Consider the following 288358-nt stretch of genomic DNA (forward strand, 5'->3'; position numbering starts at 1 on the left):
TCAAGGATGTAGCTGGGTATCAGTTTCAACGTCCCCAAATATTCCATGCCAGTTTAATTCCAGGCACTGCCTTCTCACAGCACACAGTAAATTTAATGGGCTGGCAATTTCCTCTCTATAAAATTACAGTTTTCAAAAACAACACTTTTATACTAGATTTTAATAAAGGCAAGTGGTAGCAGGCATTAAAAGGTTAAGAAAAATTCAAGGAGGCTAAACTTTTGGTTGAGAAATTCAGCTCATTAACTTATTTTTTTCGAAGTGAATTTGGAGATGAATCTTTATTTGCTCTTTGTTATATATATACCATATTTTTCACCACCTGCACAGATACCATCTGGTCCAATCAACCATTATTCCTTGACTGAAATATTATTGTATTAGCAGGCTATCTGGTCTTCCTTCTTCCACTTTGACCTCCTACAAGTGATTTCTCCAGAAAGTGGCCGCAGTGACTCTTTTTACGACTTTGAGTCTTGGTTCAAACTCATCTAAGACTTCCCATCTCACTCAGCTCATGTTAAAACTGGGGTATGAGTACTCTTTGGGTACTCCCGTGGAAAAAATTTTTCCAAGGGTATACAAGGATAGTTTTAAGGGAATTAATCACATATACATAAATTAATTATATATACACGTATATATACATATTTTAACTCAGTGCTTACATCTATAAAATGAAAATTGGAATTGATATAGGACCCTATCTGTTCCTAGTAATGTTATATACATCCATATCTACATGAACTAATTGAAAAAAAAATTACCAGCCATTTCACTAAGACATTCCCAATAACACTTTTTCATGTTTAATATTTAATAAAATACCACCTTTTTTTGATTATGTACTTTTACAATGGATGACAGTGTTTGTTAAACCACCTGTTTACTTTTCCATTGGATAGATTTAAAAGAACGTAACAATTAAAAAATGTCAGTATTGCAAAACGTCAGAAATTGCACTTTTTGCAACTTCACTCATAACGAAAAATTTGAGTCAACTTACGTTTCAGGGTAGAAAATAGTTTTTCAAAGTTCTTTTCAAGGGCACAAAACTTAAAAAAATTGAAGACCATTTCTGTATATGATCTGCCCCCCTTAATACTCATCTCATGTTCTACTACTCTTTCCCTTGTTCCAGCCACTGCAGCCACATTGACTCCTTGCTGTTCCTCTAACAAACCAAGAATCCCTCTCTGCCTCCGACCCTTTATACTTACTGTTCCTTTCCTGAAACACTATTCTTTCTGCAGGAGAGCCACAAAGTTTGTTAACCTATCAACAGAGGCCTTCCTCAATCATCTCCAATCTCTTTTACTCTGCTTATTTTTCCTTCATAGCATTTATCACTCCCTGGCATATATTTATTTGTCAATCTTCCCCCCATTAGATTGTAACTTCCTTGAAGGCAAGGATGTCCTTTGTTCTCTGCTGTAATCCTAGCGTCTCTAAAACGCTACCTGTTACATAGTAAGAGGTCAGTATTTTTGAACGAGTAAGTGACAAACGTTTCGAGGTGGCTTATTGTAAGGACTTATGCCAGCTCAAAGAATAAGTCTCTTGGGAATACGGAAGAAGAAAGCACTTCATGATCCTAACACTAAAACAGCTGTGCACTACATAAAAATCCCCACAGGACTTGTTTTTCAAATAAAGACAATCCTTTCTGAAAGCTTCTATTACCCATATTGTTACGGCATTTATAACCCAACTCATGACAGGATACAAAGTGGCACTCTCAGGACACAATATTGGTTAGATCCGTGGCTCCCCAAACTGACGCACGTCAGAAACAGCTGAAGCGACTTTTCAACACCCAGCAGCCTCTCCCCCACTTCCCGATACAGGTCTGAGGTGTGGCCCTGGCACCACTGCTTTGAAAGAGCTCCTCAGTTGAGTGGCTTTCTGATACGCAGCAACGTCTGAGAATCAATCACCTTAAGAAACTAAAAATGGCTGTTAAAAAGTTTCTTCCTCACCCAGCCTTCTCAGCCTATTTCTAGTACTCTCCCAGCTTAAGGAAAAAACCCGCTTTATTGCTCCCCTTTGGCACAATCGCCCAAAGGAACGCGGGTCCCAAAGACCCTCCTGGGAGGTCGGCACCTCGGAGCCAGGAGGCTCCGGCGTCCGACCGCGCGGCACGCGAGGTTTCTGCGGAGACGCGCCCGCCCCTGGGGACGGCGCCGCCCGGGAGACGCTCGCTCGGCAAGAACCGCCCCGGCCTCCTAGCCTTCCACCCTTTCCCGCTCTTCTCCCCGCACCACCGCTGCCTCCGAGCTCGTAACCACCACGGACCAAAGGCAGCTGAGCGTCAAAGGCCCCTGACTCGAACAGCTCACTGCGCGTAGAGACGCCGTGGCGCGGACGCAACGCGTCGGCCCCGGCAGTTGGGGGGGGGCGGCGAGGACAGCTCCGCGCCCGCGCCCCGAGTTCCCGCCTCCCTCCAGAGGACGTCCGTGCGTGCGTGCGAGCGCCGCGCCCGCCCTCCTGCAACCGCGCGACGCGAGGGCGGGGGCGCCGCCTGCGCGCGCGCTCTCGTTCGTTTGCTTGCCTGCTCGCTCTCGGCAGCAGCTCTCGCTGCGGCTGCGGCTGGGGCTGGGGGCGGTGGCGGCGGCGCGGGCGGCGGGAGGCGGGCGGCGCGGGGCGGTCCGGCGGGTTCAAAGAGGAAAACATGGCGGAAAACAAAGGCGGCGGCGAGGCTGAGAGCGGCGGCGGGGGCAGCGGCAGCGCGCCGGTGACTGCCGGGGCAGCCGGGCCCGCGGCGCAGGAGGCGGAGCCGCCTCTCGCTGCGGTGCTGGTGGAGGAGGAGGAGGAGGAAGGCGGCAGGGCCGGCGCGGAGAGCGGCGCGGCCGGGCCTGACGACGGGGGGGTGGCCGCGGCCTCCTCGGGCTCGGCCCCGGCTGCCTCAGCCGCTGCGGCCTCAGTGGGCCCTGGAGTTGCCGGGGGGGCGGTATCGACGCCGGCCCCAGCTCCAGCCTCGGCTCCCGCCCCAGGTCCTTCGGCGGGGCCGCCTCCTGGACCGCCAGCCTCTCTCCTGGACACCTGCGCCGTGTGTCAGCAGAGCCTGCAGAGCCGGCGTGAGGCGGAGCCCAAGCTGCTGCCCTGTCTTCACTCTTTCTGCCTGCGCTGCTTGCCCGAGCCGGAGCGCCAGCTCAGCGTGCCCATCCCGGGGGGCAGCAACGGCGACATCCAGCAAGGTGAGCGGAAGGCCCTGCCCCAGGTCGGGGTCGAGGAGGATTTGGGGACGGAGGTGCTTGGGCCCGGGGCTGCTCGGACCAGCGCGATCCTCAGGGGTCTAAGAGGTGAAAGATACGGCTCCTGGGACAGTTTCCAGAGAAGCCGGACCGCCGGAGATATGGGGAGGGTGAAAGGAGGGGTGCCGGCTGCGAGAGACTGGGGGAGGGGACACCGGCTGCAAGGAAGGTTTGTGATGTGCGGATCCGGACCGAGAAGGCGTGGACTCCGGCCGAGCGCAGGTTCGGCAGCTGGTGGACCCGGACTGTGAGAGAAGAGGGGGTCTGGGAAATCGCTTGTGACAAGCGTTTTGGGAGGGAAGGCCCGGAGCCAGGAGAGGTGTTGAGGAGGGAGTAGGTAACGGATGAGGGCTGTGAGATGAATTGTCCTAGAGGGAGAGGACTTGACCTGTTAAAGGCTAGGGGAAAGAAGAACTAGGAATTAAATAGAGGAGGATAAAGGGCACTGGAGAGTTTGGGGTTAAGAGAAGGCGTCTGGTAGAAAGTAGTTTTAAGATGACATTGGGAAGGAGGAACTCTGGAAACGAAAATAGCTATGAGGAGCTTGGATGGTTAGGAAAAAATCCTAAGGTTTAGGGGTGAAGGAGAAATGAACTTTGAAGGGAATTGGGAGTTAGGGAGACCTGGGCGTGAATTTCAGTTAATTGTACATTGACGAGCTCCTAATGTTCCTGACACTTTGCTAGGATTCAATAAAATACTCAGTGAGGGGCTCATTCACAGTCTAATGTCGGGCAACAAATATATAATGTACAGCATTGGAGGTGGGTACTTGGTACAATGGTTGTGGCACAGTCACGAGGAGATCAGGGAAACTTCACTGAAGAGGAAACCCTTGGACAGGTTTCTTAACGGATGAGTGGCTCACTGGGTTGGAGAGTATTCATGGCACAGGACACCTTACACATCCTTGGAGCTAAGGGATGTGTAAGGTGATTGGTGGAAATTAGATTGGCTTGATGGGCTGAATAGGTAAGGGGTCTGCAGTCTTTTTTCTGAAACCCTTGGGACCAGGTGTATTTTAGACTTCAGAATAGTTTGGAAAAGTTTCTTTTTCCTGGTAAGGTCTCTCTCATGCTCCAGCGGGATCTGGGTTGACAACTCATTATCAAACACATTAATATTTCTGCAGTGAAACGTACAAACATCACACAAATGGAATGGACAATAAATAGCCTTCTTTCAGGGTGGATTTTGTTGCAAACTTATGAAAAATCTTTAAAATTTCAAAACTTTTGAATTTTGGAACTGCAGGTAAGGGATTGTGGACCTGTACTAAAGAGTTTGGGATTCATCCTGTACAAGAGTGTACCTTGTACAGTGTAGACTAAAGGGAGTCCCTGAAGGACTTTTATATCAAGAGGGTAAAAGGATCACGTTTGTGAGCCAGAAAGATTACGTGGGGCACGTTGAAGGGCAAGGGAAGGCAAGGCTGGAGGCAGGACCAGTTAGGAGAATCTTGGCAGTAATTTAGGTGAGAAATGAGCCCATTTGGAATGAGTAGTAAAGGACTGATATCAGGTATTAAAGAAGGAAGCATTTTGGTATGGGGGAAAGCTATGGACTTTGTGAGACATGTTTGAGTTTGGATGTCTACTTTGTCGCTTCCTACTTGTGACATAGATTAATTTTTCTTTTTTTTTTTTTAAGATTTTATTTATTTATTTATTTTTCCCCCAAAGCCCCAGTAGCTAGTTGTATGTCATAGCTGCACATCCTTCTAGTTGCTGTATGTGGGACGCAGCCTCAGCATGGCCGGAGAAGCGGTGCGTGCCCGGGATCTGAACCCGGCCGTCAGCAGTGGAGCGCACGCGCTTAACTGCTAAGTCATGGGGCCGGCCCAGATTAATTTTTCTTAGCCTCAGTTTTCTCATTTGTGAAACAAGGACAAAATTCTCTACCTCACAGTGTTATTGATAGAATGAAGTGTGTAAAGTGACTAATACATGGTAGTTTTTAATGAAATGGAAGCTAGTTTATTATTAATAGTAACTAATTGTAAGTAGCCATGGGAATGGAGATGAGGAGTGATTTGAGATTGGTGTGAGGGAAACAAACATGTCTAGGCTGAGTTCCAGGTTTCTTGTTTGGTGGATGGCAGTGCTATTAATGCAAATAAAAGAATTCAGGCACAGAAGCAGGTGTGTGTGGTGGAGGGAGGATAAAATGATTGCAGTTTTGGATGTTTTGGGTTTGAAGTACTATTGAGACATGCAGGTAAGAATGTTAAGAATAAGGGTTGATTGATGGAGAAGATACTAAATGATAATGGATGTATATAGAGGATGGATGATGGATGTGTAACTACTCATGGCCTCATGAGTATAGTCAGACGTGGGATTCAGTGTTCTTTTGGGAACCTGGATTAGGTGAGATATTTAGAGGGAACACAAGATGAAAATTGTGTTTGATGTGGCTGAGAGACTTAGGTTATGAAATTGGCTCTGATATTTATGCAGGGGAGAGAATAATAGTCTGTAAATTCTCTCTTCATTTCTTCATCCTTTGTTTTTGAACTAGGAGAAATAAGTACATGGGACTAAATATTGTCAATCTTAAGATAATGTTGCTTTCTAACCAGTATCTGAAACAAATTAAGTCTGGAAGCCACCATGTTTTTAGGCAGGGAGTCTAGAAAATAATTTGTTAGTATTAACAACTGTATGTATCCTTTACTTTGCTCTTTAAAAAAGCAAGCATGCTGTTCTGGAAGGAACACTGGATTTGGAGTCAGGGGACATAGTTCTGCCACTTAATTGTTTTCTGGTTCCTTCAGGTTCATAATGTTTCTGTCCTTCAGTTTCTTTATCTCTAAAATGTAGCTAGTAGTCCTTCACTTTTATCTCATTAAGTCAAATTAAATAATGAATGTGAAAATGCTTTTATAAACTGTGAAATGCTTTGTAATTGGAAGGTATTATTGAACAAGCTGTGATTCCATATCTGGTCTGGGAGCCACAGCTGGTAATTTAATTCACCATCTTAAGTGGTTCTGAAACAATGAGAGGGACATTACCCTCCCTTCTAACTGGCCTTTTTTCTTTTCCTTTAACACACCAAAGTTATTCACACCTTTTAGCTGTTCCCTCTAGATTGATGGCTCTCCAGGTGTGGTTTCTGGACCAGCAGCATCAGCATCATCTGTGATCTTGTGAGGAATGCAAATTTTTGGGCCCCACTCCACATCTTCTGACCAGCAAGCTATCTTAACAAGTCCTCCAGGTGATTTTGATGTACACTAAATTTGAGAACCACTGTTGTTGAGTGAAGGGCTCTTCACTTGAATTGTTATCTCCTCAGAAAAGCCTTCTTTGACTGCTCTTTTTCTTTTTTTTTGCTGAGGAAGGTTTGCCCTGAGCTAACATCTGTTGCCAGTCTTCCTCTTTTTGCTTGAGGAAGATTCACCCTGAGCCAATATCTCTGCCAGTCTTCCTCTATTTTGTAGGTGGGTCGCCACCACAGCATGGCCACTGATGAGTAGTATAGGTCCGTGCCCGGGAACTGAACCTGGGCTGCCGAAGCAGAGTGCGCCAAACTTAACCAGTAGGCCACGGGGCTGTCCCCTTCCCCCTTTTTTTTAAAGGCTGTATTTTTTAGAGCAGTTTTAGGTTTTTAGCAAAATTAAGAGGAAGATATGGAGGTTTTCTATATATTCCCTGCCCCCACACATGCATTGCCTCCCCATTTCTTAGTATTCCCTACCAGAGTGGTACATTTGTTATAATTGATGGACCTACGTTGACACATCATAATTACCCAAAGTCCGTAGTTTACATTAGAGTTCACTCTTAGTGTTATATATTCTAATGGTTTCGACAAATGTATAATATATATATCCATCATTATAATACCATACAGAGTATTTTCACTGCCCTAAAAATCCTGTGTCTACTGCTCTTTTTAAAGTAGTCCTCCAGGGCTGGCCCTGTGGCTTAGCACTTAAGTGTGCGGGCTCCGCTGCTGGTGGCCCAGGTTCGGATCCCGGGTGCGCACCAATGCACTGCTTCTCTGGCCGTGCTGAGGCCGCGTCCCACACACAGCAACTAGAAGGATGTGCAACTATGACATACAACTATCTACTGGGGCTTTGGGGGAAAAATAAATAAATAAATAAAATTATAAAAAAAAAATATAAAGTAGTCCTCCAGGTCACTCTCTGACATAATATCTTTTTTTCTTCATAGCACAGCTGAAATCCAAAATGTTTACTTGGTTTTGTTTACTCATTTGTCTCTTGTTTCCCCCTAGAATATTGTAGAGTGAATGTCCAATAAATAGCTTTTGAATGAATAAGAATCACCTGGAGAGCTTTTTAAGTGGCATTTTAGAAGTTTCAGAGACTGTTTCAGTTGATTTGGGGATGACACTAGGAATCTGCGTTTTTAACGAGTATCTCGTGTGATTCTGATTCTGGTACCACACAGAAATATGGATTTAAATATTTTGAGGAGAAAGGCTGATCTATTTACTGTTGGAGTATTTGAAAAATCAAAATAGATAAACTAGTTAATATTTGTTGACTATCAATAGTGAGTGTTTTAAAGTGCTTTTGTGATTTTTTTTTTTAAGTTCTATTTCAGGTTGAATCAGAATAGTTATCAGTAGTGGGTATGTATAAATCTGTAATGTATCAATAAAAATACAGATTTGTGTTGATGCCTCCGAAGAAACTCTCAAATGAACTCTCGAAGGAGTTGAGACTTTGTAGTAGGGCATATCTGAGATAGCATGGTGATGTAGATGAAGAACTGGATTGGGAGTAACTTGCATTGGGTTCTGCTATTAATCAGCTGTGTAACCTTGGGCAAGGCACGTAGACAGCCTTTCCAGGTCTGCAGTAGGAAGAGGTTGAGTTCCTAGCCTGTAAAATTCTGTGATTCTGTTGTCTTTTATGCTAACTTTTTACGTCTACGTAAGTTTCATATTCTTATGGTTTGTGGGGAATGATGGAAACATGGAAAAATGATTCTGTGCCTGAATCTTCTACTTACTGTGAAAAGTGTGAGGTGGCAACAGTCATGTGGTAAGTGGGAGGGAATGCCTCTGAGTGCAGCATGAAGAGTACCTCACAGTGGTTCTGTTTCATCACTGAGCATGGTGAGCCACTCTGGGGAGCTGTCTGTTTGAGCCCTTGGAAGTTCTTGCCCCAGGAGTACATATACTGTATGGCAATTTGCTACCTCTGTGTATGGCTTATCTGGGGATTTTTTAGGCCCTGCTTTCTCTAATGCTTTGTTTAACATAAGCTTGAGTTTTTCAGTGATAGTATAGTCATCAGCAACCATTTTTGGATGATAATATAGTCATCAGCAACAGTCATTAAAGATGTATCAAAGAAAACAAACACTTTTAACAACTTCCAGCATTATGGTTGGTTAAGTGCCCACAATTCAGGAGTCAGTCTACCTGAATTCCCTTTTTTTTTTTTTTTTTGTGAGGAGATCAGCCCCGTGCTAACATCTGCCAGTCCTCTTTTTTTGCTTAGGAAGACTGACCCTGGGCTAACATCCATGCCCATCTTTCTCTACTTTATACGGGATGCCGCCACAGCATGGCTTGCCGAGCGGTGCGTCGGTGCGCGCCTGGGATCCGAACCGGCAAACCCCGGGCCGCCATAGCGGAGCGCGCGCACTTAACCACTTGCACCACTGGGCCGGCCCCCTGAATTCATTTTTGAGCTCCACCATTTACTACTTGAATGACCATGGATGAATTACTTAAGATCCGTAAATTGAGAGTAATAACTATACCTACTTCATAGTGTTATTGTGAATATTAAATGAGTTAATACATTGTAAAGTGCTTCATATGGTAGTATTTATTTACTACAATTTATTGTAGTGCAGGCATCCCTTGGTATCCTCAGGGGATTGTTTATGAACTGCTGTAGATACCAAAATCCATAGATGCTCAAGTCCCTTAATATAAAATGGCGTAGTACAATGAATATAGTCTCCTCTCTGTATCCCTGTGTGTTGTATCCACAGATACCAAGGGCTGACTGTACTATTGTTTCTTTTGTCTTCCGGTTGTTTCCCATTGTCTTTGTGACTGCCTCTATCTCACACTAAGCAGAAAGAAGAGGCAGGAAGGTAAATTGTTGTAAGAATTTGCAAACTAATGTTCTGAATCTTAAGTCTTGACAGGGTTTAGTATTGTATGTCAAATATTTTAGTGAGGAGAATCTAATTGCTTTTTATTTCCTCATATATATTCTTAGCAGACCCTAAATAAGAATACCTTAAAGTAGTGATTCTCAAAGTTGGTCCATGGAACATGGAGGGATTGTCCCTGATACCCTTTCAGCTGTTGGCAAAGTTAAAATTGTTTTCATAGTAATACTGATTCATTATTTGCCTATTCACTATTCTGACATTTATATTAATGATGCAAAAGCAATGATGGGTAAAACTGCTGGCATCTTAGCAGGAATAGTGCCTTCAAACCATGCTAAAAGTCATTGTATCTTTACTACCACACTTAGACTAAAAACAAAAACACCACCAAAAAAAACCTATGCTAGTTTCACTTTGTCGTTGATGAAGCTGTAAAAAATTATATTATTAAATCTTGATCTTTAATGTTTTGTGTGATGAAATGAGAAGTGTGCATAAAGTGCTTCTGCTGCAGACTGAAGTACAAGAAGAAACGTACTTGTGCAATTGTTTGAATTCCAAGCCGAATTAGCTGCATTTTTTCATGGAAAATAATTTTTACTTGAAAGAATGATTAACGAACTATGGTTTTCAAGCATAAGTGTTTGGCAGCCATTTTCTCAAAAATGGATAAATTGAGTCTGTCACTTCAAGGAAAACAACTGACATATGTTGCCAGTGGTAAAAAATTGAGCTTTTAAAGGAAAATTAGAATTTTAGAAAATTTGTATCTGCCACCATGAGCTTGACAGCTTCTCAGTATTTAAAGGCTTTTCTCATGAGATTGGTAGTGATATTAACACTTGTTTATGATACTGTGCAACGAAATGTCAACATTTGGAAGATCTATGTAGTGAACCAATATTTTCCAAATGACCAATGCATGATGTTACAAAATCATTCATAGGAAGAAGATTCAAAGTCAAAATAGACCAGTAGATTTTAACGTAAAGGAGTAGTAAAAGTTCATCGACATGGTTTGAATTCTACATTACAATTGATGTTTAAAAAATAAATACACTTTTTATATTTTTGTATTATATCAAAGAAGAATATCCACACAATTGTCTGAAATGGCTATTAATATACTCTTCCCTTTTCTTAAATACATAGTTTTTTGAGGCCGGGTTTTCCTCATCTTCTTCGAACACAACAACCTGTCATAATAGATTAAATGCAAAAGCATATATTAAGCCATCTTCTATTAAACTGGACATTAAAGAGATTTTAAAAATGTAAAAACGGTGTCACTCTTTACTAAAAACTTTTTGTTTTGGAAAATATAGTTATTTCTGATAAAAATGTTATTTAAATATGTAATGAAATGTAATTATTTTTAAATGAATTAATAAAATATGTAGTTCTAATAAAAATTATTAACAATTATTGTAATATTAATAAAATATTTTGACATTCTCAGTTCTTATTTCTAATACAGTACATATTGATGGATAAAACGCATCTAAACAAAAGCTCTTTGAGGTTCTCAATAAGAGTATAAGAGGGATACTGAGACCCAAAAGTTTGAGACCTGCTCCCTTAAAGGAACAATAAGAAAATGATAATGTAGTCATTGAGAAGAATGTCAGACCAAGGAATAGTAGAAGGTAGCGGGGGCCAGCCTGGTGGCATAGTGGTTAAGTTCACATGCTCCACTTTGGCGGCCCAGGGTTCCTGGGTTCGGATCCTGGGTGTGGACCTACACACCGCTCGTCAAGCCATGCTGTGGTGGCATCTCATATACAAAGCAGAGGAAGATTGGCATAGATGTTAGCTCAGGAACCATCTTCCTCAAGCAAAAAGAGGAAGATTGGCAGCGGATGTCAGCTCAGGGCCTATATTCCTCATCAAAAAAAAAAAAAAAAGTGCAAAGAAAAGGAAAGTGGAAGGTAGCCAATTCATACATTTATAGTCCTTCATTTTGGAGTACCCATCACAGTTCATAAAGAGCTTGCCCCTAATAGAATGTAAAGATGAAAAAAGTACTTAATAACTGAAGTTGACCTTTTGTAAAAAGCTCACTGTAGGTCTACTGATTTTTTTTTTTTCCTTATTTATGACTGGTTGAGTTCTATCACTTGACTTTCCTGAGGCCAAGTTTGGAGGTTGGGCTCATGGTGTTAGATATATTAACCTATGTCTCTTTTGTGGCCACAAACTGTACCTCTGTCCCTAGTCAGCTTCTAGAATGGACATTGGTCCCAGGGGGAAGTGGGAAAAAAACCAAGGATGAATGAACATAAATGCATCATTTTTAGAAAAATATTTAAAGCCTATGCCTCGATGGGTAAATTGCATGAAGGTACTAATGAATGATACTTTTTTTTTTTGTGAGGAAGATCAGCCCTGAGCTAACATCCGTGCTAATCCTCCTCTTTTTGCTGAGGAAGACCAGCTCTGAGCTAACATCTATTGCCAGTCCTCCTCCTTTTTTTTTTTTGTCCCCAAAGCCCCAGTAGATAGTTGTATGTCATAGTTGCACATCCTTCTAGTTGCTGTATGTGGGATACGGCCTCAGCATGGCCGGAGAAGCGGTGCGTCAGTGTGCGCCCGGGATCTGAACCCGGGCCGCCAGTAGCGGACCGCACACGCTTAACCGCTAAGCCATGGGGCTGGCCCGAATGATACTTTTTGAATGCTTGTTATATGTGATTTATGTTGCTGCTTCTGTGAATTACTTGTCCATATGTCTTCTGTGTTTCTTTAGCTTGCTGACATTTTTTGTTTTGATTCATAAGAATTCTTGATAAGTTCTATATACTGATTCTTTGTTGCTTATGTAAATTGAAGATTTATTCTGAGCCTACTGTGACTTGGTATGGTTGCCAGCCTCCAAGATGGCCCCAGTGTTCCTCTCTCCTGGTTTTCATACCCTTCTGTAGTCTCCACCCACAGTGACTCAGGGCGGGTCTGGGTGAGCAAGAGAATACGGCAGAATTAACAGTGACTTCTGAGGCTAGGTCATTAAAGGTATATAGCTTTTTCCTTACTGTTTGGATCCCTAGTTCTGGGTGAAAACAACTGCCACTCTAGCAGTCCTGTAAAGTCGCCCATGTGGAGAAGAATTGAGGCCTTCTGGCAGCATTCAGCACCAACTTGCCAGCCATGTAAATGAGCCACTTTGGAGGTGGATTTTCCAGCGTGGTCAGGCTTTCAGAGGACTGAAGTCCTGGCTGACAGCTGACTGCAGTCTCATCAGAGGCACAGAGCCAGAACTGCTTGCTGGGTTACTCCCAAATTCCTGACTCAAACTGTGAGAGATGATGAATTGTTATTGTTTTAAGCCAGTCAGTTTTGGGGTAATTTGTTACCAAGCAATAGATAACTAATACACTTGACTTTTTCTTTTACTCTTTAGAAAGCTATCTTTTGATATATGAGAGGTGTTTTTTTTTTTTAAATCAGTTTTTACCTGGTTTTATTTAATAAAATAGGACTTTATGCTTATTATAAAGCTATAGTAAACTTTGTTATTAGGGTAATTTCATTCCCCTCCACATATACCTTGTTCATCTTCAAGATTATCTTGACTTATTTTGAATTTTTGCTCTTACACATTTTAGAATCATCTTGTGAAAGTTCATTTAAAAAACTTGTAAGCATTTCTCTTTGAATTGCTTTGAATATATGGATTAATTTGGGAGAAAATGCTATCTTTACAATGTGATGTCTGCCTATTCATAAACACTGTATGCCTTTCCATTTGCTTAACTCTTCTGTTATTGAATATTATATAGTTTTTTTTTTTCTGGAAAGGGCTTGTACATCTTTTATGAGTTATTCCTATATATTTTAGATTTTTGTTTTTACTATAAATCATTTCTCTTATGTTTAGCTGTTTGCTTTGTTTTCTTGTTTTTCATTTTACTTTTTATTTTTTCCCTCCCCAAAGCCCCAGTGCTTGGATGTATATCCTAGTTGTAAGTCCTTCTAAGTCTTGTATGTGAGCTTCCGCCACAGCGTGGCAACTGACAGACGGGTGATGTGGTTCTGCGACTGGGTAATGAACCCAGGCAGCTGAAGTGGTGAGAGCGCTGAACTTTAACCACTAGGCCATCAGGGCTGGCTCTCATTTTACTGATTTTTGTCCTGAGCTAACATCTGTTGCCATTCTTCCTCATTTTTCGTTTGAGGAAGATTAGCCCTGAGCTAACATCTGTGCCAGTCTTCCTTTACTTTATATGTGGGTCGCCACCACATTGTGGCTGGCAAGTGGTGTAGGTCTGCGCCCGGGATCTGAACCCGCGAACCCGGGCCGCCGAAATGGAACATGCTGAACTTAATGACTACGCCACTGGGCAGCCCCTCCCCGCTTCCTTTTTCCTTTTATCTTGATCTCTTTTTGTCTCATAGGCTTCCTAAGCAGTTTCCTTGGTTCTCTTCCTGCTTGAGTGAGGCAATAAAATTCTGATGGGGGTTCTATCCTTGATAATTGTTGGGCTTCACTTTAGGTCAGGGATTGGCAAACTAAGGCCCATAGGATAAATCTAGCCTGCTGCCTGGTTTTATATGACTCGTGAGCTATGAATGATTTTTACGTTGTTAAATCGTTGAAAAAATCAAAAGAAGAGTATTTTGTGACATGAAAATTAAATAAATTCAGATTTGTGTTCATAAATAAAATTTTTGGAACACAGCTATGGCCATTTATTTATGTATTGTCTATGACTGCTTTCATGCTACAGTGGCAAAATGAGTAGTTGTAACAAAGACTGTATATGGTACTCATTGCTTTGCACTGCTTTTTGGGTGCACTACAGATTACACTGATGCAGTTATAACTTGATAGGCATATGTATGGCTTTAGCATGACATTTACAAAAATATTTTAATTACCAGTGCATACCTGTCATTTCAAACAAGAAAAGGAAAGTGGATTTCAAATATCACACTTTTAAATCACAGTGGAGTGTGAGTTACTTCATTTTGAATTAGATGGCAATGTGTTTATTGTGCATTTCTAGTATAGTTCTGCTAAAAGAGTACAACACATGTGGACAATACCAGACTAAGCACTGGTCATGATATTCCCAACTCCCAAGAGCAACGGACAGAGAAATTAGAAAATTTAAAATGGAATATCTTATCTCAGTAGAATTTCTTAAAAATAAAAAAATGAAACTAAGGTAAGTTTCTAACTGGTTCATTCATTGGCGAGGCAAGGAAAACCCTTTACTGATGGCAAGTTAGTTAAATACTCCCAGTTAAGCAAAATGTTATCTCCCCCCAGAAATTCCAAATTCTTATTAGTAGACCTGTATTACAAAAAACTTTACTAAATTATTATGTTTTGAATTTTGTGAATAAAAATTGTGGAAATCTGTTTTCTTTTGTTACATAAGTACTTACATAATATTCTTGATGTTGTGTCTTTGCCCGCAAGGCCCAGGATACTTACTATGCCTTCTAATGCCACCTCCCACGTTTGCATTTGGTGGGAAGTATTATGCATCAGTTATAGTCAGGTTTCAGAGAGTTTGATATGTACAGCCAGACCTGTTGTTCATAATGGATTTGGAAGAATGAGAATTTCCAGATTTCTTCTTCTAACATCAAAAATGATTGCCAGAATAAGAATTTTGGACCTGTCATCCCATTTGTGGTTTATTAATAGTATGCTAATATCCTAATTATACAGCAAATTTCTTTTCCAGTCACTGAAGAATGGCTTAAAACTAATCCTCATGTAATAAATACTTATGCAAAAAACTAATGTTACTCGGAAGATCTCTACCAGTTTTTCATTGGGAATAGAGCAGATATGAGGGTAGGGTTTTTAGAATTTTTTTAACTGTATTACTATGTTTATGAGCCTGAAGAATTGGAAGAATTGAAAGTAATGATTAAGAGAGAACACTGCATTTCAACCGTACTCTTCAGATATGAAATTCTGCCCCTGCAGGACATTTGGTTCTGTCCAAAATGTCCATGGAAACATTTGGTCCATGCCAAGAGGTCCTTGAAATTTGGTCCCGTCCAAAATGTCCATGGAGACATTTGGTCTATGATTCGTTAAGTAATACAAACATATAACTTCGTTCAAATTTTATATATGTTATTTTTATTGTAATTCATGATGAATTTTGGATTTCACATTTATTCTTGTTCTTCCTCATCATGAAGTTCAGCAGGGTTACTCTTAAATCCATGAGCAATTGCGCTCAAATATATATCAACATGTTTGTTAGATCTGTTAACAATTTCGGTTATTTGAATTTGATTTTGTCTGTATTGTTGTGAAGTTGGTGGCCCTATTTGAGTGTGACCACTAAGAACCTGGCTGATAACTTGTTCATTGCTTTGCTGTTTGTCTTTTAACACTTCAGTAAATCTCCAAATTAAAGGATGATGCACCGTCATCAGCTTTTGAAATTTGCCATGCCAGCCTTCCACTGTGTTGTTCATCCTGTGATCACCATTCAGTACTGATGTATAAACATTCCAAGATTTTGGTGGAAATCTTGGAACTTCTGGTCTTCTACGTCTGTCGTGCCTTCCACAGATGTACACTCTCTCAACGTAATTCATGAGATCATCTAAATTTTCTTCTGCATTCTCCAGAAGGCACTCACAAGTTTCATTTACATCTTACAGAAGCACAAATGGAAGTCCAAACAATGTGGATGCACAGTTATAGGTGTTACTTTCCATTGTCATATACTTGCATGTTAGATCCAAAGATGTTTTTTGCCACGATGATTGTGAAAGGTGAAACGAGCATCCTTTTAACTGTGCATTTGGTAGTTGTCGAATCGCATTCATATTTGCAGTCTTGAAATCTGTCATGCACAATGAAGGGTTAATGTCGAGATTTCTTTCCTGTGCAGATGCAAGTACTTTCTCATAAGTGTCCTCCCACCTTTTATTGTTAGTACATAAAGCAATGGCATAGTATAACCCAATACTACACCGTGTACGGTGAATAACCCAGTGAACTGTGTTGGTCCTGTCATGAAGGTGCCATCACTGAATAATGGGATACTGGCAATTAAATATTGAATATTATCATAAGTTGTGTAAATAAGAATTCTTTCATCATCTTGAGCACTGGAATTGTGCATAAGAAATGGTTATCTGTGTCTGGTCACTTTATACTCCTCTGGAATTTCAGTTCCATGTAGTGAAGTTGGGTTTGAGGGTCGATGTCTGTTTTGAATTCTGTTTACTTGCCTCTTCAATGAGTTTCTCTCTGGTAGCTTTAACAGGACCTCTTCATGAATATCACAGAGAGTTCTTCGAAGTACCTGCGATTGTGTTGCATCTGGTTCTTATTTTGTGTGTCATTTTAACCTATTCAGGGTTTTCCTTTTCCCTTTCACAACATCAAAGTTGTGCTGATGTTTTTCTGTCCCATCTTGAATGATAGTAATGTTATCCAAATCCTGACCAGTTGTACATCGGGCATTGCAGAGTCTCCTCTCTTCACAGTGCTGGTACCTTTTACTCCTATCTCTGTTAAAGGAATGGAAATGGTAACAAAAACCATTATAATGTAGCGTTGACTTTTCTTTTTGTGAATATACTATTTTTGCCTTATTTCGCTGAGAATTTTCAAGTGAAGATGCCATACTGCCAAGCGACAGAAGGATTATTTATTTTTTTTGTTTTGTAGCCGTCTGACCAATGGTCCCTGGTTTCCTGGTAGGGGAAACCTTACTAATGTCTTATGGATTTGACATCTGGTTTGGCTGGGCTGGCCCAGCCAGTGGGTAGGCACCAGCCAAAGGCGTGGTGGTCTACACCAATTGACAGGTAAGTGTGGGAGTCACACCCACTAATACTTCTCCAAATAGTGGCAGACATTTCTTATGGTCTACTGTGATCATACTTCTATAGGACATTGATGCAAGGTAAACATCTCCCATTAAGTCTGGGCAATGGGATAGTTGTGAGGGGGTTATTGAGATGCCCGCTGTCACCCTCATGGTGGCTATTATCCCTGACTGCTGTGTGGTAGGAGAGCCACATCTGGTTTGTGAGCTGCTCTGTAAAGTTTATGTTAACACATTTGCTGCCCTTTTTACATAGCGGTTCCACTGAGCTCCTCCTTTCAAGCTCCACCCTTATTGAATGAGCCTGCCACGTCAGCCAAATGCCCAGTGACATATTAAGGCACCATGTATCGTGAGATACCATCCTCGACGTATCCTTTGTGCATTTCTCTAACTGTAGGACTCTTCCTCGGTATGCATAGTTGATATAAATCCCACTCTTCTGCAAGATCTGAACCCCGACCTGTCTCCCTAACCCCATGTGCCATTAGTGGCTAGGCTACTGAGGCAAGAAGAGTTATTATTGGCAATACAGCCACAACACAATTATTGGAGAAGTAAAACATCATAGTATTTTTTTATGTATTAATCCTCTAAACCAAAAGTATAAATAAATGTTATGGGCTGTTTGAACCCAGGGATGTTTTATATGCATGGATGTTTTTGACAGGACCAAATATCAAAGACCATTTGGCATGGACTACATATGCTCATGGAGTGTTTTATTTTTTTTGGTGAGGAAGATTGACCCTGAACTAACATCTGTGCAAATCTTTCTCTATTGTTTGTATGTGGGATGCTGCCACAGCACAGCTTGACGAGCGGTATGTAGGTCCGCACCCGTGCCTGGTAGCCAAACCTGCAAACCCTGGGCCGTGGAAACAGAGCCCGTGAACTTAAATCACTATGCCACTGGGCCGGCCCCTCATGGATGCTTTTGATAGGACCAAATATCAAGGCGTTTTTGGTGTGGACCAAATGTCTCCATGGACGTTTTGGACAGGAACAAATATCTGCTAATCAAATTCTGCTTTGTGTTCAACATCACCTTCATGTGTTGTGAGGTATATAAGATGGATATGTGAAATGAACCTTAAGCCATTGCATTTTACTGAAGAGATGAGACTCACATTATTAGAGAATAAGACACTTTATAATTAATAATCAAATGTTCATTGAAATATGGTTCAGAAATAGAGATTAGTCATGACTGAAATTCACTATTTTTGCTCTTGATGTTTGTTTGGAGGTGATGATCCCTCTTTCTCTTGTTCATATTATGTGATTGATTTTGGCTCTTAGGCTTTTAGCTGTAAATCAGCCTGTTTTAACATTGATACACTTTTCTCTTTCTCTGTTTTCCATCCCCAGTTTATGTTGTATGGTTTCAAGGTAGGGTATCTGAATTAGTAACGGCAGGAGAGAATTAGATGTGGACAAATTTATTTGACTCTGACTAGACTTTATGTTCTTTATCTGTAAAATAACATCAGCTCCAAGTTAAAACTTTTTCATGTTATCTTACCTGCTTAGAAAAATCCTCTCGGGTAATATTATCCTCAAATTTTTTTTTTAAACAAGCGAGGCCACTAAGCAGAGAGGTAAAATTATACTAAAATGTGACTCTCTCATATGGAAATAATAGCACAGCCTCAGATAGATGCCTTCAGGGGCTAGACAGGTGACTAGTATAAGACATATGGAGTATCAAAGCTTGCCCGGCCTAAAATCAGTAACAGCTGAATTTAAAAAATACTCTTTCCTGGTCAAATAATGCTAGATAGGCTGCCAGTTTTCTACCCTTGTCCTAACTCAGAATCCGATTAGTTACTTTTGAGTTGGTGATAATTAATTTATAATTAGTTTGACTGATTTCATAATTTTAAAAGCTTAAGTGCATTTAAAAACTTAGGTAAACTTTCCCCTTTAGAGTGTTTCAGGAAGCTATATTGTAATGTTTTAATGAAGCGTCATTAGAATGATCAGCATTGTTTTTACTATCTAGTTAGACAAGAAACAAATGCAAGAGAATTTTCTGATTACAAACTGTGTAGTCAAATTTGGTAAATAGATTGAAATACTTGAATAAATGGTGGTTAGCAAGTTCACAATAGACTATTTAACCTATGACATGGGTGCTTTCAGAATTTTACTAGTTCTGTTCCAAACCAGGTTATAATATGCTTCTGGAATTTACCTACCTGTTCTTCCCACCTCTAAAAAGTCAAGTTTTTACATGTTGAAAATGGAGTTAGATGAGTGGTTCTCAATTGATGTGTCACAGTAGCATGCCACACTTGAGCTCTTCACAGATCTACTGCCAAATTTTGAACAATGTGTGAAATTTATTTTTGTTACAATTGCATGTTTGTTGCCTGTGAGATCCACTGTTGAGTCCACTGGGTCGTTTAATGTGGCATAAAACATAATGCAACTTGATTAGGTTGCTTATCCTTGCACAAGCTGGGGATAAAGTCAGTCTGATGCCCAGGAAAGTTGTATGAAGACTTTGCCTTTTCAGTAGAGAGCGCGGTCAAGGTAGTAAACAGATTTACTCATACACAGTAGTTTTGTGATGGGAGACTAACATATAGGTATATTTTTAATGATATGTGTAATTTTTAAAGTAAATGTTCTATTGAAATACACATAAACAAAAGTGTAAAAATCTATATAGTTCAGTGAATATGCATATGAATATAGTTCAGTAAACACACTTGTAAATCCAGATTCTGGAGAAATCTCATTCTCCAGGATGAGAAACACTACATTACTAGCACCCTATAAGCTGTCTTTGTGTCCCCTTCCAGTCACTACCTATGATCCTGACTTCTACCATAGGTTAATTTTGCCTGTTTTTAAACTTTATTTAAATGGAACTAAACAGTTATGTACTAGTTTGTGAGTGAATGCTTTTGCTCGACATGGTGAAATTATTTGTGTTGCTTATGATTGTAGTTTGTTCATTGTCTTCACAGCATTCATTGTATGAATATACTAAAATTTGTTTATCCATTCAAATGTTGATGAACATTTGGGTTTTTAATACTTTTTTACTATTATGAATGTGTTCATGGAAGCTCTGCTTTAATATGTCTCCTGGTGAACATATGCCCACACTTCTGTTGGTTATGTATACTAGTGTAGGCTTGCTGAGTCATAGGTTGCATGTAAGGTCAGGTTTACTAGATATTGCCCAACAGCTTTCTGAAGTGGTTTTATCAATTTATGCTTCTCCTAGTAGTGTTTGAGATTTTTAATTGCTTCATATTCTCACTAATACTTGATATTATCTTTGACATTTTAGCCATGCTGATGGGTGTCTAGTAGTATAGCATTGTAGTTTAATTTGCATTTCCCTGATAACCTGTAAAATTGAGCGTCTTTTTGTATGTTTATTGGCCTTTGGATATCTTTTATTGTGATGTGCCTGTTCAAGTTTTGCCCATATTTTTTTCCTGTAGGTTGTCTGCCCTTTCCCCAGTGCTTTTATAGAATTCTTTGTATATTCCAAGCATGAGTCCTTTGTCAGATATACATCCTGTTTTGTGGTTTGCCTAGTATTGTATTTTTAAAACTTGAATTTATTTTAGCTTTTGAATAAGTAGTACTTTTACATGACTCAAAAAAGTATGCAAATCCAAATAGTGAAAAGCCTCCCTCCCACTCCTTGTCCTCATCCAGTTCCTATCTCCCCCAACATATGACATGTATTAACAGTATATTTGTCCTTCCAGTACCTCCAAATGATTTTTGACAAGGGTACCACATCCATTCTGTGGGGGAAGGAATAGTTTCTTCAACAAATCATGTTGGGACAACTGGATTTCCATGTGCAAAAGAATGAAGTTGGACCACCATATAAAAAAATTAACTCAAAATGGATCAACAATCTAAATATAAAAGCTAAACCCATAAAACTCTTAAAAGAAAACGTAGGGGTAAATTTTCATGACTTGGGATTTGACAGTGGATCCTTAGATATGACACCAAAAGCACGAGCAAGAAAAGAAAAAATTGATAAACTGGACTTCATCAAAATTAAAATTTTTATAATCAAAGAACATTATCAAGAAGGTGAAAAACAACCTACAGAATGGGAGAAAATACTTGTTTAATCATATGTCAGGTAAGAGTGTAGTACCTAGAATATATAAAGAACGCTTACAACCTAATCATAAAGACAAAGAATCCAATAAAATAATGAGAAAAAGATCTAAATAGACAGTTCTCCAAAGAAGATATACATGTGGCCAATAAGCACATGAAAAGGTGCTCAAGATCATTAGTCAGTAGAGATTTAAATCAAAACCATAAGATACCACTTCACATCTCCTAGAATGGCTCTAATAAATCAAGAAGTATTGGCAAGGGTGTGGAGAAATTAGAGCCCTTGTACATTGCTGGTGGGAATGTAAAATGGAGCTGTCATTATGGAAAACAGTTTGGTGGTGATGGTTGGGTGGTTGCACAACATTGTGAATGTAATTAATGCTACAGAATTGGATACGTGAAAATGGTTAAAATGGCAAATTTTATGTTTATTTTGCCACAGTAAAAAAAAACTTAAAAAAAGTTTGTTTTTCATTCCAGAGATTTAAAAACTATATAGAATCAATTCTCGTTTGTCGATTCTGTGTTTTAGAATTCACCTACTCACTAAAATTGAGTTGTAACCCCAAAATCAGTAATTGTGGCACTTTCTCATTTGTGGACGTGCACAAAGTGGCAAAAAATTTGAGTCACCCAATGTATGTGTTCCTAGCTGAGGTAGAACAGGGAGATGCTCTGCCTTCTTTCAGCTCTCATATTGAGACTAGTATCCTTCTTGTGGTCAATTTTGTGCCATGTTTTTCTAATTTTTGTGCTAGTGTTTTGTGTGTTGGTGATTTTACTGTTTAAAATGGCCCCCAGGCGTAGAGCTAAAGTTTCTCTAGTGTTCTAAGTGTTAGAAGGCTGTGTGTGCTTTGTGCAGAAAATACATGTTAGATAAGTCTTATACAGGCATTTATAGTGTTGTTGGAGTTATAATGCTGTTGGCTTGAATTCACAGTTAATGAACCAAGAATATGTATTAAATAAAGTGTGTTTGAACAGAAATACATGTTAAACAAGGTTATGTATTGATTGGTTGATGAAAATGTCATGACCAGAGGCTCAAAGGAAGCTAACCCTGTATTTCCCTTAGTGTATCCACTAATTCATTTTTGGTAGCAACTTTATAGAACATAACTACTGTGAAGAATGAGACCTGACTCTATGTAAATGCAAATAAACATAATTTTTATCTTTTATGTAAATAGCGACATTTAATTTTTTCATTTAAAAATGTATCTTGGAGATACTATTTTGTTTTTGTTCTGAAACCTATTTTATCTGATAATAATATAGCCACTCTTTAAACAGTATGTAAGAACGTAATTGAGATATAATTCACAAACTATATAATTAACACATTTGAAGTGTATAGTTCAATGGTTTTTAGTATATTCACAGAGTTGTGCAACCAGTCACCACAGTCAATTTTAGAACATTTTCATCCCTCTGTGACGAAATTCTGTACCCATTAGTGGTCACTCCCGTTTATCCCCAGTACCTTTTGCCAGACCTAGAACAACTACTGATCTACTTTCTGTCTCTATAGATTTGCCTATTCTGGACATTTCATATAAATGAGATTGTAAACTATGTGGTCTTTTTGTGACTGGCTTCTTTGATTTAGCACAAAGTGTTCAAAGTTCATACATGCTGTAGCATGCATCAGTACATTGTTTTTTAGGCTTGAATAATATTCCATTTTATGGCTATACCACATTTTGTTTATTCATCAGTTGATGAACATTTGAGTTGTTTCCCCTTTTTTTGACTATTATAAATAATGCTATGAACATTTTTGGACAGTTTTTGCATGAACATATGTTTTCATTTTTCTTGTATACATATTTAAGAGTGGAATTTTTGGGTTGTCTAGTAACTCTATATTTAATCTTTTGAGGAACTGCCCAACTATCTTCCGAAATGGCTATACCGTTTTACATTCCCGTCAGCAGTTTGTATGAGGGTTCCAGTTTTTCCATAATCGTGCTAACAGTTGTTATTGTGTCTTTTTTATTAGAACCACCCTAGTGTGTGTGAAGTAGTATCTCATTCTGGTTTTAATTTACATTTTCCTGATGGATAGTGATGTTGAGCATCTTCTCATGTGCTTATTGTATTTATATATCTTTGAAGAAGTATCTGTTCATACGTTTGCCCATTGTTTAATTGGATTATTTGACACTATTAAGTTGTCAGAGTTCTTGTGTGTTCTGATAGTAGATTCTTATATCTGATTTGCATGTATCTTCTATTTGTGGGTTGTCTTTCACTTTTTTGATGGTGTCATTTGCTGCATAAAAGTTTTTTTTTTTTTAAACCTTGCCATTTTTTTTGAACTTTTTTTATTGTGGAAAAAAATATAACAAAATTTGCTATTTTATCCATTATTATGTGTACAACTCATTGGCATTAATTACATTCATAGTGTTGGCAGCACAAAAGTTTTTGTGCTGAAGTCCAATTTCCATGAAGTTCAATTTATTTTTCCTTTTGTGTTCTTATGTTTGATACCATTATCTGAAAAACCATTGCCTAATCCAAGGTCGTGAAGATGTGCTCTTATGTTTTCTTCTAAGAGCTTTACAGTTTTAGCTCTTACATTTGGATCCATGATGCAGTTGAGTTAATTTTTGTGTGTAAAATTTGTGTGTGAGGTGAGGATCCAGTTTTATTTTTTTGCATGGGAATATTGTTGTCCCAGCACCATTTATTGAAAAGACTATTCTGTCCCAATTAAATAAAATCAGTTGACCATAAAAGTGGGTTTTTATTTCTGGATTCTCAATTCCATTCCGTTGATCTATCTATATATATATCTTTCTGCTTGTAGCAAATTGTCCTGCTTATTGTAGCTTTGTAGTAAGTTTTGACATTGGTAGTAAGTCCCCCACCTTTTTTCTTTTTCAAGATTGTTTTAGCTATTCTAGGTCCCTTGACTTTCCATATAAATTTTAGCATCGACTTGTCAATTTCTACAGAAAAGCCAGCCAGGATTTTGATAGTGACTGTGTTGAACTTGTCGGTCAGTTTTGAGTAGAACTGCCATCTTAACAATGTTAAGTCTTCTGATCCGTGAACATAGGATGTCTTTACATTTATTTAGGTCTTCTCTAATTTCGTTCAACAGTTTTATAGTTTTCAGAATATAGGTTTTGCACTAAAATTATTTCTAAGTATTCTTTCTGATGCTATTGTAAATGAAATTGTTTTCTTAATTTTATTTATTTGGATTATTCATTATTCATTCAATGCATGAAAATACAATTGAGTTTTGTACATTGATCTTTCATTCTTCAACAGATTCTGGGGATTATGTGGTAGGCCCCCCTTTGGAGGGCCATTATTCTGCCTATTGTAATTAGTAAAGCCACTACAGCTTTGTTATGGTTGCTGTTTGATTGATATATCTTTTCCCACCCTTCTACTTTGAACCTATTTGTATGTTTGGGTCTAAATTGTGTCTTTTGTAGACAGTGTATAGCTGGGTCTTTTTTTTTTTTTTCCAATCCAGCCTGCTAGTCTCTGTCTTTTGGTTGGATTGTTTAATCCATTCGCATTTGATATTACTGTTAATACAGTTGGATTTATGCCTGCCATTTTGCTTTTCTTTTTCTATATGTCTCATATTTTTTGTTCTTCCATTTTTTCATTTCTGCCTTCTTTTGTGATACTGATCTTCTCTACTCCCAGGGCTGCCAGTTGTTGTTTGATTGTTTATTTGTTTAGTGACTTGAGTGGATCATTTTAGTGAAGCCAAGTTTATTTTCCACTGCAGTGTGAAACCTTTGATGTCTCTTGTCAGAGGCCATAACCTTGGGCATTTGCTGTTACCCTGGGGTATTAGGAGGGCTCCTTTTGACTATTTCCTTAATCTCTGTTAAGCTCTCTGCCTCTGTTGGTATCACACTGAGCTGTTAGGTTCCACTAACTACTCTATTGTTTTGACAGTGCCCTGGGACATAACTTTTTCCACAGTCTGTTGTAATTAAATTCAGACCCCTTTCCCAGGTAGTTTTTGAGGTCTTTGAGGTTTTTTATGACCCCAGGACGGCTCCTTTTTAGGTTCCTTGAGTCTCTCATAAAACTAGCTGGACTGTGGTTTAGCTTATGTTCTTATGGAGCTACTAGATTCCTCTTAATTGTTTGTCACCAAAATTTCCTCTGTTTATTTAAGAGTGCCGTTAGGTTTGATCTTTTGCATACTCTATTCCAAATAAAGTCAGTTCTCTTGGGAAGAGCTTCAGAACTCTGTTCTTTTTTTGGTTTTTTGAGGAAAATTGGCCCTGAGCTAACATCTGTTGCCAATCTTGCTCTTTTTTTTTTTTTTTTTCTTTTTTCTACCCAAAGCCCCAGTAGATAGTTGTATGTCATGGTTGTACATCCTTGTAGTTGCTCTGTGTGGGATGCCACCTCAGCATGGCTTGGTGAGCAGTGCATAGGTCTGCGCCCAGGATCTGAACTGGTGAACCCTGGGCCTCCAAAGCGGAGCCTGTGAACCTAACCACTATGCTGTCAGGCCGGCCCCTAGAACTCTTTGTTCTTAATAGCCTAACTCTCCCCCTGGGCAAATTCTCTGAGCCACTGCTCTGGAGCTGTAGGTGGGGTCAGTGGCTCACTTCTTGGGGTGACATCCTTGCTGTATGAGCAGGGTGCTGGGTGGGCTGCAGTAGCCTCTAGTCTTATTGGCTTGTCTCTCCTTAGGCATGGAAACTCTGCCCTATGAGCGAGTCAGCCAGTTGCCCCAGTATTTTTGTTGTGCTGTACCTGGGACAGAGCTGTGCTCAATGAGTTGGGGCTGCGTGGAGGCAAGGGAGCTCTTGACCTCTTGGTCACACTACCTTGAATTTAGCATTTTCAGTCCAGAGCTGTGTGGGATGAGAAATGCTGATGGTCTGTCCCTCTTGGGGAAGGTATTACAGCCTTTGACTTGGAGCTTGTGGGAGAGGTCTTTCTGGCTATACCTGTTTAGAGTGTTGCTTTCATCGTGATGAGCTGGTGGGGTAAGAAGGGGAGTGGGTTGTGGCTTAAGTGCCACAGACTTGATTGTTTTTTTTTTACCAAGATGTAGCATATTTTCTTTTTCTTTTTTTTTTTTTTTAAAGATTTTATTTATTTATTTTCTTTCCCCCCAAAGCCCCAGTAGATAGTTGTATGTCATAGCTGCACATCCCTCCAGTTGCTGCATGTGGGACGCGGCCTCAGCAAGGCCGGAGAATCGGTGCGTCGGTGCGCGCCCGGGATCCGATCCTGGGCAGCCAGCAGCGGAGCGCGCACACTCAACCGCTAAGCCACGGGGCCGGCCCCTAGCATATTTTCTTGAATAAATTTTCTTTTTTTATTGTATGCCCTTAGGACAGTTTCTAGAGACTTTAAATCGTTGTTTTTTAAAGAATAATTTTCACCGGTTATAGTCGTTTTCTTGTGGAGGGACCTGTAGAGCTCCTCTCACTACCTTTTCAAAAGTTGGTTCTGTCCTGCTTTTTTAATTCATGGCCTATCTTTTTTCATCCTTTTGCTTTCAATGTATTTATGTTTGTGTTTGAAGTGAGCCTCTCTTAGACACTATATTATTGGATCATGTTTTTATTTTATCCATTCTGCCAGTGTTTGTTTTTTAATTTGTGTCTTTAGGCTGTTTACATTTAAGGTAATATTTGATACGTTAGGGCTTAAATCTGCTCATATTTTTTTTGTTTGATTCCTCTGTTGTTTTCTTCTTTTTTTTTTTTTTGGTAAGGAAGATTAGCCCTAAGCTAACATCTGTTGCCAATCCTCCTCTTTTTGCTGAGGAAGATTGGCCCTGGGCTAACGTCTATGCCCATCTTCCTCCCTTTATATGGGATGCCGCCACAGCATGGCTTGACAAGCGGTGTGTTGGTGCACACCTGGGATCCGAACCCCGGATCCAGGGAAGGAGGAAGCATAGGGCTGACTCACGCCACTTTTTAGCTGCAGGGTAGGGGTGGAATCTCAGCTTCCTCCTGGGAATTTAGCATACAAGAGAAGGGGACGGGAAGTGGAGTGTTGACTTGCTCCGCAGCTTACCACCTTATTCCTCTTTGTTATTGCCAAATGGGGTAGAAGTTCAGCTCCCTCTTAACTACCCACTGACGTGGAGGGGTAGGAATGTTTTTAGTGGTTTAGGTAAGAAATAATGTCAGCCTCAGTTAAAGTCTCTTTTATTTAAGTCACAGTGGTGAAGATGTTGAGGGTTTTTTTTTCTTTTCTTTGAACTTTATTGAGGGATAATTGACAAAATTGTAAGATATTTAAAGTGTACATCATGATGATTTGATATACGTATACATTGTGGAAAGATTACTCCCATCTATTCAATTGATACATCCATCACATAATTTTATTTTATTTATTTATTTATTTTTTTTTTTAAAGATTTTATTTATTTATTTTTTTCCCCCCAAAGCCCCAGTAGATAGTTGTATGTCACAGCTGCACATCCTTCTAGTTGCTGTATGTGGGACGCGGCCTCAGCATAGCCGGAGAAGTGGTGTGTCGGTGCGCGCCCAGGATCCGAACCCGGGCCGCCAGCAGCGGAGTGCGAGCACTTAACCGCTAAGCCACGGGGCCGGCCCCATCACATAATTTTATATGTATATATATATAGGTGAGAACATTTAAATTCTGCTCTTAGCAAATTTCAATTGTACAATACATTGTTATCAACTATAGTCACCGTGTTATACATTAGATCTTCAGGCCTTATATAGCAGAAAGTTTGTACCCTTTTACCAACCTCTTCCTATTTCCCCCACCCCCCAGCCCCTGACAACCACTGTACTACTCTCTTTTTTCTATGAGTTTGACCTTTTTTTCAAGCTTCCACATATAAGTGAAACCACACAGTGTTTGTCTTTGTCTGACTTATTTCACTTAGCATAATGCCCTCAGGGTCCATCCATGTTGTCATAAATGGCAGGATTTCCTTCTTTCTCATGACTGAATACTATTCCATGTGTGTGTGTGTATATATATATATATATATATATGGTGTGTATATATACCACAACACTTATATTTTGACTGTTGTGAATAATGCTGCCATGAACTTGGGAGTGCAGGTATCTCTTCAGTGTCCTGTTTTCCTTCCCTTTGGCTATATACACAAAAGTGGAATTGCTGGATCATATAGTAATTCTATTTTTAATTTCTTGAGAAACTTCCATGCTGTTTTCCATAATGGCTGCACCAATTTACATTCCCACAAACAGTGCACAAGGGTTCCCTTTTCTCCATATTCTCACTGATAATCTCGTTTTTTTTTTTTTTAAAGATTTTATTTATTTATTCTTTTCCCCCCAAAGCCCCAGTAGATAGTTGTATGTCATAGTTGCACATCCTTCTAGTTGCTGTATGTGGGACGCGGCCTCAGCATGGCCAGAGAAGCGGTGCCTCGGTGCGCACCAGGGATCCGAACCTGGGCCGCCAGCAGCAGAGCGCGCGCACTTAACCGCTAAGCCACGGGGCTGGCCCTATCTCGTTTTTTTTATGATAGCCATTCTAACAGATTCGAGGTGATATCTCATTGTGGTTTTGATTTGCATTTGATGATTAGTGATGTTGAGCATCTTTTCATATACCTGTTGGCCATTTGTATGTCTTTGGAAAAATGTTCACTTCTGCCCATTTTTAAGTTGGATTGTTTGTATTTTTCCTATTGAGTTGTGTGAGTTCTTTATATATTTTTGATATTAACCCCTTAATCAAGTACATGATTTGCAAATACTTTCTGCCATTCAGTAGATTGCTTTTTCATTTTGTTGATGCTTTCCTTTGCTGTGCAGAAGCTTTTTAGTTTGATGTAGTCCCCACTTGTTTATTTTTGCTTTTGCCGCCTTTGCTTTTGGAGTCAAATCCAAAAAATCATTGCCAATGCTGATGTCAAGGAGCTTACTCCCTATGTTTTCTTCTGGGAGTTTTATGGTTTCAGGTCTTAGATTTTAGTCTTTAACCCACTTTGAACTGATTTTTGTGTATGGTGTAAGATAGGGGTTCACTTTGATTCTTTTGCATGTTGCTGTCCAGTTTTCCCAGCATCATTTATTAAAGTGGAGATATTGAGGATTTCTTTAGGTCCTAACATTTTACAGTTTATAGGTGTGAAATTATAGAACCATGACTCATTGAACTCATACTTTCCGCTCCTGTCTGTCTGTGCAAGGCAGTGTTAGATGATTTCTGCTCTTAAGAATATGTTGGAGTTTGGGAGACTTAAATAAACACTTACTTTTAAAGTTTGAAGGGTTAATCTATATAATTTATTTTTGCAAATGAGAAAATTTACAGGTCAGAGAGTCTTGTTCATCAAGGTTACATAGCTAAGATGTTTTTCCACCAGTTTGACTTTTGTAATTATTTTGAAAACATAAAACATGGTCATGGTTAGAATTATAAACAATATAAATGGCTATATAGTGACAACTAATTTAAACCCACAGATCTCTAAAATATGAAAAGCCATCTATATCATTTTTGTCAGAAAATTTAAAACAACATGTTGACTAGGAAACTATTAAGAGTACATGAAATCTTTTCGGGTAGGTCATTACTTCAGACTAAGACATTATATTATCCTTATGCAATCTCACTTAATTACAGTTTTGTTGAATACAACTGCCTCTTTAACATCTTTTCTTGAATGACACAGATACATCTCAAATTCTCTACGTCTTAAATTGAACTCATCTCTACAGTTTCCAAACCTACTCTTGTAAGCCCTATCTTATTGAGTAATCACTCCAGTTTCCTAAGCCAGAAACTTGGGAGTGATCCTTGACTCCTCTTTTAATACATTTCTGCTCCCCAGTTTGTAATTTTCTGGTGATATTTTGTCAGTGATGTCTTTGTCTTCTTATGTCTTTGGTAATGGTAATATTGGCCTCTTAAAATGAGTTGTGAACTGTTCCCTCAGGATCCTCTATTTTCTAAAGAGTTTGTGTATGGTTTGTATTATTTCTTCCTTGAGAGAATTCACCATTGAAACTGACTGGGCCTGGACTTTCTTTTGTAGAAGATTTTCAGTTACTAATTCAATTTCCTTACTTGATATTAGTATATTCAGTTTCTCTGTTTCTTCTTGAGGCAGTTTTGGTAATTAGTATTTGGGAATTTTACTCATTTAAGTTGTCTAACTTATTGGCATAAACATGTTCATAACGCTCCCTTACTTCTTTTGATTTCTGTAGGATATGTTAAGTCCTCTGTTTCACTCTTGCACTCTTGATTTTGGTAATCTTTGTTCTCTTTTTCTCTCTAAATTAGTCAATCTCAGTGTCTTTCTCCATTTTCCTCCCTCCCCCATTCCCTTTCTTACCTGCACCTTCTCCCCTGTCCAGCTGATTGTTTGTCAATTTTGTTGGTCTTTTCAAAAAACCATCTTTGGGTTTCATCCCCCATACCTTCATTGATACATACTGTGATCTTTATTTCACTCTTTTTGAGTTTGATTTGCTCTTCTTTTTCTAGCTTATTGAGGGGCATATTCACATTTTTGGTTTTATATCTTTTTTTTTACCTTTCTAGTATAAATCTTTAAAGCTATAAATTTCCCTCTAAGCCTGTGCCATCAGTGTGGTGGGTGAGACCCATATGTGGCTATTAATATTAAAATTAAACTTAAATAAAATTGAAAATTGAGTTCCTCAGTCCCTCTAGTCACATTTCAAGTGTTCAGTAATCTCTTGTATCTAGTGGTTACCACATTGGACAGTGCAGATATAGAGCCCTTTATCATGGCAGAAAGTTTTTTTGGACTCTAAACACTGCGTTAGCAGCATCTTATGAGTTTATATGTATTAGTTTTAATTTTTATTCAGTTCAAGATATTTTCTAATTGTCCTTGTGATTTCTCCTTTTACCCATGGGTTATTTAGAAGTTTGTTTTTAAATTTCCAAATACTTGAGGCTTTCCAGATTTCTTTCTCTTGTTACTTTCTAATTAAATTTAATGTGGTAGGAGAACATATGTATGATTTTAAGCCTTTTCAAATTATTGAGATTTGTCTTACTAACTAGCCCAGGGGTTGGCAAGCTATTTCTGTAAGAGACAAGATAATATACATTTTAGTGTTTGCACGCCACATAAAGTCTCTGTTGTGGCCTACTCTCCCTTCCCCCCATCAATTTGAAATACGTATTTGGTCTTTTACCCTGATTTCTGACACACAACTTGTAAGACTGAGTGATAGGGGTGATAGGAGCATCTTTTGTTACTCACAATAGTTCCTTTTCAGCCACACCTGAGGTTATGCTAAGAAGATGACTCTTATTGGGCCTCTAGATAGCTTCAGGATGGGGGCTGGTAGGAGAAACCAACCATGTGATTAGAGAGTGGGGCTGAAAGTTCCTCCACCTCTGGGCAGGGGTGAGGGCCTGGAGATTGAGTTTAATAACCAGTGGCCAGTGATATAGTCAATCATGCCTGTGTAATGGATCCTCCATAAAAACCCCTAAACGATGGGGTTTGGAGAGCTTTGGATTGGTGAAGACATTAAGATGTTGGGAAAGTGGTGTGCCTCGAGAGGGCATGGAAGCTCCGTGCTCTCAGCTCCTCCCCATACCTTGCCCTATGCATCTCTTCCATTCAACTGTTTCTGAGTTGTATTCTTTATAATAAATTGGTAATAGTAAGTCAAGCGCTTTCCTGAGTTCTGTGAGTCATTCTCGTGAATAATTGAACCTGAAGAGGGGGTTGTGGAAATCAGTCAGAAGTACAAGTGACAACCTGGGACTTTTGACTGACATCTGAGGTGGGAGCAGTTTTGTGAGACTGAGCTCTTAACTTGTGGAGTCTAATGCTAAACTCTAGGTAGTTAGTGTTAGAATTGAATTGAATCGTAGGGCACCCAGTTTGTGTCAGAGAGTTGGAGAAGCAGTGTTGGAAAAGATACCAGGTATTCGGTGTCAGGAGGTAAAAAACCTTTCACAACTTTTTAAAAATACAAACCAGTTAGCTTGCAGGCCATACAGAAACAGACTGGGTTTGATTTGGCCCATGGACCTTAGTGTGCCCATCTCTCGACTAATAAATGGTCTGTCCTTGAGAATGTTCCGTTTGTGCTTGAACAGAATATGTATTGTACTGTCTTTGTATGGAGTGTTCTATATATGTCAGTTACGTGAAGTTGGTTAGTATGTTGTTGAAGGCTTCTATATCTTTGTAGTGTAGTTGTTTTATCAGTTTCTGAGAGATGAATATTGAAATCTCCAACATAAATTGTTGAATTGTCCATTTCTCCTTTTGTTCTATTAGTTTTTGCTTTGTGTGTTTGTTAGATGCATAGACATTTATAATTATTACGTATTCCTGATGTATTGGCCTGCAGATATGGAGGGCTGACTGTATTTATTGTACTATGTCATTTTATATAAGGGACCTGAGCATCTGTGGATTTTGGTATTCACAGGGGTTCCTGGAATCAATCTTTCCGAGTATACCCAGGAATGACTATATCTTTTCCTCTCCTTTTACTTTTAATGTGTTGTGTCTTTGAATCTAAAAATGTTTATTTTAGACCACATATACTTGGATTTTGTATTTTATGCAGTCTGACAATCTCTGCCTTTTTATTGGAATGCTTGGTCCATTCATATTTGTGTGTGTGTGTGTGAGGAAGATCAGCCTTGAGCTAACATCCATGCCAATCCTCCTCTTTTTGCTGAGGAAGACCAGCCCTGAGCTAACATCTATTGCCAGTCCTCCTCCTTTTTTCCCCTTTTTCTCACCAAAGCCCCAGTAGATAGTTGTATGTCGTAGTTGCACATCTTGCTAGTTGCTGTATGTGGGACACCGCCTCAGCATGGCCAGACAAGTGGTGCGTTGGTGCACACCTGGGATCCGAACCCCGGGCCGCCAGTAGTGGAGTGCGCGCACTTAACCGCTGAGCCACGGGGCCAGCCCCAGTCCATTCATATTTAATGTAAGTAATGGTATGGGTGAATTTAGGTTGGCTATTTTGCTGTTTGTTTTCTATTTATGTCATGCCAGTTTTTTGTTCCTTTCTTTTGTGTTCACCAATATTTTTTTTTTTTTTTTTTTTTAAAGATTTTATTTATTCAGTTTTTTCCCCCCAAAGCCCCAGTAGATAGTTGTATGTCATAGGTTCACATCCTTCTAGTTGCTGTACGTGGGACTCGGCCTCACGTTGGACGGAGAAGTGGTGCCTCGGGGCGCTCCCGGGATCCGAACCCGGGCCGCCAGCATCAGAGCGCGCACACTTAACCGCTAAGCCACGGAGCCGGCCCATCACCAATATTTTTAATGTACTTCAAAATTTTCTCTAATTTTGTATTTACCTTGTTTTTTTAGTTGTTGCTCTAGCAATTATAATATACATCTTTAATTTATCACAAGCCATTTCAGGGTAATACTGCGTTTGTTGAAATTTAGCAACTTTGCTCCACTATAGAGCCATTTCTCTCCATTGTACTATCATACTATTCCATTTATATGTTTAAAAAACCATCAGTACATTGTTATGATTATTACTTTAAACAATTATGTTTCTTTTAAAGAAATTAAGAGGAAAAAATAGTCTTTTATATCTTCCCCCATGTCGATCATTTCTAGTGCTTCTCATTTCCTTCCTGTGGATCTGAGTTACAGTTTGGTTTCAATTCTTTTCAGCCTCATGGACTTCTTTTAGTATTTTTTGTGGTACAAATATATTAGTGACATTCTCTTAGTTTTTCTTTATCTGGGGATGTCTTTATTTTGCGTTCATTTTGAAGAATATGTATATATTTTTTGGTGAGGAAGATTGGCCATGAGCTAACATCTGTAGCCAATCTTCCTTTTTTTGTTTGAGGAAGATTGTCGCTGAGCTAACTTCTGTGTCAGTCTTCCTTTATTTTGTTTGTGGGACGCCACCACATCGTGGCTTGAAGAGCATATATAGGTCCACACCCAGGATCTGAACCCATGAACCTGGGGCCACTGAAGCGGAGCACGTGAACTTAACCACTATGCCACCGGGCTGGCCCCTTGAAGAATATTTTTGCTTGATTTAGAATTATTTGTTTACAATCTTTCTTTCAGTACTTTAAATATGTCATTTCATTGCTTTCTGGCCTCCATTGTTTCTGATGAAAAGTCGGATGTTAATGGTATTGTTCCCTTATATGTGATGAATTGTTTTTCTCTTGCTGCTGTAAAGATTTTCTTTGAAAATGTTTGTCTTTCAGAAGTTTGATTATGATATACCTAGGTTTGATTCATTTTGTGTTTATCATATTTGGAGTTCTTCCAGCTTTTTGAATCTACAGATGAGTGTATTTCATCAAGTTAGGGACATTTTCAGCCATTATTTTTTCAAACATTTTTCCTACTCCTCACTCTCATCTCCTGGGACTCCGTTACATTTACGTGGGGATTCTTGATGTTGTCCCACCGGTCTCTGAGGATCCGTTCCTTTTTCTTTGGTCTTTTTTCCTCTTTTTTGGCTTGGATACTTTTAATTTATTTATCTACAAGTTCACTCAAGTCTACTATTGAGCCCAGATATGTAATGAAATTTTTATTTTGGATATTGTACTTTTCGTCTCAATGGGTTATCATAGTTTCTCGTTCTCTTTTGAGACTTCCTATATGTTGAGGCGCTGCCCTCATGTTTTACTTTATGCTTTGAAAAAGTCATTTTATTTTTGGAAATATTTATAATAGCTGCTTTGAAATCTTTGTCTACTAACTCCAGTGTCTGGGCTCACTTAATTAGTTGACTGATTTTTATTTTTTCTCTGAGGTTAGGTCACACTTTTCTGTTTCTTTGAATGTTTCCTCAATTTGACATCTTAGATAAATATGTTGTAGCAACTCTGAATTCTGCTTTAATTTTCTGTAGGTTGTTGGCATTTTTTGGAAACTTGCTTATACTTACAGTGTAGAATCTGTCATCTGTACAGTGTATAGCCACTGATAGCTCTTTTTAGTATTTTTATTTTTATTGTTTAGCCTGGCTTCCTTGGGGTTGCTCCTGTTATCTGCATAGCTTGGTGGTCAGCCAATGCTTTGGTCAGCAATTGTGATCAAATACCTTGAGCCTATGAGGCTTACCTCCTGCTAATGATTGATCTCTCCCAATGGTTTGGGAAACACATTCAAAGTTGCAGTCAGTTTTTAGTCTCACTTGGCGTTTAGTTTTTGCTGAGCTGTCTTGGGTCTTCTTTTTAGTTAGCCAGGTATGTGTGGAGAGTTGATCTTAGTCCGTCTGTCACTCTCATTTTAAGTGTCTTATATTAATTTTCTTTTTTTTTTTTTTTAGATTTTATTTATTTATTTATTTTTCCCCCTAAAGCCCCAGTAGATAGTTGTATGTCATAGCTGCACATCCTTCTAGTTGCTGTATGTGGGACGCGGCCTCAGCATGGCCGGAGAAGTGGTGCGTCGGTGCGCGCCCGGGATCCAAACCCGGGCCGCCAGCAGTGGAGCACGCGCACTTAACCGCTAAGCCATGGGGCCGGCCCTATGTTAATTTTCTATTGGGGCTACTGCTTGCCCCAACCTCAGTGACCCTAAGCTATGTATAGCAAAGCTGTCCTTTCCTGACTACCTACTTTTAGCTGGCAAAGCTTCTTTCACATTTGCCCTCCTCCCACAATTGTTTCTGCCTCATATGGCAGGAAAGCTGCTGTTTTTATGGTCAGCTCCACTTCAGTAAACCTACTGATCTTGCAGACCAGACTTGAGGTGGGAGTGGGGATCATAAGATCATCCTTGGGCAAGAAGGCCAGTGTCTCTCACTGTTTTTACCTGAAACTCGAGCAGTTTTTGTAGAATAAGCGCTCTCATTATTTCTGATACTGGTTGTTTCCTTGTGTTCTGAAATAGATGGATTTGTGTGTGTGTGTGTGTGTGTGTGTGTGTGTGTGTGTGTGTGACAGTTTTGTCCAGTTTTATACTTGGGCTTTGAGGAGAGCATTTGCTTTTCATTCTTCCATTAGTGGAAGTTGAGTAGCTGTTAGTTTTTTTCTTTTGTATATTCATTTTGTGATATTATCTTTTTTGTGTGTGTGAGAGGAAGATTAGCCCTGAACTAACATCTGCTGCCAATCCTCGTCTTTTTGCTGAGGAAGATCGACCCTGGGCCAACATCTGTGCCCATCTTCCTCTACTTTATATGTTGGATGCCTGCCACAGCATGGCTTGATAAGTGGTGCGCAGGTCCGTGCCTGGGATCTACCTGTGAACTCCGGGGTGCCGAAGCGGAGTGCGCAAACTTAACCACTACGCCACTGGGCTGGCCCCTAAATTATCTTTTTAAGTTTAGTATTTTAAAAAAATAAGTAACATCTCAGGTAGTCTACATTTTCTAGTCTGCACTGGCCTGTGCTGTTGCAACTAGTCACTTGTGGTTATTTAAGTTTGAGTTAACTAAAATTAAATTAAAGAATGTACTTTGTTAGTTGCAGTAAGCTCCTTTCCACATGCTCAGTGGCCACCTGTTGCGTTGACTACTGCGTTGGGCAGTGCAGGTACAGCACGTTTTCATTATTGCAGAAAGTTCCATTACAGTGATGCTGTATAATCTTTGAGACAAGTAGTAACTAATAACAATAACTAACATTTTCTGAGTACTTATGGTGTGTCACATTTTACATTTATTAACATGTGCAATCTTCCAACACCCCTTTAGATAGATGCTGTTATTATCCCTGTTTTACAAATGGGAAACCAAGACTGCAAGGTTAAGGAACTAACCCAAAGTCACACAACTCAGAAGGGAATGGGCTTGGAATTTAAACCTAATTAGTCTGGTCCCAGAGTCTGTGCCATTATTTTGTTGTATTGCTCCTTGGATAAATGATGCTTGGTTTCTGATTTGAAAAGTTGTTAACATTTTGCTCTTTTTGAATGCTATTTAATTTTTTGGTAGGTGATTCTTTTCATATTTAAGTTGTTTGCTTCTATTTCTTAGAGTTTTTATTAATATATGTATTTTATCATATGCTACTTGAGTATCTATTCATTTAACCATATGGTTTTCTCCTTTAGTTGTTTTGATATGATTATTTTGTTAATATTCCTGATGTTGAGTAATCCTTGAATTCCTGATGTAAACCTTAGTTGCTCATGATCTTTTGACAGATTGCCAGATTGATTACTAAATATTTTATTTAGAAATGTAGAATCAATATGTTAGAATGGTCTGCAGTTTTCTTCTTTTGCATTGTCTTTGTCAAATTTTAATATTAATGTTGGGCTTTATAAAATGAGATTTTCCTTTTTTGCTCTTGTTCTAGATTAGCTTAATAATGGGATGCTGGTCTGTTGTTTAAACATTAGTTCTCTGTAAAACCATCTTGTTTTGTTTTTTTTTTTTGTGAGGAAGATCAGCCCTGAGCTAACATCCATGCCAATCCTCCTCTTTTTGCTGAGGAAGACCGGCCCTGAGCTAACATCTATTGCCAATCCTCCTCCTTTTTTTTCCCTGAAGCCCCAGTAGATAGTTGTAAGTCATAGTTGCATATCCTTTTAGTTGCTGTATGTGGCACGCGGCCTCAGCATGGCTGGAGAAGCGGTGCGTCGGTGTGCGTCTGGGATCCGAACCCGGGCCGCCAGTAGTGGAGCGCGCACACTTAACTGCTAAGCCACCGGGCCGACCCTCTGTAAAACGATGTTGATTTGGAATTTTTAAAACTGGCTGCTCTTACCAGTCTCTGTAAGCTAATACATCTGTTTAAGTTTTTAATTCTTGGTTTGGTATTGATAAGTCCCATTTTACTAGGAAATTGTCCATTTACTCTAGGTTTTAAAATTTCTTGTTTTAGAGTTACATGTAGTAGTTGCTGACATAGACTTAGTAATATTCTTTTATATTTCTTATGTATTTGTTGCTTTTCTTTTTTTCTTCTATATTTCATTAGATTTGTGAAGGTTTATTTTACTTTTTATTGAAAGAAAAATTGTTTAAATTCAGTTTTTCAATTTTGTTTTCAGTAGTATTTCGTCTTATATATTTAATTCGCTCTTCACACTTTTTTTTTTTTTTTTTAATTTCTTAGGGAAGGAGCTAAGTTCTGTCGTTCCTAATCTTTAACAACAACTATTACTAGTAATTACTACCAATTACTAGTAATTGGTAACTAAATACAAGATTAAATTTTCTCAGTATTCTACAGACATACCAAAAAAATATGTTTTCTATTCCAAGAATATATAAATAACTCTTAAGTTGTATTTTCCATTTTCTTTTTGTTTTTCTTTTTTATCCCATTTGAAAAGTGTACTGAAAAATTTCATTATACTTTTATTTTTGTCATGGTCTTCTTTCATTTTAATACTTTTATTTAGCTGTTTTTGTTTCTAGATTTCTGTTCTTTTTAAAAAAAATCTGTTTTTATATTGTTTTTCTTTGGTCAGGGTTACATTTTACATTTTTATTACATTAAACATTGATTTTATATTTATGCACTAATTCTATATCTGCAACCTCTGCTGTTTTTTTCCCCCTATAATTTGTCGTTTAGGTTGGTTTGCTTATTCATGTCTTTGCTTTTGCTACTTTGCTTTTTTTTTTTTTTTTTTTTGGTGAGGAAGACCATCCCTGAGCCAACATCTGATGCCAGTCCTCCTCTTTTTGCTGAGGAAGGTTGGCCCTGGGCTAACATCTGTGCCCATCTTCCTCTACTTTATATTGGACGCCGCCGCAGCATGGCTTGACAAGTGGTGTATTGGTGCGCGACTGAGATCCGAACCTGCGGACCCTGGGCTGCCAAAGCAGAGCTCGAGCACTTAACTGCTGCACCACCAGGCGGCCCCTGCTTTTGCTACTTTAAACATGTCGCTTCGTTAATTTCCTCTGGCTTTTATAGTTTCTGATGAGAGGTCTGCTGTCATGGTTAGCTTTGTTCCTTTGTATGTAATGTATCTTTTTTTTCCCCCTCTGCCTGTAATATTTACTCTTTATTACTGGTTTTCAGCAATTTGATTTTATGATGTACCTTGGCATGGTTTTATTTAGAGGTATAATCCTCAAGAATTATTAAGATTCTTTTGTCTCTGGATTATTGTTTTTGTTCAAGTTGGAAAAACTTTGGCCATTCTTTCTTTTTTTTTTTTTTTTTTTGCTGAGTAAGATTCACCCTGAGCTAAAATCTGCTGACAGTCTTCCTCTTTTTGTATGTGAGCTGCCACCACAGCATGGCCACTGGCAGACGAGTGGTGTAGGTCCGTGCCTGGGAACTGAACCCTGGCTGCCGAAGCAGAGCATGCTGAACTTAATCACTAGGCCACCGGGGCTGGCCCAAAAGCTGGTGACTGTTTTTTATTTTTTTTTGCTGAGGAAGATTTGCCCTGAGCTAACATCTGTTGCTAATCTGGCCATAATTTCTTAAAATATTTTTCTAAACCTTTTTTATCTCCTCTCCTTGGGACTCCAATTACAAATATATTAAACCACTTGATATTGTCTCACAGGTAGTGAGCCTCTGTGTTTTTACCCCCAGTCTTTTGTTCATCTTCGTGCTTTGTTTTATCTGTCTCCTTTCAATTTTACCAGGTTTTTCTTCCTGTATTTTGAAGCTGTCATGTTAGGTGCATGTATGGTTTTTATTATATCTTCCTGAAAATTGACATTTTTATCATTATAAAGCATTCAGTTTTGTCTCTAGTAACTTTTTTTTGGTCTAATTCTGTTTTATCTGATATTAGTATAGCTACTCCAGCTCTTTTATAGTTAGTTTCCATGATATATTTTTCATCTTTTTTCTTTCATCCTATTTGTGTCTTTGATCTAAAGTGTGTCTCTTGTAAGCAGCATATATTTAATGTTTTTTGTATCTAGTCTGCCTTTTGATTGGAGTGTTTAATTCACTCATTTACTATCATTATTGATATGATCAGATCTGTGTTGGTTGTTTTGCTGGTTGTTTTGCTGTTTGTTTTCTAACATATTTCTTTTGTTCCTTGGTTCTTCCTTATTTGCCTTCTTTTGTATTAAATGGTTATTTTCTAGCATTCCATCTTAATGCCTTTGTTGTTTTTTTGTATAATTTTTGAGTTAATTTCTTAGTGATTGCTCTGTGCATTCTAACATGTATCGTAGTTTATCACAGTCTATTTCAGGTTAGTACTAACGTGATTTCAGTGAAATATAGCAACCTTCTCCAATATGACTCCTTTCCCTCCCCCTTCCTTTGTCCTCTTGTTATATATGTTACATCTATATGTTATAAACCCAGTAATACTGTTATAGTTATTGTTTATACACTCTTAGATTTTTAAAGAAGTGAAGAGAAGAAAGGAAAAAGAATATAGAGTATCTTATATTAACCTGCATATATTTATCATTTCTGGTACTCTCTAATTTCTGTGGCTTTGGGTTATGGTTTGGTGTCATGTCCTTACTCCAGTATTACTCCATTTCCTTTTTTCTCCTTTGTCTTAATATTGTTTTATGTAATTTTCTTTTAAATGGGTTAAAGAGAGAGAAATAATATGTTTATATGGTGTTATACATTTACCTATATAATTAACCTCACCTGTGCTCTTTATTTCTTTGTATGCATTTGAGTTACTCTCTGATGTCACTTCCTTTCAGCCTGAGGAACTTTCTTTAGCATTTCTTGTAAGGCAGGTTGACTTGTAATGAATTCTCTCAATCCATGTTTATATCAGGATGTCTTTATTTCATTTTTGTTTTTGTGGGTTAGTTTTGATGAATATAGAATTCTTGGTTTGTAATTTTTTCTTTCACTACTTTGAATTATGTCATCCTAGTGCTTTCTGGCCTCTGTTGTTTCTGCTGACTCTACTGTTAATCTTATTGTTCCGTTGTACATCACGAGTCACTTTTTGCTTCTTTCAAAATTTTCTTGTCATTGACTTGCAGTAGTTTGACTGTAACTATGTGTATCTTTAAAAGATAAACTCATGTTCATTAATTTTTATAATAAAAGCCACAAAGGCCAAATATTTTCCTTTGTGTGTGTTTTGCTTTGTGATACTTTATTATGAAATAAAATGTTAAGTTATAAAATGTTTTCTATTTTGGTAATTTTTAAAGATTTCACTTAAAAATTTTGTGTTTGGGGGCTGGGCCTGTGGCGTAGTGGTTAAGTTTGGCGCACTCTGCTTCGGCAGCCTGGGTTCCTGGGTTTCGCGGGTTCGCATCCCTGGCACGGACCTACACCACTGGTTAGCCACGCTGTGGTGGCGACCCACATACAAGATAGAGGAAGATTGGCACAGATGTTAGCTTTGGGCTAATCTTCCTCAAGCAAAAAGAAAAAAAGTTCTATTTGAGCCAGAATATCGTTTCTTATTTAGCAATTATTTCACTTTTTTGTTAGGTGGGGAGGTCATCCATTTATTCATTTTTTAAAGGGTTATTGGATTATGTCCAAATATGTGGTCAGTAAAAACCTTTAAAATTATTTTTCTATTATGGCCAAGTTACATGATTAAAGTTTTATGGACATAGGAAAACAAAATATTTTATTATTTTCAAGTTAAAAAATTCCATTTGTGGATTCAGCTTGGGGTCACATGCATTTTGGGATGTATAAATATTCACGTTTCAGAAAGGCAAGATGGTACTGAACCTTTCAGCAGGGTCTGTGGTAGTACCCTTGTAACCAAATACCTTAGTATTTCTGCAGCAGTATTTACACTAAGTAGAGTAACTAAAGATATAAATAGTTTCATGCCAGTTCAGGTCAGGTTTTTTTCCAAAACTAAATGTTGTTTGAAGCCAACTTTCATCAAAATTTTCTGGATTTCAGAATTTGGATAAGGAAATGTGAGTTTGAAGGCCCCTAAACTTTTTGTTTTAGCAATATGTTTGTTCATTTTTATGTATTTTTGCTTTTTGTTTGGGGCTGCAATCCTTTTTGTTGCATAAAAGTTTATGATTGTTTGTGGGTTGTATTCTTAATTGTTAAGTAAAATTCCTCCTTGTTCTATTTGATGCTTTTTGAGTTGAATTTAGATTTGTCTAATACTAATATGCTTCCTGTTTTGCTTTTTGTTTGTTTTGCCTCCCCCTGCCCACCATTTGCTGGTATGTATTTGTTTATCCTTTTCTCTTCCAACCTCTCTTTTGTTTTAGGTATGTTTCTTAATTTGATCTTCCAAACTGTGAATTTGCTTCTTAGGAGTTACTGTTCTTTTTTTCAGGTCTTTTATTTTTTTAAATGTGGAAATCATGTTTATTTAATTTTACCAGAGCTCTTTTCCTTAAATTTGTGATGCATATTCTAATTGCATTTCTCTGAGTGTTCTCAGTGCTTTGTTTCTTTGTTTCTTTTTTTTTTATTTATTCAAATTCTCTATTATTTCTTCTATTAGTTCTGCCTCAGTAGGAGCCAGCCCACTGGTTCTGATTGTTCACCTTGGTCCCCCTCAAGTTACTGAACCTCCTCAAATGGGATATACTTGTTCTTCGTCTATTCATGAGTATAGCTTCCTTTTCAGGGTCAAGTTTGGGGGTAGTGGTGTAGTTATTGGTCAGTGGTGAATCAGTAGACCATGGAAGACATGATAAACTATGTTTTAGCTGCCCTGTGCTGAATGCATTTTCAAATTAAATACCTCATTTGAAGAGTGGCAGAGCCTCACTGTTTCCCTGCTCAGCTAGTACAGCTGGCGTTGGAGTAGTCCTCTCATGATCCAGGGACTGATTGAGCCTCTCAGTGCAGAATTCAGATGGCCTCCTGAAGGAGGCAGAGAATAAGCAGATGCAGTGGACCCAGGCAGCCGTGGACTCCAGGGTCTTCATCGTCATGGCTCCAGGCTCCACTGGGCCTTTTCAGTTCCTTCCTCCATTAAAAGAGAGAAAAGAAAACCTAGTTGTGTGCAAGTTTACTCATACAGGCACACACGTGCACAGACTGAAGCCCTCCTGTGAACTATAGCTACTCAGAAGACTCAGAACTCTCGTACTTTTGGATTTGAGTACTTGAATTCAAGAACTATCTTGAAGTTTCTGGTTATATGGCATTGTTTCTGCCTGGGTTAGTGAAAAATCATTCATTTAAACTAGATGTTCAGTACTTTTTCTGTAAAGGACCAGATAGTGAACACTTTAGGCTTTGTGGTCCAAATACTATCTCTATAGCTTTTTCCTTCTTCCTTTTTTCTTTTCCTTTAAAAGTATAAAAATCATTCTTAATAAATTGCTGGCTGAACTGTTTATTATTGTTTAAAATTGCATTTTTTAAAATATCTAGCAGGCTGTAACTTGCCTGTGTCACAAATTAAAAATTATGTTATTTTTACACAAATTTCTGTTAATATTGAAAAAACTTGGGTACCTTATTTCAGGTAGTGCTGAGTATTAGAATTAGATTGATATATTTGGTAATGAACTCATAATTTTCTGATTATGCAAGGTTTTTGAATTTTAGTTTAAAGACTAATATATCTTTAAGAATTAAGAAGCTTAAAGAATACCAAGAAGCTTTATGATAACATCCATGTTTAATGCATTTCCTAAATATATTTTATTATGGTTAATAATTGGTGTTAGGTCTTATATTATCATATGTGCACGTAAGTGGCCATATATAAGTATGACTTCAACTTAAGCCAGTCTTAATTTAGTGGTAAAATTGACTTGTGGAAGTTTGCTGGATACTTACCAGCATAATTTAAATACATGATACTGGATGGTATTAAGGAGTTAAGTTAATTTGATTATAAATTATTTCAGTTATTTTCTATATTATATCTCCAATTTTTCCCTGTATAAAGCAGTATTCTTCTTTATCCTGCCTCTCTTAGCAAATCATTGTCTCTTTCCTTTTCTTCATTGCCAACTGTTTTTGGTAAGAATGGGCAACATATTCAACATTCCACATCTCCAACTCCCCCATACTCATACTGAAATCTTTCTCTTGCTACCTCCATTGCTATAAAATTTCTGTAGAAAAGATCAGTGACATATTGCTTTAGAATCTAGTTGTTAATTTTTGCCTTTCTCCCTCTTAGCAAATATGTTCTGCTCTGTAAGTACCTATTATTGTTTGCATGATAGGAAGGAATAGAGATGAACAGGAGATAGGTGCAAGGTGGAGGGAGGAATTAACCTTAGGAATGGTTATTCCATTCAAGCTCAGGGCTTTTGGTACTACTTGATAATCTTATTATTCTCTCCAACCTCTTTTTCCCATTCCCTAGATTGTTCAGTTTAGACTTTCAATACTCATTTCATAAGACTCTCGCTCTCATCATTTGATCTGGCCTCCCACTTAAGTAATTAGAGGCCATAGGTATAAATTCCCCTCCACTCGAACCTTCTTCACCTGAAAACGTATCTGTGTTTTTTCATTCATAGTTACTTTCTAAGAGAAAGAAGAGGGGAGCTGATGGTTGAAGGTTTAGGTTAACTGTTCCAGGGTATGGGAAAAAGAAGCTAGGGCTCGGCAGAGCAGTTAAGTTCACGTGCTCCGCTTCAGCAGCCTGAGGTTCACTGGTTTGGATCCTGGCCGCGGACCTATGCCCTGTTCATCAAGCCATGCTGAGGCGGCGTCCCACATAGAGCAACTAGAAGGTTGTACAACTATGACATACAACTATCTACTGGAGCTTTGGGGGGAAAAAAGGAGGAAGATTAGCAACAGAAGTCTTAGGGCCAATCTTCTTCAAAAAAAAGAAACTAGGGCTGAATAAAAAGATTGTTAGGACATGCCAAAAGTCAACTGACGTTTAAGGATAGTATGTAATTCTAAAAGTAAATTGGTACAGTGATGACAAGTTAATCATAGTGGTTAATGGAAAAAGTAGTTGATCCCTGTTTGATTCTCATTTATTTCAGTTATACATATGTGTTTGTGTACTGGCTTTTGATATAAAATGTACTTATTGTGATTTGCAGTTGAAAATGTTTGAAAGCTGTCTCCTAAATCTGAGAACTCCCTTTCTTCTGCTTGACCCGTAAATATGGTAGACTCCCCTTGTCTGCGGGTTTCACATCTGTGAATTCAACCAACCTGGCGGTATTCGTTGTACTGTGCCATTTTATAGAAGGGACTTGAGCATCCGCAGATTTTGGTATCCACAGGCGTTCCAGAAACCAATCCCCTGTGGATAACCAGTGACAACGGTATTGGTGTTCCGGAGGGTACTGTCCTTTGTCCTGTTCTCTCTCACTAATCATAACTGTGCTTCAGATTTGAACTACTCGTATTGCTGGTGGTACTCTCCACACTCCTCAGCTCCAGAACCTATGTTAGTTAAACAGAGTCTATACCAAACTATTATTAGATTCTGGCTAAAGTTACTATTCCCTCATTTTTTTTTTTTGGTGAGGAAGATCAGCAATGAGCTAACATCCAGTGCCAGTCTTCCTCTTTTTTAGCCGAGGAAGATTGGCCCTGTGCTAACATCTATGCCCATCTTCCTCTGCTTTATATGGGATGCCGCCATAGCATGGCTTGACAAGCAGTGCGTCAGTGCGCAACTGGGATCCGAACCCGTGAACCCTTGGGCCACCAAAGCAGAGCATGTGCACTTAACAGCTACGCCACCGGGCTGGCCCCTGTTCCCTCATTTTGTTTTTTTTTTTTTTTTAAAGATTTTATTTATTCAGTTTTTCCCCCCAAAGCCCCAGTAGATAGTTGTATGTCATAGGTTCACATCCTTCTAGTTGCTGTACGTGGGACTCGGCCTCACGTTGGACGGAGAAGTGGTGCCTCGGGGCGCTCCCGGGATCCGAACCCGGGCCGCCAGCATCAGAGCGCACACACTTAACCGCTAAGCCACGGAGCCGGCCCTGTTCCCTCATTTTGAATAATTGTGTAGTTATCTGTGAATTACCCACGCCAGAAACTTGCAAATCATCTAAAATTTCTAATTCTTTCTTTGCTGTAACGGCTACTTCTCTGTCATTACACAGTAATTCATTAAGTCGATCAGTTATGCCTCTAATTTATCCTCTATATTACTATTATGACTGCCTTAGTTTAGTTTCTTATTTTGTTACTAATGGACCAGCTTTTTAATTAGAGAGCTAGTTAAGCATAGGTTTCAAGAGCATGGGCTGTAGATTCAGACATAGTGGTTTCAGATCTTGCCCTCCACCCCATTTGTATTGTCATATGACCTTGGGAATGTTACTTGAGCTCTCAATCTCAATTTCTTCACTTTTGAAGTGGGGATAGTAGTTGAACCTACTTTACAGAACTGTTATGAGCCTACTTTACAGAACTGTTATGAGGACTAAATGAACGAATACATATAAATTTCTCAATAAATACTAGCTGATCTTACAGTAAAACCTTGTATTAATGCAAACTTAGATGTAATTTGGTCATGATTGTCTCCTGTCCTCCCCATAGACCTCATTCTCAAACAGGCAGGTTAAAATTCTTATGGAGGGGGCCAGCCCCGTGGCCTAGTGGTTAAAGTTCCGCATGCTCTGCTTTGGCGGCCCGAGGTTCGTGAGTTTGGATCTCAGGCACAGACCTACTCCACTTGTCAGCCATGCTGTGATGGTGACCCACATATAAAATAGAGGAAGATTGGCGTGGATGTTAGCTCAGGGCTAATCTTCCTCAAGCAAAAAAAGAGGAAGATTGGCAGCAGATGTGAGCTTAGGGTGAATCTTCTCAGCAAAAAAAAAAAAAAAAAAAAATTCTTACTGGGGTGAGGACAGAAGTACAGGGTAGCACAAGGTTGGGGTGGGAAACATCAGACAAGGGATGTGGGGTGGCAGAGAGTCCCTCTGTCCCCAGCAGTCTCATGAGGCAATTTTTGTGAATTAAATTGAAAAAGTGCCGCCCACCACTAGAGATTCCTGGAATTCCTGTCGATATTTTAGAACAGTTGTTTCCAAAGAGTGGTCCCTAGAACAACACCTTCAGCATGGTACCAGACTATCAAGACTGGAAGTCTTAACTTCCAGAAACTTGTTATTGGCCAGCTAAGAAAGCTTGCACAGTTATTTCACTTTCTAACAACTTGACTCTTTATTTTATGGGACTGAATTTTGAGGCCCTCACGTTTTGTCAAGGCAAGGCTTTACCTTATGTTTAATTGACATTTGTCTCTCGGTTTTCCTTTCAGGTTGTAATTAGAAGGATTTTTTTAAAGCTGAAGATTAATTATAATAGAACAGATCATTATAGTTTGATATGTTAATTTCATGTTTTTTAACCTCCCAAATCAATATTTATATTCCTTATATATTTTCTTTTAGCTCATGCGTATTTAGATACCAACGTGTTGTATAGATGCCTTTGCTAATTATTTTTTGCATCTCATTTCTAAATATTTTTCCATATTCTTCAAGTAAATATTAGGTTGAACGGTATAAAATTGCCGTATTTGCAGGTCATAAGTGGTCAAATTGTTGCAGTTTTATGTGGTTTAATGCTTTATTCGTTTCTATAGTAATGAGTAGTAGTGTTCTATGTGTGAAAATTTAATTTGTTCTTATTCTTGAATAATAATTTTATCAGGATACAGATTGCTAGGTTGACTTACTTTTTCATAAAGCTTTGAAGATATTATTCCTATTATTTTTGGCATTGTTTTTTACTGATGGGGTCTGCTGTCAGTCTGTCTTTTATTACTAGTAGTTATTAAGAGTTTTTTCTCTGTCTTTGCTATGTTTAGGTGTGGATTTATGTATTTTATTTATCCTACTCAGGACTTGGATTGCAATCCAAGGGCCCTTTTCCTCGGTTCAGAAATTCTCAGCCATTATCTCTTTAAATAGCGTCTCTACCTCATTTTCTTCATGAACTGCTATTTGACACATGCTGGCGTTTCTCATTCAGTTCTTTAGCTTTCTTAACTTCTCTTTTGTAGTTTCCATCTCTATCTCTGTGCTGAATTCTATGTGATTTCTTCGTATCTATCTTCTACCTTGATAATTTTCTTTTCAGTTATCTCTTGCTTAGTATTTAACTTGTGTTATAAGTTTATGCAAGATTAAATTTTATTTCTCTTTGATCTACCCATTTTCATATATTCCTTTGTACTTTTATCTCTGAACATTTTACACATATTTGAATTCTTTTTCAGACTGCTTTGTTTTGTGTGGTTTAGGTTGTTACTTTTTTGTTTATTGTGTTTGTTGACTCACTCTAATAGTATTGAGTTTCTTCATGTGCATTGTAGTTTTATTTATGAGCTTATCTTCAGTGGGAGTCTCACTTGTGCCCTGGGTTGGGAAGTGTTCTCATAAGATGTTTTGTGTTTGTGAGGTTCCAGACCAGCTTCCTTTTGTTGTTGTTGTTGTTGAATGAAGATGTGAATTCACCTAAATAGGAATCCCAGGAAGAGAAGTAGATATGAGGCAAAGATAATGAATTCTGCTTTGTGGATGTTTTGTTTGGAGTTCTGAGTTGATTAAAGAGGCGATTTTAAATAAGAACTTAGGATAAATAACAGAAGAGAAACGTTGACTTCAGCCTTGGGGAAGATGACCATTATGATGGACTGGATTCCTTGGGCTCCTTCTGGTTCATAATGTATTTACTCCCAATTTTCCATTCAGTATTTCTGAAGTCTCAGGAAACTTGGCGCCAGGACATGAAGGTAGCAAGGCTGGAGGTTGCATCACTATATGAGCTTCCCCTAAGTCATCTAGCACTGCATAGATTACTGGCTTATTGTAAAACGGTATAACTCAGGAACAGCCAGATGGAAGAGATGCTTAGGCCAAGGTATGTGGGAAGGAGTGCAGAGCTTCCATGCTCTCTGAGCATGCCACTCTCCCCAAATCTCCATGAGTTCACCAACCCAGAAGCTCCCAGGCAAGCTTCTTCTTAGTTTCTTGACTTGTCCTTTCTGTGTACTATGCAGATAGTGTGAACTTTGGTTACATATCTATCCATGAAGCTTGTTTGGTGTTCTGACTTCCTGTGGATGACTTCAGGGCTGGCAAGGATTTTAGGTTGTAGGGCACGTAAGTCCTGCCCTGTAGCTCTATTGAGGGAGTTGAGTTTCACCTTTTAACCTTTGTCTTACTTTCTCTTCCCGACAGTGTGGTGCTGATAACCCCTGTGGCCCACTTGCAGCAATGCCTTACCACTTGGGCTTTAAGTTACTTTTTTGTTTCTGGCACTTCAAAATTTTGCCATGTTGGTTGCAGACTCAGTTATGTATTTTTTGAACTATACTTTAATTTGTTATATTTTGGCCATTTCTGTTTTTGAGTTGGGGGTCAGGTGGTCTTTCCACATTTGCTTAGTCATCCATCTTGAATGGAAGTCCACTAGTAAACTTAGTAAAACTAAATTCCATGTAATGTAACACTGTGGAGATAAACTAGTTTGTAGACTTGTGTATTTGGGCGTTTTATAAAGAGTCCCCTCGTCAAAATTGTACATTTTAGTAAACTGTCATTTAAAAGAAATTAATCTAATAGGCATGAATGGGTCTCTCAGAACTTGAGCTTTGAAGCAATGAAATCAGTTCTAGGGACATTATGCATAAAACTAGTCAGTAGCTTGGGCTTAGAATTTTGGGTTTCAATTTTGTATAATGATCAAAACTCACCATAACTAGCACTGAGTGATTGAGTCAGGAGCCCACTCATCTGATCTATATTAATTACAAGGGCATTTTACTCATAAACTCAAATGGGAAGTGACTCTCATTTTCAAAGCAAACATTTATGTAATTTTCAAATTTATAGATAAATATAGAAGCAAATAGCAAAAAGATGTCTAAAGAAACTTCAGACTCTTTTTTTCTTGACAGTAAGACACCTTGGCTGCGGGGTAATCTGTCAGACATAAGCAGTCAGCATAGGAATGGGGTTTGTTGATGTTTACAGACTTGAATTTATTTCCCTGTGACTTCTTTTGTGTCTGAAATTTCTGAATTCTGAGCTTCTCTGAAAATGTTTATGGCAAGTAAGTCTTTCTCAGATGTATTCCCCCACTCCTTGTGTACTGTGGGTTGGGTTTCTTCTGCAATGTTCAGGTATCCTTTTACACCTATATTTCTTGAAATTGCTTGTATACTGATTTGTGTGCCTTGCGCTTTCTTCCACCTTAGTTTTTTTGGATATTGTGCTTATCTTCTAAATTCCTTAATATTATTTTAATGGGGGTTTGGAGTGAGAAAAAGATAAATTTATGTTGTCATAAACTGTGATGTCAGCTTGCCAGATGAAGTGGAAATTTTAAGAATCTGAGAATCAGCTTATTGAGTTCAAAAAACAAAACACTCGATATGACTTGAATCAAATCATTCGTTTACACAGGTATAATGGATACTTTTATAATATTGAGTGTTTCTTGCTCAGAACAGAATGTGTCTTCTTTTTTGTATCCTTCAACAAAAATATTCCTTCATTTAGATGTTGCAAATTTCTTAACTTTCTCAATATTTTACATATATATAATTATACGTATATATAGACATTTTTCTTTCTTTTATAACCTCTTATTCTTTTTTTCTTTCATTTTTGCACCTTGTACCTGCTCTTCTTGGTTTGCATGCTGTTCCTTTTCTAGTTGAGTTGTGGGTCCCCAAGACACTCTGAGGCTCAGTGATTCTCTAGAAGGACTCACAGGATTCAGAAAAACTGTTATACTCAAGGTTGTGTTTTGTTATAGTGAAAGGATACAGATTAAAATTAGCCAAGAGAAAAAGATGCGTGGTGTAAAGCCTAGGAGAAAACTGGTGTAAGCTTTCAGGTGTCTCCTTTCAGGGGAGTTGCACAGGGACATGCTTAATTCTCCCAGTAACAGTGTATAAGAATATGCAGGAGTATTGCCAACCAGGGAAGCTCACCTGAGCTTCCACGTCTAGGGTTTTATTCGGACATCAGTCATGTAGGGGTTCAGCCTCCAAGAAGTGACACCACCTACTTGGACTCCAGCTGCCCCCAGAGGTCAAGCTGAATACAGCGTGGCCCAAGGCCTCAGGCATACAAAAACACTCTTATCAGGCATAATATTCCAAGAGTTCAGAGGTCATGTCCCAGGAACCAGTCAAGGGCCAGTATTAAAAAGATAGACCTTCCTTAGGAATGTGCAGAGTTTGAGGAACCCAGGCCAGCCAAGTAAACTCTTTCTTGCACACTGGTAAATGCATGCTAATTCTTTAAGACCGTGTGTAAGTGTCACCTCTTCAGTGAAAACTCAACCAGATTCACTGTAAGAAGTTAGTTGCTTTCATATTTTTGCTCCTACAATTACTTATAATTATCTTTGTAGTTGTGTTATACTGTTTCTTGAAAGGTTTTTAACTCATGTCATCTCAAATGTGAAAATATTTATATTCTTTGTCTCCTTTCTCACCATATTCTTTCTTCCTTTGATTAGAAAAGTTGTTTATATGTATTTCCTTTGAACAAAATCTTTGTATGCGTTTTATATTATAAAAATATTTTGTTTTCAAATATATAATTAAAATTTGATTTTGTTTTAACCATATATATGTCTGCTGGGAGACTGACATTCCTACTTTTAGAACGACATTTTAATTGTTTTCATTTTCCATTAGAACTACTGTATAAGGTTCTGTAGTTTGTGTACTCACAACTCTTGGGGACTCTGTTTACATCCTGGTCAGTGCTTCCTATAGTTGTGCATGGTATAAAGTAAAAATTATATACTAGTCTTGAACCCTTTCTTGACAGCAAGCATTGTGTCATTCATAGTATATCTTCAGTTTTATGGCTGACACGTAGTAATCAGTTTGTTGTGTTGACTGTGGTGCTATTTTTTAGTTCTTAACTTTAACTTCCATATGTTACCTCAGCAGGTTTATCTGTTCTGATAGATGCTAGAACGCTAGCAGGTGAAGGCACAGATGATCTTTCTTCCCACATTAGCATGAATTCAAGTAGTTCTGAACCAAGTCAGAATTTATAAGATGCTATGTATTTCTTTTGCTGCTGTAAGAACGTTGCCATAAACTTGGTGGCTTAAAACAACACACATTCTCTTATTGTTTTGGAGGCTTAAGTTTGAAATCAGTTTTACTGGTCTAGAGTCAGTGTCAGCAGGTCTGGTTTCTTCTGGAGGCTCTGAGGAGAGAATACATTTCCCTGTCTTTGTTCAGCTTATAGTGGGCACCTGTATTTCTTGGCTTGTGGCTCCATCTCCAAAGCGTATTACTCCAATCTCTGCTTCCATTATTAATTCCCTTCTTCTCTTCTGTAGTCTAATCTTCTTCTGCCTCCCTCTTAAAAAATCCCTTGTGATGACATTTAGGGCCTACCAAATAATCCAGGACAGCAGTCCCATCTCAAAAGCCTTAATTTAATCACATCTGTGAAGTCCCCTTTGCTGTATAAAGTGACACTGATGGGTTCCAAAGATTAGAACCTGGATATCTTTTGGGGCCATTATTGAGCCAACCACATACTGTAATAAAGAAGCGCCTTTAGGTTTCATTTATAATATTTTGCATATTAATGCTTGTTTTTGCTTCCTAAATAGGGTATCGTTTTTCCACAATAGAATAACTCAGTGGATTATTTCACTCATCTCTTAGTGCTCCTTTCTTTGGTCTTGTATATGACATATGAATGAGTAGTTTCCATATGGGCATCACGTGCAATTTCCTTATTTTTTCCTGAGGAATATTTCTTAATGTTATCATTTTGTGTTTTAGTTGGCGTAATACGGTGCCCAGTATGCCGCCAAGAATGCAGACAGATAGACCTTGTGGATAATTATTTTGTGAAAGATACGTCTGAAGCTCCTAGCAGTTCTGATGAGAAATCAGAACAGGTATGCTTCTCAGTTTTTCTTTATATTCCTATCTTGATATCAAAATGTAAATTATAAGAAAAACATGTTTGGATAGTTACATAATTTAGGGTAGTTCTGCTATAATTCCATCTTTCAAATTGAAAATAAAGGATATCTTTATTCTACACCCTCAGACCTGGTTAAATGAGACAAAAAGTCATTACTTAAAAATTCAAATCTTATACAGATTTTGTGTTCTGACTCTTAGATTTTTACCCATCTGAATGTTTGATCTAGGAGGAAAAGGATTTCGTTGAAGATAAATGGATAACAAAATTTTATTCTGGGTACAATGAATTTGAGAGCAAGTTAGAAAGTTTTCACCTTTTTATTTTATGGATCTATATTTTGTAAATTTAACGTAGATTAGTATTTATTTCCTCTTTTAGGTATGTACTAGTTGTGAAGACAATGCAAGTGCAGTTGGCTTTTGTGTAGAATGTGGAGAGTGGCTATGTAAGACATGTATTGAGGCACATCAGAGAGTCAAGTTCACTAAAGATCACTTGATCAGGAAGAAAGAAGATGTCTCAGGTAAGAGAGAAGCAGTTTTATTGATTACTATTAACCTCCCTCTTTTGCCCCTGTAGCATTTCTACTTATTCTTTATAAGCTTTGGATACCAATGTTAACGAGAATTTAGAAAGGCAAAAATTTTATTTAGTTTAAAAATATATGTTTTATTTTGCTACAGAGTCTGTTGGAGCATCTGGTCAACGCCCTGTTTTCTGTCCTGTACACAAACAAGAGCAGTTGAAACTTTTCTGTGAAACATGTGATAGACTGACATGTAGAGACTGTCAGCTATTGGAACACAAAGAACATAGGTACAGAAGTCATAATTGCTTAACAAGAAATATTATAAAAAGTTCATGTAAATTTAATTATTCTTCCTAAAGCAAATATTTATTCGATACTTTTGTTTGTTAGCATTTTAATTCTCAACTTTGTATATTTTATTTCTTAAAGCAAGATATGTTTTTGATAAATTGTTTAATGGTTTCCACGTTCATACCTAATTGTCTTATGAATGTTTGTTAAAAATGTATCATTACATGGGTTTGGGTTGATAAGAATGGAGTTGTATTATTTCTTTGTTTGCTATGTCTCTGGTTCAGATAATCTTTTTTCAAGTGTACTGTGGTATTTAGGCTATGGGCTGTCATCTAAAAGTAATATTCCCATGGGTATGGTTAGCTGATATGCATTTTAATATCAAAGCGTAAATATACTGATTTCATGTTAGATATACAATTTGCAGAAAAACTAGGGATTTATGATCATCTAAGTAAGCATAATTACTAATTCTTTAATACATAACTTAATATTTCAACCCTGTTTTACCCTCAGAATTTAGTAGTATTCCTTATCACCAGTCTTTTACTTTTGAACTGTTATCACCAGTCTTTTACTTTTGAACTGTTGTGGAAACATACTGAAATTTTTAGTCAGGTGTATAACAGAATTCTCCAGTAAATTTCCCGGTTTCTGTGGCATCTGTTTATTACAATTAAAAAGATGGTCTTGCCTGCCTGTAGTCCAACATTTTCTAAGGGTTGTTCTTATGACAGTTTTGCAAAATTGATGGAATAGGTTTTATGAATCTCCTGCCAAAAAAGGGGTAGGTTAAGTTAGATTAACCACACTTAGATGCGTTTCTTAACTGTAGGGTATCTTAGAGCTTTTAATTCATTAGATTCATTGGAATTCATTAGAATCCTCTTAAAGAGGAGATACATTAATCCTAATCACTATTTTTTAAATATTATTTTTTAGTCTTTTTTTTAAATAATTTTTTTATTATTATTTATTTATTTTTTCCCCCAAAGCCCCAGTAGATAGTTGCACGTCATAGCTGCACATCCTTCTAGTTGCTGTATGTGGCTGTTTTAAAGGTGAGGGAGCCTGCTTACAGAAGGTGTTAGTAATCTGTACAAGGTCTCACCATAAGTGATAGAGCCAGGATTTGAACACAGGCAGCTGGACTCCAGATGTATTTTAGCCCATATTCTCGTTTTCTCCCATCTGGTATATAGAATATAGTATATATGGAATCTCTCAAACTTGACCACATAAAAGTAATGCTCTTTGTTCTTTTTCAAGGCACCTCTCACTGTTCATTTGTTTAGAAATGCTACTGTAAACTTTTGTATCCTTAATCTGTTTCAAAATGTGTCATCTTAGCTGCAAGTTGGCTGCTAATGTTTTATATGAAGTGACTAGTCTTGTGGATGCCTTCACTTCTGGGCCAAATCTTACCATTGATTGTCTTGTAATAATCTCAGTCAGATATTACATTACCTTTCTCATGGCTGCAGTGAGATCTTTGAGCGCTTAGATTTCTTAGGGCTTTTTAAATTGATGGTGAAAAGCAAAGGGAAAGGAAGGTGGCATCCTTTTTCCCATGAAAGAATAGCTTCAACCACCCTTCCTCCAGAGTTTAACCACTATCCTTCCCTTTCCGTCACCATTTTCCTTTACCACTTATGACCAAGTCCTAATTATCTCTTGAATGTTTCCTCCCTTTTCTTTATTTTTTATTTTTTTTAAAGATTTTATTTATTCATTTTTTTCCCCCCAAAGCCCCAGTAGATAGTTGTATGTCATAGGTTCACATCCTTCCAGTTGCTGTACGTGGGACTTGGCCTCGCGTTGGACGGAGAAGTGGTGCCTCGGGGCGCGCCCGGGATCCGAACCCGGGCCGCCAGCATCAGAGCGCGCGCACTTAACCGCTAAGCCACGGAGCCGGCCCATCCTCCCTTTTCTTTAGTTCACGCTTTATATTTTTTCTGGATAGACTATTACAGAACCCATGTCATTGGACTTAAAAGCCTAGAATCCTGTTACTACAACACATTTACAACTGGTCTCCCTACTTTGAGATTTACCTTGTCAGATTCATTCTGTCCACATTGCTGCCAGGATTATTTTGCTCAAGTTTAGTTTCCCTCCATCTCCCTTTTTTTTTTTTTTTTTACACACCCTTCAAGTGGTCCCCCATAGTTGAAATTTAAAGTGTTCGATATACTATGCATTATTGAGTCTTACCAGAGTATTTCTCTTCATCATCTGTATGAAGTTAGGAAACAGTCCACAAGAGTGATACCAACTTCAGAGTTCAGTAAAAACCCAAACATAGGGGAAAACAGCATGCACTTCAGCTCATTGATATGATTTGTTGTTACTTTCTTCAGTTAAAGTAGTGGTCTTCCAAACACGACGCTGTTCATTCTCTTTGGAACTGGCATCCATAAGCCAAGCGGCTCTTCGTTGGTTAACAGAGAATTTTTCATAGGGTACCACCCATGTGTTCATAGGATTCATCAGCTCTTTGGGTGGTTCCAAGTCATACTTAGGGGAAAAGAGGCTTCCTGCTTATAAATATGATAAATACCTCTTTGTATCCTCCTGGTCACATGTTATTGCACAAACCATTTCTATTTTTATGGAACTCTTGTGGGCATTACCTTCCTTATTAGAGTGTTCATCACCCAAGACATTATGGATATTTCAGGTTTCAGGGTTATTTATGTCATTAAGTCATAGAGTCAGTCTCAATGCCCAACAGCAAGCTGGTAATTTTCTCTCAAATGGTGTATATTTTACCGTGGCATCCAGAAATTTTCTGGTCCAAAATCCCAGAGGTTGCTGCTGAGTGGCACTCAGGCTTTTCCCACAAGCTCCAGTGTGCATAAGTACCTGTTGCCAACACTTCCAAAATTATGTCTGTGTGTGGATCATAGGGACCCAAAAGCATCGAGAGAGAGATACTGCTTATTGCAATTGAGACAAGGCCTGCCTTTCTTCAGGTCCCCGTTCGAAAATGGCCTTCCTTTGGGTAGTTGTATTGATTAGTGCTAGTAATATTCCCAGATGTGGAATAAGTATCCTTCAGAATTCAAATATACCAACGAAATGTTGGGCTTCTTGTTCTAGGGGTAGGTGGTAAAGCAGTTTATTTTTCTTCAATTGTGGAATGTCAAAGGTGGCTCCTGCCTAGGTTATTCCTAAGAATTTTACCGGTTTGGGCAGGTGCTTGGATTTATTAACAGCCTCTGTTGGTCATATGTGTCTCCATTGCATTTAAGTCAGTCCTACCTTCGTCTTTACTTTCTGATATTATCACGATAACATCCATATAATGTATTGTTACACTCAGGACCTGCATCAAGTCTAAGTCCCTTCTAACCAAATTATACCAGTAAGCTGGTGAATTGAAATAACCCTGTGGCAATGTAGTAAACATAAATTGGGATCCTTCCACGTGAAGGAAAATTGTTGTTGGCTGTTTTTCAAGATCGAGGCAGAGAAAAAAACACTTGCAGGACCAGTCACTGAGTACCACTCTCCTTTAGCTTGCTATATATTTTTTTCTACTGTTGAAACCATATCAGGGCCTGCTGATGCTATGGTGGCACTACTTTATTCAAGCTTTAATAGTCTGCTGTTAGTCTTGATGAGCTATCCACTTTTTTCACTGGCTACACAGAGTTATTGTACAGAGAATTCATTGGTACCAGCACTCCAGCTTCTAATTTGTCATTAATGTGGTTATCTCTTTTTGTCTACCAGGTATCCTATGCTGTCTCAAATTAACAACTTTTGTGGGCTTGGACAGTTCTAGTGGTTCCCATTTAGCATGTCTAATCAAGACTGGACTTAAGGTGAATTTACGTGCCTTCTGTTTTACACTACCAGTAAGACATAATATCCATCCCAATAATACGTTCACGTAAAGGAGATGTAATCACTTCACGTAAAGTCTGTTCAGACATTCCAATTTTCATCCAAACTTTTACCTTAATCCTATCAACCATTGCATTTCTTCCCAATCTAATCTTAGCCCCTGTTAGGACTTCAACAGGTTTTAGAATCATAGTGCATTAGGCTTCCATGTCAAGGAATCCCAGAAGTGTCTTTTATTCACCCCCTGGCTAGTGAATAGTGCCTTGGTTCTCCACCTGTGGGTTGAGACAGAAGACTGTGGCTCTCTTTGCAGTCTTTAGTTCAATTAATCCATGGAACAGTCATCCCAGGCAACCTGAGGTCAGGTTTCTCATTGTCATCTTTGCCCTCTATCTTTTAAAATTTCTCCAAACTGGGATAAAGACAGCATACTTATTTAGGACCCTTTAATGTTGGGGACCAGCAGTGGCTCCCATTAGTCAACCCAGCCTCCAGTAGTGCTGCATTAAGACTTGTTTCAACTCCATCAATGTCTGCTTTATTCATGCCATTTTTTAATAGCCATCAAAAGATTTCCCTCCTGGAATAAATCCCTTGACTCTGCCCTTTGTCTTTTCCTGTTTTCTCATGAATCACTCTAATTTTCTTAGCATCTGTAAAGCCCATAAATGGAAGCTGAGACAATAAATCAGATAAGCCCTCTCACATCGTTGCTAGATTTTGCAGCAGGAAGATTACACGGGGTGCCCATGTAAAGCGTCCCCATTAATCACAGTGTTTACTATGACTTGAGTAAGAGGCATACTCAGTAGATGAATATCCCCATCTTCATAATGCCAGTCCAGCATGGCTTGCATAAGAAGCATATCACCCCACTTCTGGGGAGTTCCACTTGACATTTCTAGAAGTACAATTACCCATTTCAGGATGAACAAACTTTATAGGGCCTTTCATCCAGTCTACCAGACTAGCTGTCTCCTTGGGAATGACCTGCTGTGTGTCTGGATTGTGTATAACCATCTGTGGTTGTTCAGTAGTGAGCTGTGGGTCTTGCATCAACACAAACATTGCTCTTTTATTCTGTAGCATTCGGAACCAATGATACTGCCTCTAAGTATTAGCTTTCACAATATTTCAGTAAAGGTTTTTCTTTAGGAAGCAGACAACATCGATCCACAAAATGAGAATTCCTTCACACTATACTCGCTGATTTCATTAGTTTTTGGTTTTGTCTTTCCTCAGCCTGGCCTACCTTCTTGTGACCAGAGGTCGTAGAGGTGCTGTCTGTTTTCTTAGCATAATTTTTCCCTTTGAAGTGGCTCTGAGGCTAGTGGCCATAGCTCAGACTGGCTGAAATCTGAGCTTTGCCCAGTATCAGGATCGTCTCAACATACTTTTCTATTTTCATTTTAGCTACTACAGATAACAGTAACCAATGGATTGTATAATTAGCTTGTTTCTTATTAGTTTACATTTCTTTCTTTATCCATTGAGTCAACTCCTAGAGAGCTGGGTCTGCCATTTCTAAATTCCTTTGGTAACTTTTACCTCTCGTAACTGCAGCTGCAGTTCCATACCATGAGTGACTAGGTAGTCATCTAAGAATCAAAGGTTCCCCTGTCCTCTTATCCTTCCTCTTCCCAAACCACATGTTTCAGTGAGTCAGGGTCATGCTAGTGAATCCCACTGCTGATGCCAACTATGAAGTTAGGGAACAATCCACAAATTCCCCCTTGCTTCTGACACCAACTGCAGAATTCAGGGTCGCCAAAACAACCTTCATTCTGACACCAGTTGCAAGTTCAGGATTTCCCAAGACTATTCTCAGATTCAGTAATTTGCTAGAATTGTTAGATAATTTGTAGAATTCACTGAAAGCTGTTATATACTGACGGTTGCATTTAGTGAAAGGAAACAGATTAAAATCACCCAGGGAAAGATGCATGGGACAGAGTCTAGGAGAGTTCTAAATGTGGAGCTTCCAGTTGTCTTCTCTCAGTGGAATCTTGGACATAGTTAACTATTCCTAGCAATGATGTGTGACAGTGTGCATGGAATATTGCCAACCAAGGAGACTCACTTGAGCCTTGGTGCCCCGAATTTTTATTGGAGCTCTGTCATGTAGATGTGGTTCACAGACCACATGGCTGACCTGTCTCCAGCCCTTCCTGAGTTTGAGCTGATACCATGTGAGCCAGAACCCCACTATAAATCATATTATTAGCATGTGGCCCAAGGCCCCAGGTAAGCAAAGATACTTTTATCTGGAGTACATTTCACGGGCTTAGAGATGCCCTCCTAGTAGCTGAGGGCAAAGGCTAGACCTCTCTTTGGGCAAGGTTAAATTCTTTACTGCGCAATCTGTTATCTCCTACTTGCACTCTTACAGTAGGAAACCCTCTGTTTTAAACTTCTCTGCCTTTACAAATGCTGTTTCTTAACTTATGTAACACCTTCCTTATCTGTTAGGAGAACTATTTAACCTTAAAATCAGTTCACTTCTGTGTGTGACCTTCACCAACACTTTCTGTACCATCCTTCCCACCTCTTTTCCTTCTCTGGACTTAAGGCCTTTTAGAGCTAGTTCTTTAAGAGGCTCAATTTTTTGCATGCTTATTGATCAAGTTGGCTTTCCCACCTCTTCTTGAGTCAGTTATGCAATTGTGATGTTATATTTTCTTAGAAAATCATCTATTTAAGAGAGATTTTAAAAACATATTCACTTAGAATTAAACAGCATTAAGATTTTACAAAAATTTATGGCTATATCTCTTTCTCATTTATAATGTTATGTAGCTGAGTTTACTTCCTTATACTTTATTAGCCTGGCCATAATTTGAGCTTTTTATTGGTCATTTTAGTGATCCAGTTTTTGAAGTCATTTATTCTGTTCTTTAAAAGTGTTCTAATTCTCACAGTTCTCTTTTATCTTTATTCTTTCCTTAGCTCGATTTTGTTGTACTTTTCTTAGATTCTTATGTTGAATCTTTAGTTTGTCAAAAGGATGTGAATACTCCTCTTATTAAAATTTAGCCTCATTCTGGAATCATTATTGACTTATACAGTCTATAATTGTAGTTTTGGGTCTCCCTCATTTTAACAGATAATTGCTACATAGTATAGTGATAAAGATGATGACTCTGGTATATGGAGGTGTGTGTGTATCTTGTTTTTTTGATGAGGAAGATTGACCCTGAGCTAATACCTGCTGCCAGTCTTCCTCTTTTCTCTTGAGGAACAGAGGCCCTGAGCTAACATCTGTGCCCATCTTCCTCTACTTTGTATGTGGGACGCCTCCACAGCATGGTGCAGGTCCACACCTGGGATCTGAACCCGCGAACCCCAGACCACCGAAGCGGAGTGCATGAACTTAACCACTATGCCACCGGGCTGGCTCCTGTGTGTGTGTATCTTTTTTTTTTTTTTTTTTGGTGAGGAGATCAGCCCTGTGCTAACATCTGCCAATCCTCCTCCTTTTCGCTGAGGAAGACAAGCCCTGGGCTAACATCCGTGCCCATCTTCCTCCACTTTATATGGGATGCTGCCACAGCATGGCTTACCAAGCAGTGCGTCAGTGCGCGCCTGGGATACGAACCAGTGAACTCCGGGCCGCCGCAGTGGAGCGCGTGCACTTAACCACTTGCGCCACTGGGCCGACCCCTGTGTGTATCTTTTAAATGGAGAAAATGTAGTACCAACTTTATAAGGTGTCTGTGAGGACTGAATGTGAATTGTACCTGTAAAGTGCTTAGTACAGTAAGTGCTCAATAACAGTATAGCTATTATTACTAACATTGTGACTTACACACTTTCTTTTTTCTATTTTTTAAAAACACTTTATTGAAGTTTTTGGTTTTCTTTATGGCCTTTGAAGTTGTTCTCAAAAAAGAAAGCAGTTATAAAACCTTATGAAATTTTGTACCTCAAAACATTACATAGTTTCTAGCTAAATGGGTTATCCTTCCTCCCTCTAATAATTCTCTTCACAGTAAATGAATAAAAAAAGTACAGACTTATAAAGACCAAGAATGAGAGAAGGGACACCGATGGAGATTTCAGTTAATTTCCAAGAGAAGGGAAATGGATTGGATATTTGCTGGATCTGATAATTGACCTAGTAGAGTTGAATGAACTACACTTAAGGACAAAGGAGATAGATATAAAGGAAGCCACTTGATTTCTTTCCCAGAAACTTATTATATGGCTCAGGATCTAGAGGTGATAGGGATCACAAAAGGTAGGCTTATTCTCTGCATAAATAAAATCAAAGGCTCTGAACTGGGGATATTAGGTGTAGATGGAGGGCGGGGCTGAGGTACTTGTCTGAAATCGGGGAAATTAAGCGTAAATCTGCACTTTCAACTGTGGGACCTTCCCGTCCCTCGACTTGCTTCCAAATTGCCAGTAGTGACACTTTTCCCTCACTATTCCTCCCTAACGTCCTCTCTGGAATGAGAGGCCCTTTCACTCTGGAGAAAGTGAATGATCAGAAGATGTCTCTAAATGTTGACATTTGTGGTTCATTTCTAATTAAAAGGATTGCCTTACAGTGAAGCCCACCAGTCCATAATTCTGCTCTCTTACGTGTGATTCTAAGCAGTTTTTAAGTATATTTAATTATGAATGGATGGAAGGATCATCTAACATGAGGAGAGTGACTGCCATATGCCATACATTGTGGGGTATGTTGAGAATTCTGAACTCCTGTATCTCTTGTCGGACGTTAAATATAGAAACTGGAAATGCTAAATATTTCCTTTCTCAGCATTCCTGGCATTAGGGTAGCTCTGATCCACAGTTTATGTCTTTAAAATACAAGTGGAATTCTGCCTAGTGGGTGATTTTTCAGAAAGCTTTTGCTGATTTGTCCCGGACAAATGTTGCTGGTGTCAGCCTTTTTCCGGCTTTTTCCTTCTTGAATTTGGATGTGATGCCTGGAACTGTGACACCGTTGTATGCTCATGAGGGTAAAGCCAAGATCATCTCAGAGATTCTAGCTTTGATGTTGTCGAACTAACACTATCAGCTGCCTACGTTTGGTCTTATTATATGAGCCACTATTAGTCACTATAGCTGTACACGTTTCTAATTGACACAGCTCCCCACATGAAAGAGACCAAGGAACACTGAAAGAAAGGGTACAAAAGGACATAAGAGAATATAGGAACAAAAGGAAATGCAAAATCAAACAAAATTATGACATCCTGAAAGATACGACAAACTATTGGTCACAAAATAAGGACAGAATCTCTGCAAAAGAAGTAATTAAAATAAGAAAGACTCTTGGAAGTATGATAGCTGAAATAAAAAATAGGTTTGGTAGATAAATTCTAGTTAGTTATTCTCCTAGAAGAAGGAGCAAAAAGAAAATTAAAAAAAAGATAAAATTACAAGAGATCCGACAGCCAAGTGGTACAAATTATAGAAAAAGAAAAGAAAGACATTATCAAATAAGTAATACAAGAAATTCTCCTAGGAACCTGGAGTTGCCAGTCTGAAATGACCCATTTAGTGCCTAGTGCACTGATTGTAAAAGAACGACCCATATCAAGGTATATATCATCATTAAATGACAGTATGCTATGGATTAAAATCAAGACCAACAGAGTTTCCAAAGAGTAGAACGAGGTGACCTGCAATGAAATGGGAATCTAAACAGGATTTTTTTTTTTTTGGTGAGGAAGATCAGTCCTGAGCTAACATCCATGCCAATCCTCCTCTTTTTGCTGAGGAAGACTGGCCCTGAGCTAACATCCATGCCCATCTTCCTCTGCTTTATCTGGGATGCCGCCACAACACGGCTTGACAAACGGTGCATCGGTGCACGCCTGGGATCTGAACCTGCGAACCCTCGGGCTGCCAAAGCAGAGCGTGCACTTAACTCCTGTGCCACCGGGCTGGCCCCTAAATAGGATTTTTAAAAATAGCAATATCAGGAGACAGAAGATGCTGGAATAGTGACTTCAAAAGTTGAGGGGTGAGGGGCTGGCCTGGTGGCGCAAGTGGTTAAGTGCGCGCGCTCCGCTGTGGTGGCCCGGGGTTCGCCGGTTCAGATCCCAGGCACGCGCTGACGCACCGCTTGGCAAGCCATGCTGTGGAGGCGTCCCATATAAAGTAGAGGAAGATGGGCATGGATGTTAGCCCAGGGGCCAGGCTTCCTCAGCAAAAAGAGGAGGATTGGCAGATGTTAGCTCAGGGCCGATATTCCTCACACACACACACACACAAAAGTTGAGGGGTGAGAAGGAAAGATTTTCAACCTAGAATTCTATAGCTAAACCGTTAATCAATGTGAGAGTAAAATGTAGACATTTTTCAGCCTGCGAGGATTCAGAAACTGCCTCCCATGTGCCTCTTTCTAGAGAGCTTTTAGAGAATGTGATCCACAAACATGTTAGTAAACCAAGAAAGTGAATGGGAATACCCATAACGACAGCTGTGCAGTAGTTAGTTTAGACTGAAGTGTGAGGACTGAAGACCCTATGAAGGATGTCTCCAGGAAAAAAATGGAACCACTTCTGTTAAATTTGTTTTACTAGGTCATTTGAAAAACAATATTGACAAGTTTTTGACATATCTGATGGAACATGAGAAACAACAGGGATCAGTACATTGAAAATTAAGCAAATGAGAACAAAGGGCATTTAATTCCAGAAGAAAAAAAGAGTTCCACGAGAAAACAAATTATTTTTATTACACTTCTTGGCTCATCACTAGATAGTATTTACATAGTCTTTTATTAATTCAACAAATACTTACATTTATTGATTGGCATGGATGTTAGCTCAGGACTGATCTTCCTCACACACACAAAAAATCCTATTTAGATTCCCATTTCATTGCAGGTCACCTCGTTCTACTCTTTGGAAACTCTGTTGATCTTGATTTTAATCCATAGCATACTGTCATTCAACAAATACTAGATAGTATTTACATAGTCATTTATTAATTCAACAAATACTTGCGTGCCTACTGAGTGCCAGGCATGGTATATGTCAGTGAACAAAGTAAAGTCACTAACTGTCCCTAAGGACTTAATTTTTCATGGAGAAAGTCAAGGAAATTGTAAATATATCAGATGGTGATTGTCATACAGAAAAGTTAAGCTGGGGAATTGGGACAGGGCATGTGGACATGGGAGTGTGCAGCTTTTTATACTATATAGGGTGGTTTCAGAAGGCTTCAGGGATGAGGCAGGATTTGAGTAGAGACTGAAGGAAGAATGGGAGCAAGCCCTGCTTAAATTTGGCAAGGGGAAGCATGTTTCAGGGAGAGAGAAAGCAAGTGCAAAGGGCCAGAGATAGTAGCATCCTTGACGTTTTTGAGGAACTGTATGGTCTGAGTAGAAGGAACCAAGGGAAAGGTTGGGATCAGATGAGGTGAGAGGGGCAGAAAGGGCCAAATTATTTGGTGCTTTGTAGGCCATTCTAGAAATGTTGCCTTTTACTCTTGAGTAAGATGCTCAAGCTTTTGAGCAGTGGAGTGATTTGACTGACTATTGTTTTAAAAGGATCTTACTGGCTGTGGTGAGGAGGGCTTAAAGGTAAAGACAGAATCAGGAGATTAGTTAGGCTGTTTTCAATAATCTAGGCAGGAAATTATGTTGGCGTAGACTAGAGTGCTAACATTGGAGATAATAAGATGTGATCAAATTCCATATATATTTTGAATTTGGATTTGGTTCCTGAAACTGTGATGTGTGGATTTGCTGAAGTATGGGTTGTTTGAGATAGGGAGGTATCAATAACACCGAGATTTTTGGCTTTCAAGTTACCAAGAGTAACTGGCAGGGTAGAATTGAATTTACTGAGGTAGGGAAGACTGTGGGAAGTCATGGTTTGTTAGATGTATTTAGAGAATTGGTAGTTAAGTTCTGGCCATATTAAATTTGAGATCTTATAGTAGTGTAAACACTGACTATTTTACAGTAAAATTAGATTGGACGTAATAGAAGTTAGGGAGGATGGTACTGTATAAGTGTGAAGTCTTTTTTTTTTTTTTTTTTTTGCTGAGGAAGATTCACTCTGAGCTAACATCTGTTGCCAATCTTCCTCTTTTTGCTTGAGGAAGATTTGCTCTGAGCTAACATCTGTGCCAAACTTCCTCTATTTTGTATCTGGGTCGCTGCCACGGCATGGCTGCTGACAAGTGGTATAGGTCTGTGCCTGGGAACTGAACCTAGGTCGCTGAAGCAGAGCGTGCTGAACTTAACCACTAGGCCATGGGGCTGGCCCCTAAGTTTGAATTTTCTTTTTTGGTGAGAAAGATTGGCCTTGAGCTAACATCTGTTGCCAATTCTCCTCTTTTTACTTGAGGAGGATTGTTGCTGAGCTAACATCTGTGCCAGTCTTCCTCTATTTTATATATGGGACGCCACCACAGCATGGCTTGATGAGCGATGCGTAGGTCTGCGCACAGGATCTGAACTTGTGAACTTAACCACTACGCCATCAGGCTGGCCCCTGCTAAGTGTGAATTCTTAACTGTCTAAAATTGATAAAGCTATTTAGGCCTATCATTTTAGAAGGCATCCCATAGGCCTTCTGCCCCCATCCTCACAGGTTGAGAGCGTCCTCACATTCAGTATGCCTTCTCAGAACTCCTCAGTTCCATTAACTCTGTCAGCGTGAGGCAAGATGGAACCTACACATTTGGAGTGAATTTGCGTCTCCTGAAATGAGAGTCATGAATAAACCTGCATACTCTAAGACCACACAATTCTGACTCTTCTGTCCTCATCTGGGGTGAAGATGTGATCGATTTGTTGAAAGTAGAATTTCTTCTCCATTAATAGATTACAAGAGGAAGCTCCAGGCCCCACTCATCTTTACCACCACTGTTTGTACCCTCTCCATCATTATGTGCTTTAAATCTACTAGGACTAATGTTGTTATATTCTTTATCCCTATTTATTTGTCACCCAAGAAAAGTCTCACACTCCCAGGTCTTCCTTCATGTGCCATACTTTAATTCCCATAAGGCTTTGCACGTGACAGCTCTGTTTCCCTCTGCCACTTTGTTCTCTGGGATGCATGGTTTGTCATGAGTTGGATCTCTATATCCTCAACCTCTTCTTTGATCCTTTTCTGTACCTTCTTTGCTGTAATGGAGACAGAGCTCTAGGGCACTGCTTCCCCTGCAAGCCTCTTAGCTGGTAGCTGTTTTTTCTTTGATATCTCCTATATCACTGGGCCTTGAGTTATGAGATAGGTTTTCTCTTTGCTACTTTTTAAACCATTCTGCTTCCTTCCTCCCAAAAATATCTCCAAATTTTAATCTCATGTCATCACTTGCATCTTTTGTTGGTGCTGTCGTATAAAAACCCTTGGGTCATTCAACTTCATCTCTTAAAGATTTTAGTTTCTGACTCAGTGGTAATCTGTGGAATACTACTGTTGTCTTAATTCCTGACAACACAGATTTGATCCTTCAGATACCCTAGTCTTTATTTATTTATTTTTTTGTGAGGAAGATTAGCCCTGAGCTAACATCCATTGCCAATCCTCCTCTTTTTGCTGAGGAAGATTGGCCCTGGGCTAACATCTGTGGCCATCTTCCCCTACTTTATATGGGACGCTGCCACAACATGGCTTGACAAGTGGTGCGTCAGTCCACGCCCAGGATCCGAACCTGTGAACCCTGGACTGCTGAAGTAGAGCGTGCAAACTTAACCGCTACGCCACCAGGCCAGCCCTGGGTTTTTTTTTTTATTGTGGTAAAATTTGTATACAACATTATATATATTTCAGGTGTACAACATTATAATTTGATATTCGTGTACAGTGTGTAGTGATCACCACTGTAATAGTGATCATCCCTCACCATACAGTTGATCTCCTTCACCCATTTCCCCATCCTTCCAGCTGTCTTCCTCTCTGGTAACCACCAGTCTGTTCTCTGTGTCTGTTAGTTTGTTTTTGTTTTATTTTGTTTGTTCATTTGTTTTGTTTTTTTAGGTTCCACATAGAAGTGAAGTCATACGATATTTGTCTTTTTCCGTCTGACTTATTTCATTTAGCGTAATGCCCTTAAGGTCCATCCGTGTTGTTGCAAATGGCAAGATTTCCTTCTTTTTTGTGACTGAGTAGCATTCCATCATGCATATGTATCTCACATCTTTTTAATCCATTCATCTGTCAGTGGACACTCAGGTTGTTTCCATATCTCGGCTGTTGTAAATAATGCTGCAGTGAACATAGGGGCACATATATCTTTTCGAATTAGTGTTTTTGTATTCTTCAGATAAATACCTAGAAGTAGAATAGCTGGATCATATGGTAGTTCTATTCTTAATTTTTTGAGGAATCTCCATGCTGTTTTCTGTAGTGGCTGTATCAGTTTACATTCCCAGACACTCTAGTCTTTTTGATTTGAACTCCTTCCTAATGTTCATCTCCTTTACATTGCGACTTGCACCCATGATCATGCACTAGACCTTGGCATTTCCAGTAATTATATTCGCTTTCAAGCATTCCTCTCTGTGACCACATTTGCCATCATTTTAGCTCATTCTGCTTAGTACCTGATTTCCACAATTATTCACCACACAGTGACTTATTTTAATCCATTGATTGTACTACCCTTTCACTACACCTTGTTCCTTTATGTTCTCACTTAACCCTTTTCCATTTTAATTTTGTGGCTGATCATTTTCACTCCCTTGCATTTAGCCTTGACTCCATATCCCACTTGGTTGAACTTGCTTGGCAAAACCACAATCCTAATTAAACCCAACTTCCCTTCTTTCATGCTTTGCTTATGAAGCTGAACATCACAGGAGAAAAAATACATAATGACAGCAAGTAGTCTCATTCTCAGTTCATGATCACTTACCTCATGTAGCCCCTTAGTGTTGCCTGGCAGTCCTATGCATTCACACCTTTACCTGTCTTAACGTGTCCACAGTTCATCCTCCATCCTCATTTCCAGATATTGGCATTGCTTCCTACTTCATTGAGAAAATTGAAGCGATCAAAAGAACTTCTATAGACTCACTCTACCACATCTACTTATCTACCAGGCACCTGCACCCACATTTCTACATTTCTGTCTGTTATCTTAGCTGAATTCACTTCCTCTATAAAGCCAATTTCTCCACTTATATACTTAGATTCCATCTCATCTTATGCAGACAAGGACATTGCTTCAGCAGTTTGGCCTTCTCTGCCAACGTCAGTTTTTCAATCTCTAGCAATTATTCCCATCAATATTCTGCTATTTTTCCTTCCATCTTTAAAAATGAAAGAAAACACAAAACTTCTCTTTAACTAGACTTTCCCTGCTAGCAGCTGTCTCTGTTCCTCTTTGCAGCAAAACTTTTTGAAAGGATTGCTTATAACCATTCTTCTCAGTCTCATTTATCATTTTCCTGGATCTCTTAATGTTGGATATGTCAGGTCTTACTCCACTATCTATAGCTACTGTCTTCTTATGCCTTTAAATACTGTCCGTATGCTGATGATGTCCACATTTATATTTCTAGCTTAGTACTCTCTCCTGAACTTTTGGATTTGTCTTTTCTACAGACTATAACATCTCTACTTGAGTGACTGCTTTCTCAAATATAATATATCCAAAGTTGAACTGATCACCTTCCATAAACCTTTTTCACTGGCAGCCTTGCCCCATCTCAGTTTGGCAGTTGCGTTTTTTCCCTTGCATAGCCCAGAAATCTTGGTGCCATCCTTGATTCCTCTCTTTTCTCATACCCAAACCTATCAGAACATCTTTTTGGCTCCATCTTCAAACTATATTCCTAAATCCCACAACTTCTTACTGCCTCATTTCTATTAGCTCCTTCGCTACTAGCCTGGTCTCAGCCACCATCATTTCTTGCCTGGATTATTGCAGTAGTCCCCTAAATCATCTCCATGCTTCTAGTGTTGCCCTCCTTCAGTTTTTTCTTAACACAACTGCTAGGGCAAATCTCAAGTTAGACTGTCACTCCCCTGCTCAAAACCTGCTCTCCAGATTAGTCAGAGTAGAAGTCAGATTCCTTATAGTGGCCCATGCATACACATTTCATCTACTACTACTCTCCCCCTCACTCTCCTACAGCTACACCTGCTTTCTTTCTGTTTCTAAAACATGCCAGGGATGCTGCTACCTGCCTGTTGTCTCTGCCTGGAACTTTCTTGCTTCACTTGTTTGCGTAGCTAACTTCCATATATCCATCAAGTTTCTGTTTGAATGTAACTTTGTCAGTGAGACCTATTCTGATCACTGTGTTTGAAGTTGCGATTAGCCCCCTTGCTCCTAATCCTCCTTTACCTAATTTGTTTTTCCTTTTTCTGTATCACTAATCACTTTCTAAACATATTCTCTAATTTACAACTTGTTCATTTTTTATGTTCTTCCCATTAGAATGTAAGCTTCATGAGGGTAGGTGTCTTTCTTTTATTCACTGAGTCTCGAGAGCCTAAAACAGTATTTGACACAAATTTACACATTTCATCCATTCAACAAATATTTATTAATTTCGATATAGGAAAAAACAGGTAATAGAGTTGTCTGAATATAGGAGTTATCAAGTATATTTGTGTATTTTCATAGAAATCAGTTTTAAGTTGCACAAATAGTTGAGGGCCCCTAGCTCTATCTCTTAATTGGAGGCCTTTGTTCTTTTAATTGGAATGTTTAATCCTGTTAAATTTAATGTAATTATTGATATGGTTGGGTTTAAGTTTACCGTTTACTTTTTAAAAATTTTTCTCTTTTGTGTTTTGTTCCGTTGTTTCTTTCCTGCCACCTTGTAAGTTAATAAAACTTTTACTGGTATTTCATTTTACATCCATTTTTTACTCTTCAAGCTATACGTCTTTATTATTTTTAGTGATTACTCTGGGGCTAATGATATGCAGCTTTAACTTAAAGTCTACTTAAAATATTGTACTATTTTTCACTTCATAAATGTAGTAGTCTTACAAAAGAATAATTCGGTTTATCAAACCCTCATCCTTTGTACTAAATGCCATATCATTATTCATTTTCATATCATTATCGTTTATTCAGCACAGAGAGCTGGAGACCAAGCAGAGCACATACATTATAAATCTAACTTACAATGCTTTTTTTTTTTTTTAGTCACTGTCTTTTAAGGAAAATATGACAAGGAAAATAAAAGCGCAGTCTTTGGTATTTACCCATTTATTACCGTTTCTGTTTGTCTTTATTTCTCTTACTGTATGGATGAGTTAGCATCTCTTATCACGTTCCTTTGTCCTGAAGAATATCCTTCAGCATTTCTTGTTTTGCAGGTCCGCTGTCAATGAATACTTTCAGCTTCTGCTCATTGGAAAATCCTCAGTTTAGAAGGATGTTTGCGCTAGTTACAGAATTCTGGATTGACAGTTTTTTCTTTCAACATTTAAAAGCTGTCACTACTTTGTATCCTGGCCTCCTTTTTTTCCATTTCTTTTTTTTTTTTTGATGAGGAAGATTTGCCCTGAGTTAAGATCTGTTGCCAATCTTCTTCTTTTTTTGCTTGAGGAAGATTAGCCCCGAATTGACATCCCTGCCAGTCTTCCTTCATCTTGTATGTGGGTCACTGCCACAGCATGGCTGATGAGTGGTGCAAGTCCGTGCCCAGGATCCAAATCCCCAAACTCAGGTTGCCAAAGCAGAGCGTGCTGAACCCAACCATGATGCCAAGAGGCTGGCCCCTGGCCTCCTTTGTTTTTAATGATGTCATTCATATTTTTCTTCCTTTTTATTGTCTGGTGGTTCTCTGGCTGTGTTCAAGATTTTCTCTTTTTCTTTGGTCTACATCATTTGACCATGATGTTTTTAGGTATATATTTCATTCTGTTTATCTTGTATGTGATTCACTGAGCTTCTTGTTTCTATAAGTTTATGGCTTTCGTCAAATTTGGGGACTTGGCCAGTATTTGTTTAAAAAAAATTCCCCCATATTCTTATTGTCTTCTGGGACTCCAATTACACATATGTTAGACTATTTGATTTTGTCACATGGGTCTCTGAAGCTTTGTTCATTTTCCTTCAATCTGTTCTCTCTCTCTTCTTCAGACTTGATCAGTTTCATTTGTGTTCGTTTTCGGTAACCCTTCACCCATCTCCCATTTGCTGTCAAGCCCATCCAGTAAATTATTTCAATTAATGTACTTTTCTAGAATTTCCTTTTTTTTTTATAGTTTTTATTTCTCTGCTGAGATTTCCCATCAGTTCACTCATTAAGAATCTGTTTTCATTTAAATTTTGAATAAATATACCATAGTCCATTTAAAGTTTTTGCTAAATACAGTGTCTGAACCATCTTGGTGTCAGTTTCCACTGAGTATGTTTTTCTTTACTTTGAGTCATACTTTCCTGTTTCTTTGAATGCCTAGTGATTTTTTATTGAGATTTGGGCATTGTGGATGATACATTATAGAAACTCTGGATTCTTTTATCTTCCTCTGTGGACTGTTGGTTGTTGTTCTAGCAGGCAGTTAAATTACTGGCTGATTGCCTTGATTTTGTGTAAGCTTGGTTTTATCCTTTGTTAAGGAGGATCTGTGGAAAGTCCAGGGTATTTCCCAAGCCTCTCTAACTTGGTTGAACTCAACTTCTAAACTCTAAATTTCTTTGAAGATCTTGTGAAGGCTTGGTTTTTTAGGCTTTGTTAGGATAGAATAAGCCTGGAGTAGAACTTACTCCGCATATAGTCCCTTTCCTTTAAGGTCTGGCCTTTCTGGTTTCTTAGGTAGATGCCTGGGGAGGTGAACAAAGTTTCTTTCCCCCACCGGCTCAGCTGGAATTCTGTCTCCCAGAACTGCTTGACCTCTAGTTGCTCTCTTCCAGTGTCAACTTCATATCAGCGGCTCTCTGGTAAGCCTTGCATAATCTCATCCTGTGCATGTACAGCTTCAACATTGACCAAGGACTTGTGAGGAATTCATTTATTCTGTATCTTAGCTTCCCCTTCCCCTGCCACTCCCAGCCTCACCCTGCACAAGCTCCCCTATTCCATTTCCCTGCTCCATGGATTCCAGCTGCTGAGTAGTCCCAAACCCCAGTTTCTGCCGCCTCAGCTCGCAGAGACTTTTGTGCTCTGCTTGGTCTCCATCTCTCTGTGCCAGTTATCATGAAATTGTCTACAGAGAGGCATGGTGGTTGCAGTGCTCTTTAAAGGATTGCAGAATTTCTCTGTAGTTCAGTGACCAAATACAGTTGCCTCATATATTTATGTCTTGTTTTATAGTTTTTGGTGGCAGGGCTAATCTAGTACCAGTTACTCTGTCTTGGCTGAGAATGGAAGTCACCTTTGCTCCACCGTAATATTTTTTGTTCCTGGTTGCGGTTTTGTATATAGTTAGAGAAGAGTATTTGTAGATTGTTTTTGAGGATCAGTATGGTTTAAGAGAGAGTGGTTGCTTAAAACCTAATATCAGACATTTTTGTTAAAGAGTAAGATAGTTTATAATGGTGCTCACTTGAATGGAACTATATACATGGAATTTTTCTAAAATATTTTCCTAAAGAAATAGCTTTTCTCGGAATTAGGCTTTTAAATTAAAAAGGTGGATGAATGTACAGATAAGCTTTAGAGCAGATATTTTCTTTCTTTTTTTTTTTTTTAATTTTATTTATTTATTTTTTTCCCCCAAAGCCCCAGTAGATAGTTGTATGTCATAGATGCACATCCTTCTAGTTGCTGTATGTGGGACGTGGCCTCAGCATGGCCGGAGAAGCGGTGCGTCGGTGTGCGCCCGGGATCTGAACCCGGGCCGCGAGCAGCGAGAGCGCGCACTTAACCGCTAAGTCATGGGACCGGCCCAAGAGCAGATATTTTCAATCCTAGATGTATATTAGACCTACCTAGAGAGCTTTAAAAATGTTGATGCTTTAGTCCTACCCTAGACTGGTTAAATAACAATCTTAAATTACATCCTGGGTGTCAAAAATTTTTTACAGTATTTTAAGAATACTGGTAAATCACCCCAGGTGGTTTTTGTTTTTCAGTGAAGGTTGTGAACTGCTACTTTAGAAGAACTTTTGCCAAACTCATTTTTTAGTTTTTCTGTAAATTCTTCTAAAGTTCAAAAAGGCTTTCAGATGAGATCCAAATAGCTGGTAGAAATGACATATAAATTCCTACCTACCATCAGTCCTCTTGAGGAGCTAGATTCAGAGCTATGGTGACAAATCAAGATGTCCTATCCAAGCATATTGTTTTCATGAGAGACATTTATTCTCAGAGAAAAACAAGCTTCTTATTGAATTTCATTCAGTATTCATTCAGCTCATTTGTTCAGTAGACATTTGAGACCTCACCATATACTAGGTATCATGCTAGGTGATGACTATACAATAATAAAGAAAACTGAGACTGTCCTTACTGTCTTTGAGTCTGGTAGTGTATATGTGACTTCCCATTGAGTATATGGTTCAATAGTAGTTCATCTCCACAATTATCTCCAAAATACAGTTAATTCATTTTGATTTTGCTGAAAAAAAGCCTTGTTAATTTTAATATCACAATTTGTGGGTCTGTCAAACTATCAGAGGAACTGATAGGTTCAATGAGTCAGTCATCCAGCAGAATGATTGCTTATAACTAGAAAGAGAAAAGTTGAGTGTGGCTAAGAGTTAGCTCGAAAGAGAGGAATATCAGGAGAGAAGATTTGAGAAAGGAACATATTCAGAGTGATCAGTTTTCTGTTTGGCAAAGGGACAGGCAGGTTGAGAAATATATTGGTAAAAATGTTAATTGGTAAAATTCTTATAAAAGTAAAAACCCTATCAGTTGATCATTTTCCTTTGCAGCAATGCAAACCTATCTCTGATCTTTTATGGTTCATCTCTGAACTCTGCATAACTGGTTCCTATTTTTTGATCTTACTATAAATGTCATCACTCTTCAAGAAACCCTTTTTGGTGTACCCAATCTAGAATTTTTAGCCACTCCTGTCCTCTTTATCACATCACTTTTTTTTTTTCTCCTCTTTAATTAGAATGTAAGGAAAGGAAGAAGACGACTCTTATTTTGTCATGTTTACTGTGGAATTCCTACCCTTTAAATACTTCCTGGCAAACAGAAGAGTACAGTGCATATCAATAATGACTGCATACTTTTAAAAAGTTTTAAAATCACAAGATACATCATATATACAGAAGTATCTAAAAATACAGTGTAAAGAATAACTAAAATATCTTTAAAAAATCTGTTTTTTTCTTTTTTTAACCTAACTACTTTATAAATGGAACTGTTAGGTATTTCTTTTAGTTTTGTGAAAAAAATGGCTGAGGCACTGAATGGCATCATGATCCAAGAAAGTTTGGGAACTTCTTGGCTATAGTTTATCCATTCTTTTATTGATAGTAATTTCTATTGTTTCTAGTTTTGGCTAGTATAAACAAATAACATTCCTTCACGTTTCCTGGGATACACGTGCATGTGTTTCTTTAGGATATGTATTATGGATAGGAATTTCTTGGTTATATTTATTTTTTAACTATAGGTTTAGGTTCTTTGTGTTTCAGGTTTTCTGTTTCTTTTTATATCAGTTTTATAGTTATATTTTTCTGTAAATTTGTTCATTTTATCTAAATTTTCAAATTTCTTGATACCAGGTTTCATGAATATCTTTTTGATGTCCTCAGATCTGTAGTGATGGTGACCTTTTTGATCCCTGATAATAGTTATTTGTGTCTTCTTTGTTTTTCTTGATCAGTCTTTTCACAAGTTTAGTCATATTAGTCTTTTCAAGGAACCAACTTTTGGCTTGTTAATCTTCAAGAAGTTATATTTTTTCCTCCATTATTTTCTGCATTCGTCTTAATTCCTTCCTTCTACTTTCGTTGGGTTTATTTTGGTTTTCTTTTTTCTTTCTTCTTGAGGTGGATGTTTGGCTTATTAAATTTCATCCTTTTTTTCTAATAGATGGAAATTCTCTATTAAGTGCTGCCTTAGCCCTAGCTCAAATTTTGATATACGGTGTTTTAATAGTTCAATTCAAAATATTTTCAGGTTTACGTTATAATTTCTTTGAACAATGGACAGGTTATAGAGTAGTTTTTTGTTTTTTTTTTTTAACTTCCAAACACATGGAAAATTCATCTTTTTTTAAATGTGGTTTTAACTTAATTTCATTGTGGTTAGAGAATGTGGCTTGTATGATTTCAGTCCTTTGAAAATTTACTTGCTTTATAGCCTAGTACACCCATTGGCATACTATGACTTAAGGACCAAATCCAACCATGCTACTGTGGCTTCTCTCTCATCTACAAAGGCAGAGGAACAGTTGAGCAGGTGTGACAGTGACCTTAGGGTCTGCAAACTTAAAAATATGTGATGTCTGGTCTTTTACACAGCAAGTTTGCTGATCTCTCGCCTACTATAAAATTAGTTTAAAGATTCTGTGTGCACTTGAAAAGAACATGTATTGTACTTTAGGGTATAGTGTTCTACACTCTAGTCTAATAGTCTTCAGGTATGTTAATTACATTCCTATACATAGCCTCAGTTTTTCTGTCTGCTTGTTCTACTAAGAGAGATGTGTCACAATCTCCAGTTATGATTCTGAATTTCTTAAATTCTTGTTTTATCACTGTTTGCTCTCTATGTATTTAAACTATGTTATTAGGAACATACATACCTATAATTATCTTACTGGTGAATTAAGCCATTTGAGTTGATCTCTGTCTCTTGTCATGTTAGCCTTGAAGTCTGTTTTGTTTGCCCGTTTTCTTTTGATTAGTAATTGCATGATATATCTTTTTCCTTCCATTTTTACTTTCTACTTTAACTGAGCCTTTAGTTGACTTAAATTTAATGTAAGTACTCAAATATTTTCATTTAAATCTACCATTTCATTTCATGATTTATTTTCTTTCCCCTTTTAGTTTATTTTCCTTTCCTTTTTTTTTCCTTCTTTTGCTTTGACTAAGTCTTTTTCATAATTCCATTTCTCCTATTTTACTATTGTCCATACTGTTTTCTTTTCTCTTAGTTGTTACTCTAGAAACTACAATATATACATTTATCAAAGTCTAAACTTAATATCATAACCTACTGCCTAGTAATATTAGGCCACTTAAAAACTTGATTCCTCTCTCTACTTTGCTCTCCTTGTAATTATCATGTATTTTAATTGTTTTCTTACTGCTGCCAAATATTACTGTTATTAATTTTATATAGTGTTTTAGATTTATCCCACTTTTTTACCCCATTTTCTCTGTTCTTTTTTCCTTCTTGCTTTTCAGACCTTCCATTTTGATTCAGTTTCCTTGACTGAAGTTTATTATTTTTAGAATCTTCTTTAGTAAATGTCTGCTGCTAGTGAATTTGGTTTTAGTTTGTCTAAAAATACCTTCATTTTTCTCTCATTTTTGAAAGATATTTTTGCTATGTATAGCATTTTATGTATAGGTTGTCAATTATTTTTTGTTGTTAGCACATTGGTTGTGTTAGCACATTGCCTTTTTGCTCTTAAGAGGTCAGCAAACTTTCTATCTATTATTCTTTTGAAGGTAACCTGTCTTTGTTTTCTGACTGCTTTATAAGATTACCTCTTTTGGTTTGTTTTTCTCAGTCTTTGGGTTGTGTCTTTGAATCAGTGATCTGTCCAAATATTGCATGTGTTGCGTTCTTGTCTCCTCTCCTGGAACTCCAATTAGATGTATGTTAAGGGCCGGCCCCGTGGCTTGGTGGTTAAGTGAGCGCGCTCCACTGCTGGCGACCCGGGTTCGGATCCCGGGCTCGCACCGACACGCTGCTTCTCTGGCCATGCTGAGGCCGTGTCCCACATACAGCAACTAGAAGGATGTGCAGCTATGACACACAGCTATCTACTGGGGCTTTGGGGGGGGAAAATAAATAAATAAAATCTTTAAAAAAAAAAAAAAAAAAAAAGATGTATGTTAGACCCCCTCATACCATTCTCCATGTCTTTTGACTTATGTATTTACCATTTTTTTAGTTCAAAATGCAAAATAGAGAGGTGTTTTCTTCTGAACAATCTCAGTTCATGAATATTCTCTTTAGCCATGTTAAGCTTTCATTAATAACCATCCATTGCATTTAAAATTTTAAAATCTGCCAGCCACCCTCATCCCAATTTAAAAATCTTTTTAGATGGAGATATGAAATTATAGACTCACATTGTTGCCAAAAAAAGTTTAGAGGTCCTTTGTATTCTTCACCCACCTTTCTAAATAGTTGCCTGAATATTTGCTGGCTTGTATTTCATTCTTTAAATATAGTAAACATAGATATTTTGTTTCTGTTAGTCTTTTCTTCCTCTTTGTTTTTCTGTTGATTTTTGCTCAGGGTGCCATGTTTCCTTGTATATGTTGCTATTTTGAACTATAAGCTACTCATTTTCCTTGAAAAATTATTTATGCAAATTCTTTGTCGAGAATTATGATGCTTTTGTCAATAAAAGATCGAATTTCCTTTTGCAAGTGCATGGAAGCACTACCAGGTTGGGAGCATTAACTTTCCAGAGTGAAGTTGTTTTGGACCACTAAGTGATGTACCCTTCGTCTAAAAATCCACATGTGGGCTACTTTGTGACTGCACCTTCTAAGGATTCTTCCCTCCTTTGATTCACAGCATTATTGTAACTTTCCTTTAGTTCTTTAGAGGTAGTAGAGGAGCAGGTTACTCTTATTACATCCTTACGTTGAGGTCACTGCTCTTTTAGATCTCCGCCTTTTGGTGGCATAGGTATACACACATCATGTGCTTCATAACGATGTTTTGCTCAACAACAGACCACATATACAACAGTGGTGCCATAAGATTAGTACCATATAGCTTAGGTGTGTAGTAGGCTATACCATCTAGGTTTGTGTGAGTACACTCTGATGTTTTTGCACAATGATGAAATCGCCTTATGACACATTTCTCAGAATGTTTCCCTGTTGTTAAGCGACACGTGACTGTATTTGTGAAACCATCATCACAATCAAAATAGTGAATATATTTATCATCCTCCAAAATTTCACCTGAATATTTGAAAGATATTTGTTGCTAGATAACTAATTCTAGACTGACAGTTTTCTTTCAGTACTTTAAAGATGTTGCTCCACTCTCCTGTGGCTTTGTTGTTGCCATTGAGAAGTCTACGGTTCTATCTTTATTCTTCTATACATCTATACATATCTTTTTTCTCTTCTAACTGCTTTTAAGATTCTTTTTTTGTTATTAGCTTTAAGCAGTGTGGAAATAATATACCTTAGTGTAATTTTTTTAATGTTTCTTGGGCTTGAAGAATGTTGAGCTTCTTAGATCTGTAGGTTCATAGTTTCCATCAAATTTGGAAAATTTTAATCCGTTAGTATAATTTCTTCCAATTTTTTTTCTTCTTCCTTCTCCCTTCCCATTTGGGGATGCCAGTTATACAGATATAAGTGTTATTACAGTTGTCCCCAAACTCATTGTTCCTCTGTTGTGTGTATGTCTCCCCCCCGCCCAGTTTTTTTCTGTTTGATTTTGGATGGAATTAAGAGCAGATTAGACATTAAAGAAGAAAATATTAGTGAATTTGAAAATAGCAGTAGAAAGTAACAGCCTGTTCTACTGATGAAGTCTTATGTAACTGAAATATCAGCTTATGTCACTGTGTGCCCTTTGAGATTTAATTAAAGTTAGTGTTTGTTCTCTGTCCTGTTTATGTGCATCCTAATGTCTTCCCCAAGCTTTCTCTAAATTTCCTCCTTTTAGGTTCTCATTATGGTTGCTCAGAGTTCCTACTCTCTGCAGCTCTTCCTAAACTTTTATGGCTGTTATCATCTCCTCTTCATATAGAGTGTTAAATAAGGAACATAGCCTCATTTTAAATTTTTCTCAGAAACACTCTTATGAGGTCTTTATGTGCATAGTAGACTTTTTGTTGTTGAAAGATTGACGTTTTGTATTGTAACAATGCAAATCATTTAAAATTAGTGCTAAAAATAGCACTGGTAACTAGTTTTAAGCACCTATTGTGCTTTAGTAAGTAAAGTACTGTGCTTATTAAGTGCTTTGTGTGTTTTGACCAATTTAATTCTTGGAACAGTCCTATAAGATAAATATGATTATTATTACACGTTTTTCTGAAGAAGAACTGAGACACAGAGAGTTGTCCAAATCATCCAGCTGTTACTATGAAGATAGTAATAGTACCTATGTCATTAAATTTTTCTAAAAATTTAATGAGAGAATCTATGTTAGATGCTTAGCACAGTGCCTGAAAACATAGTAAGTTCTCAAAGGAGGCTAGCTGTTGCTATCTATAGATTGATAAATGCTTAGATAAAACATGTTTGGCAGCGGCTGGCCTGGTGGCACAAGCAGTTAAGTGCGCACGCTCTGCTTTGGTGGCCCAGGGTTGGCAGGTTTGGATCCTGGGCGCGCAGAGATGCACTGCTTGTGAAAGCCATGCTGTGGCAGTGTCCCATATAAAGTGGAGGAAGATGGGCATGGATGTTAGCTCAGGGCCAACCTTCCTCAGCGTAAAAAAAAGAAAAAAGAGGAAGATTGGCCTCAGACGTTAGCTCAGGGCTGATCTTCCTCACACGAAAAAAAGGGGAGCTGGCCTGGTGGCGCAGCAGTTAAGTGCATGCGCTCCACTTCAGATGTCGGGGGTTCACATGTTCGGATCCCGGGCACACACTGACGCACTGCTTGTTAAGTCATGCTGTGGCAGCATCCCATATAAAGTAGAGGAAGATGGGCGTGCGGATATCAGCCCAGGGCCGATCTTCCTCAAGAAAAAAAGGGGAGGATTGGCATCCGATGTTAGCTCAGGGCTAGTCCTCCTCACAAAAAAAAAAAAAAAGTTTGGTATTTTTTTCAGAGTAAGCTTAAGGATAGAGTGGATGGTGTGGTGACAAAATTGACTATAAATGGATACTTCTTTGAAAGTGGATGATAGGCTCAGTGGAATTGAACCTCTATTTTAATATATGTTTGAAATTTTATGTAATTTTTAAAAATGGAATAGCTGAATTAAAAAAAGAGAGTCATAATTAGTACATATCAGCTTGCAAAAAATGTTTCACTAGATATTTAGTTTGAATACAAACTAAGATGATATATTTCCCTGGAAGTGCCAGAGTGAAATCTTATTGATTTTTATACACATTGACAATTACTAAGAATAATACTATATTTACTTGGCAAGTAGAGTAGTATCCCTGTATAGCTCAGGACCTAATATGATTCTAAATGTGCATTTATAAGTTACAGTTTGAAGTTATTAGCTAAGTGATTCTCAACCTTATAAAAACAATCCTTTTATTATTCATCTTCTACTCTTTGCTTGTAAGAACCATATTTTCAAAAACTTCTTAGCAAACTGCATTAAATAATTTATTTCTCAATAATAAAGTATATAAGCATGATGATTAATTCTGTTCAAAACCTGATAACCAATGGTATATTTAGTATACTGAGTTTCTACAATTCTAGCCCAAAGCACAGACAGTCTTGCTTAGCATGTCCTAACTAAATCATGGGCAAATATGATTTTTACCTAGACATTTTGGAGTACTGAAAATAGCTTATAGTTACTAAGGAAGCCCACGTTAAGAATCACTACTTCATATGCAAGATTAAGATCTAAGAAATTGCTTTCATGTATTTACATATTAATCACAATTATGCTTAATCCATTTATTGGTTATTCTTTCTCCCCATTTCTGAAGTATTTCAGCTATAATTTAGATTAATTAAAAAAGAAAATAGAATGTTAGTTTATTCTTTTAGCTAAGAGAATCAGAAGTAGCTTATAGCCAGAACTGCTTCCATATTGCTCCTTGGTTTTTCAAGCTCCAGTTAGTATTTTTCTTCTAATGACAGAATTGAAATTTGTTCAAGTGAACAGAGACAGATGATTGTCACTTTTCAATCAGTCCCTTGATGGCTCACTATTATTTATTGTCTGAATTCAACTTCAGCAAAATGTACAGGGCTTTTAGTGTCTGGTACCTCCCTACTCTTCTAGTTTTGCCTTCTTTTCCTTAACCCTGAAAATGTCAGATGGCTTCAGAACTATATACTTTTGTACAGTCAGATTTTTTTCCCCCAGTGAATGAGCTTACCTTCCTCCCAAGTTTGTCTGCCTAGAAAGCTTTCATTCATCCTTTGACATCCAGCTCAGATGTCAACTCCTATAAAAGGGGGGGAAAGGACACATACTTTGACCTAGGTGTAGCGTAGTGTGTTTGCTTGCTACTCATTCACGTGAATGCAATAAGATATTTATAGAAACAGGATTCTTTTTTTTTTTTAAAGATTTTATTTATTTATTTTTTCCCCCCAAAGCCCCAGTAGATAGCTGTGTGTCATAGCTGCACATCCTTCTAGTTGCTGTATGTGGGACGCGGCCTCAGCATGGCCGGAGAAGTGGTGCGTTGGTGCGAGCCCGGGATCCGAACCCGGGTCGCCAGCAGTGGAGCGCGCTCACTTAACCACTAAGCCACGGGGCCGGCCCAGAAACAGGATTCTAAAACATATATTTTGAAGCGAGAAGAGAAATAAGTTTGTACAAGGTTAAATTTTATGAATTAAAATTTTATAAATTATGTTACTAGTTGACCTTTTTATCAAATGCCTTCCTATTTGCTAACATAATCAACTCTGTGTCAGAAGATCTTCCTCACAATGTAAAGCTCATTAAGTCAAAAGGATTAGCATGGTAATCTCATATTCCTACTTGTACAGATTTAACAAAGTAAAATTTTATTTTGGATATAAAGAAATTATGGTATATGTAATAAATGTGGTTCTTCAGTGAAAGAACAGTCTTTGGGTCACCCCTCTAGCAGTAGAACCTTCTAAAAGCCTTTTAAATTAAAATACCCACATGCTTTTGTACTGTTTAATATCTTATATAAGTTATAATGTGCTAGACTTTACATTATAGACAGGTTTATTTTATTTTATTTTTTTTTTGGTGAGGAAGATGAGCTCTGAGCTAACATCCGATGCCAATCCTCCTCTTTTTGTTTTGCTGAGGAAGATTGGCCCTGAGCTAACATCTGTGCCCATCTTCCTCTACGCTGCCACAGCATGGCTTGACAAGTGGTGCGTCACTGTGCACCCGGGATCCAAACCTGCGAACCCCGGGCCCGTGAAGCGGAGCGCACGCACCTGACTGCTTGTCCCCCCGGGCCGGCCCAACAGGTTTATTTTTTTTACTTTGAAAAGTGTTCTCCTTGAAAGTCATTAAAATGGTAAATTTTGTTATGTATGTTTTACTACAATAAAAAAATTTTTAATTGATGCACAAAGTAAAAAAAAACTCACTTGCCAGCCGTTCTCTCTAATCTATACACTGATTCCCATATTGCTCTACACTTTGCCTTCTACTGCCCTCCATTTTTCCTTTATCTCTTGAACCCCATCACTAAGCAGACTTTCCTCTATCTTAACAAAACTTTCTTTGTGTTAACAACTTCATAGCCTTTCCTCCTGTATTTACCTTAACTGAGACCTTCCCTGAAGACTCAAACATCTAGATGCTCATAGTTTTCTTCTTCATCTCAATTCCTGCCTTTACTTGAGTGATTTCAGTGTCCACATAGACAATTATAACTTTGTCAGTACCTCATCTCCAGTGACCTTTTTTTTGACTATGCCTTAGCTAGGCCTTCAGTTTTTAGGTCATACCATTGACCTTGCTTTAACTGGAGCCCCATAAACTCCCAAATCACCAATGGTGTTAATTTCTCTGGCAAAGTCCATTGTTCCGCCTTGTTTGTTCAGTTATACCAATGAGTACTATACCCTGATATTTCATCTGAGCTACTGTCTTAAGAGTTCTAGCTGGCCTTCCCCTTCTCTCTTCTTCAGATCTTTTTTATATTTCTGTCTGATGATTTTCCTAGAACGTAAATCTCATTATCACATCTTGGTTAGACTTGTTCAAAGATATCCCATTACTGAGAAAATAAATCCAAAAATTAGCATGATGTACCTGACTCTTCACAGTCTGGTTCTGGATTTTATTAGTTATTGTCTCATATTTCGACCTTTGCATGTTTTTCTTTGGCTGTATTGAAGTATTTGTAGTTCCCCAGTATGCCTCTGCACTTAGCCTAGAATAATACTATTTTGACTTCTCTGTGAAGCTTTCCTTGGTATTGAGGCCCACTTAGGCACTATGTTCTTGTTGCAGACTATGTATTTTTCCATTATAGCTCTTATCATAGTGTAGTATCATTTCATATTTGTGTCTGTTTGTTACTAGAATTTGAACAACAATGAATTTTTTACCCATGTATCCCTAGCATAAAGCAGCTAAAAAATATTTATTGACTTGAATGATTTACAGAAAGGAAATAAAACTAGCAAAGAAAACTTGTACTTTCCTAGTAACCAAAGAACTGTAGGCTTTACTATCAAGTCTAAATTTTCACTCTTGTAATATTAGAAAATCATAACATAGACCACTCATTTTGACAAAGTTACAGTAAAACTGGTGTTGGTGATATTTTTACAGTCATGTGTCACGTAACGACAGGGATATAGTCTGAGAAATGCATCCTTGGCGATTTCGTCATTTTGCAAATGTCATAGAGTGTACTTACACAAACCTAGATAGTATAGCTTACTACACACCTGGGCTATATGGTACTAATCTCAGGACCACTGTCGTATATGTGGTCTGTTGTTGACCTAAGTGTCCTTTTGTAGTGTGTGATTGTAATTGATGTAACCCTTTTGAAAAGTTTGACAATATACGGACAGCATCTAGAACTGAAAAATTATTTCAAATGGTTGTTATAAAGACAGGATAAAGAATAAAAGTCAGATGGAAAATTGCACATACGTTATGATTACACTTGTATTTTAAAATGTGTAATAAAAAGACTAAGGAAGTGTATAATATAGTGGTAGCTGTGATTTTATTATGTTGGAACTATGAGTGGTTTTCCTACTTTTGAAAGTATTTTCTATAATATGGTTGTATTTTATGATATAAAATGTATCTAACTTACTCCAATATTTAGATTTTTAAAAAATGTAATCCTGAATCAAAACTTGAATGTACAAGCACTGGAACATTTTTTGAGTGATTGTTGTTTTTTTTTTTTTGTCTTACAATGGCTTCTCAGGGTCTGGTCAGAAGGGAAGGGATTGGTAGTTAAAAATTGCTGTTGAGGTGAGGTATGTGTGGCCAGCATAGAATGTTGATCATTTAAGTAAGGTTTCAAGATTGACTCATGCAGCAGTTCTTCATTTCCAAAATCTGAATAGTAAATTTTCTGTTTTAAATGTAGTTTTTGTTTTGGTTTTAAGGTATCAGTTTTTGGAAGAAGCGTTTCAAAACCAGAAAGGTGCAATTGAGAATCTACTGGCTAAGCTTCTTGAGAAGAAGAATTATGTTCATTTTGCAGCTACTCAGGTGCAGAATAGGTAAGTGTGTTGCCTTAAAACCATAATTTCACTTTAAGAATTATTAAACACAGTGTGTCCAGTTTAAATTTGTTTTTCTTTTATATTAAGCATATTTTTTTAGAGAGATAAATTGTATAATTTGACTTTGGATTATAATATTTGTTAGTTAAGCAAAATTTAATTGACCAGAATTTTGAATACTCTTTTAGGATTCATCTTTGACTATTTTATAATTAATAAGACTCTAGTCTTTGTAAGCCGTAGTTAAATGTGGAAGAAGCAATTACTATGTGGGGAGTTGAATTATAAAATTTAAACCTAAGACCATCTAGAGGACAGTGTAGAGGAGAGAGTATGAAGAGTGGTGGACAAATTTATTTTCCTGTCTGTGAAACAAGGATTGAAAACAGTACTTATCTTAGTAGTAGTATTATAAGATGAATATATAGCACAGTTTCTGACACATAGTAAACCCTCAAGTTTTAGCTGTTAGTATTTTATCAATAACACCATCAGTATTTAAAAATTCTATTTTGGTTCATTTCTAAGTAAACTAAATTTATTGGTAAGGCAGGTGGGAGTAAGTTCCATAAATGAGTAGATTGACAAGATTAGTACTCTTAATGTAGAAATACAAACACTTGGAGCTGGCATAATTAAAACCTGTATATTCTTGGAGGTATGAATAGGGTTAATATGCATTTATTCTTCAGATTCACAAATATTGGGACTTCTGGTTCTTCTAAAAAATTAAAATTCATTAATTTATGATGATTAAATGGCACATAGTAGATACTCAAAACATATTAAATAGATGAATGAATGAAAACAGTGCATTATACATTAGACAGTAAGGTGGTAGAACTATCAATTTAAGAAGTGATACCAAAGGAAAATAAAGGCTCTTCAGAGGTTGTAGATAATATGTAAATATATATACACACACAAATTCATGGATAGTTAGTTCTTATGGAAATGTCAGGATGTTTCAGATTATACTGCTGATATGTTGTGGGTGATGTTGGAGAGGATAACTGTCTTTTCATAAATTACAGATGGATGTCCCTTTCAGAGAAAGGGTAGTGAGTTGGTTCATATGTCAGTCCCATATTTTTGTACATATGTTTTGTATTTTTGTACATACTTTGTATATATGTTCCTGAATCTGTGTAAAGAAGTGGAACAAGAGGTTTCTGTGTTATAAGATTGGAAAGGGTTGGGGTAATAAATGATTTCATCTCAAGAAGGCTTTAAAAAAAGTATTAAAATCTCAAATGATACTTCCCCTTTTAGACACATTCTTTGATGATCTATGTCTCTCTCTCTCTTTTTTTTTTTGGTGAGGAAGATTGGCCCTGAGCTAACATCTGTTGCCAGTCTTCCTATTTTTGCTGAGGAAGATTAACTCTGAGTTAACATCTGTGCCCATGCTCCTCTGTTTTGTATGTGGGACACTACCACAGCATGGCTTGATGAGCCATGTGTCGGTCCGTGCCCGGGATTTGAACCTGCAAACCGTGGGCCACCCAAGTGGAGTGTGTGAACTTAACCACTATGGCACCGGGCCGGCCCCTGATCTATCTCTTATTTTTTAATGTACATTCATTTTTTTCCCCTTCACATTTGAACATATAGTAGACATGCTTAAATCCAGTGAGAGTCTGATTGTGGCTAATTTTTCTCTGCTTTCAGCATGCTAAGTGATTTCAGTCTTTGAATCATTTTAACTTCGAGTCTTATCTTTCTTATCACTAGTAGTAATCAGCACTCTCCTTTTTTTTTTTTTTTTTTTTGTGAGGAAGATCAGCCCTGAGCTAACATCCATGCTAATACTCCTCTTTTTTTGCTGAGGAAGACCAGCTCTGAGCTAACATCTATTGCCAATCCTCCTCCTTTTTTTTTTTTCCCCAAAGCCCCAGTAGATAGTTGTATGTCATAGTTGCACATCCTTCTAGTTGCTGTATGTGGGACACGGCCTCAGCATGGCCGGAGAAGTGGTGCGTCGGTGCGCGCCCGGGATCCGAACCTGGGCCGCCAGTAGCGGAGTGTGTGCACTTAACCGCTAAGCCACGGGGCCGGCCCAGCACTCGCACTTTTAAAAAATGTCTTCCACTCACTTTAATAAGATAAGGATAGAATTGAATAAAATTTTCAAATAAGTGCCCAAACAAGCACTGATGTACAGACAAAGGAGGGAAAACTACATTATTATGACTCAGAGTAGTATTAAAGTCACTCAAATTTGAATTTGGCAAATGAAAGGCAATCTAGGGGTTGAAATATGTGAGTTATAGTTTGCACAGAAGTAGAATGTATAAAAGTTGAGGGCTACCTTCTTATGGTTGTTTGTTAGCATTTTATATATTTATATTGTTTGGATTCTCCCTTTCCTATTTTGTAAATAGCAAGGTATCACCTATATCATATTTGCAATCAAAACTTTCATAGCCACAATGGGAGTTTATACCTATTTCTGAAACACCTAACAGCTATTTTTAAAAATGGATTGAAAATGTTTTATGCCCTTAACTGTATAAAATAGGAAATTATTATGAGAAGAACCTGTGGAAGTGGTATATCAGAACCCACATTTGAAGTGGTTAAATTATAAGTGAAAATAAACATTTCTAAGTTTAATTCCTACTGTTTGAAAAGATAATAATTATTGGTTGCAACATTGTTGTTTTGCACATTGTTCTTGCAAAGCGTTAAGATTAAGTAGAACCAATGTGTCTGATTTGACAATAACCAGCAATCATTGATGTCAGATATTTGTATATCACATTCATGTTATAGAAACTAAAGGAGATTGCCATGTAGAGTAATAACTTGACCTTTATGAACTTAATTTAAAATTACCAAATATTTAATCCATTCTTTGTCTATATACATAACTTGTTTGGACCAAATTGAGTGGTCAGGTCTGCTGAAACATAAATTGTGCATTTTGTCACAAGTTTAATTTTAATTACTTGGTTAAGTGCCCAGTTGGATGAATTTCTGTAACAGTTGATGATTCAGAGACGTAGGATGAGTTGATAACCTAATGATGCATTTCTCTTATTCAGGATAAAAGAAGTAAATGAGACTAACAAACGAGTAGAACAGGAAATTAAAGTGGCCATTTTCACCCTTATCAATGAAATTAATAAGAAAGGAAAATCTCTCTTACAGCAGCTAGAGGTATGGTTCAAAGCCAAAATAAAACCAAAACTGCTTCTCTTGCTCTTTAGCTGTTTTAATGTTTATTGATAAGCTCTTTTAGTTTGGTGGTGGGGGGTATGTAAGTAAATTAAAAAAATTTTTTTTCATTTTCTTTTAGAAAATAGACCTTTTTTTGAGTTAGTTACTTTTTAATTTTTACAATTTACATTAAAAAAAATTTAATTTACAATTAAATTTTTACAATTTAATAACACTGATTTTAGCTGTATAAATTAGGAGATAATGTTGTCCTTTTAGGAAAGAAAGAATTATTACTAAAATGTGGTGTAACTGAAGACAAAGCTGCCCTGCCACATTTTCCCGTCACCCCTAAGATAGGGCCTCAATTTACCTTTTACATACGAATGTATTTTGGGATTCTGCTTGAGTCAGTTCTGTGTTTCACTTTATTTTTAAAATATTCTATAGTTTTGCTAAAAACACTACTCATTTTGAAATTTATAAACTTTTAAACTTACTGATAATTTTATTGTATTAGGTCTTTGTGTTGCATATTTTGAGATTAACATGTAGATGTAAATTTGTAGATGTGAATCCAGTCAGTTTGTGAAATCCAAATTAAGTTTTAATCAGATTCATCTCTAGTGACCACGGTTGATTGGTTCTCAAAATTTTGTGCTCTTAAGTAGGCTAAGATGATATGGGATTATGTTTTCTGCACCATTGAATAGTAACAGTTTAAACTATGTATTTGATTATTTAACTTGCATTATTATTAACCTCAAATTTACCGTAGTAGACTTTTTCTGTTCTGTTCCTTCTTAGAACATTGTAGAAATATTAGATGCATAGTTACATACAAATGAAAGAAATTATGTCACTAGAGTGATATTTCTGAATTTCTGTCTTTTAAAATATATCTTTCTGTTGAGACACAATTGTGAGATTAAAAGTACTCTCACACATGTTGTTCAAATTGGAGGTCTTTTTCCTGTTGTATAGCCAGCCAGCTGCATTTAACTCGAATAGATATTTGTTTTCATAAGGGCAGTGTGAATGGAGAGCACTTAGCAGCAACTATTTTTGATAGCTTTTAACTTATTGTAAATACATTTTAACTATAGGTCTTAAATAATGCTCTTAAACCATTTCAAGAACTTTTGAATTAAAAGATGCCCCTTAATGCTAAAGTATACATAAATAACTAGTGATAAATCTGCCATGTGCTCCTAACATGCTGATAATTTAAATAGGTGTTTTCTAGTGTAATATGTTCCTAAACTTTGTAAAATAGAGGTTTTCCTAAGCTTTATAAAAGGGATGATTTCCAGGAAAGTTGTAAATCAAACTTCTGTCAGTTGAATACTTTTATCTATTGATCATTATAAAATGAGCAACTTGTTTCCTTAGGATAAAAATTGTCCAGTAAACCAAGTTGAGTCATTTTTGTAAGAAAGTGATTAAGAATGAAGTAGGTTGGCATGCTGAATGTCAAAGTACACACGACTATCCTTTCTGGGAGTTTTAGTTCCTAGAAAGCAGTTTATTTCTCCTCTGCAACATTTCCCCCAAGTTGGTCTTTCCTTCAACCCTCACTCACTTTCTCGTTCTTTATGAAATTCTGTCATCTGAAGTTTCCCTAACTCTACTCTTAGAACTCTGGAATTCATCTTTCTGCTTTTGTCTTAAGTATTTAAAAGAAGAGAGGTTAACTTCAGCCTCCTGCCACACCAGTAGGTGGCACTGGTAACACAAAATTTTCTTAGGCCTGAGAAGTGTAGTGAGTTAAGAGTTTAAGATTATATAAAATTATTTCTAAAGGTCAGCTCGTTATGCTATAGACTCTGTATATTGCATTAGTCTAATAGAAAGACAATATTTTTAACAAAGACATTTCATCTTCTGAAGGAAAAGAGAGACATCAACTAACATTAATTTCTATATGTGGAATGTCTTTTTTAGCCTAGAGAACTATTTTTTAGTTCCACTTTTGTTAGTGGCTTTTCCTTTGATCTTAGGCTCATTAAATAATGAGGAGCATGTCAACTTATCCTGTTTTTAAAAAGAAATATAGGTATTGTGTTCATTCGTGATAGAAATTATAAGTTGATTTTTTTCATATAGAATTCTTCATGAACCTCTTGTTCTGTTTCAGAATGTCACAAAAGAAAGACAGATGAAGTTACTGCAGCAGCAGAACGACATCACAGGCCTTTCGCGGCAGGTGAAGCACGTTATGAACTTTACAAATTGGGCGATTGCGAGTGGCAGCAGCACAGCACTGCTGTACAGCAAACGACTGGTGAGACACACAGTATCTTTATTTTTCTTGAAATTGACTTTACTAAGATGTTATTTATAGTCAGTGAACTGCACCTGTTTAAAGTGTAGATTTTGAATTTTGTGAAATGTAACCACCACCACATCAAGATATAGAAAATTTTCATCACTCACAGAAGCTTCATTGTTCCTCTTGACCCTTGGCCCTAGGCAACCATTAGTCTGATTTCTGTCATTTTCTAGACTTTGATATAAGTGGAATCCTACAGTATTTACTATTTTGAAGATATTTACTATCATAATGCAGTTAATCACCAGAAATGGCAGCAATTCATGCATGTGCGTTTGATTGCTAATATAGATAGTCTTTTAAACACTGATACTGTCTCATTTGAGACTGACACTGTGGGGCTACATGAGCTTTTATGTCTTTATCTTGTATGTTTTCTCAAGTAATATTTAATTTTAAGACTAATGTGAATTTTTTCCCTTTAAGATTACTTTTCAATTGCGCCATATTTTGAAAGCACGGTGTGATCCTGCCCCTGCTGCTAATGGAGCAATTCGTTTCCATTGTGATCCCACCTTCTGGGCAAAGAATGTAGTCAATATAGGTGAGAAATAATTAGTTTTATGAATATAACTTGGAACACTGAATTAGGAAGAGAGAAAGCATCTAAGCAAATTTTAGATAAAGTTTTTTAACTTTGCTCTAACATAAACTTCTTGGAAAATATGTTCTTCATTGGAAACTTACTGGAGCTATGTTCATTACGTCTTTAAGAATGTTGAGAGTCTCCTCTATAAAGTTTTTAAATATGTGTATCATTTCTAACTTTTTCCCTACATTTTTTAAAATTGATATTGTTTTATATCAGAATCTTAGCAAATGGGTCTTCATTCTCTAGAATAATTTCTTAGATGCTTAGTAGTTTGTATATTAATTGTACCAAATTGTTCACTAGAGGAGGACCTCCAGGATGCTGATATATCTGAAAGTCATGTCCTGAGGAATGTTTGAAAGATAAGAGTAGCTCTTTTCATGTGGAAGAGAAATGGACTTTGCTTTTGTTACTCCACAGTGTGGACCTAAGGACTGTAGGTTGAAGTTACAGAGAGACAGACAAACAGCTCAATTTTAAACAACACGAAACCCTGAAAACTTCCCAACAATTAGGGCTGTCTACAGATTGAGTAAACTCACTTTGAAAATAGTCGCATCTTCACCGTTGGAAGTTGTAAAACCAGAGGTGGATGGCCTTCTGTAAAAGTAATCTTTGTGTATATTCAAATTTGGCTGCGGTCTTAGACATTGGCAAACTTTTTCTGTGGCATGGTAGCTAAGTTTGGTTTTTACATGTTAAAGGGTTGTAAAAACAAACAAAAACCAAAGAATATATGACAGATTTTATGTGGCCTGCAAAGCCTAAAATATTTGGCCTATTACAGGAAAAGTTTGCCAACTCTACCTTAGATCACACCTTCCTAAAATTTGCCTTCTATTCCTAGAAAGCAGAGGGGCTCTGTGAGAAGCAAAGAAAATTGTCATTTCTAAGGACATAGTGGTTTAAAACATTCAGCATTTCCACAGAAGACAGTTTTGGAGCAATGTAATAGTCTGCCCTGCACATTTTGGCAATTCAAAGGAAGATAGAGTTAGTGTTGGCAATTTGAGTATCTTTGAATCTTGTCAGGGGAGAATTGATTTAGACTGACTAGATTGGCCTTTTTAAATATTTCTTTCTGCTGTTTAATTTTCTGTATACCTGTGTTAATAAAGAATAAGGGCAGAAAATATATTGTTCTGAATAATCAAAGGTCAATCGTTTGGCTTTGGTCTATGTTAGGTTTCTGATCTTCATCATCTTTAAACCTAGCTCACATCCCTACTGGAAGCTCTGATTGATGATAGTTGTCAGAGAAAAGAGGAAAGATAGTGATTAATCCACAAAGTAGATGATTTAGTCGGTTATATGCAAATTATTCTCATTTTTTAAATCCTTCAGGTAATCTAGTAATAGAGAGTAAACCAGCTCCTGGTTATACTCCTAATGTTGTAGTTGGGCAAGTTCCTCCAGGGACAAACCACATTAGTAAAACCCCTGGACAGATTAACTTAGCACAGCTTCGACTCCAGCACATGCAACAACAAGTATATGCACAGAAACATCAGCAGTTGCAACAAATGAGGATGCAGCAACCACCTGCACCTGTACCAACAACAACGACAACAACACAGCAGCACACTAGACAAGCGGCCCCTCAGATGTTACAACAACAGGTGAGTGTTATACCACTTTTTGAAGTGATTATGAAGACCTCAAGACTACACTCTGTCCTATATGGATGAGTTACACATTTCATTTACTAGCAGGGACAGAGCTCAAAGGTCAGAGTTTAAATGTTTGCTCTGGGTATGGCAGGGATTTGGGGGAGGTGTGAGGACGGACAGTAAGTAAATACTTACCATGGGAAATAAAACTAACTCACTAGTACTATGGAGGTATGCAAGTTTTTATCCCTCCATACCAGATCTTTTTTGCTTTCCACCTGTGGTTTTGCACCAGAGAACCAGATTGTTTCTGTCCACGATCTGATATGTTATTTAGGCATTTCTTCAAATCATTCCCATCTCTGTATCTCTCCTGCTTTCCCCTCCCCCATCCAAATCAAAACTGTTAATCCATGGTTAGATAAATTAATGTTGATATGCTTTAAACACACACATATACTGAGAGAAAGGGCTTGGGCTAGAGATGAGGGGAATAATGTACACATTTTACTTTATGCCCCTCTATCCTGACTGAATTATTTTTACCAGAACATTTTATAATTGAAAGATTAATTTATTTAAAAAATTATATAAATACAATTTCTGCCTTTTGTAGCCTCCAAGATTGATCAGTGTGCAAACAATGCAAAGAAGCAACATGAACTGTGGAGCTTTCCAAGCCCATCAGATGAGATTGGCTCAGAATGCTGCCCGAATACCAGGGATACCCAGGCACAGCGGCCCTCAATATTCCATGATGCAGCCACACCTCCAAAGACAAGTATGCCTAGAGTTACATTTGTAAGAATCCTACAATTTTAAAACTAAAAGACACCATTTTTCTTAATCAGTTGTTGGGGGGTAGGTTATTAATGCCTTTGAGAATTTGATTAATGCTATGTATCTTCTTGTTCCAGAAAAATACACATACATATGAAATTTTGTATTCAATTTTAAGAGCTTTTTTGATCCAGTAAACCCATTATATACTGTGGGTTGAGAACCCCCAATCTAGTCCAACCAATTCATTTTATGGAAGTGAAAAACAAAGGAGCTTGTTATTTACCCACAGTCACAAGAGATAATGGTAAAATCAAGATTAGAACCTTAGTTTCCTGAAATTGTTCCTCTGATCTTTTAATGCAACATTTGGAGCCTAATATATAAAAAGGACTTTGAAAACAATAGAGCTATGGTATATGTAATTTTATTATTTATTTATTTATTTAGTCTTCTCTCTACTCATTATTGTTCTTTTTAGGGTATAGACTTGCCTACTCTTAAAGATAAGTGTATTTAGAGACATTTTTTCTAATCTTAGCTTGAATAGTAGATTATATTTGTATAGGAGGTATGATTATAAAATGAGGCTACTTTTACATAGATTTCTAGTTATAAAATAATAAAGTTCATTTTATAACTGTTGGTGTGATGTTTCTCAAAGCATGCTTTCAAGACCATTAGAATGACTGAGGGGCCTTGTCAGAAATAGATGCTGAGCCATACCCACTGAATCAGTATTTTCAGGAGGGGAGTACTTGGGAATACGTAAAACTTCTGCTAACTCACTGAGATCAGTCTGCATACCAACGTTGGACAAACACTGTCCTGGAGCAGTAGTCCTTCAACTTTTTGGCTGAAGTACCCCTGGAAAGACTTTTGAAATATATGCACTTTCTCACATTTGAAGGTTAACATTTAAAAGTTCCATTATAAGTTTAAGTTTAAGTAGTTCTGAAGGACATACTTTCTGGTATATTGTAAATATTGACATTATAAAGTAAAATACTTATATCGTTGTTGTAAATGAATCCACTGGAATCCCAAATACCATAGCAAGTTGTTTTTTTTGAAAGTCAAAATTTTATACTCCCTCTTCTCCTTGGACTTGATTTTCTCTTCTACTTCCTCTATAGAATTTTATCTAAATATATTTATATTAGACATAGGCATCCCTATTTTAATTTAAAAATTCTTAAATTTCCAGTGACAGTAAAGCTATTATTAAGCTTTAGAACTTTTTCTTTGGACCAAATTATCATTACAGTTATTCCTATACAACTGTTTAAACACAGAAATATATTTACATCGTTTAAGAATATTAGGAAACATAAAAAGTAAAATTCCTTTAGATATACATTTCTTTGTGAGACAGATGGAGCCTTTTTTCCCTTCCTATTCATTTATGTATGTTTGTTACTTGTTAGAGTAAGTCAGAATTCATGGATCTTTATTATTACTAGTTTGTTTTTTGGGTTTTGTTTTCATGTGATGATTGGGAAACTTGTTCACAAAAATATGTATCTGGAAATTAAAAGAATTTTCCTTATTCTTTGAACTTTTTCTAGGTTATAAGCTGAAACTCACAGTGAGCTATCAAAACTATTTTAAAGTTCTTTTTATCAGGTGACAGCTTCTTTAGGTCTTTATTTTTGGTGATCATCAAGTATCAGAACCCACTTAAAGATTTGTTACCCAGTTTTTGGAGCCAGTTACTTTCTCAAGAACTTTATTTCCAATTGTACCTTTGCCTGTCTCTCCAGGAGGTTTTTTTACCCTGGGGCAATGTGCTAAAATAAGATTAGGAATGAGTCAGAGATGTGCTTGTTTTTTTGGGAGAAGGGCAGTTGTGAAAGAAGTAGTAGAAAAGGAGTACCTGCAGACCACGGCACATTCTTAGGTAAATGTGGTTTCCTTTAGGAAAAAGTACATATGAAGGTTGAGGATCCAGACATTAATTTCCTTAAAAGTGTTCACATACCCGTGTACCCCCTAGTTCGTGGAAAACCTTCAAGTATTACCAGGGAGTAAGTACACCCTTTGGAAGAGTGCAGAAGCTACAGAATCAGACTAACCAACTGTCTCAGAACATTGTGCTTAGACTTAAGGACCCCTACAGAAATCTGAATGTTAGAATTTTTAATTTTTAAATATTTCAAATGATTTATTTGTATGTGTATAGTAATTTATTTCCCAAAGATTTTCATCTATATTATCTTAAATGATCCTCATAAGAACCCTCACAATGACACAGATGAGGTATCATTATCCACATTTCTGATTTCCTAGATTATGTGATTTGCCTACAGTCACACAGTATTAGAGTCAGGAATTAATGTCATGTTTCCATTTGTAAATTCATTGTTATTTTCTACGATATCAATTACACAATTATTTTTATTTTAAAAAAAGACAAAAGAGTGAAAGAGGAATATAGACAGAACATTGGCTTTCCTGATGTTTGAAGACTTGGGAGCTTCCAGATCATCTATTTATATACATATTTGTTCTGAAATAAGATTATGTCACCAGGCTGACAGCTTGAAAATTATTGGCAAGCCTCTTTTTCCCCAAATACTACACATAAATGAATAGAAAAATGAAAAGGCTAAGTTTGAATTATTATTCTTTTCCTGTATAACTTTGAGAGGACCTGCTTCTTTGTTTCTCAGCCGCAGATATCAAACACTTGTGTATCCTTCATAAACTAAAAATTGTTGTCAAGGTATAGTTCATATTAGGATATCCTAGCAGGTCAAGTAATGATAACATCTTCTTTCCTAACAGCACTCAAACCCAGGGCATGCTGGACCCTTTCCTGTTGTGTCGATGCACAACAACACCACAATCAATCCAACCAGCCCTACTACAGCTACTATGGCAAATGCAAATCGAGGTCCCACCAGCCCATCTGTTACAGCAATAGAGCTAATCCCCTCAGTTACCAATCCAGAAAACCTTCCATCGCTGCCAGATATTCCACCCATACAGGTTTGTATTTAAGTTGAATGCGAGATTCAAAAACCTTGTGTTAATTAGGGTGTTTTTTAAAAATTCAGGAGCAGCATTTTTTTGAAATTTCCAAAGAGTAGAGTATAAATTAATTTGAATTTTAAAAAGTTACCTGTGCTAAAACTAACACTCCTCAGTATTTTAAAGTTATAGGGCATCAGTTTTGCTAATCTTTCTACCACCTGCCAACAGGCAAACCTTGTGTTAGATGAAGCACTCCTGGTGTGAGTTTGGATCCAGAGAGGAGACCAGGACCAAAGTGTGGTCAAATCTTTGTCAGTCCTCCGTTAGGTCCAAAAGGGATAGTTAACCTCTGTGTAAACAGGTTGGACTGAGAAAGGAAGAGGTTGGAAGGTCTAGATATCAGGCATGTTGGGGTGTATACTGAGAGAGGAAGTAATAGTGAGGAATAGAAAATGGAACATGATGGGTCTCTGAGGCGTCTTTTCCCTTTCACCTGTAACATTTTCCTGAAGAAAAATATCTTTCAGGGCCTTCTGGAATTTCATTAATTCATTTGAATTAAAAGCATTTTATTTTTAAATGTAAATATAAGCTTTGAAGGCTATACTCCTTCATCTCCTCATGTGTTGTATGAGTTATTCAGAGTCTAGGGTCACCATGGGAGCAAAGAGCAGTGAAACTAAGACGTTAGGACCTTGACTCTCTCTGTGGCTGCAGTTTAATATTTTTATGTATTTAGTGGATTTATGAGAGTTAGCTTTAAGGGATGTTTCCGTAACTTAAAATAGTTTCAAAATCACTAACTCATTGTGAATTCTCTCAATCTGATTGCTTCCCTGATATTAGGAGAGGTATTTTTTGGCTAAGCGAATGATACTTGTATTGGTGCTGAGAGTACTGGACTACAGTCATGCGCTGCATAATGACATTCCTGTGAACGATGGACTGTATATATGACAGTGGTCCCATGAGATTAGTACCATATAGCCTAGGTGTGTAGTAAGCTATACAATCTAGGTTTGTGTAAGTACACTCTGATCACACAACGATGAAATCATCTAACGATGCATTTCTCAGAATTATCCCCATTGTTAAGCAACACATGACTGTATATAGAATGGAAAATTTTGGAATATATCTATAAAAAATAAAATTTCTAAGTTGTAAGCTTATTTACAAAGTACTTTCACAGGTAGTATATCAGTTTAATGCTTGACATCATCTCATATGATATGTAGTATCCCTATTTGATGAATGAGAGTGAAGAGAGGTTAGTGACTTTCTCGGAGTCACCCAGTAAATGGAAAAGTTGGAATTCAAAGCCCAGATTCCTGATTACAAGTCCAGTTCTCTCCCCATTATACGTAGAGATAGCATAGAGGTAGTTTGCGATTGTACACCTGGGAAGGTATAGTATTGAGAAGCTTTGGGGAACCAGAGAGAGGTATGTACAGTGTTAAAGGAGTCATTCAGGTTTTGTTAAGCATTTCCTGTCAACTAAAGTCCTTGGGGATTGAGGATAAAAAGATAAACAAGACTTGGTTTCAGTTCTTAAAGAAACTTTCAAAGGGAGAAGGAAGGTTGCTAATATCAAACTTAATGTAAGTTGCTAGGGCTACTCTGACCTTGGTTCAGTTTTTTCTCACATAGACTAGATGGTGGAAGTGTAGATGCTTCCCATCTTTGAAAAGTGTGGCATCAAAAGGGGAATGGGCCCATAATAGACTTTCCCTGTCATCTTGCCTAGAAGAACTTTGAGATCAAGACAAGAAACTCTGAAATATGTCCCCTCCCATCTTTTACTTTTTAAGGTGGAGTAGGAGAAGCAGAATCCATGCCTTCTTCTATGAACTTCTCTTCCTCGCAGACATGTTGTCTAACCTTATTTTTATTTACTGATTTATTAAAAGTATCATCGACTTTTAGAAATTGAGATATAATTCACATACCATAAAAATCCAACTTTTAAAAATGTACAATTCATTGGTTTTTAATATATATTCACAATATTGTGCAACCATCACCACCATTTAATTCCAGACCATTTTCCTCACCCCAAGAGAAATTCTGTACCCATTAGCAGTCACTTTCCATTTTCCTCTCTCCCAACCCCTGGAAACCACTAATTTACTTTCTGTTTCTATGGATTTGCCTATTCTGGACATTTTGTATCAATGGAATTATACAATATATGGCCTTATACAATATGTGGCCTTTTGTGTCTGGCTTCTTTTACTTAGCATAATGTTTTCTAGGTCCACCCATGTTGTAGCGTATATCAGTACTCAATTTCTTTTTATGGCTGAATATTCTATTGTATGGATGTACCACGTTTATTCATCCATTCATCAGTTGATAGACATTTGAGTTTCCACTTTTTGGCTGTAAGGAATAATGCTGCTGTGAACATTTGTTTGTGTACAAGTTTTTGTGTGAAGATAGGTTATCAGGTTTCTGTGGTAAATTTCTAGGAGTGGAATTTCAGGGTCATATTGTGAGTATGGTTAAGTGTTTGAGGAACTGCCAAACTATTTTCCACAGTGGCTGTGCCATTTTACATTTCTACTAGCAGTGCATGAGGATTTCAGTTTCTCCACATCACAACAGCTGTTATCGTCACATACTTTTAAAAGCAATTAGAGGTGATTTCTGCAAAAGTACAACCACAGTAAGAAGTAGTTAACCATATGAACCAGAAATGGAAAGGGAAGCAAACCTATCATCTCTTGAAGAATCACCTAAATTTTTCTCCTATCCTGTAGTTTCCATGGTATGATAAAAAGAAACCTGGGGGAGGCTACACAGGAAACAGACAAGGTAGCATTAACTATGCAATGCCAACAAGACATAAATACAAAGGCAATTTTGGGTATTTGTTGATATGTCTCAATACTGCTTATTACAGCCATCTAGTGTAGAGTAGAAGTTGATTTAAATAGAATTCTCTCAACCTGAATTAATTTTTATTTTGCTCTACCATCCGTCTCCAGCATAGTGATAATGCATATTAGTAATTTTGACCTTGAGGGGGGGATATATGATAAACCTGAATATTTTTTGAATAGATACATGAATATAAGATTCTGGCCAGATTAGATTATAATTAATAGATCTAGTGTTCTAATGATTTATTTTATTAAATTCTTTGTGAACAGTTTTCCATATATGGCATACTTAGTAACTGTTAATTTATCTGGATATTATACTTGATATTAGGAAGTATTGGGAAAACTGTGTTTCTGATATTCACATGTAAATTTAAATGTTATAGAATACCCAGTTCTGTACTGTGTTCCCAACACTGGCTAAATTAATCAGTCTTTTCCATCTTTACTACCCTGACAGATAAAAATGATGTTGATTTCATTTACATTTCTGTTATTTGTATGGTTGGTTATCTTTTCTTAGGTTCATTGGTTGTTTGTATTTCTTCAGTGGATTTTTTTTTTCCTTTTAATTCATAGAAATTATTTGTATAACACATGTTCCATGCAATTACTCAAGGATGCTCAAGAAACAATGGTTTAATGAATAAATAAATTAATATTTTTTCCAATTAGACCTCTAACTTTATTTTGACTCTTCATGTCTAGTGAAACTTGGAGGTGAATGCTTCAGCTAGCATTTCCCTGTTAGAGATGTAATGGTGTCAGGGAAGCCCTTCTATGTACTTTCGGTTTGCCTCTTCCTAATCTGTCCACTCTTCTAGCCTTAGGGTTGTCCCTCTGGCCAGAGATAAAAATTGCAGGTGGGAGAGTATAAAAGGAGTGGGAGTAGAGGTAGGTAACATGGGACTTTCATGTCTGTTTTGAATCATCCCCTCCTCCTCTATGTTTACGTAAGATGTAGCCCAGCTTCTATCTGTGGCCCACATTAGGAGCTGCCCCTCTTCACAAATCTCCCAGTTGACTTTAGTTGCAGTTAGGGATTCTCCTGTAGTTACAGCCTACAAGTGAATCCTTGGCCAATAGCTGTGACCACCGAACAGGCACAATTACTAGTATCCCTTAATTGTCCCTCCAGCTAGCCCATAGCCTACTCTCACCTTCAGCCCTGTATGTCTCTAACATGAAGTTTTTTAAAGGCTTTAGTGAGAAAGACTTTTATTGAGAAAGGCCTGTTTACCTTTTTTTTTTGAGGTATAATTGACATATATTAGTTTCAGGTGTACAACATAGTGATTCGATATTTGTATACATTTCAGAAACCACAATACGTTTAGTTAACACCCATCACCAAACATAGTTACAAAAAAATTTTTTTTTCTTGTGATGAGGACTTTTAGGATTTATTCTCTTAGCAAGTTTCAAATATGCAATAGAGTATTATTACCTGTACGGTCGTATGCTGCATAATGACGTTTCTAGTCAATGACAGACTGCATATATGATGGTGGTCCCATAAGATTAATACCATATAGCCTAGGTGTGTTGTAGCCTATACCATCTAGATTTGTGTGCGAACATTCTATGATGTTCAGCCAGTGATGAAATGGCCAAGTGATGCATTTCTCGGGATGTATCCCTGTCATGAAGTGACACATGACTGTAGTCATCATGCTGTACATTGCCTCCTGATGATTTTATAACTGAAAGTTTGTACTTTTTGACCCTCTCCACCCGTTTTGCCCACCCCACACCCGCTGCCTCTGGCAACCACAAACCTGCTCTCTGTATCTTTGAGCTTAGTTTTTTGTTTTTTGTTTTGCTTTTAGATTCCACATATAAGTGAAATCATACAGTATTTGTCTTTCTTTGTCTGATTTATTTCACTTAGCATAATGCCCTCAAGGTTTGTCTGTGTTGTTGCAAATGGCAACATTTATTTCTTTTTTATGGCTGAATAATATTCCATTGTGTGCATATGTGTGTGTGTATATATATTTATATACACCACATTTTCTTTATTCATCCATCGATGGGCACTTAGGTTGTTTTTATATTTTGGCTATTGTAAATAATGCTGCAGTGAACATAGGAGTGTGTGTATCTTTTTGAATTAGTGTTTTTGTTTTCTTTGGATACATACCCAGAAGTGGAATTGCTGGTCATATGGTAGTTCTATTTTTAATTTTTTGAGGAACTTCCATACTGTTTTCCATAGTGGCTGCACCAATTTACATTCCCACCAATAGTGCATAAGTGTTCCCTTTTCTCCATATCCTTGCCAACACTTATTATTTTTTTTTTTAAAGATTTTATTTATTTTATTTTTTCCCCCCAAAGCCCCAGTGGATAGTTGTGTGTCATAGCTGCACATCCTTCTAGTTGCTGTATGTGGGACTCGGCCTCAGGATGAACGGAGAAGTGGTGCCTCGATGCGCACCCTGGATCCGAACCCGGGCCGCCAGCATCGCAGCGCGCGCACTTAACCACCAAGCCACAGGGCCGGCCCGCCAACACTTATTATTTCTCGTCTTTTTAATGATAGCCATTCTAACAGGTGTGAGGTGATTTCTCATTGTGGTTTTGATTTGCATTTCCTTGATGATTAGTGATGTTGAGCACCTTTTCATGTACCTGTTGGCCATCTGTGTGTCTTCTTTGGAAAAATGTCTACTCAGATCTTCTGCCCATTTTTTAATCAGATTATTCTTTTGCTATTGAGTTGTATGAGTTCTTCATATATTTTTGGATATTAAGCCCTTATTAGATATATGATTTGCAAATATTTTCTCCTATTCAGTGGGTTGCCTTTTATTTTTTTGATGGTTTCCTTTGCTGTGCAGAAGATTTTTAGTTTGATGTAGTCCCACTTATTTATTTTTTCTTTTGGAGTCAGATCAAAAAAGTCATCACCAAGACCATTGTCAAGGAGCTTTACTGCCTTTGTTTTCTTCTGGGAGTTTTATGGTTTCAGGTCTTACATTCAAGTCTTTAAAACTGTTTTGAGTTAATTTTTGTGTATGGTGTAAGAGAGTGGTCCAGTTTCATTCTTTTGCATGTGGCCGTCCAGTTTTCCTAGAACCATTTATTGAAGAGACTGTCCTTTCCACATTGCATATTCTTGGCTCCTTTGTCTTAAATTAATTGACCATATATGTGTGTGATTATTTCTGGACTCTATTCTGTTTCTTTGATCTATGTGTCTGTTTTTATGCCAATACCATACTGTTTTGATTACTATAGCTTTGTAATATAGTTTGAAATAAGGGAGTGTGATGCTTCCAGCTTTGTTGTTTTTTCTCAAGTTGCTTTGGCTATTTGGGGTCTTTTGTGGTTCTGTATAAATTTTAGGATTGTTTGTTCTATTAATGTAAAAAATGCCATTGGAATTTTGATAGTTTTTTTTGCTTGAGGAAGATTAGCCTTGAGCTAATATCTGTGCCAGTCTTCCTCTATTTTTTTGTATGTGGGACACAGCCACAGCGTGTGTGGTGAGTGGAGTAGGTCCATGCCTGGGACCCGAACCTGCGCACGTGGCCCACCAAAGTGGAGCGTGTGGGACTTGAACCACTCTGCCACAGGGCCTGGCCCGGGATGATTTTCTTAATTTCTCTTTCTGATAGTTTGTTAGTATATAGAAATGCAACAGATTTTTGTATATTGATTTTACTGAAGTTTACTGAATTCCTTTAACAGTTTTTTGGTGGTGTCTTTAGGATTTTCTATATGTAATATCATGTCATTTGCAAATAGTGACAGTCTTACTTCTTCCTTTCCAATTGAGATGCCTTTTATTTCTTTTTCTTGCCTAATTGCTCTGGGAACAACTTCCAGTACTATGTTAAATAAAAGTGATGAGAATGGGCATCCTTGTCTTGTTCCTGATCTTAGAGGAAAAGCTTTCAGCTTTTTACCACTAAGAATGGTGTTAGCTGTGGACTTGTAATATATGGCCTTTATTGTGTTGAGGTACATTCCCTCTATACCTACCTTGTTGAGAGTTTTTATCATAAATTGATGTTGAACCTATTTACTTTTGGAGGGAGTCCTCCCTTGCCTCTGATATGTTGTGAGCTGCTTTATTCTGGTCATTTTCTTATCATTCCAGTTCTGCTTGGTTTATGTCTATAGTTTTCTCTAAAATTTCTACCTTGTTGACATCATTCCCTGTTTATAGCCATGAAAATCAGTGTGATTTTGAGAGGAAAGGAGAGCAAGAAGTGAATGTATATGTTCAGTTTTCTTGAACGAGAAGTAGATCTGCATAAAAAGTAATCTGGCCTCTAGCAGGAGAGATTAAAAGGGTGAAGTGTGGGTACAAGTAGACAAACATGAAGATTAGGAATCATTTAAGTAAGAATAGTTTGATGATCTCTTATATGAAATAGTGTGAAATTTTAGTTAAGGTAATTTTCATAATTAAATAGTATCTGTTTACTATTTCTTACGTAAATATTTTCTCATTTCCTCATCACAGTCTTCAATGTAGGTGGGATGTTTTAAAGATAGGAAACTGATGTTCAAGTTGGGAACCAGCCCAAGTCATAGTGCCAGATCCTCTGGCTTTAGCTTAATGCCTGTAAGTGAGAAAAGGGCTTGGTTCTCCTATTGACTGCCTTGTTTTTGTGCATAGTAAGGGACCTTATATCTCAGGAGAAGGACTTTCTGTTGAGTATAAAAACTTTTCAAAGCTTTAAGTTACTTACTAACATGATTAAATTTCTATTGAGGTGAATGATTCTGGCAGGACTATGGATATTGAAATAAAGGGAGGGACTGGGGCCAAGGATACTGAAAAATAGGATCCTGCATCAACTTTGAGAAAAGGCAAAAGTGTCAGTGTGTCAGCTATTTTCATAGTAGAACATGAAGGATTTAGTGGATTACTGGGGTTTTTCTTGAGCTGCTGGGTATTTGTTGAGTAATATTAATTATAGCTTTATCACATAAACTTTATACTGTGTGGGTCCTCAGGGGAGCCTAAGGAAGCGATAATTAAGCCAAGTTTGATACAGGACAATCTGTTTATTAATAAACTGTGAGCATAAAAGCAATTATACTAATGAAATTAATAACTTCTCTGCTTTAATCAAAGCAAATTTATCTTTTCTTTCTCTTTAGTTGGAAGATGCTGGTTCAAGTAGTTTAGATAATCTACTAAGTAGATACATCTCAGGCAGTCACCTACCCCCACAGCCTACAAGTACCATGAATCCCTCCCCAGGACCCTCTGCCCTATCTCCAGGATCATCAGGTAAAGTCAACTGAGGTACTGCCTCATTTCTTTATCACGTAAAGTATCTCTCAGTATATGTGTTAGTTAGGGTTCTCCAGAAAAACAGAACTAATAGGAGTGTATGTGTGTCTGTGTAGAGGGAGATTTTAAGGAATTGGCTCATGTGATTGCTAGGGCTGGCAAGTCCGAAATCTGTAGGGCAGGTATGCAGGCTGGGGACCCAGGGAAGAATTGATGTTATAATCTTGAGTCTGGAGGCAAAATTTCTTTTTCCTCTGGGGACCTCAGTCTTTTCTCTTAAGGCCTTCAGCTGATTGGATGAGACCCTCCCACATTATGGAGGTTGATCTGCTTTACTCAAAATCTACTGATTTAAATGTTAATCACATCTAAAAAAAGATACCTTCAGAGCAACATCTAGACTAGTGTTTGGCCAAACAGCTAGGTACTATATTCTAGCCAAATTAACACATAAAATTAACCATCATAGTAACATCATATTTTTTTTCCTGGTTGTTCTAATTATTTTTCTTCAAATAGGGTTGAGTCTTCAGCTAACGGAAGTAATATTGATGTATATCTGTGATGTACACTGTTCAGAACTCTAATGTATACCTCCCCCAATCTTCAGTTGTATTCATGTTCTTTGTTGGATTTGTAGATATATTTACTTCCCATGTCTTGTATTTTACGATACAGAGAATCAGTTGAAGAGTTCTTTGGTTTCAGCCCAAGTTTAAGACACTTTGTAAAATAATGAAAAATTAAAAAATTGTTTAAAAAACAAGAGTTGAAGAAAAGCAAGTGAATTTTCAAATTGTAATTTCAAAATAAAAACTTAAATTTACTGGAAAGTATTAAAATGTGACTAATCATAAGTCAGTGAGATACAGATCTCTTCCAAAATCCCAATTGATTTATTGACCCTATTACCATGAATGAATAATTAAAGCAACTCCAAACAGATTGACAGGGCGGAAGTGGTTAGGGAATATATTTTTCTGGTATAAGTTAAATGTTATTTCTTTCTTACTGAAGCGGATCATCTCATTATTTCTAGAGTGAGAATACTTCAAATTTAAATGCAGGTTTTGCATGAGATGCATCATTAATACAGTTTTTGAGTCATATAATTATTGAGGTTTAATATAATTATTCCAGAACTTCTAAAAAAAGAATAATTAATAGGAATCCAAGTAGGATATTTACCAGATGACTTGGAGTGGGATGGCAAATAGCTTTCTCTTGATCTGGTGGTTTTCATTGATTGAATAGCATTTCTCTGGGGAGGATTCTGAGAATGGCGTCTGGGCTTAGCTGAAAGAATCTGGTTGATGTCTGCCAAAGGTTACATGTGCTATCCCTGATTTCAAGACTAAGACTAGGTATGATTTCCAAGAATTTCTGAATTGCATTATAATAATCTTGAATTCTGTAACTAGTGGGTAAAATTCTGAATGTTCTTATCTGCATTGATGTTCACTTTGACTTATTTTTCAGGTTTATCCAATTCTCACACACCTGTGAGACCCCCTAGTACCTCTAGTACTGGTAGTCGAGGCAGGTGAGTATTATATTAATAGCTTTTTTTTGCCTTTGTATTAAGAAAAATTTCAAATATGTATTTTAAAAAGTAGAATATTACAGTGAACTCCCATATACTTAACAAACCAGCTTCAACAATTATCAAGTTATGGCGTCTGTTTCATCTGTACTCCCACCCATTCTCCCTTGGTCTGGATTATTTTGAAACAAATTTTAGCCATCTTATCATTTCACTTGCAACTATTTCAGTATATATCACTTAAAGGTAAGCATTTAAAAATTTTATAACCACAGAACCAGTATTACACCTAAAAAAATTTAACAACTAATTCTTTGACAATAGTAGAGATCTAGCTAATTTTCAGATTTCCAAATTTTTCCCATAAATGCCTTTCCTTAAAAAAAACTTCTTATATCAGATTCAAATAAGGTCTATACATTGCCATAAACAGATATGTTGAGGTCAAAATCAATGTCTTTTTTAAAGCAATGTATTGTTTCTCCTACAGAATTTTTCCATTTCCCCACCTTGTCATTTTACGTATACTGCCTGTTGTTTTTTCTCTACATTGGTATTTAGATCAGGAGATTTGATCAGATTCAGGTTTGACTGGGGGAAAGGTATGGGAGAATACTTCATTGGTGGTGGGTGTGTTCTTCCATCAAGGGCACATAATGTCTTGTTGTTTTTGTTTGTTTGTTTTTGTGATAGCAACCATTGATGATCATTGATTGCCTAGCTCTATTATTTTTTTAAACTGGTTGAAAACTGATAATTATTGTATCATTCCTTTTTTTATTAGTTTAGAATAATTCCGTAAAGAGAAATGTTCTGTCATCAACTGTTTGGTTATAGGAAAGGCAAAATAAACTGATTCTTTGTCTTTATTTACTTAATAATAATGAGTTGATTCCCAGCACCCTCCATCAGTGACCAATGAGTTTTATTATTAACTTTATGAACTTATATATTTAGACATATTTTATATGTTCTAAACCATTATAGATGTTATTTTTATTGATGTTTAAATTGTTCCATGTTTGGCCTGTCAGAGCTTTTTGAAGTTGGCTCCTCAGTCCTTTTGTTATAACCCCAGTATTGTTTCCTGTTATGAAACGATATTCCAGGTTTGTCTTGTACATTTCCTGCTTCGGGCATGGAATCAGCCATTTCTCTAAGAAATCCTAGTCATCTTAGTGGGGAAATGGTGCTTGGAGACAGTCTTCTGAGTACTAGGGGCACTTGTTGCCACTGAATTGTTCATTGTTTCTTACACCTTTTTGGTGGACAGAGCTAAGAAATAGGGGGAGAGAGAATGCATGTTGTGTTAAGATAAAATACAATAAATGTTGACAGATTTTACTCTTTAGTTTGAATAACTTAGTACAATGCAGGAAAGATTTTATTTAAGATATATGAATGTTTTTTATTTGTGTATATATGTATGCAGTTTGAAGACTGGTCCTATTAAATGCTTCATTGACTTTTTAATTATACTTTTTAAATAATCAGTACTTTTAGAAGAAAAGTACAAATTGAGTGAAAAAGGTATGCATTCTCAGTAACAATACAGTCTTAGCAGTTATTCACTTCTCTTGCCAGTGGTTTTGCTTTGTTGTCTAGATAGAAATGATTAGTCATGTACCCCTCCCCTTAGCCTGTGATTACAGTGATTCAAATAAGGATGTTCTGGGTTGTTTGCTACTTGTCATCCCCTTCTCCCAATCCCCTGCCCTCAAAAGCTGAAATAGTGTTTCATTTGAGGAGGCTTCATGAACCACTGTTATTGATGTTGTTTTCTTCAGATGTTTGTGGGTAGAGAAAAATTGAAACTACTTTTGTAGAGAGAAGTGATCACTGACATTCTATAGTACTAGCCTGGGAAAATGATTGTTTACTAGACTCCTTAAATTATGTAGTGTAAGGTACCTCACACTATACAATGTGTTTTTAGGGTGTTCTGAAAGTTTAATCTATACTTTTAAAGAATTTGATGCTAAGTTTATACCACATTCCTCTTAACTGCATTATGAAGTGTCCTTATCTTCTGTAAAGTTAATAAAGTGTAAATAGTTTTCACTTTAATGAACATTACTTTTCATATAATTGTTTTTATGTACACCATACAGTCAAACATATATGATCTTTATTTGTTGTTTTTTTATTAGCTGTGGGTCATCAGGAAGAACTGCTGAGAAGACAAGTCTTAGTTTCAAGTCTGATCAAGTGAAGGTCAAGCAAGAACCTGGGACTGAGGATGAAATATGTAGCTTTTCAGGAGCTGTAAAACAAGAAAAGACAGAGGATGGCAGGAGGAGTGCCTGCATGGTAAGCTCCCACTAGTGTCTGTCAGGGATTTAAGGAGGTTACTTCACTCTTTCTTTCATCTCTCAATGTATTAGGCTGAATCTTGGTTCAGTAGATATTTATTTTTGAATTTTTATGCCTGGTACAATCCAAATATCTCTTTTCCTAACTCAACTTTTATGTCTTAAGTGTTAGCTGTAATTAATCAGAAAAGACTTCATTTTGTTAAGGACTCATTTCAAATTATCTTTTAGTTTGTAAGTGGTCAGTATTTTTGCCATGATTCTAAATTGGGTTCTATCTTGCTCTGAATTTATTAATCATTTTGCTAGTCACATTGAGTCTTGGGCCACAAAGATCCTTGGCTATTTTTCTAGACCTGTGAGCTCAGGATTATGACTGCTGACATGAAAGAAGTTTAATGAGTTTTGTGATGAGAAGATTGCCTTTGGCTTATGAGTTATTAACCATTTTATAGTTACTCAGATGGACCATTATATAAAATTTATCATATAGGATGAAGGAAGGCCCCAGTTTGCTCTTTGTTTAGAAATTTTGATCTTGGTTTTTTTCTTCCTGCCCAGGCTTATGTCTCATTTTCTACATGGTTGGCACATAGAAATTTTAGCTCAGGGTATTAGTATATTCAACACAGTACATGTAGATTTAGAAAGCAACAAATTTAGCCTTGGGTTTGGAGCAGTGTCTGTCACCTCTTCATCTAGGACTTGGTTTGGAAGATACCCCCAAAAAACTGGAGGCAAAAGGGTGGTAAAAGTTTTCTTTTACATTGTCACAATCTTCCTACATTAGTAGAATGATAAGTAGGCAGAAGAATATTTCAGAATGCTTCTCAAAAGCTATACAACAGATTCTTGAGTGAAAAATAGTGTACCATAGCTCTCTGTAGGAAAAGTATAACCCTACGCTCACTTCCTAGTCAGTGTGTTAATAGTTTAATTAATTTCCTTATTATGCAAGTGGACCAATATTAGAGAGACTGCTCCCTAAAATCATAAATTAACCTGCCTAAATAATTTCGGGGTTATTTTCATTCCTTTATGTCACTAATGTTATTTCCAAAATAATTTTAAGTTATGTCGGTGTTATCTGTATACATGTTGACATAACTTTTAGATACACACACACACTGCATATAATAAGGATTAAATGATTCTTCAAGAATTTGTCCTTGTTTTGTTTTAGTTGAGCAGTCCTGAGAGTAGCTTGACGCCACCTCTGTCAACCAACCTGCATCTAGAGAGTGAGTTGGATGCATTAGCAAGCCTGGAAAACCACGTGAAAACTGAGCCTACAGATACAAATGAAAGCTGCAAACAGTCAGGGCTCAGCAGCCTTGTTAATGGAAAGTCCCCAATTCGAAGCCTCATGCACAGGTCAGCAAGGATTGGAGGAGATGGCAACAGCAAAGATGATGACCCAAATGAAGACTGGTGTGCTGTCTGCCAAAATGGAGGGGATCTCTTGTGCTGTGAAAAATGTCCAAAGGTCTTTCACCTAACTTGTCATGTTCCAACACTTCTTAGCTTTCCAAGGTACCAGTGAAATAATTGATTTTTTTGTTGTTTATTTTGGTAAGCTAAAAAGACAACAGAAAGTTATTGAGAGCAGATGGCCTTCTTAACCCCAATGCACAGTATTTCTATTAAACATGGAGCCTATTATTCCTTTGTTGTTACCTTCTAGAGAAAAAAACTCTAAATTATGAGAGGCAAGGGTCTGAGGTGTTGGAGAAACTTAATTTCCTCTTGAAGCTGAATTTTTTATCTATTGCCATCAATCTTAATAGAGTCTACAATAATTATTTTTTTATGAATACTATTTAGTTTGAGGCAACTCTATTTGATTTTACCAAAAACTTACATTTCTAATGTTTAAAAGCTCTCAAAAGGCATTTTAAATAAAAAACAAGTACTTTGTAAGAACACTCGCAATGTCTTGGATTTTTTTTAGGAATAGCTTCCTCTTGAGCACTGGAAGCAAGTTACTTTGGAGTGCCTGCCTGAAGCACTGTGTGCAGACTTCTCAGACTTTTTCTTTTATCGTGTAGTTGGAACGTCTTTCAGTTGTTAACTTTGGAATGAATTACTGAGTTCCTTATTTAGAAGAGAAGAATTTGGGGTAAAGATAAAGAAAGAAAGATTGGGGGAAAATATGAGCATTATCTTCAGACTGTTTGACCCCATGGCAGCCAAATCTGGTTTCAAGTATTAAAACATTCATTGATGAGCACTCAAGGCAAGCTGATGATACTAGCTAATAGAGTGGAACAGATGTGCTAGGCTGGGTTATGAAACCTGGAGTCTGATCGTAATTCTGTAGTGAACTAACTTAATTAGCTTGGGCAGTTCACTGATTTTCAGGGCTTAGTTTCTACATCTACAAGTGGTAGAGTTTGGATTAGAAGAGCTCTTTTTCTTACCTTCTATTTAACGTTTTATGTTCATGCAATTCATCTCTGGTTGATTTCAGAGACCATAAAATAGTAGTCATACTTTCTTCTTTAGCTTTCCCCTTTCCGCAACCCTTACCCCCAAATTTCTTTTTAAGTGAAAGTAAACCAGTGTTCTTAGGAAAACCCAGCTTCTTTCTGCCTGTAGATAAAAAACAGACATTTCGTCTCAGATTCCTGAGAAAGCAGTGATTTTAGTTGAATAATGAATGCTATCTTTTTTGAAAATTCAGCATTTTGGATTAGAAAAGTGGTAATATATAATCAGTGCCAGAATATTTTTCTAAAGAATTGTAATTCTTACCTAAAAGTTAGGAGGTATAGTCATTTGTCAGAGACGTAATAAGGGCCTTCTTTTTCTTTACTGTTTTAGAAAAGAAAAGCGTTGAAATTTTGGTTTTGAAATGAAGAGTTTTCATATTTTTATTCTCTTTGGATAGTAACAGTTGGATTGTTAGAATTTTGCCACTGAATGCTTTCTCTCAAAGGCAGATGCTTTGGAAGGAATTGAAACTATTGACACAGATTAGTGCATTCTCTAGACTTAGAATTTATATATGGTGGGGGAAGAATGGGGGAGAATGAATATGAATGAATCATATTGGAGTTTATGATTTGATAGAAATCCTGATGTAAACAAATTGTAGACTGAGCAGATTTAAAAGATAAGAAGTATATGTGCATGTGCTTGCACTTGCCAGGTGTGTGTGTGTGTGTGTGTGTGTGTATTCTAGTGTATTCTAGGCTTTTGACTGGTCATAAAAAAAGAATGTTTTTATTTTTGGCATGCTTAATACATGCCAGAACAGTACAAGATACCTGAGGAACTCCATATCTTGTACTCTTTTCTTATTCGTGAATATGGGGTCATTGTGGTGGTAATACTGGAGTACTGATGCTGCAAGTACTGATCATCAACTTTGTGCTATGAAGAAACCTCTTTTGAATGCAGAGATACCGGTTTTATAATGCTTTACAGAAGGTAATCAATTGAAGAATGACTGGCAAAAGTTTTTATCACACAACTTCACTTTATGAAATTTGACAAGAATATGGAACCTCCCTTCCCCCCAGAAAGTAGAAAGGAAAGAAAACAAACTGGAGCCTTACTTCTAGGGAACTGGCTTTGCTAGAGCAGGCTTTGTTATAATTACATGGACTAATTGCCTGTTTCCCTCTTTAGTGGGGACTGGATATGCACATTTTGCAGAGATATTGGGAAACCAGAAGTTGAATATGATTGTGATAATTTGCAGCATAGTAAGAAGGGGAAAACTGCACAGGGGTTAAGCCCCGTGGACCAAAGGGTAAGTGTCAAATAAGTTGATTTATTATTAGGGATTCTGTAGTTGTCTGGCTGTGCATCTTTTTTTTTTTCCAGTGTAATATACATATAACCTGATAAATTTTCATTTTTAATCTCATCATCTGATGGTATGTTGATGGCTTCTGAAATCTTATCTCTAGCCTTCAGTTCCATACTCGTACATCCAGCTTCCTTGTACTTGACACGTCCCAACCAAAATCTTGATTTCTAATCTTCTCCTTCAAAAATCAAAAGCAATAAACAAGTAGATAACAACATAAAAACTGTTCTCGTCCCCTGGTATTTCCCATCGTTAAATGTTACCACCATTCATCTCTGTTCCTCAAGCTGGAAATCTATTAGAAATAAAAGAATCAGGAATGACTATGATACCATTTTCTTAACTTCCCCTCACCATTGCCTTCTGAGACAGCCCTCATAGTTTTTCATCTGCACTATTGTAATAATGTCCTCGCTGGACTCCCTGGTTCTACTCTTACTCCCTTATAGTCCATTTTCTGAACTGTGCATAGTGTTCTTTTTAAAAATGTAAACAAGTATATCACTTCCTTACTTAAAATCCTCTAATAGCTTCCCATCATATTAAACATGAAATCCAAATCCTCTTCTCACTTTACTTAGATTTCTGCTGATCTGGTCTGTAGTCTAATCTCCAAAGACAAAATATCTTTCACATAGTGCTGTGGTCATTACAGTTATGTTTGGCTCTAATGTGATGTTTATACTTGCAAAATCCCTCCTCCACTATCTATGAAGAAAAGGAATGTGATTAGAGTGTACAAACTTACATTAAAAGAAGTTTAAGCAAATGAAAACTATAAACATAAAATGCATTTTAGTTTACTTCTGATTGTGTAAAAAAATTCTAGAATTGGATTGAGAAGACACAGACAGTTTTTATTTAATTTTGAACCCGAGTGGAATCATTTCAAGAAAGGGAATAACAACATGTGTCCTGCCTGCCTCAGAGAATTATAATGAGTAGCAACAGGGGTAATTTATAGATTACCAGGTAATCTATACATTTTTGCACAAAATGCTGTATGTTGCTTTTATGACTCCTTTCCATTTGTATAAATAACTGAGAGTTAATAGATAAATTACCTTAGTTATCAGATAAGAACAAAGGCTCTCTGTTTTTGATAAGTTCATTTAGAGTAGAACAGAAGATAGTCTCAAAATGAAATGGAAAACAGGGCAGTTTTCTTTGGGTATATATATTTTGTTGGATAGCCAGTATGTGGGAGGCTTATGTTCAATTTGTTGTAATAATACTTTGTAGTGATAAAGTTCTCATTCTCAGGAATATCCTATTAGGGGAAAAAACATTTCATGGGTTTTCCTTTCTTTTCTTGGGCCAGAAGTGTGAACGTCTTCTGCTTTACCTCTATTGCCATGAACTAAGTATTGAATTTCAGGAGCCAGTTCCTGCTTCGGTGAGTTGTTTACCTTAGTACCTCCCTGGTGAAGAGTTTAGTATATAATACTTAAGAGTATGGGCTCTGGCCTAGACTGCTTGTATTAAAACTCAGGCTTCTTGAATAATCTCCTCAACCTCTCTAAAGCTCTAATTTTCTTTTCTAATACTATTTTTTTCTTTATTGGGTTATTCTGAGGATTATATACGATAACCTGTGTAAAATGTTGTGCATAGTACCTGTTAATGTCATAAGTACTTCTTATTAATCAGGAATTTTGTTAGAGCTAAATGGATGTGAGATTCACTTGCTAAATTGCAGTGTATTTTTAAAGATTTTGTTGCTGTGATGAAAATTTAATGAGTTTAATTTCTGTGTCCTCTTTTAAGATGGACATAAGGGATACAGGTACAATGGGAGGAATCTTGAACTAGGAGTCAGAAGACTTCTCTCAGTTCTACCATTAATCAGCTTATAACTTTGAGGAAATTACATAATTTTCTGCCTCTATTTTTTTTAATTGTACAGTGGGAGTATTGGACTAAATTATTTTTAAGATTCCAGTTCTATGATTCTAGGCTCTGTACCTTGGGGAGAAAACAATCTCTATGTAAGTATTAATTTGAATAAAAGTGTAAAATTGAAACTTTCACACTGGCTCTGCCTTCATAAGCCCTCTAAAGAACAGTCAAGATTAAGAAAACACTGTGGGGAAATTTTGCAATTAAAGTCTCTGAAGTCCCAAGGTAAAAGGGATACCAGGGTGCCTGGTGCCTCATAAATGGGATTAGAATATGCTACACACATTTTATTTGCTCACCATCAGTTGCTGAATTAAGATTTTATTGAATACTAGGCCTGTTACAGAATATTAAATAGACTTGTTTACTGGATAGGCTCAGAAATGAATTTTAAAGCACCAAAGGTCTAGACACAAGGAAGATGTTCTGTGAGAATAGTAATCATCTGATACTAGGAAGTCTGTCTTGTCTTCAAATGCAGGGAATTTACAGTAGAAAATGACTTTCAGATATTTTCTTTTCATTAACTATTTAAATTGCTTCTCATGCACACCTGAAATTTATGTAATGTAAACCAATGTTACCTCAATAAAAAATAAAGATATTAAAAATACAAAAAAATAAATAAAATTAAACTTCAGATTCAGATAAATAAATAAATTGCTTCTCTGTGTTCATTTATTTCCTAAGGATACAAATTTTTGGCCAAGAGCAGGGGCCAGAACTCCCCCCAGCATGATCACTTAATGATTAATAAAAATTTTTCTTGTGTTATTACAGTCTTTCTCCCTCTGTTTGCTATGTCCAGAGTTCTTTGTGATATAAAGTTATATCCTCTAAAAGATAACGTATTCTAATAATAATAATACATTTTGTAGTCATTTTTTTTTTCTTTCTTTCCAAAAGAAACTCTTTAAAAAGTCTGATGAGCCAGATGTGTCGTTAATACTAGTGGTTGGCTACCCTTGTTAATTGCTTTTTTTCTAACTCTACTTATTAAAGATAGAACTTTGGGGCCTTCACTAACCATGGAGACTGCTACATATTGTAAATATGATTTGATTTTCATGATATAATTGGAGCAGAAGATTTCAAGTACATCACTGTACCCCAAATTTGCAAGCAGCTGGCTCAAAAATCAACACATTTTTTTCTAAAATTAATATGCTGTGCATTTTCAAATTAAACAATTTGGTGTTTTTGGAGAATCCTTATCTATCCTTATTTATTTGTTTCTTTAGATACCAAACTACTATAAAATTATAAAGAAACCAATGGATTTATCCACCGTGAAAAAGAAGCTTCAGAAAAAACATTCCCAACACTACCAAATCCCAGATGACTTTGTGGCTGATGTTCGTTTGATCTTCAAGAACTGTGAAAGGTTTAATGAAGTATGTTAACTTCCAAACTATAGTGTCTTGGATTATTAGTTTTTGTTTGTTTGGTTGTTTTGTTTTTTGGATTTTGTTTTTCCTGCCAAGAGATATATCTAATTAGATTTAAAAATTTTTTTCTGCTTCAGTTCTATTAAAAGTAAAATTTGATTGCATCCACAGCTCCAAGGAAGACAGTTTACTGTGTATAATTTGAAGTATATGCTTAAATATAAGAAGAATATTGAATGTAGCTTCCTGAACAAGTTAAGGGTTGAGATAACTATAGAACATAGTCTGTAGTTAGGTGTATTTTGTGGGTAATGATTATAAACAGCCTATATTTTGGGTACATTTAGGGAAGGCGTTTGTACCGGTGTCCTTTTATTATTGACTATATAAACGTAGAACCTTAAAATCATAAACTAATCTCTGGTAGCTCATGTTGAATAGTAGCCCAGAGTATATGATCTCAGCAGTGTGATCTCAGCAATGTGATTTTCTGATCTCAGCAATGTGATTTTCATTAACTTTGGTTATGTATTTTTTTGAGGGTAAGGATGAGCTATCCATACCTTGGGAAGAAATGTGATACATACGTCCTTCAAACATACGTCCTTCAAGGAAATTATTTTTGTTATCTTTGGGAAAAGTCAAGTCTCTTATTGTTAAGGAAGGTTTTGATTATTAGAAGAAAATCTTCTAAATCTAAATCTTCACAAAATCTTTAAAAAGATTAATACTAAAATCTCTTTTTTATTGCTGATGAAATTTGGGTACCATATGACTGTGCTAAAATAAATCACATCGAATCATTTAAAATGTACACATAGCTGCCTCTGGAAGCATGTAGGTGACTTTTTTTTAAGAATCTGTTTTATTTTTATTTATTTATTTATTTATTTTTTGTGAGGAAGATCAGCCCTGAGCTAACATCCATGCCAATCCTCCACTTTTTTGCTGAGGAAGACTGGCCCTGAGCTAACATTCGTGCCCATCTTCCTTCACTTTATGTGGGATGCCGCCACAGCATGGCCTGACAAGCGGCGCGTTGGTGCGCACCCAGGATCCGAACCCGGGCCGCCAGCGGCGGAGCGCACGCACTTAATGGCTACGCCACGGGGCCAGCCCCATAGGTGACTTTTTAAAATTAAAAAAAAATACCTTTATTAGGTGAAAAGTCTAGTCGCCTTCACAGTAATGTACCACAGAGAATATATAAAACCTCTCAAAGTTTGTAATACAGTCCCAAGTTTTTTGTCTTATTTTCTAATCCAGTTAGATTATTTTCAAATAAATATGCTTTCATGAACTATAGCTAATATTTGCCAGGAAGAAGACCCATTTTATATGCTTTAGTAATAAATATTTTATGGTTAATGAATTGCCATACAGGTAGAGTTCTGGTTAAGTGGTTTGTTGAAAGTTTGGCAGTTTTTTAAAAGCAGTATTTCTTATATTATTTGTTTCGCAGATAGTTTTCTCTTAAATAGATTGATAGAGAGAACTGTTATTCAGATTGACTTCACTAAATCAGAATTTGAGACAATTATTGAGGTTTTACAGTAGCTTTAGTAACCGAGCTTTGTAAAGAAAGTGGTTCCATGTTCTATAGAATTTTAAAAAGCACTTAATCTGGTCATAGCAATATGTTCCCTCTAGTATGGCTGACTTTCGTCGCCAATCCTGTGCAGTCTCATAACTTTAGAAAGGATTATAATTTCCCTTTTTTTTTTTGACTCTGGTATCCTTTTTAGATGATGAAAGTTGTTCAAGTTTATGCAGAAACACAAGAGATTAATTTGAAGGTAAGCTTTTCAGACCATGCAAACTTGGTGAAGGAATATGCATTACCAATAGGTGAATATTCCTATCTTTTGCTTGCAGGCTGATTCAGAAGTAGCTCAGGCAGGGAAAGCAGTTGCATTGTACTTTGAAGATAAACTCACAGAGATCTACTCAGACAGGACCTTCGCACCTTTGCCTGAGTTTGAGCAGGAAGAGGATGATGGTGAGGTAACTGAGGACTCTGATGAAGAATTTATACAGCCCCGCAGAAAACGTCTAAAGTCAGATGAGAGACCAGTACATATAAAGTAAAATGACGTGAACTTAAATCAATTGTTTAAAAAAAAGAAAGAAAGAAAGAAAAGAAAAAAACCTTTTATTTAAGTGTTGCTGGAATATCCTGCCTACAGTGGGCACCTCCTTGAAGAAGCTGATAGCTTTTACACAGTATTAGATTGAAATAATGGACAGAAAACACATTCTTGTCAAGAAAGGGGGAGAGAACTCTATTTGCAACTTTAAAAGTCAAAGCAAAAGTGAAATGATTTGAAGATTTCTGTTACTAAAGAGGATGGTTCTGATGTTAGAATGGGCGGATGTTGATGATTGTGTGGTATTGATTGGTGCAGGATACTGGGTGTACAAGTGAATACTAGAGGGTCATGTCGCGTGATCAATTGTCTCTTTGGACTAGAGCGCACAGTTATTAAAATAACTTCTATGCCTCCCCCTCCATACGCATACATACTGGCTTGTTTTCTAGTTAAAATCAAGGTTGCTCAGATTCCACTTTGATGTAAATGCAGATGTGCATTGAATTATGCCGTTATATTTTTCTCATTTTGATGCTATTGGGCCTTAGTTTTTATATTGGTTTAAAGAACTCAACAGTAGTTTTATTTTCTATTCATACTTAGAGTCTAGGAAACATGACCATTGATCATCATTTAATCAACTTGAATGGTCTACTGAAATAAATATGGTAACTTTTCAGTAGTAGATCATGTAGTTATAGCAGTCATTTCCAGAAAACACTTCCACAGAATTGCGCTTCCCAATCAAATCATCTGATCATAGTTATTCCCATGAAAGGCAGAATGTTTGTTTGAAAATTAACCTGGTTTTCTGTACATTTAAATTTGATTAAGAAGGTGACAACTGGCTCTTATCCAGTCTTCCTTCATATCAGTTTTCTGATAGACCACTACTGGCAAACAGTAATCTGTCAACTACCAAATGTGTAAAATTTTCTGTAATTCACTTTGTCTTATTTGTAAATAGTGAACTAAAACTTCTGGCAGATCAGCAACATTTGCTGAGCCTGTTTTTTAAGCTAATGTGTATTCTTACTAATGTTCCTATCAAGAATGGATTTGTAATATATGCTGTCTATTTCTAATGTTCACGTTCATATTTTGAGGTTCTATCTTATTTTAATAGAGAACAGACTTCTCAGAAAATCTTCAGAAGCAGCTTATTATTAAAAGATCAAAATATTGAAATAAACCCGGTGGGGTTAGATTACTCATCCGTCCACCAAGTGGGACATTTGCATGGACTGGGGGCTTAAAGGACTTAGAAGAGACCTGTAAGTAAATCCTGAAAATGAGCCAATCCCCACTTGAATGGTTACTGGAGTAAACCCACCTTTACTACCCTGATTTCAGCACCTGAGGCAGATAAACCACCTTAACTCTGTTTCATTTTTCTTCTCTTCATTTGTGATGCCCAGATCCCAAGATGTGTGTTCTAGACTGTGTACAGGCTTCTCTTTTGTTGGTTTAAAAATTTTCGTCCTACTTTTGTATGGACATGTTAGAATATGAAGTGACCAAAATAGAAGACTTGCCATTAGATATTTTTCAGACGTCAGCAGATTTGTGGCAAATCATTCGCCTTTTTAAAAATTCAGCTTAAGCAGTTCAGACAGTAGACTACTCAGAAAAAATTATTTGACATAATTGTCTTAAGAGGTAAATATTTTTTAGTGCGTACTGAATCAAATAAAGCGCTCTAAAGAAATTATTGTACAAACTCCTTTGGGTTGTTTTTCTTTTCTTTAACAAGTGGTGGGGGTAAACATGAATATGATTCAGGCCTTCTGATGGTGTATTTAAACAGTATTGATTTTATTATTGCTATTGATGTACTTCATTCTCAGGCTTACTTTTAGCTTCTCTTTCAGTTTTGGCTATAAGTTACACTTCAAAACAGACTTCAAAACAATACCAAACTGTTGTATCATGTTATTCAGATTTCAAGTTCCTAAGAAGAGTTTTCTTATAAGAGGGAGAAAATTGTTTAAAAATGCTTTTTTCTATGTGCATTTCCCTCTTTCCCACAACATGATTTCAGTTTTTCAGGAGATACATCTAAGAGCCATACATTTTGGGAAAGTGATGAGTAGCAGTATAACTTCTTTTTGTCAAGCCGTTGAGTTCTGATATTTTATACTTGCTCTTCATATGAATCCTTTCCATGATTCTTAGATAATAAGTCATATATAGGTTCTACCAACAGGGAGAGAAGCGAAATTTTAAGTAAATAATTTCTCAATATTCGGGGCCTTAAAACATAACGTGTTCCCTTAAAAACATTTCCATGTTAGGTGGAGTTTTTGGATTTTTTTTCTTTCAATTTAAGATTAGTTCTTAAAGAGCCACTTTGTCAACATTTAATAGGCTCCATTTCTGTTAACAGAAGATAATTCGTACTGCTGAGGAGTTACTATTAAATTAATAGCTGTCAACAAACCATCATTAAATGAAAGTGTTCACTCTAGATTTCCTTAAAGCTTTTTCCTTGCACTATGATCACTGTACTTCTGAGCTGATTTGTTTAGTGCTGTCTATATAACTGTTAAAAAGTATAAAAACTTAAATTGATATTCAGATAGCTTACATGTTTTTCTATTAATTTATGTTTTAAAAAGACAAACAATGACTATCAGTCCCTGCAGGCGGTTTGTTTTGATACTGTTTTGATACTCTCTTGCGTTTATGTACTTTGTTAAGACAGTGTTTTAGATTTGGAGATATTAATGTTTCCTTAAAAGCTTGCAAAGTTTTTGCCACACTTCAGTTTCCATCTCCGATCAGAACCTTAAGAAGAAAGTGTTCCTCAGTCTGTTCTGCTGGCCTAAGTTTGCATTTTTTAGCACTTGGCTCAGCTGATTCACTGAGTGAAGGAATTGCTTTGCAAGGTGAAGCATGTGCGTGTTCCAAAGTATGGTTAGATTGTAGGTCATGCTCTGTATGGAAACAAACATCAAATCATTATTGCAGAGAAATGATAAGGCATTGGATCCATTGTTGAAATAATTCTTTTTGGAATTAACAAGGTACTTTCTGACTTTTATTTCTTATGTAAGGGAATTTTAAATAAATTTTAAAATCAGTTAATTCTCACTTTTTGTTGTAACAGTTTTTGAGATTTTTAGTTAATCCAAAGAAATAATGCTTTTAAATAGAAGCAAAAGGTTTATAGTGTGCAAATTATAGATTTATCCATTACCTCAGCAGGTCTCCTGCCATGTAATTATTAGTGATTAATGTTAATAAGCCAATAGATTTAGGTCTTTTGACTGTACCCTTGGGTTGTGGCCTACCATATATTATTAAACAGTCTCTTAGAATCCAAAATGGGAATAGATGCTGTGGCCCCCTCTCCCTTTGCCTTTTAAGTCTCTTATCCACTCACGTACAACATAGGAAGTATAAAAATCTCATTTCTTGTTGCTGCTTATTTGCATACTGAGCATTAGATCGAGTAGTTTTATAAAATCCACCCACTCCAACTCCCCTAATTAAAACTATCAAATTCTTAATTCATACCATTTATATTAGTAATCTGCTGAAGGTAATCCAAGGTTTTCAAGGTGTATCACAGTTTGATCATGTACCAGACCTGGATGTTTTCTTTTCTTTCTCTCACAGGTATCTCCTCCTTGATAAAGCAATAACACTGCTTTAAGTCTGTTGCCTAATAGCGTGTCATAATCCTCTCCTGGATGGTGGTTTTATAGGAAAGTTTATATGCATATCACCCAGTCTATCTTTTAAAAATTAAGAAATTTAAATGTATGCTGGAGCTAATGACAATATATTGTGGCATTTTATTTTAAAAATTGGGGAAAGTTGCATATTTTTTTAAAAGTAGGTGTTTGAGTAAAAAAAATTGAAGGTACTTTTTTAAGAAAAAAAATTTATATGCCACAGTTTACATAGACATTTCAGATTTCAACATGTACTCTTGGCTATAATTGTTTCTTTTACTTGGTCAAAATGCATGTATAGCATTTCTTCCATCTTAGTTCCTTGTGTTTGCCTTTGTGGTCTTTTATATATATTTTTTATTGTATCTGAGAAACAAAACTATCTTAAAAAATAAGTCAATTTGGATATATTTGTCATAATCAACTACAAAATGTACAAAATTGTTTAGCCCTTTTCTAGCAAGTGATCTTTAAAATTAAAAATGCTGTTCTTTTAAATTCACCCAATTTAAATGTGGGAAGGCACTGAAATGATTTTGTAAGTGCCACTGCAATATTCCCGTTCAAGTGTGGCCTAAATTTCAATCTTCAGAACAAAATGCATGTCTGTTCCTGGTCTGAAAAATGGAGGCATTTACTATGTTTTAAATCATAGTGAAACATGTATGTAAGCCTATAAAAATACTTGTGCAATCTGAAGGCCTGTTAATTTTCTTTGTGGACATACCTACACATGAAAGGGTTAAATTCACAGCCTTACTAGTTCCTTGCTTCCAGTATTTCAACTGGTTTCCTCCCCTCATCATCATCATTATTATTACTATTACTACTACTCTTATTTTTGCACATAGTTAACTACCCCTCAATATGATTCTTAAAGACAAAGTGCTGTTTCTGTGGTATTGTATTCTCTAAATAATCATATTTAATTTTTTTAAACAAGGTTGCAGTTTCTAATTGTTTCGTTCCTGTGTTTTTTGCTGGTGTGTAATGAAAGCAAGGTTTTCTTTTCATGGTTATTTAATACATTAGCTGCCTGTAAATATTTCTTGTTATAATGCTCTGGAATGTGTTGTAGAAGTTGTATTAGATTAGTTTGAAGCCTTGTTTGAAAGCCACATTGTTTTGGTTATTTCTATTAAATTAGAACATTGAAAAAGGTTTCAAATGAATTTCTTTTTTTCTTCCTCTTCAAGTGGAGACTTAATCATTTAAATGCGTTAAAAAAATTTATACTTTGTGCCAGGCACTGGAGATAGAGTAGTTAACAAGATAAAATACAGTCTCTGCCCTCACAAGTGTTTAGACTCTATATGACAATGATGAGTGCTATGATAGGGATTAACACAGAATATAGTAGGAACGTGTAGGAAGGGATCTAACCCCAGACTTTGTTGGTCAGGGAAGTGATCTCTTTTCACTTGTGAAAGATAGGAGGGTGGACCAGGCAAAGAGAGAGTGAAGAGAATAAAATATACAGAAGCCTGAAAATGAAAGTGAACATGTATGTATTCCAGGACCTGAAAAGTTCTGTTTGGCTGGAATACAGTGTAAGTTGAAGTAAGTAAAACCCTAAGCTGGAGAACTGAGTAGGGTCCTTTTCAAGCAAAGTGTCCTCTTAAAGGTTTTGAGGTTTACACTGAGGGCAAAAAGGAGCCCCTGAAGAATTTTAGGCAGATGAGACTTGGAGAGTGGACATAATCAGACTTGCCTTTTTGAAAGATCATTTTAATTGTGAAGAATGGGTTATGGAGAAGATTGAAAGTCAAGAGGTGGTTAGTTGTAGGCTGTGAGTAATTGAGATGTGCCCTAAATTAGCTCTCTGGCAGTGGAGATGGAAAATAGTCAAATTTTAGAGAGATTTAGAAAGTAAAATAGACCAGTAATTGAGGCCATGGGATTGCGTAAGGCAGGTTTTATATAGCACCCATTGAAATTTTAAGAGGGGGAGAAATGAATAGATTATGAGGTAGGTGAGTTCAGTTTGGGGATATGTTGAGTTTAAGGTACCCATGGAAAATCAAGGTGCAGGTCTCCATGGTTCTGGTGCTCATGAGAAATCCCTGGGCTGCAGAGAGAATCTGTAAGATCCATTAGGAATCATGTCTGTTTCATTCATCACTGAATATACCTAGTACATAGCAGGCATTCAGTAAACAACTGTCAAAGTTGAGCCACTACCATAATAGTTGGTAACTAAAACAATGTAAGAGTATGATATTGTCTAGGAAATTTATAGAATGAGAAGAGTAGAATGCTTAGGATAGCAGAGGAAACAAATTTAAGGAGTAGAAAAAAAACACTCCACAAAGAGCTATGGATTAGTCATGGAGGAAAGCCAGGAGAGCTATGATGGAAGACAAAGAAGTTTCAAGGAGTGTGAGGTATCAGTGATATCAAGTGTTAGAGCAAGAGGTGAAATAAAAATAAAGTGGCCATTGAATTTAGCAACATAGAAACCATAGATGACCTTGGTAAGAGCTGTTCAGTTTGAGCAGCAGCAAGAGTACAGTGGGTTAGATGAATGCTTGAGTGTAGTCTGTTGTTTTAAGAAATTTGACTTCGGTTTGTCTTTAGGTTATACAGAACTTATGGTCATGAATACCCAAGACATCAGAATGGAACTTCCAAGTTATCTGTCTAGATCATGGAAAAAGCATGGGTTTTGGTCATGGGGCAGACTTTGGTTTGAATCCTTTGGGTTGAATTGATAGATTTTGGTTTACTAGTTACCTGTATGAACTCTCTGAGTTCCACTTTGATTATTTGTGAAATGAGGGTAGTCATATCCAGCTCATGGAATTAATATGGACATGAATTTATTTATAGCACAGGGTTGTCACATAGTAAGTTCTCAACAAACATTTACTTTCCTTTTTCCTATTTCCTCTTCCTACTATTGCCATGAAAAGGGGCAGGTTAGAAATGTAACTTTTCCTTTTTTACTGATGAGAGAAGAAAAGACTTGATAACCCCAAAGCTTTTAAGTCTATCTGTAACTCTTAAGTATTTAGCTTGTCCTTCACTAATTTAATTGACCCTTAGATTCTAGACTCCAACAAACACCCCTATTAGGCTCTAGTTTTTTAGGGAATAATAAATGCAAAAATGAATTGGTAGGATACAACACCTAATGTAAGATTTTTGTCTCAAGCTTCCCCTTTTCATATTATCTGGCCTCAGGTGGTGGTAAATACAACACTGTTCTTTAATTTATAAAGATGTTATTGTTGCTGATCTGGAAAGGCAATACATAGGGACATCTCTTTCTGACAATATGTCAGACTGCATGCCCTGAGGAACCCTCCTGTTGGTACAGAACATCTGGAATGCTGGATAAGATTCATTAAAAAAAAAAAAATCTTTAAATGTATTGCTGAGCTAGCAGGGAAGAAAGATACTCTATCACCTGTAGCATTTTTGCCAAAAATATTTGACCTGAATCTAATCATGTGGAAAAATTAGACAAAAGTGAAATGTAGAACATTTACAAACATGCCTGGTGTGATTTCTTAAAGTAACTGTGGTGTAAAACAGGTAGTGAGACTGTTTTAGATCAAACAACATGAAATGCATGAACTTAGCTTTGATCTTGAACTAAATAAACCCAACCATTAAAGACATTTTAGGGACATCTGTGGAAATTCATATATGAACTCTTACATGATATGGAATGTTTAATTTTCTTATATGTGGTAATGGTTTTGTGCTTGTATAGGAGAATGACCTTTTTCTTATGAAGTGCATGCTGAAATATCTGGTGATGCAGTGTCATTCTGTTACTTTCAAATGGTTAGGCAAAATGTGTATGTGTAGAACATATGTATGTCAGATAGTGAAAATGTGGGAAAGTGATGAATCTTAGTGAAAGGTAGATGGGTGTTTGTTTCACATTTTTGAAGATTTGAAAAATTTTAATTTTATTTATTTATTTTTCCCACAAAGCCCCAGTAGATAGTTGTACGTCATAGCTGCACGTACTTCTAGTTGCTGCATGTGGGACGTGGCCTCAGCAAGGCCGGAGAAGCGATGCGTCGGCGCGCGCCTGGGATCTGAACCTGGGCCGCCAGCAGCGGAGCGCGCGCACTTAACTGCCAAGCTGCAGGGCCGGCCCCTGAAAATTTTTAAAATAAATAAGGTTTAGTGGGGGTGGGGAGAGGTGGAACAAAAAGCATGAATTCAGAGAAGTAAGTGTTAAAAAGGACAAGTCCTCCAAGGGCTCTGCCAATCCTTCTGTCCTCAAGACTTTCGAATGGGCTAAGCTTTAGGAGGGAGACAAGGTGTAGGGCCAACATAAGAGTGAGATATTATTCCAAAATCTGGGACCTCAAAATAAGACACACTCAAGTGAAAGAATGAACCAGAATACCCTATCTCAGGAAAGAAAGAAAACTGGGTGGATAGAAGAAAAAAATATCTCCCCTGAGAATTTGTATCCACAAGCTGACACTTAAAACAGGTTTGGAGAGGAGAAGTCAAGATGGCAGCATAGGCATACTCTGAACTCACCTCCTCCTGGAGACACAGCCAATTTACAACTACTCTTGGAAAAATTACCCCTGAGACAGAACTGAAAACTGGATAAGAGGAATTCCTGCAACAAAGGACAATCCTGATTGAGGTGGAAGAGGCAGAAACTCTTTTGGGGAGAAAAAACTCTGCCTTCACAAGCCGCCAGCATCACAGCTACCCGGGAGCAGCCCAAAGGTATGCAGCCTCCCTGGAGGTGTGGGGCCCTGAGCCCGGGAGCGCCCCCGCTGTGGGCATTTTGTGGACCCAGCACAATCGAGACAAGTGGCATAATATCTGACTTTGCCTGCTACTAAAACATTGGGGAGTACCCCCAGAAAAGCTGGTTCACAAAGAAATCAAAACCGGCTCTTAAAGGGCCCGCGTGCAAACTCACCTGTTTCACAAAGCATCCTAAAGTCACCAGAAAGAAAGGTGCATAGTGCTGTGGTGAAAAGAGACTCACCTGACAGGCCCTGAGTGCATCTCGGTGAGAGGTGAGACCTCTCCAGGGACTGGGACATTGGCGGCGGCCATTGTTGTGGCCTGGTGTGGGCGTGCTAACACCAGGAGTTCTCCCTGGGGCCTGCTAGCCCAGGTCTGCCCCACCCACTAGAGCACCGATTTAATCCAGCTCAGCCAGGGTGGGCAACCCACCCTACAGACTGGCCCCACCCAACAACAAGCCCTCAGGCAACTTGTGGGCCTGCATAGATTGGTGACTGGATTCTCTGCAGCCTGGCAACTGAGCCCACTTCACTGGGGCAGGGCGTGCACAAGGAGCGGGTGGAGAGTGTGGGGCAGTGGTGGAGTGTGTGGGGCTCCCGCCGTGGAGAGACTGGGTCCACTTTGGGAGGTCGGGGCGCACACATAGGGCAGGACTGTGTTGACTGTGTGTGTGTACCTGTGGGTGGCAGGGCTTGTCAGCTGCAGAAGACTTGTGCGTCTCAAAGACCCACATAGGGGGTTTGCCCCACCTTCCAAAGTCTGAAACAATTGGGTGCTCCTGTGCCTGAGGCCAGCCCCACCCAGCTGCAATCCTCAGAGCTGATGAGAAACCTAAAGGCTGGAGGCTTATAGCAACTGTAAGCCAGAGCCTAACAACCTGCCACGCTGGGGGCCTACTCACTTAGAAATACTGTAACACAAATGTGGTATTAGAACTTGCAGCCAACTGTGTTGGGGCTCCCCACACCTGATAAAGAGACTGAAGGGCCCACAACAACTACAAACAGCTGGGCATTACAGCAGCTGACCAGGAGCATAACTCGGCCGACCTGGGCACATACAGGGAGAGCTAACAGGCCACAACAGAAGGACACATGTAGCCCACATAGGGGTCACCTCTGGAACATTGAGAACTGAGAGAAGCACACTGAAGAACTCCTAAGGCATCACTTGTATAAGGTCACCTATCCAAGAGCAGGAGACGTAGCTGACCTACCTAAAATATAGACACAAGCACAGGGAAAGAGGCAAAATGAGGAGGCAAAGGAATATATTCCAAGTAAGGGAACAGGACAAAACTCCAGAAAAGGAACAAAGTGAAACAGAAATGACCAATCTACCCAATAGTTCAAACTAAGACTGTTAAGGATGCTCACTGATCTGGGGAGAAGAATAGGTGAACTCAGTGAGAATGTCAACAAAGAAATGGAAGATATAAAAAAGAACCAATCAGAAATGAAGAATACGATACTGGAAATGAAAAATTTGCTAGAGGGACTCAAAAGCAGAGTAGAGGATACAGAAGAACGGATCTGTGAGCTGGAAGAAAGACTAGAAGAAATTACCCAAGCTGAACAGGTAAAAGAGAAAAGAATTGAAAAGAGTGAGGACAGTCTAAGGGACCTCTGGGACAACATCAAGCGCAGGAACATCCGTCTTATAGGTGTCCCGGAAGGAGAAGAGTGAGACAAAGGGGCAGAGAATCTATTTCAAGAAATAATAGATGAAAACTTCTCTAACCTAAGGAAGGAAGCAGACATCCAGGTACTGGAAGCACAGAGAGCCCCAAACAAGATAAACCCAAAGAGGCCCACACCAAGACACATCATAATCAAAATGTCTAGAATTAAAGATAAAGAGAGAATCCGAAAGGCTGCCAGAGAAAGACTAGTTAATACAAAGGAAACCCCACGAGGCTATCAGCTGACTTCTCAGCAGAAACCTTACAGGCTAGAAGAGAGTGGCACGATATATTTAAAGTGCTAAAAGGAAAAAACTTACAGCCAAGAATAGTCTACCCAGCAAGATTATCATTCGAAATGGAAGGAGAGATCAAAAATTTCCCAGACAAGCAAAAATTAAAGGAGTTTGTCACCAAGAAGCCAGTGCTACAAGAAACGTTAAAGGGACTGATTTAAGGGGAAAAGAGAAGACCACAAATAGGAAAAATTATCTATTTCCATGATAAGAGGGTAATGGATACAAATGCACAAAAAAGAGGTTAGATATGATATCAAAAACATAAAATGAGGGAGGAGGGGAGTTAAAGAGTAGAGCTTTCAGACAGAGGTCAAACTAAAGAGACCATCAATTCTGTATAGAAGGAGAAAGGAACAGAGAAGGACTACTAAAACACTGAGGAGAAAAGTTAAAAAATGGCAGTCAGTACATACTTATCAATAGCTACTTTAAACGTCAGTGGACTAAATGCCCCAATTAAAAGGCGTAGAGTGGCTGATTGGATAAATCACCAAGACCCATATATATGCTGCATACAAGAGACACACTTCAGACCTAGAGACACTCACAAACTGAAAGTGAAGGGATGGAAAAAGATACTCCACGCAAATGGCAATGAAAAGAAAGCTGGGGTATCAGTACTTATATCAGACAACATAGACTTTAAAACAAAAACTGTAAAAAGAGACAAGGGCATTACATAATGATCCAGGGAACAATCCAACAAGAGGATATAACACTTGTAAATATCTATGCACCCAATGTAGGTGCACCTAAATATATAAAGCAATTATTAACAGACATAAAAAGAGAAATAGTAACACGATAATAGTAGGGGACTTGAACACTCCACTTACACCAATGGACAGATCATACAAACAAGATCAATAACAAAACAATTGGCCTTAAATGACACACTAGAACAGATGAACCTAGTAGATATATACAGAGCGTTCCATCCAAAAACCGAAGAATACACGTTCTTTTCAAATGCACATGGAACATTCTCCAGGATTGATCACATATTAGGCCACAAAACGAGTCTCCATAAATTTAAGAAGACTGAAATAATACCAAGCATCTTTTCTGACCACAATGGTATGAAACTGGAAATCAACTATAGGAAGAAAATGAGAAAAGCCACAAATACATGGAGATTAAACAAAATGCTACTGAACAACAACTGGGTCAACGAAGCAATCGAAGAGATAAAAAAAATACCTGGAGACAAATGAAAATGAAAATACGACATGCCAGAATTTATGGGATACAGCAAAAGTGCTTCTAAGAGGGAAGTTTATAGCAATACAGGCCTATCTCAACAAACAAGAGAAATCGCAAATAAACATTCTAACAATGCACCTAAAGGAACTGGAAAAAGAAGAACAAACCAAGCCCAAAATCAGTAGAAGAAGGGAAATAATAAAAATCAGAGCAGAAATAAATGAAATAGAGACTAAAAAAACAATAGAAAAAATTAATAAAACCAAGAGCTGGTTCTCTGAAAAGATCAACAATATTGACAAACCTTTAGCTAGACTCACCAAGAAAAAAAGAGAGAAGGCACAAATAAGTAAAATCAGAAATGAAAGAAATTACAACAGACATCTCAGAAATACAAAAGATTATAAGAGAATACTATGAAAAGCTGTATGCCAACCAATTTGACAATCTGGAAGAAATGGATAAATTCTTAAGAATCATATGACCTTCCAGAACTGGATCAAGAAGAAGTAGATAATTTGAATAGACCAATCACCAGTAAGGAGATCGAAACAGTAATCACAAACCTCCCCAAAATTAAAAGTCCAGGACCAGACGGCTTCCCTGGTGAATTCTACCAAACATTCAAAGAAGAGTTGATACCTATCCTTCTCAAACTCTTCCAAAAAATTGAGGAGGGGAGGAAGCTCCCTAACTCATTCTACAAAGCCGACATTACCCTGATACCAAAACTAGACAAGGACAACACAAAAAAAAGAAAATTACAGGCCAATATCACTGATGAACATCTATGCAAAAATCCTCAACAAAATACAGCAAATCGCATACAACAATACATTAAAAAGATTATACACCATGATCAAGTGGGATTTATTCCAGGTATTCAGGGATGGTTCAACATTTGCAAATCAATCAACGTAATACACCACATTAATAAAATGAAGAATAAAAATCACATGATTATCTCAACAGATGCAGAGAAAGCATTTAAGATACAGCATCCATTTATGATAAAAACTAAATAAAATGGGTATAGAAGGAAAGTACCTCAACATAATAAAGGCCATATATGACAAACCCACAGCTAATATGATCCTCAGTGGTGAAAAACTGAAAGCTATCCCTCTAAGAACAGGAACCAGACAAGGATGCCCACTCGCACCACTCCTATTTAACATAGTACTGCAAGTCCTAGCCAGAGCAATCAGTCAAGAAAAAGAAATAAAAGGGATCTAAATTGGAAAGGAAGTAGTGAACCTGTCACTATTTGCAGATGACATGACTTTATATATAGAAAACCCTAAAGAATCCACCAGAAAACTTTTAGAAGTAATAAATGAATTCGGTAAAGGTGCAGGATACAAAATCAACATACAAAAATCAGTTGCATTTCTATACACTAACAACGAAGTAGCAGAAAGAGAAATTAAGAATCCCATCCCATTTACAATTGCAACAAAAAGAATAAAATACCTAGGAATAAACTTAACCAAAGAGGTGAAAGAGCTGTACACGGAAAACTATAAAACATTGCTGAAAGAAATTGAAGAAGACCCAAAGAAATGGAAAGATATTCCGTGCTCTTGGATTGGAAGAATTAATATAGTTAAGATATCCATACTTCCTAAAGCCATCTATAGATTCAATGCAATCCCTATCAAAGTTCCAACAACATGTTTCACAGAAATAGAACAAAGAATCCTAAAAGATGTATGGAACAACAAAAGACCCCGAATAGCTAAAGGAATCCTGAGAAAAAAGAACAAAGCTGGAGGTATCACACTCCCTGATATCAAAATATACTACAAAGCTATAGTAACCAAAACAGATGGTACTGGCACAACAACAGACACACAGATTAATGGAATAGAATCGAAAGCCCAGAAATAAACCCACACATCTATGGACAGCTAATCTTTAATAAAGGAGCCAAGAACATACAATGGAGAAAAGAAAGTCTCTTCAACAAATGGTGTTGGGAAAACTGGATAGCCATATGCAAAGAAATGAAAGTAGACCCTTACCTTACACCACACACAAAAATTAACTCCAAATGGATTAAAGACTTGAATGTAAGACCTGTAACTATGAAACTTCTAGAAGAAAACATAGGCAGTACGCTGTTCGACATCGGTCTCAGCAACATATTTTCAAGCACCATGTCTGACCGGGAAAGAGAAACAATAGAAAAAGTAACAAATGGGACTACATCAAACTAAAAAGCTTCTGCACAGCAAAGGAAACCATCAACAAAATGAAAAGACAACCTAACAATTGGGAGAAGATATTTGCAAACCATACATCTGATAAGGGCTTAATCTCCAAAATATATAAAGAACTCATGCATCTCAACAACAAAAAAATTACCAACCCAATTAAAAAATGGGCAAATGACCTGAACAGACATTTCTCCAAAGAAGATATACAGATGGCCAACAGACACGTGAAAAGATGTTCAAAATCATTAACTATCAGGGAAATGCAAATCAAAACTACAATGAGATATCACCTCACGCCCGTCAGAATGGCTATAATTAACAAGACAGGAAACAACATGTGTTGGAGAGGATGTGGAGAGAAGGGAACTCTCATACACTGCTGGTGGGAGTGCAAACTGGTGCAGCCACTATGGAAAACAGTATGGAGATTCCTCAAAAAATCAAGGACAGAACTACCTTATGATTCAGCTATTCAACTGCTGGGTATTTATCCAAAGAACTTGAAAACACCAATGCATAAAGATACCTGCACCCCTGTGTTCCTTGCAGTGTTATTCACAATAGCCAAGACTTGGAAGCAATCTAAGTGCCCATCAAGGGACGAATGGATAAAGAAGCTGTGGTATATATACACAATGGAATACTGCTCAGCCATAAGAAACGATGACATCCAGCCATTTGTGACAACATGGATGGACATTGAAAGTATTATGCAAAATGAAATAAGTCGGAGAAGGTCAAATACCGTATGATTTCCTTCATTAAGTAGTAGATAATAACAACAATAAACAAACACATATTGACAGAGATTGGGTTGGTGGTTACCAGAGGGGAAGGGGGGAGGGAGGAGGGCGAAAGGGATAATTTGGCACATGTGTGTGGTGATGGGTTGTAATTAGTATTTGGGTGGTGAACATGATGTAATCTATGCAGAAATAGAAGTATAATGATGTACACCTGAAATTTATACAATGTTATAATCCAATGTTACTGCAATAAATAAAACAAACAAAAAACAGGTTTGGAACTGAACTCATAATACTTATGTTGTTGGTCAGAAAAATTAAGAATTTAAGGTGGTTTCAGGTTAGAAGTGATTACAGTCAACAAATGTTAATGCTCTGTTAAAGAAAGTACTTTAAACCCAATCTCAAAGAATATTCATAGATACTGTTCCAATAATCTTGGACTCACATTCAGAGTCACAAAAATGAAAAACAATAGAGGCCAGCCCTGTGGCCTAGTGAAATTCATGTGCTCCACTTCGGTGGTTTGCAGGTTCTGCTCCTGGGTGCAGACGTACACGGCACTCATCAAGCCATGCTCTGGCGGTTTCCCATATGCAAAATGGAAGATTGGCACAGATGTTAGCTCAGGGATAATCTTCCTCACCAAAAAAAAAGAAGGAAAAGCAATGTCATTCTTAAAAAATCATGAGAAACAGCAGACTCTGAACTGTAATGACTGCAGATATTGGAATTATTGGATGAGTGTCTTTGAAGACACGTTAACAAAATTTAACACCTCCAAAATTGGGCTGGCATTATAGTATTACATTGGCTATCTTAGTGGTACAAACAATGGTGTGTCCTTCAATACTTGATGACTTAGATTCAAAGAAATACAATATTTGTAAGGAATAGAAGAGAATATCAAAAAATTGAGAAGAAACAAGAGACTTAAAAATGGATGAGGTGGAGGATAGCAAGAGTGCATCGGAAGAAAAATGATCAGTCAAATTGGAAAACAATAAAATGTGTAGACATGGAAAACAACACAAAAGAAAACCGGAAGACCAAGATGGAGAAATTATACAGAATGCAGTATAGTACAAAGAGAATGTATGAACGAGAACTTAAAGGACATCAAGAAGAGGTTAGTAAACATCTAATAGAGTACCTGAAGGAGATGATAGAATGTTTAAGAATGATATTTGAGGGTATTTTGTATGAGAACTTTCCAAGTTTGATTCAAGTCATACATCCTCAGATTTGTGGAGTCTGGGAAATAAATCAATATCTAGACCTGCTAAATTCTTGAAGATAGACAAAGTCTAGGACCTACAGAAATGGGAAGTCAGAGTGGTACACTTATGAAGCAAACTACCAATAATAAAGGGTCTTTACATTAAAAGAGCAAGAGAAGACTTTGCCTAAGAAGTAACAGTAATTATTGTTACAGCAGCCTCAGAACAACAATGAAAACCAGCAGACAGTGGAATAATAGATGCCGAGAGAAAGCTGTCAATGTAGAATTCTGTACCCAACAAAACTATCAAGATGAAGAGTGAGGACAATTATGGAAAAAATGAGAGCTTACTACCAACATATCCTCTTTAAATGAATTTCTGAGGGTTTATTCCACGAAAAAGAAAACAGAAGATCTGAGACACAAGAAGGAATGGTGTCAAAATGGTTAATGAGGGTAAACTAAATTTTATGAAAGAATAGTGATGTTACTTTTTGCAAGTTAAAAAGAACTGAATGACTTCCAGCATGATAGTGTGAGGAGCTCTGCTTCCCAGCTTCCCAGGGAAAGTGGTGAAAATTAACAAAACCTGACATATAAAGCCTCTGGAAATGGTCCTATGTGCAAACAGCAGATGAAGAAACATCTCTTCAAGAAAACCTATGTGAAAATTCTGTAGGAATGGTGCGAGTCTATGATATTTGAACCAAGACCTCTCCCTTGCCCTCCCTTCCCAGTTCAGCAACACGGAAACTCCAGGCTGCTGCAGCCAAGAACACAAGGCTTTCTCTTCCTCAGCTCTCAGTTGGAGGGCTCTCTTCCTGGGTAAAGCAGGACATCAGTCTTTATCATCCTGCCCCCATGTACCTGTTGCTGAGATTAAGTCTCAAGTGAGTGTGGTTGAGAAGTGGGGGTTCTGTTGTTTTTCTCAGCCCCTACTCAGAGAATGGAGGCTCTACCTTGGGTGTGGCATGCTTAGAATACTGGCACACTGATCACCTTTGCCCTGGCTCATGAGGTGGTGGTTCCATGCCAAGAGAGACAAGCTGAGAAGGCTTCAGACTGCTTCCCCACTCTCTCCACTGAACACTCAGCTTTTAGAGTAGGGTTGTCACTCAGAAGTTTGACATTGTCCCACCTAAGCCCTGGCTTGAGATTAGAGATTTTGCCTTGAGCAAGAATGTTATGAAGTCAATAGCCCCTAATCTCTTCCAAAAAACTGACTTCGTTTGCAACAGAGCATAAATAAATTGAAACATAAGGGCACAACACTGGAGGTTGTGGAAAAAGTCAACTGAGAAGATTCAAGATACAGTCTAAACTGTAAATTAACTAGTTTGCAGGAGAGAACTGGGCAATAGGACAGCTCAGAGGAGTCATCCTGGGATTACAAGAAATATGAAACAGATCCCAGTAACTATGCCTTTAAAAGTGCCAGAATATGATCAGATTAGTTTATAGATCTCCAGTCCCCAACAAATAATGATCATGCAAAGAAATAGGAAAGTAGAACTCATATGCTGGAAATAAAGCAGGTAACAGAAACTGCCAGTAGGAGTGACAAGATGTTGGGTTTATAAGAGAAAGACTTGAAAGTAGTCGCTATAAACATGTTCCCAGAACTAAAGCAAAGCAAAAAGTAAATGAAGGTGTGATGACAATGTCACATCAAGTGGAGAATATTAATAAAGAGATATTAAAGAACCAAATGGAGATTCTGGAGTTGAAATGTACAATAACTGAAATAAGAAATTTACTAGAGAGGATCACCAGTGGACTTGAACTGGCAGAAGAAAGAATAAATGAACTTGAAGATAGAGGAATAGATAGACGTATAAAATGAAGAAAAGTGAACATACCTTCAAAGAAATGTAGGACACCATTAAACACATTAGTATATGCATGATTATTTGAGTACCACAAGGAGACAGGAGAAAGGAGAAGTAAAAATATTCAAAGAAATAATGGCTGAAAATTTCCTAAAAGTATTGCAAAACAATGACTTACACATCCAGGAACCTCAGTGAACCCCAAGCATGATAAAAATAAAGAGATCTCAAACAGACACGTCATAGTAAAAAAACTGAAAGTCAGAATCAAATAGAATATCTTGAAAGCAGCAAGATTAAAAACTATTACTTACTTTCAAGGGAATAACATTAACAGTTGACTTCTTGACAGTAGCAGAAGGCTGTGGATAACATTCAAAATACTCAAAGGAAAAAAGTGTCAACCAGGAATTTTATATTCAGCAAAGCTGTCTGTAAAAAATGAAGGTGAGGGGCCGGCCTGGTGGCGTAGCGTTTAAGTGCATGCGCTCCGCTTCAGAAACCCAGGGTTCTCAGGTTCGGATCCTGGGTGTGCACTGGTGCACCGCTTGTCAAGCCATGCTGTGGCAGCGTCCCATATAAAGTAGAGGAAGATGGGCGCAGATGTTAGCCCAGGGCCAATCTCCCTCAGCAAAAAGAGGAGGATTGGCGTTGGATGTTAGCTCAGGGCTAATGTTCCTCACACAAAAAAACCCAAAAAAAAAACAAAAATGAAGGTGAAATACTTCCTCAGATAAAGACAGACTGGGAGAACTAGTTGCTAGCACACCTGCCTTATGAGAAATACTAGAAGAGGAGTTCAGGCCAAAGCAAGTGACAACATGGTAATTTGAATCCACATGAGTAAAGGTAATTATGTAATTATGTTAAGAGCATAAGTGCGTATTTCCCTCCTCTTAATTGATTTAAAAAGCAACTGTATAAAGTAATATGTATATGATATACATTAATGTAATATATCTGTACTGTATTTGCTAATAAGAGCATAAAGGAGGTGGGTAGGAGCAAAGTTGTGTTAGCCTAAGGAAATTACTATAGTTGGTAAAGCAGTATGATAGTGTACAGACATGCACCGCATAACAGTGTTTTGGTCAATGATGGACCACATATATGACAGTGGTCCCATAAGATTAGTACCATATAGCCTAGGTTTGTAGTAGGCTGTACCATCACTACCTAGGTTTGTGTAAATGTGCTTTATGTTGTTCACACAATGATGAAATTGTCTAATGACGTATTTCTCAGAATGTATCCCTGTCATTAAGCAATGCATGACTGTATTGTTGGGTTTGTAATATTAATGGAAGTTTATATATAACAATAATATCACAAAAAAGGAGGAAATGGGAATAGAGCTATATGAGAGTAATGTTCCTATATGGAATATCCTAGTATAAATCTGTAGCTGCTTCTGATAAAATGTATATGGTAAAGCCTAGAGCAACTTAAAAAAATCCTCAAAAAGTACAGTGGAAATTCATTAAATAAGTTAAAATACTATGGAAAATATTCATCTAAAGCAAAAGACAACATTCAAAGAGGAATAGAGGAATAAAAAAGATGAGACACAGAAAGCAAAAAGTAAAATTGTATGTATTAATCCAACAATAATAATATTAATAACATTAAATATGAATGGATTAAACAATCCAGTCAAATGGCAGACATTGTCAGACTGGATAAAAAGACCTGATCCAACTATATACTGTCTATAGGAGACACACTTCAGATTCAAAGGTACAAATAGATTGAAAGTAATAGAAGGGAATAAGATATATCCTGCAAATAGCAACCACAAGAAAGCTGGAGTGGCTATACTTTGAGAGAAAATAGATTTTAAAACAAAAAATGATATGGGGGACATTTTATAATGATAAAAGTGTCAGTTGACATCAGGGAGATTTAACAATTCTAAACATACATACACCTACTAACAGATCACCTAAATAAATGAAAGGAAAAACTGACAGACATGAAGGGATAAATAGACAATACAACAGTAATGGCTGGAGACTTCAATATCCCACTTTCAATAATGGATAGAACAATTAGAAGATCAACAGTGAAACAGAAGATGAACGACACTATAAACCAATTGATCTAACAGACATCTGTAGGACACTCCTCTTAACAGACAACAGAATATACATTCTGCTCAAGGGCACATAGAATATTCTCCAGGATAGATCATGTGCTAAGCCGTAAAACAAACCTCAATAAATTTAAAAGAATAGAAATAATGCAAAGTATGTTCTTTGTCAACAATGGAATAAAGTTAGAAATCAATAGCAAGAAAAATTTTGAGAAAATCACAAATATGTGGAGTTATTAAACAACACTCCTAAATAACTAATGGGTCAAAGAAAAAAATCAAAAGAAATCAGAAAACACTTTGAGATGAATGAAAATGACACAGTGCAACAGAATTTAAGAAATTCAGCTAAAGCAGTGCTTAGAGGAGAATTTATAGCTATAAATGCCTGTGTTAAGTAAAAGAAAGATTTCAAATCAATAACCTAAGCTTCCACCTTAAGACACTGGAAAAAGAGCAAACTAAGCTTAAAGCAAGCAGAAGGACGAAAATAATAAAGACCAGAGGTGAAATTAATGAACTATATAATATAAAAACAGTGGAGAGAATCAATAAAACCAAAAGGTGATTCTTTGAAAAGGTCAACAGAATTGACAAACTTTTAGCTAAATTGACCAAGAAAAAAAGAAGACTAATTACTGGAATCAAATGAAAGTTGGGACATTACCACCAACTTTATAAAAATAAAAGGATTATAGGAGAATACAATGAACGATTATATGACAACAAATTAGATAACCTAGATGAAATGGATAAATTCCTATAAAGACACAAACTACTGAAACTGACTTAAGAAAGAATAGACAATCTGAATAGATGTATAACAAGTGATGAATTTGAAGTACTAATTTAAAAAACAAAAAACTACGCACAAAGAAAAGCCCAGGCCCAGATAGTTTCACTGCTAAATTCTACCAAACATTTAAAGAAGAATTAATATGAATTCTTCACAAACTCTTCCAAAAAGTAGAAAATAAGGGAACACTTCCCAACTCATTTTATGAGGCCATTAGTAAACCAAACAGTCATTACAAGAAAAGACTATAGACCAATATCTCTCATGAATATGGATACAAGATCCTCAACATAATACTAGCACACTGAACGAAGCAACATAAAAAAGAATTATACACCATGACCAAGTAGGATTTATCCCAAGGATGCAAAGTTAGTTTAACATCTGAAAGTAATACATTGTATCAATACAATAAAAAACAAATTACATGATCATCTCAGTAGATGGAAGAAAAGCATTTGACAGAATCCACCGTTTTATCATAAAAAATACTCAACAAACCAGGAATTGAAGGGAACTTCTCAATCTGATTAAGGGCATTGATGAAAAACCCACAGGTAACATCATACTTAATGGTGAAAGACTGAAGACTTTCTCTCAAGCATTAGGAAAAAGACAAGGATATCTGCTCTTACTACTATTCAACATTGTACTGAAAGTTCTACCCAGGGCAATTAGACAAGAAAAAGAAATAAAAGGCATCCAAATTGGAAAGGAAGAAGTAAAAGTATCTTTATTTACAGATGACATGATCTTATATGTAGAAAATCCTAAGGAATCCACTAAAAATCTATTAGAATTAATAATCATATTCAGCAAGGTTGTAGGATAAAAGATTAATATACAAAAATCCATTGTTTCTACACACTTGCAGTGAACAATCTGAAAATGAAATTAAGAAAATTCCATTTACAATAGCATCAAAAAGAATAAAATGCTTAGGAATTACATTTAACAAAATAAGTGCAAAACTTATACTCTGAAAACTATAAAACATTAAAAGAAATTAAAGAAGATCTAAGTACTTGGGAAAACATCTCGTGTTCATGAATCAGAAGATTTAAGATTGTTAAGATGAAAATACTCAAACTGATGTATGAATTCAATGTTATCCCTTTCTAAATCCTAGCTGAGTTCTTTGTAGAAATTGACAAGCTGATTCTAAAGTTCATGTGGAATTGCAAGGGACCCAGAATAGCTACAACAATCTTGAAAAAGAAGAATAAAGTAAGAGGTCTCACACATCCCCTATTTCAAACTTACTACGAAGCAATGATAATCAAGACATTGTAGTATTGGCACAAGGACAGAAATAGATCAGTGGAATAGAACTGAGAGTCCAGAAATATACATCTACAGTCATCTGATTTGTTAACAGGGGTGCCAAGACCATCCAATGGGGAAAGAATAGTCTTTTCAATATGTGGTGATGGTTCAGCTGGATAGCCACATGTGATAGAATGAGGTTGGACCCTTGCCTCATAACATATACAAAAATTAAAATATATTAAAGATGTAAATTGAAGAGCTGAATTATAAAACTTTTAGAAGGCAACCTAGGGGAAAAGATTCATTACTTTGTGTTTGGCAAAGTATTCTTAGATATGACACCAAATGCACAAGCAACAACAACAATGATAGGATGAATGTGACTTATCAAAATTAAAAATTTTGTTCATCCAAGGACAGCATCAAGAAAGGGATAAAACAACCCACGGAATGGGAGAAAATATTTGTAAATCATATCTGATAAGGGACTTGTATCCAGAATGTATAAATATTTCTTAAAACTCAATAATAAAAAGACAACCCAATTAAGAAATGAGCAAAGGATCTGAATAGACATTTCTCTGAGGAAGATATACAGATGCACAATAGGCACATGAAAAGTTGCTTAACATCATCATTCATCAGGGAATGCAAAGCAAAACCACAATAAGATACGACTTCACACCCACTAGGATGGCCAGAAGTAAAAAGTCAGGTAATAACAAGTATGTGTGAGCATGTGGAGAAATAGGAAACCTCATGCACTGCTGGTAGGAATGTAGTATAGTGCAGCTGCTTTGGAATATAGTCTAGAACTTGTTCAGACTATTAAGCAGAGTTACCATATGATGCAGCACTTCCATTCCTAGTATATAACCAATAGAAATGAAAACATAGATCCACACAAAAACTTGTACACAAATGTTTATAGCAGCATTGTTCCTAATAGCTAGAAGGTGGAAATAATCCAAATGTCCGTCAATGATTAATGTATAAACAAAATGTAGTATATCCATACAATGAAAAATTATTCAGCCATGAAAAGGAGTGATGTACTGACATATACTACAACATGGATGAACCTTGAAAACATTATGCTAACTGAAAGAAGCCAGTTATAAAAACTATATTTCATATGATTCCATTCATATGAAATGTACAGAACAGGGAAATCTATAGAGATGGAAAATAGATTAGTGGTTGCTTAGGGGTAGGGATTGATAGCTAGAGGGTATGGAATTTCCTTTGGAGGTAATGAAAAGTTCTAAAATTGGCTGTGGTGAAGATTGTACATATCTCTGAATATACTAAAAACCATCGTACACTTTAAATGGGTGAATCGTGTTGCATTTGAAATATCTTAATAAATGTATTGGGAAAAAAAAAGAAACCCCCTCATAAACAATAAGAGAACTAAAGTACTGAACCAAAACACCATGTAAGTAGGAAAGGGGAACTCAAAATCAAAGCATTTTAAGGGCCTTTAATTGTTTGACAGTAGAGTCAAGATATTAGTCACCGTTAGACCTTAAGTTAAATATACATGCTAAAACTTCAAAGGTAACCTTTTAAAAATATAGAAATAGAATGTGTAATAATACATGTGAGGAAAAGAGAAAGGGGGAAATCTAAGAGAAAGGAGGGAAGGAAGGGCGGAAATAAAAAACCGGGTGAATAGAAAGCACAAAATAATATGATAGAAATAAATCCAAATATTAATAATGAGTAAAATGTAAACAAACCAAACTGCCTAGTAAAAAGGAACTTTGTCAAACTACATTTAAAAATCCATTTATATGCTACTTACAAGGGATATACCTAAAACAAGCATACAGAAAGACTGAAAGAAAAGTTTTAAAAATATGTACCAGGCAAAAGCTAACATTCACCACATAATAATAAATCATAAACACAAATAATAAACTTGTAAGCACCAATAAATTCAGAACATAAAGCAAGGATTGATAGAAATACAAGAAGAAATGAAAAATTCCACCATTTTACTGGGCTACCTGTAACTGATAGGTCAAACAGACAAATATTATCAAGTTCAATGAGGATTTATAGAACAGTATCCAATAATTGGAAAGTATACATTTCTTTTGAATAGGTTAACTGTTATAGAAATTAGATTAGTGGTTGCTTTTGGTGGTGGGGGTGATTTACTGAAAAAGATCATAAGAACATTTTTGGGCAATGAAAATGTTTGTATGTTGATTAGCGTGGTGGTTAATAAATGTATAAATTTGTTAAAATTCATTTAACTATGTACTGTAAGTGGATGCATTTTATTTTATGTAAATTATATCTTGTTTATTTTAAAAGAATATTTTTTAGTTTATTTTGCTCCCCTAACTATTCCACTAAAGAAGTCATCATATCCAAGCTAGTACCAATTCCTAGCTCATGAAGTGGTCTTGAAATTCTATTCCCATTAAAATTAATCAGATTTTCAGTGAAATGACTGATTCCAATTTTGGTGTGGGAAATGTATAAGATGAGCCTGGAGCATCTTGTCGCACAAGAGGATAAAGGAAGCTAACTGCTACTATTGTCATAGCATAAGGACTCAGGAACCAATGTGAAGAGGTTTCCACTTTCCAAAAATGGTACAATTTGTATTTCAAAAAAAATAATAATTGCAATTGATTGAAGCCCATAAAATATATTTATATTTGTGAGTTCATAACAATATTAAAAATTGGTCACCTTGAGAAGATGATGAGAACCAGTTTATTACCTGGTAAAATAGTAAACGTATGCAAAGAATAAAATACTTATCCTGTCTTTCCTATATAAACTGTATCACTGAGTAACCAAGTAGTACATGAGGAAAGCATTCCTTTATAAAATTATTCTGGCTAATGAATGAAAATCCAATTATAGATCAAAATATCATTTTGCAACTCTCAGTGAATTAATGGATCTATGCAATGAGCAATCCATGGCAGGGGATGAGGGGACCATTATGTGCTTCCTGATGAAACAACACAACCCAACCTATAGTCTTGCCAAAGCAATCGAACATGAATTGATGATCCAACTGTCAATTTATAGAAATGACGGAGCACACAAGAACATGTTGAACTGCACCATGGTTATGCAGTCAGCAAAATCCAGATTGTGTGGAACTTGGCAGGTGAAATGTGCTGTGTTCTTCAGCAGATATATTGTGAGGAAAAGGAAGGAATGGAAGCTGAAACCTATGCATTAAAAGGGGCTTAAAAGACATGCCAGTTTAAAAAAAATTGGCAAGGCTAAATTATATTGCTTCAGGATGCCCTCTTAGGTTATAAAAACTTAAAGAAACTTAAAGAAATGATTCTTATATCCCAGGATGGTGGTTACGTTTGGAGAGAAGGAGTGGGCTGTGATAGGAACGGGACGTATGGAGGAACTTCTAGGATGGCTATCAGAGTTCTATTTATTGTTCTAATTGATAGTTAACAAGGGTTAACCTTATCAAAATTCACTAAACTACACATTTGTGTGATTTTTCTCTATCTGTTTTATTTTACAATTAAAAAGTTAAAATGAATTTTAAAATAGATATTATGGACAACTTTATGCCAATAAATTTAAAATTTTAGGTGAAATTAAATTCCTAGAAAAATAAAAACTGATGCAAATTCTTACAACTTTTAAAGAAATTGGGTTTATAATAAAAAATCTTTCATTAGAGAAAACTCTAAGGACAAATGGCTTTATAAACTAGTTCTAATCATATGAGGAAGAAATAATTATTTTACCCAATTCCTTCCAAAGAGTAGTAAAAGAGGAGTTAGCTACCAACTCATTTTCTATTGACTTTTTTTTAAGACAAGAAAACCCAACTGAAAGAGTGTGTTACATAACACATTTCTTTCAACACACATTTTCTTTCTTTGCTGTCTCCATACGTACATGGTTTCTTTCTTTGCTGACTCCATATACTCATAAACCTTTCATAGATATTCTCCATTTAGCATACCTCATCGTCCAGTGCCTCATCACAATTCTGTTTCCATTCCTCTTCTTTCCAGATGCACATTCCCTTTCTCTCAAGTCAGACAGGACTACATGTGTCAGTCAGTACATGACTATTCATGTATTAATTTGTGCAAGAGGTCAGCTAATTGCTGAGCCTCAGTTGTCCTTCATGATACCCATTTTGGGTGGGGATGTACAATTGGAGTTCCAAAGCTACCTGTCTTGACTGGAAGACTCTTGATTCCTTTTCATTCCACCCGATAAACTGCTACCTGCATTTAAATAAACAGCAGAGTCTGGTCTTTGAAGATGAATTTCTGCCTCTTGGCATCTTCCATTCTCCTGGGCATCAGTAGCCTTTATGACTCTGGATATCCCTAATCTCTTCAGTCTGTCCACTAAACTCCTCTTCAACCGGGCCCCATCAGGAGGATTTCATGAAGGTCTTAAGCCATACATTTCCTGGAGGAATGTTTCAGCTGATTAGAGGGCAAGAAAATTTTCAGAGATGTTCTTGAGGCTTAAAGGGCAAAGGAGAAGGGCAAGGTAACTGAGAGGGTGGATTTGGTGGGGTGGAAGTAATAGCCAGGGCCTTGGGGAGGCAAGAGGAGAGGGCCCTTAGAAACCAGGCTGCGATATACTTTAGGGAGGTGCCTCACACTTGGAGGAGTTTGGCCATGCTTATGATGCTACCGAAAGTTATAGTAGAACCTGATTGGTTGGTGATGGTTTCACTAATGCTGAATCTATGGTACCTGGCAGGAGAATTCATAACGGTGCTTAGGGAACTGCTGTCATCTCTTCTGAAATTATAAAGGGGACCTGAGCTCCTGAGTGATTTCAGAGAGATGCCATACCCTATATATAGGCAGTGAGAGTGAATGTTCAGTGTGGATGATAGACACTTTCCTTGGTTTTAGGCTGCAACAGCAACCAATCCACATGCTGAAGTAAGGGTAGTAGGAGGACCCCTGTTACTGCTCTGATATCGAAGGTTTCTGTTCCACTTGAAGAGACTGCTGAACCTAAAAAATGGTGCCCTCATCTTCATCCTCTTCCAAATCTAAGATGTGAGAGATAGCATCCTTGGGCAGTTGAGGAAAGACTTGAGTGGTAATACCCTTTAGTTGTGGGTCAAGAATGGTCCTCAAGTTTGGTTAAACAAGCCACTGCCAATGGTGCAGCATTTGTGATCCTTTGAGGGGCTTGACAATTTGGAATTTTTCTGGCATAAAACCTTGAAGGGACTGGTGCTACTGAAGTCTGTGATCCCTGGCTGGTCAGTGTAGAGAAAGGCAAGGCTCTCTGTCATGGTGTCACAGTAATTAACGCCTTCTTTGTGGTCATCCAGAACTTGCATATTCTGCTCCCATTAGTTAGCATGACTAAGGCATCAGAAAAATTGACTCTAAGGCAGGCAATATAGACCATGTTTTTTTTTTTTAGCTTATTTGTTTATTGCAGTAACATTGGTTTATAACATTGCAAAAATTTCAGGTGTACATCATTGTACTTCTATTTCTGCATGGACTACATCATGTTCACCACCAAAATACTAATTACAACCCATCACCACACACATGTACCGAATTATCCCTTTCACCCTCCACCCTCCCCCCTTCCCCTCTGGTAACCACCAATCCAATCTCTGTTCCTATGTGTTTGTTTATTGTTGTTATTATCTACTACTTAATGAAGGAAATCATACGGTATTTGGCCTTCTCCCTCTGACTTATTTCACTTTGCATTATACCCTCAATGTCCATCCATGTTGTCACAAATGGCTGGATTTCGTCGTTTCTTATGGCTGAGTAGTATTCCATTGTGTATATATACCACAGCTTCTTTATCCATTCGTCCCTTGATGGGCACTTAGGTTGCTTCCAAGTCTTGGCTATTGTGAATAAGGCTGCAATGAACACAGGGGTGCATGTACCTTTGCAAATTGGTGTTTTCAAGTTCTTTGGATAAATACCCAACAGTGGAATAGCTGGATCATATGGTAGTTCTATCCTTGATTTTTGAGGAATCTCCATACTGTTTTCCATAGTGGCTGCACCAGTTTGCACTCCCACCAGCAGTGTATGAGAGTTCCCTTCTCTCCACATCCTCTCCAACACATGTTGTTTCCTGTCTTGTTAATTATAGCCATTCTGACAGGCGTGAGGTGATATCTCATTGTAGTTTTGATTTGCATTTCCCTGATAGTTAGTGATTTTGAACATCTTTTCATGTGTCTGTTGGCCATCTGTATATCTTCTTTGGAGAAATGTCTGTTCAGGTCTTTTGCCCATTTTTAATTGGGTTGGTAGTTTTGTTGTTGAGATGCATGAGTTCTTTATATATTTTGGAGATTAAGCCCTTATCAGATGTATGGTTTGCAAATATCTTCTCCCAATTGTTAGGTTGTCTTTTCGTTTTGTTGATGGTTTCCTTTGCTGTGCAGAAGATTTTAGTTTGATGTAGTCCCATTTGTTTATTTTTTCTATTGTTTCTCTTGCCCGGTCAGATGTGGTGTTTGAAAAGATGTTGCTAAGACCGATGTGGAAGAGCGTACTGCCTATGTTTTCTTCTAGAACTTTCACAGTTTCAGGTCTTACATTCAAGTCTTTAATCCATTTGGAGTTAATTTTTGTGTATGGTGTAAGGTAAGGATCTACTTTCATTTTTTTGCATATGGCTATCCAGTTTTCCCAACACCATTTGTTGAAGAGACTTTCTTTTCCCCATTGTATGTTCTTGGCTCCTTTGTCAAAGATTAGCTGTCCATAGATGTGTGGGTTTATTTCTGGGCTTTCGATTCTATTCCATTGATCTGTGTGTCTGTTGTTGTGCCAGTACCATCTGTTTTGGTTACTATAGCTTTGTAGTATATTTTGATATCAGGGAGTGTGATACCTCCAGCTTTGTTCTTTTTTCTCAGGATTCCTTTAGCTATTCGGGGTCTTTTGTTGTTCCATACATCTTTTAGGATTCTTTGTTCTATTTCTGTGAAACATGTTGTTGGAACTTTGATAGGGATTGCATTGAATCTATAGATGGCTTTAGGAAGTATGGACATCTTAACTATGTTAATTCTTCCAATCCAAGAGCACGGAATATCTTTCCATTTCTTTGTGTCTTCTTCAATTTCTTTCAGAAATGTTTTATAGTTTTCGGTGTACAGATCTTTCACCTCTTTGGTTAAATTTATTCCTAGGTATTTTATTCTTTTTGTTGCAATTGTAAACGGGATGGTATTCTTAATTCCTCTTTCTGCTACTTCGTTGTTAGTGTACAGAAATGCAACTGATTTTTGTATGTTGATTTTGTATCCTGCAACTTTACCATATTCGTTTATTACTTCTAAAAGTTTTCTGGTGGATTCTTTAGGGTTTTCTATATATAAAATCATGTCATCTGCAAATAGTGACAGTTTCACTTCTTCCTTTCCAATTTGGATCCCTTTTATTTCTTTCTCTTGCCTGATTGCTCTGGCTAGGACTTCCAATACTATGTTAAATAGGAGTGGTGCGAGTGGGCATCCTTGTCTGGTTCCTGTTCTTAGAGGGATAGCTTTCAGTTTTTCACCATTGAGGATGATATTAGCTGTGGGTTTCTCATATATGGTCTTTATTATGTTGAGGTACTTTCCTTCTATACCCATTTTATTCAGAGTTTTTATCATAAATGGATGCTGGATCTTGTCAAATGCTTTCTCTGCATCTATTGAGATGATCATGTGATTTTTGTTCTTCATTTTATTAATGTGGTGTATTACGTTGATTGATTTGCGAATGTTAAACCATCCCTGCATCCCTGGAATAAATCCCACTTGATCATGGTGTATAATCTTTTTAACGTATTGTTGTATGCGATTTGCTAGTATTTTGTTGAGGATTTTTGCATCGATGTTCATCAGTGATATTGGCCTGTAATTTTCTTTTTTTGTGTTGTCCTTGTCTGGTTTTGGTATCAGGGTAATGTCAGCTTCGTAGAATGAGTTAGGGAGCTTCCTCCACTCCTCAATTTTTTTGGAAGAGTTTGCGAACAATAGGTATTAAGTCTTCGTTGAATGTTTGGTAGAATTCACCAGGGAAGCCGTCTGGTCCTGGACTTTTATTTTTGGGGAGGTTTTTGATTACTGTTTCGATCTCCTTACTGGTGATTGGTCTATTCAAATTCTCCACTTCTTCTTGATCCAGTTTTGGAAGGTTGTATGATTCTAAGAATTTATCCATTTCTTCCAGATTGTCGAATTGGTTGGCATATAGTTTTTCATAGTATTCTCTTATAATCTTTTGTATTTCTGAGGTGTCTGTTGTAACCTCTCCTCTTTCATTTCTGATTTTACTTATTTGTGCCTTCTCTCTTTTTTTCTTGGTGAGTCTAGCTAAAGGTTTGTCTATTTTGTTGATCTTTTCAAAGAACCAGCTCTTGGTTTTATTAATTTTTCTATTGTTTTTTTGTTCTCTATTTCATTTATTTCTGCTCTGATTTTTATTATTTCCCTTCTTCTACTGATTTTGGGCTTGGTTTGTTCTTCTTTTTCCAGTTCCTTTAGGTGCATTTTTAGATTGTTTATTTGAGATTTTTCTTGTTTGTTGAGATAGGCCTGTATCGCTATAAACTTCCCTCTTAGAACCGCTTTTGCTGTATCCCATAAATTCTGGCATGTCGTATTTTCATTTTCATTTGTCTCCAGGTATTTTTTGATTTCTTCTTTGATTTCTTTGTTAACCCAGTCGTTGTTCAGTAGCATTTTGTTTAATCTCCATGTATTTGTGGCTTTTCTGATTTTCTTCCTATAGTTGATTTCTAGTTTCATACCGTTGTGGTCAGAAAAGATGCTTGGTATTATTTCAATCTTCTTAAATTTATGGAGACTTGTTTTGTGGCCTAATATGTGATCAATCCTGGAGAATGTTCCATGTGCATTTGAAAAGAACGTGTATTCTTCGGTCTTTGGATGGAATGCTCTGTATATATCTACTAGGTCCATCTGTTCTAAGGTGTCGTTTAAGGCCAATGTTTCCTTATTGATCTTCTGTTTGGATGATCTATCCGTTGGTGTAAGTGGAGTGTTAAAGTCCCCTACTATTATTGTGTTACTGTCTATTTCTGTTTTTATGTCTGTTAATAATTGCTTTATATATTTAGGTGCACCTACATTGGGTGCGTAGATATTTACAAGTGTTATATCCTCTTGTTGGATTGTTCCCTTGATCATTATGTAATGCCCTTCTTTGTCTCTTTTTACAGTTTTTGTTTTAAAGTCTATTTTGTCTGATATGAGTACTGCTACCCCAGCTTTCTTTTCATTGCCATTTGCCTGGAGTATCTTTTTCCATCCCTTCACTTTCAGTTTGTGAGTGTCTTTAGGTCTGAAGTGTGTCTCTTGTATGCAGCATATATATGGGTCTTGTTTTTTATCCAGTCAGCCACCCTATGCCTTTTAATTGGGGCATTTAGTCCATTGACGTTTAAAGTAGCTATTGATAAGTATGTACTTACTGCCATTTTTTAACTTTTTTTTTTCCTCAGTGTTTAAGCAGTCCTTCTCTGTTCCTTACTTCTTCTATACAGAATTGATGGTCACTTTAGTTTGACCTCTGTCTGAAAGCTGTACTCTTTAACTACCCTCCTCCCTCCTTTTATGTTTTTGATATCATATCTAACCTCTTTTTTGTGCATTTGTATCCATTACGTTCTAATCGTGGAAATAGATAATTTTGCCTATTTGTGGTCTTCTCTTTTCCCCTTAAATCAGTCCCTTTAACATTTCTTGTAACACTGGTTTCTTGGTGACAAACTCCTTTAATTTTTGCTTATCTGGGAAAATTTTGATCTCTCCTTCCATTTTGAACGATAACCTTGCCGGGTAGAGTATTCTTGGCTGTAAGTTTTTTCCTTTTAGCACCTTAAATATATCATGCCGTTCTCTTCTAGCCTGTAAGGTTTCTGCTGAGAAGTCAGCTGATAGCCTTATGGGGTTTCCTTTGTATGTAACTTGACATTCTCTTGCGGCTTTTAGGATTCTCTCTTTATCTTTAATTCTGGACATTTTGATTATGATGTGTCTTGGTGTGGGCCTCTTTGGGTTTATCTTGTTTGGGGCTCTCTGTGCCTCCTGTACCTGGATGTCTGTTTCCTTCCTTAGGTTAGGGAAGTTTTCATCTATTATTTCTTGAAATAGATTCTCTGCCCCCTTGTCTCGCTCTTCTCCTTCCGGGACACCTATAACACGGATGTTAGTGCGCTTGATGTTGTCCCAGAGGTCCCTTAGACTGTCCTCACTCTTTTTAATTCTTTTTTCTTTTACCTGTTCACCTTGGGTAATTTCTTCTAGTCTTTCTTCCAGCTCACTGATCCGTTCTTCTGTATCCTCTACTCTGCTTTTGAGTCCCTCTAATGAGTTTTTCATTTCCAGTATTGTATTCTTCATTTCTGATTGGTTCTTTTTTATATCTTCCATTTCTTTATTGACATTCTCACTGAGTTCATCTATTCTTCTCCCCAGATCAGTGAGCATCCTTAACACTCTTAGTTTGAACTCTCTGTCAGGTAGGTTGCTCATTTCTGTTTCACTTAGTTCCTTTTCTGGGGTTTTGTCCTGTTCCCTTACTTGGAATGTATTCTTTTGCCTCCTCATTTTACCTCTTTCCCTGTGCTTGTGTCTACGTATTAGGTAGGTCAGCTACGTCTCCTGGTCTTGGATAGGTGACCTTATGTAAGTGATGCCTTAGGAGGCTTCCAGTGTGCTTCCCTCAGTTCTCAATGTTCCAGGGGTGGCCCCTATGTGGGCTACGTGTGTCCTTCTATTGTGGCCTGTTAGCTCTCCCTATAGGCGCCCAGGGAGGCTGAGTTATGCTCCTGGTCAGCTGTTGTAATGCTCAGCTGCTTGTAGTTGTTGTGGGCCCTTCAGTCTCTTTATCAGGTGTGGGGAGCCCCAGCACAGTTGGCTGTAAGTTCTAATACCACATTTGTGTTGCAGTATTTCTTTTAAGTGAGTAGGCCCCCAGTGTGGCAGGTTGTTAGGCTCAGGGCCTTAGAATTGCTGTAAACCTCTAGCCTATTAGGTCTCTTGTCAGCTCTCTGAGGATTGCAGCTGGGTGGGGCTGGCCTCAGGCACAGGAGCACCCAATTGCTTCAGGCTTTGGAAGGTGGGGCAAACCTCCTATGTGGGTCTTTGAGAAGCACAAGTCTTCTGCAGCTGACAAGCCCTGCCGCCCAGAGGTCCACACACACAGTCAACACAGTCCTGCCCCGTGTGAGCGCTCCGACCTCCCCAAGCAGACCCAGTCTCTCCATGGCGGGAGCCCCACACACTCCGCCACCACCCCACACTCTCCACCCACTCCTTGTGCACACCCTGCCCCGCTCAAGTCAGCTCAGTTGCCAGGCTGCAGAAAATCCAGTCACCAATCTATGCAGGCCCACACGTTGCCTGAGGGCTTGTTGTTAGGTGGGGCCAGTCTCTAGGGTGGGCTGCCTGCCCTGGCTGAGCTGGATTAAATGGGTGCTCTAGCGGGTGGAGCAGACCCTGGGCTAGCAGGTCTCAGGGAAAACTCCAATGGCGTCTGTGTCAGCACGCTCACACCAGGCCACAACAATGGCCGCCGCCAATGTCCCAGTCCCTGGAGAGGTCTCACCCCTCACCGAGATGCACTCAGGGCCTATTAGGTGAGTCTCTTGTCACCAAAGCAGTGTGCACCTTTCTTTCTGGTGATTTTAGGATGCTTTCTGGAACGGGTGAGTTTGTGCGCGGGCCCTTTAAGAGCCAGTTTTAGTTTCTTTGTGAACCGGGTTTTCTGGGGGTGCTCCCCAATGCTTTAGTAGCAGGCAAAGTCAGATATTATGCCACTGGTGTCGATTGTGCTGGGTCCACAAAATGCCCACAGCGGGGGCTCCCCGGCTCAGGGCCCCGCGCCTCCAGGGAGGCTGCGTACCTGTGAGCTGCTCCCAGCGGCCGTGACGCTGGCGGCTTGTGAAGGCGGCGTTTTTCCTCTCCGGAAGGGAGTTTCTGCCTCTTCCACCCCAGTTAGGATTGTCCGTTATTGCAGGAGTTCCTCTTATCCAGTTTTCAGTTCTGTCTCAGGGGTGATTTTTCCACGAGTAGTTGTAGATTGGCTGTGTCCACGGGAGGAGGTGAGTTCAGAGTCTGCCTACGCCGCCATCTTGACTCCGCCTCAGAATCTAGACCATGTTTTAAAGATATTTGGCCGCAATGAAGACGAGACAGAGAAGAGGGAAGTATGGATGGGAATGATTTGTTTTTTAATGAAAGACATTTGAGCAAGTTCAAAGCTGCTATGCAAGACCCAGCAGAGAAGAAGTTCAAGAATGAAGAGAGCTGAAATAATCAATAGAGTAAGTGTCCCAACGAAAAAGAGGTGGGAAATGGGATCCAGAGAGGATGGTGGGATTGATCTTTGCTAAGAGAAAGAACATCCCTCTTCTCACAGAACAGATCTGGGGGAGGATGGCAGAGCATGGTGTTTTTGGATTTGTTGGTGGAAAGTTGAGGGCATCCATGTTTGCTGGCTTCCTTTTTTGTCTGTGTATTATGTTGGGGGTCATCAGCTGGGAGTGAGGGGTTGTAGAGAGGGTTGAAGCAGCAAATAAGAGATTGGAGAAGAATGAAAGTTTGAAATAACTGTATTAGAGAGGAGCAAGTGAATTGGCCTGAGAAAGACAGGATTATCAGGCATTGATGAGGCACTACTTATGGTTGGAGATCATGAATTTATAAGTTAGTAGCATTCTGATTTTCTGTGAGACTTTATGCAAGAGGCAATTTAATATAATGATTAGAGTTCAGGCCTTGGGGCCAGAGAAACCTGGACTGTGTGACTCTGTACACGTTACTTGATGTTTCTGAGCCTCATCTGTACAATGAGAAAAATAGTAATCCTTATCTCATAGCATTCTTGAAAGAAGTAAATAAGTTATTATGTAAGAAGCACTTGGAAAAGTGCCTGATATATAGTAAGTTGTTAACAGAGGTTAGTTTTAGCTTTTTATTTTCTCTAACATTGCTCAGTTGGTTGAGGGCAGGCAGAGGGAAAGATTTATCCAGGATGGGATTTTGCTAGACTGGTGCATAAAAGGACAGAAGGCAAAGGATATTAGAATGTGGACTGAAATTAATGATGTGATGAAGCATTGACCAAGATGAACCTCCAAGCAAGAGGGAGGTGATGAGAGGAAGAGGTGATGGATAAGGAGAATATTACCTGGATGGACAAGATAGTTGAATGATGTTGAAGACCTGTTATAGCTGGGGTAGTTGAATAGATAAGCTGGGAAGATAAAGGTTGTGATCAGATACTAGGATACTTGGGTTAGTGATTTTTCCAGATGAAGAAAATTAGGGAATGATAATATCGTTACTACGAACATAGGAGGGTGGAGAAAGGGAGGAGAAGAGGTCAAGGTGGCAGGAAGCCAGTGATTGGATGGCTCATCTTCATGGACAGTGAAGTCCCCCAGAATTGAGGTGGCAAGAATTGGAGTGGATAGGAAGAAGGTGTCAAGGTTTCATTTCAGTCACCTATGTAACTCGATGTGTAGGAGTCCACCATTAGGGTGTCTTTCCACAGGGTCACGTATTGTCATCATCCTTTATTAAAATCCAAAGGCCTCTAGAAGGGTAACAATAGCCAACATTTATTGAATGCTTTGTGCTAGGCACTGTTTTAAGCACTTTTAATGTAGCAATTCTTTTAATTTTCTCTGTGATGACTATGAAGTGGGTTACCATTATTAGTCATATTTTATAAATAAAGGAACTGAGGCTCAGAGGGGTTAAGTAATTTACTCAAGGCCCAGAGCTAGTAAGTGGCAGACCTTAGATTTAAATTCAGTTAACCTGGCTTCAGGTCTATGTACTTAACCACTATACCACCCTGCCTCTTAGCACATTAAGTCACTATTACTTTAGTATGAATTTATTTCTCTCAGGCATTCCTCCATGGCAACTTAAGAGCAAGTGTTGGGGTGGGATATGTCTGTCTACAATAACTGTGTGTGTGGTGGGGGAGTGGTCCATCGTGTCCACCAGTTCCCCCTTCCTCTGGGCCTGACATGGGTCGGAACAGTGTCCACTACATCAGGGATGCTGCATCTGCCTGGGCTTGGGAACCCATGCCTGCAGGTCCACCAGGGCTTACGGGGTGCAGGAGTATTGCACCTGAATCCATTGTGGGACGTGTGGGCTTGTGTGGGACTCTGCCCTGTTTTTGCTGCTGCTTGCTCTGGACACTGAAGAAAGCTACCTTCCCAGCCTGGCCAGTCACTGAGCCAAGAGAGCTGCACAGATGGGTGTGTAGTGAGGGGACTGGGCGCAAAGGCCAGCACAACCTGAATTCCCTCTGTCCCCTCCTGGCCCCACACCTTTTGGCCCTGTGGGAGGGAGAAGAGAACAGGCTCTTTGGAGGAGCTGGGAAAAGCCCTGGAGGCAGTGACTGGTGTCTGGATGCTCCAGTGCTCCTGGGGGCCCAGGGGCAATGCCTCCTTTGCCTACCAAAACCCTTTGGAAGGAAGTGGGATGGGCAGGCATCTGAAATCGAGTGACAAACAACAGGGGCAGGCAAGGGGGCTGGATAGTGAAAGACACTGCAGGGGGAGTCTAATGAAGCAGTTCGTCATCACCATCAGCAGGGAGACCCCTGTGAGGATCCACAGCCCCCTCCCCATTTGTCTGGGTGCAGGGAGGCGCGGGTGTTAAAATCCTTGGTTCCTTTAGAAACCAAGACAGGACGGAGGGGAATGGAAGCATTTGCCTGTGAGTGGAAGAGGCCAATCTAACAAGGGCCGTGTCTTTGAGTGTTGTTGCATGTCTGCTGTCTCCTTTTCCACAGTAAGAGAAGTTCACCTGGGCACATGGACGCCAAGCCAAGGACCTTTCCCAACCTTTCTAACATGAAACCAAGTCCTGCCAACAAGATGTGAGCTGAAATAACGTTTCCTGTTTCCCAGCCTTGCACTTAAAAGGACTAAGTGTGTGCTCCCTGCTTCTCCCCTTCCTGCTGGCTGGGGCGTTGGCAAGAACTGCATTGCCACTTGGCAAGAACTGCATTGCCACTTGGACCTACAAGTGGAAACCATGGGCTGAGGATGGCAGACCTGTCCACCTGGATCACCTGTCTACTTCTGGACTGTTACCCAAGACACAAGAAACTTCTATCTTGTTTAAGCCGTCGTGTTTTTAGATCTTTTCGTTATAGCAGTTTGTCCTATACCCTGAGAGATGGCCTTCTGCTTGAAAAGGGAGTGAAGCAGGAGCAGTTGGTAGAGATCGTCTGATGCTTTGAACCTGAGCCAGGCTGACTGTATGAGGGACTTGCCTCAGCTCTGGAGCTGGAGCCCCCATTTTCATGTGTGGGATTTACTCACCCGGTACCAGGCATACAAACACGATGTTCGCTGTGCCCGTAGCCCTAAGAAGGGCCCATGGCTCCCTCCTCCTAGCCCCAGCTCAGGGGACTTATGCTGGGGGAACCCAACCCAAGGACGCCCAGGGCCTGAGCTGGCCCCAGCCTGCAAAGATAGGCAGGGCCAACCCAATCATCCTTCTTGGACTGAGAAAGTGACAATCTGCCTGGACAGGAGACATGGATAAAGCAAGCAAAGTTGACAGGAAACTATTTCTCCCAAGGACATGCTGCAGCTGTAACATGTCATAATTCCCTTCAAGTGTCTACTGTGTTTTCACTGAGAAACTTTGTTCTCTAAAACCGAAGATTATCAGAAATTCACTGTTTGAAATTCTATCAGTACGAATGAAACATTCCCCTCTTGCCTGGAGGGTCTAAGTCGCTTTGACACAGGGAGGCAGCCCGGGTTCACAGCCCAGGTGCAGAGCTGCAGATAAGGGCTTTCTGGATACCACAGCTGTCCTAGCTTTGTCGTTTCTAAGGAAAGAGGACCTTGGTTCATTCTGCAGCCCAAATCTGATTTGACTCCTCACTTAGCTTGGATTTGCTGTGAGCCCAGCAAAACACGGCTCATTTAAATGTTACCCCAACATTCTATAATAACTCAGTTTCTCCTGCATTTGGCGAGGTGCCTCATGGTTGTTCTGGTGCTGGTCTCCCTCATTGCCACAGGTCAATAAACCTGGGTTTGTCAGGTCAAGACCCCAGGTTTGTTCCTGGTGGTCTTAGCCTGGTTGGTCTAAGAGACGCATTTGAATTTGGGGACATGGAGAAGGTCCAGCAGCATGGGGACTGCAGCTGAATGCTCATGTTATGGGACAAGACCATGAGGTCAAGTTTGGGCTTTGAGGAGCCTTGGCAGGCCGAGTTATGAGGAAATAGAAACTACAAAAGGGTAGAAGCTATAGGAGAGAGAAGAGAAAAATAAGGAAGAGAAAAAGAGGCAGCAGTGAGTCTGAGTTTGGGGAACGGAGCACATATTCAGAGATGAGCCGTTGGGCTGTGAGTGAGGTGGAGTGCTTGGCTGGTCCCCGGTGCTGCCCCTTCCCCGCCTGGCTCCAGGGCTCCAGAATGTTGGTCCTGGGCTAGTCTGTGAGTCTCTCTGTTCTTACAACCCAAGCAGCTTGACTGAAACCTGCTACCTCTCCTGTGCTACCAAAAATCTCAGATGTGAGGCAGGCCATACTGGGAACAGGGGCAAGGCTGGGCCCACACACAACCTTGCCCAAGGCTCTTTCTGGAAGGCGCCATTCGTTCATTCACTCATTCATTCATTCATTCAATCTATGTATTAAGCAGTCTCCTAGGTATGAGCTTTCTTAGCACAGACCTTTCAAAATACTCGCACCATGGGAGAAATAACCACTTTATCAGCTGACACCTTCACTGTCAGTAATGGTTCTACCGAAAACCAGATCCAGATATTAAATTAAGGAACTCAAGGGAAAGGGAAGAAAAGTCCTGGCAAGGTAATGTGGCCAGGAAGGTCGACCTGACGATAGGAAGGGAAGGATGCTCCAAAGACACCCTAGCACATCCCCCCAGGAGGGGCACTAATTGTCCCACTCAGAACTATCCCAGGCAGCTTGCAGGTGATTGTATTGCTTTTGAAGGAGTGCAGCAACTCTCAGGTTTCCAGCTGTGACCCAGGCCTTCACCCCGCATCTAGTCAGGAGTAGACAGAAGGTAAACAAATGCTATGAGGCATGTGGCTCTGCAAAGAGAGAGAACCACAGCTTCTAGGAAGTGGGGAGAGACAGGGAGGGAGGAGCTGAGAGAAGGAGCCCTCCTCTGTGCAAATCCCTGGGCAGTTCTGGGGAGGTGAGCGCCAGCAGACAGCAAGAGAGCGCATCTCAGAACTTTGTGGTGGACCTTCCCTGGGGCTGCCCTCCTGTGGGATGCCTGAGGCTGCCATCGAGTGTGGACTCGCCATGGGGCTCCTTATGGGCCTATTGTCTCCATGGCCTCATTCGCCCCCTCCTGGGTCCCTCCCCTCTCCTCTGCAAATGGTTTTTATTGAGCACTACACGTAATTTCTCTGGGCGCTATTTAGCTCATAACTCATATTCTAACTCTCAAATGTTTCCTGTTTTGGTGACACCTCTTCAGAAGTGTAATCTAGTAGTTAAGAGTGGGGGCTCAGAGCCAGATTGCTGGGGCTGAATCCTAACTGTGCGGCCTGGGCAAGTCATTTATCTTTTCTCTGCCTCAGCCTCCTCATCTGTAAAATTGGAATAATAGTGATAATAATACCTGCCTTGTAGGGTCCTTACGAGGATTTCATGAGTAAAAACAGTGGCTGGCACATAGGAATCACTCAGTAAATGTTTAGTGCCAGTCTTAGATAAATTGGACTTATTCTGTACTCTCAATTGTAGAGATGTCCTTAAAAGCTATTTCTTTTCAAATAAAGCACATATGATAATAACTAGGAGTTAAGGGGAAACATCATCTGGCTTTGTGTGTGAAGGGGAGTCTCGCAGCGTTGCTATGCCTGACCTGCCCTGGGGCTGCAGCCACCTCCAGACTGACCTCGGTGGAGCCAGCCCCACCCAGGTGGTCCACACAGGCCCTCTTGACAAGAGTGGCGCTCAGGGTCTCTCTGAGGGGCAGGCCTGGGTGAGGAGGAGATGGGCAGCTTCCATGGGCTTCCTGGACTTCGAGTGAGGAAGCGAGTCTGAAGGTTCCGGGCTGTGTAACCTCAGACCTGGGTAACCTCACAAGTCAGAGATTCCTTGTGAGTAAGGAACACAATGGGCACCATCTTACCTAGTTCCTAGTTCATGAGGACAAAGAAAGAAAACTCTTCGAGAAACCAGAAATTAAAAGTTCAGCGTGGCGTACTCTCAGCTGTGGCCTTTCAACCCTGCTGCCTTCCCAGGCTGCCTGTGGCTTCCAGAAGAGGTCAGGCTGGGAGTGGAGACTTCGACGTGCAGGGCTGTGTGGGTGGGGGAGGGGGAATGCTCTGACCAGTGACTCCTGAGAGCTGGGAGGGTTTTGGCCTTGCCCAAGACAAGCTTCTTGGAGGATGTGGAACAAACCTGGAGGCTAAGGTGTCTGCTCCTCAGAGGAAGATCCCCCCAGGGGAGGCCAGGGGTGTGAGGCTGGAGTTGTTGCAGCAAGGCAGCACCTGGCTGCTTCAGGAGAGCCGGGCCCCGGGGCTGAGAGCAGGGCCTGCTCCTGCCGTCTGCAGCACCTTACGAGTGGCAGCCACACAAAGCTCCATTGGCTGGACTCCTGGCGGTGCTCAGCCTGTCCTGGCTCAGCCTGGTGGGGACACTTGGTGCCTAGCCCACAAGATGGGCCACCCCCTCAGGGCGTTCAGGCATGGCCTGGGGACCTTGCCTGGGACCTGACAGCCTGAGGACTGGCCATGTGTCTGACCAACCATCCTCCCACCTGGCCGCTGGTCAGCCACTGGCCCAGCCACAGGCCCCTCAGGCTCCAGGCCTCCTCCTCAAAGTCCCCGTTCCTCCTGCGTTTTCACGAGAGACACATGTCAGGTACAGGTGCAGGGGAACTTTCTCTTGAGGACAGAAAGAACCAAAGAAACTTTGACAAAGAGCACTTAAGAAGCTGTGAGGGACAACATTTGAGAGGGTACACGATGAAAGGCGCTATGTAAATGCAACATGTTAGAGCGATTATACTTGTCAGAAAAGAAATAAATGAGCAAAATTTTTCTGAAAGCCACCTGATTTAAGTCTTTGAATTACACTCACATGCACCAGCAAAATGCAAATAGCGTTGATTCTTGGAATATGTGTGCTTTCCTTTACTTGTGAGACTTGTTAGATAAGGCTTCCTGGAAACTCCGCAGTCTGCCCTCTTCCTTTAGTAAAAAGACAATTTTTGTCATTAATCTGATCATTACAATGGATTCATTTATTGTATTTCAAAGTCCTCAGGTGGCATCTGGGGAGAAATAAAACAAAGGAAGCTAGGGGCTGCTCTACTGTAATTGAGGATTGAGTTCTCCCAACCCCATGCGATGGGAGGTTAATGTAATGTAACCGGACTGAAGAGTCCGAGCGCCCAGGTTCTTGGTCAGCACAAGAGAGGAATTCAGGGGCTGACCCCATGGCTTGGCGGTTAAGTGCATGCGCTCTGCTACTGGTGGCCCCGGTTCGGATCCCGGGCACGCACCAACGCACCACTTCTCCGGCCATGCTGAGGCCGCATCCCACATACAGCAACTAGAAGGATGTGCAACTATGACACACAACTATCTCCTGGGGCTTTGGGGAGAAAAAGGAGGAAAAAAAACGAGGAGGGTTGGCAATAGATGTTAGCTCAGGGCCAGTATTTCTCAGCAAAAAGAGGAGGATTGGCATGAATGTTAGCCCAGGGCTGATCTTCCGCATAAAAAAAAAAACAAAACTAAAAAAAAAAAAAAAAAGAGGAATTCAGACACCGACACAATGGCAACAGTTGTGTCGTTGCAATCTTGCAATCTCATATGCTTGCAATCTTGATGCAAACAAGTCAAGATTTATTAGAGGAAAGGTCAGATACACTCCAAGAGAGGAGTGGGCAGTGCCAGAGAACGCATCGGCCCCTAGTCTTGGGTTAGTTTGATTTTTATTTGGGCTGTTTAGAGGGAATTTGCATTATCTGGTTATCCGCCAATAATGATTTTTCCTCCACCCACGTCAGGAGGGGAGTTCTTGACCTTTTAGGGGCATCTCCAGAACTGTCATGGCAGTCACCCCCCGCAGAAGGGGGCTAATGAATATGGAATTTGTATGTAAATTAAAGAAAGGTCAGTGTCCTCTAGAGATGTATAGCAGAAGGCTTTGTTTTGTGCACTCACTATTTTTATCGTGGTGGTTGAAGGTCTCAGACTCTGGTGCTATCTGTATCTTGTGGGATGCCAGCAAGGTGCTTCTTTGATGCAGCAAGGTCTCCAGCTATGATCCCCCGCTCATGTCTACCGAGCTACCTATCTTAGTAATACAGTGTAAATGGCAGAGATGGGGGCAGCATCTGGAACAGATTCACAGCCACGAGTGGTTGCCTGTGGCTCATGCTGCACAGGGATTCCCTAATGCGGGTCTCATCATTCAAATATTTAGTTCTCATACGTAATCCTCAGCCCAAACCACACGGTTAGGGGCTTGGAAAATATGGCTCCGGAAAGGGATTTGTTGGCCGTGATGGTGAGGGATGGGACAGAGCTCAGAGCTGGCTTTGGTGAGAAGCTCGGTGCTCAGGGTTGACTAATGAATGGAAACGCTCACACTCCGTTTACCCCAGCCAACACGTCCCAGCTGCTCCTCAGTTGGGGGTGGGCTTTTGCTTTCTGGACACCACCGTCCAGGAATGTTAGAGCTGCATGCCACCTCCTCAGAGATACACGGTCAGCCCACCTCCTCAGTTTACTTCAGGAACCGCACCCAGGGCTTCGTGTGGTGCCCAGGGGCGCACAGGTTGTGGCAGGATGAGGACCAGAACCTATGTCTCCAACCGCCAGTCTAAGAGCTTGCCAGCACACTGCCTCATTTCTACAACCGCTCTCCCCCAGCTGCTGTGGGGAAAGGATCTGGTGCTCTCATCCGTGTGTAAAAGTAGATGTGATGGAAAATATCAAAGAAGTGCTACCATTGGCCTGTTAAGCACAGCAAGCGGGTAAGCAGAGACTTTGGGGAGGCAAAGAGAGCCAGGGGATTGGAGACGGAGAGCCCACGTTCCGGTGCCGTCCACCAGCTGAGCGGACCTTTCCGACAGTAACAATGACCTCTCCAAATCTGTTTGCTCATCTATTAAGAGGGAAACAAAAGATTTTCGTGAGGTCTAAATGAGATGTTTTTGAAGAGCACTTTAAAAGCTAGACAAGTACGCAAATACAAGATATTATTAATTCAAATTTTGCAAATACTTGAGGGAGAGAGAATAGTTTAGGCCCCTCAAAGGTAATCCCTTGTCAGAAGCAGCCAAGACAAGATTGTTCTGGGCCAGAAAACCCGCTAGGCAAGGGGCCAAGGAGCCATTAGAAGTACATGATTATTATTACTATTATTAATTATTATCTGGGAGGGGCTGCCACAGGAGATGTAAAATGGTTTCAGTCTACAATAATCTCTGGGTTACATGTTCAGGTAAACCTATGATCTTGAAGCAAGGTGGCTGTTGTGGACGTTGCGGTCACTGCCTCCGTTTCCTCATTACAACTCCGGCCTGCAACCGTGAAGACGGCGTCGGCGTCCCTCTCCTGAGGAGCACTGGCGCCCTCTGGTGGACACTGCTGAGCGGGACACCGCGGCGCCGCAGAGGTGCAGCAGCTGGGAGGCCGCTAGGGGCGCTGCAGATGGGCGGGACTGACGGAGCCAAGAGAGGGCTCCCGGACATTAGGAGCTATCGGAGACAGCCAGTTCGGTTTTTCTGCCTGTTGTGTGTTGAGAATGGGGTCCAGAGGTTTTATAAATACAGGAAAGTCTTACTGTTCGGTCCTAATAATCTAAAACATGCAATAATCCCTAATTATCAAGGCACAGCTTCTCTTTGTTCCAGGAGTAGCAAAAGCATTTGCTAAACAAATTAAACCTATTATTCCTTCACAGTCAAGTGTCGATTAGTTCTTCAACTCCCTGAATGTCTTGAGAGGGAATTTGGAACAAGTAGGTGGAGAGGGAAGGAAGGGCATGGAGGGTCAGGAAGTCGCCTGCCGGCTGCTCAGCCCTCTCTTCCCAGCCCCTCCCCCTCCTGGGGTTGCTCGCTAGATGTCCAGCGTGGGCTCCGGGCATGGGGGGAGGCGGGTGCATGGGAAGCTATCACAGGGAGGATCTGGCTGCGCGTCCCTCCTGCAGGACAGGTCACTTCTGAGGGGCAGGCAGAACAGCCGTTCCTCCTGCAGGCTGAACCCACTGGGTGCAGCCGGGCGAGGGTCTCTTTGGGGGAAGGCCTCTCAGTTGGCAGGCCTGGCCCATCTCTGACCCAACGAGGCTGCTGGCACTCACAGAGGTCTTTCTCTTCTTCTGCTCACTTAGCTTCTCCGGCAAGAAAGGGGGTGCTTTTCTTAGACAACGTTCAGGGGGTCAGAATCCAAGAATGTAATCCTGCACAAAGGCCTGATCCGGGAACCCATTTTCTGCCTCCAGCCCTTCCTCAATTCCCTCCCCTCATCCTTCCACCTGAATCTCCCACAACGAGCTTGGATCTCCTTTTTCTTGCACAACAGGCCTCGATGGCCCAGAAAACCAGAGCTCAAATCTATGGCATCCCAAAATTCGTTCCTTTTTCCTTGGGTGAAGGGAGGGCTGGGTCATTCCTTCCTGCTGCTAGAGTGGGCTGAATCCTAAGGCATCAGGAAAAGAAATGAAAACGAGAAAGCTGATTTCCAAATTAAACCAGATTGAAATTCATACTAAGCTACACTATTAATAATAAAAACATAAGCTCTCATTTATTGAGTGTCTACTATATACCAGGCACTTTAAATTCAATATTTCTAATCCTTATGGCAACCCAGCAAATTAAGTTTCTATATTTTCTCCATGAGAAAACTGAGAATCAGAGACGTTAAGTGACTTACCAAAAGCGACACAGCTATAGATATCAATAGAAATAGGGAGGTTATGCTGCAGTAATAAATAACCTCCGTGTTCCAGTGGCTTCTGTTAATAAGCCAATAATAGTTTATTTCTTATAAATATTTCAAGTCCGTCACTGTCCTCTGCATCGTCCTGGCTGAGGCCTAGAGTGATGGAGCTGCCAGCCACGGGGCATTGCTGGGTGCTGGTCAGAGGTCAGAGAGATCTGGCCAGTCTCTGTCAGCAACTACATGCTCTGGCCCAGCGGGGCGCTGGGGCAGTTGGCTCACAATTTGCTGCCGGAACAAGTGACTCAACCCCACCAACTGCAAGGGGGCCCAGAGGTGCAACGTACAAGTGCTCAGGAGTCAGAGGCTGGGAATGCTGGGGACCAGTGTGGAAGACAGGGACCCATGTGTCTATGCCTTGCCTCCCTCCTCTGGGTGCTCTTCTGGGTCTCACTCACTTTCCTATTCCTCTCTCCCCTTCTTCCTTCCTGTGTCTCTCTGCTTCTCTCTGCATCATAAAACTTCACAATTTTCTCATGGGTTAGCTGAGAAGTAAATACGAGTTCTCAGGGTGTATCCAACTCATTCTAAATATTACTAAGTGAAACTAACAATGGTTGAAAGTACACTTGATAAAATTTGTCACTGCCTGAAAATTAACAGAAGAATAAATCTACTCGACCAAATTTACAAAATTTCATTAGAAAAAAATGGCCACAAAAGAAAATTCACAATTGTAGATGCTCTAATTGGTAGACTATATGGATCAGAAGCTGATCATGAATTAACTTTATGGTAAAATTTAAGTGGAAAAGAGTTGTTGCCAATGAAATAATTTCAAGAATATAAAAATGAAAAATGGAAAAAATTGGAAACTGTTTAACTGCACAATAGGGAAAATGTATTAAGAAATTAAATTGTATTAGAAGAGTTTCCTCTGAAAAATGCTTGCCCAGTGAAAATTTATCAGTGTTTCCATCTTCTGTGACCTCCACGTCCATGTCAATGACCCTTACTGGCTTGGCTTCTGTGAATGTCACCGACCCACTTTGTACCTTACTTACATGTAGAACAACTTCAGTTCCAAATATTGAACTTGGAACTCCATCTCTTTGTACACAGTATCTTAATTTTCCACTTGTTCCATTCTCTGTCACTTCCCTTTCATAGCTTTCTTTCTTTCCCTCCTTTAAGAATTTCTATTCCCGTGGGCTCTGTCTCCAGTTCACTTCTCTTTCTCCGCGCTCTCCCTGGGCAATTTCAAACCATCTTGTATAGTTCACTGCTACTTTTGTGCTGATGACTGCAAAATTGGTATCTTTAACTATAACAGTCATGCTTCTTAGCTTCAAGTAACAACAACAAAAAGACTGATTCACTTAAGCAGGAAAAGGAATTTATTGGAAAGATATTGAGTTTCTCAAGAATTGACCAGAAAGCTGAAGAGACTAGGCTTAGAAAATGAGCAGGAGGGTGGGGGAAGCAGAGGCCAGAACCCCTGCCAGGGTCACACCACAGGGGTGATCTGGTTAGGACCCCCTCAGGCTGCGGGCACCACTGCCACTGCACGTGGGCAACACCACTGAGCTGCCGCAGGGAATTCTAACTGCCCTGCTTCTTTGTGTCACCTGCTCAAGAGTTGGGCCACCCTGAGGGCACCTGCCCACATCTAGCTGCCTGAGTGGGGGGAGAGCGAGTATCTGGTCTTGATGGGAGGAGGGGCCCTTCCTCTCACCTTGAGTCACATGGTGGCAGATTCTGCAAACATAGGAAGTGGGTTCAGGGCCACAGCGACCACAAAGCCTAAGATATTTACCAGCTGGCTCTTTATATAAGAGGGGTACTGACCCCTGCTTTAGAGGTTGAACAGTCACAGACGTGAAGGTTGACTGGTCACAAGATTTTTCAGGCCAGGCTTGTGTTATCTTTGGCCTTCTGTTTATTTACTTCTGGTTGGTTCCAGGTGCAAGTACCAACGACCAACTATCTTGTCTAGACATAGGTTTTTAAGCCTGAAGACTCTGGCCATTGGCTTACTGACATTTGTGCTCAATTCATTCCTCATCCCGTGCCCTATTTAATGGCAGTTATCTTGAGGCCAGGTGAAACAACTGGCTTGTCAGGGAAATCAGTGACCTTAATCCATCTGGGCCACTGGGGGGTTCTCTTGTCTTGGAGAGAGATCTTAAAGGTAGATGCTTGGGAAAGGTTAGGACCATGCCACAGACTTATTTCCTGCTACAAGACTATCTCTAATTTATAAATCCTTCAGGTCAGTGACTAGAATCAGTTGGCTTAGCTTTTGACCCACAAAAGCCCCACATTCTTGGACTCTCAGGCAACTCAGATTGCAGGCTGCAGGCAGAGAAAGTAACTTCTTCAGTAGAGTTTTACTCCCTCCCATCATTGCAGACTGATTAGGTCTCCCCTAGATTATTCTAAAATGGGAAAAAATACCCCCAATATGCCAATATTCTGATTTTTTTCTCAACCATTTCTTCCAGAACCACAGGCTTGGTTCATACCTCCCAAGGTATTGTAGGTGACAATTTGACCAAATGTTTTGTCATGGCATAACAAGCATCACCAGTTTTCCAGCATGCAATGATTCTTTGCTGCCACCTGCTAAGTCAATGCCACACTTTTGGGTACCAACTTCTAGATAACATAGGATATAGATTTTTCTGGGTGTAAGAGAGACCCCAAATAACAATGACTTAGATCCAAGTGACCCAGCTTTCATGTCATTGTCTGAAGGTAGGCAGTCTAGGGCTGATATGGCAGCTCTGCTTTAAGTAGTGGTCCAGGGACCCAGACTCTTTCTATCTTGTTGCGCCACCATGCCTCAGGTGTGGTTCTCCCCGAAGATGACTGTCCCCCATGTCCATATTCCATGCAGCAGGAAGGAGGGAGTGAACCTGGCATCCTCCCCATCCCCTTTAAAGGCATGCCCTGGAAATGGTCTGCCTCCCTTCTTCTCACATCTCACTGGCCAAAAGCTATTCGTATAGCCACACTTAGCTGAAAGGAGGCTGGGGATGCAGTCTTTATTAGAGAGAACAAAGAGAGTCAATGTTGGTGGACAACTTTTATCTCTACCCCAGGCTCCGTAATCAGTCTTCACCAAGTCAGGTCGGACCATTTTGATTAGCAACCTGCAGTCTATTATAACTACCATGATTATCTTGCCTTTGGCAGTTGAGTGCCTCAAATCAGCTTCTTCCATTCTGGTATCTTTCCTTTTCCATTAAAATCAAGGATCCCATTTCAGCTGCATTCAATTGCAACATTGGTTTATGGAAATCAGTCATGAAATTGCTTTTCAAGATGCTGGTGCTCTCCTCACCAATGTATTTTGGTCTTCTGGGCTCTCCTGAGGATAGAATTAACAGATGTATGGGCAGGTCACACATGATAAATCCTCTACAGCATTTCTATATCCCTAGGTGTTTTGCTTCTTCCCTCCATAATTTCCATGGAATTTCATTTTGCATGAGTCACTGTTGAGTTCGGGTTTCAAACCAACAACTGACATGACCATTAGGACCATTCACAGTGGCTGGAGCTAGCACACTGACTCTTGATGGTAGGGGTGGGGGAAGCAGAGGCCAGAACCCCTGCCAGGGTCACACCATGGGGGTGATCTGGTTAGGACCCCCGCAGACTGCTGGCACCAGTGAGCGTACTCCTGATAGATAATGATGTAAAATTATGCCCTCATGGCAAACCCTGTGATGCACCACCCACCTCCTTCGCTGGGAGTATTGCTGGCAGTGGGTCCTCAACTGGCAGCCCACTCAGGGCTGCCTCAGGTGAAGAAAACTGCATCGCTCAAGGTCACGTCCCCTTCCTGGAGCAGCCACATCCAGTGGCTGGTCAAAGTTGGATTATAAAGGCTTGGACCTTTGGCCCCAACTGGAACAACCTGGAATGGTCATCCCAGCGCCAGAGCTCGCAGTGGGGCTGACTGAAAGCACTTGCCGGCAGTGCATGCAGCTCAAATTCTCCCTCTGCATAATTCTGCTTCTGTCCCTTCTACTCCACAGGCGTGGTCCCAAGAGAACCTTCTAACAAAGGTTCTGCATGCTAATCTCCATCTCAGAGTCTGCTTCTCTGAAATTCTTTTGATGAGGATTTAACTTTGTAAGTAATTGTGTCCCACCTCTCCACCCACTGCTGCCAGGTTGTGCTGAGGTCTGACTCCAGCTGTAGACCTATAAGCAATGAGCAAAGCAATGAGGGAAGGAGACATGAGTAGAATTGCTTCCTTCTGCAAGGAGGTGTGTGAAGGGAGTTACAGCATCTTAAAACTAGGCATCAGACAAGGGAGGGAAGGTGTTTCAGCTGGCAAGGGAGACCTAGCCGGCGTTCAATATTCAGTGTTCTATGGGTCCTCCTGATCTTCCCAAATATCCCCAAAATTACAATTTTGGGGGTCATGATCTTTCCTAAAAAATGCCCTAACCTTCACATAACATACCTAGTTTGTCAATTCAATAGATGTTGAAATTTGGCAATGCAACTGTGTGCTTGGTTTTCAGCTATTTTAGCCTTAAAAGACTGCAAACGATAAGATATTGTTTTAGCACATTATTAGAAAGTCTTTGGGTTGAAAGTTTAGAGATTTAAGTTTATCATTTTCTTTTTTTAAACTGTCCAGTGCTCTTAGGAAAAGCCATATCCAACAGTCCTCATGACTCATGTGCTTCATTTTGTTCTATGCAAGTAGCAGTATGTCTTCAAAGTTTTGCTCTAATGTGTGCTTCATTCCAGGTGACTCTAAGTGACAACTTAATTTAGCAATTTACTACTGAGGGCCAGGGGCTGCCAGAGTCCCTTCCCTTTACAGTAACTGGATTTCACTGCTCTCTCCTCTGACTAGCCAGAGAACCAATCCTCCAGTTAACTCTCCAGTTTCCTTGCATCTCTCTCCTGTTGTTGATTCCTTTACTAGTTGGTGTTCTTGACTATAAACCAGAAACCGACTCTGATTGAATTAATCAGAAAAGGAATTGATTAGAAAGGATATTGGGTAGCTCACAGAGTCTGCAGGAGAGCTGGAGAACCAGGTTTGGAGAATGACGGGAGCCGGGGTAGGGTGGAGTGAGGGGTGCCGTGGCCACCACCACAGGACACAGACAGCCTGCTTGGACCAACACAGGACATGGAATGTTACTACTGGAACCATCTGAATGAATTTTCAACTGTCCTTTGCTTTTTGTTTCACCAATGGAACAAAGTATTGAGCAGAATTAGCTGATTGGTTGCACTTGGGTCATGTGATCTGTGACCCCAGATGTCATGGAGAGTAAGTATATGGTCTCTGACTTTGAAGGCTCAGGGGAGTGTTGCCTCCCACCAAACTCATACAATGGCAGATTTTCCAATATAGAAAGGGGGTTCAGATGCTGGGCAGCAAAAACAAAACAAAACAAAACAGAACAACATAACCGATTCATTATATTACCCCCCTCTCCCTCTTCTCTAACTGCCTCCTGCTCATCTTCCCTTGGACACCCACAGGCTGCTCAAGCGCCCCATATCTAAACTGAAGTCATCATCTTCTCAGCTAAACATACTTTTTCTCTTACATCCCCCAACTAAGTTGGTGACTTTTCTCTCCGCCTGCTCCATTGTCCAAGCTAGAATCCCATGAGCCTTCCTTGATTTCTCTCTTATTCCTCACACCCAATAAATTATCCCATTGTTTAGATTCAGCCTCCTAGGGAACTCATAAATTCACCTCTTTCTTGTCTACTCCCACTATCTTATTTCAAGCCTTCATTATCTTCTCATTGAATTATTTCAATAGCTTCTTAACTGGTATATCAATTAGCTATTGAAGCAATAATTCTCGTAGCAAACCACCCAAAAACTCAGTGGCTTACAACAACAAGCATTTGTTTCTCACTCATGTACCTACAAATTGGCTGTAGTTTAATGATCTCGGATAGATTTGGCTGGACTTGCCTCAGCTGCAGGTTGGGTTTAGATCTGTTTCACTTGTCTGTCATTCTTCTGGCACTATTGGCTACCAGAGGAATGCAGAGGCATGCTCTCCTCACGTTGGAAGGCAGCAGCACAAGCAGGTTAGCTAAACCACTCAAGAACATTTCCAATCTCTACTCGTGCTGTGTTTACTAACATCTCGTTGGCCCAGTCAAGTCCAAGGTCAAAAAATGTACTGCACCCACCGTGAAGCCATGGAAAAGACATGGATGTGTAAAGCTACTAAAGTGGAGTGAAGAACTGGGACCAATAATTTAATCCATCACAACTGGTTTCCCTGCCTCCAGTCTTGTCCCCCTCAGATCCATCTTGCAAACTGCTTTCAGAGGTATCTATCCAAAATGCCAATCTGACTTTGTAATTTCTCTGCTTAAAACTCTGGTTTTTATAAGAAAAGTGCAAGGATGTATTAATACATCCTTCATAATTTGGTCGCTGGTTGCATCATCAGTCTCACCTCTTGCCACAGCCACATCACTGTCCACTCCCTAACTTGATCTTTAAGATCCAGAAATACAAAGTTGCCATGGTTTTGCCATCATGCCTTTGCTCATACTGTTTCTTCTGCCTAGGATGCCTCGCTGCCTCCTTTTAGCAGGCTAATTCCTACCCTGCCTTCAGCCTTTAACTGAAGCATCACTTCCTCCACGTTGCTTTTTCTGCAACCTAGTTGCCCTCTCTCCTAGCCTTTGTTGCTGAGCCCCTGTTATGGACTGAATGTCTGTGTCCCCCTAAAATTCATCGGTTGAAATCTAACCCCAGTGTGATGGTATTAGGAGGTGAGGCATCAGGAGGTAATAAGGTCATGAGAGTGAAGCCCTCATGAATGGGACTGGTACTCTTATAAGGCAATGAAAGGACCAGAACTCTCTCTTTCCACTATGTGAGTTTACAATAAGAAGTTGGCAGTCTGTAACCTAAAAGAGGGCCCTCACCAGAACCCAGCCATGCAGGCACCCTGATCTCAGACTTCCAGCCTCCAGAACTGTGAGAAATAAATGTTTGTTGTTTAAGCCATCCAGTCTATGGTATTTCGTTATAGCAGTCTGAGCTAAGACAGCTTTACAGTGGCACCCCAGATGTATTTGTTGATTGACTCATCGTTCTCTCCCATCATGCCATAAGCCCTTTGGGTCTTCATGCTCGGTATGGTGTCTGGCTCATAAAAGGTGTTCAGTAAATGTTGATCTGAACTGAACTGCCTCACACCTATTGACTCCTTATCCCCTAGACTGCTGTCTTATTTTTTTGAGGCCACTAGACCTGGAAAGGAAAGAATGGAGCTTTGTGACTTCTTCAGGAAGATGAGAAGGAAGAGGGAAGAGAGGAGTCCTAAGGTGGCTGGAGAATAACTCATTGAATAAATTAGAGCTTGTTGTATGGAAGTGTGACAATAAATTTTGATTTGGAAAGTTGAGTTTCAGCTAATTGTAGCCTCGTTGGAATGACCATCTGGAAGCCAGAGATGGGAAATGTATTGCTCATAAAAATAGGTCAGGGCTGGAAATGTATATCTGGCATCTCTGTTTTGGGGTGATAATGGAAGCCACTAGCACTACCTAGAGAGAAAAGCAAAGCTCAAGAAAGAGGGCTTTGCAGGCTTTGCAATGTGATGGGGACTGAAGCCTAGTGAACCACCAACTGATCAAATGAACAAATATGTTCCAATGTGTTAGAAAATCTTAACGTTACCTGTGCAGAGGTGGCAGGTGAGCTGTGATATGAGCCTTCTGAAGAAAATGTCTCACTCAAAGGAGTAACTGATGGTGGACAATCTGCTCCTGTGATAGGGTTTTGTGGCCCTCTTAAATCCCATCACCTAGGTAGCAGCCGGCCATAAACATTCACGGAGGTTCCTACAATAATAGGACATGATAGTTAAAGCCCATTCCATGTGGAAATTGCTTTTGTTTTATTTTTAATGACCTTAGACATCTGGTATGGGCATTGGAGACTTCTAAGAAGACTGAAAACAATCTAAGACTAGCAATAAGTTCCTCCAGCAGTTGGACCATAGCAATTTACTGAAAAAATAAAATCCCAAAACTTTTTATTAACATGAACGTTTGGGGGAAAGCCTGTGAACCCTCTGTGTTACAGTCTAAAGATCTATATCACCAGCTGTTTCCCACAACAGAAATAGAAGATGTTCTGAAAAGTTCAAATGAAGAAAAATCACACTTAACCTTGCACTTGATTTTCTCAGAGTGCCACGAAATTCTCCCTTGAATCTATATTAGACTGAAACTTTTGTTCAAGTTGCATCGATTGTGTTCACAGTTAGATGCTCTAGTCAAAAAAGTTTGTCTGCCAAACCTGCTTTATTAGCCGTGAAACGATTTTCTTTTCATGTGTTATTGAAAGCCCCAAGTTTAATAAAGTCAAAGGCATGCAAATGTTAGAAATGGGTAGAGCTGCTTTTCATGACTCAAGGAAGAAACTTTCAGAGCAAAGCGTGGGAGCAGGCAGAGGCTGCATTACTGCATCGGGGTGAGAGGAGGGGACGGGTCAGACTCTTGGTTACACCTCTCCTTTCTGTGTTAGAAGAAATAATCTTTTTGGTTCATGGCACTTTTCTAATTTGTTTCAGCTCAGCACTGATATTGGAGAATAAGAGAGAGATAAAAATGTGAGGGAGAAATGTAAAAAAGTTAGAGTTGAAACAGTGCTATTTTACTTCAGTTTGAAAGAGAGGAATATGTCATGTAGAACAGACTTCAAGACAAAAACCATTGCCAGAGATAAAGGAGGGGGATTTCATAATGATGAGAAGATCAACTCAACAGGAAAACATAACAATTGTAAATGTTTATGTGCCTAATAACAGAACTTCAAAATACATGAAGCTAAACTCCTCTCTCAATAATTGGTAGAACCACTAGACAAAAAAAAAGTTAGTGAAGACATAAATGATCTGAACGACACTATCAACTGTCTTGACCTAATTGATATTATAGAACACTACACCTTACAGTTGCAGAATGCATATTTTTTTCAAATGTACATGATATGTTCTCCAAGTGACCATGTACTAGGCCATAAAACAAATCTAAATGTCAAAGGATTGAAATCACATAGAGTATGTTCTCTGACCACGTAATTATATTAGAAATCAATAATAATACGATATCTAGAAAAACTCAAGGTGTTTGAAATTAAACCACATACTTCTAAATAATCTATGTATCACTGAAGAAATCAAGAGTGAAGTTAGAAAATATTTAAACTAAAATGATAATGAAAATGCAACATATCAAAATTTTTGGGATACAGCTAAAACAGTGCTTAGAGAGAAATTTATAGCTTTACATGATTATGTTACAAAGAAAAGTCTAAAAAGAGTAATAGGTGTAGTCTATCCTTGTTAATTTATTTAATATATTAATATTGAGCACTTAATTTTTGGGTAGACAGCACTGAGCAGAACAGACATGGTCCCTGCCCTCCTGCTGGCCACAGTCTACTGAGAGAGACAAATGATAAATAGGCAAACACAGATAAATATAAAATTAAAATTATGATAAATGCTATGAAGGGAAAGAACAGGGTACCCGGGGGGAAGGTGACCTAATTTAGATTGGAACATAGAAGAAAGCCTCTTAAAGAAAGCAACATTTAAGCTCAGTGGGGCTTGCGTGAAAAGCAGGAGATAGTCCATCTTTGATGAAAGGAATGTTCCAGGTAGAAAGAGCTGTGTGTGGAATAGGCAGCTGGATATATGGATGGGAGCCTCGGAGGAGAGTCTACAAACCATCCGAATAGTCAGGGTTCTGAATTGCCAGTATAACTAAGAATTATGCGAAATATTAATCTATTTTCTCTGCATTTCCCTTCTTCTCTGCTTTGGGTCCCCCAGGGGGTGGGTTCTCTTCTTCCAGCCCACCTCAAGTACAAGCAAAGACTCCCAGATGCAGCAGGGCTAAGGCCCAGATAAAAATGTCTGGTGAGTACTTGCAGAGTGAGGTTTTCTGGTCTCAAAGACCAGTTAGGCCCAGGTTGGACGAAGGGTGAGCAGAAGGTGAAAAGTCAGTCTGGATGGGAGAGGAGGGAGTGGAAGGAGTGGAAGGACCAAGGGTCTTTGTTAAAGGGAGAAAGCTCTTGCCTTGTCTTGCAAGGACCAGGGAGTAAAAACATAGAGCTGTCTAGAGTGCAGACCCTCCACCGATCCAGGGGACCACCCATGATCCCCAGTACTTGTTAACCCTGTGAACAGAAGGTGGAGGACTTGGACTGAATGTAGAGCAGCGCCCTCAAACTTTTTGGTCTCCAGACTTCTTTTCACTCTTAAAAAGTGTTGAGAATCCCAAAGAGCTTTTTTCTATTAATTATATCTGTGACAGGGTTGCCAGATAAAGCACAGGATGCCTAGTTAAATCTGAGTTTCAGGTAAATAATTTTTTAGTATAAGTATGTCCCATGCAATATTTGTATTTTTATTTGCTAAATCTGGCAACCCTAATGTATAGATATTTACTGAATTAGGAATTAAAACTGAGAAATTAAAAAAAATTTACTTGGGCCGGCCCCGTGGCTTAGCGGTTAAGTGCGCGCGCTCCGCTACTGGCGGCCTGGGTTTGGATCCCGGGTGCGCACCGACGCACCGCTTCTCCGGCCATGCTGTGGCTGCGTCCCACATACAGCAACTAGAAGGATGTGCAGCTATGACATACAACTATCTACTGGGGCTTCGGGGGGAAAAAATTTACTTATTAATTAAAAGTAACAATAGTAAATCCATTACATGTTAACATAAATAATATTTTTATTTAAAAAAGCATATTTCCTAAACAAAAAGTTATTGGGAAGGGCAGCATTATTTTACATTTTTGCAAATCTCTTTCACGTCTAGCTTGATAGAAGACTATTGGATATCTGCTTCTGTATTTAATCTATTGTGATATGTTATTTTGGTTGAAGTATGTGAAGAAAATCACCTTTGCTCAGGAAGAAGGAGGAGATAATTGTGGGTATTCTTCTTTGATACAATATTAAAATTTGCTAAGGGGTAATTTATAAGATTAGTTGCAATGTGGAATTTGAATCGATATCAATGAACTTTTCATACTCAATTACATTCAAATCTATTGATCTATCTTGCACTTTGAATAGATCTTTTACTCATGCATGATTTTATAACATCATGCGTGGGTCATTTGGAAAATATTGATTTACTCAATTATGTTGATTTTCCAAGTGTAGGCACATTTCATTTTACAATATCAAAAAATCACATTTGTTAATATTACCACCGATTTCTTAGAAAGGTCTTAAGTATCGGCAAACTATCAAACTCAAGGTTGAGGACACACATTTTCCAAAATTCTAATTTTTGCTTGAAAGCTCAAATTTTGTCATTGGCTACAAATGCTGTTTCCATTGAAAGGACAGGCTCACTTGTTCATTTTCAAAAATTTGTCTTCCAAATACCCAATCCTGAAAAACTATGGCTTGTCAATCAGTCACTCTTTCAAGTAAAAATGGTCTTCCATGAAACAAGTGGCTAGTTCATCTTGCAACTCAAATAACCACACAGGTGCTTTGCCTGGAGACAATCGTTACACTTTAGGATGCAGCAGAAGTGCTTTTTGGGTGCTTCCGATTTTGACATATAGAATTTTTTAAAAATGTGTATTTAATTGTCAAGATTTGATAAAATTAATAATTCTTACTCTTTCAAAAAGGATCTTCTTAAATGAAACTGGCTTTGTTCTTTTCTGCAGGGTCATGGTGGTAAAGAACACAGTGCTCCTATTAGTTTGGTGCCACTGCCCTGATTCAGGCTTAGGCACCAGCCGTTTCACTCACCATTGCTTTTGTCGCATTGGGGAAAATGTCAACACTGCAAAAAAGACAAATAATGTCTCAGTAAGTTTATGAAAATAATTTTGACCTTGCAGACCTCCTGAAAGCATCTCAGCAACTTCAAGGTGTCAGGGGACCACATCTTGGAGACCACTGATTTATGGTAACTGGAAAGCCTTGGCCCCTGACCAAGGTGGAATGGAACAGAGTTGGTTGGAAACTCTCCTCTGAGCAGGGCCAGTGGTGGACACACCACTGTCAGAACGGAAACCAATTCTGGCTTATTTAAGCAGAAAAGGGATTTACTGAACTGATATTGGGTAGCACACAGAATCACCAGGAGGCCTGCAGAGCTAGGCTTGTAAATCGGGCAGAAAGAATGAAAAGAAGCTGCATGCCCAGAATCCGAGCCAGCATCTCAGCAGCAGGCAGGTGAGGGGAGGGCACCGCTGCTGCCGCTGCAGCTGCTGGTGAACGCAGGGTGTTGCATCTGACATCACTGATGCCCCAGCCCTGGTCCCTGGAGGCTGCTGCCATAGCTGTTGTCCTCATTTTTGTCACCTGGGAAGATTTCGACGGAGTCTCTGAATGAACTCTGAGTGGCTGAGCCTGGGTCACTTGCCTATGCCCTAGCTGCTCAGGAAGCTGGGAAGCTATTTTGATCCGACACCTCCAGCTTCTCTGGTGGAGCGCAGCTCTGCTTCCTTCCAAGACTATAAGAAGGCGAACTCTCCATGAATAGGAGAGAGGTTTGGATGCTAAGCAGCCAAAAAATGACAACTACCAGAGCCCATTTCAGCTGGAGCCACACATTTGGTAGAAATCAGTCAAGCGTTGATCACTGGAGAGACAGGGTCAAAGAAATTTCCAAGGAAGAGAGCGTTGAGTGAGAAGAGAGTGGGGCCTGGGAATGAGCCTTGAGTGGAAGAAGATGAACCTACAAAGAAGATGGAGAAGGAGTAGCAAGCAGAAAGCAGAAAAGTGTTGTGTTCCAGAAGCCAAGAGGGAAGGGTGCTTTGAGAAGGACGGAGTGGTTACATGTGTTGAATCCTGCCCGGAGGCCCAGAAAACTGTGGCTCGAGAACCATCCATCGATGAATTATAAAGTGTCTGCAAATCCCCTCCTTTCCTATCCCTCCCTTCTCTATCAGTGGAATGTGGATTATTGTTACCTCTCAAAAAGTCAGGGAGATGGGATGTCATTTATTTCACCAGATGTAGTTATTCCACAAAAAGGGATGTGGGCATCTTTTGGCATCATGCTCTAAGCACTAAGCAGTCCCTTCTGCAGCCAGGTGCTCAGGCTGAGTCTTTTACTGACAGGAAGTCTGACGGACAGCACATGGGAGCTACAGAAAGATCTCTTTGCCTTAACACATTTGCAAATTGTTGTAATCCGTTCGACGACACTTTATGGAGCGTTGCACTGCCTGTTCTTGCTAAGCTCTACGTTTAGCATTGGGTATTTCACTGAGGACAAAACAATGATATATGAGACAGAAGACAGACAAAAACTTAAAAGAACACAAAAAAAGAGACACAAATGATTATAGTCCCACCTCCTCTTTGGCGCTTGTTTCCATTCTCTAGGCTATGGTCTCTGGAGCCCTCAGGCTCTCTGCATGGGACACTCCCTAACGCCCCCACCCTCCATATGTACCCTGGACCCGCCTACCGCCTACTCACCTTTTAGGTTTCAGTTTAGATAGCAGTTCTACCATGAAGACTCTCTGACTTGCAAGTCAGCTTGGGAATCTTCCTGTGTGCCCCGTGCCATCTCGACTTCTCTCTCTTATCACTTACATGCCTGTTTACTGATCTTCCTGGCTAAGAGGAGAGTCTTAAAAGCAGGACCTTATCTTATTTACCAATATAGGTCTTTCTCACAATTGCATCCCCAGCCCCTGGCATATAGTAGGTGCTTGATAAATATTGATGGAATGGATAAGTGGATCAATGACTGAGTGAATCAATCAAGAGCCTGTAAGTACTGACAAGCCACAGCATAGAGGAATAACTTTAGCTGGGTGGACGGGTCAAAAAGGCTTGCTGGAAGGTGAAGTTTTGTGCAGGCTTATGGAGGCAGACGGACCCAGATCAGCAGAGGCCAGAGATGCCAAATTAGACAGTTGATACCTTTGGAGTGGGATGGGGAAGGATTTGCATTGCTGGAGGGAAGTATCTATTTTGGGTGGTAACTAGGAGTTTTCTGAGTATTCTAGGTGCCGTTGGGAGAACATGCTCCTTCCAAGCCCATGGCACACTGTTGCTGTGCAAATGTAGGGGCAGAGCAAGCCCCCACCCTTCTTTGCCACCCGCCTGTGTCAAGGATACAGCACTGCGTGACAGTGGTGGTGGCTGGAGTGGGGTGCAGGTGCACTACAAGAAGGGTCCAACTCTGTTGGCCGACGGGCTCTGTGATGTGAGGGATCCAGCCACCCTTGGCCCTGTGACAGGAGTGCCATCTGCGCTCTGGGCGCCTCGATTTCGCAGCTGCCACAGCCTACCCAGGCAGATTTGACACAAGCTTAGCAAATAGCTTTTCCAGGAGGTTCGTAAATTTCCAATCTGCTGTGCTACGTTTTCCCCTACAACTGTCACCATCCAAATGTTAATTTGGATCCAAGACCTAATCAGCGAACGTATGGGCTCATCATAGAATTGGAAAGGAGACTGGGGCTCAGGTGGCCCTTTGAATGGACTGTTCCTAGAAAAAAAAATATGTGTAATTGTCAAATCTTTACTAGTGTGTCTGTCTTTACACAAAGATGTATTCCTCAGACATTGCATGTAAATTGAATTTTTGTTATTTTCAATTTAATTTTTAGTACAAAATTAATGCAATCTTTAATGTCATTTTAAGGAATTCTGCAATGAGTGTTCCTTTCACCAAAGTAAAAAATGACCCTCAATTTGTCTTTTATATCAATTGTATATAAATGTGGATATAGGGGCTGGCCTGGCGGCATAGTGGTTAAGTTTGCATGCTCCGCTTCCGTGGCCCCGGGTTCAGAGGTTTGGATCCCAGGCGCGGACATATGCATCACTCATGAATTGCTCATGAAGCCATGCTGTGCCACCGTCCCATATAAAGTAGAGGAAGATGGGCACAGATGTTAGCCCAAGGCCAGTCTTCCTCAGCAAAAAAAAAGAGGAGGGTTGGCAACAGATGTTAGCTCAGGGCTAATCTTCCTTACACAAAAAAACAAAAATATCCCCCAAAATGTGGATATATTTATATTTGTATGTTTGTATCTTCTGTATGCCTGGGTTGAAGATCATATCTCCTTTGGAAAAATGCAGAAAATGTTGGCTCCAGACTAGCTTTAAGATTTCCATGCTTAATTTAAAAGAGAGGCGAAAAGGTTGAGTTATATATACAAAGTAGTTGGCACTCAGATTTCATCTTCATTGTTATCCATACAACATCATCCACACAACAAAAGACAGACATGCAGAATTGCACAGCATGCTGGGATGAATACATTACGGCTCCGAGCGGCATTTCAAATACAGCTTTTTGATATCTTATCCGTGGAGGTTAAAAGTATTTACTAATTGAAGAACTGTGAATTCCTTGCTATTCCCGAACAAAATATAACATAGAAAAGATAAGTTTATAAACATACAATAGAAAACATCCGGGATGATTGGAGTGTCCCTCATTCCTGCTCTATTTGACTGTGATGATCATCGCTCCCCTCGTGTCCATATTAGTTAACAAGCAACTTTCGCTGGAATTAGTTTTTCAAATGATATTGACTTAGGGAGCCAGAGTAATAATACCTTAGAGTAAGTAACTAAATATCCAAGTGCACACAACTGTGTGGAGGTAGAGAGACCAGTTATTTTGGGCTCCAGGGAATCTGGGGGCACCCCTATAATTGTGAGCCAAGAGAAAAGTGAGTGTATTTTGAAGTTCCTGGAGGAATTTGCACAAGAGAATATTTTTTCTCTAGGACTCATCTCCACACTGGTGCTCCTGGTGGCCCCATGGAAGTGCCCCTAATGGTGGAAGTACCTCTAACTGTAGAGGGCAGCTTATGGCAGGAGCTGTATCTAATCTTGTATCCTGGGCACCTAGTGCAGGGCATGGCATGGTGCAGGCTGCTTGTTGAACAAGTGATTGGAAGAACAAATGGCTATATGAAGACTAGTTCAGTCTGTGACAGTGCAACGCAGTACTCTCTAAGGAGGGAGAGGCAAATGCATACAAATTCTATTCAATTATCTTGGGGGAGATTACATTGGTAAGTGGTATTTTTTTCATACCTCTGGCAGCAGAGAGGGGTGAAGGCACTTGACTCAGGCAGAATCAATCACTCATTTTTCTTGGCCTAATATGCAAACTTTGGGAAAGGTGCTTGTCTTTTCACTTTTGTGTTGCTAAATGGGAAGATGTGGCTCCTGGGTGGCTGTCCTCCCTGGTCGCCTGAGGAAAGCAGAGGGTAGAAGGTAAAAATGTAGCTCACCCACAAAGTGAGGGATGTAGAGCTGACAGTGGAGAGTGATGGAACCTGGACATGTCACTTGAGCCTTGGATCCAGTTGTTCTTAAAGCCATCATGCTTCTGGATGAGGTGGTTAAGTCGCCTAATGATCTTCTCATTAAACTATTTGAACTGAGTTTCTGTCACTTGCAACCAATAAGCTCTGGGTAATTAATTTGCATTTTCTGATTATTAAGTAATGAACACACATTGATTTTATAAAATAAGAAAAAACCCCACAAAAGTGAACACACACATACCCACAGACCCATACTTAGATCAAGGGCTCTATTTCTCTGATTTCTGAGACAAGCAAAGTGAGCTGAGGGGTCATCCTCATTTGGCTTCGTTATCTAGCTGTGTAAAATCCAGTTTAGGGAATGGGCAGGAATCAGATTACTGGATGCCACTCTACCTTTGCAGAGAGATAGTGGCCAATCTTCAGAAAAATCCAAATTGAACAAAGTCAGGGAAAAACAAACCAGGAAACTACCATATAGAATCTTCTCCCATTGGATGAGAAAGCTTCCTGAGACTATGGCTTTAGTAAACTTACCTTTGGAAACTTCCCACTCAAGACAGTCTTTTTATTTTCTTAATAGGGTCTTTTGAGGAGCAGAAGTTTTAAATTTGATCAAGTCCAATTTATCAATTTTTTTCTTTTATGGTTAGTGCTTTTAGTGTCCTATCTAAGAAATCTTTGCCTATCTTAAAGTTGACAAGATTTTTCTCCTGTGGTTATCTTTAGACATTTCATTGTTTAAGTTTTTACGTTTAGGTCTATGATCCACTTCAAGTTAATTTTTTTGTGTGGTGTGATGTAAGAGTCAAGGTTTGTTTTTTTTTTCATATGAATATTCATTAATTCCAGCACCATTTACTGAAATGACTGTCCTTTCCTCATTGAATTACCTTGCCAACTTCGTTGAAATTCTATTTCTAGATTCTATTTTATTCCATCACTCTATATGTCTACCCTAATGTCAATAGCACATTGTCTTGATCACTCTGAATCTTGAAATTAGGCAGTGTATGTCTTCCAACTTTTTTCCTCTTTTTCAAAATTCCATTGGCTCTTACAGGTCCTTTGCATTTCTATATAAATTTTAGAATCAACTTGTCAATTTCCACCAAAATTTTGCTTTTTAAAGTTTTTTGGTAGAAATTAACAGTTGATTCTAAAATTCAGAGTGATTCTAAAAAATTCAGATTGCATTGACTTGATAGATCAACTTGGGAAGACATGACATCTTAACAATGTTGAGTCTTCTGATCCATGGACATGGTATTTCAGTTGATTTATTTAGATCTTTGATTTCTCCCAGCAATGTTTTATAGTTTTCAGTGTATAGGTCTTACACACATTTTTTAAATTTATCCATTGGCATCTTATACACTTGATACTATTACAAATGGTATTTTTAAATTCCAATTTCCAGTTGTTCATTGCTATTTCTAGAAATATAATTGATTTTTGAATATTTATCTCATATCCTGTGACATTGCTAAACTCAGTTACTCGTAATGGAAAATTTTTTGGTAGATTCCTTAGGATTTTCCGTGTACATGAACATGTCATTTGTGAATAAAGGTAATTTATTTCTTCCTTTCCAATCTATATGCTTCTTAATTATTTTTCTTTATTGCATTGGTTTGGAATTCCAGTACAATGTTGAATAGAGGAGGTGCGAGTGGACATCCCTGTCTTGTTCTAATATTTGAGAGAAAGCATTCAATCTTTCATCATTGAATATATAATGTTAGTGGTAGGTTTTTTCATAGATGTTCATTATCAGGTTAAGGAAGTTTCCTTCTATTCCTAGTTTGTTGAGGTTTTTTTTTCTTATTCGCGTGTAGGTGTTGAATTTTACCAAACACTTTTTCTGTATCTATTAGGATGATCATGTGAGTTTTCTCTTTAGTTCTGTTAACATGATAAATTACATTGTTTGATTTTTAACTGTTAAACCAATTTTGCATCCCTGGGCTAAGCTCCACTTTGTCATAGTGTATTATCCTTTTTTTTTTTTTATTGTTGGATTAGATTTGCTAATATTTTATTAAGAGTTTTTACCTTTATGTTCATGGGGGATATTGATCTATAGTTTAACTTGCTGTCTTTTTCTGTTTTTGGTATCAAGGTAATGTTGGCCTCATAAAATGAGATAGAAATTGATTTTTTCTCCCTTTTATTCCTGGAAAGATTTTGTGTAGGATTATTTCTCTTTTTATATTTTATTTTATTTTATTTTTTCAGGGGGAAGATTCACCCTAAGCTAACATCTGTTGCCAATCTTCTTCGTTTTTTCTTCTTTTTTCCTCCCCAAAGCCCCAGGACATAGTTGTGTATAGTTGCAAGGTCTTCTGCTTGTTCTATGTGAGCCGCTGCTGCAGCATGGCTGCTGACAGACAAGCGGCTGTGGTTGCGTACCCGGGAACTGAACCTGGGCTGCCAGAGCAGAGTGCGCTGAACTTGAACCGCTAGGCCATCAGGGCTGGCTACATTGTTTCTTTTTGAAATGTTTGGAAGAATTCACCATTTGACCTGGAGTTTTCATTATGGGAAGAATTTTAATTATGAGTTACTTTTCTTTGATATAGATATTTTCATGTTTTCTTGTGTCATTTTTATAATTTGTATCTCTCAAAAAATTTTTCCATTTCAACTAAGTAGTCAAATTAATCGGCACATAGTTGTTCATAATATTCCCTTATTATTTTTTTAAATGTCTTTAGGATCTGTAGTGATGTCACCTCTTTCATCTTTCATGGTATTGGTAATTCTCTCTCTCTCTGGGGTTGGGTTATTAGAGTGAATTATGTGGGAAGATAGGAAGTAGGAAGTGGTGGGCACAGGATGAAAATATTTGCAACTGCAAGCATTGAGGGGTGCAGTTATTGATAATGACAAGGAATACAGCCATAGGAGTGAGAGGCAGAGGTTTGGTAGAGGACAAGGTCATTGCAGGAGAGGAGGTCAAGGAACTGAAGAGGCCAGAGTATTGGAAGGAAATTTCTGAGAATAATGATGGGGATGCTGGAGAGAATGACAGTGAGCCCAGCGCTGAACTCTTTAAGGAATGAAGGGAGCAACTTGGAGGTCTGTGTGAGAGGAGACCTTGGGTAGTATATTCTGGCATGCGAGTCAAAGGAACTGGGGATTTTAGGGAGGGAGTGGGGAACGATGGCCTGGAAATGATAATGAGGAGTGAGGAGGACTCCTCCCCCTCCCCCAGTGGGAAGGCTGCCAGGGAGTCCATGTCCTCAGGGGACAGCCAGGTGTCCACGACAGCAGGAGGTTGACGAGGCTGTTCAGAGAAGAGGATGAGGACCTAGAGTTGTTGGCTGAGGACAGCTGGAGTCCCAGAGGACACAGGGGAAGATTTGGGGATGGGAGTGTAAGAAAAGGGAATGTAAGAGCCAAAGGGGGATGAGCGTCTGAGTGCTTAAGGGTGATCCGAGGTCTTGGCTTTGTGTTGGCCGAGGTAAACAGGGATGGGGGCTTGGTGGGATCAACCCTGTTGGACACTGTGATGGTGAGCTTGTGAGTGTTGAGGGGAGGTCTTGGGCTCTCTTGCTGGTGGTGGAGTTAGTAAACATTTGAGTGACAGGCATCATGCTAGGAAAGACTTTCCTTTCAACTCCACATTTGTTTCAACCTTTAGCAGATTAACGAAATTAAGCTGTGATTGATTTTCTGAAGCCAGTGCCCCAGGGCCCATTGAGGACCCACAACCACCTAAGACTGGCCCAGTGAGTTAATGTTTGAACATTACAGTGCTCTGTGGCACACAAAACTCTCAGCTACCTCAGCCATGGGAAGCCTCCTAATGCCGTGCTCCTCAGGGCCCGTCTTTCCCAGCTTTTGGATGTTCTAGCCTTTCTTTCCACTACATAGTTTTTCACAGAGTTGCAATATCTGCTGTTGGTGTTTCATTTGCTTTACTGTTATCCCGCTTCTCTCAGGAAGGCTCAGGGAGTCTCAGAGTTTAGCCTGTATGCTAAATAGTTTATTTCCTTCTCTAACCACCTAGGGCTTGCACTGCTTGCTAGAGTTAAACGCTTTCCTCATTTTCTTTTTCTTTGCTTTATGTCACAGACTTTTAAAACAGTATGTTCCTCTTGATCTTGTCTTTGAGTTCTCCCAGAGAGAAAGATAGGAAATTAATGACAGTGTGCACTGGGTGGTGAGCCCTTGCTCAGTAACAAAGGCTCTTGCCCATGTAATCTCCCTGCTCCTTCTGCCTCCTGACAGACCCTGGCGCTTCCCGTGTGGCCCTGCATGGCATGGCATGTCTCCTGTTTCTAGGGATCTGTAAGTACGAAAACTTCTTCCTATGTGATAGTCATTTCTGTGTCTGTGTATCTTACCATACCTGGTTAAAACAAAGCCCAGGTAAATTTTAAAACAGGGATGAATAAAAAAATAGCAGAGAGGGGTCTTGCTTTGACCATTGTGAAAATAGGCCATGTGAATAAAAAACTCCTCCTGTGTGTCTCCTTTACTTTCATATTACACTCAACACTTGTGGCCACCAAATGTGTGGGGTTTTCCCCATATCAAGCAATTCTCAGATTCTCTGGATACCAGCCTGGTGTCCTACAACTCAATTTAGTTCTGACACTATCTATCTGGAGATAGCATCAAATCCTACAGATTAAGGGCTCAGTCCCACCAGACTGCCCCCCCCTTCAGATACCAATCACAAGTCCAGGTTGTTACCTGTGCTTCTAACTGACTGGCTATAAATCAGAGGTTCCCACAACCTCTTCCTCAGGTTCAATTAATTTGCTAGAGCGGTTCACAGAACTCAGGAAAACATTTTACAATACTAACTAGATCACTGGCTCATTATAAAAGGATATAACTCAGGAACAGCCAGATGGAAGAGATGCATAAGACAAAGTATGTGGGAAGAGGCGCAGAGTTTCCATGCCCTCTCTGGGCACGCCTCTCTCCTAGCACCTCCACATGTTCACCAGCCTGGAAGCTCTCTGAACCCCATCCTTTAGGGTTTTTATGAAGGCTTCATTACACAGGCATGCTTGATTAATTCATTGGTCCTCCGTGGTTAACTCAACCTCCTGTCCCCTCCTTGGAGGTTGGGGAGTGGGGCTGAAGGTTTCAAGCCTCTAATCACATGGTTGGCTCCCCTGGCAACAAGCCCCCATCCTTAGGGGCTTTCCAAAAGTCACCTCATTCACATAAACTCGGCTATGGTTGAAAGGTGGGCTTGATATGAATAATGAAAGACACCTTGATCACTCTTATCACTTAGGAAATTCCAAGGGTTTTAGGGTCTTTGTGCCAAGAAAGGGGTCAAAGACTAAACATATATTTTTTATTATAAATCACAATATCACAGGTCATAAACTGAGAAGTCTGATTAACCCAGTCCTCTGCACCTAAGAACCAAAAAAGAACAACACCATCAAAGAAACCCCTCAAGACACAATCTCCAGGCTTGCCCCCAAATGCAGGTTTTAACTCCATTCTCTGCAACGTGGTTGTCTTCATACATAGAAGCAGACTGTCCAGAATTCACTAGATAAACCAGTGGTTCTGGCTACGTTCTCAGAACACATAGGCTAGCTTTGGCAAATCAAACAAGTTCATTCACTGCAGGGCTTCTCAGAGTCTTTGGTACATTGTGCATCTCCAGGAGGGCCACATAATAGGAAGAATTTCTGAAACAGGCTGTATCTTAGAAGGCTTTATTTTTGTGTAAATCTAGCATTCCATGAATCACAGTTTGGGGACTATTGTGCTAGAAGAGGGTAAGCTGATGCATGAAATGAGCGATATCTTGACCCACACTAGAGGGACTTCAGGAAATCATCTGGCCAGTCCTCAACTTTCATTAGGGGAGGTGTTGTAAATGACACAACTCAAGACATATAAGAACTGAAAGACCAAACTAGAACCTTGGTCTTCTGTTATGCAGGCTAGCACTCTATGACTTGGGAATATTTTCTCTAAATGCTTAAATAAAGCGTTGTGAAAACCGTGTTAACTATACTCTGTCAACTCGAGTATATAATCTGTAGCATTGCATTTTATGGTATATTTGTGACAAAAGTTTCTGATTTTTTGATACAATAAATATAAGCTGGTTAGCTTTATGGTTGGAAGTTAGCCTGTTTTTATATAAATTTCCCAAACAACAAGCTCCATCAGAGTTAAATATTTACTTTTTTGGACGCTTCTCTGTTGTCATTTCTGTTCTGATATTGATTCCAAAATCATGTTTTAAAGGTTGACTCTCTATTTTTCTTCATTTCTGTCTGCTTGGGATAATCCTAAAGGACAAAAAGACTTGAACTGAAATATTAGTTCAAACCACATCAATAACTTGCTGTTATTTTAAGTTTGGGGGAAAAGAAGAAATTATTAGGAAAATCTTATATGAATATTGTGAAGATTAATGGAGTTAACACATGTAAAGTGCTTGGAACAGTGCTTAGCACAAAGTAAACACTGTATATAAATGTTTGTTAAATAAATGAGATAAAAAATTTAAAAAGCAAGTTAGACGTTGGCGAAGTGATGACAATTTCTTATATAGTCTCCCATGAATACAAGTTCCACAGAGGACTCTGAGAGAATAAGCAGTTTTCTCCTTTTTATAGTAAAGAAAGAAGTAAGAGTCTTTCAGTGCTGACTTTATTTTATCTTCAACCAAAGAAAAAACCCTCAACAATCTCAAAGCTTTAAATAAAACTAGTTTCTTTGAACAAGACTTGTTATTACTTGGGCAGAAGAACCAAATGGTTTTCATTACTCACCAGCAGAGAAACCACATGATTCCAGGGTGTAAATATTGCCTGTTAATACACTCTCTTATTTTGAAGATGTTGGCTCAGCCAGCTTTACAAACCACATCATCTTCTTCCAAAGAACCTACATTTTCTTCATTTGTCAGAAATGACATTGGGTGGAGAGCTTCTGGAATTTACTTTATCCAATCTTGTAAGCTACATCCTAAACTATCCTTTACAGTGAATTCTAGTCCAAGACTCATCAGTTCTTGAATATTGTGTGTTTATGGCATAGCTAGCAATTGAGAAGGAGGAAAACTCCAGAGTTCATTTTCTATATAAAAATAAAGATTTGTTGAATGTTGAAAAACGGGACTGGGAATATAAAAATCATAATGTAAATCCATGCTATTTTTGCCATCACCTGGGAAAGTTTTTGTCACTATAAGACTTTTGATGGCAAGTTTTCACAAATAGATGTTGGGAGATCAGGAGGCAAGGTTGATGAATATTTTATTCTGTACCCAAAAAAGGCATTTTTAAACCACCAATTCTTTCTGTGAGAAAAAATTCTGCTCTACCAAAGAGAGCATATTTCAGAGAGAATAATTTAGGGCTTCCAGGGGCCTCAGAAACCATCAAAAGAGGCAAAACAGAGTTGTATAGTGGCCACAAAGCCCCTCATTGCCTTGGAGAGAAAACAGCACATGCATTTTATAGGGAAAATAAGTTTTAAAATGACACTACATCTTGCTTATTTTTTAATGTTTAACGTTTTATGGAGCTAGTCCTGCAAAAAGCCTTTCTCATGTGTAGAATATTTCCAAAGCCTTTAAGGAGAGAGATAAGTCCTTTCTGACCCATGAATCTAGGTCCAACATTCCATTTCTCATAAGATACTAAATGTGCTTAAAAATAGAGATTCTCAATCTTTTTGGAGATAGTACACCCAGATGGTTGATTTTATATCTCTGTCTCATGCCTTGCCACTTAAATCCTTCATAGGAATGCTCTCTGATATTTTTTAAAGTTTGTTTTGTTTGGGTAGTCCCCCCGCTATTTTTTAGAAAATCTTCATTGCAATTGTTGAATATATCCTGAGAAGTTCCCCAGATTAAAACTGGATATGACTGGACTACTTAAACCAATGCTTTCTCTACTTATTCGCATTGGGAATCTCACATTTCTTCAGCCCTAGCATCCTTCAGTTGCGGGTATTCTGCCCCTTCATTAGCAAAACTATTGCAACTGGAACTTTGAGTGAAGAGCTGTCCGTCTGAACATTTCTGCTGTATTGGAGACTTTTCCTTTTCCATCATGTGGTACTATTTTGATTTTTAACAACAATAATGAATTTGTATTATTTTTTCAAGCCCTAGAAAGTAAGATTTGTAGTATTTCCTTGATTCTAAGATGGCCCAATCATTTAATGGAAACTTTTGGGGAACTGTTCTTCTCAAATATATCTCCCAATTTCAGAAAATTTAAATTTTGGGGAAAAATATATGTCTTATAAGAAATACAGTATATGTACTGACATGGGAAAATGTTTGAGATATATTTTTAAGTGAAAGAAGCACGTTGTAGAGATGTACTGTTAGCTAGTATAAAAAATAGGCCCCAAATGCACACAATAGAAGTATATTTCTTGTTCACATAACAATCCTGAGCAGGTAAACAGGTTCTTGAGGCGACTCTCCTCCAAGCAGTCATGCAGAGCTCAGGCTGAAGGAAGCTCTGTCATTTTCATCATGCGGCTGCCTCCATCCCAACCAACCGGAGGGAAAAAAGAACTTGGAGCAGCATGTATGGGAGGTTTTCCTGACCAGGCCTGAAAGGTGTGCACATGACTTCTGCTCATGTTCCACTGGCTGCACTTAGTTACATGACCACGTCTAACTGCAAAGCAGGCTGGGAAACGTATTCTAGATGTGTTCTCAGGAGGAAGAAGAGAACACCAATTGTACTATAGCAGTCTCTAATGTATGTGTGTGTGTGTGTGTGTATGTCTTATCTTAGTTAAAAATATAGAAATGTTAGCTGTATTAGTCAAGGTTCTCCAGAGAAACAGAACCAATAGGAGGCATATATGTATATAATTTATTGCAAGGAATTGGCTCATGCAATTATGGAGGCTGATGAGTTCCATGATCTGCCATTTGTAAGACGGAGACCCAAGAAAGCCTGTGGTGTCATTCAGTTCAAGTCTGAAAGCCTGAGAACCAGGGGAGGTGGAGATGGGGTAAACCTCCGTGTGAGAGCAGGAAAAGATGAGATGAGATGTCCCAACAGTTAGACAGGAAAAAAAAGAGGAAATTCCTCCTTCCTCCGTGTTTTGTTCAGTTCAGACCCTCAGTGGATTGGATGATGCCCATGCACATTAGAAGGGCAATTTACTTTACCTAGTCCATAGATTCAAACGCTAATCTCATCTGGAAACACCCTCACAGACATGCCCAGAAATACTATTTAATCTGGGCACCCTGTGGCCAGTCAAATTGACACACAAAGTTAAGCATCACATTAGCATATACATAAAAATAAATATGGAAGGTGATGAGTGAAATTACTTATCATGATTTCCTCAAGCAGATGGAATATAGGAAACTTTTTATTTGTTTATTAGTGTCTTAAAAAAAACCAAATATATTACTTTTGAAAACAGAAAAAATTGATAGTTTTTTTTGATAATGTAGAAGGGTGCAGAGACCCCAGCAGTGAAATGGAAATACCTTCTCCCTATCTACAGTTTCTAAGGCTTAGCCTCTGATTAAGACTGCAAACATGTTTAGCTATTTTCAAGCAATATTCTGGTTCCTATTGATTCATTAGGAAATACCAGTATCAGTCTTCCATAAAACTTATTAAGGTATGTGTATTTATTATTCCTCTACCTGATTCTTTTTGGCCCCAGGAGTGAACTTTCCTCTCAGACTTGGTGAAGAAGTAACATGGGGGTACTGGGCAGTATAACATGACAGCTCATCCACAAGTTTCCAGGTAAAGAGACAACCTGATACTAAGACAGGACTGAGCTTATGAGCTACTGACGAGTTCTAATTCAGTGACCTCACACCAATCAGTTAACCCAGGGTTTCTCAACCTCAGCACAATAGACATTTTGGGTCAGATAATTCTTTGTTGTGGGGGCTGTCCAGTGCACTGTAGGATGTGTGGCAGTATCCTTGGCCTCTACATGCTTGGTGCCAGCCACTCATACAACCCCATCCCCCAGTTGTGACAACAAAAATGTCTCTAGACATTGCTACAGGACCCCTGAGGCTCAAAATCACTGCCAGTTGAGAACCACTGACTTAACCCTTATGAATTTCAATTTCCTTGTTTGTGGGTTGGGGATAATAATTGTTTTCTAGTATAATCGGTGAGGTAAGCAACACATAAACAATCCCAAAATCTCAGTGGCTTAGCACAACAAAAGTTTATTTTTTGCTTGTGTTCCACCAGTTTGGATATTTGTGGTCTGGTGGCTTTCTTTGCAGAAAATTCAGAGACTGGGCTCCTTCCATTTTGTGGCTCTGCCCTGCTCTATCTAGGTCCTTGGAGTCCTCTCCATTCAGCTGAGAGATGGAAAAAGAAATGGGTTATAACAAGTGGGAGGTTATTAGGCCAGGCCTGGAAGAGGCACACATTTTTCCTCCTTACATTCCATTTGCCAGGGCTTGGTCACATGGAGACACCTGACAGCAAGGGAGGCTGGGACATGTAGTCTAGTTGAGTTCCCAGGAGCCAGCCAGTGTAGCATATAGAATTTGGATAACTTATGTACTGATTGTGGAACATGGAGAATGTCTCAGGTTTCACTTGGCAGTTTACACAAAAGAGGTGACATTGACATTGACATTGGAAACTCTCTCTGTTTGAAGAGGTGAAGGATTTCATGAAGAGTGAAGAATTTCAATCCAACAGCCATTCTGTCTCTTGCAGGCATTTTTGTGAATCTCCAGGGACAGCTCACAGATGCTCAGGAAGAGTCTCCTCTAGTTCTTTTGCTTGATCTTCTCATGGAAGCCCATGGTGCACAAGCCCTTGAGGGAGGCTACTGGCCTCTGCAGTTGCTGGTGACCCTCACGAGACTGAAGCCAGGTACCTGATGGTTACTGTAAATACTCAATAAGATTACCTTTTGACCTTGTTCCCAATGTACACATAGATGAAAAGAAGTTAATCTTATCAATTTGCTCTTTTCTTGTTTAACCTGAGGGGTGACTCAAGGCTCACAAGGATTTATGAGTTTGTTTTGCAGAAGGAAAAGAATGCCTTTAAGGATCACCAGATAACCAGCCCTAGCTACCCGTTGAGCCCCAGAAGTCAGATTTCCCAGGGGCTTATCAGGAGTGAAAGAAACACAGATTACCCCTTTGTTTCTCTGAATCTCCTCCTGCTAAGCCCCTGAGCTCCATAAAACCCTCTGCTTTTTTCTCTTGTTAAGGTGGATTTGAGAGATCCTGTCCTCCCACCTTCTAATTTTGGCCAATTCGAATAAACCTTTCTCCATCTCAGTGATTGGCTTATGTGCATTGGGCACATGAATTTGAGATTAAGAGGTTCAGTATCAAGACCAGGTCTTCTGCTGCTGTGCCAAGGAGAGTCGCCACTGCAGTGGCTTCCTGCAGCTTTACAGCCCCTGCCAGACCCTGCTGCTGTGTTGTGGTACGGACTCAGGGGCAAAGACTTGTCTTACCTGGCTTGGCTGTGCTTGGGTGCCTCAGTTTCAGTTGTGCCCAGAATCTCACCTCGACTTTCATTAAAGCTGCTCCTTTGGTTTTCGATCCTAACCCCTCTCTCCACAGGAGATCAAATCTCTTAGCCTGCTCAGTTGGCAACTGCCGGCCAGGGTGAGGAGATTGTAGCAGGGACAGAAGCTGCACTTCCCTTCCTTTGTTCTGCTACACAAGTATCTCTGGCCCCCAAAACTCCTCCCACCACCAGCTCATGCAAATAGACACCACAGGGGTCACCAGGCTACCTGGTGGCTGGTGGTTCTACAACAGCAACCTGGGTTGGCTCAGGCAGGACTGCTGCATATATATTAGATTTAGCAGCATCCTTCCTGAGGTTCCCAGAGCACACTCAAAAAGAAAGTTGTTGCCACAAAGAGAATATAAATGAAGTGGAAGACATTATGGGGTAAGAAGGCGGTGTCTATTGTGTCTGCCAAGTGACACAGACTTATTGCTGATTTAGTTCTCGGGAACTTTAGGGCTCTTCGAGCATAAGACACTTTGGTTACAGCATATTAGGCACGTGTGATAAGTCAGATGCTATTCACACTTAATTAAAGACAGCTTTCTAAAATAAATCACCACCAGCAATGGATCTCAGGGAAATTAGGCCACCCACCCCACCTACTTGCTCACTCACCCGTTCTCCAACTTAGAATGGGTACTTATCTCAGTCATGTAATTAGGTTAACAAGTATTTCACAAGTATTTTTAATGAACTCAGCTTCTATCAGCTGAAATAAAGATTATATGTGAGATTTACAAAACTCAAATAGAAAATTTGGAGTTTGGCTTTGTAATGATTCAAATATTTTTAGTGGACTGTAAACTGTCATTGGGTAAGAAAGATTGAATGCAATCGGTTACTCTCCTGTTCTCACTCAGGCTGGTTTCTTTTGACCCCTGGAGTTGGCTGTCCCTGCATTTTAATTGAGTTGGTTACTTTCCAGGCCACTGTGATAACAAACAGGATAACATTTCAGAGTATTTCTGTGACAGAAGAGATACTGTTTCTTGATGCCTAAGAGTAGGAATGAGTTTTTTCTTTTAGGAGGGAGAAGAGTTTAACAGGAATGAGTATACGAGTGAATGAGGGTGTATATGTGTGCATGTGTGGGTCATGTGTGAGTATATGTGTATGGGTGAGAGTGTGTGTCTGCACGTATGTGAAGGTGAGTGTGAATGTGTATGTGTCTATAAATTTGTGTGTGAATGTGTGTATATGTGCAGAAATATGTGCATGTTTATGTGAGTGTGTGTATGACTGTGAGTGTGTGTGTGTGAGAGAGAGAGAGAGAGAGAGAGAGAGAGAGAAAGTGCTAGAGAACTTAAAAAAATCAAATTGCTGAGTGGCCTTACCTGGATCAGTCAGTGCTCCTTTTGGAATCACTCCAATCAAAGGCTTTCTCTTATCTTTCACATGACTTTGAATCAGTCTCCTCATTTTCTTGGGAGGAGAATGAAGTCTGCTCACTCTTAGAGGGCTCTTGGGTATGTATGACTCTCAGGGCTCTTTAAGAGACAGGAACCAAGGGGCTGGTTCTTTGCCCACGGATTAATCTGGACTCACATCAATCTCGACACTCATCCTTGCATCCCTTGTCCCAAGAATAAACAAACAAACAAACAAAGCTGGCTTTCACTACCCCTGAATCTGGCCAATCCTGATACTGAGAAAGTTTAGAAGAAAAGAAGGAAGAGGGATAGGGACTAAAATTTCCCAAGTGCTGTATTTATTATTTGACAGGCATCACGTTAGTTACTTTATAGGTGAAGAAATTGAGGCTGGATGAGGTTCAGTACCTTGCCCTAAGTCACACAACTAGCAAATGGTAGGGCCAAAATTCAAATCCAGTCTATATCCTTTCCACTAACCACATTGCCTTGCAATATCTTGGGGGAGACTCAGGGATTTTTTATTTTGATTATGCCCCCAAATCTTGGCCAACACTTTGGTTAGATCAAATGTAGCTCAAACGATCATAAAGATCTTCAAAAAAAAAAAAAAAAAAAAGAAAGAAAGAAGAGAACTTTAAAAAAGCAAGATCACAGACTCTTCCTCTGCAAAACTTAAATGTAGAAACCAGCAGAAACTGCAATAACAAAACAACTCATCAACACCTACTAAACAATGATGGGGTTACAAATTCATACCCAAGCTTTAAAATTAGATGGTCAAAGAAAAAAAAGGAAGATTCTGGTGCAGCTCAGTGAGGCTCTGCCCCAACCAGCCAGAATTGTTACTGGGGAAAGAATGTGAGTCAACACAATTCTGTGAGTTGTCTAATTTCCCCTCAGTCTGGACAAAAGTGGTCTGAGGGAGTGAAGAGGAGAAGTATGGAAGCATGACAGAAAAAGCAGAGGCGTCTCCGGCCTGAGAGAAAAACGAAGAGAGGAGTCATGACCACACACAGCTATTTATCCCTGCAACAAAGAGGAACTTAGCACTATTGAAGACAAAAAAGAAAATACATAAGACAAGATGCTCAGGGGGATCAGGAAACCAGGCAGAAGAGCATGGAGACACGGGAGGCAAAGTTCCTCTTTCCTCCTCTGGTTTCTTACTTGGCGGGGTGTGGAAAGGGATGTTGAGAAGATAAATGAGTAAAGTGGGGAAGTGAACAATTTGGGGCTGACATTGAAGCACAGGCTCCAGGGGTCCCCCCACCAGGGATAGGATACTCCCACTGGGTGGAGTACAGTCATGGTACAGACTTTTAACAAAAATCTCAAAAAAAAAAAAAAAAGAGCTGAGTCCAGATTCTTTAATAAGATAGAAAAAAGTTTTCCCTAAAGGTCAGGCATTCGTATACCACACATTTAATTTTTGCCATATTTGAGTACCATCTGTTCTATTATATACTTAATATTTTCTTTAAATTAGCTCACCTTTTAACCTAAGAAATTTATTATAAAAGAAACTTTAGAGCCAGTCCTGATGGCTTAGTGGTTAAAGTTCCCCGCATTCCACTTTGGCAGCCTGGGTTTGGTTCCCAGGTGCAGAACCGCACCACTCATCTGTCAGTAGTGCTGTGGTGGTGGCTCACATAGAAGAACTAGAAGGACTTACAACTATACACAACTACGTACTGGGGCTTGGGGATGTGGTGGAGAAGGGAAGCAAAAAGGAGGAAGATTGGCAACACATGTTAGTGAAGGGCCAATCTCCTGCAAAAGAAAAAAAAAAAACCACTTTATATCACTACAGTAAGTGGAAAATCAATATAACTTGTCAAAAATAGAATACAATAAATATAATGAAAATAAACTAATATGATTAAATTCTAGCTCCACATTCTTGCCTGTTAAAGGTGCTGAACCTTATGGCCTACACTCTCTGTTAAAAAGGAAGATTAGATACATTTGGAAAGATATTGAAGAAGTACTAGCACTGAGTTGAGACTTTCTCCTTGATTTAAACAGAACTGAAAGAGGGTGAAAAGGAAATAGCCTTTCCACCATGTGATTCAATATTATTTAATTCTATCTCCATGTGCCAATTGGGAAAAGTTGACAGAAAGGAAAGGCTTGAGATAACACTACATACAAAGCAAAAAGACAGGGAGAGCAAAGCAGTTAGAGAAACAATATTTGATAGCACCCATTTTTTGGGGGGCTGGGGGCACTTGAGGTTAAAATCTATCAACCAAGTGATGAAACCAAACAATAGAAATCAGGAATTGAGAAGATGTGGTGAAAAATCTCCGTAAACATGTCACCGTTTAAACATGACACTAAGACTAAACAACTCTGGGATTTTTTTTTTTTATAGCTAGAGTCAATTGAGACTTTCTAAAAGTGAAATACATAATTGAGAAGCTCCAACTCTTAACTTGTCATCTTTTTTTTCTTAACTATAAAGGAATTTTGTTTCAGTCATCTATTGTTGCATAAAAAGCTATCTCAAAACTTAGTGGCTTAAAACAACAACAATCATGTATTTGATCACAATTTGGCAATTTGGGCAGGGCTCAGAGTAGGGGCAGTTTGTCTCTACTACACCTGGTGTCAACAGGGCAGTTCAAATGGGGCTGGGGGAGTCACTTCCAAGACGGCTCACTCATACGGCAGGCAAAATTGATGCTGTCTGTTGGCTGGGAGTTGAGTTGTGGCTGTTGGCCAGGGGCCTCAATTTTCCTTCTTTTTGGCCTCAATTTTCCTTCTGTGTAGCTGCTTGGGCTTCCTTGCAGCATGGTGGCTGGATTCCAAAAGAGAAGTAGAAACTTCTAGTTGTGTATTCAAGGCTAGGCCGAGAACTGGAACAGCACCACTTCCACTGTATCTCTCCGTCAAAGCAGTCACAGGTCCAGCCCAGATTCAAGGCCATGGAGAAATAGATCCCACATCTCAGTAAGAGGTGTGACAAAGAATTTGTGTCCACTTGCCACTACATCCGTCACTATGTATTTCTTGTGATAGGACATTTTCAATTTCACTTCAATTTCTTTTTCATGTTAAATTCAAAACAGCATTAAATTTGATACTTTTACCAAAATGAACATATAGACTATAATCCTATTTTTTAAAAATTATTTCCACCCATCTATCCCCCCTTCTATCTGAATACATGCACACAAATATGTCTAGAATAATATTTAACGATATTAATGATGTTTATATCTAGAGAATAGTGTTTAGGATGATTTAAAAAAAACGTTTCTCTTGTGTGCTGTTGTATTTTGTTTGAATTTCTCATATATATCATTTTTTTTAAGACTTTTTTTTAGAGCAGTTTTAGGTAGGTTCATAACAAAGATGAGAGGAATGTAGAGATATTTTTATAAAACCAGTAAAGTCATTATTTTAATAAAACCCAGAAGGAAGCAAGTTGTTGGAAAATAAATTTGCTCCTAGTCAGAGGGGCAACACTCACAGTGTCAGTGAATTGGAAGGTCCTTGTGGACCATCGAGTGCTGCTTCATTGTATAGAAGAAGAAAATGAGGGCCAGAGAGTGACTTGCTCAGTCTCATACCTCCAACGTCCAGGGAGGTGTGTAGTAGGCTAACTGAGTGACAGGTATTGAGTTGTGTGTCACATTCTTTTCCAAAATGTGAAGGAGTGAATTGGCCTGGATTTTCTCTAATATGAACCTATGAATTTGGATGTAACATGTGGAGCAATAAACATGTTGTGTTTGAGATAAGAACAGAGGAAGAATTCAATTACCAGCTTGATTTCTAGGCACTGTAGCAAAAACTTAGAAAGGTTTCTCCTGACCCTTATAATTTAAGGTCCTTTTCTGGATGTGCCCTAATGCATGACCTGTCCAGAGAGGTGGTCTATCTGTGGCCTGAAGACCTCTACGACACCCAGAAGGATGCTCCTAGAAGAACATAAAAGCCCCTTAGAAAACAGAAGGCACTGAGGTGGGAGGTCTGGCCAGGCACTGCTGATGATCTCGACAAAGGGAAGTAATTCTCAGGGGCGTTGTTTAAGTAGAGCAGTGTATTTTAGATCAGGCTCCATGTTGCAAACTGCTGCTGCTCCTCTTCTGTCACTGAAAGAATCACTCCTTGGGTTTTGCTGGTCTTTTCTGCAAATTAACAGCAAACAGAATGTCTAGGGCTCTTGCTGTGGCTGGATTGCTGGTTGTAGGGATGATCATCATGGACTCACTCTCACAGGCCTCTCTCACTTGCTGGGCAGGCTATTCCTTGCCCCACAGGACATGGTCTCCCAGGCCTGGTCCAGTTTGCCCTTGTCTTGCGATGCAGCTCTGGGCTCCACATGTGTGGTCTCAGCTAGCTCTGCTCCTTACCGAGGGGCATGATGCAGAGATCACTTTCACTAAATCTTCCCCGACATTTTGCTGATATTACTATTTCCCAGCATTCAGCAGCTCTCTGGTGACCTTAATGGGAAAGGAGCCAACCTCCAGCAAATCTCTTTTTGAGGCGAGAGCAACATGACCAGGAAGCAAGCAATAAATAAAGGCCCAGTGCAGTGAGTGCAGCAAGGATGGAAACCTGCTGTTTTGTCCAATTGCATCGAGAAATAAAAACGTCCAGGAATCTATCTTGTCTGATTTGGTTGCTGTTTCTTTTAGAGGACGTTTTCCTGAAGAGGCTTATTTTCTTGTTTTCATTCTTGCTTCTTTCCGCCGCCCCAAGAGGGTTGGGGAGGTTTGGCTCTCCCTGTCTTCTTCAATGAACAACAGAGACTACTTCAGGAGCTAATATGCTGTCTTTGGAAAAGTTGTGCCTCATTCAGAACATTTTTGAGAAATGTGGTAAGGAAACATGATTAGGAGTGGTTTTGTGTAGTTCAGGAAACAACCCATCCTTTCAACAACCAACAGTCTCGACACTTTAATTGAGCACACTCTGTGTACCAGGCATTGCGTTCGGCGCAGGGCAACAGCACGGAAAAGATCAAGAAGTTGTGGAGAGCCTATTGCATTGGCGGAATTATAAGGAGTTCTGAATAGCCAGAACAAAGGATGCATATGACTTTTCATTGTTTTCAAAGATGAAAAGCATTTTTCCTCATGGAGTTCCCATTTTTTTTTTTTTTTTTTGTGAGGAAGATCAGCCCTGAGCTAACATCCATGCCAATCCTCCTCCTTTTTTTCCCCCAAAGCCCCAGTAGATAGTTGTATGTCATAGTTGCACATCCTTCTAGTTGCTGTATGTGGGACACGGCCTCAGCATGGCCGGAGAAGCGGTGCGTTGGTGTGTGCCCGGGATCCGAACCTGGGCCTCCAGTAGCGGAGCGCGCACACTTAACCGCTAAGCCACTAAGCCACGGGACTGGCCCTGGAGTTCCCATTTTAATGAAAAGGACAGCGAAGAAAACAACCAATATGCTATGTTCTTTAATAAAAGTATGTGCGTGGTGCTACGGGAGCTTAAAAGAAAGAAGGACTGAGTTAAATCAGCAGGTAGGGGGTGTCCTTGGGGAGCTGGAGTTTGGGAGGAGGGCAGGGAGGGTTTCAGAGCACAGAGGAAGCTTGAACGAGAGTGGAAGGGTGGGTAGATTTTTCTCAAGTCAGCAATGGATGAAAGGCAGCTCCAGACTGAAAACAGGTTGTGCAAATGCTCAAGGGCGTGAGGAAGCACATTGCTGCGAGGAAAGGGAGACTATAACGCCGTGGTTCTGAGCAGCCAGCACGGAGACTGTGGATCCTGAAGGATTGTGTGTGTCATGGAGCAGGAAAAGCCATGGCTCTGGGGACAGCACCGAGTTTACACCTGATCCAGAGTGGCTGTGCGACCTTGGGCAAGTGAATTTTTCTAAGCCTTAGTTTCATCCTTTAGAAAATGGGGACAGTAATGTCTGTGTTACAGGTGTTGTAAGAAGTAAGCAGATGCTGTAAAGTACCAGCACTGCGCTGAACCCCCGAAGTGTCACTTCCCTTCCCCCACTTCTCTTCCCTGGTAGACGGGGTAGACGGAGGCTGCCCTGGTTGTGCTGGGCCCAGGTTGCCCCTGATGAAGGGCTGTGCTTGCAGCAGGCTTCTCTCCATGGTCAGGCTGGGTCCAGGGCTGGACCTGTAGTAGGAGGTCCAGGGAAGCAGAAAGGAGGCTGGGCTGATGCCTCCACTTTGGGCTTCTAGGACCAAGACCCAAGGCCACTGCAAGCACTGACATCTCAAAGCTTGCGACACTTACTCTGGTGATATTCGGGGTAATCCAGAGGAGAAGTTCCCAGCTCTTTAAGGCAATGTCACATTGTGAGCGGCACAGCCTATTCTGAAAATCTGAGGAAGCCACACGTTGCTCCCCAGACAACTGCACACTCACACCAAAGCTTGCAGACAATTTCAGGGAGTTTGCAGACCCCTCTGAAGCCCATCCCTGGCCCCCAGATTAAGACCAGTGCTTGAGGTAGCCTCTGATAACTTCACAAGCAAGCAAAGAATCATCCTCCAGGAAACGTGGGCGTGTTTCCCCCACAGCGCAACACGTTCCTGGGGTTGCGATTGCCCTTCCAATCTCCTGTTTTCCTGGACTCGGTCACCCAAGAAATGCATCCCCAGAGAGCATTTGTTTCCCCGGCTTCTCACGTTGCCGCTTCTTGGCTTCTCTATTCCGTTTTCTGAGTGGCAGAAGCGTACATTAGGTCGTTCGAAGTGATTTCATTTGTGCCCAGCACGTGCTGGGCAGGAAATCGCTGGTGGGCGGCAGCAGCAGCTTCACAAGGCGCCCGCGCTGGCGATCGATCCTGCAGAGTGCGGGGAACTGACCTCCCTTCGCCAACCAGGGCGCTGCACTGGAAGGAGTTTTAATTATAACACTGAAGTGTATCTGTCTTATAAAGCACATCAGGGATAAGATATTAAAAGGGCAAATACTCTTTTCCAAGGGAATGAGTTTTTCTGCCAGTGTATTTTATTGGAACAATAATCCTGACAAAATCAAAATAACACCGAGCTCCTGCCAGGGGAAGTTGATGAAAGGAAAGGCATCTTTGTCATAACAGCAAATACCCTTTGTTCAGCACGGACTACACTGAATTCTATGCCAGCCAAATTCTACATTTACTGGTTTATTTAACCCTCCTGATGACCCTACCAGGACCCATCTCTCACACAGGGAGACTGAGGCTCAGAGAGATCTGTCCAAGTTCACACAGCCAGTAAGTGGCAGAGATGGAATTGAAACTGGGGCTGCCTGATTATAAGCATACCGTCTTTTTCTTTTTAACTATTTTAAAATTTAATCCTTTTTCCTCAAGGTAACAAATATACATAGTCTAAAAGATTAAAAACATCAACCAGGTTCATAACAAAACACCAGCCATCTTCTGTCAGGTGCCCCAAACCCATTCCCATTCCAGGTGACATCCACTGTATTAATCAGGGTTCTCCTGAAAGACAGGACAAATAGCATGTGTGTATGTAGAGAGAGAGATTTATTTTAAGGAATCAGCTCATGCAATTATGGAGCCTGTCAAATCCAAAATCTGCAGGGTAGGCTGGCAGATTGGAGATCCAAGGAAGAGTGATGATGCAGTTCAAGTTTGAAGGCCACCTGCTGGCAGAATTCTTTGCTTGGGGGAGGTCAGTCTTTGTTCTATTAAGACCTTCAGTGGATTGGATGAGGCCCACCCATGTATGGAGGGCAATCTGCTTTACTCAAAGTCTACCAATTTAAATGTTAATCTCATCCAAAAACACTTTCACAGAAATAATCTTTGACTAAACATGGAGGCACCATGGCCCAGTCAAGTTGACACATAAAATTAACTGTCACATTTGCTTTCAGCTCTATTAGGTGTTTAATTTGGTACTCATTTCCATATTTCTTAAAAACATGCTTTTATTGTTATTTCTTGTTTTTTTTTATGCTTTAAAAGTTACCTATTGACTTTTTTTTGTGTGTGTGTGTGAGGAAGATCAGCCCTGAGCTAACATCCATGCCAATCCTCCTCTTTTTACTGAGGAAGACTGGCCCTGGGCTAACATCTGTGCTTATCTTCCTCCACTTTATATGGGACGCCGTCACAGCATGGCCTGACAAGCAGTGCTTCGGTGCGTGCCCGGGATCTGAACCCAGGCTGCCAACAGCAGAGTGCGTGCACTTAACCGATATGCCACGGGGCTGGCCTCCCCTATTGACTTCTTATGATGGCACCCGTAGACTTAGCTCTCTAACACTCCTCCCCATGAGTCCTGTCCCTGCGTCCTCCTCTCGCCACCATTAAACCCCCCTTTAAGTCAATATTCCAAGTTTATGTTGTCATGACTATTAGTCACAGCTAAATCACATGGTGTATTTCAATTACATTTCCTTTCTCGTTCATCTTTTATCTTCTTTCTGGAGTTAAAAATCACCTCGTGTTTAGTTTGCTTAGTTTACTGCTTAGTATCTATCGTTGATTAATCCCCACACTCTGTCAGAACTGAACAATTTCTCACTACACTGACCAACGTTGAGGATTCTGTCCTTTCCTCCCTCCCATCCTTTTCTTCCTTCCTCCCCACTGAGACCTGTGTGCTGCTCATCTCTGGATTGTTTTTTCTCCAGGTCTGCGCAGCTATGGCCCTGAAAATTCCCAGCACCACATCCTGAGAATTTCCTTTGCTTCCTTTCTGTGTGTTCATCCCCTACTTCCTGGATCCCATGTTTTCTTCTTTCTTGATTTCTTTCTTGATTTTTGGTGGAGCATATTTTCCGTAGCTTCCTGAGAAAACATGCATGGAAGTACATTTTTTGAGACCTTACATGTCTGAAAATGTCTTTCTTCTATCCTCACACTTTGTTGATAACTTGGAGAGCCATAGAATTCTATATTGAAAATAATTTTCCTTCAGAATTTTGAAATCCATGTTCCATCGTCTTTTACCTTCAGTATCGCTGCTGAGAGGACGATTGCCATTCCGATTCCTGATCAGCTTTGGAAATTTGCATGTGAGCTCTTTTTGAATTTCCTCTCACTGGAAGCTTTTCGGATCTTTCCTTTATCCTTGGTGTACTGAAATTTCATGATTCTGAACTTTGGTTTGGGTTATTTTTTCATTCATTGAACACCTGATGGGCCTTTTCAGACTGGAGGCCTGTGTTTTGCCTCTTTGGTGGATTCTTTCATTTTCTTATCTTTCCTTTTCCATTTATTTTTCTTTTGATTGTACTTTCTGGTTCCTCAATTTTATCTTCTAATATTCCTACTGAGTTAAAAAAAATTTAATCATATTTTTAACTTCCGAGAGCTCTTTATTATTTTCGGAATATTTATTTTTTAGAGTCTCCTATTCTCAAATTCAAATTATCTTACCTTACTCTGAGGATAATATTTACAGATTTTGGAATGTTTTCTTCTGTTCTCCTTACTGTCTCTTTGTCCTCTACTTTTTTTTTTAATCTACTGGTTTGTTTTGATCTTTTTCACACTATAGGAATTCTTCAAATATCTGTAATTCTTGATTGTCCATTTTTACGACACTAAGACATTAAGACAAGAAGGCATCATCATTTTCAAATACCACATCTGACTGGGCAAGAGAAACAATAGGAAAAATAAACAAATGGGACTACATCAAACTAAAAAGCTTCTGTACAGCAAAGGAAACCATCAACAAAACGAAAAGACAACCTAACAATTGGGAGAAGATATTTGCAAACCATACTTCTGATAAGGGCTTAATCTCCAAAATATATAAAGAACTCATGCATCTCAACAACAAAAAAACTACCAACCCAATTAAAAAATGGGCAAAAGACCTGAACAGACATTTCTCCAAAGAAGATATACAGATGGCCAACAGACACATGAAAAGATGTTCAAAATCACTATCAGGGAAATGCAAATCAAAACTACAATGAGATATCACCTCACGCCCATCAGAATGTCTGTAATTAACAAGACAGGAAACAACAGGTGTTGGAGAGGATGTGGAGAGAAGGGAACTCTCATACACTGCTGGTGGGAGTGCAAACTGGTGCAGCCACTATGGAAAACAGTATGGAGATTCCTCAAAAAATCAAGGATAGAACTACCATATGACCCAGCTATTCCACTGTTGGGTATTTATCCAAAGAACTTGAAAACACCAATTTGCAAAGGTACATGCACCCCTGTGTTCATTGCAGTGTTATTCACAATAGCCAAGACTTGGAAGCAACCTAAGTGCCCATCAAGGGACGAATGGATAAAGAAGCTGTGGTATATATACACAATGGAATACTACTCAGCCATAAGAAACGATGAAATCCAGCCATTTGTGACAACATGGATGGACATTGAAGGTATAATGCAAAGTGAAATAAGTCAGAGGGAGAAGGTCAAATACCATATGATTTCCTTCATTAAGTAGTAGATAATAACAACAATAAACAAACACATAGGGACAGAGATTGGATTGGTGGTTACCAGAGGGGAAGGGGGGAGGGAGGAGGGTGAAAGGGATAATTCGGTACATGTGTGTGGTGATAGGTTGTAATTAGCATTTTGGTGGTGAACATGATGTAATCTATGCAGAAACAGAAGTACAATGATGTACACCTGAAATTTTTACAATGTTATAAACCAATGTTACTGCAATAAACAAAAAATTAAAAAAAAAAAAAAAGAAGGCATTATCAGCATCTTAAGGCACGAACATGCTGATACAAAGCTCTACCTATGTACTGGGGGCTTATTGTCCAGTGGGCTTTACTGTGCAGTGGTGATCAGATGGGGACCAGGCTGCTTTGTTGGAGATCTCCCAAAGTCAGTGTCTGCAGGCATTTTGTCTTGAGCTCATCAGTTTCTTCAGAGAGGAAGCCTTACCTGAGGAATATCAGCCTGTCTTCTGGCATGCTAGAGCAGAGTAAGGGCAAGGGGCTGGGGTTTACAGTATGCTGGCTTTCACACAATCCCCATTTTCAGTAGAAAGGCTAATAGCCATCATCCGTTGGACCCAGTGTCCCCAAGTTTGGAGCCTGACTGGTTCACCTCTCCAGAGAGTAAATCCCCATCCTCCTGGGGGTGGGTGAGGAGTAATTACCTGGCTGGGCAAGGTAGGCGGAAGGATGGGTGGATCTAATCGCTTCTTTTAGTCTTCTCATCAGTTGTCCTTTTTCCAGTCCTGACACCTGGTATCTCCAATTCCTGAGCCTTTCTAGGATGTGCAGTACAGATAGGCTTGCTTCTTCCTGACTTCCTTCCTCTCTGCTGGGTTTGTTCCCAGTTACCTCTGGTCCATGTGCTTCTCAGCTTCTAAAATTTTATAGACATTTATTATCTGCTGAATTTTCTCCCCTATTTTCTTAGTTATTGTAGGTTAAAAAAAAACTTTTTTGATGTTATCATCTTAGTGGACTTCTGGTAGGAAACAGAGGTGAAGGTGTGTGTTCTAGTTGCCATGTTTAACCAGAAGTTCCCCAAAGCAGCCACTCTTGACTCCTGGGTTTAGCAGAGGCTGGTGGGGGGCCAGCCTGGTGGCTTAGCGGTTAAGTGCATGCGTTCCGCTGCTGGCGGCCTGTGCACCGACGCACTGCTTCTCCAGCCATGCTGAGGCCGAGTCCCACATACAGCAACTAGAAGGATGTGCAACTATGACATACAACTATCTACTGGGGCTTTGGGGAAAAAAAGGAGGAGGATTGGCAATAGATGTTAGCTCAGACCCGGTCTTCCTCAGCAAAAAGAGGAGGATTAGCATGGATGTTAGCTCAGGGCTGACCTTCCTCACAGGAAAAAAAAAAAAAAAAAAAAGAAGAGGCTGGTGGGGAGAAACTCCTGTTGTAGAACTTGAGCCCATCTCATCTCCAGGCTAGCTGACACTGCTTTATTTCATGGTACACATGAGACGTGTTGTATTAACTAATCTTTTAGCAATGCTCTTGGTGGCTCTCTCCCTGGAGAGGTTCAGGAAGTCGGATTTTAAGCACCAGGTGGAGCATCCTTAGTGGAATAGGAGTCACTTGGCCAGGTTGGCTGTAAAGTAAATCCCTTTCCCTATTAGTCTGTTGCCAGCTGGCTTGGCTTATCAAATATGTGGTTAAGCAGCTGAAGCAGCTGGTCCATTATGAATGGCCAGCAGTAGCTCTTGAGAACTTCTTGGAAGGTCTCAGAACTAGTGTGTTGCTTTGGTCACAGGGGAAATCCAGGTTTTAGCTTGGCCCAGTACAGCTATCTTTATCCCTGATAGTGTAAAGTTATCTTGAATGCCTGTCTAAATATTACTGTCTCTTTTTCCCCTTGTTGTTTGACAAGCTCCCCATTTTTTAAGGCTCAGATGAAATACCAACCATTCTGTAACACTTCCTCTAGCCCTCATCTCCATGTTCTCAGGGTACTTTACATGGGGTGCTGGGATAACCTTTTTTACAGAGTTGCATTCATTTGCTTATCACTTTCTCTCTCGTGTTAGACAGCGAGCTCATCGAGGCCAGACACCGTCTTCCCTCTACCTCAGAGCCTATCGGGGTGCCCAACTTGTACACAGTGGCAGTCACTGCATATTTGTTGACTGACTGAGTGAAGGGTCCTCTCTCAGCAGAGTCTGTGTGTCCTTTTGCCATGATTAGTGATGGATTTCTATTGATATACCATTTGGCTCCACATCACAACCTCTAGAGTAACTCAGGACTTGGCAACACCCCCTCCCTCAACTTCCCTGCCAGGAGAAGGAGCTTGGGTATGAGTCGAGAACAAAATAGAATACCAAGACACAATTAGCTTCTGCACTGGAGGTGCCCTTCTAGAAGAAGGATAGGAGACTGGGGTTCACAGTCTTGGCTCTCTCTGATCCTCGTCCTTTGGAATGTGGCCTGCTCCTCTGCTGGTGGTGTGATGAGACGGGCCTGGGTCGCCCTGGCTCTCCTTGTTCTGGTCTTGTGATCAGCAGTGATGGACTGTGACCTGCAAACATCCTATGTCAAAGGAAGTCATCAGTGTATCTACTGATGTGTATCAGATACATCTGTGTATCTACTCCAGTTGGACAGTTCCTTTATTTCAAGGCCTTAGGTGCTGGAGAAGGAATGATTTCCCTACTTTAGCATTTGGGTTTACCTCTAATGAGGTATGCCTGTGTACAGAGTCATAATGGACTCTTTGCTGTTATGATAGAAGAGGCTGTATTTTCACAGGCGGCCTGCAGAATGTGTTCCAAGGGACCCAGCTCTTATTGCAAAGGAATATTTCTGGCAAAGATTAACAAAGAATATCTTCAAAGAAATGGGATCCACCTCGTTTATTTGGAACATGTAATAAAAGAGGCCCCAATCAATTCAAATGTTCATCAGCTGGTGAATGGGTAAGCAAAACGTGGTATATTCATATAACCGAACACTACTTAGCAATAAGAAGGAGCCACCACTGATGTATGCAACAACATGGACAAATCTCAAAAATATGCTTAGTGAAAGGAGCCAGAATCAAAAGACTACGTAGTGTCCATTTATGTGAAATTCTATAAAAGACAAATCTATGGAGACAGAAAGCAGATTAGCGGTTGCCTGGAGCTAGAGGTGAGAGTGGGCATTGACTGCACGTGGGCACAACATTTCTATTTGGAATAATGGAACTGTTCTGGAAGTGGATCGTGGTGCAACTATATAAATTAACTAAAAATCATTAAACTGTACGCTTATAATGGGGAGTTGTATGATATGTAAGTTATATCTCAATAAAGCTGCTAACTGTGAAAAAAAAAGAATCCAGACCAAAAAAAAAAATTACTGAAAACTCTTTTTCCAACTTAGGAAATGGATGGAAAAGAATAGTTGGAGTTCCACAGCTCTCTGTTGATCTTGGTTTTAGGTGTGCATCAGGCTTAAAATCTTTTCCCTTTTCATTTAACTACTCTGTCTTCTTGCCCTTGAAGAGGAGGAAATGGCACAGAATCCTCCTTCTGCTACAGACAGTGGAACCAGAAAAGCAAAGCGAGAGGAACACATTTGGCTCCCCTGAGCTGCCTCCTTGACATGTAACCTCTTCAGCTCACCCGGCCCTGCCTCTTCATCTCCTCTTTTAGCTGTTACTTTAGTCATCCAAGCACAGAGCACAAAGACCTAAATTATCAGTGTGAGCAAGTTCAGCCTACGCATTTCAGCTCTAGTCTCGTAAAGACCCTCGTGCTTCCTTGTGAGGCAGTCCTGAAGGGGCAGCTCTGAATGAGGACGTGAGGTAGGGGGCTGGCCAGCCTGAGGTAAGCGCTTTGCTGACCAGTCGCTGCTGTGAATGGCCAGGTGGCGGGTCAAGAACCCAGGTCCATGGTATCCAGACCACCGAGAAAGAGTCAGACCCACCAGGATGGAGAGGTGAACAGTAATAAAGGAAGAGTAGGATAGAAAATATTCTCATGATAATAGCTCACACCTGTCTATACTTTTTTGCACTTTGCAGAACTGTTTCACGTTATCTTATTTAACCCTCACAAGCTCCAAGCAAAATTGCCATAAATATCCCCGGGAAACTGAGGGAAAAAGGTAAAATAATCAGTGACAGAGCTGGGAACTCAAAGTTAGTCCTTTTGACTTAACTATATGTACTATACTATATATGTGTATATGTATGTGTGTTTATATGTGTGTATATACATATATGTGTGTGTATATATGTATAGATCGATCTATCTATATCTACCTATATATATACACACACATATAGATACATATACAGTACCAAGTACCTATTGTGTATTAGGCCTTGTTTTAAGCCCCTTACATTGAGTCTTCCCCATGACTCCATGAAGCTGGTACTTTTTAACAGATGGAGAAACTGAGGCACAGAGAGATTCCCTCTCCTGAGGTCCCACAGTGCCCAATTGGCAGAGCTGGGATTTGAACCCACTCCATCCAGTGTGCTTGTCACAATGCCACGCTGCCTGCCTCCGGGCCGGCCATGTTGGTGAGTTTTCGATTTGATTTCAGGGTACAGACTGCACTCAACTCCTGGCTTTCGCAGCTCCAGCCGGTCGTGCCTGCGCTGCCTTCATCTGCAAGGACTTCTCTTCCTGCTCTCATGGCAGCTCCCCTGCCATCAGTCTCCCAAACGCTCGTGGTTTCTCTCCCTCCCAGGCTTGGCTTCTGTTTCCGCTGCTGCCAGTTGCACGGTACAGTCCCAGGAGGAACTGGAAAAGCATGTGGATTTTACGGACTTATGGATTTCTGAAGAGATATGAGTGTTGATTTATTATCTTCTCTGTGTGTTGAAAATGGTCTTCTAAAAACTTTATGGATATATTTACACGGAAATCTTCCAACTAAAGCATGTACTATAATACGAAGAAATATGCTGCCAGTATTGTTTCATTTCAAAGTGACATTGAATCAGGTCTGAGTAAATATTTATGATTTCTCTTGAAATGTGACAGATTCATGACATGGTAATTAATTTTACTGTAGGCTGAATTCAGAATGACTTTGATAATATATAGGGAGGTGTGTAAAATGTTTATAGGGCTTTCAAAATAAGCCCAAGGCTTAAATGAAACCTTAATCAGACAACCCAGGAAGAATAAAATTGCAATTCTAATTCTGCTGATAGAATTTCTGTGGGAAGCAAGGAGTTTTAGAGATTGATATTTATTGCAGAGAATCAGCACACATCATATATTTTATGTACCATTAGACTATTTGGAAACTTCGAATACACTTACTTTTCAAGAAATGCGTGCTTCGAGCAATGGTTAAAAAAGAAAGGCTAAATTTAGAAAATTGGCTTTGGTTTAGGGAAAAAGCTTCAAGAAACACATATTTTATAACTCTCTACAGGAGGCTAAAGGGTAGTGTCTCATCCGAGGTCTCCATTTTCCAGTGCTTTTTCTCTCAACCCCACATTTCATCTGTCAGCAAATCCTGCATTTTCTACCTTAAAAATATATCCAGAATCTGGCTACTTCTCACCACCTCCACCATTACCACATGGTCCAACACCCATCTCTCCCTTCGGTTACTGTACATCCCCCTACCTGGTCTCCCTGCGTCCCATTGTCCCCCCTTCCGCAAGGAGTCCATTGTTGACGTGACAGCTAGTGTGATCTGGGTTGGACTATATGTGAGTTCATGTCACTCTACTTCCACTGGCTTCTCGTCTCACTCAGACTATAAGCCAAATAAGTACTGCCTACAACTCCTGCCAGATCCAGCTCTGAAGTCGTCTCCTGCCACACACCCCGCAGCTTACCCCTCCCGGTCACAGGCACCCTCCCGTCTCAGGTCCCTGCACGCGTTGTTCCCTCTGCCTGGCAAGCTCTTCCTCTTGTGTACTCCTGGCTGCATCTTCTCCTTCCTTACGCGCATGTTGCCTTCTCAGTGAAACCTCACCTGACCGTGCTTTTAACACGCGCGACCCACCCCCACCCCACCAAACTCCACGTCCCCCTTGTCTGCTTCCCTTTTTTCTTTAGCACTTATCACTGTCCGACACTGTATTTTTTACTTATGTATTTTATTTAGAATGTAAACTCCACGAGGTCGGGAATTTGGGTCTGTTTTGTTCATTGCTGTACACTCAGCACCTACGATAATGCCAGGTGCATAGTAGGAATCAGAGAAAACACATTATATATTAGATGAATGGATGGATGGATGGATGGAAAGGGATTCTTATCACTGCTGCATGAGGGATAGGGGTTCTGAAAGATGAGCCAAATGCTTAGTGGATGCTCTGGAAGGGACTGTTGAATGGATGTAGAGACCTCTGGAAGGAATCTCAGTGAATAATGGGCCACTGGTTAGACTATTTCTATAGAAAAAAAGCAGATATAGCAGCACCAAATCAACCAGGAAGGATGTTGTAAAGCTGATCCCAGAATCCAGAGTGCAAGGGTAGAGGTAATCAAGTTGTACATCTTACACCTTACCTGGCTAACAAACATTCTAATTAAAAATGGCTCTCTAAGTGCAGAGCCAAGCCCTGGGCACAAAGCCTTCCTCACCCCCACAGAATGGCAATGGGGCCTGTGCACGCTCAGAACTCTCGATATTTCCCAGGAGATTAGTTTCTACAATGGAAGTTGGGGAGTTCAAAACCATACATTAATGTACCATTTCACAGTTTACAAAGTACTGTTGGAAAAATATCATAATAAAATTGCTCACTGATTGAGCAATTATATTATCTTACGCAATAATGTGTCTATTTATTGAGCAATTGCCCTGTGCTAAGTGCTCTACTTACAGTATATGCTTTGATCCTCACAGGTTATTATTATTATCCCCACGAGTATCTTCATTCACCAACATTTATTGAGCATCTACTATGCCAGGCACCATGCTAGGCACCGAGGCTGCAAAACTGTAGTGGTTCTGCCTCAAGGAACCTACAATCTAGCCAAGGAAACGAACACAAAAACATCAACTATTGCAGCCCATGGTTATATGCACTGTGGAGTAGGATGAGACACAACTATATCACAAGACCCGAGGGGAGAATGAACAGCAGCTTTAAAAAAAAATCCCATTATCCCCTTCCTCAGTCATGTATGGCTCTTTGTCGATTCCTCCTTTGCCTGAGGAATGGACTTTTCCAGGGAAGTCATTTAGTCTACAACCACTATTTTTATTTACAATGACCAGAAAGTGGGTTAGAGGCTGTCCTGGGGCTGGTTAAAGTGAGACGTGATGGAAAATCTTATGTATCACCTTCTTTCCCTTCTAGAGTCTTTCCAAAGGAGGCTCTGTTACCATCATGCAAGGTTTAAGGTCTTTTTGTGTGTGGCCTGAGTCAGAGGGGGATCAAAACCCCACCAATCTACCCACAGATGTGGATCCCAAGAGTACCTGAATCTATGAGGACAGAACCTGATACCTCAGAGGGGAGAGTGCGCAGCTCAGCAAGTGCAAATTGATATATTGGGGATACAGGAAGAAAATATTGGAATGTTTGCTAATATATTACCTAAAATAAGAAAAGAGTCAAGCTTTGCTTAAATTTAATATACCGATTGATCCATGCATGTTTGTTTGGTCTGTATGTCTGTTGGTCCCATGTCACACACAGACCTCAATGGGTGTCCTGAGGCACACTGAGTGTCACACACACATGCACACAGGTTGTTGGTTGTACCTTCCTTCACTCATCTGCTTTTGTCACCAGACATGGACCGTGACCCGCTTCTCTTGTCCTGCCTAAACCCTAACCTTTGCGTTTCACTTAATTCTCTTGTCCTCTTGAAAGGTGAGGGTGTTCCTTTACCTAACACTGTGGGGCCTTGCGCCCCTGCGGTTTCAGCTATGTTCCAGGAGGAAGCTCTAAGTGACAACCACCCTGGACCCAGTCGCTCTGAAACGGCCCAGATTGGCCCAGACCGCAACAACAAGACTGACACCTGCACAGATAGGCAGAGAGCTGTACTAAAGTTACCTGCCCTCGTTAACATCGTAGGTGGGGTGAAGCGGCCATTTTTAGATCATGTGATGTATGTAAAAGCATGATTTCAAACCACGCATGTGCAAGCTTATGCCCACCTCTACATGTGATGATGAAAGTTCCTCTTTGAAAATTCATTTCTTACCCCAAGTAAAGATACCCACATCCCCGTGCTCGGGGAGCCATAGCTTTGTGAAATTATTCCCTGTGGTCTCCATTTTTCTTTGCTGCATGCCACAAATACAAGTCCTACTTTGTGAAACAACTACTTCTGGTGCAGTTTGATTTAACTCCCAAGAAGGGACCCACGTTTAGTCCAGCAACAATGTCAGAGTATCATAGCTCATTTGTGCTACTTGTGAGGATGTACAGATGGTATTATTTCATTTTTAACTAAATAAACCCTCACAATATGGAGGAATGGCTTAAGAAGAACCCTGCAAAGAAGAAAGAGTGTGTTGAAGATAACACGAATAACACAAATCCAAGTAAACAATAAGAAAATGGCACTGTCCCTAATCTGATATACGCTTATTATCAGACATATTATGAGATTAGAAACAGTGGCCATCTAATCAGATCAGACAAGAACTTGGCAAAAACAAATTTAGAAATTGTGACAGGGACAGCACCTTTATCTCCACTGGAATTAATGATAAACCTCACCCTAAGTGCATATTAAGCCTTAAGATATTAGCTAATAATAGAGGTACATTTATCTATAATTTATAAATAAATACATGTATATTGGGTACATGTCCACAAATTTTTACTGCTAGGATTCTGCATTAGGGAACTGACCTGCTTTAGCAAGTCCTGGCCCTTTAAGATAACGGTGCTTGTCATTTGGGCAGAACCAGAAGGCTAGTCTGTGTAGACCTGAGATCAAGGACTTGTTGCTAATTCACTTACAAGCTGCATTTCTTAAACAATGCTATCCACATGCTGGTGTTCCCTGAAGAACCTTCCTATGCACTGTGAGTCTTCGGAAAAACAATTCCATATTTTATAACAGATAACCACTTTATACTGTACACTAATAAGAAATACTGAAGTGTAGTTTTACATAATTTTTCTTCATCTTGTGAAAGTTAATTTATATTTTTAAAGTCTCCTGTCTCCTATATATGTTATTTTTGTTTGTGTCTTTTCTTAGTCTGACAATGATTTTTCTTTTTGTGGAAGAAAATTTGCATAACCCCTCCACGTGTAAAACAGTGTTGCTTGATGAGTCATGGCCAAAAAAGTTCCTTTAGAGCATGTGAATAAACCTCTGCCTCAGCTAGATTCTTTTTGCTGCAACCTTCTTGACACCCCAAGCTCAGAGGCTCCTGCCGGCCCCGCCTCTACTCTCTTTCTTGGGTCACGCCAGTGGGCCAGGCTCCTCCTCACAGGTTAGGGCCTTCCCTGCTGCCTCCAGGCCCAGTTCTCAGTGAGAACTGAGAAAAGACCTCTGAGGACGAAGCAAGAGGTCACTCTTTGAGGCATCCCCCGACCTTGTGAAGCAGGTGCCGCTTAGTTCTCAAAGTTGGGAGGGAGAACTGCACCGCAGGCTGGCCAATCTCCTTGCCTCCGGCTGTGGATTTCTGGCTTATGGGCTTCTGACCGGGGCCTGGCGCTTTGCTAACAGTCTGCTCAAGATGCATCTTTCCATGGGACGGGGTGGTTCGGTGGTGAGTCACCCAGATCAGGCTCTGCTGTTTGGGCAGGTTACTTAGCCTCATTTGTGTCAGTTTTCTCATCTGTCAAATGGGGATAATAATGCCTATTTCATAGATTTGTTGTGAAAAATGAAATGAGAATCCGTATAATGCGCTTAACCCAATATAGAGTAAGTTGTCAAAAAATGTGAGTTACTGTATTATATATATAACATCATGTATTATATATCCAGACTCAGTCCCCAGCTGCATAATTGGGGAACTTCACAACTGAAGTAAAATTGGACTTTGACCACACTTATTTAGAGGATGACCATCCCCCACTCCAAAAATAACAGGATAACAGGATCTCATATTACTTATCCCACTTAAAACAACCTAAATATAGTTTATAGAAAAGTGCTTTGGGAGCAGATAGACTTGGATTCAAACACCAGCTCTGTCACTTACATGATCTTGGGTAAGTTGCTTAGCCTCTGTGGGCCTCATCTGAACAATGGGATTTTCACACAGTGCTATTGAGTTGTGAGAACATGATGTAAGCATAGCATCTGGAAGAGTGTCTGGCACTTAGCGGGATCTCAGTATATTGTCCTCCCCACCCCCTGTGCTTATTAGCTGCTAAATAAATCAAGTAATAAATATTTACGCTATGAGAAATTAGGATAATTTTATTATCCAGTGTCTTGAGGCCCATTGTAATGTTGTGGTATAATAAGACAAATACATTTGTTTTTTGTCCCTGGTAAAGTGTTTTCCTGAGTTCTGTAAGCGATTATAGCAAATGTTTGAACCTGAAGAGGCGGTTGTGAGAACCCCTGATTTGTAGCCAAGTTGGACAGAAGTGTGGGTAACCTGGGGACCCACTACGTACTTGCAATTGGCGTCTGAGTTGGAGGCAGTTTTGTGGGACTAAGCTCTTAACCTGTGGGGTCTGCGCTAATTCTGGGTAGTTAGTGTCAGAATTGAATTAAATTGCAGGGCACCCTGTTGGTGTTTGCAGAGAACTGGAGAATTACTTGGTGGGGAAAACCCTCAGATGTGTTGTGAGTCGAGAAAGAGTTTTCGTTTACCTATGTAAGAATCCCTCAGTCAGATGGAGACATCTGCAGACATTGATACAAGAATAAACGTTTTTTGAATCCCTACTCTGTGCCATGCACTAGTTAGACATTTTGTAATCTCATGTGTGCTTTAAACCTGAGTGAAGTATGTATTAACAACACGACTTTATGGATGAGAGAACTGAAGTTCAGAGAATTTAAGATCTTGTCCCAAGTCAACTTGACCATGAAAGTCCACACTGTTCCTACCTCCTGCCACCCCGCACCACTCCAGATCTCTGGACCAGTAGATACTGTAACTCCGGAGAAAAATACCTGGTTTCCCCTCTAGTTACAGGCATTGGTAATTAAACCAGAACGTGTATGACGAGGTGGTTATTTGGAACCTTACACCAAGGCCGGAGGACACTTAGTGTCACCAGCACAGCCCTGGGTGCCTTGGGTCAGGGGAATATGCTTTCTTTTCCCCAGCCCCCGGTTACTGTGACTTCCAAGGCATATTCACCCAGCCAAAGCTTCTATCTAGCTCTCTTATTACCAACTCAGTGGTGGCCCTGTCTGTTTGATCCTTTAGGGGTGGAATTCAGGGCCAAATCTCCTACTAGGGCACAGAATCTTGTGGTCAGGACCTGAGACAGAAGTTCTTGGGATTTCATTGATGAAATTTCAGTTGGCCATCCAGGGCAGACTTCGTCAAGAAGACAGATGGAGAGAGAAACTTCTGTAATGACCGCTGGCTATTAAATTTGACCACCATCTGAAATCAATACCCCCTCAACTTAATCCCAGACTGGCTGGATCAGTTAGAGTTAAATATAATTTATGTCACACAGGAGCCACTGGGAGGTAGAGAGAAGCAGAGTGTGGGAAGGTGATGAGCGCAGAATCACATCAGGACCCAGGCAGACTATTTCTATAGCCCAGGATGGGATTCCCAGACAGCTTCTTTTTAAAAATGAAAATACCTCTTTTCTTTTGATTTTAAAATAATGCATTTGTGTTACTATTATTATTGTTTTAAAATCAGACAACAAGAAATGGTTTAAAGAAGAAAATGAAAATCCCACCCTTAATCCTACCACCTGGTAATAACATTCTATGTAAATCCTTCAGACATTTTTCTGTTCATATACTTCTAGCCCCCCACAATTGTTTTAAAAATGGGACTACATTTTGTGATTTTATTTGATCACTTCTAATATACCATAAATGTCTTTTCAATAGATCTATGTTGCTATTTTAATGGATTTATGATACTGCATTATAGAGATGTACCATAATTTGTTTAGCCATTCTCCTCTTTTAAATAGTTTTTAGTCTGCCATGATTATAAACAAAGCTGCAACTAACACCCTGGTACATTTTTGGTAAGTATTTCATCCTGTGGTTGTTAACCCTGAGGCTGAAACTCCACAAGACTCAAGAATCTCAATCTCACCTATGTACACTCTCTTGATAAATTATGGCTAAAACAATCATCCTTCCATCCTTCCATCCATCCATTCATCCAACAAATATTTATTGGGTGACCATGATGTTCCAGACACAAGCCTGTGCTCTGTGGCTATGCAGAGAATAAAATAGACAAAATCTCTGCCCTCAGAAAGCTTTCATCTAGAGGGGGGAGATGAATGATAAACAAAACAAATGACAGAGTGTTAGAAGGTGGCGGGCGTTAAAGAGAAAAATAAGGCAGGGAAACAGGGTTTTCTTCTGTAGTCATTTGACATTTATTTTCTCTATCATCACACTATTCAGTTTAATTCACTAAATGCCTGTTGAGCCCCTATGTTATGCCATAAACTGTACTAGGTGGTGGGAGTGGGGGGTGTAGAGTTGAATGGAATATGAGCCCTAGTGTAGGTAAGCTCACACTTAACTATTTTCTCATTTGTGATTTAAGCATTTCATGTATGTATATTTTGTCTTCACAACTAGATTAGAAAGTCTTCAAGGGCAGGAATCCATGCTTTATACTTCTTTTGTGTTCTCCTCAGCTTTTAGCACCGTGTTTCTATACAGTGAATGGTCAACAAATGCTTGTTATGTACCTGTGAAATAGAAATGATGTCAGTGGTTTTGAGGGATGGCAAACTGGGTTTTGAACAGCCCAGAAAGATTCAGAGTGAGTTAGTTCTGCTTAAACTCTGGGTGAACAAAAGCATTGATTAATATCCAAGGTTAATGAGAAAGCCAGCTATTTAGATCATGGTGTTGGCATTTAAAAAAACTTGCTCTAAATCATGTGTCATCTAATTAAATATAGTAAAATAGATATATTAATATTAAATATACTAATTTTAGCAAATGTGCAAATGTGGTTGAATAAGTATTACTATTTTTTATAGAGAAACCTAAACTGAGCAGAGAAGCATGCTGGCTTTTCATCTGGCTCTGGGTGTAACATGCGCCAAACTCTGCCTGAAGGGGGAGCCCTAGCACTCATTTGAGGTTAAGGCCTCAGTTCTGTGCGACTCCCTCAACCCTCCCCACAGACCCTGGTTTTGTGCTCCTTCCCGCCTTCTTGGTTACCAACTGGCTGCTTGTCTCCCTTAAAAAAAAAAAATCGTTGCTATACAAACATAGGTAACTCTAAATGTATGGAGCGGTGGAGGATAAGACTGGCTTTATATCTATCATGATCGAACACCTGATATTTGTCAGGGATTGTATTCTGAGTGCTGCATATATTATTTCTAATTCTCAAAACAATCTTACAGGAGTAGTAGTATTCTCCCCATTTTGCAGACAAGGGCCCTGAGGCTGAGAGAGGTCACGGTGTAAGTGGTGGAGGCAGGTCTGCACACTGCTCTCTGTAGCTGTCTTTATTTGTCTATTTTCTTATTATTAGTATCATCATGTTATTGTTATTGATGTCATCCTGGCAGAAGTAGTACATTTTAAAAATATTTCCCTTCAAATTTAACACTCAGTTCTCTCCTTCTTCCTTCCCCTCCCCCATGGCTCCTCTCAACAAAGAATCTGCCCATCTAGGCATGGGAGGTTTTAGTGAGGACTTGTGGGCTCTTTCTGGTCTTTTCCGACCTAGGGCCCTTTGAGCTGAGCAAAATCTGGCACAGGTAGAGATCCCACCAGGCAGAACCTAGCTGCCCACAGGACCAGGCAGGGCTTAGGACTCAATTAATTCTCATCTGAGCTGAGCCTTCCTATTTTTTAAAAGAATTTTTTCTAGCTTTATTGAGATAATGTTATTGACATAACATTGTGTAAGTTTAAGATGTACAACATGATGATTTGATACACGTATATATTGCAAAATGATTACCACAATAAGGTAAGTTAACACCTCCATCACTTCGCATAATTACCATTTTTTTTGTGTGCGGTGAGAACATTTAAGATCTACTCTCTTAGCAACTTTCAAGTATTATGATACAGTATTGTTAACTATAGTCACTATGCTATGCATTGGATCTCCAGAGCTTATCTCATAGCTGGAAGTTTGTACCCTTTGTCCAATGTCTTCCCATTTCCTCCTCTTGCCCCTGGCAACCACCATTCTACTCTCTGTTTCTACGGGTTCAGTTTTTTTAGATTCCACATGTAAGTAAGATCACACAATATTTGTCTTTCTCTGTCTGACTTATTTCATTTAACATAATGCCCTCAGGTCCATCCATGTTGTCACAAATGGCAGAAATTCCTTCTTTTTTGTCAAGCCTTCCTTTTTGATTGCAGTTCTGCTGGCACACCCAGTTCGTGGGAGCACCCAGGAAGAAATAAATAGGTAGCCAGCCCCCATCTACAGAGTGATGTGAAGACCTCAGAACGAAAAGAACCTCTTCCCAGTGCCTACCACAGCACCTGGGGCCCAGGAGGTGCACAATGATTTTTGAGTGAATAAATGACACTATTTATGGAAATGTTTTACTACTGTTGAAACTTTTCCCTACATAATGCAAAGATAAGTTTCAGAACAGCTACTGCCAGGGCTAACATGGAAAACTATGAAGACAAAATTATTGAGTCAAATCAGCAAAGTGGCTGACTATGCTGGCCATAGGCCTAATTAAGGGGAGAATATCTAAAAAAAAAAAAAAAAAAAAAAAAAAAAATTAGCCAAAAGAATTATTCTCTTTGGTATAAAAACTTCTTCTACCATTTCCCTAGAGCAGTTGGTGGCACCAGGGAGAAGTCAACTCCTTATTTTTTATCTCTATGGTTCTGCTATCAAATCCTTCTTTCTTTAAAAAAAAAAAAACTTCTAATATTATATAAATAATATATATGTATTATAAAAATAATAGAAAATACTGATGGGTATGAAGAATTAAACATCTCAAATAATTCCACCACCTAGAAATAATCATAACTAACACTTTGATGTATTTCCTTCTAGCATTTTCCCATGCACATATAATGTATATGCATTACAACAGTGAAAATACACAGTTTTCACTTAAAATTATGTACTATTTCCCTGCATAGTTAAATATCCTTAAAATCTTGATTTTAGTGGATGTCGAATATTCTATTGTATGAATGTCACGTACTTTATTATGGACATCTCCAGTCATTGTTTCTACTATTTGTTGACATAAATACCCCATGATGTATAGCTCTGTACATGGTTACTGTACACATCTATGATTATTTCCTTACCATCTTCCTCTCATTCTTAAACTCCAGACTTGGCTACCTTTGAGGCAGTAATTTTTAACCAGTGAGGCATGGCCCCTCACAGGGGATGGCAAAGAGCAGGATATGTGTAATTTGGAAATCCTTATTCAAAATTTCCATTGTATTAATTTTTTTATGAAGTTTTTAACTGTTTTGAAATTATATAACAGAATGTACAGTTCTGTTTTTCTGGGGGAATGGGTTTAAAATGCGCATTTATTCCAAAATATTTATTGAGTGCCTCCTACATGTGAGGCCCTGTGTTATCGCTGGCAACCCAGCCATGAGCAAGACAGACAGGTTGAGTTCACATACTAAGGTTTATATATATATAACACTTTCAAAGCCTCTAATGGCCTGTACAGATCACTTTTCCTTTGTCAATCTTGTTTGCAAATCATATTTGTGCTGAGATGAAAAGGGATTACATAGGTCCAGTGTCTGACACAGTGCCTGGAATACAGTATATCTTTAATAACAGCAATTGCCCTCAAAATGATATTTTCATTCTTGTCGATGGTTGTGCTGAGCTATGCCACTCACCCTGAGACCCAGCATGCACGCGATAGCTGCTGGTCAGAGTTCTTCTTGATGAACACAGAATCTTTGCCTCATTAACACCAGACTCTCTGAGCCAAAACCAATATGACTTGATTTGAAGGGTCGGTAATTTACAGACTTTGGGGTTCAATACTAACCTGTGAACCTGGGTGGTAGGCCTTATGTGAAATGTTCTCTTTGAAACTTGAATGGAAATTTTGGAGTCATTCAATGTTACCTTTGCATTTTACGTCATTATTAACTGTCCCTCTAAACCGCAGAGTTGCTGATGCTCAGTTCTCAAGAATCATTTCTTGTTTTGGGAACAATTTTCACAACCTTGAAAGAGATTTGGCCATTTGGGGGAAGACGTGAAGGTGATATGATAGGGAGGTGGGAGGATGAAAACTGTGTTCTGTGATAGGCCAGCTCTTCTCCTCCCCAGGCACTCCAGGGGACAAATACAAGATTATTTGGGAGAGTAAAGTTCTTATTGTGAATTTTTTTTCTTTTCCATAAGCACAAAAACCATCCATTTTCTCGGAAGGAGGCTGGTCTTTCAAAATTGTTCTGCTGCAAATCCAGTTGTATAGCCAGGTGCCCCCGCAGAAGTTCATATAGCAGGTCAGTGGCTTATTTTGTGCAAGTTCCAGGTGGTCCTGGTGACCCATAACTTCTTGAAGACATTGTCCTCAGAGACTGAAACTTTAAAAAGTCATTTTCTGGCCTTAATGAAGTGAACCAAAGACATATGTTTAGAGAAACTAGCAGAACTCAGGGCTAGGTTACAGGTAAGGAATAACGTTATTTACCTCTTCTTATCTCCTATACTACCCTTAGTATCTTAGATATGTATTTTTCTCTCTCTCCAGGGCATTTAAAATTAAAAAATCTTTTTTGAAATTCATTATAATACTATGTTTGCTGAAGTAAATCTAACCTAACGTTAAGAAATTATTAGCCAAGTTTCTTTTATCACATTACAAGAGTATTTGGACCATTGATTTTCTGACCACCCTTGATAAATCATGGCCATCTGATAAGTCTCCGAGGATGGATTTACTACTAGTCAAATACATGATATACTCTGTATGTCAGTAGAGCAAGGTTGGGCACACACATAGCTGTAATGGAAAATGAAGTAGGGGGATTTATATGCCTAATTAAAAGTAGCAAACTCTCAAATCCAGACCCATAAATTGACTTTTAGGATTTTGATTGCTAAAAGAGTTGCAGATAAAAGCAAGTTGAGGTGAGACTTCGTTTTTCCTGAATCAGGTGAGCCTAGTGCTTTAAAAATTGAAAACTTTCACTCGATATTAATTTCACTTACAATAAGAGTATAAATGTAATCTTAATTATATGATTATATATAAATCTGATTTATGAAAATCCATCAAAGGAATCATAGACTCTAAGAATCAGTAGCAGATATAGCTTGAAATGGAGAATTACAGGATTATTTAGCTAATAAGCTCTAGAGTGTATAGGATGTATAACTTAATTGTTGTGTTTGGATAAAGTTATATATAAATAAAAAGAAGAATCTGGAAAAATATTGGATCTCAAACAAGAATAAGAAGCTGAATTCACTGGTGTCATCCACACAAGGCCATAATAAATTTGTTTTCATTTTGTTGTTCTGAAAATATTTTTCTGAATTGATAGGTGGTTTTCATGTCCTTGTGTTGCTCCATTTTATTATCATACTGGGCCTTTCAAAGGACATAAAATTGCTTCTTAATCACATCAGCAACATAAACCATAATGACATATTTTTTTCTTCACAAATGCCTTAAAACTGTGAGTACCTTGATATCCCGTGAGCTCCCTGAGGACAGGACCATGCCGTTCCACCTTGTGCACCCAGCTCCAGGCTCAGTGCATGTCATAGATGAGGGACTCCGTAAACACGAGTTCACATGAATTATGGGACCCAACACATTCAGCCCTTGGTCATCCCTGAGCCTGAGGGAAGCAATTGACTGGGTAATCTCATTGGCTGGGAAGCATCAGAAACCGTCCTGGGGACATTTGTGGAATTTGCAGATTTCAGTCTTCAGTACCACAAGGGCCTTATTTTTTGTGATTTGAAGTGAGGAAGAGATTTGGAAGCAGAGAACCTGAATAAGCAAAAATGTAGAACACAGGAAAGATTCCTAGAGAGTCTCTAAACTCTGTTGCAGAAAAGAAAGTGATCTTTGTCTGAGAGCTGGAAGTCTTCAGCTGTTCTCCTTCAAGGCTGAGCGATTCTCTGCCTGCGGGAGGGAAGAAGGACGCCTAGGGGGAGCTAATGGGTTCCCTATTATCAGCTGTAAACTAAACGCTGTGTTCGCTTCTATAAATATTTGGCACGTGAGTAGTAAGCGGGGAATAATGATCGGGTCCGAATTACTCATTTGTTACTCTGTAAGTGGCAAATTTAGTGTCAGCTGATGCAGTCAGCCAAAATCAAGTCGGATACAATCAGCAGGGGGCAATCCCTCAGTGATGGCCACAAAAGGTTCAAGGTGGTCTGTTTGGGGTGAGAAGAACCCACCGGAGGGTGCCCTCTTGCCCTTCAGCATTGTCCCCTCTGTAGTTAACCCTCAAACCAGCTCTAAGCCCTGCCACCTGCAGCTCTTTAAACCACCCCCATCCTCCTCCATAGGACTTGACAGCTATTTCCCACGCCACCGGCAACTGTACGCAGGGGCCACTTGCTGGGGTATGCCCGAGCCTTTACCAGAGTGCCCTGGACAACCACACTTTCTTTTTCTCCAATGCTCCAATCTGTCCTGTTAATACACTAGTTCCGTACTGTAGGCAGACTTGGATTTGAATTTGCAAGGCAAGTTGGAGAAGGTCACTAATCTCTTTGAGACTCAGCATCTTTATCTCTAAAGTGTAGGGTGACTAACCTTCCTGGGTTTGCCTGGGATGCAGGACCTTTGGTGTTAAAACCAAGAATGTCCCAAACAAACCAGGCTGTGTTGGTCACCCTACTAACAGAGGAATAATAACACCTCATTTCTCGTGTGGATGAAATCTAATATTGTTTGTAGAGTATCTGACAGGGAGCAGGTATTCAATAAATGCTAGCTCCCATCCTCTTTAATCAATTAAAAGTATTTGCGAAATAAGGGTTTGTGGAACACCTGCCAGGTACCCTGCTAGGTGTTGGGGGGCTGTGATCAAGTGAAGTCTAAAACACAACTCCAGTCTTTTTTTTTTAAACATATTTTTAAAGATTTTATTTATTTACTTCCCCCCCCCCCAAAGCCCCAGTAGATAGTTGTATGTCATAGCTGCACATCCTTCTAGTTGCTGTATGTGGGACGCGGCCACAGCATGGCCGGAGAAGCAGTGCCTCGGTGCGCACCCGGGATCCGAACCCGGGCCGCCAGCAGCGGAGCGCGTGCACTTAACCGCTAAGCCACGGGGCCGGCCCACACAACTCCAGTCTTCAAGGTGATCACAGTCCAGTTGGGGACATAACACTGATACACATGATACTGATATTTTATTTACTTACACTTTTATATTCTGTTTCTTTCCCAAAAAAGATTGGAAGAAGCTCAGAATAAATGATACAGATACATGATAATAAAAGTTGAAGGACAACAGCCATGTAATTAAGGAGACAGTGGTGGAATAATTATACTAGAAATCCACAGTGAAAGAAAGCTATGCCAATTGAACACAAACCAGCCAAGAACAAAACAAGAATAACACAGGGCAGACTAAAATGAAACAGTAAATTATATGGTATCAGTTTCAGAAGTTCAAGGTAGTGCTCTAGAAGTTCAAGGTGGAGTTCAGTGACGATTTCCTTCAAACCAGCTGCATAATCGCAGGCAGGTTACCTGCTGCATGCCTCAGTTTCTTCTTCTAGAAAACAGAGAGAATACTTCTCATGACAAGACATCAACTATTTTTTTGCATGTGTGTGTAAGGAAGATCAGCCCTGAGCTAATATCCGTTGCCAATCCTCCTCTTTTTGCTGAGAAAGATTGGCCCTGGGCTAACATCCATGCCCATCTTCCTCTACTTTATATGGGACGCTGCCACAGCGGGATCCAACAAGCGGATTGACAAGCGGTGCGGTGGTCTGCACGCGGGATCCGAACCTGTGAACCCAGGGCTGCCAAAGCAGAGTGCGCGAATTTAACCGCTAGGCCACCAGGTTGGCCCCAAGACATCAACTATTAATACATTCATATTTCCAGACTCTCCCTTCCCCTGCCCATTAAGGAAGCTGTGTCACCCAGGTTTCTCCCCGGATACAGGAAGAAGAGCAAGGGCCTGCACTGGGGGAGGGGTTTAGGAGAAAATTTTTCTCAAGAAGTTGGGAGGAGAGAGAGGACAGAGTGGACTGTGGTGGGCGAGGGAAATAGACGAGGGAGGAAAGAAGGATTTTAGAAAGTGTTGTCCAGAGCCTTACATTTCCTTTGTAGTGCTTGAGAAATGCAAGCCAAGAGCTTGAGCAATTTTGGAAAATTCCTTTTAGCTGCCAAACTGTGTTTCTTTGATCCCAACCCCGCTCTGAGACCAATCAGATAATGCAGCAGAAAGCACTATGCAAAGGCCATGTTTGAATTTGGATGTGAATCCTCTCCCAGCAACTCGGACCCCCTGCTTTTGCTCTTCAGTCAAAAAGGAAAAATGCAGAAGACTTGGACATTGGGATTCTGGCTCACTGGTTTCATCATTGTTTGACCTTGGGCAAGCTCCTTACCTTGTCAAATACTCAAGTTCCTCTTCTGTAAGATGGATTGTCTGAAGGGAAATGAGATAATTCATTTGCATATAAAGCGTTTAGAACAGTGCCAGGCACGTTTCAGGCCCTCAAGAAATGTTATTTCCCTTCTTTCCTTCACCTTCTGCAATCCCAACTTTTTCATGGTGAGTAATTGACAGAAGGCAGAAAATTAATTCCTCCTGGACCAATCCTGTGCAAAGGTGAAAGTCTCCTGACTCTCCCTGACCTAAGCCCCCCACCAGCTACACCCACACCTCCCGCATGCACCTCTCTGAGAGTTTACTTATCCAGAGGTCTACCCTCCTTTGTCTTTCCCTTGGATTTGCAATTGCTCCTTCAGGACGGTGACCATAGCCCTCTAACGTGATGTATAGAATAGAGCACAAAAGTCAGATACAAGTTATAACCGAATAAACCCCTCTATTCTCCCCGTTATTTTATGACTCATCTTTGCTCTACTTCATTCCCATGGCCTGGATCTAACACCTAGAATGGCTCCAAGTCTGAAGCTTAATATCCAAATTTCTTTCTGATAACAACATCCCACCCTTGCAGCTCATTCACTCCCTTAACTTTCAACCCCAGAGTAACTTATGGTTCCAGAACTGCTCATTTGGCCCACAACTGTTTGTTCCCTTTGGCTTGACTTCTTTTCCTACCATGGTCTATCACTCCAGTGGCTCTCTCACCTTTCCGTTTACCTTCTTACCCCATTGTCTTTCTGTCCATCCACCCTAGAACACTCTAGCCCTGAATCAGTTCAGCCACTTGCATTCAGACCAATGAGTGCTGCTAAAGAAAATCACATTGCCATATAGATTCATGCTTTCCAATCTCCCAGGGCTCAGTGCTGCCAGAAATCCCTCCATGTGTCCTAGTCTTTCTCCCACCTCCTTAGGAAATAGTCCATATTTTTACCTCTTTCCATAAATCTACCCTTCATCTTTCTCTGTCCCCTCAATGACATCGCCTCTTAGTTCTATGGGGGGAACTGAGGCCTTTATTCAAGGTCTTCCTTGGGCCCCTTGGCTGCTCAGAGATTTCAGAAAACATCCTTTTCCTCTTCCTACCTTCCTTAGTGGAAGATGTGGCTTTTTTTCCTTCTTAAATTTCCCCTCACCTTTGTGATGGACCCACCTCTCACCTCTGCCATAGACTTCACCACCTCCCTGTCACCTCAATGACCTCACTTCATCAAACATCCCAGATTTCTTTGTTAAATTTCACATTGTTCTACTCCATTGGCCCTGTTTCTTCAGTGTGTAAATGTGCTCAAATTTTTCTCCTCAAAAAACTCTTGTCACCACATTACCTACCCCTATCCCCAATTACTGTACTATGAGACAGAAGCAAAAATATTAAAAGTGAATATCCACAGACTCTTCTCTTAATTCACCCTCTAATGAGAATTCTGTCCTTGTCTTCTTAGCCTTTCCTCTCCCTTCCTTCTATAGGGGAAGGATTTTTCTTTTTTTCCTTGCTGCACAGAATCTGGGCAATGAGGCAAGAGGAAAACACAATAGTCTCCCCTTATCTGCAAGAGTACATTCCAAGACCCCCAGTGGAAGCCTGAACTGTGGATAGTACTGAACCCTATACATACTATGTTTTCTCCTGTATATACATACCTATGATAAAGTTTAATTTATAAATTAGGCACAGTAAGAGATTAACAACGACAACTAATAATAAAATAGAACAATTATAACAATATACTGTAATAAAAGTTACTGTGGATCTTAGCAACTTCAGCATATGATTTTGTTTCTTTCTTTATCAAGTTGAGAACTTTTACCTTTTCACTTAAAGGAAGTACTTTATAGCTTTTCTTTGGCATATCCGAATTGCCAACATCACTACTCTTACGCTTTGGGGCCATTACTAAGTAAAATAAAGGTTACTTGAACACAAGCCCTGCGATACTGTGATAGCTGATCTGATAACTAAGATGGCTACTAAATGACTAATGGGAGAGTAGTGTATACAGTGTGAATACGCTGGACAAAGGGATGATTCACATCCCGGGCCTGACGGGGAGAGATGGCATGAGATTTCATCACACTACTCAGAATGGTGAGCAATTGAAAACTTATGAGTGGTTTATTTCTGGAATATTACTTTTAATATTTTTAGACTGTGGTTGACCATAGGTAACTGAACCTGCAGATAAGGGGGGACTAGTGTAGAAAAAAGTCAGAGTAGCTGAGTGAATCAACATGATGATAGCTGTACCAAAGATGATAAGGAAGATAAGAGAGCCTGTTTGAGCTGGATTTCCATACACATTTTAGACTCACTGAACCAGAATATGCATTTTATTTTCAGGATATGGATTTAATAAGATCCCTACGTAATTTGTACATTAACGTTTGAGAAGCACAAAAATTAACTAAAAATGGAGACATAAATGTGAAAACCTAAGAACATCAAACTCTAAAAGAAAATATAGGAGAAAATCTTATGACCTTGGGTTGGGCAAAGAGTTCTTAGATATGACAAAAAAACAAAAAAACATCATCCATATAAGAAAAAAATAGATAAATTGGACTTCCTCAATATTAATAACTTTTACACTTCAAAAGACATGATTGAAAAAATGAAAAGACAAGCCACAGATTGGGAGAAAATATTTGCAAATAACATATCTGATAAGGGACTTGTATTAAGAATATGTAAAGAACTCTCAAAACTCAATAAGAAGATAAACAATCCAATTTAAAAATGAGCAAAAGATTTGAATATACATTTCACTGAAGAACATATATGAATAAGTGCATGAAAACATGCTCAACATCATTAGTCATCAGGGAAATGCAAATTAAACCACCATAAGATACCACTACGTACCCTCTAGAATAACCATAATCAAAACAATAGACAACACCAAGTATGATACTGGTGGGAATATAAAATGGTACAGCCACTTTGGAAAATAGTTTGGCAGTTTCTAAAAAGTTAAACATGGGGCTGGCCCAGTGGCGTAGTGGTTACGTTTGTGCACTCTGCTTTGGTGGCCCGGGATTTGCAGGTTCAAATCCTGGATGCAGACCTACGCACCACTCATCAGGCCATGCTATGGTGGCATCCCACATACAAAGTGGAGGAGGTTGGGCACGGATGTTAGCTCAGGGCCAATCTTCCTCACCAAAAAAAAAAAAAAAAAAAAAAAAAGTAAAACATAAACTTACCATAGAACCCAGAAATTACACTCCTGGGATTCTACCCAAGTGGAACAAAAACATATACCCACTTAAAGATATGATTGCCCATAGCGGCATTATTCATAATAGCCCAAAACTTGAAACAATTCAATTGTTTATCAAGGTGCAAATGAATGAGCACCTATTACTTCAGCAGTCATTGTAGTCAGCCGTCAGTCAGGACAGGTGTCCAATAATTTCTAGCATGCCCTTGCTCTCTTCCTCTCCATGTCTGCTCCCCAACTGTTAACCTTACTGACCAATAGAGGCCCCAAGCCCGCCATCAGATACTTGACTGGACCCATAGAAGCACTAGCTACATGAAGGCCAAAGCTTCCCATAGACCTGTCCACTAGTCTCCCTTCACAGATGGCTGGACGGGTCTGCCTTCCCAGATGGATTGAGTGATCATCCAGTATCACTTCTGGATCACCTAATACCACTTCCAGACCTTTACTTCCCTAGCTCCTTCCACAATTGTGAAAGATCTTATTCCTAAAATAAGTGCCTTATCCCATACACCCATAGTAACTCTGCTCCCCTTACTGACCCCTGACTGATACAGTTATTGGTACCAAAAGTGGTTCCAGGAGAACAGAGCCTTAAGGATGGGAATATGAAATTGGTTCACAGATACGACTATATTTAAAGGTATTAGATACTCTTTTGCTAATGGTAAATAGGACACTGGTAGTCCATGGCATGCAGTGGCAAACTTTACTTAAATGACCACCTACCTGTAGTCACTTGAAATCAAGCTCCTAGAGAAAGCAAGGCATTGAGTACCAAGTGGCTGCTGCCACATAAGATTTTAGTGCAAATAAAAATTATAAATAATTTGGGTGCTTCTAAGTACAATGGAGAGCTTGGATAAAGAAAATGATGAGCAAGCCAGCCCTGATGGCCTAGTGGTTAAAATTCAGTGCACTCTGCTTAGGTGGCCCAGATTCAGTCCCCAGGCATGGAACCACACCACTTGTCTGTCAGTAGCCATGTTGAGGTGGTGGCTCACATAGAAGAATTAGAAAGACTTACAACTAGAAAATACAACTGTGTACTGGGGCTTTGGGGAAGAAAAAAAAAAGAGAGAGAAAGATTGGCAACAGGTATTAGTTCAGGGTGAATCTTCCCCAGGGGGAAAAAAAATTCTTCAAACTTTCAGACCAAAACATTTCCCTTTAAAAAAGAAAAGAAAATGATGAGCTCAATGCCCTACATGCCCAAATCAAGGTATAAGTGATAACCCAGATAGCTTCTATGACTGCCCTGAAAGGAACCCTTATCTTCTGTGGGTGCAGGCCAAGATTTATGAAATCCAAACCCAAGGTCTATTCTCGAAGATGGCTGACTTACCACACAGAAAGAATTTATATCTTTAAATGTATTAAAAGCCATTGAACTGTACACTTTAAACAGGTGAATTGTACGATCTGTGAATTATATCTTTAAAAAACCATTACCAAAAAAGAAAGATTCACAAGAGACTTGCAAGGGCCTGTTGATTTCCCTCTGGACCTCTCCCTACACAAGACCCTTTCCTTGTCCCATCTACAGTCGCTGGTGATCTCATCGAAGCTCACAGCTGTAAGTGCCATCTATATGCTGATGACTCAAATTTACAGCTTCACTTCAGACCTTTCTCCTGAACTCCAGACTCATATATTCAATTGCTTTCTTTAAATCTCTGCTTGGATGCCTAATAGGCATCTCAAAATTGCCTTATCACAAATGAGCCCTTTTAGTTTCCCAACTTGCTTCTCCATGGCGAAAACTCTTGGTGTCATCCTTATCTCTTATCTTTATTTTATACTCGCATCCAAAACATTAGTCAATCCTTCAAAAATATATTTACCTCTCACAGCTGCCACTGCCATCATCCTAGTCTGAGACTTTATTACCTTTCACCTATGCTGTTGGAGTGGCCTCCTAGCTGGCCTCTTGCTTCTAGCTTTGCCCCTCTTCAGTCTATTTCCAGCACATTAGCCACAGTTATGCTGTCAAAATATTAGTAGATCACATTACTACTTTGCTCAAGACCTTGCAACAGCTTCGCATTTCCCTTAGGGGAAAAGCTGGAGTCGTTACAATAGTCTGCACGACCCCAGATGATCTGCCCCCCTCAACCTCCCAAAACCTCATCTCTTTATACTCCCTCCCACCCCCTCACTCTACCCAGCCACACTGGCTGTTTCAGGGGTCCTTGAATGTGCTGAGTTTACTCCACCTCAGGGCCTCTGCTCAGAATGTTCATCCCCCAGACAGCCACATGCCTCGTGTCTCAGTGCTTCTCAGTATCTTTCCCAGTGAGGGCTTCCCTGGCCACTGTTTAAAATTTCAAACTCTCTCCACTCCTGAGGTCCCTAACACCTTTCTTTGCTTCATGTTTTTCCCCTATTACTTATCGCTCTCCTACACACTACACATGGCAGGGATTTTTGTCTTCTTTTTTCTCTCTCCACTGTGATATCCCCAGTGTCTAAAACTGTGCCTGGCACATAGTAGGTTCTTGATAAAAAACTGTAGAATGAAAGTATGCAGAACGCTTAACATGGTGTATTGCAGGTACTCAATTAAGTTAGCTGTGACTATGTAGCTGATTATTTCAACCACAAAGTTGGGAGTAGAGCCTTTTCCTTCCTTTTCTTCCTCCCACTTTCATATCTAAATAGTCACAAAATTCTATAGCATCTCCCTTAGCGTCACCCCTCGTCATTTCTCACCTGGATTATTGTAACAGGCTTCAGACTGAATCCTGTCATTTTTCCCTCCTCTTTTTTCTTTTTCTAAACATTACTGCCAGTGTTTGGAAATCACAAATCTGATTAGATCAATCCCCTGCTTAAAATTCTTCAATGGCTCTGTGGACCTGTCAAGATAAAGTTTACATTCTTTCACTTAGTACCCAAATCCTTTCCTGATCCAGCCCTCTGACACCCTTTCTGGCCTTTTCTCCTGAGATTCTTCCTCACACCCTTTGCTCCAACCAAACAGAGCCACTTGGTCCCCCAGAGTAACGCTCCTTTGCGCCTCCTTGCTTCTGTATACGCAGTCCCTGCTGCCTGCAATGGCCTTCTTCCGCTTTCTCTTTTTGAAATTTAGCGAATCATACTCACCTTTCGTATCTCATCTCAAGTGTGTTGGACTCCAGAAAGTCTTCCTGGGCCTCTGGGTCTGATTTAGATAACACTTTTCCGTGCATGTCTCCACCACCGCACCATAGCCCTTCAGTGCAATTGGTGGTGTGCTGGTCTGCCTCCCCCACTAGTGAATACAAACCTGGAGGGTAGGAGTGGCTTCACACTGTACTTACACCTCCGTGCCTAGCATGGAAATGAGGGGATGGAAGTGTTTGCTGAATTCGTGGTGGTTGTAAGGTTAAGACTGTGCTAGATTCTTGAGGCTGCCTTGTCTAGAAGAAGAGAGGCAGGCTGGAAGCCGGGAGGCAAGACATTCACACAAGAGATATTTAGAGTTGGTCTGCTCTTGGGGTTAGAGAGTAACCACTTCAGAGAGAATAGGGAATGGGCCAGGCCCTACAAAGCAGCAACGATAGGATAAGCACTCTGTACTGTGCATTCCTGATTTGAAAAATGTTTCTGATATTTTCTTTGTGCATTTCCTTTTTATTATCCCTTAGCATTTAACAAAATCTAATGGAAAATTCCAGCCTGCCTTAGCTATTCTAAAATAATCCATGAAGAACAGCCTGGGTCCATGATTGAGTCATAGTATTAAAGGGCTGGCCATGTTCCTCTTGGTGATGGCAGCAAGAATCTGTTCTAAACAGAGAAGAATTTTAAGTGCTCTCTCATTTTGGAGGGCTTAAGATTTCCCTCTATGCCTTCAGCAAAGAAAAGGTAAAATTTACGGTGTGCAGTCCTCCCCACTCATAGAGTCTCTTTCCTGAGCTGAAATCTTGAAGCCTTTGTGTTTTCTTTTATGAGAGAGGCTTTTCCCCTCACAAATGCTTAATAAATGCTTGGAATGAGGGCATTTTCTGATTGGTTGTCCAGACATAAAGAGACATTCTGACTGGCCAGTGCAGAGGTGGATGGAGTGGGTGAGGGATAGGAGGGTGGAGATGGAAAGGTAATGGAAAGGCCCGGAAAGCTCCCTCTGCTCAGAGAGAGCACAAAGGCACAAGTGATGGTGAGCACATAAACACATTACTCAATGTGAGAGTTTCATTCTTTTGAAATAAGCTGTTGTAAGACAGGGGCAAATATTTAAGCAGCAGTTGGAGCGTTTGCAATTACAACTCCTGCTGATGAATTTAAGATGGTAAAAGGGCAACAGAGCACATTGGCTCAGAACAGTGTTAAGACTTAGTGATAGAAAGTAGTCTGTCAAAGGCGAGGTCTGGGAGGGCATGGAAAACCAAAAGAAAACCAAGCAAGTGCAGTGGATAAATAATGGAGAGAGGCAGTAACAACCACCTTATAATCACCGAGAAAATACCAGCATTAGTAAATCTTGAAAGACAGATACAAGATGCGGAAGATGAAGGAGAGGACTCTCAGAAGAGCCAGTGGTGATGGGAAAATTGAAGATGTTAGAGGAGGAGGACAAGTAACAAAAATAAAGTATAACAAAAAACTAACAGATTCTAACCTGCCATTTGTTTCATGTGGGTATAGAGCACATCTATATAGTTTCTTTCCTTTAAAAGTGTAGCCATTCCTATAAATATTCATCTTCACGTAGCTAGCAGAGAGTGATTTTAGACACGTAAACTTTTAGTGCTGGGGCTCAAAGGCCATCTCTTCCAACCCCCATCATTTCACAGATGAGGATCCTGTGGTCCAGGGAGGGGATGTGATTTGTGCAAGATCACACGCCCAGACAACGTACCTGACTTCACTTCCAGCATTCTTTCCATGACATTTGGAGTTTCCAGTTTTTTAAAGTAAAAAGACTCACTTTTTAATGTTAAATATGTTGAACACTCTCAGATGATCAAAGCTGCACTTTTAGTATCTACTGATTACAAAGTTTATATGCAGTAATGATAAAAAGCTACCATGATTTCAGTAAAGCTTATAAAGTATCTTGCGTAGTATTAATCACAAGAGCGTCCACGTACATCTGAAAATGCATAGTATCTCTATGAGCGGCACGTGATGGTTGCAGTCTCTGGGCAGCCTGGTGCTCAAATGGGCCGTAGCCCTGAAGCCTCCTAGGGCTGGCAGCTTCCAGGTTGGGAACAGGGCCCCGAACCAGGATAAGCTGGCTCTTTCCAAACCAAGAATGAAAAAAAATAATTCCATTCTCTTAAGAACAAAGAAGGAATCAAGCAAAATTGAGTACCTGAATTTGAAAAGAATTTCATAAGGACTTTGGGTAATTTTAGACCACAGAAGAAGAGGGTCCTATTCTGTGTGCCCCTCCCCAGCTTTGGTCTTGGCAAGATCATCACCAGGGGCTCTATTGGCAAGTGAATGGTGACTGACGCACAGCAGAGGGAGAGGGGCTGGCCTCCTGTCTTCACAGGCAGGAAGAAATTCAATCCGAAGTGGGAGAGATTCAGTGTTGCAGCTCAGTCCTGGGACTTGGAGGAGGGTTGGAGTGGGAGGGAAGGCTGAGGGCTGCAGTCGTCCTCAGACCAGGAGACTGCTCAGTCTGGGAAATCTGTGGGTTGCGCTGGTGGGGACACTCCCAAGAGAAAGCTAGGTCACTTAGCATTTACTGAACACCTGCTGTGTGCTAGGCACTCTGCTAGGTGCTTCACGTGCTCCATTTCCTTTATTAATGGCACTTTGAGGTAGAGGCTATTGTTGTCTCCCTTTTACCATAGAGGAAAGAAAAGCTTAGAGAGGCTTTGTAACTTGCCTAAGATCTCAGAGTTGGAATTGGAACCCAGACAGCTTGATTCCAAAGTGCCCGTTCCCAGCTACAATGTTAGCAAGCAAGAATGTAGCTTAATGGAGATAATCCATGTAAAGTGCTTAACACTGTGCCTGGGCATCTAAAAAGGGCTTATCACATGGCAATGATGATTATCAATATTTTTAACTTTATTACTTTGGACGTGCAAATCACATAAAAAGATCGCAAATACTGGGGTGTTGTAAGAAAATTAGAGTGTGAAATCTCCCAGGATGGACTCTAAAATAAAAAAAGAATTGTGCCCCTGGTTTAGAGAGAGAAACCTCCCACATCAGTGCGGTGACTGGGAGCCCAGAGGTGTGGCCAGGGTACAGATGTGGACATTGATGCCTGCCAGGGGCGACTAGGCTACCTCCACCAGGATGACAAGAATGGCGGTCAATGCAGGGGCAGGCCTGCATGAAGGACACTGCGGAGAAGTGTCTGACCTGGGGAGGGAGCTCCTGGGATTTGGTTGGTGGGGTTCAGACACAAGATTATTTCATTACCATTTACTCTAATTTATTATTTCCCATTTCCTTGTGTCCAGGTGGATGTGAAGGGGACATTTGCCAGCAAGTGACATCATAATAGAAAAATACAGATACTGCCAGAATCCAGGAAAGTTGAGCTTCAATGGTAGAAAGAGTTTGAATAAGTTTTGAATTTAGCTAATCCACTTACTAAATCAGGAGTGGCCCTTTGGAACACTTATTCAAAAATCTCTATTTTGAAAAACATGGAATATTTCAAAGAGAGTTCTGCCATGGTATGTAAGAAAGAGGGCATGGTTTGATAGCTTGAATTTTCAAAAAATTATGTGTTTCATTTTAGAGAATTAAAATTGTATATATATAGCAAAAACAACTTTCTTTAAAATTTCAAGCAGAGCTTTGAAAACTTCACACCCAATTGAGTTTATTCATCCTCCAGGGAGTAAAGTTCTTTTGCAAATAACAGTTTAATCCATGAAACTGGCTCTTATAGTCCCAGTTAGAGAATAAGATTTTCTACTTAATTTGACAAAATGATTGAACAAGTTTTGTGGAATTTGGCAAATGTTCCTCTGGAAGTTGTCATTTTTTCTTCTTGTTAACTGAAAACAGGGAGGCTTATATGGTAATATCCACCAAAGAAAATGCATTGTTTGAGGTAATCAGTTAACTTAAGGAGTCTCAGATGTTCTCCCAGAAATTGCTCAGAAATGAGACTGGTCCATCCTGAAAAGTCTGATGAGACGGGAAGTGTAGCATTTTAAAGGCCTTTTTGGAGTGTGTGTCCAAGGTTTGGTGTGAGAAGGAGGAAATATTACGTTAACACGTTGGTATTTTCAGGTGACATCAACACCAATTGTCTAGAGAATGACAAGACTCAGCATACCATATAAAAAGATTGGTCCTCTGATGGGCAAGACTCCCAAGCAGAAACGTATCATAATAGAGACAAATGAGTGTTAATAACATAAACAGTCTGGGACAGGCCTTCCACGATAAGTAGGGCTATTACAAAACCTGATTAGGATGTCAGACTGGCGAGGACAGAAAATGTTTCTAATCCTTCCACATCGTACCGAGCAAGGGAAGCAGGCCCCAGGAGGAGCTTGCTGTGGAAGAAAATTTGTGCATTTCTCCAATAAGCCAAGATTCTCAAACTTTATCAGTCTGGGGTCTACTTTGTAGAACAACAGCTTCTCCCATGACTCAGCCTGTCCTCAGCCATGAGGTCATTGCAGACATCAAGGGCTTTGGGTTGCTTGGGAGGCCTAGCTGGTGTCTCTCACAGGCAGCCCCATCCCTGTCAGTAGCACTAGTGAGACGCACCTGTTCTCTTGAAGAATCCTAACAGACATTGGGATCACTGTCTGTCTGTGATGACTAATTTTATGTGTCAACGGGGTACCCAGATATTTTTTTGTGTGTGTGAGGAAGATCAGCCCTGAGCTAACATCCATGCTAATCCTCCTCTTTTTGCTGAGGAAGACCGGCTCTGAGCTAACATCTATTGCCAATCCTCCTCCTTTTTTTTCCCCCAAAGCCCCAGTAGATAGTTGTATGTCATAGTTGCACATCCTTCTAGTTGCTGTATGTGGGTCACGGCCTCAGCATGGCTGGAGAAGCTGTGCGTTGGTGCGCGCCCGGGATCCGAACCCGGGCCGCCAGTAGCGGAGCACGCGCACTTAACTGCTAAGACACGGGGCCGGCCCAGTACCCAGATATTTGGTCTAACATTGTTCTGGGTGTTTCTGTGTGAGTATTTTTAGATTAACATTTGAATTAGTAGAATGAACAGAGCAGATTGTCCTCTCTAGTATGGGTCGGCTTCATCCAATCAGTTGAAGGACAGAATAGAACAAAAAGGCTGAACTGACACTCTCTTGAGAAAGAGAGAATTCTTCCTGCCTGACTGCCTTCTAACTGGGACATCAGTGTATTCTTGCCTTTGGACTTGAACTGAAACATCAGCTTTTCCTGGGTCTTGAACCTGTGGCCTTCAGACTGGAACTTACACTATTGGCTCTCCTGGGTCTCCAACTTGCTGAGTCACCCTGTAGATCTTGGGATTTGCCAGCCTCCACAATCCCATGAGCCAATTCCTTATAATAAATCTCCTTCTATATATACATATGTACATAGACATCTTAGTGATTCTGTTTCCCTGGAGAACCCTGACTAATATACTGTCCATCATCCAATTCTCCTCTCTGGTTTGGGGAGTTTCCCAGTGTACTAGTCAGAGTCCTCCAGAGAAACAGAACCAATATCATATATACACAGGAAAAGACTTATTATGAGGAATTGGCTCATGTGATTATAGAGGCTGAGAAGTCCCGTGATCTGCTGTCTGCAAGCTGGAGACCTAGGAGAGCTGATGGTGTAATTCAGTCTGAATCTGAAGGCCTAAGAACCAGGGCAGCTGATGGTATAGATTCCAATCCTGATCTAAAGGCCTGAGTGAGAGCCAAGAGTGCCAAGGGCAGAAGGTTGATGTCCCAGATCAAGCAATCAGGTAGGAAGTGCTGAATTTTTCCTTCCTCCCCCTTTTTGTTCTATTTAGGCCCTCAGTGGATTAGATGATGCCCACCCACATCGGGGAGGGCAAATCGTTTTACTGAGTCCACTGATTCAAATGCTAATTTAATCCAGAAACATTCTCACAGATACACCCAGAAATAATATTTAGCCAAATATATGGGCATCTTGTGATCCAGTTAAGTTGACACATAAATTAACCATCATACCCAGTGAGTATCATTTTGGTGGGCAGCAACGCGCCATTTCCTGCTACAGAAAACCGAGAGTCAGGTGGTCCCTCTCCCCGCACCTTGACCACAGGGTGCAGGCATGTGACCTGTGCTGGTCCAGTCAGATGCTCCTGCCTGGGACTTTGGATCTGGAGAGGGTGAACTAAAAGGAAGGGACAGTTAGAGCTCACTTCCAGTAGCAGTAGAGAGTGGGCTGATAAGGAATGGTTGTTTTGGCTCTCTGGACACGCTTAATTTCTTCTCATTTTCCAAGCCTGGTTCTCCCACCACCAATGGCTTCCAAAAGCCCCCTGTATCTTTCCAGTAAATGTCCTTTCCAATTGAAGATTGAAAGTCGAACTCTGTTACTTGTAACCAAGAACTCTGACTGGTACAGACGTGACGCCTGTCTTTTAGGCTGGACACTTGGAACCAAGGCAGCTCTTATTCCTGTTTTGTGTTATGTATAAAATTATAGGCAGATGCCTCTGACTCTAACTGAATGGGTGAGCCATGGGAGGGGAGCTGAAGCCAAAGGTAATAATAAAATCAACAACAGTGACCAACTATTGAGCCTTTCCCATGTGCAAGGCACTTTGCTATGAGCTTCTCTTACATTATCTCATCTGATTATCACTACAACCATCTGTGGTTGGTACTATTACTATTTCCATTTTGCAAATGAGGAACCTGAAGCAGAAAGATTAAGGAATTTGCCTGAGTTTATACTGTCCTAAGTGGCAGAGCTGGAATTCAAACTCAGGACTATCTGCGTCTACAGTTTGTGCCTCCAAAGGTGTAACTAGTGTGGTAGGTGTAGTGAGACTCTGAGTCCCATCTGCAAGGATTGGAGGAGGAGTGTACAGAGGCAGGAGGTAAGGAATCAGCCAAGAAGGATAAGGGCCAGGCCTGGTGATAAGGGCCATCTAGCAGCCTGCTTTGGTGTTTCTTGGCCACTGTATTTAGGCAACCGAATCCACCCTCACTAGTGAAGCAAGAAGGCATTTATTACATGGTATTATTTAGCTTGTAGAATTTCCAGAGGGGCTCAAATCATGCTTGGATGCTACAAACTCATGAATCATGCAGCCAGGGGAACTAACCAAGCAGATCTCCAGAGTGTTCTGGAGGACCCGCTGCTGCCATTGTTGGCCATCCAGTGCATATGATGCTTGAGACATACCATCATCCCTCTCCTCCAGAAAAGCCAAATCCTTCTGCCACTGCCCTTGCTGGAAGATCTAACCTCCTGGCCACTGACCCATATTGCTCGCCTTCACCTTCCAAGTCTCATGTGGGTGTCTTGGCTCCATGGACCTAGGTTACATGTGGAACCCCAGCTGCAAAGAATCTGCACAATGTAGTTTTCTAACCCCCTGCTGAAGTGCCTTCCTGAACTCAAGAAGCAGAAAAGCACAATGTAGTTTTTAGCTTTTCTGCCTCTTGAGTTCAGGAAGGCACTTTAGCAGGGGGTTAGAGTGGTGATAATGACCTGATTTCAGCTTAAACATCACTGCCGCAGAGAAGTCTGCTGGATCCACCAGGCCAAGCCAGTTCTCCCCGTCATGTACATTCTTGGAGCCTATACTTCTCCCTTGCAGCACTCGGCACAATTATAATGAAAAATTTAATCATTATATTGCTTAATGTCTGTCTCCCTTGTTCAAATGTAAGTTCCACACAGTGAAGACTTTGTCGGTCTTGCTCACTGCTTTATCCCCAGAACGTGGCAGTTTCCAACAGACAATCCAAACACCAAAAGAGGGTGGAAGTCAGGGCAGCTAAGTCTAAACACCGCCTCAAGGCTTCCCCAGGAGGAGGGAGAAGTGTTGTGGCATGAACGTGGACTGCGGAGTGAAACAACCTGAGTTCAGCCCTCATCTGGGTCTCCATCTCTTCAACTGTTAAATGGGCCTAATAACTCCGTCCTTCTTTACTGTTGTCAGGAGGAAAGGAGAGAATGACTAAAAGTTGGACCTGAACTTGGACACAAATTTCCCATGGCCATTCGAACTATGGTAGAAGTTGTAATTTCTGCCTCGGCATTCTGAAGCTTATGGGAAGAATAGCCAAAATGTGAGGACTGAAGTTCTTCCTGAGACCTTGGAACTTAGCTCCCTGTTTCTCTAATAACTTCATTTCTATATTCTGATTGAAAAAAAAGTAAATTGTAGGGAAAAATAGAAAATATAGATAATTGCAAAGAAGAAAATAAAAAACCACCTGTGATCTTATGATCTACTATCAATATTTTGGCATGAATCATCCCAGCCTTTTCTATATTCATATTTATATGTCATAATTTATGCTGCTTGTAACCTACATATTTTCTTTATATTTTATGGACATTTTCATATTTTAAATGTTCATATATAATATGATTTTTGCCATATTGTCTTTTTAATTTTGATTTGGGACCGTATGCATAGCGCTATAAATTTCCATCTTGGCACTGCTTTAGCTGTATCCCACTAATTTTGATATGCTGTATTTTAATTTTCATTCAGTTCTATGTATTTTTATTTCTTTTTTGAGATCTTTTAATTTTGCTAAATAGTCATTTTAATTATAAAATTAATTTATTCTTATGGTAAAACAGGTCAAACAGTATAAGAGTGTTCAGTAAAAAGAAAGTCTTTCTCTCATCCCATCTCCCAGTTCCTTTAGCCACAGTGGACAGTAATTTTGTGCACCTGACAGAACTCTTCCACTTACACACATGTGTGCTTGTGTGTGTGTGTGTGAGATAACGTGTTTTACGTTTTATCTTTTATTGGAAAAATAGGAGCATACAACACACATTGTTATGCACCACAGTTATGGTAGATATGTGGTAGACTGAATACAAAATGGTACCAATTAGTCTCCCCTTCTCATATTTCTTGCAACATGACTTTGAAGCTACTCTCATTGAGAAAGTATTTCTCTACTCCTTAAATTTGGTTTGCTTTGGCCAGTAGAATGTGCTGGAAGTTGTGGTATGCCAGTTCTCACTCTAAGTCTCAAGAAGCCTCACATGCTTCCATTCTTTCTTTTGGAAATCTACCACTGCAGTGTGAACAAGCCTGGGATAGCCTGTTGGAAGATGAAAGTCCACATGGAGTTTCATCGTTCCAGCCAAGCCAATTCTAAATCACCCCACACTGGTTGACCACCAAACATATGAGAAAGCCCACCTGAGATCAACAGAACTGATTACCCAACCCACATTTGACTAGAGAGTCAACCAAAGGTCAGCTGAAGAATAAAAAATGTTTATTGGTTTAAGTGACTAAGTTTTGGAGTAGTTTGTTATACAGCAATAGCTAATAGATAGAGAGATGTTTTCATATCAGTACATTAAATAAATTAACATGTATAAAGCATTTAGAACAGTGCCTGGACCATAGTCAGCTTTCAAAAATGTTGGCTATAGTTATTATTACATACAAATAATGCCTGCAAATTCCATTGTATGGTGTACCATTATTTATTCAAGTAGTTTTCATTTGTTGAACATTTATATTGTTTCCACTTTTTTTCTGCTATAAACCATGCTGCAAGCCAGCCCTGTCAGCTAGTGGTTAAAGTTTGGCATGCTCCACTTCGGTGTCCTCGGTTTGGTTCCTTGGCATGGAACCACACCGCTTGTCTATCTGTAGCCATGCTGTGGTAGCAGCTCACATAGAAGAACTAGAGGGACTTACAACTATGTAAGTACTATGTAAGTACATACAACCATATACTGGGGCTTCGGGGAGGGAAAAAAAAAAGAGGAAGATTGGCAACAGATGTTAGCTCAGGGCGAATCTTTCCCAGCAAAAAAAAAAAAGAGAGAATGCTGCAATCATCCTTGTATATACATTTTTATCTATTAATGGGAAAAACTTCTTAAAATTTTAATTGCTAGGTCAAAGTATATGCACATTTTAAGTGATGATGGATAATAAGAATTTACCCTCCAGAGAAGTTACTCAATTTCTCTCCACCAACAGTGTATGAAATGACTATTTCTCCTCACCATCACCAGATTTGATATTATTTTAATGACTGCATAATAGTCTGTCATAATATGTGCCATAATTTGTTTAACTAGTGTTCATCGTTGAACATTTAGATTGTTTCCTTTTTCCCTCTATTATAAACAAGACTGTGATGAACATTCTGGTAGATAAATCTTTTCACACATTCGTGATTATTTCCTAAGGATAAATTCCTAGAAGTAGAATTTCTGAGTCACAGGATTTACACATTTTAAAGCATTTTGAGTATATAATACCAAATTATTCCTCAGAAAAAGTATACCAGATTATACTCAAATGCAGCATTTACAAAAAACTTCTTTATGAAAAGTTTCAAAAATATACAAAAGAGTAGAGAATATTACAATGGCTCCCCTGACATAGCCATCACTCAAATTCAATAATGATCAATTTGACTAGACTATTTTGAATCAGATCCAAAGGAGATGTTTTCACTGTACTTTCATTTGAGCAATTGAAGATTCAGAAGACAAATGAAAGACTCTCTTTTCAGAGGAGGTCGGGGGAGGGTGCACAGGGACCTGTGGGAAGCTCTGGTATGTTGTACTTATTCTCTGCCCTGATGGAGGCAATAATCCTGGAGGAAAAGGCTAATACAGACCACTTCTGAGGGCTTCCAAAGCTTTTTCTGAGTCTCTGTATTCCCCAGCTGCATGTCATTCTTCATTTGAATAAAGCAGAGGTAGATAATGCAATCCATCCGTGGCTCACGGAAGAGCAAATATTATGATTTGTGTTTACGATTGCTGCTGAGTAGGAGGCTTTTCTTTGGCTTCTGCTGAAATTTTCCAGGCTGATTGAATTTTATAATACTAGTTGGTCACATTGCATCAACAATAAGTTGGCACAATCTTGGGACAGCAATACAAGCAATTTCCTTTAAGAAGAAAGTACAATAATGGCTCCGTCTCTGCATCGGGAAGCAAATTGCTCTGTTGCTGAGGCGTTGCTCTGAGGGGAAAGAAGAGGTAACTTGAAGACGTAAGTCAGTTATTGCAGATCAAGAACAGGATGAGACCCGTCTTATAGAGCAGAATAGTAAGTGCATGGAAGATGAATACTCAAAGTTGATTTCAAAATGTCAGATTCAACGCATCCTTAAGAGTTGACTGCAGTTGTACCCAAGATACTGTATGAGCTCCAGAGGTCGCCCAGCCTTGCTTTAAATCATCCACATGATGACGCTTGTGTCATCAGAGTGCAAAGGAAAGGCCACAGGCTTTGAGGCAAACCAGACTGGGTTTGGATACCAACTCCATCATCTAATTGCTGATCAACCTTGGACAAATTACTTGTTCATTTCTTCATTCTTTCACTCAACAAAAATGTTTTGAGCCCCTGCTGTGTGCCAGGTGTTGTGCCTGGCACTCAGGACTCCATGGTGAGCAAGACAACTGTTTCTGTCCCTCAGGAGTTTATAGTCTAGTGGGGGACAATGCCATGCTGTGACAAGAGGAAGAACAGAGTGACGAGGGAGCACATAGGAAAGAGGTCAGAGGTCTTCCTAGAGAAAGTGGCATCTCAGCTGGAATCAGGGACCCACTGGGAGTCAGCCAACTGATGAGGGGGGAGGGTGAATAGGGGATCAACGTTTGTGGGTAAGAGGATTCCAGACAGAAGGAACAGCTTCCAAAGGTTTGGAGAAAAAAATAAGCACACTCTGGGAATTAAAGTCGTCAAGTGTAGCTGGAGTGCGGCGTGCCAGGACTGGAGTGGCAGGGTGACACTGAAGAGGGAGCAGGAGCCAGATCTTGAACGGACACCCAAGGCAGATTCAGGACAATTTAGGAAACTAGAATTTCAAGCTAGGGACAGGATCAGGTGGCTGAGAATGATCTCTGGCTGCAGTGCAGAGTGGATTAGAAGGAGTGATCCATTAGGAAGTGGTGATGGTAGTGAGGTGGTCTGAACCAGTGCAGTGGCAGGGGGATGGCAAGCCGTGGATGATGCCAAGAGCTATTTCACTGGATTTGGTGGTTGTGGGATGTGGTAGGTAAAGGGAAGAGGGACCCAGGGGTGATTCCTTGGCTTCTACCTTGGCGTCTGGTGGGTGGTGGTGCCATTCATAGAGATAGGGATTGTTACAGGGGTTGGCGCAGGGGAAGATGGGGAGTTTGTGCTGAGTTTGAGGCTAAAGAGTTTCCAGGGCAATTGTGTAAATGCACTGGGGACTCGGAAGGATGATGGAACTTGATTGTGAGTCGCCAACACACAGAGGGTCATTGAAGCCACGTGAGCAGAGGTGAACTCCAGGAAGAGCACTCAGTCAGAGAAGAAAAAATATCCTCCTCGATGAAATGGCTAAGGTCAGAGATGTAAGCAATAAGCAGGCTATCATATGTAAGGTGCCTAGGAAGGTGTCTGGTACAAGGTAGGGTGGCAGTTGATGGCAGGGCCCTTCTCTGTAGCACCCTGTGCTGTGAGGGGGCAGCCTTGTCCCACACCAGTGTTACTTCACACTCTTACCTCATCTCACTCTTCTTGACTGCCTCTCTCTGATTTAATACCAGCTATGAAAGTCCAAGCCTGCCCTCCCTCCCCATGTCCCAGAAAATGAAAATGGGCTGTTTAATACGTAAGCCCTGACCTAAATCCCATAGCATTCAGACTTTTCCCAACCAAGCAGGATTGGAGTCAGAGGCTGTGGCTGCCTGCCACTCCAGGGATGAATCTTAAAGCCATGACTTGCTTCATGATACATAGGAGAGAAATCTGGTTAGGAAACTCCAGAAAATCATTTCTCGGCCATCTGTCTTCCCCTGAATGGCAGCCAGAGATTGCTCACCAAGTCGTGTTCGGCAGCTCGGCAGCTCAGTTGGAAACGAACCGGAGCCAAGGTGCCAGGGTGCTTGCGTTCTGGGTTTGGTGATGGCAGCCGGCTGGCAGGCTACTCCTGGGGTCAGCAGGACCAGATTATCTGAGGACAGGAAAATCAGTTCCTTAAGCCTTCTCAGATAGTTCATTATTGAAATTCACTCTCCATCCCATGGAATGTAGCTGTTCTGCATTGACAGTCAAGCCCTGACTCCAGGAAATGGCATACTCCCCACTAGTGCTATCTTTTCAACTTAGTACTAGTTTGAGGGGAAACGTGACCTGAATAGACTCTTCCCCAAGGCTGGAGGAGCCTAGCAGAGATTCTTCTATGCCCAGTCACCCTGAGGGCCTCAGAGCAGGAGTTAACTACTCTTCCTTGGGATCTATTGAAAGCAAGCTGACTCAATGGAATGCCTGAATCAATGAACTATGCTTTCAAGCAAGTAAAAAAAGGAAAGAAAAGAGCAAACAGGTGGTGCTCTCCAGCAGAGGAAAATGTTTGTATTTATTAGAAGGAACCTTTCTGACTTCCTCCTCACCACTCTCCTCTCCCTACCATCCAGGCTGCAGCATTGCTGACTCTATTCTTGGCGTAGTCAGTGCCTTCAATTTAGAACAACATGGAGAAGGCAGGCATCCTTGGTTTATCTAACTGGATCATTTTTCATTCTGTGTGTTGAGGGGCAATTTTGGCTGAGCTAGAACCCAGTTATTGCAAGTGTTATGATCCCCCTCCATCTATTTGTATCCGTTCAGATGCATGGGGCTTATATTTTGTAGTTGGAGGAGGAAGAAAGCAGGGGTTTCATGGATCTGTCTTTCACCTGCCTCCTTGGCCTAAGTTTGATCTCTAGAGGGAGAAAGATCTGAAACTGACGTAATTATTTTCGTGGAAGACTCTGAGATTCTGGGTACCAGCTGGGATGCTTAGGACCCAAGTGACAAAGTACAGCCTGGGGGTGGGAAGAGCCCATTCTCCTCCCTCTGCATAGAATTCAGTTCCATGCTGGTGACTGGTGGCCTTGGAAGGCTTCTTCAAGCAGCTTAATGGGTGGGTGGAAGACAGAGGAAGAGGCTATGCAGGGCAGCCCTGAGTGGTTGCTAGAACTGGAAGCCTGCCTGGTGGCCCAACATGAGGCTCTCCTTCTGTGGTTCCTGGAATTTGGCAAAGGCCTCTTGAAAGGGGCTAAATTCTGCTTGGGCAAGTGAAGGGCTTATGCAGGATTATTGCCTTTGGGGCATAAACATAAATGTGACCGTGTTTTGTGTTCCTAGACTGGGAGGCTATGGGTCATTTGGGAGAATTTATGTAGGCAGAGTGTTAGCATCACTCTTTCTTGCCACCTCTCTGGCTCCAGCTGAACTTAGTGATGACTGTCCAGGACCTACTCTGGAAGAGCAGGAGACGTTTCCTCAAATCACTCAAATGAGAGATTTCTTAACCAAGGAGAGGACCTACAGTCCTGCTGCCTCTATGGGAGGTCTCAGGACGTGGAGAGGAGGCTGAAGCAGAGAGGCTGGTCTGGGGGTGAGATCAGTCTGAGGTGGAAGGAAAGGAGGAGGGAAGAATGGTCTCAGGTGGTTACTTTCAGCAACAACTATTGCCAAGACAGAATTTCATTTTCTTTACAGCAGAGCAAATTGACACGGACAAATGTCTGAGCTTCCAAGGAGAAATCAGTGAAGCCAGAAAACCTACCTCTAGGAAGTGCTTCTTTTATTTCAGAATTTCAATAGAGTGAGAGTTAACACAGCAAATTCTAGCTTAGGGACCAAAATATTTTAAGTCAAAAAATGGCCTAAGATCAATAACTCCATGATACGCCAACACCCATTTAATGGTAACTCTCTAAGTATGGTCCAAATGCCAACCTGCATGAGAAGCTCTTGGGGTGTTGGTTAAAAATGCAGATTCCTGGGCCCCATCCAAGCACACTGAATTAGAGTCCCTTAGGGAAGAACTGGGTATCTGTATTTACAAGTACCCAGATAATTTCTACGCACACTAAAATTAAAGAAGACTTTTTTTTTTACCTGTATTGTTCAATATAATAGCTATTAGCCACTTGTGACCATTTAAATTAATTAAAATTAAATAAAGTTCATTTCCTCAGTCCCACTAGCCATGTTTCAAGCACTCAGTAGCCCCATGTGGCTTCTGTGTTGGACAGTGTAGAACATTTCCATCATCACAGAAAGTTCTATTGGACAGAGCTGGCTGTAAGGAACATTGCAAACATGATTTAAAAGATTACAAATATTTTTATGCTAATATGTGCCATTTAATCAATTTTTCTACAAAAATGCTGTTTGCTCCTAAAGAGTGAGCTTTGCATTGGTTAGCGTTGATCTGTGAGGATATGGCTGTCCCTGTGGGTCACATCTTTTCTGCCTTTTGGCTGAGCCATACATTTTCTCTGCAGTAATTAGGTGGGTATAGCTGAATACACTAGCCTAATACACCTCTAGGTGTGTACAGCCAGAAGGCCGCCCCTGGGTGGGGCAATGGAGCCTTGGTGCAAAGCAGAAGTCTCCCATTGCTCTGGGCTGATGCAAGCCTGGGCCAGGGCACGTGACTTGGCAAGCCAACTGTCAGGTGGACTTTAGCCCCTACTCTCCTCCTCAGCTAGGCAACCTTGTGCAGTGCACAACCTGTAAAACTTTATGCAGCGGCCCTGAGTGGAGAGCAGCTTTAGTTGAGATTGCAGATTTCTCTATCTGACAAATACAAAGCTTTAATGTCCTATTTTAAAGCACCTGCTAAGGGTGGGTCCCATACTGTGCACTGGCGATCCAACAGCCAAAGAAAGAAGGTCGCTGCTCTCAAGTTGTTTGCAGCTCAACTGGAGGGTGCACTAAACAGAACATCCAAAGCAGCATGATGGGGGGAGACCAGGAAGCTTCCGTCGCTTTCATATGGGGAAATTAACCATCCTGGAGGGGGCAGGGAAGTCTTCCTGGATGCCTGAGATGGCACAGAAGAAAGACAAGGAGCCAAGTGAACGAGGTGGGGAAAGGCAGGTGGGCAGAGGGACAGTAGGATCGAAGATGGGGGGGAAGGAGTGTGGTGCTAGGGAGCTACACGTCTAAGCTGGTATTGCTGGGGCTGAAGGTATGAGTCAAAGAACTGGAGACGAGGCCAGAGAGTCAGGCAGGGGCTGGGGCTGGAGCCTCAAAGCTGGGACTTCATCCTACTTCAGCTGGGGAGTCATAGAAAGGCTTTCAGCTGCTCAGATGGTGATTTTAAATAGATTGTTTTGAAAAATATTTCAGAAGTAATACTATATTTGTAGGTTGCATTTTATTTTATCTGATTGCATTCGACCCTTACAACACCCCCCTACAAAAGCAAGATAGGCATACTCACCAATTTACAGAAGTGGAAATTGAGACTCAGAGAGCTGGCATCATTTGCTCAAAGGTCGCATGACCCCAAATCAAGCAGTTTTTTAAAATTTAAAAATTATATTAACATTATTATTTTCTAATTATAAAAGCAGTATATGTTCATGAGAAAATTTGGAAAACCATACAAAAATATGAAGAAAATAAAACTCGCCCATAAATCCACATTCACTATTACCATTTTATTGCATTAACTTTTAGTCACAGACACACACACACACACACACACACTACTATTTATACCACAAATATAAATTTTATATCTATACATAACATATATAGATATTATACATCCTATATATGCTATATACACTATTTTCATATTCTAAGATTTTGTATCCTACTTTTTTCACTTTATAGTTTATCATAAGCAATTTTCCACGTCCTTAGATAGTTTTTGGAGGTAAGATTTTAAATGGCCACATGTATTGATAATTTCTTTAATTAATTCCTTGTTGTTGAATATTTTTGGGTTGCTTCTGCTTTTTTGATAACATAAATATACTTTAAGGAACATTACTGTTACATTTGGATAAATTCCTTAAAAAAAATTACTGTGTCAAAAAGTATGAACCCTTTTAAAGGTCTGATACAAGTTGCCAAACTGCCCTTCAGACACGTGGGACTCTTCTGCCAGTGTGACAATGTCCTCTTCACCAAGTGTTGCCATGCTGCAGCCTCTCTGTCATAACTCAGCTCAGCGCAAGCTCTTCACGTCATCCTTGTTGGGATGTTCCGGAAGAGGGTAAGGGACATGAGTGCAGGTCAGCAAGGATGAGTGTGGGGCTGCTGTCTGCGTGGAGGGTTGCCGGAGCAGCTCGTAGACCAGGAAGTGGGGGTAGAAAGGTGACAGTTAAAGCAACCTACCCGCGTCAGGACTTTAAAAGGGCATGCTTGGCATGTGGTGAGAGGACACAGGACACACTGCCTTTCCTTTCAGGCATTCCACGACGGGTTAGGCTTTCTGCCCAACGTGTTCTCAAAGCCAGCGTTCCTTAGCCCTTGGTGCTTCATGGGGGGATTTTAAAGCTTTGGATAAACGTAGGACACAGAGGTTTATGTTCAGAGCTAGAGAAAAGCTCTTTTTAACCAATAAGTCCCATGAAATGAAACCCATCCATCCAACCCTAAATCCCATTTAAAGTGATTTTAATAGTCTTGAGGGTGTGTTTGATCACTGCATCTTACTTTGAATCAACGAAAAAATGTGGTTACCGAGGAAAAGGGGGGAAAACAAAACTTGTATTGAAATGTGGAGAAGACACTCCCAGGCTGCCCAAGCCACACTGTGGGTGGGGTCTGATTCCATAAAGCCCCAAAGCCAGTGGACTGGGGTCAATAAAATGCCAGTCATGTGACTCCCTTTCACTGCTCTAGGTTCACTGGTGGAAATGCAAACCAGAGACAGCATAAATGTCCCTACAGAGTTACCAGCAGCATCAGCAGACAAAACGAGCCTTAGAGAGGTCCCAAGGCCTTTAGAGTTGCCAGGAGGTGAGAGGTGGCAATGCTAGAAAGTGGGAGAGGTACTGTGGGCATTGCGTGGGCCGCCTCGGGGATGCTGCAGACAGGACGGAGTAGTCAGATCTCATGGGGATTGGAGAGTCAGGACCCTAGGCCTCCCTCTCTGCTTCCCAATGGCCACTTCTTTCTGTATGCTCTCTCTCTTTCTCTCTTTCCACTCACTCCAGTTTCTTCTGTTTAATTATCTCTCATATCGCCCGAAATGAAACCCTCAACTCCTAAGTCAGCCTGAGCTTTCAGCTCCAGGACTCTCTCCATCAAACCGACAACATCCTCTGTGTCTCTCAAATCAAATTCCCAAAGGAGAGAAGCCGACTGGCCTGGAATATGTAGGAATGGTCTCTGCCTCTAGGTCGAGTGACCACCCCTGGTCCCTCAGTCACAGGCAGTCATTATGGGGGACAAATGGGTCATGTGGCATATAGGGCTGCAGGCTCTTGGCAGAGCTGCCATAGTCAATTACAGAATGTTTGAAGCAGAAAAGGAATTTCAGTTTCTCTTTTAAAATAGACTCACTTTGTCCATGAGACCAAACCAGGGGAAAGATCAGAAATGAAGAGACAGGAGCTAAAGCTCATTTTGGGCACAGAGGTAAGGTGCACAGGAGCAGAAAGAGCTCTGGGCTTGGAGTCAGAGGACCTGAATTCAAATCCTGGTCTACCTGGTAGCTGGGTCTGGGACCAGATATTTCACCTCCCACAGTCTCAGTTCCTCATCTGGGAAAGGCAGACCCTGCTGCCCTCCCAGAGAGGGGTTGAGAATAAAATGATACCAAGCCAGCCCTGATGGCCTAGTGGTTAAAGTTTGGCATGCTCCACTTCAATGGCCCAGGTTCAGTGTCCGGGCATGGAACCACACCACTTGTCTGTCAGTTGCCATGCTATGGCGGCGGCTCACACAGAAGAACTAGAAGGACTTACAACTAGAATACACAACTATGTACTGGGGCTTTGGGGAGCAAAAAAAGAAGAGGAGAATAAAATGATATCGTACATATGAAAGTGAATTTTGAGTTGCAAACTATAACCTCTGCTGTAGCCTCCTTATAGTAGAGGTTAGTGGCTCCTAGCAGCTGTGATCTTTCTGGGCTTTCCAGGGAAGCAGAGTAAGACAGGTATGACTTGTTCTGGATCAAAGTGGTGGTTCTCAAAATTCACAGTCACATGACCCTTTTACACTCTTAAAAACTGAGGACCCCAAAGAGCTAATTTAGATGGGTCATGGTTATTTACTATGTTTAAAATTAAAACTAAGGATTAAAAATATATGTACTTTGTAATTCATTGTAAGAAAATAATAAGCTCATTGAATGTTAATATGAATTCATAGTTTTATTTAAAAATAGCTGTATTTTCCAAAACAAAAAATATCAAGTGATAAGAGTGGCACTGTTTTACATTTTTGCAACTCTCTTTAATGTCTGGCTTATTACATTCCATCTGTTGGGATATGCTGTTTTGATTGAAGTATATAAAGAAAATCTGGCTTCCATACATGTATAGTTGAAAAAGAGAGAAGTATTTTAATAGCCTTTTCAGGTAATTATAGATGTTCTTTGATACCACACCCACTCAACCAGCAGTAGTTATTTAAAGATAAGTTGCAATGTGGAGTCTGAAATCATATCAATGAATTTTTCATTCTCTGTTATATTAGAATCCATTTCTCTATCTTGCACTTTGAATGGATCTTTTACCCATGCATGGTTTTGTAAAGTCATGCATTGGTCATTTGGAAAATATTGGTTCAAAGAGTTGTGCAGATCTTCTCAATGTTGGCACATTTCCCTATACGATATATAAAAAAAAATTCCATTCGTTAATTTTACCACCAGTCTCATCAGAAAAGGCTTAGAATATTGGGAAGCTGTCAGGCTTACAGTGGTGGATGCAAAGTTTTCCAAAAATTTAAAATTTTTGTTTAAAAGCTCAAATTCTGTCATTGGCAACAAATTCTGTCAGTCGCTTTCTTTGAAGTGACAGGCTCACCCTGTTCATTTTAGAAAACTTCTGCCAAAGACCCAAGTCTGAATAACCATATTTTGTCTATCAGCAATTCTTTTAAGTAAGAATGGTGTTCTATTAAAAAAAAAAAAAAAGGCTAGTTCAGCTCACACACAAACCCATCACACAGTGCTTGTCTTCACTCACACTTTGGCATGAGGCAGACTGCTTTATGCATACGTCCCAGTTTGTCACACACAATATTAAAATACATGTACTCAACGGTCAAGATTAAGAAAATTAATAATTTTTACTGCTTCATCAAGAACAGTCTTAAGTGAGACTGGCCATGGTTTTCCTGTGTGACGGTGACGAATGCCATGACTGCTGGTACAGTGTGGCCTTTGAGTCAGGGTGAGGGGCCAGCACTTTCACCTCCTGCTGCTTTTCACTGTCAGTGCCACTGTCAACACAGTGACACGGGTAAATGACATCTTAGAATTACTAGGAAAATAGTTTTGACCTCAAGGGCCTCCTGAAAGTGTCTCAGGGACCTTCAGGGGTCCATACCCTATACTCTAAGAACCACTGTTCTAGGGCTTTTGGGTTGAAAGAAATGACACATTTCTTTATTTTCTAAATAAAATTAACTCTGGTTCGAGGAAGTCCACTATACTTAACTTTCTGAGATTCTTTCCACTTCTCTTGGTCGGCAACAACCCTGGCACAGAAAATAAGTGAGTGCCTCGGTCCCTTCTGGTTGATGCTGACACTGCTCCTTGCTCAGGCCCTCCAGTCCGTGTAGAGGCAGGTGGCTCTGCCAGCAGCTCTACTGGCCCAGAGCCATGCTCAGCAGTGGAATCTTCCTTGACCCTCTTGGCTCTGGCGGTTGGTGCCCTGAACTCATAGACCATTGTCCCAAGATCCTGCCTCCTCAAGCGGCTGCGCCTTGGGTTGGCTCAGGTTGCTACCACTCTGGCACCTGCAACTCTCCCTTTCTTCCTAGGGCCTATGTCGCCAACCTCCCCCTAGGGAAAAAGGCCTTCCTCTTTTCAATCCCTAAAGTCAGAAGCCTTCAAAACCCTTCTCTTCTTCAACATTCTGGTATAATTCACTGAATGGGCTTAAACCAGAAGTCCATGGCCCCCAGACTGTGTGTGAGTTTGACTACAAATGTGGTTGTTTTTTAAAAATTGGAATTAATTGTCAATATTTAAAAATCAGGATATTCACAGACAGCTGTGATATCTGTCTTCTCTTGAAGCATTAGAGGGTCTGGCAACCTTAGGTAGGCCTGCATTTTCACATGTGGCAATTGGCTGAAGATGAGAGGAATGCATACTCCATTTTGTCAAAGACCCTACCACTCCCTGTTACCTTACAGCAGCCTTCTTTGCTCATTTACTTACCTGCCTGACTTCATTAAGATTTGAGTTTGCCATCTCTGTCCAGTCCTTTGAAGAACAAAGTATTTTCAAGGTTTATCTTCTCCTACCCGGCAAACCATATACAAAAAACCCATTAGTTTTGCAATCACCCCGCTATGGACAGAGATAAGACTGCCTGACAAAATTTTATGAGAGGACGACTGTGTTGCCTTAAGCCAGGTTTAAAAGTGAAGCTTCTTAGGTTTGTAGTGGGTTCAGAGTATTACCTGCTCAGGGGCTCTTGAGCTACCTTCTTGCAATCCATGGGGTTCCCTGAGGCACCACTGAACAACCACAGGTGTAGTTTATGTAAAGCTCATAAGAGGAAACACAGGGAGTCCTTGATTCAGCCCAGCCAAAGATAAGGGTGTTAGGTAGCTGACAAAGCATTGTTGAGGAAGTCCACAGCTTGATGAATGTAGAACAAGGGTTGGAAATAATCACTGACTTCAGGGCTCTGCCTTGCCATCTGGGGTGGATCACCCCAACACTGCCTGAGCATGCAGTATTTTAAGCCTCCTCAACACCCATCACCACTCACGGTATAAGCTGTTATTATCATTCAGGTGGGGCTGGGGGGAACCATTTGGTCAGCTCCTCTCTGGGTGGGAGCAGGCCCTGGCTGGGTGGTTGTGTACTATGGTCATTGTCTTGGTGAAACCACAGGACGCTTCTGGCCACCAGCCCCTGCCATGGTCTGTGCCTGGGCTCAGGCCTGACTTAAGCCATCAGATGAGGCAGCTTAGGGAAGTTGGAGAGGATGGTGTTGGGGAATAGTTCAAACTCAGCATCACTGTTGCTTTTCTCTCTTCTTTTGTATAAAATGATCAATCTCATGTCTAATTCATTTGAAAATTCCCCACTTCTCTGTGTGTGTTTTTGGTAAAAATAGAAGTCTCTGAGGATTGCAGGCTCCTGTTGAATTTTATGAGCAACTTTTCAAAGCTTGGTAACCAGGTTCTTCTAATCTTTCCTTGAGTGAATTAAGCGCCAGCAGGAGGCTAGCTTTCCTGGTGACTGGTTTGAATAAAAGACTTCCAGGGTTGGGGGTAGGAGGCTTTTAAGGTCATTTGATCAATTTGCAGACCACAAAAAACACAACAGAGTGGACAAGTTGGCGAGAAGTTGGCTTCATGAACCTCTGCTCCCATACCTCTTTCCTTACTTCCTTCCCTTCCTCCCTCCCTACCCGCTTCCTTCCTTCCTTATTTCCTTCCTTCCTTCCCTCCTTCTTTTTCTCCCTCCCTCCTTCCTTCCTCCCTCATTGCCCCTTTTCTGGTCCCAGCCATCACTGTGTCTGCAACAGACTCCCAACTCACCTCCCTGCCTGCAGTCTTGCCCTCTTCCAAGCCAGGGAATGCTTTTCAAAGGACAAATATGATTTTATTTCCTCCCTGATTTAAACCTTTAGTGCTTCTCACGTTCAAAAACTTCTCCAATGTTAGGAATGGGGATAGACTTTGCTTTTGAGGAGGAGAGTGGGGTCGGTGGTAGAGAAGGGAGTGAGGGAGGCTTCTGGAGGGCTGGCAATGTTCTATTTCTTACCTTGGGTGGTGATTTCATGGATAATCATATAGTCATATTGTAATATAATTTACTGAGTTGTGCCCTTATGATGTGTGCACTTTTCTGTATGTATATGAGTATAATTTTTAAAAATTGGTTCAGTGTTTAATATCACCCTCCTGTGCTTTCCAAGGTGGAAGTGAAGAATGGCTTTGAATGCTGGGGGAGGGGACTGTTGGGATTCCTAAAGAGGGTCAAGGAATCTTGCAGCAGCTTTGAAGCTGGAGTATCAGAATAATGAGCTAATTTCAATGACCACTGGGGTGACAGATTGTAGAATGTCTGACGAATGCTGCCATGTAACTGCAGAGTTCTGGGATCATGATGATCCAAAGAAGCCTCCAGAATCCTTTACAAAAGGTTATGACTTGAGACTGAGCAGGGAGAATTAATCCTGGGCCAGTTTCCATCCAAGAAAGGATTTGTTTCGGATGAAGTTTGATCAGGCATGCGCTTGGTGTAGCTCTTATCAGGACTATAAGGTTGCTCCATAGGAAAGCTTTCCTAAAGTTTGTGATCAGGGTTTCCAAGGGAACAGGAGGCCACATGTCCTGGGAGATATCCAGGCCTTCCTCAGATGCAGGCTGCAAAACTGTCCCTGAGAGTGACTCTAATGGGTGGGCCAATAAAGGAGCTCTGGAGGAAGCCTGGGGGTGCTGGGTCCCTCCAGCAGGTCCCATGGAGGAGCTTGGGGAACGTGGCAGCTGTAGGTCTCAGAGCAAAGAAAGAATTGGTGTGCAGTGAGTGGTGGGGGAGAGGCAGAGAGGGGGCGGCTCCCCTGCCCCTCAACCAAGTCATCAGCTTGCTGAGCTTTTACAATCATTGGACATTTTAGTCATTGCATTTTTTAAAAAACAACTCTTCACAGCCTAGGTCTATCTCCACTTAGCACTTTGCACATCACGTTGACCTTTACCTTCTCATGCCTTGGCCTCCTTGCTGGCCATGAGCGCCTTGATGGCAGAAATGACCCTTTATAACACGGTACCCGTCCCCAGCACATTGTCCGGCACCGTGCATGTGCTCGCTGAGCGTTTGTAGAACAGCTGGAGGTGTGCAGATCATCAGAGGGAGAGCTCGCTCACACTCTACAACCTCCCTGAGGAGTGGGATTTACTATCTCCTGGAAAACTGAAGCTCAGAGAAATTCATTCAAAGCACATGGCTCAGAAGCGGTAGAACTGTGATTCAAACTTTGGTCTGTCTGTCACCACAGCCCTTGCCCTGAATCTCTGTGCTGACCCCCATCTACACTAGCTCATCCCCACTTCAGCAATCCTATGGGTTGCTGACTTTTCATTTAGGGTAACTTAACACACCCGTCAATGGATCCCAAATATTCCAAAGATCAGGTTCCCCAGCAAAGTGTACAAATCTCCCTGAGATCTGGCCCTCTGCCTGCACCTATGGTCCCATCTTGGGCCACATGGCATCCTGAACTTCATGCATTAGTCATACTGAAATGCCTGTAGTTGCTTCCATATATCATGCTTCCTTGATGGGTTCCATTTCTAGAATAATACTTTCCCATTTCTATTGGGCTGAGTAATTATTATAGGTGTAGATAGATACTAGGATGCTCTAGACTGCAGACAGCAGAAAACCCAACCCCAAATGACATAAGGAACAAGAGGATTTATCATCTCACATAGTAAGAAATCCTGAGGGAGAGGAGGCTGCTGGGGCAGGGTATCAGGGCTCCAGCTCCTCTTCTCTGTCCTTCTCTCTGCTCTGTGGCTCTCTGCATTGGCTTCATCCTCAGGCTGGTAGCAAGATGGCTGAGGTAGTTCCATGTTCCACGTGCAGACACATCAACATCCTGCACAAAGAAGATGGACTGTTTCTTCCTGCATCTGCCTTCCCAACCCCCAGCATATCACATGCATGGCTCACTGGCCAGGCCTGAACACAGACCCACCCTAAACCAAGGGGAACAGTGTTACTGAAATTAGTTTAAAACCATCAGGATATACCCTCTGGGGTTGGGGATTGAGTAGTGCTGGGGAGAGGTGGGCACCCAAAAGAGTGGGACTCTGTCCGCCAGGAAGGTCTCATCAGGATTGGAGCAGATCTTAAACAGTATCCTAGCCCACATTTCTGAGGAAGGCTTCTCTAGCTAGCGTTTCAGCCTCCTCACGACCCCAATTCTCACTTCATCAGCCGTTTTCCCTTCTGTCGACATCCTCAGTCTCGCCCCTTGCCCTTCGGCACAGTGGCCTCTCTGCTGGCCTGGCCCCTCTGCCCTGCCTGACCGCATCTGCTTGCTGTCCTTCCCAAATGCCTTGCTAACTCACTTGCCCTGGCGCACTGCCCTACCCAGAACACTGTGCCTTTTTTCTGGCCAGTCCACGCACATCTTGTTTAGGAGGCACGCCTGGATTAACCCACCCACCCGTGTCGCTCCCCTCCTTCTGCAACCCTCTAGTCCTTGGGGATTCTCTCCGCGTGATTTACCTGCCAATGCTTTGTTTACAAACCTTCTGAGTTCTGAAGCCACTTGTCATGCATTTCATAGGCATGTTTTTCTCCCAAACAAGAGTGTTTGTTCCTTGACAAGAGTGGTGTTTTCTGACTCTTTGGCAACTCCAGGAACAATGAGCCTCTCATGCGCATGCACACACACACTCTGCACCTCTTCTGATCTCCACAGCCACCCTGGGAGGGTAGGCAGCCAGTCAATGCTGCTAATTAACTAATTAGCCAGGGTGCCCTCAGCCTGGCCTCTCACCCTCTTCCCCCTGTGTGCAGAGGGATGACCGCTGCCTCTGTACACTGAAGTGTGCAGAAAGGCACAGCTCCAGCATCTAAGGCCAGGAAATCCTGGGAACAATTACTCATTGGGGCTAGGGTGTTATGTCTCTAGGAATACTTTCAGCTCTATGGTGAACACTCGCCTGTCACCTGCTAGGACACAGTTGAAGGAATGGGAACCCCTGGAGAACCTACTGTGTGCCACGTGCTGGTTCCCACATTAGACACGTCTCTTCCGGTTGTGCTTTTGCTATGGCTGCCTCCTCTGCCCGTCCTTCTCCTGCATCTGCCTGGAGGGTTCTACATCTTCTCCTGCATCTGCCTGGAGGGTTCTACATCTTCTTCTGCATCTGCCTGGAGGGTTCTACATCTTCTCCTGCATCTGCCTGGAGGGTTCTACATCTTCTCCTGCATCTGCCTGGAGGGTTCTACATCTTCTCCTGCATCTGCCTAGAGGGTTCTACATCTCTTCACGACTCGGCTCAAATAGCTCCCGTGGTGAAGCTGCCCCTGAAGTCCCCAGAAAAAGCTCCTTCTCGCCCTTCTCTGTTGTCATCACACTCTGCGCAAACCCTCTGCATGGCCCCAGGCAGCAGGAGAGTTCATTACGTACCTGCCCTCCTCTCTGCTGGTGGGGGAGCTCCTTAAGGCCAGGGACTCATTTTTTTCTGGATCTTTGAGTCTTCTGAGGACAGATCCATACCTGTCGGGTAATAATAAATAAATCCCTGTTTAATTGAATTAAATTGTTTGTTTAGGACAGCAGAAAGCAAGATTCTGAAAAAGTGGACATGGAACTTAATAAATACAATGACTCTTATGTATGTATTTTTCTCCTTTATTATGGCTCATGGATAGAGAGAGGATGAGAAAAAGGGAAAGAGATAGAAGAAGTGGGGATTGATAAGGCCTCTCTCCCTCTCTACATGAGCTTCTTAAAAGCAAGAACTATTTTATATCCCTTGGCCCAACCAGTGCCTGGAATACAGGAGATGATCCATAAATACTTGTTGAATGAGTAAAAGGAAGATGGGTCAATTTTGTGCTTCAGGGTTGGATTCTGAGCACTCATGGGGGGAGGGCATGAGGACCCTGGAATCTAAGATGCGGTAGGGAAGCCTCCAGAGGGAATAATCAACTTTGTCTATTTTGCTGAGGGCCTGGCTATACCTCAGATTTGTGGTTGACCAACCAGCCCCTCTCTCTTCAACTTCTCCCATCCCCTGCTCTCTACCTCCTGCTCCAGTACCTGCATGGTCCAATTTAAGGCTCTGAACTGAGGCCTCAGGTCAAAGGGATGAGACCAGGCCTATCCCTCATGTGTGCCAGACATCCTGTCAAAAGGATAAGTGGAGGCCCAAGGGCCATATGTCTAAGTATTTTAAAGTTATAAACCAAGTGAAAAGCTGGTCAATAAAATATATTTTAGCCTCCTACTATGACAAATATATCTTCAAAACAACAAAATAGAAAAATATGTATAAAGCTATAGTTTTTATATATCTGAAATTTAGTCAAATATCAAAGATGACTGACTTAAAATATTAATTAAGTCTTGGCATTCTGTTGATGAGCCTGTGATATTGGAGTGAGTAATAAAATAAAAGCACACATCATTCATACATTGTTACACATTTATTCCATTAATTTTATTTTTCATGTTTTCATTTCATAAATCACTAATTATGTTGTTATACACATATATTATTATACACAATCAAGATATTCACATCATGTGTGTTTTTTTGAGGGTAATGATCTGGATTAAAAAAACAAAATATGGTCGTATTCAAAGTGTTCAAAATCTCAGCACATTTTCAACATAAAGTGTAAATCAAACTAAATGTAAACTATTTGAACATAAAATTTTCACATATATTTTCAGAAAAGTAATATTTCTTAATTAAAATTAATTGTAAAATACAAATAAATGCATATAAAATATTTAATCAAAATCATTTAAGTCAAGCTAAATAAAACTATTCCCACAATTATAGTAAGTAATAGCCATGTAATTGCCAGCGTAAAAAACAGTATCCCTCTTTATGCACATTATGTCTAGATCAGTGGTTCTTAACCAGGGAGGATTTTGTCCCCCAGGAGCATTTGGTACTGTCTGGAGACAGCTTTGGTTGACACAACTTGCTACTGGTATCTAGTGAGTAGAGGCCAGGGATGCTGCTAAACATCCTACAATGCATAGGACAGCCCCCGCAACAAAGAATTAACTAGTCTAAGATGTCAATAGTGCCGAGGTTGAGAAACCCTGGTTATACACACACACACATACACATATACACATGAGAGTAATACGAACTGTTTAATATTGCAAAATGTTCGTTAACTGCTATGTGCAATTACTGTGAATACTACACTAATTATGGGTAACTCCAGAATCACAAATTGGAACACAAAGAGAAGAAAATGGACATGTGACACAGATTGCATTATGCAGGAATCTATTGCATTCTTAGTACGTGAGAGGAAGGATTTGACATTTTAATTAATTTGTCTTTTCTTTTACCTAAGCTCTTCTGCCAATCAATCACCTCCCTTCCCCAGCTAACACACATTCTGAAATAATGTCCATCTCCAACATCAGAAGCAACACAACCCTCAGATCTTGATGTTCAGATGCAGTCACCTTTTGTTTCAAGGACATAAGACGAGAGATGTGGAGAAACGTTGTCCTGGGGCCTCAATGGTGTCATTCCAAGAGAGGGTGTTTAAGGTTACGGGTCATACCAGAGTCGAGCAGCTCTTCCTGAGTGACAGAGGTGCCCATGTTTTCCTTTGTAAATATAGTTTCTGTGTGTTTGTGACATGGGGGTGGGGCTCTAAAGCATGAGGCCCAGGGCAGGGGCTGAAAGACGCCATGTCCCGTTATCAACCTTGTGTTCTGAGCGGGAACACGGGAGAGCTGAGAGGCTGTTAATATCAGATCATTAGCAGTTTCCCAACTCTTTTTGCAGAACAGCATGCTGTTTGGCTGCCAAAATATTAGGATTGAAAGCAGCTGGTAAAAATGTTCAGCGAGGAAGTGAGCCTGCTTGGAGAAGGCAAAGGAAAAACTCTTCTTAGACCGTGACTCGAGAAGGAACATGGCTCTCGGGTCCTCTTTTGGGAGCCTTCGCCCCGCAGGGGATCCCTCTGACCACAGGCCCCCAGGGCTCCTTTGAAGAGGTGTGCTCTGGACCAGTGCTTCCTGCAGGTCCTTTCTGGGGCAATGCAACTGAGGAGGCTCTGTCACTGCCCTAAAGAAATTCACACCCAATAGTAAATTTATTCTCAGCATATGTTTAGCGAAATTGGAAAATAAGGAGAAATAGACAGAAATAAACATCTCCGCATAACCTGAGCTAATAGTTCTAAAAAGAGACAGGTCCAAGGAGGAATTAGATGACAGCCACCTGTGTAGGTGAGTATTTCGAGGAGAGAGAAGACACATGGCTTTACTACTCCTTCATCCTTGCATTCATTTACAGGTCCCTTCACAACAATCTATCAGTTGATCCTCATCACAACCTCAGCACAGGTAGCCAGGCAGGTTTCCCATTTCCATTTCACAAATGAGGATATGGACTTTGAAAGACAGAGTGGCTTGCTCAGGACGGCACAGCCGGTAGGTGGCAGAACAAAGAGTGAGACCTGGTCTTTTGGTTCTAACAACACCCTTTCCAGGGACATCAGTGTTTCTGTCTTTGGACCCAGCAGTTTCAGTGATCGTAAGGGGTTCGTGAATCCAATGTACAGTGAGTGCCATTCACAGCCTCAATCAATAGATAAATAACCACTATCACGTAAAGAGGGCCTAGAATTTTTGGACACTGAAAGAAAGCTCTGCAGAAGAGTCTGGGAGCCACTATGTCACCCCGTGCTGTATCAAAGACCTCCTGGCACAGATGTGACATTTTTTATCACTAGAGATACTGGGCACACAAATTCCTACAAGTAGAGATAACTAGGATTGTGGCACAAATGTTTGGTTTATGTTTTGTGGAGCACAGTGGACCTGTAATTCAGATAGAGAACACTACACATAGCACATAGTAGTTGCTCAAAAATTTTATCAACTGACTAAGTGACTGGCTGAATCCAAGAAGAGGAGAAGTCAAATGCCAAAGGGAAAACCAGCCTCCTGATGGTAATTAGGATGGGGAAATCAGCAAGCGAATGCCCTCACCCATTAGGGAAAAAGGAATGGAAACAAACAGCAAAAGCATTTAGCACATTGTTAAGCACTGGAAAGCTGTTGCTTTCGGAATAATAACACAACTGTGCAGCCTCATTAGGGGTTCTAATGGGAACAGAAAAGAAATACTCATGGCCAATTTCCTTTCTGTTTCTGTAATTAGTAGCACATTTTAAAGCACAGAGTAGGGCGTTAAGTCCTTTTCAATCATTAGAGTTCATTCATTCATTCATTCATTCACTTAACAACTGTTCACTGAATGCCTCTTCTATGCCAGGCGCTGATCTAGGTGTTGGGGATAATACAAGTGAACAAAGCAGATAAAGACTCTGCCCTCCTGGAGCTTACATTCCAGACAACAAAGAAATTAAAAGGTAAACCACACAGTATATCAGATGGCAAAGAGCGTGATGGAGACAATGCGGCAGGGAAAGGGGCCGGGGCGGGCCGCTGCAATTTTAATCAGGATGCTCAGGGAGAGCCTCAGTGAGAGAGTGATGTTTGAGCAGAAGCCTGAGGACAAGAGGGAGCAAGTCAGGCAGGCGTGTTCTAGGAACATGCCTAGTGAGTTGTAGGAACAGCCAGGAAACCACGTGGAGAGAGCAGTGAACGAGATAGAGAGAAGCAGGATGAGGCTGGAGGAGGAACCGAGAGCCCAGGTTCTGCCAGACCCTGTAGGCTATTGGAAAGGCCGGGGCTTTTATTCTGAGTAAGATGGAGAAGAGAGAGATGGTCTGACTTGCATTTTAGCAGGTTGCCCTGGCTGCTGGGTTGAGAATGAAAACAGAGAGTCAAGGGTGGGATTAAGGTGACCAGTTAGGAGATTCTGTTAAAAATCCAGGAGAGAGATGATGGTGGCCTGGACGAGGGAGGTAGCAGTGGAGGTGGTGAGAAATGGTTGGATTCTGGATATATTATGAAGGTGGAAGAGACAAGATTTCTTAATAGATTAGATGCAGCATGCGAGGGAAAGAGATTTATCAAAGGTGATGCCAAGGTTTTGAACGCAAACAATGGTAAGAATACAGTTGCGATTAACTGACATGAGCAAGGCAATGGAGGGAGCATGGGTTTGGGGAAGAAAATCAGTTTGATTTTGACTGTATTAAGTTTGATATGTCTAATATGTATATTTCAAGGGAGAGGATCATGTTTGAAATATAAACTTGGAAGTCTTGGCATATAGATGATACCTAAAACGTTTACCAAAAGAGTATTTAGAGAGGAAAAGAGGTCAGAGAATTGAGCCCTGGGGATTTGAAGAGGCTATAATCAATAAATAGAGACTGGGAATGAGTGTCCTGTGAAGTAGGAGGAAACCGGGAGAGTGTAGGCTACTGGGAGTCAAGTGAAGAAATTGTTTCAAGAAGCATCAACTATTTCAACCGTGTCAAAGGCTATGAGAGACTGAGCAAGATGAGAACTGAGAATTGACCGTTAGATTTAGTAACATGCAAGTCAGCTGTGAGCTTGGTAAGAACAATTCCAATGGGATGGGTTGAGGTTTAAAAGAAAACAGGAAGAAATGTAATCAGTGAATATAGACAACACTTTTGACGAGTTGGATGCAAAAGGGGTGTAGAAAGGAGGGAGTGTAGCTAGAGGGGCTGTCAGTCAAGAGAGGTTGGTTTTGTTTATAGTTGTTTGTTTTCAAACATGGAAGATGTTATAGCATGTTTATGTGCTGACAGGATGATCAAATGCAGAGGGAAAATTGATGATGCGCGATAGAGAGGAATTGCTGGAGAAAAGTCCTTGAACAGGTAAAAGGAGATTTGATTCAGAGCACGAATGTAGAGGCTGGCCTTAGCACAGGCGAGTCCTTTGTAACAATTGGAGGAAAGCCAGACACGTGGGCACAGAGGCAGGTAGGAGGTGAGGCGGTGGTGGGAGATTGTGGATGTCCTCGTCTTACTGCTTCAGTTTTCTCTGTGAAATAGGAAGCAAGGCCATGGGCTGAAAGTGAGGGCAAGGGAGAGGTGTTGGCGGTATGAGAAGGACATCCCTCCTGAGTCTGTGGTGAGGATTAACTGAGATGACACAGCACAGGCCTGGCACATAGGAGATGCTTATAAATGTTCGTGCCTTGCCCTTGAGCGGAGATGAATTTCTCTACTCTCCTTGTGATTGCTGTTCATAGCAATTTTATTTTTATTTATTAATTTTGTGAGGAAGACTAGCCCTGAGCTAACATCTGATGCCAATCCTCCTCTTTTTGCTGAGGAAGGCCGGCCCTGGGCTAACATCTGTGCCCATCTTCCTCCACTTTATATGAGATGCTGCCACAGCATCGCATGACAAGTGGTGCGTCGGTGCATGCCCGGGATCCGAACCTGCAAACCCCAGGCCACCAAGTGGAGCACATGCACTGAACAGCTATGCTACCAGGCCGGCCCCGCAATTTTATTTTTTAAATTACATATATTGTGTTATTATAATGCTACTTCACGTTCAAAATAGAAAATTCAGAAAAATATAAAGAAAAAAAATGACTTATAATCTTTCCCCAAAGAAAACAGCTATTAACAGTTTGTTGTATGTCCTTCCAGCCCCTTTTTCTATGAATATACATTATATATATACTTTTTTGTATGCAGCTTTTTTCATTTCACTATTTTCCTATGTCATTTGGTAGCGTCGAAACATAAGATTTTTAACGGCTGTATAGCATTCCATCATGTGGTTGTTCCACCATTTATGTTAAAACTTCCCTATTTTGGATATTAAAGTTAATACCAATTTTTCACATTTATAACTAACACTGCAATGGACATCTTTGCAGAGAAATCTTTTATTTTTTCCTGGGGAAAATTGTCCCTGAGCTACCATCTGTGCCAATCTTCCTCTATTTCGTATGTGGGACACTGCCACAGCATGGCTTGATGAGCGGTGTGTAGGCCCGTGTCGGGCCCACAAACCCTGGGCCACTGAAGTGGAGCACACGAACTTAACCACTACGCCGCTGGGCCAGCCCCAGTGAATGAGAGCAAGTTTTTAATTCACTTGGCAAAGTTTATTTTTGTTTTTTTTTGCTTGAAGAAGATTAGCCTTGAGCTAACATCTGTGCCAATCTTCCTTTACTTTGTATGTGGGTCACCACCACAGCATGGCTTGACAAGTGGTTTAGGTCTGCGCCTGGGATCCGAACCGATGAACCCCAGCCAGCGAAGTGGAGCATGCGGAACTTTAACCACTCAGCCATGGGGCCGGCCCCAGAGAAATCTTTATGCTCTGAGGTATTATTTAGAATAAACTCCTAGAAATGGAATTATTAGGTCAAAAGGTAGAAACATTTTTAAGGCTCTAGATATACATTGCCAAACCGCCTTCCAGAAAGGTTACACTAATTTACACTTCTTCCAGCAGCGTAGGAGAGTGCCCTGGCATGATCATTTTTAAAATCTTTGCCAAGTCGGTATTGATTTATTGTTTTAATTTTCATTTCCTTGAAGACTTGTGAAGTTAAGCTTATTTTTGTATGTTTACTTCATTTGCATTTCTCTAGCATGCCTCTCTCTGTGTGGGGGAGTTTAGCTTGAAGAAAAGCCTCTCAGGGGGAATACTTTTTTTTTTTTGTGAGGAAGATCAGCCCTGAGCTAACATCTATGCCAATCTTCCTCTCTCTCTTTTTTTTTTTTTTTTGCTGAGGAAGACTGGCCCTGGGCTAACATCTGTGCCTGTCTTCCTCCACTTTATATGGGAGGCTGCCACAGCATGGCCTGACAAGTGGTGCACCAGTGCGTGTCGGGATCGGAATCCTGGCCGTCAGCAGCGGAGCCTGCGCACTTAATCGCTATGCCACAGGGCTGGCCCCGTCAGGGGGAATACTTTTGAAGCTGCTGGAGTTGTCTGGGCAGATCGCCTTCCACGACGCCTCCCTGGACGAGGACCCCAGCTCCAGGAAGCTAGTGTGCCGTGGTGTGGCACAATCCTCCAGCCCCTTCTTGCCCTTAGACGGCACATCCATATCAGGGTGACTTGAGTGGTTTCTGCAGCATTCATTCCAAATCCTAGGAGGCCCAAAGTCCTTTTTAATATTCCACCAAGAGAGAACTTCATCCCATCCATGACCTGGCACACAGGAGGAGGAGTAGAGATGAATCTACAAAGAGGGCGGCACGCACTTGTTTCATTTCCCTCCTGGTGTAGTGCCTGAGAGTCCAGTTGTTTTAAAATTAAATATTCCTTCTCACCCAATGGAAGGAAACTGAAACTTCTGCTTTGTTAGCACTGGGTATTTTTCTAATGCTTCTCCCCCGAATATCTTTAACACTCATTTTATTTGGTTGAGATCCAGCTCGTCCTTTTTCATCCAGAGCATCAGAGACCCTCTGAACAGAAGCTTTAGCCAAAAAGGAAGTTATTCTGGCAAATTTCTAGGGAATAGAACAACTCCCTGTACAAACAGCTTATTTTGTTAGAGATGCCTTCACTCTCTCAGTCTCTTTTCACATGGGTGCGCACGCGCGCACACACACACACACACACGCCCCCCCACCGTATCCATAGCCCCCCCAACCCCATATACACATATCCCTTCTCCCTCCACAATCCCCCCATTCAAGCCCTCCTACCTTGCGCTTTTAAAAACATATGTCGTTCTGTGACTTCCTTGAGGATGAAAGGAATGTGCGCTGCCCTGGCTACATTTCCTGTCACAACAGGCACCATGATGCCTCAGTCATCTTGCTTCCTGTTTACGAGGAAGGAGGGGAAGGGGCAGAATATGCTCAAGCCAAGGCTCTGGGATGGATCAGAAGATTAATTAGAAATTAGTGAGTCGTTTGTGAGGCAATAACTTTAGTCCAGAGCAAGCCTTGGACTGAGACCTTCTCCCTGCTTGCTCATTAATATGGCTCATGGAACTTGCAATCTGGAATAAATTGAGTCTAGGGCAGATGGTCAGGCCTAGACTTTAAGAACCTTGAAGCATTCACCCTTCTAATTTTCCTCCACTCTCCTCATTTAAAGAAAAAAAATTTTAAAAATAAAGTCTCAGAGGTACAAAGGAGCTACAGCCATATAACTCTGCTAATTAGAAAGAGCAAATCTAATCAATTTTGATGATCAGCTTTACAGATCATCTGTGGTAAAATTTTCCTGCACGGCAGTTCCTCATTCCCTCCCCTCACCCTGCCCTTCAGAGTCACCCCCCCTTTCTCCTCAGCCAGAGTATTCTCAGAGACCATAAGCTATTTTTAATAACTGCCTTACAAAAACATCATTCAGAAAGCTAATCTGCCACAAACTATCCCAGCCTGGCAGCCCAGAGCCAAATCTAAACAACTTCCTGAGAGTCCATGCGTTAGGATTATCCATGCCACCGATGTCCTTTCCATCAGTTTGGATGATTGAAAGTTATTCCCTCTTGTCTGGAGCTGTCTGGATTGAGTCACTTATGCTGAGTAAATTATTTCAACCATTGAATTTTCCAAATGGCAGTAGAGGTGGTAGATCACAGTGTTTGAGATCTTGGGCTCTGGATTCCAATGTAAAACTATTTATAACCAGTCTGTTTTGAATTGAGTGACTTTTCACTTGACTAACAAGTCCTAAGGAAAAATGAAGACAATTCAATAAAAAAAATTATTGTAATTAAAAAATAGGTGATTTGAATCCTAGCTACTCTGGGCCATAGACTCTGAGCCTCAGGTCTCTCTCATAGACCACAAGCCTAATGGATAATAACAGGACTTCCTTCCTAGAGTTGGTGGAGAGGCTTCAATGAGGGGTGCACAGTGCCTGGCACATAGCGAGGCTGCAATAAATGGCAGCTACTGGTCTGATGAACGTGCTCTAAGTCTCTGCAGCCGGAATATCTAATGGATGGGCACGTCGTGATAGAGCTTTTCTTGCCCTGATAATGCCCTGCAAAACAAGGAGGGGAGATTTTAGCTGCGCATTTTCAAAAAGATGAACTGTCATTTCTTAGTTGTAGTGAGAGACCAGAAGGAGGTACCAGTGTTTTATTCTACTTGGTCCCAGTGTTAGTGGCATGGGGTCATCACAGTGAGTGCCCATGTGGTAATAGTGTCCCTGCCCTTCCCACAGTTCCCCTATTAAGGCCTTCTATTTCAGCTTGTTCAACCATTTGGAAGGAGGTCTCGCTTCTCCTTTATACTAAACTGGCAAGTCATTATTATAGTGATAATACCTGTTATTACCAGTCAATCTCTCTTTCAATAGTAAATTATTATTATGTACTTGGCTAAAAAGGCTTATGCTGTTGTAATTTGTAAAGGCCAGATTAAGCAGAACAAGAAAACTCGAAGTAATAATAGTGTCTTGTACTCGTACCGTGCATTTATTTTTCAAATACGTAGACTATCAGCAGGCTGTTCTCTGACCTCCCTTGGCCAAGAAATCCTGGCTTTGTGCCTTTTATTCTGTTTGGAACCCTAAGTTTTTGGGTCACATATCCCTTTGGAAATCTCCATGCAGTGCATCTTCAGGCTCTGGTGACAGCCTCACCAGGCGGAGCCAGACCTGGGGGGGGGGGTGTTTTTCCGCAAACATGTGCCCCTGACCCCAAAGAGGCAGCATCTTTATTATGGCCATTTATTATTTACAAAGCACTGCAGGTGTACATGGTATTTTATGAGACACAAAGATAAGGTCCCTGCCCTGTGCACCGAGAGCTTTTATCCAGCATTTCATCTGTCTGAGCTGAGCTGTGGGGACGCAAAGCAAGCAGGGCTGCAGAGCCAAGAGCAATGTCTGGGATGTCAGGGTGGAAGGAAGGATTTCTGATGAGGAATTTTAAATGGGGAAAGTCAGGTGTGTGAAACTTGAAGCATCACTCCAGGATCCAGGAGAGGTTTAGTGATGTCCTGTGTTCCAGCCCGGGGAAGAGAAATTCTGCCCGTGTGCCCTTGGACCAGTTGGGGGAGGAATAAGTTGAAAGACTAAGAAGAGACGAATGTTCCGTCAGTCCGAGGAGCCTCTTACACCAGCCTGCATCTCCCTGTCCCCAACTCTCCTGCAAGTTGTCTTGTTTTCTTCTGTTTTGTTTTGGGGAGTGATCACGGAGGGGAGGAGCATTAGTTAACTTTTTTAATTAATTAATTAATTTTAATTAATTAATTCACAGTGTATCTTAAGCAGATTCATTTTCCTCCTCAAGAAGGGTAAATTTCCAGGTATTTGGACCCCTAATCTTCAGCCACCGGCTACCACTGATCAATCACTCTTCTTCTCTCTGTATCTGTCTCAGTCAGGCCAGCCCTACTGGGATCTCCCAGTCCCTGTGTGTTACCATCACCTGCCTACATCATCCTTCTGTCCATCTAGCACACACTCATTGAGTAGCTCCCATGGAATGGACCCTGGCCTGAAAAGAAGAACAAGACCCCATCTCTGCCCGCTGGAAGCCATAGATGAACAGGAATGAGGATGTGAAAAGGCAGTGAGGTTGGGGCCAAAGCTGCCCTCTCCTGTGGGAGGGGACAGTAGGTTTGGTGATGTGAACAGAGATTCCTTTGGGGCTTTCAATCATTCATTTGGAGATGGTCCTGTGTTCCCACCCTCTGGAACAAGGGCTCAAATTCTAGGAAGGCTCAGAAATGTAGACTTGCCCTGGGCTCAGGAAAAACCGATCACGTCCTTGGCATGGGATTCTTCCTGCTCAGAGCTCAGGGCTTAGTCCAATAGCAGGCAAGTTTTGCAGCCAGAAACAGATATAAATTTGGCTGAGCAGCACTAGCGAAAGCAAGATAGATTCTGTAATGTGCCGAATATGCACCAGATGGCTCTGCTTTCTACCAGCCCTGTAAGGCTGGTTAACAAAGCCTACTGCCCTCCATCATCACTAGCATCACCATTATCACTATTATCATCATCATCACCATCATCATTAAATTTTATTAAAAGCCCTCTGGTACACAGTGTTCTGCAGAGCACTCGAGTCTGGATGTTTAGTTGAGGATATTTCCTGTCTTCCCCCTCCTGTTCCCTCCCTTAGCCTCCACATCCCGGTGGTGTTGTGGTCTGAGTTATCATTTTCTCCACGAACCTCTTCTCTCCTCTTGCCTCTTCATTTCCCACCACCGCTCTAACCCTGTTCCTTCTTCACATTCCCTTCCACTTTCCAAGCCCGTGTCTCTCCCTGTATGAACCTCATACCTCCTGCACCAGAATAATCCAGGGAGTTTATTAACAGTGCAGAGAGCCTCCTTGCCCTCCATGCTAATTCCTAGTGTCTGATGGTGGTCCATGCTCATTTGCATTTTAACAAGTTGCGTAGGTGATTCTCATATGCCATAGAGTTTGAGCAAGGCTGCTCTACATGTTCTCCTTCCAACAAAAGCCAAATCCTTAATCTTTCAGCCTCCCAATTTAGAAGGGCACAGGCCAGAAGCCAATTCTAGAAGGGACACCAATAGTGATGTGCCAGAGCCAGCCTATAACTGATGGCAAGAGCAACATTTTCAGGAAATTTTCAAGCTGGTTGTTAAACCATTGGTAGTTTAAAAGTGGCCATGGGAGGAGTGTTTACACTACAGAAATCATCAAACGCTACTATTTAACACCTTTTGTGTTTTTTGTTTGTTTTGATTTTTACTTTTTTAAAATTTATTTTATTTTTTTTGCTGAGGAAGATTCACCCTGAGCTAACACCTGTTACCAATCTTCCTCTTTTTGATTGAGTAAGATTCGCCCTGAGCTAACATCTGTGCCAATCTTCCACTATTTTGTGTATGGGTCATCACCTCAGCATGGCTGAAAAGTGGTGTAGGTCCACGCCCAGGAACCAAACCAGGGCCACTGAAGTGAAGCATGCCAAACTTAACCACTAGGCCATGGGGCCAGCCCCAGGCCTTTTGCTTTTCGAGAACCAGTTTACCAGCACACCACTGGAACCAAGTATCACCCAGCCCAGCACTGTGATTTGCAGATAAGAGCACTAAGGCTCAGAGAGGTGGGGGGACCTGTCCAAGGTCTTGCCACGGTGAGGATGGACTAAGAATCTAAGCCTTCTGGCCCTGTTCTGGTGTGCATGAGAGCTGCATTCCTTTGTCATAATGACTTTGCCTCTGTTGGCAAGTTGGTTTGCAAGGATTTCTACACAGAGTTCTCATGAGTGTTATCACTCTGTGAATTTGTTGGGCTTCTTTCATTGCAAGCCACAGATTCTAGCTCCCCTACACAGAAGAGAAATCCAATTGAAGGGTCTTATTGAGTTCACAGACTTGAAAGGAAGCCCAGGAAAGGCAGGGTTGCAGAAGGACCAAGTGAGGGCAGCTCAGGATTCCACAGAGCAGGGACTGATGGATCATCTCTTGAGGGAGATGTTGCTGGGTTGAACCAACTCCAAACTCTTCTTTCCAGCCTTGCTTCACTTGACTCAAGGTACAAAGTCATTGAAGAGAATCTGATTGCCCTTGGGCCCCAGGCCCAACTCTTAGCTGGGCAGGACACCTTGCTTGACAATCCCAAGACTGCACTTAATGGGTGAGAGATATTCCCCCAAGAGAAATCAGGCACCATTACAATGAGAAGAGGAAACTGATGCTGGGTAGCTAAAAAACCACAATACCCTCTACATACTTCAACATGACAATGAGCTCCAAGAAGCTTGGATTAGGATCTCCTCCCTCTTCCCACTGATATCCAGTGCAGCGCCCGATGCCCTGGGCACATCTTGCCTTTGTCTTGGTGCTGGGATTGGAAAACCTGACTTGAGCATTCTAATGCTTAAATGCTTAAAAGTTCCCAGTCATCTTCCGTTCACCCCCTGTCCCCTCTCTAATTGTATTGACTACCATCTAAATGCTAAGGATTCCCAAGTAGATATACTAAACCCACAGTTTGGGTGTCCCATTGAACACACTCACTTTGGAAGCATATTTCTTTCTTTTTTTTTTGTGAGGAAGATCGGCCCTGAGCTAACTTCTGCCAATCCTCCTCTTTTTGCTGAGGAAGACTGGCCCTGGGTTAACATCCATGCCCATCTTCCTCCATTTTATATGGGATGCCGCCACAGCATGGCTTGACAAGCGGTGCATCGGTGCGCGCCCGGGATCCGAACCAGCGAACCCAGGGCTGCCACAGCGGAGCGCACACACTTAACTGCTTGCGCCACTGGGCCGGCCCAAGGAAGCATATTTCAGATCCAACTTTCCCTTCTTTCCTGCTGCCACTGCCGTGATTCAGGTTTGCATCATTCTTACTTGTCTTTTGCACCAGCCTCTGGTCTCTTTCTCCATCCTCATTTTCTGTGCTATCCAATCTACCCTCTATGTTGCACCAGTTTACTTCTTAAAAATAAACAGATCTTATCACTCTTATCCTTAAATGACATCCAATGACTCTCTTTTTTCCTCAAAATAAGGTCCACACTTGCTACGTGTCATACAAGGCTTTTTGTGATCTGATCTTAACTTGTCCCTCTCAGCCCATCTACCCTTCGTGGCTGATGCACAACCTTTGCCTTCACCACGTGGAACCTCTGAGCAGATATGCCAAGTCTTTCCACCCCTGTGCCTGTTCACATGGTTTTTCTCTGTGTGCAATGCCTCTCCTAGAATCTTTCCTCCGAGAGTTCTTACTCGTCCTTTATGACCCACAAGACAAGATAGAAAATGTGGGCTGAAAGATAACACATTAGATAGATGGGAGAGGTAGCGATTGCCTTGGTGAAGTCTTCGCTGATCTGCCCAGTCAGATTTTATTTCTCAGTCCTCTGTATTTCCACAACCCTTTGTTATAAAGTTTATAAAGCACTTACTTCATTTTAATATATGCATTTACATGCATTTTTTTCACCTCATTGTGGATATTTATCAATTTTTTGGCCACCCAGGACCTTTCACATCCTTCCTATGTTTGGGGAATTCTCTGTTTTATGAATCCCCACATTCTACCTCAGAAGGCACATGCTCACTTTCCCAGCCTTCCTTGCAGCTAGGGCACAGCATGTAACCTGGAATATCAACCACATATGCCCATTCAGGACCCTGAATCAGAAGCTGGTGATGCAAAGCAGTGAGCACTGGGAGGAACACATTCTGGGAAAGGTGGCTGTATCTACGCACTCTCAGAGGCAAAGGTGGTAGAAGATTCTGATGAGGGCATCCAAAGTCCTGCATTGGCAATGTCACCAGTTCTAGCTGTGTGTCTGTGCCAACACGGGACAGACACGGGGACTCCTCTAGACTAGTTCTGCAAAGTGTTTTGGGGTGTGATTCCTAGCTGCATAGCTTCCCAGAGATTTTGTGATCTAACTAATATTCTTTAACAAATTCATTTTCTTCTTAAAGTAGCCAGTGTTGGTTTCTGACTTTTCCAGCTAGGAACCTTGACCTTTAGTCTGAAACACCTTTAAAAGCGGGGACCACTGCTTGTTTATTTCTTATTCCTCACATAGTGCCTGGCACCAAGTAGCTTCTGATACATGTTTGTTGAATGAACAACTGAGTTCTCTCGGAGGAGGTTGCTTAGCCACGGTGCTTGCTTTTAATAGCTACAGGCTAGAGTTTCAGAGCTGAACATAATGCTTGTTACTTGTCTCAGGAATCTGGGTCCTGCAACCTATTTCAAGAAGTTCAGGACTGCTCAAAGAGGAATGTTGAACAATCCATAAGATTGCTTTAATTTTTATGCAGAATTAGTTTTTTGCTTGACTCTTCCATAAAGCTCCCAGTCTTGGAATTTCTTTTGATTTCATTTTTTGAACTCCCCTATGTTCCTGCCTTCTCCTCTTTGCTTCTTCCCCACACAGATTAATGGAAGGATTAAATGAATTTCACTACCCAAAATGTGAAACTGTTTTTCAGAGAGAGTGCAGGCCACCTGTGTGCCATCTCCTTACAAGGCCCTGCAAATGATTTCCTTCTGTGATAGGGTTCCTAGGCTGGTAGCAGAGCAGAATGCTGGAGGCCTTTGATTTCATAAGGCATTTGGTAGAGTCTCACTTTATTTCCTTGAGGACAAGATAGAAAATGTGGGTTCAATGATACCGTATTACGTGTGTGGTTGAGATGGAGATTGCTATCTGTCCACCAAATTCCTCTCTCTCCTTCTTCATAGGGACAGGAGCAGACCCGGCCCCTGCCTGCCCACCTGCACTGCATTTCCCACCTTCTATACTGTAAGGTGCACCTTATGTCCAAGTTCTCTCCACTGGCTTGTGAGCAGAAGTGATCCTGCCACTTCCAGGCCTGGCCCATAAACGTGCCCTGCTTGCTCCTCCAAGCTCTTCTCCTTCTCGCTGGCTGGCATGGTGACCAGCAGAGCAACTGAGGAGGCTGCACGCTGAAGATGGAAGCGCTGCCCTTAGTCTGGGTCCCTGACTGTTGGTGGGAGGATGGCCTCCTGCTGAAGAGGGGCTTCTCCAGACTGTTACATGAGAGAGAAGTAAATTTGTATGTCTGTTAAGCCTCTGAGTTGTTGTGGAGTCTCTTAATACTGAACTCCCTTTCCTCTAATGCATTGGATTAGCTGGTTTAACAGCCATATCCAAAGAATAGTGACCAATGCATCTACATCAACTTGGAAGGAGAACACCAGTGACATGCCCAGGGCTCTGATATAGGTTATTTTAAGAAATAATTCAGACAAAGCTGTGGAAGCCATACTTATCAGATTTAAAGATGATACAATACTGAGACAGATAGCTGGTCAAATTCAAAAAGATCTTGAGAAGCTAAAAATAACAGGTGATATTTTCTGAGTACTTAATGTAAGCCAGAGTCTGGGTTAAATGCTTTTCATACATGATCTCGTTTAAAGCTTATGATAATCCTTTGATGTAGGAATATTATCTTCCTTTCCAAGGTGGGAAAACAGAAACTTCAAGAGATTAAGTACAGAGATGGTAAATGATAGCACTTGGATTTGAACCTGGACTCTGTGGTCCTAACCACAATACTGAGGGTGGCCTTGGGTTCAGGTTTGTCTGGGACAGTCCTGGTTATGGTTGTTGCCTCAGTGTGATTATTAATAGCAGTAATAGCACCCTTTTCACTCTCAGAAGTGTTCTGACATCGATGATAAATTATATGGTCACCTTAGTGATTCTGCAGAGTCTAAAACTGACAAGATAAGATTTAGGGGAAATCGATGTAGAACTCCATACATCAAATGTTCAAATATGGAAAATTCAATGCATTTTTTTCTTGGTTACATTACATTGAGCCAATAGTGTGATGAGGCTCTAAAAACAGCACTGGAAACTTACATGTCATCATTAATAGGTGTGGTAAGTCCAGAACAATGTGTGGGATGGTTCTATTACACTTGGTGCTGGACAGGCCGTTATCTAGACTGTTGAATTTGCTTCAATGAACCATATTTTCAGGAGGACAACCACAAATTGGAGCACATCCAGAGGCTGAGGTGCTAGAGCAATATTAGGAGATTAAATCATCTGAGGACTGGGTGAGGGCACAAGGGATGCTTTGCCTGGAGTCAAGCAGACTTTAGGGGCATGTGAGCTGTCCTCATATATCCCAATGGCTGCCGTGTGGGAGAGGGATCAGGCTGATGCCAGGGACTCCAGATGGTAGATCCAGGACTAGGTGGAATGACAAGCAAGCAGATTCCAGCTCAATTTCAGGAAGAACTTTCTAACAATCTGAGCTGTCTGATAATATGTCTGCTTTGCAAAGGATGGAGCAGCCGGTCTCTGATCGTGTTTAAGCCAAGGCAGACTAGACCTCAGTCAGAGATGAAGTAGTGGTAGCATGTACCCTGGAAGTCGGGTTGAACTAGATGACCCTTATGTTTCTTTCTCAAATTCTGTGATTCCAACAGCAGCAATAGAAACAGATTGCTGACATGAGAGAGGGCACAGAATTGATTCAGGGTGTGAGTAGAAGAACGAATCGATTTTTTTAAAAAGGCAAGTAGACAGTGCTCTAAATCTGTGCTTTGAGTGACCCCATGTTCCCTAACCAGCTCTGAGTTACTAGGCCTGGTAAGGCAGGCTGGGGGCTTGAATGAAGTTAGTCAGGGATGATTCTGTAAGTGGCATCAGGAGTTGGGGTTTGTGTCTCAGCCAGACAGAAGAGCTCCTGGGTCTGCAGGGGCCTGGGGAGCTGAGGGAGGGATGTCTGAGCAGCCCTTGAGTAGGAATAGGGGAGAAAGAAGTAGAGCCAGCCTTCTCAGGGACCAGACTAGAGAGAGCTGAGTGCTTCCCATGCCTGCCTTGTGCCAGGCCTCATAGTTACCCATCCCAGATTTCTCACGCAGAACAAAGAAACTTCTTCATTCACCCACAACTAAACGTAAGGTACTGTGATGAGGTCTGAGGATACAGTGGTGACAAGGCAGAATTTGAAATTAAGATGTTTCTTAGTTGCAAGTAACAACAACAACAAAACAAACCCTCAAACTGGTTTAAATATATAGGGAATTTATTGATCCATGTAACTGGCAAGTCTAGAGGTAGCTCTAATTCCAGGCAATGCTTGACCCTGGGGCTCAAGTAATGTGACCAGGACTCCATTTCTTAGTTCTGCTTCGCTCCAGTGCTGGCCAGACTCTCCTACCCTAAGCCTCACCCCCACTGGTCCTTGATGGCTTCTGGTATCCCGGGAGTCTGTATGTCCAGTAGGGTAGAAAGGCCAAGGTGCATCATTTCCAGGCAGAGCCCTGAGGTTCAGTCTGCCTGGACCAGCCTGAGTCACATGTCAACCCTGAGCCAATCACTGTGACAGGGAGAATGAAGGTAGGGATGCTGGTTAGCTTAAGCTCCACAGCTGGAGCTGGGCATTGATGTCATCCCACCCAGCTCACATGGCTGAAATGGGGAAGAAGGAGGTTTCCTAAAGGAAATTTGATAAACTGTTTCTCAAAGGAGGGGGAATAAATACTGGGCTACAAACAACCGATGCCCAGCAGGCATGGTCCCTGATTTCAGAGATCCTCTACAGAAGTAGCAGGTAATTGTGACTCCAAGGTGGTATTCCCCTATTAGAGAGGAAATCCTGGGTACCAGGAGAGCAGAGAAATACCTAACCCAGGCAAAGAGTGAGGTGGGTAGGGAAGTCTTCCTGGAGGAAGTGGCATTTACGTTGAGACCAGAATCATGAATAGGCTTTGATCAGGTGATAGAGGGAAAGATTGTTCTAGGTATGTTACTGAGCAATGGGCTTGCTCTGCTCACTGCAATCTGAGCCAATTGATTACAATGAGTTAGAGATCGAGAAAGGAAGCTTGTAATCGATTAGCTGACATAATCTGAAGATGGGGGATCAATGTCTCAAAAAAAAAAATACCATCTTAAAGAATTACAGGATCTTGAGGCAGTTATACAGGGAAAATGGGCAGTAAGGAGGGGGCTTAGAAATGTTGGCCTTCAGGCATGACGGACTCCAGGGTCCCTCATTGTTCTTTTCTTGTGTCAGTGATGACGAGTATCCTACAGGAGTTTCTTCTTCCTGGAGGCCTTCTTATTCCTTGGGAAAAATTGTTAAGATTGTTAAGAACAAAGCTATCAGAGTACCTCAGCAGAGGTATGCGCACAAGATCAGGACCAGAAAATCATGAAAACTTGTAATAATTTATAATGATTACATGCTAGAAGAGTTTTAACCAAAAAGGATCATTTAGTGTAACAAAATGGCCTCACTTATGTTCACTTACAGGTGGAGGACAAGTATGAGCTATTCCAGGAGGTGAGAGCTTGACAAGTTCAGGGCTTGAAAGAAATTCAGGGTGGCAGGAGCAGGGAATGCTGGGAGGCAGGGTGGTCCAAATAGCAGCGATGTTGCTGTCGATTGTACAGAGAAGGACGTGAAGATAAGTCGAGAGATGGGATCCTCATTTGTTCCTAAGGCTGTAGCCAGCAGGAGCAGTGGAGGCTAAGGGCTCTCTGCATCAGCGGTGGCCCTGGCTTATCCTGTCACTGTCCCTGAGGGACAGCACAGAACTCTGAGGGAGGAGGCCACAGCGTGAGTAACTGTGGGCAAGGAGGGCAGAGACCTGGGGCTGCCCAAGTCTCAACTGGGTGTCTGGGTAGCCCCAAGCTAAATGTCACAGTTTTGCCTAAAGCTGACTTGAGATTAAATAAGTGTTCTGTTAAATTATAGACTGAGGTAGGAACTGCATTAATATTTTTCACTGGATCTTGAAGTGCGAGATAGAATTCTTTAGAGAAAAGATTCTTATCCCAGGCTGTACATCAGGGCTTCCCAGGGAGAAGTTTTAGAAATAGTCTCACAGTGCCTATCATCCTGGGTGGTGGGGCCTGCGCCCTGCAGGTGGCCCGCTGTTTGTTGCTGGGGAGACAATGTACCTCCTTGGTGATAGTGTGGGCTGTGGGGTCAGACAGCCCTCGGTTTAAATCCCAGCTTTTCCATTTCCTGGGTGACCTCTGGTAAGTTTCTTGGTCTTGTCATGCCTTGGTTTCCTCCTCTGTAAAATGAGGATAATGATAGTACCTACCTCGCGGGAGCTTCAGTAGGATTAAATGAATTACGTTTGTAAATTCCCTAGGATAAGATAACCCCCCCAGTGGAAAATATTATTACTGTGTTAGAGATGATTTCATCTTTACATCAAATGCCATTCACATTCATTTATCCGGGCAACATTTACTGAGACTCTCCTAAATCCTAGGCACTGCGACTACAGCAGTGAACAAAACAGACAAAAATCTCTGCCCTCACGGATCTTACCTTCTAGGCAGGGGATGAACAACAGACAAAGAAACAAACACTACACTGCAATTTCAGACAGTGATATGTAGTGAGGAACATAACGTGAATAAGGGGGAGTGAGGAGGTATGGAGGATGTTTTAGATGGAGGTGGTCAGAAACAGCCCCACTGAGGAGGTGACATCTGAGCAGAGGCCCGAGTGACAGGAAGGAAGAAGCACGTGGGAATGGTTCGAGGCAGGAGGAACCGCTGGTGCAAAGGGCGGAAATGGGTTGGGCATATTCAAGCAGAAGCAAGAAGGCTCCTGTGGCCAGAGCAGCATGAGTCAAGTGGGGGTGGGACAGAGTGGGAGAGCGAGGCAGAGGCCAGGACCTGAAATGCAGGTGTTGCTCTAAGATGTGATGGAGGGATTGCAGAGGTAAGTAATATGTTCTCACCTACATTTTATAAGGACCACTCTGGCTGCTACAGGGAAAATTGATGGGAAGATTAGTCCAGGTGACTATCAAAGTAAGTGTACGCCTGTGTTCTACTCTTGGGGTGGTAGGCAACCTCTAAGATGCCTTCAATGATCCTTGCCTCCTGGTATTCTCACCCTTCTGTAATCCCTTCCCCTTGAATATGGGCTGGACCTAATGACTCACTTCCATCGGATATAATAAGGCAAAGATGATGGAATATCACATCGAAGATTAGGTTATAAAAAGACTGTGACTTCTGTCTTGCTCACACTCTTGTTGGCTTGCTCTGTTGTGAGCTCCAAGAGGGAAGGAGCTGGTATCTCCAGCTAACAGCCAGTAAGGACCTGACACCTGCCAACAGCCTCCTCAGTGATCTTGGAAGTGGGTGCTCTTCCAGCTGAGCCTGAGGATGACTGCAGCCCCAGCCGAGACCTTCACTGCAGCCTTGACAGGGACCCTGAGCCAGAGGCACCCAGCCAAGCCACGCTCAGATTCCGGACCCACAGCAACTGTGGGTTGTTATCTCACCCACAGTGAGATAATAAAAATTCATTGGTTTAAGTCACTAAGTTTTGGGGTGACTTGTTACATAGCAACTGTTATAAATGCACTTGGTATGAGTTAGTAAAATATAAACCTGGAGTAGCAAATCAGAAGTGTGAGAATTACAAAAGAATCACCGTGAGTTCTTCCCTCAGATATGTCAAGGCTCACTCACCTCCTGAAGATCTTTAGTTACCCGTCATCTTCTCATTGAGGGCCTTCTTGGCCACCCTTTAGAAGATGGCAACCCCCCCCAACCCCACGCTCTCCTGCTTTATTTTTCTCTTTAACACGTGTCACCATTTGACATACTACACATTGTATTTACTTGTTTTATTTATTGCCCATCTCTCCCCTATCCCAGCAGCTCTAGAAGGTAGGCCCCACGTGAGCAAGGATTTTTGGCTGTTTTGATCACCTCTGTATTCCTAGTGCCTAGAAGCATCTATCATGCCTGGAATGTAGTAGGTGCTCAGAAATATTGTTTCTACATTTTCTGCTATGCCTGAGCAGTGAATGTAGGAACAAAAGGAGGGACTAGAGTTGGCTGGAGACGATGTTATTCTGTTCAGCAGTACTCCACTTACACAAAGAACAAAGAGCATCAATCAAAGCAAACCACAGTGTCTGGGAGGCGGTGAGAATTCCAGAGCACAGAACATAAGCAGCAAAAGATGAAGGAATGAAAAGGAAGCCTGGAGAAGCAAGATTTGAGAGCAGACATCACCATACTGAAGAAAGCTCTCTTTGCTGCGCGTCAGCCTGCAGCGTTGGGCCCCCAGCCACCAGCACTGTGGCTGAATGTAGTCAGTCCTGAGAGTTACCTCACTGGCCAAGTGGGTAACTTGGCATTATGTGGGGTTATGGCATCTAACGCATCTTTGAAGTGGCTACTATGCTCTGTGGTATTTGTTGCATTATCTCAGCTCTCTTCTTCCCAATTTCACATAGAAAAATCAGCTCTGACTTTTCTGAAATAGTGTAGGGAGAGAGGAAAAAGGAGTTAGACTGAGAAAGTGATACATGTCCCAGTGGAAAGTCCTCTAGGCAACAAAGTTTTAGACTCTTAATCTTTGGTCTTTTGACTGAACATTGTTGTCTTCCATTTAGGAGATGATCCTGCTAACTTTTCCTCCATTCACAATCCTGGTAAACTTTTCTTTAGGCTCCCTAAAAACCCAATTTCCTCATTCCACAGCATCTGTTTCAGGGAAGGCTGCTGCCAGCCTATGAAGTGTGTAAATTCTAAAAGGATACCCTTTCTGTGTGGACACACTCTACTAGCATATGGCTTGGTGGAAAGCTATTGCCTTCACGCAAAGAAAAGGCATCCTTCCTGCAGGACTAGAATTCAGCACTACTTGCCTCCTTGGCTGGGCACCTTTGCACAGTGTGTAAACTCGCATCCACACACGGTGGCCCAGTCTTCAAGTTCTTGCCCTCATCTACACTTGTGAAACACATAATGATTAAAACTGTAAACCATCTGAAGCCAAAGGGGGATATTGAATAGGGTTGTTCAAAAAGTATCCTAAAATCCATATTTCTTGCCGGAGGGGGAAGATCAGATTCAGTCTGGAAGTAATTCTTGCTGCCAAAAGGAGCCAGTTTTCAACCCAGCCCACCAGAGGCAGCTAAGCAGAGGCAAGCAGATGCAAATGATGGAGCAGAAGAACACATTGCCAGTAGAGAAAGGAGCCATTTGTGGGTTATAAATAACTGACAGTAGGCATTTTGCAGAACACATTGGAAAAGACAACTTCCCTGGATATCAATTAATACGGCCTTTGTTATTTAAAATCAGAACTTTGAGACATTACAGATATAGAGATTGGGAATTCTCTGCAATTAGCAACAAGAGCCTCGATACAAGAAACAATTACCTGAACCGGGACCAGTAGGAGCCAAGAATTAGGTGGAATGGAAGAACCAGATCAACTAGACCTGGATAACATAAAATCAACGGACTCATCAGTTGTTTACTGCGGAAGGAGTGGAAGTCAACATCAGAACCCAGCTGCAGTTTTCCCAAGTTCACAGTACAGTAAATTTTAGGTAGTTCTCATTACATAATGTGAGACTCAGCCATTCTCAAATATCGGTCTTATCTTTATTGAAGTCTAAATTAAAGAACACTTCCAAGGATCTTCATAAATGGAATCTGACTGGGAGAGGAGCCCCACCTAACCACTGCTGACGGGATCCTGGTGTCCAGAGTGGGCAGGGCAAGTAACCAGCCTCCTTCAGGGAATGCTGCCTCCACCAGCCTTCTCCCAGTCCCTAAGGGCTGCACATTACAATGACATGATGTGTGGCTGCTGGCCAGGCTGCCTTTCTTGTAGCCATCTGCGTGACAGAGTTTCCACCAAGCTGCCTCTGTGTACACCACCTCATGGCATCAGTAACCCAGCACGCTCCTGCTTGCGCCTTGCGGCCAGCCTCGGGCCCTCCCTGGGAGCTCCAGCACTGTTTCTGGGCCAGCTTCCCAGGGCGGTTTGTCTTTGCCTTGTCTCAACCCTCTAGTGTCCGTGGGGTTAGATTGGGAAGAAGGCAAGGACTCATAAAACCTAAGTAAAAACTATTTCGTTTCTAGGAAGGGAGAAAGCAAAACCAACTTGCAGCAATTTTTTTTTCCTACTGATAAAATTTGTCTTTGGCTGTCTTCTCACCTTCCTTTCAATGCCCTGCTTCCTCCAGTCTGCCAGTAACACTCCCTTCACGCTCATCTGCACAAACCACCCTTGACTACCCAGAACCCCTGGCTTTGGCTGGTTTATCTTCATAGGCTTCCATGCCTTCAAATTATTCTTTATCTCCATTCTATTTTCTTCTGCTACGTGTGGGGAAAGCAATCTGGTTAAACTCTAAAAGCCTCACCATTATGATTGGTGAGATTGTATTTCAATGTCATAAGCCCTCCTTCCCTGCCAGCGCATGAAGGGCTTTTGTGACAGCTGTGGCAACACTTTTATACTTTGTACAATGCTAGGTATGGCATTGCTGCGTTATTTTTGTGTGTATTATTGAAAACAATTTTTTTTTTAGACTACATCTTGTAGCTTTGCTTCTCATTACTCATTCTTCCCTTGCTCTCTCCTCTTCTTCCTACTTCTGAGTGCTCCTTTTTTGAAATAAATTGCTGCAGGTAAATTTTTCTTTTGACATTTATTCTACCAGAGAGGAAATCACTGTCACTTTTGATTTCCAAAGGTTCCTAGAATTAGGTTCTGGGACCAATTACTGCCTCTTCCTCCCTCCTTTTTTGTTTGTTTGTTTCAAAGGACTGAATAGCTCAGCCCTAGTTTTCTGGCTCTTTGTTTTTTTTCTTTTCATGTTTAAAAAAATGTGCAGAAAATGCATACCATAAAATTTACCATCTTAACCATTTTTTTGTGTGTGTGAGGAAGATCAGCCTTGAGCTAACAGCTGATGCCAATCCTCCTCTTTTTGCCGGGGAAGATTGGCCTTGGGCTAACATCTGTGCCCATCTGCCTCTACTTTATATGGGACACCACCACAGCATGGTTTGACAAGTGGTGTGTCGGTGCGGGCCTGGGATCTGAACCTGAGAACCCTGGGCTGCTGCAGCAGAGCGCACGCACTTGACCACTACACCACCAGGCTGGCCCCCCTCTTAACCGTTTTTAAGTGTACAGTTCAGTAGCATCAACTATAATCACATTGTTGTGCAAGAGCTGTCTAGAACTTTTTCATCTTGCAACAATGAAACTCTACACCCATTAAACAACAACTCCCCCACCTCCCCCTCCTTCCAGCCCCAGCAACCACCATTCTCCTCTCTGTTTCTATGAATTTGACTACTTGAGGCACCTCATACAAGTGGAATCATACAGTGTTTGCCTTTCTGTGACTGGCTTATTTTATTTAGTATACTATCTGCAAGGTTCATCCATGTTGTAGCACGTGACAGGATTTCCTTCCTTTTTAAGGCTGAATAATATTCCATTGTATATATATACACCACATTTTCTTTATCCACTCATTCATCATCCATCAGTGGATATTTGGGGTGCTTCCACCTCTTGGCTATTGTGAATAACGCTGCTATGAACATGGGTGTACAATCTAGCTCTCTCTTACACTACAAGTACATTAAAAATATCCAGAAAGAAAAAAGAACTGAAAGGAAAAAGCTCCACTTTGCCACAATGGCAAAAAAATTTGCTGCCTACTTTGTCACTCACTCTGGAAGCTGCTTGCTAGTGTGAAAGTTATTTTGCATAAAATTATCTATTAACTCAAAGGTTTCAACTCTATTTAAAGCTCCACTTTAAAGTTTGGCTTTTTCCTTTAGTCCTTCAGAAGTTTTTATTATCTGAAAGTACTCAGAAATGTCTCCATTCATCTAGGATCTCCAGAATACTTTAATCTTGAACAAGGGTATTCTACAATTCACAATAATATGCAAGTAACTGTCGAACACTTTAAACACTTTAGCTTTTAAAACCAATATATCTTTGCTTGGTGGAATTGAAAGTAGGTATTGAGAAGGTATTTGTGGGTGGAAGTCCTCCCTTAAATCAACGATTCCCAACCCTTTTTCTGGTAGGCCACACAAGCAAGAAAATCTCCCACAGCCAGTGCAGGGCGATGACAAAATCATGCCTGCTCACTTCAACTTCACCTCTCTCCCACTCAAGGAAGCAAGGAATACAGGTGAATGCGATGGGTGTTGTTACAGGGATAACCTTGAATTTTCTCTGCTTTGTGTTTTTAAAAAGGTAAATCATTTGCAAACTCCAGTATTTTAACTATTAATAAAACAAATCACTTGCAAGACATCTTACAAATGATTCACAACACCAGTGTGAACGCACTGTGGTTGAGAACTTTTGTCTTAAATGGTGACGCTGGGCCCATTCCACATATTGTGTATTCAGCCTCGGAAGGGGTAATGAGAGGCGTATTTGTGGTTCCCTAGTTCCTTCCTTCCAACTGGGGAAAGGCAGAGGAAGAGGAATGGAGAGAGCAGCAAGCTCCTTGAGGGTCCAGGGGTCTCGAACTTGCAACCTCGGCTATTATGGGACCCCTGGATGACAAGCCCGAGTATTTGGAGTTGGATAATGGAGCTCCTGGTGATGCTGGGACCGTTTAGTTAGTAGAGTTTAGGGGTTAAAACATGCCCTTCAGAGGCAGACAAATGTGGCTGCAAGTCCAAGCTCTGTGACTCTAATTTTCTAAACTTAGGTAAGTTACATAACAAATATGATCCTCAATTTTCTCTTCTGTAAAATGGGCTTAAAAACAATCTATTTGAAGAAATCTGATGTTTTCACCTGTCTAGAATTCCTTCTTTACTCTTTTTTCTTGTAGGTAACCCACTCCAGGGGTTCAAGTGGGGCTGACTCCCACTTCGTCCTCCAGGTCACAGTCGTGGTGTGTGACCCGGGTCTGTCTACTCAGAATTTCACCCCTCTGGCCACACAGTTTCATTCAGGGAGGAGCATATGACTCAAACTGGCCAACTGGATCTTTTTGGCTGGGCTATTAAGAAAGAAAGATTTTTTTCTGCTGGAGCTGCTAGCTAGGAGAATAGGAGTATGGAGGTGTGGTAGCCATCTATCCTACCACGTGGGAATAGACTGTCCAAAGAGTGAAGCCAAGTAGAATAAGCAGAGGTTATAAAAGAGAGAGCCCTAATGAAATCACTTGATTTCTGGTTTCAGCTGTATCTGAAAACAGATGTACCCCTGGATTTTCCAATTATCTGAGTCAATAAATTCCCTTGTTTATTGAAACTAGTCTGAGTTGGGTTTCTGACATTTGTAACCAGAAGTCTTGACTAGTATACTACCTTAAGGTGGTTGTGGGAATAATACCTGTAAAGGGACATAAGGCTGGGTCGTGGTGTCACATCTTCCTCCCGCAGGACAAGGTTGGGGGAGGCTGGGCCTCAGTCATCAGCCCTAAGGCCGGTAAAAGCCAGCAAGCTCCTCCTCCTGTGTGTGTGTGTGTTGGGGAGGGTTGGGGGGCGGGCAGAGCACACAGACTCTTCTTTCTCCTCTCTCCTTGCTCCATGAATGTGCATGTGACCCCAGAAACACTTGTTCTGGAGGGAAAAGTACCACTAGGTATAGCTCTTTGAATGAACTGCTGACTGTTTATTTACATAGCTCAGTAACAATTATGGGCGTCTTATATCTGCACTGGGTTGATGCAGTTATAATTTCACTTGATTTTTATATTAAACTCCATTTGTGAAACTATAGAATGTTAGAGCTGGGAGGTACCCTACAGAAGGAAATGTCTGGATTGAACCCTTCAGTCCCATCCCCTATGGACAGAAGGAGCATTGGGTCTACGACCAGCCTCAGGTCCCACAGCCAACTGGCCAAGGCAGGTCTATATCTAGTCTCCCGATTCCCAATTCACTTTGCCATTCAGCTTCATGGTCAGAGTTTGCATTTTTAGCTTAGTCATCTATCTTGCCCTAAGCAAAAACAGAGGGAATTTGGCCACAATCCTCAATCTCTTTCCTTTTTAAGCATCTTTCCCACTGTTTAGGCAATGTAAATGAATATTCCACAATCAGAGATATTTTCCTTGCTCTTTTCCCACATTCTCATACTTTTTGGAGAGGTAACAGATTAAGACAATTAGTGAGGATGGGTTTATTAGACATCTCCTCTGAAGGTGCCTGGAAGGGAGGTGAGAGGAGTCATTCTGAAGAAGGAAAGGGGCAGAGAGGGAGGGGAGCTCCCGGAAGGCACGCGTTGTCAGCTTTGCCTTTGGACAAGCAGAGAGAAGCCAGGCACTGCCTCTCCTGCTCTTAAGGACTTGGCCCCAGCTGAGTCTCTAGCCCCAGCTCCTCGTTCCAGCTAGGGGAAGTCCTCAGTTCCATAATGCACTCTCATCAGCACCAGGGCGCCTCTCTGAAAGGATTCTGCCCTCACAACTGAGCTGGGCCTCTTCTCAGCTATACCTCCAGCCCCTCCTCCTTCTTGCCCATCTCGTGTTGCAACCCGCTAGGATCTGCTTCACTCCCAGGTGAGGTGGGGTGCTGCCCTGGCCCGGGTGTTCTGAGCAGCATGGCCAAGTGCCCCCTGCTCCCGCAGTGGACTCTCCTCTCCCTCCCCTCTCCTCCAATCTCTCCCCCTCCTCTCTTCTCTGTCCTTCTCTCCCCATTGTTCTCTAACTCAATCCCTCTCCACCCGCCCCACTCCCTGGCTTGCGCTTTCTCCCTCTCCCGCTCTCCCCTCCTTCTCTCTACCCCTCTTGTCCTTCTTACCTGGTCAGGTTGGCTCATTATTCCTGGGAAGTGAAGTCCTAGATGTGGAGGCTAATGTTCTGAAGTCAGAATTTCCCAAAATGTGATCCAATAACCAACAATTCCAATGGTTGTTAATATAGATTTTGCATGTTTAAAAAGATTTCTGTGGACAAATCAAGAGCTATCAAGTTAAAAGGGCAAGAATTAAAATTCTACCTTAGATGTGCAAGAACTGTTGAGTTACATTTTTTTCTTAAAAATCTAATTGACTCTGAACCTGAGCCTCCAACCCACCAGGCTGATAGAAAATTCACCCTATTGTCACTGAGAGCTCCTCCTGATCCTGCTCTCCTCCCTCAGGGTTATGACAATGTCCTGAGGTATGACACAGAGCAGGACCCTCAGGGCTCAGGATGGAGCAGCATCCACAAAGGGCTCTTGGTGCAGGAGCCCATGGCCACGTGAGGGGCGGTGGGTCTGCTGTGCCTGTGCTGGGCTTGGATGTGGGGAACTTAACTCAGGCCAGAGCCTCAGAACCTGGAGCTGGCTTCCCCATGGGCCCCTATCAGATCCTCACAGCTCCCATCTGGCCTTGGGGCCAACTTCTCCCGGAACCCCCCTCCCCCCGACCTGTGTTCCCTTTTCATCTTGGAGAATTTCCAGCTCCTGTCTCTTCCTCGTCTCCCACCCCACTCTCCATCAGGCACAAGCACTTTCCCCCCCGCCCCCCGGGAGGGTCTAGCAGAATTTCTCCCAACCAAAGGCAGGAAAGGTGTGTCAACAAGCGGCTAGTGAGATCCTCCCGAACAAATCTCCCCTCAGTCAAGAGGAAACAAAAGGCTGGTTACTTTCTCAGGGGGAAGGGGCTGGGGGAGGAAAAATAGAGTGAGAACAAATGTAAAATATTATCTCAACACATTGTCCTGTCATGCAAGGAGACTGGTCCCTTCTCAGGGCTGCTGTGCATGGTGAACCTCAGGAGGCAGGCAGAAAGCAAAGCCTCTCCTATATGTATTTGACCTAGAGCCCCTTCTCTGTGCAGCATCTCGAGGACTAGTTTCACAGAACACCCCTTTAGATAGCATTAAAAGGTAGCAGTTAAGGATTCTGGCCTTTGACACTCAGCACGGACCAGTTTGTGACATTATCACAGAGAGACACTGAAGCGTAGTGGGAAGGCATGGGCTGAGGGGTCAAATCCTGGCTCTGCCACTTTCACACTATCGCCTAGGGCAACTTAGCTTCTTTGAAGCTCAGTTTTCCCATCTGTAAAATGGGATTAGTAATACTCCTACCTAATAGGACAGGGTGAAGATTATATGAGGTAATGTACACAGAACATCCAGAAGAGCTTCTAGAATGTCGCAGACAGACAATAGTGGTAGTGACATTGTCAATAGTGGTAGTAAGCATTGTTGAGGGTCAGCCGGAATCTCAGGGGTCTGTGAACAGCAGAGTGACCCCTCCAAGTGGGCTTTGGAGAGGTTTACCTGGAGAGTTTAGCAGAGCTGAGAGTATGAAAGGGAAGCAGGCCTGGAAGTCAGAACAATTGGAGGGAGAATGAGGGAGCAGGGGGAGCGGGTCTCTTCCCAGCACAGCTCCTCAGTGTGGTGCCTTCTCCACAATTGGAAGTAGTGTATTAACAAGGCTACTTCTAACACTGTGATTTAAAAAAAAAAGACTTAGAGATCTTGGAGTGAATGCAAGACCCTGAGACACTGACCCATCAACTCACAGCACAGGCCCCAATCACCATCTCCTTTGTCCTGCCGTTAGAACATGGCTTCGCCACTGTGAGGAGGCCATTACAACCTCTAGGTGAGGGCTGACAAGGACCTGAATTAGGACAGCGTCAGGAGAAGTAGGAGAGCAGGGAGAAATGTCCCTGATACCATGGAATGAGAGCCTCCCCATCACCTTGCACTGCCTGCTGGCCTGCACTGCTCCTCTTTATCCAGGGGTAGGGGGTCCATCGGGTGAGGCTTCCTCCAGCTGGGTCTTGCAGGTAGCTCCTGGTGGTGGGAATTGGACTGAGACGTGGTTCAAGGCTGGTGTTCGGAGGGATGGGGATCTTACTCATTTCTACATCCCTTACTCTTAGCACAGGGCTTGGCGCTTCCATAGCTCCTCAGCAAGTGCATGCTAAATAAACAGAAGATCTCCTGCTTCCTCATGGCTCTTGCCCTGAGCACACAGGACAGGGCTCTTGACACCACACAGCTCCTACTGTCCCCTCCACCCCCTCTACAACTGGCTAAGGAGCCTGGGAAGGGACGAGACCAGTGAACCAAGATGAAAGTGTCACTCCTGCCCTCTTCCCACCCTCCCCTCTCTCCTGCATTGTCTCTGTCCCCTTGGGTTCTTTGCAGCCCCATTAAGGGCAGTATGGAGGCAATCTCACTTCCAGCTTGAAGCCATGTTCACAGGCACAGCTGGTGCTGCGCTTTGCCCCCTCCCTACGTAAGCAAAGTGATTCCGACCGCAGTGTTAGGAACAGGCTGTTGAGCAGTAACCGCACATTAATTGTGAGCGTGTGCAGAGGTTCAAGTGGCAATTCTGAGCTTAGACATGTTATTTGTATAAAATGTCTTATACTTCCCCCCTCTGTCAGTCTTCATTCCCCTTTAGTTTATGGAGCAGCTTGGTGCCTGTGACAGAATCTACAAGACACAGGGTCTGCAGGGTGGGAATGACGCTTCAGAATCGTCAAATCATAGACCGAGAAGGAGCCTTGGATATCAGTCTAATGCCAGAGCCTTGTTTTATGGTTGGCTGGCCCTGAGACCCAAAGAAGTGAAGGAGCGCAGGAAAGGACCTGGGGTTAGTGCCAGAGCAAGGAGAACCCAGGGTTTCTGACTCCCACCTAAGTGCTTTCCCTCTGCAAGGAATCCCTTTCCAGGACCCGTATGGTCTAGAAGCTTTTTACCTGAACTCTGTCTGCAGAAGCGACGGGGCACCAGTGAGTCAACCTCTCCTCCGGCTGGGCTGTATACAGGTGTGGTGACTCAACTACTCTGAAGCATCTTGCTGCAGCCCTGTCCACGGGGCCTTGCTCACTGGATGGCAGGACCACGTCTGCCCACTAACCATCTTCCCTCCTTACCTGCTCTCCAGCTCCCTTCCCTCGTCTCTACCTTTAAGAAAGCACACAGCTCCACTCCCGATGGGCTGGATTGGGACCCTGCCTCAGAAGCTTTCACTCTTAGAGATCATCTAGTCCGGTGCCCAGGGAGGAAACTGAGACCAGAGAGATCAGCTTAAGGCCACACAGCTGGGGAGCAGCTGGCTGAGATTAGAACCCAAGACTCTGGACTCTGGTCTTAGGGACCTCCCAAACAACCCCATGACTTGAGAGAGAAGATCCAGCACACTCTAAGCAGGGCCCTCTGAGTGGGGCCTATGGGCCAATTGGCTTCAGAATCTCTTGGGAAATTTGTTTAATACTCAGGTTTCTGAGGCTTACCCCAGACAGACCAGATCAGAATCTGGGGTGGGGGCCAGGAATCTGCTTCTGAGGCACCACTTCCTTTGAGAACCACTGAGACTTATGCTACAATCAGTTATGAAGGGTGTTGCAAATAATTTGATACTAATAATACTTAAAGCACCCAATTTGGGGAATTATTTACTTTTTGAATAGAACAGATACAATAGTATAGTTCTCACACACTTGCATAATGATTAGCTTCCTGGACCAGCAGAGAAGGTTATGGAGCTCCAGCTAACCCTCAGGGGAGCACATGCCTAGAGTCTGTGTTTTTCTGCACTCCAGCTACCAGACCCTTTATTTGTGTTTGGGCCTCCCCTAAATGGATATCTGGGGGGAGAGACTTGAGCGTGCCAGCTTTGGAGACAGACAGAGCTGGGTTTGAATCCAAGCTCTACCGTTCACCAGCTGTTCATCAAACCCATTGACTTCCCTGGGTTTCAGTTTTCTCATGTGTAAATTGGGAATAATAGTTCCTACCCCTGAAGGTGGCTGTGAATATTAAATTAAAGCATCCTAATGTATGTGTATGGGCACAAAAGAGTTCCACAGCTCCCCCGCCGCCTGCAGCAGGGCGTCTGGGCATTGCCACCTGGCTCGTTCCCCTTCCCCACTCAGAGGAGAAAGGACCTGGCTGGGATTCTTAGAGAGCTGCACTCCCTGGGGGGCTGTGCTTAACACTGTGCCTACCCTGAGTAAGGGCTCAATAAACGGAAGTAACCGTATTATTCTCAGTCACTGCCATCTCTCCCACTTCTCGCCTTCTCTCTTGGCCATCGCAGTTTCTGCCTCAGCCCTGAAACCACTTTAGTGCGAATAGAAATAGAGCAGGACATCAGGTGGGAGGCTAGCTTTGGAAAAACAAGACACACCCCTCGCTCTTGAGACGCTTCCAGCAAAGGAGAGAAGGAATGTTAAGCTCAATCATTTTGTGCGTCATTGCTTTAATGCAATTCCACTTCACTCTCTGGTACATTACCCGCTCCTGTCTGAGATGGACAGCAAGGAGCAGCACGTTTGGGGATTCCAGTGGTCTGGCAAATTTGATTCCCACACAAACTCTTCCCCCCACCTTACTCCGGAGTGTGGTTACCTCTCAATCTAAGCTTAATGGGCTGCTCCCTTGCAGTTTCAATGTATCAATAGGCAAGCGTTCACCAATAATGACACGCAGCAAGAAACTAATTTTCTTATTCACTGCACATCGGCCTCATTAAGGCCTGTAGTACATGTGACATCTCAAGAGGAAACAACCCTCAGGCTGGAAGGCCTTTCTCAGTGTGTTATCTCCTTGTAAATAATGGGTGGAGGCCGGGTGGGGGCCACTGTCCCTGCTAACCAACTTCCCAAGTTCACTGAATGCACAGTGAAGAAACAAATTCTAAACAAGCAGAGAAATGGAAATTATGAGAGATCTCAATATCGGAGTGATCCTCCTCAGAGCACTCTGGAAGAGAGAGGTAACAACGGCTCTGCAGGGATCAAGAGATTCAGGAGTGGCCTGGTCATATGTGGGCCCCTGGCTTTGGTTGCTGATTGCAGACCCCAGAGAGAAGCCTTTTAA

At 40.4% G+C, this 288358-nt stretch overlaps 1 protein-coding gene and 1 pseudogene across 2 annotated transcripts; one reads left to right on the forward strand and one right to left on the reverse strand.

Moving 5' to 3' along the window:
- Positions 1–2654: 2654 nt before the first annotated feature.
- On the forward strand, positions 2655–122479 carry TRIM33 (tripartite motif containing 33). Of its 2 annotated transcripts, XM_004421099.3 has the most exons (20): positions 2655–3197; positions 52814–52932; positions 53343–53487; positions 53648–53780; positions 84869–84985; positions 88036–88150; positions 90288–90434; positions 90909–91026; positions 92419–92693; positions 93301–93465; positions 96252–96455; positions 104447–104579; positions 106062–106125; positions 108276–108435; positions 109621–109970; positions 112071–112194; positions 113576–113650; positions 115395–115547; positions 117287–117337; positions 117417–122479. In XM_004421099.3, the coding sequence occupies exons 1-20, from the start codon at positions 2672–2674 to the stop codon at positions 117627–117629; spliced, it is 3387 nt and encodes a 1128-aa protein (XP_004421156.2). In that variant the 5' UTR covers positions 2655–2671; the 3' UTR covers positions 117630–122479. The 2 variants fall into 2 exon arrangements, with proteins under 2 accessions (XP_004421156.2, XP_087301236.1); XM_087445110.1 differs by lacking the exon at positions 117287–117337.
- A 21050-nt stretch (positions 122480–143529) lies between these two features.
- Positions 143530–144748, reverse strand: LOC101404415 (trafficking kinesin-binding protein 2 pseudogene; annotated as a pseudogene).
- Positions 144749–288358: the final 143610 nt, after the last annotated feature.

The sequence above is a fragment of the Ceratotherium simum genome, chromosome 2 (assembly GCF_057802395.1).
Source record: "Ceratotherium simum simum isolate JZ-2026a chromosome 2, ASM5780239v1, whole genome shotgun sequence".
In the NCBI taxonomy this organism is placed as follows: Eukaryota; Metazoa; Chordata; class Mammalia; order Perissodactyla; family Rhinocerotidae; genus Ceratotherium; species Ceratotherium simum.

Coding starts and splice junctions, on each gene's coding strand:
- TRIM33 (XM_004421099.3), top strand. CDS start 2,672: ATGGCGGAAAACAAAGGCGGCGGCGAGGCTGAGAGCGGCGGCGGGGGC. Junction 84,986..88,035: donor GCTACTCAGGTGCAGAATAG/GTAAGTGTGTTG, acceptor TCTCTTATTCAG/GATAAAAGAAGTAAATGAGA. Junction 109,971..112,070: donor ACACTTCTTAGCTTTCCAAG/GTACCAGTGAAA, acceptor TTCCCTCTTTAG/TGGGGACTGGATATGCACAT.